A 288,358-nucleotide genomic window follows, 5' to 3' on the forward strand; every position below is an offset into this window, starting at 1 on the left:
CTGAGCTGTAGTCAATGAATAGCATTCTCACATAGGTGTGCCTTTTGTCCAGGTGAGAAAGGGCAGTGTGGAGTGCAATAGAGATTGCATCATCTGTGGATCTGTTTGGGCGGTATGCAAATTGGAGTGGGTCTAGGGTTTCTGGGATAATGGTGTTGATGTGAGCCATGACCAGCCTTTCAAAGCACTTCATGGCTACGGACATCATTTAGGCAGGTTGTGTTCTTGGGCACAGGTACTATGGTGGTCTTCTTGAAGCATGTTGCTATTACAGACTCAATCAGGGACATGTTGAAAATGTCAGTGAAGACACCTGCCAGTTGGTCAGCACATGCCCGGAGCACACGTCCTGGTAATCCATCTGGCCCCGCAGTCTTGTGAAAGTTGACCTGTTTAAAGGGCTTACTCACGTCGGCTACGGAGAGCGTGATCACACAGTCATCCGGAACAGCTGATGCTCTCATGCATGCCTCAGTGTTGCTTGCCTCGAAGCGAGCATAGAAGTGATTTAGCTCGTCTGGTAGGCTAGTGTCACTGGGCAGCTTGCGGCTGTGCTTCCCTTTGTAGTCTGTAATAGTTTGCAAGCCCTGCCACATCCGTCGAGCGTCAGAGCCAGTGTAGTATGATTCAGTCTTAGCCCTGTATTGACACTTTGCCTGTTTGATGGTTCGTCACTGGGCATAGCGGGATTTCTTGTAAGCTTCCGGGTTAGAGTCCTGCACCTTGAAAGCGGCAGCTCTACCCTTTACCTCAGTGCGAATGTTGCCTGTAATCCATGGCTTCTGGTTGGGGTATGTACGTACAGTCACTGTGGGGACGACGTCCTCAATGCACTTATTGACAAAGCCAGTGACTGATGTGGTGTATTCCTCAATGTCATCGGAAGAATCCCGATGATATTGTGATATTAAAACAGTCCTGTAGTTTAGCATCTGCTTAATCTGACCCCTTTTTTATAGACCGAGTCACTGGTGCTTCCTGCTTTCATTTTTGCTTGTAAGCAGGAATCAGGAGGATAGAGTTGTGTTCGGATTTACCAAATGGAGGGCGAGGGAGAGCTTTGTACGATATGTGTCTCACTGTTCAAATGTCAACGTTAAGCTTCCTATTACCTACCCAGCCATTTGTTCAAACTCACCTGTTTTGTATTCTAGTGAGTAGACTGGACCCTGCTTTTATGGACACACAATCAATCGTTTTTTCCAGTACAGTGCTATATTTGTACCTGATTAGTGTCCAGGCAACCCACTTTAAGCTGTTTGACCACAGAAAAGTCCAGCAACACTCCATATTATTCGGAGCCCCATGAGATGACAACATTCTACAGACCCTACTGAATACTACCCACCCCACTTTTACATCTGCACAAGTAATCTTTTTTTCCTGTACAGTATTTGTACCATATAGTGTCCAGGCACCCCATTTTAAGCTGTTTGACCATAGTAAAAGTCCAGCAACACTTCTTATGTCCCTACCTTTTTGTACAAACTCATTTGATTTGCAGTGACTAGACTGGGCCCTGGTTTTATGGACACATAGTCAATAATTGTTCCTGTACAGTGCAATTTGTTTGTGCAATACAACACAAGTACAATAAAACTTTTATTAAACACTACATTTCAATGTTTAAGAAATGTACTACGCAAAGCTGCAAAAAAATATTGATTCGTATCAACCACATAGCGTTTTACCGCGACTTTTATTTGGAAGGCAAAATCCAATAACCGGAAGTCTTAATGTGGATAGGATCCAGTTTACAGAGCTTCTGAACCCGTAGACTCAACATCGTGAGACTTCCGGGAACGATTGCCGGGGTTGGGGGGGGTTGAGAAGTCAATGTGAAAAATTCTTCCTTAATTTTCTCGAAATCTAAAGGCACAACCTAGATTAGAGCCAATGTTTTAAGTAGTTGAACATGTTATTACTCCAACCTCATGAAAGAGGCAAACTGACACAATTTAATTGTCGTCAAAAAACACTTTATATTCAAGGAGTGCTTTTGGGTTAACGGTGCACACTTACGCAGTTCGGCACAAGACAACCGATGGCGTATTTCTGCGCATGCGCTTAACTAGCCACCGTCACAATAACATCGCCTACAAGTGTGATCGGTGATTTCTATTGGAGAAGCAGTTTTAGCCTATCTTCATACACTTCTGTCTTTGCAGATGGTGCATCAAAGGGTTCAAATTCTTGTTTGCGAATACATGTTGGCGCCACCTTCTGGCAAGCAAAAGTACTGCACGGAGAGAGGAAAAATATTACACACCAAAATCTTTTAAAAACTCAGAGGAAGTTATCCGATTATGGAAATATAAAGGTATAAATGTCTGTGACATGGTAGGAACCACAGTATTTCCCTTGTGGCCCTTATTTGTGTGGAACATATACATTGTATGAAATCACCCCTTTAACAATTGTTCAGATGAGAGCTTTGTTCATGAAGGTGTGTAGAGACCGTGGCGTCATTGCCAATCTGTGTATGTTTTGAGAACCACGGTACCATGATACATGTTTAGGGTGTGGTTGGGACACATGCATACTCACTGGACTTTACCCACACACTCACACGTACTACACTGACACTCCAACACACATACACACAGGAATATTGACCCCCCCCCCCCACCACACACACACTCTTCACATACTGCTGCTGCTCTATTTATTATCTATCCGGACTGCTTAGTCACTTTTACCCCTACGTACAGTACCAGTCAAAAGTTTGGACACACCTACTCATTCCATGTTTTTTATGTATTTTTACTATTTTCTACATTGTAGATTAATAGCGATGACATCAAAACTATGAAATAACACATATAGGATCATGTAGTAACCAAAAAAGTGTTAAACAAAATAAAATATATTTTACATGTGAGATTCTTCAAAGTAGCCTTGACGACAGTGTCACGGTTTTCTTCTATCTCCTCCTCGGAAGAGGAGGTGTAGCAAGGATCGGACCAAAATGCAGCGTGGCTATTGCAATCCATGTTTATTTAATAATAAAGAAACAAACTTTACAAAAAAAACAATAAACGTAATGTGAAAACCGAAACAGCCTAAACTGGTGCAAACTAACAACTAGGACACTAAGGACAATCACCCACAATACAACCAAAGAATATGGCTGCCTAAATATGGTTCCCAATCAGAGACAACGATAAACACCTGCCTCTGATTGAGAACCACTTCAGACAGCCATAGACTTTCCTAGAACACCCCACTAAGCTACAATCCCACTAACATACACACCAAAACCCCAAGACAAAACACACCACAATAAAAAAACTCCATGCCACACCCTGGCCTGACCCAATACATGAAGAAAAACACAAAATAATTAGACCAGGGCGTGACAGAACCCCCCCCCTAAGGTGCGGACTCCCGAACGCACCTCAAATCAATAGGGAGGGTCCGGGTGGGCGTCTGTCCATGGTGGCGGCTCGGGCGCGGGACGTGGACCCCACTCAGTTAATGTCTTAGTCCCTCCTCCTCGCGTCCCTGGATAGTCCACCCTCGCCGCCGACCATGGCCTAGTAGTCCTCACCCAGAACCCCACTGGACTGAGGAGCAGATCGGGACTGAAGGACAGCTCGGGACTGAGGCAGCTCGGGACTGAGGGGAAGCTCGGGAGTGAGAGGAAGCTCGGGAGTGAAAGCTCGGGAGTGAGAGAAAGCTCGGGAGTGAGAGAAAGCTCGGGAGTGAGAGGAAGCTCGGGAGTGAGAGGAAGCTCGGGAGTGAGAGGAAGCTCGGGAGTGAGAGGAAGCTCCGGAGTGAGAGGAAGCTCAGGCAGGTAGATAGATCTACCAGATCCTGGCTGGCTGGTGGTCTCAGCAGATCCTGGCTGACTGGCGGATCCTGGCCGACTGGCGGATCCTGGCCGACTGGCGGATCCTGGCCGACTGGCGGATCCTGGCCGACTGGCGGATCCTGGCCGACTGGCGGATCCTGGCCGACTGGCAGATCTGGAAGAGTCTGGTTGACTGGCAGATCTGGAAGAATCTGGTTGACTGGCAGATCTGGAAGAGTCTGGTTGACTGGCAGATCTGGAAGAGTCTGGTTGACTGGCAGATCTGGAAGAGTCTGGTTGACTGGCAGATCTGGAAGAGTCTGGTTGACTGGCAGATCTGGAAGATCCTGGCTGACTGGCGGATCCTGGCTGACTGGTGCTACTGGCAGATCCTGGCCGACTGGCACTTCTGGCGGATCCTGGCTGACTGGCACATCTGGAAGATCATGGCTGACTGGTGGATCTAACTGATCCTGACAGACTGGCGACGCTGGGCAGACTGGCGGCGCTGGGCAGACTGGCGGCGCTGGGCAGACTGGCGGCGCTGGTTGCCCTGCCAGTGCGGCGAGGTGGAATAGCCCGCACTGGACTATGTAGGCGAACCGGAGACACTGAGCGCAAGGCTGGTGCCATGTACACCGGCCCAAGGAAACGCACTGGGGACCAGATGCGTAGAGCCGGCTTCATGGCATTTGGCTCGACGCTCAATCTAGCCCGGCCGATACGTGGAGCTGGAATATACCGCACCGGGCTATGCACCCGCACTGGGGACACCGTGCGCACCACTGCATAACACGGTGCCTGCCCGGTCTCTCTAGCCCCCCGGTAAGCACAGGGAGTTTGCGCAGGTCTCCTACCTGGCGTAGCCATACTCCCTGTAAGCCCCCCCCCAATATTTTTTTGGGGCTGATTCCCGGGCTTCCATCCACGTCGCCGTGCTGCCTCCTGCTTTTGCTGCCTCCAGCTCGGCTTTGGGGCGACAATAATCTCCAGGCTGATCCCAGGGTCCTTTACCGTCCAGTTCCTCCTCCCATGTCCATTTCTCCAGGTGGTGCAACCTCTCCCACTGTAGCTGCTGCTGCTCCTGCTGCTGCTGCCGCCGCCTCTGTTGCCTCTTCTCCTGTTGCACCTTTGGGCGGCTACACTCCCCTGGTTTAGCCCAGGGTCCTCTCCCGTCGAGGATCTCCTCCCATGTCCAGAAATCCTTCTCACGCATCTCCTCTTTGGGCTGCTCCTGCCTGTTGACACGCTGCTTGGTCCGTTTGTGGTGGGTGATTCTGTCACGGTTTTCTTCTATCTCCTCCTCGGAAGAGGAGGTGTAGCAAGGATCGGACCAAAATGCAGCGTGGCTATTGCAATCCATGTTTATTTAATAATAAAGAAACAAAAAAAACAATAAACGTAATGTGAAAACCGAAACAGCCTAAACTGGTGCAAACTAACAACTAGGACACTAAGGACAATCACCCACAATACAACCAAAGAATATGGCTGCCTAAATATGGTTCCCAATCAGAGACAACGATAAACACCTGCCTCTGATTGAGAACCACTTCAGACAGCCATAGACTTTCCTAGAACACCCCACTAAGCTACAATCCCACTAACATACACACCAAAACCCCAAGACAAAACACACCACAATAAAAAAACTCCATGCCACACCCTGGCCTGACCCAATACACGAAGAAAAACACAAAATACTTAGACCAGGGCGTGACAGACAGCCTTGCACACTCTTGGCATTCTCTCAACCATTAATGAGATTGTCACCTGGAATGCATTTCAATTAACAGGTGTGCCTTGTTAAAATGTAATTTGTGTAATTTAAGCAAAATAAGCTAAGAGAAACAACAGTCCATCATTACATTAAGTCAATGCAGAACATGTGAAGAACTTTGAAAGTTTCTTCAAGCGCAGTCGCAAACACCATCAAGTGCTATGATGAAACTGTCTCTCATGAGGACCGCCACAGGAAAGGAAGACCAGGGGTTACTTCTGCTGCAGAGGATAAGTTCATTAGAGTTACCAGCCTCCAACATTTCAGCCCAAATAAATGTCTCACAGAGTTCAAGTAAATGACACACGAGCAATGGACATTAGACCGGTGGAAATCTGTCCTTTGGTCTGATGAGTCCAAATTTGAGATTTTTGGTTCCAACCTGCGTGTCTTTGTGAGATGCAGAGTAAGGGGAACGGATGATCTCCGCATTTTGCCGTCCATTATCATGCTGAAACATAAGGTGATGGCAGCAGATTAATGACACCACAATGGTCCTCAGGATCTCGTCACGGTATCTCTGTGCATTAAAAATTGCCATCGATAAAATGCAATTGTGTTCACTGTCCGTAGCTTATGCCTGCCCATACCATAATCCCACCGCCACCATTGGGCACTCTGTTCACAACGTTGACATCAGCAAACCACTCACCCATACAACGCCTCATACGTGGTCTGCAGTTGTGAGGCTGGTTGGACGTACTGCCAAATTCTCTTAAACATCGTTGGAGGCGGCTTATTGTAGAGAAATGAACATTCAATTCTCTGGCAACAGTTCTTGTGGACATACATGCTAGTCAGCATGCCAATTGCACACACCCTCAAAACTTGAGACATCTGTAGCGTTGTGTTGTGTGACAAAACTGCACATTTTAGAGTGACCTGTTATTGTCTCCAGCAGAAGGTGCACCTGTGTAATGATCATGCAGTTTAATCAGCTTCTTGATATGCCACACCTGTCAGGTGGATGGATTATCTTGGCAAAGTAGAAATGCTCACTAACAGAGATGTAAACAAATTTGTGCACAAAATCTGAGAGAAATAATCATTTTTTTTCAGTATGGAAAGTTTCTGGGGTATTTTATTTCAGCTCATGAAACATGGGACCAACACTTTACACGTTGTGTTTATATTTTTGTTCAGTGTATATAGCCTCGTTATTGTTATTTTATTGTTTTACTATTTAATTGTTTATTTTGCCAATTTTTCTTACTTTTTAACTTGCATTGTTGGGAAAAGGCTAATAAGTTAGCATTTCACAGTAAAGTACACCTGATTTGGGAATGGCTCTGTTAAGATGAATGGGTTAGTGTAGGTATACGAGGGTGGGTTGTAAAAGCTATTAGTAACAGATAGAATCTGAGGGCAGACATCTTTCAAAGACAAGTCTATGAGATGCCCTGCATGAACAATGCCAGCCTCTTTCATCAGGAGGAAGAGGAAGAGATCAATGGCTCTGTGAGGGAGAAACTCAGAGGAAGGTGTGTGATTAGGAGGACTGGGGACTGACACATGCTGTGGGAGGATTCACCTTTGATGGTGAGAGACACTGTGAAATAATAGGAGGATATGGCTTCTAATGGAACAATGTGCAGGAAGAGACTGAAAGTCAGTGACCGTGATGTAAGGTTCCCTATGAACACTGATGTAGATTTCACCTGTACAAAATGGACGAGGGAGTACAAAGAGCAGAAATATTCTGTCCTCTGACTCTCCTCTGTAGCTATTACCTATTACCATATCATTTCTGTGACGTTAATATGAGTGGGATAGTCATTTCGCACTGTAGCGTCTGTTCTTTTGATGTGAACTTACATCAATTATATTCAAATTCATAGGTACACATGGAGTCAAAGCTTGACAGACTCAGATCTGACAATACCGACTTCCAAACACTGGAGGAGAGGAGAAAATACAATAAATCACTTAAACCACGTATGGATGCAGACATGAATCCGTCTTTTTTCCTGGTACGAGAGAAATCAATTTGATACACCAACTCAAATTCATTCAGGGAAAAAAACCTTGACTAATCATGGCCCTAAAAATGCTTTTCCCTCTAATCATTTCAAAACATGTCTCTCCTTTCTCCACTTAATTAGAGAACATGTTAAACTGACAGAGAATGTGGAGAATCTAGGTCAGAGCATTGCTATGCAGGAATAATAACCTACTGCTAAACAGTTTGCTTTAATGCTGTGTTATTGCCTGAGTATCTGAGTGGTTTACAACAGCCTTTTTACCACCATCATCTCCACCCCCGTCCCTCTCTGCTCTTCGCAGCATGGAACTCTTACAAAGGGAAATAGGTGTACATTTTCATAATAACATGTTTCTCAGTGAAAGCAAGTGACAGACAAAATGACACATACTCTGCAATTCCAAGTCTGAATTCTAAATATTTTACTCACGCTATAACTCAGAATGTATATTTCACATGTTAACATGTTTTATCCTTTCATCCATTTCTCAGCCAATTGTGGTCTAACTACATGGCCGATTAATTAGTTATCTACAATCCCGGAACTGGTGCAAGAGTCGACTCACTAGTACCTGCTGTTATGTCATAGCACTTCTCCACATGTCTGTGAGAGGCAAAATGTTGTGAATAGAAAATAAAGGAAGGAGAGGACCATGCCCCCAGATGTGCTCCACTTCTGATAGAATCACAGCTGGCAGAAACAAAACTCATTGGAAGACATATTACAACTGAATTATACATTCTCCAGATCTGGTGTGTCACTTTCTCTTTGACTCACACACACATAATTAATTGTTAACTATCTCCCAGAATTCCTGTTTGTAACAGAAATCCAAAAACAAGTTTCAGAGGAGTCCATGTTCTCGGAAGTCACGGTATTCTGTTTAATGTGGATGTAAAGGTTATTATTGCAGTGGTTGTTGACATTAAATGAGAGCAGAGACTATTCTTTATCCTTGATAAGAATTGCATTAATTTACAACTGGTCTTTTTACTAGAAGGGGCATTTTTCTATGCACTTACTGTTATGAAACAAAATAACATATTCTATTGATAAAAACTTGATCAATAACCACATCGTTAGTTTATGATGCCCCCTTGACATTTGAGAAAAGGACAACTAGACCTTGATTGATCAGATGCCAGTTAATGGTATCCAGTTCCGAGAGATTAGAGGCCTTGATGACCTCCGTAAAAACTTGCCCAGGAGAAGGGAAGGAAAACAGCCAACAGCCCTGACAGGCCCCTGACATGCTCCTGACATGCCCCTGACAGGCCCCTGACATGCTCCTGACATGCTCCTGACAGGCCCCTGACATGCTCCTGACAGGCCCCTGACATGCTCCTGACATGCTCCTGACATGCTCCTGACATGCCCCTGACAGGCCCCTGACAGGCCCCTGACATGCTCCTGACATGCCCCTGACAGGCTCCTGACATGCCCTTGACATGCCTCTGACAGGCCCCTGACATGCCTCTGACAGGCCCCTGGACCATACAAACATAAGACAAGACAATGAGAAAGTATAATAAAAGCAAACAGCCTTAGTATTACTGAGAGCAGCCCCATAAATCCTCTAGTGTATAAAGCCAAAGTGGCAGCTCCCCTGACAGAAGCAGAGCGGGTGCTTAGCAACATCTCCTCTGCATGATTTATCAAATCAACAGGGTTAATGTCCTAGAAGCTGGGAGGATACCACTCTTCCAAAGAGTGGCCACATATCAAAAGCCCCCCATGGGAGACACCACAGAGTTATACATGCTGGTAAATGTGTCGTAAAACTACAGCAAAAACAACTCAAGGGAATGCAATGTCACTGGGGTTACAGTGGTGTAAATCCCCTTACTTGCTCCATCTCTTGTACTCTGCTCTTTATACCAGCCAGTTTGAGAGTAAAGCAATAACAATAATACATTTGATGTGTATAGCGCTTTTCATTACAGAGTTATCTCAAAGTTATCTTTTCATTACAGAGTTATCTCAAAGTTATCTTTTCATTACAGAGTTATCTCAAAGTTATCTTTTCATTACAGAGTTATCTCAAAGTTATCTTTTCATTACAGAGTTATCTCAAAGTTATCTTTTCATTACAGAGTTATCTCAAAGCTATCTTTTCATTACAGAGTTATCTCAAAGTTATCTTTTCATTACAGAGTTATCTCAAAGTTATCTTTTCATTACAGTTATCTCAAAGTTATCTTTTCATTACAGAGTTATCTCAAAGTTATCTTTTCATTACAGAGTTATCTCAAAGTTATCTTTTCATTACAGAGTTATCTCAAAGTTATCTTTTCATTACAGAGTTATCTCAAAGTTATCTTTTCATTACAGAGTTATCTCAAAGTTATCTTTTCATTACAGAGTTATCTCAAAGTTATATTTTCATTACAGAGTTATCTCAAAGTTATCTTTTCATTACAGAGTTATCTCAAAGTTATCTTTTCATTACAGAGTTATCTCAAAGTTATCTTTTCATTACAGAGTTATCTCAAAGTTATCTTTTCATTACAGAGTTATCTCAAAGTTATCTTTTCATTACAGAGTTATCTCAAAGTTATCTTTTCATTACAGAGTTATCTCAAAGTTATCTTTTCATTACAGAGTTATCTCAAAGTTATCTTTTCATTACAGAGTTATCTCAAAGTTATCTTTTCATTACAGAGTTATCTCAAAGTTATCTTTTCATTACAGAGTTATCTCAAAGTTATCTTTTCATTACAGAGTTATCTCAAAGTTATCTTTTCATTACAGAGTTATCTCAAAGTTATCTTTTCATTACAGAGTTATCTCAAAGTTATCTTTTCATTACAGAGTTATCTCAAAGTTATCTTTTCATTACAGAGTTATCTCAAAGTTATCTTTTCATTACAGAGTTATCTCAAAGTTATCTTTTCATTACAGAGTTATCTCAAAGTTATCTTTTCATTACAGAGTTATCTCAAAGTTATCTTTTCATTACAGAGTTATCTCAAAGTTATCTTTTCATTACAGAGTTATCTCAAAGTTATCTTTTCATTACAGAGTTATCTCAAAGCTCTATAGTGCAGAACTTATCCTATAGTTCAAGCAACCACAGACACCACAAGGCTGAGTGTGGAGAGTTATGTTATGTAACCTCAACAATGTACAGCTGACGTACAAAACTAAAGACTACTGAGTGAATACATAATCAAGCTAGTGAATACACAATAGGCAAGTGAGTATATATTCAAAATATATGCATTATGTAAAACATTGCATGCTCATGTAATTCGCTTAGGCCTATACGATACCCGTCTTGCCACTTTGCATTCTCTAAAATGAACTGTCCACCATTCATCTCCCACCTCCCATCCTAATAGACTGTAATCAAGCTCCAAGTATCTCTAAACCCGTCTTCAGCTCAGAGAATATGCTCTCGACAGGTAACATGCAGAACTTGAACACTGATTAATGAATCATGTTATCCTGCTCAACTATGGCAACTTGGCAACCAACCAGGATTCCAAAATCCGGGGGCTGAGACCCGGTGGCCAGCGGCATCAGATGGGCATTGTATACAACAACGGTGGGTGTATAATCCCTTTTGTTTCCTATTGCTTTTCTGTTTACCCCAATCTGACTTAGCCCGCAGCCAGGGATCCTTCCTTGCACCTGCAGCAGGCTCCTTCATTAGACAACAGGATGATGGCCCTGCACTTGATTTGAGAGAGCTGCTGGCTCTGGGACAAGCACTCCAATTTCTTTCCCTGTCTGGTGTCCCCACTTATTTCAGCTCCTGGAGCGCCTGCCAAAGCCCTTAATGTGCACTAGGCTCCATGTTAAAGCTGCTTCTCTCTGGGGACAGCCTTGGACCTAGTTTAGCAGAGAAAACTGCCTGCCTGTGCCCAAAGTATATGGAGCAGCCACTGAGAAAGGCTCAGGAAAAATCTTAACCTGGTGTGGCACTAGCCTGGCTGACATGACCCACGTGACCACACAGCGAGGATGAGCTGTGACTCACTGGTTTGGAAAGGAGGCTGTTTGTTAATGAAGTATTTGCTCAGAAATTGAGTGGACGAATTGATTGATTCTCTACAATGTTTTTTGGTTGACCTCTAAGTGTTGTAATGGAAGGGGGTGGTCTCAGAGGCAGTGTGTGTCTGTGCCTGTTGTAATGGAAGGGGGTGGTCTCAGAGGCAGTGTGTGTCTGTGCCTGTTGTAATGGGAGGGGTGGTCTCAGAGGCAGTGTGTGTCTGTGCCTGTTGTAATGGAAGGGGGTGGTCTCAGAGGCAGTGTGTGTCTGTGCCTGTTGTAATGGGAGGGGTGGTCTCAGAGGCAGTGTGTGTCTGTGCCTGTTGTAATGGAAGGGGGTGGTCTCAGAGGCAGTGTGTGTCTGTGCCTGTTGTAATGGAAGGGGGTGGTCTCAGAGGCAGTGTGTGTCTGTGCCTGTTGTAATGGAAGGGGGTGGTTTCAGAGGCAGTGTGTGTCTGTGCCTGTTGTAATGGAAGGGGGTGGTCTCAGAGGCAGTGTGTGTCTGTGCCTGTTGTAATGGAAGGGGGTGGTTTCAGAGGCAGTGTGTGTCTGTGCCTGTTGTAATGGAAGGGGTGGTTTCAGAGGCAGTGTGTGTCTGTGCCTGTTGTAATGGGAGGGGTGGTTTCAGAGGCAGTGTGTGGCTGTGCCTGTTGTAATGGGAGGGGTGGTCTCAGAGGCAGTGTGTGTCTGTGCCTGTTGTAATGGAAGGGGGTGGTTTCAGAGGCAGTGTGTGTCTGTGCCTGTTGTAATGGAAGGGGGGTTTCAGAGGCAGTGTGTGTCTGTGCCTGTTGTAATGGAAGGGGGTGGTTTCAGAGGCAGTGTGTGGCTGTGCCTGTTGTAATGGAAGGGGGTGGTCTCAGAGGCAGTGTGTGGCTGTGCCTGTTGTAATGGAAGGGGGTGGTTTCAGAGGCAGTGTGTGTCTGTGCCTGTTGTAATGGGAGGGGTGGTTTCAGAGGCAGTGTGTGTCTGTGCCTGTTGTAATGGGAGGGGTGGTCTCAGAGGCAGTGTGTGTCTGTGCCTGTTGTAATGGAAGGGGGTGGTCTCAGAGGCAGTGTGTGTCTGTGCCTGTTGTAATGGAAGGGGGTGGTTTCAGAGGCAGTGTGTGTCTGTGCCTGTTGTAATGGAAGGGGGTGGTTTCAGAGGCAGTGTGTGTCTGTGCCTGTTGTAATGGAAGGGGGTGGTCTCAGAGGCAGTGTGTGTCTGTGCCTGTTGTAATGGAAGGGGGTGGTTTCAGAGACAATGTGTGGCTGTGCCTGTTGTAATGGGAGGGGTGGTCTCAGAGGCAGTGTGTGTCTGTGCCTGTTGTCATGGAAGGGGGTGGTCTCAGAGGCAGTGTGTGTCTGTGCCTGTTGTAATGGAAGGGGGTGGTTTCAGAGGCAGTGTGTGTCTGTGCCTGTTGTAATGGAAGGGGGTGGTTTCAGAGGCAGTGTGTGTCTGTGCCTGTTGTAATGGAAGGGGGTGGTTTCAGAGGCAGTGTGTGTCTGTGCCTGTTGTAATGGAAGGGGGTGGTTTCGGAGGCAGTGTGGGTCTGTGCCTGTTGTCATGGAAGGGGGTGGTTTCAGAGGCAGTGTGTGGCTGTGCCTGTGGGTGTTTGAGTGAGAAAGACGAAGAGGAGAACCAACCAGGAAAAGCACAGCCCCTTCATTATCAACGTATGGTGCTGACAGCATCAAAACAGCCTCTCCAGACTCTGAAGTCAGGAGGATTTTGAGTTTGGTATCAGCCACATTCCTGTGGCAGCAACCTCACTAGCAAATCCCTGCCATGATGGTCCAAGGTACAGTAGATACACAGTCCGTTGTGTACTGAAGTTAATTAAACATCATTTTTTTGATCGATTAAACAAGGGAACACTACACTATAACTGATTGATTAATCAAGGGAACACTACACTATAACTGATTGATTAAACAAGGGAACACTACACTATAACTGATTGATTAAACAAGGGAACACTACACTATAACTGATTGATTAAACAAGGGAACACTACACTACAACTGATTGATTAAACAAGGGAACACTACACTATAACTGATTGATTAAACAAGGGAACACTACACTACAACTGATTGATTAAACAAGGGAACACTACACTATAACTGACTGATTAAACAAGGGAACACTACACTATAACTGATTGATTAAACAAGGGAACACTACACTACAACTGATTGATTAAACAAGGGAACACTACACTATAACTGATTGATTAAACAAGGGAACACTACACTACAACTGATTGATTAAACAAGGGAACACTACACTATAACTGATTGATTAAACAAGGAACACTACACTACAACTGATTGATTAAACAAGGGAACACTACACTATAACTGATTGATTAAACAAGGGAACACTACACTATAACTGATTGATTGAACAAGGGAACACTACACTCTAACTGATTGATTAAACAAGGGAACACTACACTATAACTGATTGATTAAACAAGGGAACACTACACTACAACTGATTGATTAAACAAGGGAACACTACACTATAACTGATTGATTAAACAAGGGAACACTACACTACAACTGATTGATTAAACAAGGGAACACTACACTATAACTGATTGATTAAACAAGGGAACACTACACTATAACTGATTGATTGAACAAGGGAACACTACACTCTAACTGATTGATTAAACAAGGGAACACTACACTATAACTGATTGATTAAACAAGGGAACACTACACTACAACTGATTGATTAAACAAGGGAACACTACACTATAACTGATTGATTAAACAAGGGAACACTACACTACAACTGATTGATTAAACAAGGGAACACTACACTATAACTGATTGATTAAACAAGGGAACACTACACTACAACTGATTGATTAAACAAGGGAACACTACACTATAACTGATTGATTAAACAAGGGAACACTACACTACAACTGATTGATTAAACAAGGGAACACTACACTACAACTGATTGATTAAACAAGGGAGCACTACACTATAACTGATTGATTAAACAAGGGAACACTACACTACAACTGATTGATTAAACAAGGGAACACTACACTATAACTGATTGATTAAACAAGGGAACACTACACTATAACTGATTGATTAAACAAGGGAACACTACACTATAACTGATTGATTAAACAAGGGAACACTACACTACAACTGGTAGTATTACATTTCATTACAGTACATTATAGTACAACGGTTTGATTTGTCTAATCTTAGCAATTTCTTCTTAGCTAGCTACATAGCCGGCTTTGTATCATAGATAATTGCGTAATTATCGTATTTCGTCGTCCTAACGCAGTCTACACTGCTATCTGCCCTGCAGCTAGCCAGCTAGCTAACGTCCACCGTCTACCGATTAGCAGCACAACTATTACACTCAACTGAACGACTTGATTAGTGTAGTGTTAGCTAGCTACATAGTTGTCTTTGCTGTCTTCGTATCCAAGATAATTGTGTAGTTTAGAGTGTGTAGTTTTAGAGTGACTATCTTAATTTACCGAGGTTAGCTAGCCAGCTATTTGTCGTCCTTAACGTAGGAGACACTGCTAGCTAGCCAACAGCTAGCCAACGTCTACCGAACAGAACTTCCGCACTCAACAACCCGGTCGCATTTCGCTTCGCTCCACAGGTAGTATCACATTTTTCATTTAATTTCATTACAGTACAACGGCTTGATTTGCTTGATTTGTTTGTTTGTTACATAGCCGTCTTTGTATCAAAGATAATTGTGTAGTCTAGAGCGATTTCCTAGGTTAGCTAGCCAGCTATTGTCGTTCTTTTAACGCAACGTAACGTAATCAACACTGCTAGCTAGCCAGCTAGCCCCGAATAGCAGCACAGTAGAAACTATTACACTCAACGGAACGACTTGATTAGTGTAGTGTCAACAACGCAGCCACTGCCAGCTAGCCTACATAGTCAACAACGCAGCCTCTGCCAGCTAGCCTACTTCAGCAGTACTGTATCATTTTAATCATTTTAGTCAATAAGATTCTTGCTACGTAAGCTTAACTTTCTGAACACTCGAGACGTGTAGTCCACTTGTCATTCCAATCTCCTTTGCATTAGCGTAGCCTCTTGTGTAGCCTGTCAACTATGTGTCTGTCTATCCCTGTTCTCTCCTCTCTGCACAGACCATACAAACGCTCCACACCGCGTGGCCGCGGCCACCCTAATCTGGTGGTCCCAGCGCGCACGACCCTCGTGGAGTTCCAGGTCTCCGGTAGCCTCTGGAACTGCCGATCTGCGGCCAACAAGGCAGAGTTCATCTCAGCCTATGCCTCCCTCCAGTCCCTCGACTTCTTGGCACTGACGGAAACATGGATCACCACAGACAACACTGCTACTCCTACTGCTCTCTCTTCGTCTGCCCACGTGTTCTCGCACACCCGAGAGCTTCTGGTCAGCGGGGTGGTGGCACCGGGATCCTCATCTCTCCCAAGTGGTCATTCTCTCTTTCTCCCCTTACCCATCTGTCTATCGCCTCCTTTGAATTCCATGCTGTCACAGTTACCAGCCCTTTCAAGCTTAACATCCTTATCATTTATCGCCCTCCAGGTTCCCTCGGAGAGTTCATCAATGAGCTTGATGCCTTGATAAGCTCCTTTCCTGAGGACGGCTCACCTCTCACAGTTCTGGGCGACTTTAACCTCCCCACGTCTACCTTTGACTCATTCCTCTCTGCCTCCTTCTTTCCACTCCTCTCCTCTTTTGACCTCACCCTCTCACCTTCCCCCCCTACTCACAAGGCAGGAAATACGCTCGACCTCATCTTTACTAGATGCTATTCTTCCACTAACCTCATTGCAACTCCCCTCCAAGTCTCCGACCACTACCTTGTATCCTTTTCCCTCTCGCTCTCATCCAACACTTCCCACACTGCCCCTACTCGGATGGTATCGCGCCATCCCAACCTTCGCTCTCTCTCCTCCGCTACTCTCTCCTCTTCCATCCTATCATCTCTTCCCTCTGCTCAAACCTTCTCCAACCTATCTCCTGATTCTGCCTCCTCAACCCTCCTCTCCTCCCTTTCTGCATCCTTTGACTCTCTATGTCCCCTATCCTCCAGGCCGGCTCGGTCCTCCCCTCCCGCTCCGTGGCTCGACGACTCATTGCGAGCTCACAGAACAGGGCTCCGGGCAGCCGAGCGGAAATGGAGGAAAACTCGCCTCCCTGCGGACCTGGCATCCTTTCACTCCCTCCTCTCTACATTTTCCTCTTCTCTCTCTGCTGCTAAAGCCACTTTCTACCACTCTAAATTCCAAGCATCTGCCTCTAACCCTAGGAAGCTCTTTGCCACCTTCTCCTCCCTCCTGAATCCCCCCCTCCTCCCTCTCTGCAGATGACTTCGTCAACCATTTTGAAAAGAAGGTTGACGACATCCGATCCTCGTTTGCTAAGTCAAACGACACCGCTGGTTCTGCTCACACTGCCCTACCCTGTGCTCTGACCTCTTTCTCCCCTCTCTCTCCAGTTGGGCCGGCCGCCCAACAACCTGCCCGCTTGACCCTATCCCCTCCTCTCTTCTCCAGACCATTTCCGGAGACCTTCTCCCTTACCTCACCTCGCTCATCAACTCATCCCTGACCGCTGGCTACGTCCCTTCCGTCTTCAAGAGAGCGAGAGTTGCACCCCTTCTGAAAAAACCTACACTCGATCCCTCCGATGTCAACAACTACAGACCAGTATCCCTTCTTTCTTTTCTCTCCAAAACTCTTGAACGTGCCGTCCTTGGCCAGCTCTCCCGCTATCTCTCTCAGAATGACCTTCTTGATCCATATCAGTCAGGTTTCAAGACTAGTCATTCAACTGAGACTGCTCTTCTCTGTATCACGGAGGCGCTCCGCACTGCCAAAGCTAACTCTCTCTCCTCTGCTCTCATCCTTCTAGACCTATCGGCTGCCTTCGATACTGTGAACCATCAGATCCTCCTCTCCACCCTCTCCGAGTTGGGCATCTCCCGGCGCAGCCCACGCTTGGATTGCGTCCTACCTGACAGGTCGCTCCTACCAGGTGGCGTGGCGAGAATCCGTCTCCACACCACGTGCTCTCACCACTGGTGTCCCCCAGGGCTCTGTTCTAGGCCCTCTCCTATTCTCGCTATACACCAAGTCACTTGGCTCTGTCATAACCTCACATGGTCTCTCCTATCATTGCTATGCAGACGACACACAATTAATCTTCTCCTTTCCCCCTTCTGATGACCAGGTGGCGAATCGCATCTCTGCATGTCTGGCAGACATATCAGTGTGGATGACGGATCACCACCTCAAGCTGAACCTCGGCAAGACGGAGCTGCTCTTCCTCCCGGGGAAGGACTGCCCGTTCCATGATCTCGCCATCACGGTTGACAACTCCATTGTGTCCTCCTCCCAGAGCGCTAAGAACCTTGGCGTGATCCTGGACAACACCCTGTCGTTCTCAACTAACATCAAGGCGGTGGCCCGTTCCTGTAGGTTCATGCTCTACAACATCCGTAGAGTACGACCCTGCCTCACACAGGAAGCGGCGCAGGTCCTAATCCAGGCACTTGTCATCTCCCGTCTGGATTACTGCAACTCGCTGTTGGCTGGGCTCCCTACCTGTGCCATTAAACCCCTACAACTCATCCAGAACGCCGCAGCCCGTCTGGTGTTCAACCTTCCCAAGTTCTCTCACGTCACCCCGTTCCTCCGCTCTCTCCACTGGCTTCCAGTTGAAGCTCGCATCCGCTACAAGACCATGGTGCTTGCCTACGGAGCTGTGAGGGGAACGGCACCTCAGTACCTCCAGGCTCTGATCAGGCCCTACACCCAAACAAGGGCACTGCGTTCATCCACCTCTGGCCTGCTCGCCTCCCTACCACTGAGGAAGTACAGTTCCCGCTCAGCCCAGTCAAAACTGTTCGCTGCTCTGGCCCCCCAATGGTGGAACAAACTCCCTCACGACGCCAGGACAGCGGAGTCAATCACCACCTTCCGGAGACACCTGAAACCCCACCTCTTTAAGGAATACCTAGGATAGGATAAAGTAATCCCTCTCACCCCCCTAAAAGATTTAGATGCACTACTGTTCCACTGGATGTCATAAGGTGAATGCACCAATTTGTAAGTCGCTCTGGATAAGAGCGTCTGCTAAATGACTTAAATGTAATGTAAATGTGGAACACTACACTACAACTGCTAGTTTGAGGGGAAAGTGAATAGGAGAATTGGAGATCTAAATTTTCTTGTTTAATGATGATACCATCTATCTTTTCATATTTGTGGAAATCATTCTAAAACAGAAAATGGAAATCAATCAACAAAGAGGTAAGAATATGTAGGTTATAAGAACATGTTGAAGGATAGCTGTATTGGGTGAGGATGACTGAACTGCTCACTTTTGTGTCTGTGTCTGCAGGTTTACAGATGAGGAGGCATACAAAGGTATGTCATTTGTATTGGCATGTTTACATTTTTATATATAAAATTTTTTTATTTTACCTTTATTTAACTAGGCAAGTCAGTTAAGAACAAATGATTATTTACAATGACGGCCTACCCCGGCTAAACCTAGACGACTCGGGGCCAATTGTGCGCTGTCCCTATGGGACTACCAATCATGGCCAGTTGTGATACAGCCTGAATGTTATGCTGATCACATGTACCATCCTCCTCCCTTACCTCGTCAATGAATATCCCATAGGCCTCTACATTATGGACAATGTATATGTATGAAAACCATTATCAAAACAGTTTTTTTCATTCACGTTCATCACAAAACCAAGGTATGAATACTGTCGTGAGTGTGTTTTGTTAATCACCTGTATAATTACATTTTTTTTGATTGACAGACTCCCTCCCTACACCTCTGATGAATATAACAGGAAACTTGTTACGTCACCATGCACAGCAAAATCATTCTGGCTATAGATACGGAGAACATCAACACCTTAACATCAACACCCAGAGGATATATCCATCGGACTTGGGGCTCTGCTGGGAGTTTATCTCATTTAGATGTTTTACTTCTGCTTTGCCACTAAAATCATAATGAACACTGACAACTATAATATTGTGTTATTGTTGTTATTGTTATGCATATTATTATTAATAATAATAATAGGGGGGGGGTATGTTCTTCAAAAGGTTCTTCAAGGATCCATTGAAAGGGGATCTTTGAACAACCCTTAAAGGTTTCTTCAGAGAACTTAAACGGCTTCCCCCACCGTTTCAATTTGAAGAACCCCTGAAGGATACTCAATAAGCCTTGTCTTTTTGGTGTGTATATACGAGGACTAGAAACACTATGTTGCACCCAGTACATCAGATCATATACAGTGGCAAGAAAAAGTATGTGAGCCCTTTGGAATTACCTGGATTCCTGAATAAATTGATCATCATATTTGATCTGATCTTCATCTAAGTCACAACAATAGACAAACATAGTGTGCTTAAACTAATAACACACAAATTATTGTATTTTTCTTGTCTATATTGAATGCATCATTTAAACATTCACAGTGTAGGTTGGAAAAAGTATGTGAACCCCTAAAGACTTCTCCAAAAGCTAGTCGGAGTCAGGAGTCAGCTAACCTGGAGTCCAATCAATGAGACGAGATTGGAGATGTTGGTTAAAGCTGCCTTGCCCTATACAAAACACTCACAAAATTTGAGTTTGCTATTCACAAGAAGCTTTGCCTGATTGGAACCATGCCTCGAACAAAAGAGATCTCAGAAGACCTAAGATTAACAATTGTTGACTTGCATAAAGCCGGAAAGGGTTACAAAAGTATCTCTAAAAGCCTTGATGTTCATCACTCCACGGTAAGACAAATTGTCTACAAATGGAGAAAGTTCAGCACTGTTGCTACTCTCCCTAGGAGTGGCCGTCCTGCAAAGATGACTGCAAGAGTACAGCGTAGAATGCTCAATGAGGTTAAGAAGAATCCTAGAGTGTCAGCTAAAGACTTACAGAAACCGCTGGAACATGCTAACATCTCTGTTGACGAATCTACGATACGTAAAAAAACAAACAAGAATGATGTTCATAGGAGGACACCAAGGAAGAATCCACTGCTGTCCAAAAAAGACGTTGCTGCACGTCTGAAGTTTGCAAAAGTGCACCTGGATGTTCCACAATGCTACTGGCAAAGTATTCTGTGGACAGATTAAACTACAGTTGAGTTGTTTGGAAGGAACACACAACACTATCTGTGGAGAAAACAATGCACAGCACACCAACATCAAAACCTCATCTCAACTGTAAAGTATGGTGGAGGGAGCATCATGGTTTGGGGCTGCTTGGCTGCCTCAGGGCTTGGACTGCTTGCTATCATCGATGGAAAAATGAATTCCCAAGTTTATCAAGACATTTTGCAGGAGAATGTTGGGCTATCTGTCCACAGAATGGCTTCAACAGAAGAAAATACGCCTTCTAGAGTGGCCCAGTCAGAGTGCTGACCTCAACCTGATTGAGATGCTGTGGCATGACCTCAAGAGAGCAGTTCATACCAGACATCCCAAGAATATTGCTGAACTGAAACAGTTTTATAAATAGGAATGGTCCAAAATCTCTCCTGACCGTTGTTTGATCCGCAACTACAGAAAACGTTTGGTTGAGGTTATTGCTGCCAAAGGAGGGTCAACCAGTTATTAAATCCAAGGGTTCACTGACTTTCCCCACCCTGCACTGTGAATGTTTACACGGTGTGTTCAATAAAGACATGAAAACGTACAATTGTTTGTGTGTTATTAGTTTAAGCAGACTTAGCTTGTCTATTGTTGTAACCTTGATGACGATCAGGTCAAATTTTATGACCAATTTAAGCATAAATCCAGGCATTTCCCAAGGGTTCACATGCTTTTTCTTGTCACTGCATGTTTCATCATCATGGTCTAAGAACACATGCTATATACTTAGAACACATGCTGTATACTTAGAACACATGCTATATACTTAGAACACATGCTGTATACTTAGAACACATGCTATATACTTAGAACACATGCTGTATACTTAGAACACATGCTGTATACTTAGAACACATGCTATATACTTAGAACACATGCTATATACTTAGAACACATGCTGTATACTTAGAACACATGCTGTATACTTAGAACACACGCTGTATACTTAGAACACATGCTGTATACTTAGAACACATGCTGTATACTTAGAACACACGCTGTATACTTAGAACACATGCTGTATACTTAGAACACATGCTGTAATGTCCTCCATTGAATCTGGACTAGGCCGGATTTAGAAGAAATACACAAATAATCACTTTTAAACAACACTCTGTCTGTCCTCCTGAACCTACTTTGGCCTAAAGGCTGGACTTGGCATTGATATGGGAGCTTGTATGTAAAACTGCAGAAGTCTTCCAATATAATTGTCTCCCCAGAGCAGCAACACAGTTGTGGTGATAGAGATGTGGATGACTAAGCCACTAAGGCCAAGGCCCACTCAACAGCTCTAATAGCAAGTTGTCAACCGCCTGGCTTATCGCACAGACACAAACCCCGCAATAACTCTTATCAGGTTCAATGATAAGTGCTAAATAAAGGGACATGCTGCCATCTATCTGCTTCTCAGATCTATAATCAGTTTTTCCTCCGAGGCGCCAGTTCCCCCTGAATCTCATCCACACGGTTCTGGAGGGGCCCCAATCCCCTGCTGCAAGTGGCTGAAACCAGTGCAATGAAATGCAGAGGGATTCATCTGGGCAGGAAGCACAAGCAAGCATGCACGCACGCATACACACACACACCAAATAATCCTGATTTGAATTATTAAGTTATCATACATCATAGGCTCTGTCTAGAGAGATGTGAGTGAGTAGGGGGTTCTGTGTCTAGAGAGATGTGAGTGAGTAGGGGGTTCTGTGTCTAGAGAGATATGAGTGAGTAGGGGGTTCTGTGTTTAGAGAGATGTGAGTGAGTAGGGGGTTCTCTGTCTAGAGAAATGTGAGTGAGATGTCTAGAGAGATGGGAGAAAGTAGGGGTTCTGTGTCTGGAGAGATGTGAGTGAGTAGGGGGTTCTGTGTCTAGAGAGATGTGAGTGAGTAGGGGTTCTGTGTCTAGAGAGATGTGAGTGAGTAGGGGGTTCTGTGTCTAGAGAGATGTGAGTGAGTAGGGGGTTCTGTGTCTAGAGAGATGTGAGTGAGTAGGGGGTTCTGTGTTTAGAGAGATGTGAGTGAGTAGGGGGTTCTCTGTCTAGAGAAATGTGAGTGAGTAGGGGGTTCTGTGTCTAGAGAGATGTGAGAAAGTAGGGGTTCTGTGTCTGGAGAGATGTGAGTGAGTAGGGGTTCTCTGTCTAGAGAGATGTGAGTGAGTAGGGGGTTCTGTGTCTAGAGAGATGTGAGTGAGTAGGGGGTTCTGTGTCTAGAGAGATGTGAGTGAGTAGGGTTCTGTGTTTAGAGAGATGTGAGTGAGTAGGGGGTTCTCTGTCTAGAGAAATGTGAGTGAGTAGGGGGTTCTGTGTCTGGAGAGATGTGAGTGAGTAGGGGGTTCTCTGTCTAGAGAGATGTGAGTGAGTAGGGGGTTCTGTGTCTGGAGAGATGTGAGTGAGTAGGGGGTTCTCTGTCTCTGAGATGGGAGAAAGTAAGGGGTTCTGTGTCTGGAGAGATGTGAGTGAGTAGGGGGTTCTCTGTCTAGAGAGATGTGAGTGAGTAGGGGGTTCTGTGTCTAGAGAGATGTGAGTGAGTAAGGGGTTCTGTGTCTGGAGAGATGTGAGTGAGTAGGGGGTTCTCTGTTTCTGAGATGCTTTCATTAAGCCCCATCCATAGAGGGGCTGTAGTCTGAGAGGGGCTGTAGTCTTTACCAATGGTAAAGTAGATCTAGTAGATCTAGACACGCTCCTCCAGTCAGGTGCAGGTGTCTAATGATGATAGATTGTTACAATTAACTAGGTTTTCATCTCCCGCTCACTGAACAAAGCCTCTAAGTTTTGCAATGAGACAAGAGATGAAAGAGAGACAACAGATGGAAATGCAAGAGCGTGATGTTGATTTGTAATGTACCTCATTTGAAACTGCCATACCCCTACTACACCAACAGTATAACAACTTACAGGTGTTCATCATAGGCCTTTTAAATAGCAGCACATGGCGCTGGTGAAGGCTGCATGCATGTATTCATGATTACAGCCATGGCCTACTTCCAACTGAGTGCACAGAGGTCTCAGCAAGGCCCCCTCTCTGAGGAGCAGCAGGCCTGCAGAAATACCACAGGAGACATTGAGTAGAAAACAAACATTTACAGATTTAGTCTTTTTAAAAGAGGGCAATTGCATCTTCTCTTCTAATTACTGTATAGGCCTGTTGAAGTAACTGAGTATCATCCAGGGTCAAACCGCTAGAGCGGTTTTTAATCACTTGATGAAAGTTGCAGAGAGAGGAATCCATCAAATATTGAAATTGAAGGTAAGTTCTTTTAAATATGAAGGTACCACCCCTCTCAGATGTAATGTGGCATATTGGGCAGAACACCCATTTACAATGACTGCTGGGACTTCCAGTCACGTCCAAATCCAGAGTGAACTTGTATCTAACAAAGTAGTAGCAGTAATATCTTTTGTTTTGAAATGTAGGCTTAGTAGTTATCTTGAACATATTGTGAAGTTATTCCAAACATGGTCTATTTGGCTACTGTGTGCAATCTTGGCTTCTAAAATCAATAGGGCTTTTCAGCCTTATCCATGAGAAAGTATCGCTAGGCCAAATTATTTGTGAATCGTGGGCTCAATAATTGCCTTGTTCGCCCCTAACACTTCTATCCAAGATAACTATTCTACTCTTGTATGAGATGTAGAATAACACTTAACAGACATTAACACAGACTACACTACAAAAAGAAAAGGTTCCTGGAGTATCATTTAAGGGTTCTTCAAATTGAAACTGTGGGGAACCCCCTATACGTTCTTTCAAAGACCCCTTTTAATGGATCCTTGAAGAACATTTTGAAGAACCGTTTGGGGTTCATTTTTGAACTACCCTCCCATTATTATTATTAATAATAATAATACCCATAACAATAACAACAATAACACAATATTTTAGTTGGCAGTGTTTGTTTAGGGGCGGCATGTAGCCTAGTGATTAGAGCGTTGGGCCAGTAACTGAGAGGTTGCTGGATCGAATCCCCGAGCTGACAAGGTAAAAATCTGATGTTCTGTACTAGACTGTTAACCCACTGTTCCCTGGTAGGTCATCAATTTAAATAAGAATTTGTTCTTAACTGACTTGATTTTAGTGGCAAAGCAGAATAAACCAAATCTATGAGGTAAAATATGAGGTAAACTCCCAACAGTATATCTATCCTCTGACGTGTTGATGTTCTCCGTATCCATAGCCAGAAGGATTTTACAGTGCATGGTGATCAATCAGGTTTCCTGTTATCTTCATCAGAATCTGTGAACCCCAAAAATACTAATTAAACAGATGCACATTATACAAAACATGCACATGACAGTATTCATACCTTGGTTTTGTGATGAATGTGAATGAAAAAAATCTGTTTTGATAATGGTTTTCATACATATACATTGTCCATAATGTAGAGGCCTATGGAATATTCATTGACGAGGTAAGGGAGGAGGATGGTTAATGTGATCTGTATAACATACCAATACCAAATGACATACCTTTGTATGCCTCCTCATCTGTAAACCTGCAGACACAGACACAAAAGTGAGCAGTTCAGTCATATGCACCCAATACAGCCATCCTTCAACATATTCTTATAGCCTATATATTCTTATATAGCCTATATATTCCTCTTTGTTGATTGATATCTAAAACAAGATGCATTTAAATCATACAAGGGACAAACCGTACCTTGAATTGAGGAGATCTTTACATGTTTCAGTTGGGCAGTTAGTTTCCTGCAGGAACCCACCAACTAAGGAGGTTCCCCACCTCCTATTTGGTTCTTGGAATAACCTTTCGGGGGCAATTTTCAATGCAAAGAACCCTAAGGTTCTTCGAAGAACCCTTGTTGAACCCCTAATTTTTTTGATTGTTTAGTACGTTGAGTTTCAACAAACTTCAACAAAGAATGCCAAAACGTGCACGTGCAGCAAACCATAGTGGCGCGTCGCCGTTCAAGATGCCAGTGAGCGGGTGGAGCTGTCCGTGGTTCTGAAACATGGAGCGTTTTATTTCGGAGCGTCGAACATACAGCGAGTGGCGCTGTTGCATATTTATCAGAAAGTTGAAGTTAACAGTTAAGGCAGTAGCTGTAAGCAACACCAGACCTTTCAATTGCAGTGCAAATTGATACTGTTTGTTTAGTAGGCCTATTTATTTTTTGATTATCATGGCTTAATCTGGTTGACAACCCTACAGCCCATTCTATCCGAGTCTGAAATTGTTTACGTTTGAAATACTCACGAAAACCTCTCATGGACTGAGCTAATGGGGAAATGATCGCACTCGGATTGGGTGTTGGCTTTTGAAACGTAGTCTTGTTAGGCTCATTTTCAGTTGTCACACGACTAACCTATACTGTAATTTTATCAGAGGTCGAAATAAAAAATGTGAAAGGTGGATTTCAGTATATTCAATATATATTTCAGTATATTCCTTTAAGATTATGTCATTATTTAATACCCATTATGGTTTATCCCTGCACCGCTGAGGCAACATCAGCAGAGACGGGTTTTTTTACGGGCACCACCCTGCTTGGAGGGGACCGGGAGAATCGTTTCATCTCCTCCGACAGCTCCAGCTATCCAGCCTTCAGCGCGCGCACGCCCATGACAAAATGAGTGCCTCGGACCGCTAACAGCACAACCTCAGCACTGGGTTTGTCTCTGCAATTGGATAGATTTTAATCTGGACCAGGTGTTCTCAGTAATAGGCTACTACACTACATGGCTCCTTAGGGCGGAGTGGATTCAACCCATGTGAAGTTACTATTTTTCAGACAGTCTTTTTCATCAGCAAGACCAATTCCTCGTGTTCAAAGGAAGTTAGAGATACAACGCCGGTGATAACGATACATTTCCCTTTGGACTTTGGAAGTTGTTGGGCGGAGTTGTTTTATTTAACATATTGTAGATATATTTTGAAATTGATGTAGAGTATTATCTATTTTCATTTTGCTCTGGCAAACAGCAGCAAGACAGCTGATGTTCCGTTTGTCAGTGTTTCTATGTTATCTGGCCGCGGTGATTCTCATGAACCTCAGTCATTTCCCTCGGTAATGTTCTTCTCCCAGGGCCAATTATTGCAGAGCAACTGATGCAGGCTGGTAAGGTGCAAACCTTTTATGCGTCCGTATATTTCTTTGTACTCTCAGAACACAGATTTTTCAACTGCACAGCTCTGTCAATTGTACATTTTGACAGCGGTCTCTTGGACATCCTCCACTAGGCTATTATTCGACGACCACTAGGACTGGCTTTATAAGGCTTCTTTATCAAAATCTACGTTCAGTTTGTTGAATTATTATTTGTAGCTTTAAAAAAAAAATTAAACACCAAGATACCTTGTTTAATTTCAAGTAAACACTGAGAGCAACTTTTGGACTTCAATCCACCATCTAAAATTCGGTGGAGTTTTTAGTCATTCATGACGGAAACAATGGCATTGAGTGGAAACTGTAGGACTAACCCTACGTCAAAAGAACAAGGATCTGTTCAGAATAGTTTCCCAGATGTTGTAGAATTAAATGTCGGGGGACAGGTGTATTACACGCGTCATGCAACGTTAGTAAGCACCCCAAATTCCTTGCTGGGCAAAATATTCTCACCTAAGAAGGATGCCACTAATGATTTGGCGCGGGACCCTAAGGGACGCTATTTTATCGACAGAGATGGATTTCTATTTCGATATGTGTTGGACTACCTCAGAGACAAACAAGTTGTACTGCCCGACCATTTTCCAGAGAAGGGGAGGCTCAGGAAAGAGGCGGAGTACTTCCAGTTGCCAGACTTGGTCAAACTATTGACGCCGGAAGATTTAAAACACAGCCCAGACGAATACTTCCACAGTGATTTTGAAGATGGTTCTCAAGGCAGCGACCACAAGATGTGTCCGCCGTCGTCACTCGTTCCGGCAGACAGAAAAAGTGGATTTATTACGGTTGGGTACAGGGGCTCTTGTACAATAGGCAGAGAGAGTCAAACCGACTCCAAATTCAGAAGGGTCCCGCGGATTTTGATTTGTGGGAGGGTTGCGTTAGCCAAGGAAGTTTTTGGGGAGACCTTGAACGAGAGTCGAGATCCGGACAGGACACCGGATCGATATACTTCCAGGTTTTACCTGAAGTTCAAACACCTTGAGAGATCATTTGACATGCTGTCCGAGTGTGGTTTCCAGATGGTTGCCTGTAACTCTTCAGTCACAGCGTCATCCGTGAATCAACACACAGAAGACAAGATCTGGTCAAGTTACACTGAATACATCTTCTATCGTAAGTGGCTTTCGTTTTTACCAGGTGTCAGTTTAACTACACACCCCATGTCAAATAGTCCTCCAAGTCACCACTAGAAGGCACACTTGCTTCACACGTTTCCCCCAGGCATTCTGCTTTTGAAGTAGCTCTGAGAGTGGTCACACACGCACAAGAACATGATGCACAGAGATAGTAACTCAGTCCCCGGCTGTGAGTGCCAGTGATCAATGCTTTGCCAAACTGTGTATCTTATGTGGAAATTCTATGTTCCAATCCACCCTGTAAAAAGACAACTGAAAACAGCCTTCTACAAGTTGAGCAACATCATGTGTATTGTGATTGCTAGTATGTGTTGAGGACAGTCTGTCTGCCCACTCTGGAGTTAATCTAAATCGATTTCACTCCTTTTAATTGGTTTATATGAGCTCCCTCTTATCGTGCTCTGTTGAATTCCCCCATGGGCCTAAACCCATTTGTTCCCAGAATTCCTACCTGGAAGTGCTATTCATCTTCCATACTGAGTGTGCTGCAGCCTCTCTTCATTTCTCTCCAAGCCATCATTTGGAGGCAGGGTAGGATGATGGCTTTTATAATGGCTCTCATAATATTTTATGGTGCAACAAAATACCACATATAATCAGAGATGAAAGTACATAATGTGTTCCTTTGCTGCAAAGGCTCTGCCAAAAGGTAGAATGCAAAGCAAGCTTATACTGTGACTGCATTCCACTCTGAGCTCATAAAACATATTGAGACCATTTTTTAAAGCATATACTGTAGATACTGCTGTGTCAGTAAGTTAAAGGGAGATGTTATTAGACTTCCAATGTTGGGAGCATTCTAAGTTTCCTGATTAACAGTTGCAACAATCTCGAGATTCTCCAAGTTATTCCTTTAGAAAATGAGCAGATACTATTCCACAGTAGGTAAATCTGTGTCATGAGTCACACAGTTCTGATGAGTAGCATGCAATTTGTAAGTCGCTCTGGATAAGAGCGTCTGCTAAATGACTTAAATGTAAATGTAATTGTCACTGTCTGGTCTACACAAACGCAAGTTCCAGTGACACCCTGTCTATTTGTCAATGAGAGTATGCTCCGAAGACCTCTCCTTGTTTACAGTGAAATAACATTGCTTTCTGGATACGGTCAACCAATATTTAGCTGGTGAGTGCACACAGGAAGTTTGTAAAGGTTGAAGGCACCCAGTGGAATCAATGAAGTCAGTGACAGCCTCTTGTTAGTCTTCTCTCCCTCTCTGGCTCCCTGGCACGCTCCTGCTCCCCCGTCGCCCCTGGCAGAGTGCACCAGTTGCCTTTCATAGGCCTCACTGCTCCGTCTCGGCGGCTGCGTCGCCTGCTAATTTATTTACCAATTTGTCGCATGGTTAGAGTGATTGATAATCAATCATTTGCAAAGACATTATGAGGACTCACTGTTAGGGCCTGCATGTCGAAGACATAATAAATCATGCTACCATTTTTGGTGGCAAAATAATAATTTCTAAACTGTTTGCAAAATGATTAATTTCACCCGGGCCCCTCCTTTTGGTGTAAATGTGTACATTAAATGATTACGTTAGAGAAGATTCTGTCATTGTGAAGGCCTTTCATATGTTGATGGTAAGTCGTGTGACAGGGAACTCTATTAGCTTAGAAATGAATAATTCTCCTGTAATGTGTTGTGGCAGGTGGGTGGCAGGGTGCATGGCACCATTTGTGACCCGACACTTTCAAGACCTTAACACCTCATCAGAGTGGAATCATAAAAACACACATGCACCGGTTTCAGCTGGATCAAGGTGCTAAAAATAATGAACATTTTACAGTAAAATGTTGGTGTGACATTTTGGGATGGAGCCCTATGCCTGTTTCAACCAATTAGCTTATCTGGAGAAAAGGCATGACAGTGCAAAGACTGCTCTTGATAGGTGCAGCTGCTCCACAGTCCAGTCTTTCAGGGGGGCAGTCACCAAGCCCAAAGTCTGCATTATTCAGACTGAACCAGGGAGGCAGGGGAAGAGAGGAGAGAGGAAGGATATCTGCATAGGATGGAATGGATTGTCTGGCTGGCCCTTGACCTGCTCTCCAAACTGTGTAATGACTGCAATCACAGGCCCCAAGGCAATCCTGGGAACTCTGGAGATGCTGTGCATTTGACTAAGTAAGACCTGTTGAGGGAGAGATTGCACAGCGAAAACAACCTGCTCCCACGTCTCTATCAATCCATTTTATTTTCTGATGTTTTCTATGCATGGTTGTATGCACAGTGGATTGAAAAGGCGGATGCCTCTGCTGTTGTGATGGAGTAAGTGCTCTCTGGTGCAACAGATAATGGGAGAAAGAGTGACTGGAGGGACTTCACAAATACACTGATGCTGCCATACATAGCGTAACACTGGGCACTTGGCTTTGGCAGAGTATTGAAAATAACATAAGCATTTGTTAAAAAAAAGAAGCCCTAATCGCAATGACAATTTCGAATAAATACGTGTATGTCATTGCATTATTGGATATCTGTTGAGGTTAGAGTAGGTGCTCGATAAATCCTCTCTTGCAATTGATGCACCTAGACAATAAAATGGCAATCAGCATCTAAATGTAACTTAGAGGAAGGAGACCTTTGATTTATATACACAGCATATCCAAGTCTGTCTGTAGACTGTCCAGAAATGTCATCTTTATCCAAGGAAGTACATGTCACCAACTATAAGAAAAACAAAGGAAACTTTTGAATGTGGATATCCATGGTGATGAGACTATTCCTTATAATACTGACCCTTCATACCTATGAAACTTAAATGACCAATCTGCACTTTTGAATGTGGATATCCACATGGTGATGATACTGACCCTTCATACCCATGAAACTTAAATGACCAATCTGCACTTTTGAATGTGGATATCCACATGGTGATGATACTGACCCTTCATACCCATGAAACTTAAATGACCAATCTGCACTTTTGAATGTGGATATCCACACGGTGATGATACTGACCCTTCATACCCATCTAACTTTAAGTACCCATCTCAACTGCTTGGTACTGCACAGTTTTGGTACCCATTTCGCCAGAAAGTGGCCATGACATTTCCCATTTGGAGAGTAGAGTTATTCTTGTTGTAATTCTAGAAGAAGATGGGTGCAATGGGCCCACCGATGTTAAAATGAGCCTTTAGAAAGATTATGCTCTCCGCTTACTTTAACACGTTTATGTTACTCTGGTGAGCTGAATCATTTCTACCTATAATGGAACTGTAGAGATGTTCTTGAGAATGTAATACTTGTGTAGCCAATATCAATTTTATGAAAAGCTATCCAGCGCCTTAGGCTTGGGGCAGGATAATATTGTTTCAAAAATGTTTATTTCAATAGAATCCCAGTGAAGATACCACCAAGATATGACTAGCAGTTCTTCCTTGATGGCATAGCAATAGCAGGGATGGGCAACTCCATTCCTCAAGGGCCTGATCAGTGTCACACGTCTGCTCCAGCTCCAGCTAACACACCTGACTACAATAATCAACTAATTATGATCTTCAGTTTCGAATCCAATTAGTTGAATCATCTGTGTTTGCTAGGGATGGGGGGAAAGTGTGACATCACTCCGGCCCCCGAGGACTGGAGTTTCCCATCCATGATCTATAGCTTGATGACCTGTGGCATTGTTGATATGGATTTGAGAAGTGGTATTGCAATGGACCAATATTCTATTAAGAATACAATCCTTAATCCTGAAACCTGAGCTTCATATGCATCTGTGCGTATGTGGTCCTGGAATATATGCTTTTCCAATCTTCATGGATGACAGAGTTTGTTTTGTAGTCTCACTGTGTGTGTTTGTGATAGTACAAATGTAGGATACATTTACTGATAACCCACACTAACACACAGTTATATTAACAGTATTGCACTTTTCATGTAGCCTACTTTTGGCCAGCTAATAGCCTAACCTCTGATCATTTTACAAGGCGGCAGGTAGTCTAGTGGTTCAAATCAAATCAAATCAAATCCAATTTTATTTGTCACATACACATGGTTAGCAGATGTTAATGCGAGTGTAGCGAAATGCTTGTGCTTCTAGTTCCGACAATGCAGTAATAACCAACAAGTAATCTAGCTAACAATTCCAAAACTACTACAAGTGTAAGGGGATAAAGAATATGTACATAAAGATATATGAATGAGTGATGGTACAGAGCGGCATAGGCAAGATACAGTAGATGGTATAGAGTACAGTATATACATATGAGATGAGTATGTAAACAAAGTGGCATAGTTAAAGTGGCTAGTGATACATGTATCACATAAAGATGCAGTAGATGATATAGAGTACAGTATATACGCATACATATGAGATGAATAATGTAGGGTATGTAAACATTATATTAGGTAGCATTGTTTAAAGTGGCTAGTGATATATTTTACTTCATTTCCCATCAATTCCCATTATTAAAGTGGCTGGAGTTGAGTCAGTGTGTTGGCAGCAGCCACTCAATGTTAGTGGTGGCTGTTTAACTGACTTGCCTAGTTACATAAAGGTAAAATAAAAAAATTAACAGTCTGATGGCCTTGAGATAGAAGCTGTTTTTCAGTCTCTCGGTCCCAGCTTTGATGCACCTTTACTGACCTCGCCTTCTGGATGATAGCGGGGTGAACAGGCAGTGGCTCGGGTGGTTGTTGTCCTTGATGATCTTTATGGCCTTCCTGTGACATCGGGTGGTGTAGGTGTCCTGGAGGGCAGGTAGTTTGCCCCCGGTGATGCGTTGTGCAGACCTCACTACCCTCTGGAGAGCCTTACGGTTGTGGGCGGAGCAGTTGCCATACCAGGCGGTGATACTGCAGATACATCTGTAGAAGTTTGTGAGTGCTTTTGGTGACAAGCCGAATTTCTTCAGCCTCCTGAGGTTGAAGAGGCCCTGCTGGTTAGAGCGTTGGGTCAGTAACCAAAAGATTGCTAGTTTGAATCCCAGAGCAGACAAGGTGAAAAATCTGTTGATGTGCCCTTGAGCAAGGCACTTAACCCTAATACCTCCAGGGTTGCTGTTGAATGTCAAACCCTGGCTGTGACCCTGCTCTCTGGGGGTCTCGGGAAGAGTGGGATCTGCAAAAATCAGGTGTGAAATAGAACAAATATAAGCTCCCACCATATTGTTATGGACTAAATGTTCAAATCCTGTTGCTGCAGTATTATGTTGCTGTGACAGTATCGGTCAAAGTAAGATGAAATGTTCCAGCTTTGAAAGTCCCCTTACATGTTTGAAAGAGCTACATATCGAGCCTCAGGGAAATCTCCTATGTGCTTTGAATTTTTCATCCCTTGTGTTGCACTTGAGCAAACATATAGAATATTTAATTTGTTTGCATCAGGACCCAGGATGCAACTGGCTTTAGACCCCGCTTTTTGATTACTGTGAGAAGTCAGCCGGGGGCCATGGTAAAGATACCAAACATGCCTCGGAGGTATACCTCTAATTGTGAGATCAGTATGTTCAGCTCTGTTGATGGGGGCCCAAGGTGTTGGTAATGTATTCAGGAGGGTGTGCGTGCCTGTGGAGGGGAATGTGTGTGTGTGTGTGTGTGTGGAGGGGAATGTGTGTGTTTGTGTGTGGAAGAGGCAGACAGAGCAGACAATTATCAAAATCCATCACCCCTGATTCAAATGTTTGCCCATTAGAGATGTTATAGGCTGACATTTCTGTGCAGAGCTACCGTTTAATCACTACGCCTTCTTCCACGGTGTTGCCAAGATGTCTGCAATCAGCACACATCCTGTCCAGCAGAGCGCCGACCAGAGACATTGTAGCTGGACCCACAGCAATTAGCCTGCAACACAAAAATGGTCAACACTGGTTAAGCTCTTAAAACTGTGAAGCAGGGAGATAAGCGCAGATATGTATAAATGTGTAAATGTATATGCTGTAATGATCTGTCCTGATCTGTACCAGCGAGGGGCCCAGATCCTTCCTCCTGATTATATTGCACCAAGGCCAACTGAAGGACGGCTTTATTGTTTTGATTCATTGGCTTCAGAGAGTTTTTTTCAGCTCTCCCTCGTCTTCAAAACCTACTATTGAGTGGGTCAGCTTCTCCCCACATTCCTCCTCTGGTTTCCCTTCAACTCTTACAGAGGGTGAACTATTTCCTTCGACTTGCAGAGGCAGACATAATGCTAACGGCCACGCTAACAGCCACCACGCTAACAAACCCAACGCTAACAACAGCCAGAAAAGGTTTGTCTCATTCTCAGGCAGCTTAATGCACTGTGTAACTGCACTAAGAGCTGCAGAACACTCTGCAGTCCAGGGAGTTTAATGCCACTCGATTCTCGGATCAAGCCTTTGTTCTCTTTCTGTAGCATTTAGTGCATGTAAACGCTGTGCAGATAGATAGGTGGGCCAACTGTGCAAGTAGATAGCTGGGCCAACTGTGCAGATATATAGCTGGGCCGACCGTGCAGATATATAGCTGGGCCGACCGTGCAGGTAGATATCTGGGCCGACCGTGCTGATAGATAGCTGGGCCGACTGTGCAGGTAGATAGCTGGGCCGACCGTGCAGGTAGATGGCTGGGCCGACTGTGCAGATAGATAGCTGGGCCGACTGTGCAGGTAGATAGCTGGACCGACCGTGCAGGTAGATAGCTGGGCCGACCGTGCAGATAGATAGCTGGGCCGACTGTGCAGGTAGATAGCTGGCCTGATCGTGCAGGTAGATAGCTGGGCTGACTGTGCAGGTACAGTTGAGGTCGGAAGTTTACATACACGTAGGTTGGAGTCATTAAAACTTGTTTTTCAACCACTCCACAAATGTCTTGTTAACAAACTATAGTTTTGGCAAGTCGGTTAGGACATCTACTTTGTGCACGACACAAGTAATTTTTCCAACAATTGTTTACAGACAGATTATTTCACTTATAATTAATTCACTGTTTCACAATTACAGTGGATCAGAAGTTTACATACAGTAAGTTGACTGTGCCTTTAAACAGATTGGAAAATTCCAGAAAATGATGTCATGGCTTTAGAAGCTTCTGAAAAGATAATTGACATAATTTGAGACAATTGGAGGTGTACCTGTGGATGTATTTCAAGGCCTACCTTCAAACTCAGTGGCTCTTTGCTTGACATCATGGGAAAATCAAAATAAATCAACCAAGACCTCAGAAAGGAAATTGTAGACCTCCACAAGTCTGGTTCATCCTCGGAAGCAATTTCCAAATGCCTGAAGGTACCACGTAGATCTGTACAAACAATAGTACGCAGTATAAACACCATGGGACCACGCAGCCGTCATACCGCTCAGGAAGGAGACAGTTTCTGTCTCCTAGAGATGAACTTACTCTGGTGCGAAAAGTGCAAATCAATCCCAGAACAACAGCAAAGAACCTTGTACAAAAGTATCTATGTCCACAGTAAAATTATTCCTATATTGACAACCTGAAAGGCCGCTCAGCAAGGAAGAAGCTACTGCTCCAAAACCGCCATTAAAAAGCCAGACTACGGTTTGTAACTGCACATGGGGACAAAGATCTTACTTTTTGGAGAAATGTCCTCTGATCTGATGAAGCAAATATAGAACTGTTTGGGCATAATGACCATCGTTATGTTTGGAGGAAAAAGGGGGAGGCTTGCAAGCCGAAGAACACCATCCCAACCATGAAGCATGGGGGTGGCAGCATCATTTTGTGGGGGTGCTTTGCTGCATACTAATTGAGTGTATGTAAACTTCTGACCCACTGAGAATGTGATGAAAGAAATAAAAGCTGAAATAAATAATTCTCTCTACTATTATTCTGACATTTCACATTCTTAAAATAAGGTGGTGATCCTAACTGGCCTAAAACAGGGAATTGTGAAAAACTGACTTTAAATGTATTTGGCTAAGATGTATGTAAACTTCTGACTTGAACTGTAGATAGCTGGGCCGACTGTTCTCTCCAGTTCTGGTGTATGCTGCATTTCCAATGATTTCTTTACTTCAGCTGAAGCATGCAGAGCCGGGGGCTGATGGGCGGGTGCTTTTGTTTTAGTCTCATCTCTCATTGCTGTGCTTCATTACCTCATTATTTCCACCTTAGCAGTTACTGGTGCTGTTCTACTTCACAAAATTACCCAAAGACAAATGTCCACAATGTGTGGACAATAAAGTTTTTCTAATTCTAAATTCAAATTTTTGTTTGACTGTGTCATTGTGCCACTGCTGCCCCACAATGCAAGGTTACCAAGTCTATTTATGTAGAAAGGAGTGAGATGCAATATTGCCTTGGCTTTCTGTGTGAATGTAGTGCCTTTCCGTAAGGTTCACATTACTTGCTCATAGATACGGCATTAAGTGTAGTATACACTGTTTCGGGTTTTGAATTCTACTGTCAACAGTTGCAATGGTGAGGTAAAATCAGTCCTAGATGATTTACAACTAAATAAACGCTTGAGAACCTTGAATTTGACAGTTTGATACAATTGGAAGCTTCTAGATCTTTAGGTAAACCATACTGCATTTCACATACCCAGCTGAAGTACCTGGTTGTAGGCTGTAAGGTAAACCATACTGCAGGAGCGGGGCGGCAGGGTAGCCTAGTGGTTAGAGCATTGGACTAGTAACCGAAAGGTTGCAAGTTCAAATCCCCGAGCTGACAAGGTACAAAATATGTCGTTCTGCCCCTGAACAGGCAGTTAACCCACTGTTCCTAGGCCGTCATTGAAAATAAGAATTTGTTCTTAACTGACTTGCCTAGTAAAATAAAGGTAAAATAAAATAATAAAATAAAAATTCACATACCCAGCTGAAGTACCTGGTTGTAGACTGTAAGGTAAACCATACTGCATTTCACATACCCGGCTGAAGTACCTGGTTGTAGACTGTAAGGTAAACCATACTGCATTTCACATACCCAGCTGAAGTACCTGGTTGTAGACTGTAAGGTAAACCATACTGCATTTCACATACATGGGTGATGGAGCTAATTGACATGGCTAGACTACAGCTTATGCTGTGTCCCTCTACCAGTGGTTGATTTATAGAGGGTCCTGGAAAAGGAGGAAACTCAGTGGAGGTGCTCTCTGTCTGTCTCCTGCCTTATCTTACTTTATACATATTTATACAGTTGATGAGGGGGTTGATGAAGGGATGCTGTTTGTTCCTTTCTGCAGCTCCTGAGAAACTCTCCTGAGTGCAGAACTGATTTCCTCTCGACCCCTCTGTGACACAGAAAAATGGCCCAGATTGTCACCGTCAATCATGAGTTTAAATTGTCACCCTGTCTGCCTGTATTTGGTAGACAGTAAATGACTGCAGAAGAATGTCTCAGCTTGTCATCGCCTTCGCACAATAAGTTCCCATTAGACCCCAGCCAGCTGGGAGTTCCTGGGTCACCCACTCACTGGAGGATCCCTTGAGCTATATTGCAAGAATAGGGCTATTGACTTATTCCCAAGAGCTCATGAAGGATGAGGTTCTAGAATGGGTGGGTTTTATGATGTGAATTGGTGCATCTTCTATACCCTCCGTACTCAAATGTTCTTCTTCTTAATTTTTTTACTAGGTCTGGGTTTTGACCCCTGGTATCATATAAACACACATAAGACATGGAATAATGCATAGAATTTGTGGAAATTAGCTTTAAAACAGCAAAAAAATCTCTGCCCCATGCAACATGTGTAGAATTGTGGGAAATTAGCTTTAAAACAGCAGAAATATCTCTGTCCCATGCAAAATGTGGAGAATTGCGAGAAATTAGCTTTAAAAAATTCACACCCGATCGTAGACATTCAGAAATAGTAAACTTTGTAGCTTTGCAGCTATAGATACAAGTATAAAAGATAGTCTACTGTGGATATTCTGAGATTTTATGTATATTTAAAAGTACATTTGAATTGAATGCGCAATCACAATTGAATTATGTTACACAGCTGATGTGTAGTTCAGTGCAGTATATAAGTGTCATATAACATCTTACTGAAGTTTTACTGATCATTCCTTTATTTTTTAAGTTATTCCCTATGAATCTTCCCTCATACGAGCATTTATGTGGATCATAAATTACAAGGTCACAAGGTTTGGAAAAAGTAAGAAATCACATCTAACGTTATCAACTCATATTTCCTTTCAGTTCAGCAGCTTTTGTGGTATTTAGAGTACAATTGATCACCCGATGTGTGCCCTCTGACAGGTTGGGAAACCGCTTGGCAAATTGCCTGAGCCTCCCACACCCTTGGAGACCTTATAGAAGAAAACCAATTTGAGAGAAATTCAGTAAACAGTGAATAACACAGGGTGCAGATACATTCTCTCACTTAAATGTGCAATATGCAGAAATCTCTCCACCGTTTCCTGGTTGCTAAAATTCTAATAGTTCGCCTAATTTCAGTTTATGTGACATTTCTTTTATATTTATGTCTGTAATAAAGCCCTTTTGTGGGGAACAACTCATGTGAAACCTTCCAGCCATAATGGACTGACTGGCAGGATCGGTGCCAGCCTGCCAGGGAAATGCTCTTTTCAAAAAGGCACAGTCGGCTGGGCTCTGATGGCTGTCTGGAATGTAGCCACATCTAACCTACAGTAGAATGTGGCGAGATGGATAATACCTGAGCTGTGTTTTCACTTCAATGATGCAGTAATACAAATTGCCTGAAAGGGTCTGAAGGAAACTATCCAGGAGCCCTTCAGAAATATAACCTTGAGATGGAGAATGATGTTAAGTCTCCGTCAGCATGCCTTTAAAGGACAGATCGGTTTGTCTTGAAATATTGTAACTTGTAATATCTCTGCTGATGGCTGCACGAATTGTCTGATGTTTTGTTGAAATATTACGGTGGAGGTAAAATGACATTTTCTTGGTAAGCAACTGGGACAGCTTTGTGGGCAGCATATAGAGGAGATGCGAGTTTGATTATAATTGTGACGTGCTCAGCTTGCTATTATGACCCACCTTGAAGTCTACAACAGTGTGAAACTGGCTGTGCTGCCCCTGTTCTGTCCCAAAAGTCATCCTATTCTATATAGTGCACTACTTCTGAACAAGGCCCATAGGCCTCTGGCCAATCGTAGTAGACTATGTAGGGAATAGGTTGCCGTTTGGAACACATCCCTGTCAAGGAGCTATCTTAAGGAATCCTTCTCTTCTCTCAGGGATGAGGCATGACAAACACCCTTGCTCAGAACATGAAAGGAAATTGTGACTAGGCAGCAGTAATTTAACAAACTGCAATTAAGAGTTCTTGCATTAAATATGTCCAGGGCTTTTAATTCAGTCTGGCAATTTAATTAATTTCAGGAAACCACACACACCACTCATTTGAAACTTTTTGACAGATACTGACCCCTGAGAGAGAGGTTCTGGTATATGCGCTGGTATATTTTGGTAGAGCATGTTCCCCTTTGGACTACTCCTACTCACACATCACATGGTGATTTAGACATGATTTACATCTTAGTCATTTAGCAGACACTCTTATCCAGAATGACTTACAGTAGTGAGTGCATAAGTCTTCATATTTGTTCATACTGGTCCCCCATGGGAATTAAACCCACAACCCTGGTGTTGCAAGTGTCATGCGCTACCAACTGAGTCACGCAGGACATTTAATGTTCTTATTTTGTAGGGGCGTGTCGCTCAGGCTTATATACCTCACTGTGACAAAGCCATGACTGTCGTGTAGATTTGGAGTAAGGCGTTTTCCACGCACCAGAAAATAAAAATAGCCCATTATATGAAGACATGCAGCAAGGACAAGCCTATACAACTCTTTGATGTAATGGAATTTTTTTATATATTTTTTTATTTATTTCACCTTTATTTAATTAACCAGGTAGGCTAGTTGAGAGCAAATTCTCATTTGCAACTGCTACCTGGCCAAGATAAAGCAAAGCAGTGTGACACAGACAACAACACAGAGTTACACATGGAGTAAACAATAAACAAGCCAATAACATAGTAGAAAAAAAAGAATCTATATACATTGTGTGCAAAAGGCATGAGGAGGTAGGCAATAAATAGGCCATAGGAGTGAATAGTTACAATTTAGCAGATTAACACTGGAGTGATAAATGATCAGATGAACTGGTGTGCAAACGAGCAGAAAAGTAAATAAAATAAAAACAGTATGGGGATGAGGTAGGTAAATTGGGTGGGCTATATACCGATGGACTATGTACAGCTGCAGCGATCGGTTAGCTGCTCAGATAGCAGATGTTTAAAGTTGGTGAGGGAGATAAAAGTCTCCAGCTTCAGAGATTTTTCCAATTCGTTCCAGAATGATAAATAGTAAGTGTTAAATCATCCCTAGATGATGAAACAGAAGATATGTCACTGTCCTGCTGTCACCATCCAAGCACATCTTCTCACAGATCTTACTGTATATAGAATGGCTGTGGCATAGATAAACAAAACAAAGAGAATAAAATCATTGTCTGATACAGTCTTATAGACATAGTTCGTCGGCCTGAGATATGCTTTCCATGCATGTTTATACACATACAATATACAGTGTTTCATTAAACAAGTGAGTGAATTTGGTTTAGGCAAAATTAAAACAGAACAGCACATTTGTCTAAAGACAGAAAACATATTATTATGGTTAAACACTGAAAATATTTAGTGTGATGACTATGTGACTAATGCTCAATCACATCGGAGACAAAATAACGGAAAATATAATTGCTTAAAAAAACTGTAATCCTGGTGGAAGCAATCTTCCACTCAAACAGTAGAAATTAATTAGAAATTGTTTTCAACATCAAAAAGAATAAAGAAATATTGATACATTTCTTCTAAGCAAAATGTCACTGAGAACCCTAGAGGTTTGCTGAGTCCGTTGTGCTGCACAGACAATGGGTCTCTGCTTTACCTCCAAAGCTCCCATTAACATAAACTCTCCAAATGTCATCCGTGGGAGGTCCAGCAACAGTTATGATCAACATTGGGTGAATATCATTATGTGTGATTATTCCCTTCAAAATGGTTATATGCTATGGTTATATGCTGTGGCCTTTAGTGGCCACTTCCCAGACCTGACCAAGCATAATACCTCCATCTACTAATGTGTTAGAATGCAGTAAGCTCTAGACGTGTGGATATATCTGGCATTAGTGCAATGAAGATTTGTATTATCCTTCTGATCACAAACGTATCTGCTTACTGTTCGCTTACTTTGCAAGTGTACATTTGAAGACAAATGTTTGCAAGATCACAGTCTTGGCTAATGAGCACACAATTCCCTCTACTGCAATGAGAATGCCTGAGTCAACAATCGCCTCGTCTCAACAACTCTTTCCTACCAATGAGCAGTGGAACAGTGCTAGCTAAGGACAATATAATACTCTCTGGAGGCTCTTAGCTTTGCTGTGCTGTGATGAGAATGTTTATAAGTGGACATGTGAGGAAGGCTGATCCGGGAATGTGGCCTATGGCCGTTATAGGCGTTGGTGGGATTGAAGGTCCGTATCAATTGAATAAAGATGTCCTCTCCCATGCTTCTAGTGTAAACAGTTCTAGGAAACCTGGTTGTCCCAGAGGACTAGGTTTGGGTGGCAGGGGAAGTCAATTGTAGAGTATTCCTCTATGACATCTGTGTTATTTGAACTATGCCTTCCTTACCCAAGGAGCTGTAGCTAAGGAGGGAGGGGCAGGAGAACTCAGAGGGGAATATGCAGTAGCTTCATTGATTCTCTGTACAAGCTGTGTGAAGACCAGGGTCATGCCATAAGAAGCCAATTGGGTACATTTCAAAGCACAGTTTCAGGGTTAACAAACATTTAGGGTTAACAACCAACAACCATTTTTATTGTCAAATCGTAAGATCATTTCAACATTGCTTCCTTTCCTCCACCCACAGACACACCATTAGGGAAGTTTGCATTTGCTCTTCAAACGGTTTCCGTGCCTTCCTAGAGACGGCTGAAGTTTTCCAGCGAGTCTTCCAGACATCAAAGCCTAGTCAGGTTTGAGAGAGAGAGAGAGAGAGAGAGAGAGAGAGAGAGAGAGAGAGAGAGAGAGAGAGCAGGACGTTATTCTGTTTTCAGATTCACTCAGGCATGGAGGGAGGAAATGCACTGCACACTTCATAATGCAGCACTCGCACACGGTAACTGAATTAGCTCTGCAGCAAAGCTCCAACATCAGCAGCACCAATGGAGGGAGAAAGACAATGTGTCTGGTTCTGCCTTCTATGGGTCTCTGACTGCATGCGCTTTGAGAGGAACGGTGGCTCTGAGAGGAAAACGTCCCCAGCCGTCCCTTGAGACAAACACAAGTTAATCCTCTCTGAGAAAAATAACATTTCTAGTCTGATGTGCCATTGTTTTGCTTAATTTGTCTCTGTCAGATTCTCTCACTCTCGCATTCTCTTGCCGTACTGTCCAAGTTTGCCTCATTGCACCAATTGCACTGACAGCAAATCATGTTGAAAATAACTCAGATTGCACCACAGCCAGTATAATCCTGAAATTTAGACAGATAGGACACGATTGCATGGAAATAAACTGAGATGTTGTGCAGTAGTTAAATCCACTGCATCAGCCAGCAGCATGGTTTCAGGGGTTTGTGGCCTTATAGTGTAATAAGTTATTATGCACATATAAAACCAATGTTTATCCTTAGCCGTGTACCAAAACGTTTTGTTTGCTGACAGTATGTAGCTGACTATCACAACGGAACTGTGGGCTCAGTTTATGGTCATCTTCATGAGCCATTCCTACAGGCTATTCCCCTGCCACTGCCGAATTCCTCAATCAGTCAAAATATGTTTAATACAACCTTTACAATACGGTAAACTCATTTGGAAATATATGTTAATCTCCAAACATTATGATAAATAATGGAATAATCTCATCAGCATTTAATGCACTGGTTGCTATATTTCATAACCTTTCATATCTTCTTGATATGCCACACCTGTAAAGTGGATGGATTATTTTGGCAAAGGAGAAATGCCCACTAACAGGGATGTAAACACATTTATGCACAACATTTGAGAGAAATAAACGTTTTGTGCGTACAGTCTGGAACATTTCTTTAATTTCAGCTCATGAAACATGGGACCAACATTTTACATGTTTATATTTTTGTTCAGTGTAGCTCCAAATAGTTAATTGGGTGTGGAAATGTCAGTGGCAGTCTGCTTTGTGTTGTGTTGGGGGCCTTTTAGCTTCTAATTCCTGCACATTCAATATGAATGTGATTAGATCTTTCTAAATTCTTTCTCTGCAGTCTCTCCATGGACTGTTACAGTGTAGGCAGATAAACACTCTCCAACACACTGGCCTCTGATTAATTATGAACAGATGATGTCTATATAAACATCCCATAATCTGCAAACAATAGCATGACCATTTTCATGCCCCAACAGAGCCCTCCCAGTGCTCTCTCTCTCTCTCTCTCTCTCTCTCTCTCTCTGTGTATACACTAAATGACCAAAAGTATGTGGACACCTGCTCATCCAACATCTCACTCCAAAATTATGGGAATAAATATGGAGTTGGTCCTCCCTTTGACTATAACAGCCTCCACTCTTCTGGGAAAGCTTCCCACTAGATGTTGGAACATTGCTGTGGGGACTTGCTTCCATTCAGCGCCCAACCATTGCTCTCAACCATTAGTGAGGTTGGGCTCTGATGTTGCGCGATTAGTTCTGACTCGCAGTCGGCGTTCCAATTCATCCTAAATGTATTCAGTGGGGTTGAGGTCAGGGCTCTGTGCAGGCCAGTGAAGTTCTTCTACACTGATCTCGACAAACCATTTCTGTATGGACCTTGCTTTGTGCACAGGGACAATGTCATGCTGAAACAGAAAAGGGCCTTCCCCAAATTGTTGCCACAAAGCTGGAAGCACAGAATCGTCTAGAGTGTAAATGTATGCTGTATTGTCCCTTCACCTGCATTGGGGCAGGTAGTGTTCTCCTGGCATCCGCCAAACCCATATTTGTCCGTCGTACTGCCAGATGGTGAAATGTGAATCATCACTCCAGAGAACGCATTTCCACTGCTCCAGAGTCCAATGGCGGCAAGCTTTACACCACTCCAGCCAACGCTTGGCATTGCACATGGTGATATTAGGCTTGTGTGTGGCTGCTCGGCCATGGAGACCCATTTCATGATGCCTCCACCAAACAGTTGCTGTACTGATACTGCTTCCAGACGCAGTTTTGAACTCAATAGTGAGTGTTGCAACCAAGTACAAACAATTTTTACACACTACGCGCTTCAGCACTCGGTGGTCTCGTTCTGTGAGCTTGTGTGGCCTACCATTTTGCGGCTGAGCAGTTGTTGCTCTTAGACATTTCCACTTCACAATAACAGCAATTACAGTTGACCGTGGCAGCTCTAGCGGTGCAGATATTTGACAAAATGTGAAGTCACTGAGCTCTTCAGTAAAGGCCATTTTACTACAAATGTGTGTTTATGGAGTTTGCATGGTTTGCATGGCTGTGTACTCGATTTTATACACCTGGCAGCAATGGGTGTGGCTGAAATAGCCGAATCTACTAATTTGAAGGTATCACAAACGTGAGGAGAGACGGACCAAGACGTTGAGGTGTTGAGTTCCACATATTTATTATAAAGTGAAACTTAGCAAAACAAAACAATAAATCAAATAAACTAACAACGAGACGTGACTACGTGGTGCACATGCAAAAAACACAAAATAATATCCCACAAACACAGGTGGGAAAAATGCTACCTAAATATGATCCCCAATTAGAGACAACGATTACCTCTAATTGGGAATCATACAAATCACCAACATAGAAAAATAAACTACAACACCACATAGAAATAATAAACTCGAATACCCCCAGTCATGCCCTGACCTACTAGGGATCAAGGGATCTCTATGGTCAGGGCGTGACAGAAGGGGTGTCCACATACCTTTGTGTATATATATACACTACCGTTCAAATGTTTGGGGTCACTTAGAAATGTCCTTGTTTTTGAAAGAAAATCACATTTTTTGTCCATTAAAATAACATCAAATTGATCAGAAATACAGTGTAGACATGGTTAATGTTGTAAATGACTATTGTAGCTGGAAACGACAGATTTTTTATGGAATATCTACATCAGCGTACAGAGGACCTTTATCAGCAACCAAGGGCATGTTGTGTTAGCTAATCCAAGTTTATCATTAATTGATCATTAGAAAACCCTTTTGCATTTATGTTAGCACAGCTGAAAACTGTTGTCCTGCTTAAAGAAGCAATAAAACTGGCCTTCTTTAGACTAGCTGAGTATCTGGAGCATCAGCATTTGTGGGTTCGATTACAGGCTCGAAATTACCAGAAAGAAAGACTTTCTTCTGAAGCTTGTCAGTCTATTCTTGTTCTGAGAAATGAAGGCTATTCCATGTGAGAAATTGTCAAGAAACTGAAGATCTCGTACAACGCTGTGTACTACTCCCTTCCCAGAACAGGGCAAACTGGCTCTAACTAGAATAGAAAGAAGAGTGGGAGGCCCCGGTGCACAACTACATTAGAGTGTCTAGTTTGAGAAACAGATGCCTCACAAGTCCTCAACTGGCAGCTTCATTAAATTGTACCCGCAAAACACCAACATCAACATCAACACCAACATCTCAATGTCATCAGTGAAGAGGCGACTACAGGATGCTGGCCTTCTAGTTCCTCTATCCAGTTCCTCTAGCCTTTTAAAAATGATACACTTGGATTAGCTAACACAACATGCCATTGGAACACAGGAGTGATGGTTGTTGATAATGGACCTCTGCACGCCTATGTAGATATTCCATAAAAAAAATCTGCCATTTCCAGCTACAATGGTCGTTTACAACATTAACAATGTCTACACTGTATTTCTGATAAATTTTATGTTATTTTAATGGACAAAAAAATGTGCTTTTCTTTAAAAAACAAGGACATTTCTAAAGGACCCCAAACTTTTGAACAGTAGTGTATATACACTGAACAAAAAATATAAACACAACATGCAACAATTTACAGTTCATATAAGGAAATCAGCCAATTTAAATAAATATACTAGGCCACAATCTATGGATTTCACATGACTGGGCAGGGGCGCAGCCATGTGTTATTCAGCTTTATTACAGACATAAATACTCCTCAGTTTCATCAGCTGTCCTGGTGGCTGGTCTCAGATGATCCCGTAGTTGAAGATGCCGGACGTGGAGGTTCTGGGCTGGCATGGTTACACGTGGTCTTCAGTTGTTAGGCTGGTTGGATGTACTTCCAAATTCCATAAAATGACATTGGAGGCGGCTTGTGGTAGAGAAAACCTGTAACAACAGCTCCGCTGGACATTCCTGCAGTCAGCATGCCAATTGTATGCTCCATCAAAACTTGAGACATCTGTGGCATTGTGCTGTGTGACAAAACTGCACATTTTAGAGTGGCCTTTTATTGTCCCCATCACAAGGTGCACCTGTGCAATAATCATGCTGTTTAATCAGCTTCTTGATTTTCCACCCCTGTCAGGTGGATGTATTATTTTGGCAAAGGACAAACACTCACCAGCAAGGATGTAAACAAATTTGTGCACAACATTTGAGAGAAATAAGCTTTTAGTGCATATGGTGCATTATTTCAGCTCATGAATCATTGGACCAACACTTTACATGTTGTGTTTACATTTTGTTCAGTGAATATATGTATATATGTATATATACAGGGCCTTCGGAAAGTATTCAGACCCATTGACTTTTTCCACCTTTTGTTATGTTACAGCCTTTTTATAAAATCGATTAAATAAAAACAAAATCCTCAGGTATCTACACACAATACCCCATAATGACGAAGTGAAAACAGATTTTTAGAAATTGAAAAACCTTTGTTTTTACATAAGTATTCAGACCCTTTGCTATGAGACTCGAAATTGAGCTCAGGTGCATCCTGTTTCCATTGATCATCCTTGAGATGTTTTCACAATTTGATTGGAGTCCATCTGTGGTAAATTAAATTGATTAGACATGATTTGGAAATGTGCACACCTGTCTATATAAGGTCCCACAGTTCACAGTGCATGTCAGAGCAAAAACCAAGACATGAGGTCAAAATAATTGTCCGTAGAGCTCTGAGACAGGATTGTGTTGAGGCACAGATCTGGGGAAGGGTAGAAAAACATTTCTGCATCATTGAAGGTCCTCAATAACACAGTGGCCTCCATCATTCTTAAATGGAAGAAGAACCACCAGGACTCTTCCTAGAGCTGTCCGTCCAGTCAAACTGCAGGGAGAAGGGACTTTTTCAGGGAGGTGACCAAGAACCCGAAGGTCAGTATGACAGAGCTCCAGAGTTCCTCTGTGGAGATGGGAGAACCTTCCAGAAGGACAACCATCTCTGCAGCACTCCACCAATCAGACCTTTGTGGTAGAGTGGCCAGACTGAGGCCACTCTTCGGTAAAAGGCACATGATAGCCTGCTTGGAGTTTGCCAAAAGGCACCTAAAGGACTCAAACCATGAGAAACAAGATTCTCTGGCTCGATGAAACCAAGTTTGAACTCTTTGGCCTGAATGCCAAGTGTGAAGTCTGGAGGAAACCTGGCACCATCCCTATGTTGAAACATAGTGGTGGCAGCATCTTGCTTTGGGGATGTTTTTCAGCGGCAGGGACTTGGAGACCAGTCAGGATCGAGGCAAATATGAACAGAGCAAAGTACAGGGAGATTCTTGATGAAAACCTGCTCCAGAGCGCTCAGGTCCTCAGCCTGGGGCGAAGGTTCACCTTCCAACAGGACAATGACCCTAAGTGCACAGCCAAGACATGCAGGAGTAGCTTTGGGACAAGTGTCCAAACTTATAACTGGTACTGTATATAGCAGAGAAGAGAAAGCCACAACCTCTGAAATACAGTAAAATAGAGCCAAAACCTCTGAAATACAATAAGAGAGAGCCTAAACCTCTGAAATATAGTAAGAGAGAGCCAAAACCAAAAATACAGGAAGAGAGAGCCAAAACCTCTGAAATACAGTAAGAGAGAGCAGTAGCCGTCTGAGTCTAGCACTTAGCCATTACATTAGCTAAAAGCTGTTGGACCTACATTAGACCAGTCACTGGTGACTATTGCATCATGATCAGTGATCCATATAGGGCAGGCATATACTCAAAGCAGGCCTCAATGCCTGGTTAGTGGTGTCTCAAACAAGAACGATTAGCTCTTTCTAAAAGTTATAACGCTTAATTGAGTCAGCATTCTGTTGCATTGAATTATACAGCAAGCTGTTTGTAATATTGGATGACTGGCATTTGGAAATTATTGTATTGTGAGGAAGGACATACTCAAGATCAAATTCTGCAGGCTGCTTAGCATTGAAATATGCTCAATATCTTACTAATTGCATGGATTACTGCATTAAATCACTACTTGGCTAGATCCCTCTGCTAATTCTCATCAAGAAGCCTTGGTTTTTAATGTAGTGCTATACACCTCACGAAGAGAGACATGCCCGTAAAGTATACAGTCATAATAAGTCATAGCCAGGGTGCTCTAATATCCAGAAGCCCAGCCCTAGCCTGCAGCTTAGCAAATTGATGGATATGTTTTCCCCTGACCCTTGACCCCACTCGGCCAGCTCTGAGCCAGCACTCAGTCAGGCTTGAATGCCCCCCTACACTTCAGGTCAGATACTATGCTGATACAAACAAAGTGAACAATATGGAGTGTTCCGCTTCTGGTAGTAATAATAAGCAGGTTTTTCATAGGCTGCTAATCGTCTCTGGCAGCTGTAAAAGGACGGGTCACTTGATAGACTCGTGGGGCCTCTGAGGTTGTATGGGGACAGAGGAAGAAGCAAGAGGTGCTGCATGAAGCTATTACAGTAGGATAGGATATGCTGCTGGAAATGCTAAACCTGGACAGCTTGGTCCACAGGACTGACTGACTGGCACACCATGCAATGGCTGTTTGGCACGTTAAGGTTGAGTCTCACCCAAGGGCTCCAAGGCTGTGTGCCTCTGCATGACAAGCCCCAGCATCAGCCCCAGCCTCCTCCTAGTTCTATCTGAACAGTCACTCTGAATAACCCAACAAAACAGAAGAAAAAAGGGGAACTGCGGGCCGTCTCTGTCTCTCTCTCCCTACGTCCCTCCGGTCCTTCCGCATACAAAATGCTCTTGTCAAAATGTCAAACTCTTACTCATGCATGTTCCACTGTTTCAATGGGTCCCCGTGCTTCTGACTTGATCATTGGAACTTTTTTCATGCTGTTTATTACGAGGGACGACTTGGCATTGATGCTGTCTCCTGGTATTTCTCCTGGGAACGTGATGTGCCCATTTTGACAGCAGGTAGAGGTGGAATGTTTTACATGCTAATGCGTCTTAAAGGAGTCATTATCTCTGTGTTCAGGGGAGAATCAGCAGGGGTCACAGGTGGAGGAGCAAGATGCATGACGTCAGGTTAGTTAGAGCTTTAGAGAACAGTCAAAACTGTTCGCTGCTCTGGCCCCCCAATGGTGGAACAAACTCCCTCACGACGCCAGGACAGCGGAGTCAATCACCACCTTCCGGAGACACCTGAAACCCCACCTCTTTAAGGAATACCTAGGATAGGATAAAGTAATCCTTCTCACCCCCCCCCCCTTACAAGATTTAGATGCACTATTGTAAAGTGGCTGCTCCACTGGATGTCATAAGGTGAAGGCACCAATTTGTAAGTCGCTCTGGATAAGAGCGTCTGCTAAATGACTTAAATGTAAAATGTAAATGTTTGTTATGTATTCTGTCCCAATATCTTTTGCCCTCTTTTCACAGTTGCCAATGTTTCTTTAGGCAGTTTTACGTGGTTCTTTAGTGTGTATTATACACTGAGCCTTCAGATAGTTAAGGCCATTTTCTGTTAGTTGCTGAAAAGCAACTTGACTATTAGGAAACACCAGTTGTAATTAAATATATGCTAATTTGTAGGCCTGTGTTTACTCTAGTCCGGCATCTGTTTGAATTGGGCTGAGCATTAAGTGCTGTTGTGTCTGATTTTGGATGTAATTGCACCAACAGACAGGAGGAAATTAAGCAGGTTAAGTGCTTCTAAAAATAACCCTTTCCCAATGAACTCTTCGGAATCTCCATGACAAGGAACCCAACTGACTAATGTTCTAATTCAACAGAGCAGAGGGACTACATCATTTACAGGTATGTTATCCACCTCCCCTAGAGCTGTCCACCAGGACCTGTGAGCATCATCACCCGTTCAGGAGGCTGTGTGTGCAGCCTGCCTGCCCGCCCTCAGTCCTAGGCCATGGGATTCCATGGCTGTAGTAGGAACTCTCCTCTTAGCAGGGCTGTTGAGAGGTAAGCAAGAGGATGGCCCTGGGGGAAGGGATTACCGTGTCAGGTTTACTCAGTCTTAGAGCCAGTCGATAACTTCATCCCGAGTGCTCTCTCTCTCCCTCTCCTCGGAAAATATCACCATTACCGGCGGTAGACATTTCACACAAAGCTATTTTAGCATTGCAGTGCGGAGAGGGATTGTTCATTACATTTCCTAAATGTCGAGCACATTGATCGCAGTCCGTACTAGTCACTGATGAATGGCTCTAACTTTCCATAAGCCTTTTGCAACTAAAATGGTTTGGTGTGTGTTCATCAGTTTTATCGGATAATACTTAACAGCTTTAAGTCCACACATTCTTAAAATGCCAATACAGTTATGGGAGAACGAAACAATTGACAGTCAAATTACTCTAGTTAATAAACAAAATCATCATTTGGAAAATGTATTTTGTTTTATTAATGTATGCCCTCACGCTGCCGTTTTAGCTACTGTATTTCTCTATTTTTTTCAGTACTTTTTAATGACCTATTGCAACTAAAGGAGGATGGAGTCTGTAGGAATGCAAATAAGAGTATGATATGGGTTTGCATTCAACCAGTAAATAATGTACTGTATTAATACAGTACTTGTGTTCTTTTTGTCTGATCATTTGAATTTCAGACACTTGATTTGGACACATGAAATGGATGAGCTCTATGTCCAGTAAAACATGAACATGAACTGTGACCCTGGTGATGTCACGTTCGCTATAATGAGCGGACCAAGGCGCAGCTTGAGTAGAGTTACACATATTTATTAAGTGAAACCCAAAACAACAAATAAATAAACTAACGTGCCATTCGTAGCGCACATAGCACTAAACAAAAACAATATCCCACAACACAGGTGGGAAAAGGACCACACTAAGTATGATCCCCAATTAGAGGCAACGATCATCAGCTGCCTCCAATTGGGAACCATACTCACACCAACATAGAAATGAAAGACTTGAACACCCCCAAGTCACGCCCTGATCTAAAACACCAGAGAACCCCGAGAACTCTCTATGGTCAGGGCGTGACAGGTGATTAACAACCATTACCTCTGTGAGGAACGTAATTGCATGATTGATGTTGTTTTTTTATCACACACTCATGGCTCCAAGGAATTGAAAGGTAAATAAACAATGTTAGCGTGTCCATTTCTCCATTTCTCTCATACTACACTGAACAAAGATATAAACGCAACATGTGTCATGAGCTGAAATAAAAGATCCCAGAAATTTTCCAGACGCACAAAAAAGCTTATTTCTCTAAAACTGTCTGTATAAATTTGTTTATATCCCTGTTGGTGAGCATTTTTTTTGTCGTGTCTGGACTGTCTTATCAAATCAATTCTCTATGTGTAATTTAATTACGCGATTAAACTAATCATGTAACTTTAATTACCTAGGAAGTCGGGGCACCACAGGAATATGTTGTTTATAGAGTTTCAACTCCCTAATATAACTCTTCAGATATTTTCATATCTTGTCAAGTACACTGTTGTAATTAATGTATTATTATTACCTCATCAGTTCTCATTACTGAACGTCGCAAACCCTTAGATTTCAGCATGAACGTTAGCCTCCATAATGAATAAGCATATACAAATTGGCTTAATTATTTATTTACTAACTAACTAATCAAATCACAGAATTACATAAACAAACACCGTAGTTATTGGTTACTAACACAATGCATTGATAAGTCCCTTGTGGGCTAAACCTGTATGACGGCTTGGTAGACAATGGAAACGGGTGGGGACAGAAACAGCAGGAAAGACAAAATGGATTTACTACACACAGTTGATAATTATATGAATTGAAATGCTAATCCTTTGCACATGAACGGCTGCTCATTAAAAAATAATTGCAATGTATATATTTATGCCCGTATGTCGTTGTTGTCTTCTCTGTTAGAATCGCGGTCCATGATGACGACGTAATGCCTATACTCACGTGGGCATGGCCACTGATTTGGTTAACTTTATATGAAAACCCATATTTTCTAATTTAGAAGGTTAACATCACATTACATTTTACATTACATTACATCAAATCAAATCAAATTTATTTATATAGCCCTTCGTACATCAGCTGATATCTCAAAGTGCTGTACAGAAACCCAGCCTAAAACCCCAAACAGCAAGCAATGCAGGTGTAGAAGCACGGTGGCTAGGAAAAACTCCCTAGAAAGGCCAAAACCTAGGAAGAAACCTAGAGAGGAACCAGGCTATGTGGGGTGGCCAGTCCTCTTCTGGCTGTGCCGGGTGGAGATTATAACAGAACATGGCCAAGATGTTAAAATGTTCATAAATGACCAGCATGGTCGAATAATAATAAGGCAGAACAGTTGAAACTGGAGCAGCAGCACGGCCAGGTGGACTGGGGACAGCAAGGAGTCATGATGTCATTACATCATCCATAACCGTATGTCATGTTCTATAAAGGGTTCATAAATGTGACATAACCGCCAATGTCTAATGTGACTTAACTCACTATGTCAAATATGACATAAACATGTGCTTTATAAAGGGTGGCATAAGCACCGCATAATAAAGGCTTTATAAATCATACAAAATTGAGACTTCACAAAGCATTTATAACCTTGTCATGCATCTTGCAACGCCAGGATAATGGGTTCGATTCCCGGGACCACCCATTCCGGAACGGAACATACCGGACCTATTTTTCTCTCCATGTCCCTGGATTTCAACTGCTCTCTGGACATTCACTCCCGGATCTCACAGCTAGCTGGCTGCTATCCGTGTGTCTATCTGCTTTCGTCGATTCCGGAGCAAACATCAATTACTCCGGAGCTAGCCAGCTCCATCAATCACTCCTGAGCTCCGTCAATCACTCCTGGGCTGCAGTCACCTATCCGGACCCGTTTTACTGCCTACACGGAGCCCCTCCGGGCCTTCACAACTGGACTGCCGACGTTATCTACCCGAAGGAGATCCGGCTGGCTCCTCCGTCGCGACGTTACCTGAAAGCCCATCTGCGGCGTGCTAACCGTTAGCTGTCTTACCGGCTGCTCTCAGAATAGACAATCGGACAATTTATTTATTTTTATTATTATTATGTTTCTTCTTGGGCCTCTATAACTATATCTATTGTTTTTATTTTTTTGTTGTTGTGTGATTTGGACTAATCCCCTCTACAACACGGAACTCCACTAATCTACTGACGGAACGCAAGAGGTGGCTAACAACAGACCTCCATCCTATGCTAGCTTGCTACCGATGTCCTGGCTAGCTGTCTAAATCGCCGTGACCCCCAAACCAACCTCTCCACTCCCTGGACCCTTTTGATCACTCGACTAAGGATGCCTCTCCTTAATGTCAATATGTCTTGTCCATTGCTGTTCTGGTTAGTGTTTATTGGCTTATTTCACTGTAGAGCCTCTAGTCCTGCTCACTATACCTTATCCAACTTATTAGTTCCACCACCCACACATGCAATGACATCTCCTGGTTTCAATGATGTTTCTAGAGACAATATCTCTCTCTTCATCACTCAATACCTAGGTTTACCTCCACTGTATTCACATCCTACCATACCTTTGTCTGTACATTATACCTTGATGCTATTTTATCGCCCCCAGAAACCTCCTTTTACTCTCTGTTCCAGACGTTCTAGACGACCAATTCTTATTGCTTTTAGCCGTACCCTTATTCTTCTCCTCCTATGTTCCTCTGGCGATGTAGAGGTGAATCCAGGCCCTGCAGTGCCTAGCTCCACTCCTATTCCCCAGGCGCTCTCTTTTGATGACTTCTGTAACCGTAATAGCCTTGGTTTCATGCATGTTAACATTAGAAGCCTCCTCCCTAAGTTTGTTCTTTTCACTGCTTTAGCACACTCTGCCAACCCGGATGTTCTAGCTGTGTCTGAATCCTGGCTTAGGAAGACCACCAAAAATTCAGAAATTTTAATTCCAAACTACAACATTTTCAGACAAGATAGAACTGCCAAAGGGGGCGGTGTTGCAATCTACTGCAAAGATAGCCTGCAGAGTTCTGTCCTACTATCCAGGTCTGTACCCAAACAATTTGAACTTCTACTTTTAAAAATCCACCTCTCTAAAAACAAGTCTCTCACCGTTGCCGCCTGCTATAGACCACCCTCTGCCCCCAGCTGTGCTCTGGACACCATATGTGAACTGATTGCCCCCATCTATCTTCAGAGCTCGTGCTGCTAGGCGACCTAAACTGGAACATGCTTAACACCCCAGCCATCCTACAATCTAAACTTGATGCCCTCAATCTCACACAAATTATCAATGAACCTACCAGGTACCCCCCCAAAGCCTTAAACACGGGCACCCTCATAGATATCATCCTAACCAACTTCCCCTCTAAATACACCTCTGCTGTCTTCAACCAAGATCTCAGCGATCACTGCCTCATTGCCTGCATCCGTAATGGGTCAGCGGTCAAACGACCTCCACTCATCACTGTAAAACGCTCCCTGAAACACTTCAGCGAGCATGCCTTTCTAATCGACCTGGCCGGGGTGTCCTGGAAGGATATTGATCTCATCCCGTCAGTAGAGGATGCCTGGATATTTTTTTAAAATGCCTTCCTAACAATCTTAAATAAACATGCCCCATTCAAGAAAATTAGAACCAGGAACAGATATAGCCCTTGGTTCTCCCCAGACCTGACTGCCCTTAACCAACACAAAAACATCCTATGGCGTTCTGCATTAGCATCGAACAGCCCCCGTGATATGCAGCTGTTCAGGGAAGCTAGAAACCGTTATACACAGGCAGTTAGAAAAGCCAAGGCTAGCTTTTTCAAGCAGAAATTTGCTTCCTGCAACACTAACTCTAAAAAGTTCTGGGACACTGTAAAGTCCATGGAGAATAAGAACACCTCCTCCCAGCTGCCCACTGCACTGAAGATAGGAAACACTGTCACCACTGATAAATCCACCATAATTGAGAATTTCAATAAGCATTTTTCTACGGCTGGCCATGCTTTCCACCTGGCAACTCCTACCCCGGTCAACAGCACTGCACCCCCAACAGCAACTCGCCCAAGCCTTCCCCATTTCTCCTTCTCCCAAATCCATTCAGCTGAAGTTCTGAAAGAGCTGAAAAATCTGGACCCCTACAAATCAGCCGGGCTAGACAATCTGGACCCTTTCTTTCTAAAATTATCTGCCGAAATTGTTGCCACCCCTATTACTAGCCTGTTCAACCTCTCTTTCGTGTCATCTGAGATTCCCAAAGATTGGAAAGCAGCTGCGGTCATCCCCCTCTTCAAAGGGGGGACACTCTTGACCCAAACTGCTACAGACCTATATCTATCCTACCATGCCTTTCTAAGGTCTTCAAAAGCCAAGTCAACAAACAGATTACCGACCATTTCGAATCTCACCATACCTTCTCTGCTATGCAATCTGGTTTCAGAGCTGGTCATGGGTGCACCTCAGCCACGCTCAAGGTCCTAAACGATATCTTAACCGCCATCGATAAGAAACATTACTGTGCAGCCGTATTCATTGATCTGGCCAAGGCTTTCGACTCTGTCAACCACCACATCCTCATCGGCAGACTCGACAGCCTTGGTTTCTCAAATGATTGCCTCGCCTGGTTCACCAACTATTTCTCTGATAGAGTTCAGTGTGTCAAATCGGAGGGTCTGCTGTCCGGACCTCTGGCAGTCTCTATGGGGGTGCCACAGGGTTCAATTCTTGGACCGACTCTCTTCTCTGTATACATCAATGAGGTCGCTCTTGCTGCTGGTGAGTCTCTGATCCACCTCTACGCAGACGACACCATTCTGTATACTTCCGGCCCTTCTTTGGACACTGTGTTAACAACCCTCCAGGCAAGCTTCAATGCCATACAACTCTCCTTCCGTGGCCTCCAATTGCTCTTAAATACAAGTAAAACTAAATGCATGCTCTTCAACCGATCGCTACCTGCACCTACCCGCCTGTCCAACGTCACTACTCTGGACGGCTCTGACTTAGAATACGTGGACAACTACAAATACTTAGGTGTCTGGTTAGACTGTAAACTCTCCTTCCAGACCCATATCAAACATCTCCAATCCAAAGTTAAATCTAGAATTGGCTTCCTATTTCGTAACAAAGCATCCCTCACTCATGCTGCCAAACATACCCTTGTAAAATTGACCATCCTACCAATCCTCGACTTTGGCGATGTCATTTACAAAATAGCCTCCAATACCCTACTCAACAAATTGGATGCAGTCTATCACAGTGCTATCCGATTTTGTCACCAAAGCCCCATATACTACCCACCATTGCGACCTGTACGCTCTCGTTGGCTGGCCCTCGCTTCATACTCGTCGCCAAACCCACTGGCTCCATGTCATCTACAAGACCCTGCTAGGTAAAGTCCCCCCTTATCTCAGCTCGCTGGTCACCATAGCATCTCCCACCTGTAGCACACGCTCCAGCAGGTATATCTCTCTAGTCACCCCCAAAACCAATTCTTTCTTTGGCCGCCTCCCCTTCCAGTTCTCTGCTGCCAATGACTGGAACGAACTACAAAAATCTCTTAAATTGGAAACACTTATCTCCCTCACTAGCTTTAAGCACCAACTGTCAGAGCATCTTACAGATTACTGCACCTGTACATAGCCCACCTATAATTTAGCCCAAACAACTACCTCTTTCCCAACTGTATTTAATTTATTTATTTATTTTGCTCCTTTGCACCCCATTATTTTTATTTCTACTTTGCACATTCTTCCATTGCAAAACTACCATTCCAGTGTTTTACTTGCTATATTGTATTTACTTTGCCACCATGGCCTTTTTTGCCTTTACCTCCCTTCTCACCTAATTTGCTCACATTGTATATAGACTTGTTTTTTTTTTACTGTATTATTGACTGTATGTTTGTTTTACTCCATGTGTAACTCTGTGTCGTTGTATGTGTCGAACTGCTTTGCTTTATCTTGGCCAGGTCGCAATTGTAAATGAGAACTTGTTCTCAACTTGCTTACCTGGTTAAATAAAGGTGAAATAAAAAAATAAATAAAAAAATATGTAAAAATGTATGCACACATGACTGTAAGTCACTTTGGATAGAAGTGTCTGTTAAATTGTATATATTATATTACTATAAAACATTTCTAGGATGGCCCAATCTCTTTCCTTTTTGGGTGCATATTGGAGCTGACCTCAACTTCCCCCAAAATGCAATGCTGCAGGATGACACACTCTAAAGTACAGTCATAAACAGCAAAATACGTGAGTAGAGCCTTTTTCAAATTTATAAAAGAAAATGATAAGTTTTGTTTTTCCAGGCTTCGGTTTTACCCCCACTTTTTTAATAGAAAAAGAACAGAATTGGATTTTCTGTGTTCACAACAACGCTTAAACCTCATCAAGGGTAGACTTCTGATGTGTCTGACTTTCTAGTAAGTACAGCATCATACGATATAAGGCTTGTATGTATGTGTTATAAATGACCAAAGGGTCTAACTTTAAAGTAAATACAGTGTCGTGCGACATAAGGCATTTATATGCATGTGTTATGTGTTATGTACAAAGGTGTCTCACTTCAAACAAAGTATTACAGGACACGACATAGTGTCAATAAATAGGTTATTAATGTTCTGCTGATTTATGAAGGACAGCCACAGTCATAATTATGGCTATAACCCACCCATTTCCAAAATATATCTTCTTAAAATGTTATTTTTAACCTAACCCTAACTAACTAATAAAGGTCAAGTTTGATGCGTTGGTCCACGAAACCTTTCGTGCATCTGGGCAGATGTGTCTGGGAAGGAGATTAGGTGTAACGTGACGAACATGACTTTACTTTAGAGCGTGTGTCATCCTTCAGCACCGCATGTCACCATTTATAGAGCACATATTTATATCATATTCCACATAGTGGGTTATGTCACATTTGATATTGGTGATTTTGTCATACAGTTATGCCACATTTATCAACCCTTTATAAAGCATGACATACAGTTATAGATGCTTTGTAACACATTTGTATAGTTCTTTTGAAGGCATTATGCTGAATGTCATTTAAATCGGGACCTTTATTTCAATTGTCTGATTTCCTCATATGAACTGTAACTCAGTAAAATCTTTGAAATTGTTGCATGTTGCTTTTGTATTTTTGTTCAGTATAAAACAGCTGTGTGTATTCACCACTGCCTCCTTCCCAACCTGGGACTACCAGTAATCGTATCATTGCATTGCTTTTCAGGCAAATCCAATGTGTAAATGAGCCATATTTTACAGTGGCATGTTAAGGCCGTCCTGTATATAGTACTCACTATCAGGGGCTCTTAGACCGATGTGAAGAAAAAATGACCAACTAGCTGTAGGGCTTGTCTCTGTCGATGTGAAGAAAACGCTATTTGCATTCCTAATGAGTGCTTTGAAAGGCACTCTGCGGTAATTGCGGAGGCGGAGGGAAAGAACATAAACAAAAACAGGAATGGCCCACTCTTATTGGAGTTAATATGGGGCTGTCAAGATGGCCCCCGTCTCATCAGCTGACTCAGTGCTCAGAAAGATAGAGGGGCACGACTAACGAGAGCATGTGCTCTGGAAAAAATCTGTGAGAGAAGACGAGAAGCGCGAGGGTGGGGGTTCATCTATTTCCATCACAATGTATAATTTAAAATTCAAAGCTATTTTGGGGCATTTGTAGACGGAGAGGGAAAGTGAGTACATTTCAATACAAGAGTAATGATGGTAATGGAGGTAATTATACATTATGGCCGTGCCGTCGTTTGGCACCACCAATTGGCTGCTCTCTCCATATTTCTCTATTTTTTGTTTTTCTCAGCAACTGCCATCGGCTCTCTCTTCCCTTCTGTTTCTCCATCTGTATCCCGCTGTGCAGACAGGCGAGGAGTAGCTGTAACTTATTAGACAGGAGAGGAGTGGCTGTAACTTATTAGACAGGCGAGGAGTGGCTGTAACTTACTAGACAGGCGAGGAGTGGCTGTAACTTATTAGACAGGCGAGGAGTGGCTGTAACTTATTAGACAGGCGAGGAGTGGCTGTAACTTACAAGACAGGCGAGGAGTGGCTGCTGTAGGAGTGGCTGTAACTTATTAGACAGGCGAGGAGTGGCTGTAACTTATTAGACAGGCGAGGAGTGGCTGTAACTTATTAGACAGGCGAGGAGTGGCTGTAACTTATTAGACAGGCGAGGAGTGGCTGTAACTTATTAGACAGGCGAGGAGTGGCTGTAACTTATCAGACAGGCGAGGAGAAGCTGTAACTTATCAGACAGGCGAGGAGTGGCTGTAAATTACCAGCTACCTATTAATTTTCCTGCTGCTGGTGCTGCAGTGGCGGTGCTGGTGTTAGTATAGAGATGTAGTGTTAGTGTAGAGATGCAGCGTTAGTGTAGAGATGTAGTGTTAGTGTAGAGATGTAGTGTTAGTGTAGAGATGTAGCGTTAACGTAGAGATGTAGCGTTAGTGTAGAGATGTAGCGTTAGTGTAGAGATGTAGAGATGTAGCGTTAACGTAGAGATGCAGCGTTAGTGTAGAGATGTAGCGTTAGTGTAGAGATGTAGCGTTAGTGTAGAGATGTAGTGTTAACGTAGAGATGTAGCGTTAGTGTAGAGATGTAGCGTTAGTGTAGAGATGTAACGTTAGTGTAGAGATGTAGTGTTAACGTAGAGATGTAGCGTTAGTGTAGAGATGTAGTGTTAGTGTAGAGATGTAGCGTTAGTGTAGAGATGTAGCGTTAGTGTAGAGATGTAGCGTTAGTGTAGAGATGTAGTGTTAGTGTAGAGATGTAGCGTTAGTGTAGAGATGTAGCGTTAACGTAGAGATGTAGTGTTAGTGTAGAGATGTAGCGTTAGTGTAGAGATGTAGCGTTAGTGTAGAGATGTAGCGTTAGTGTAGAGATGTAGCGTTAGTGTAGAGATGTAGCGTTGTTAGTGTAGAGATGTAGTGTTAGTGTAGAGATGTAGCGTTAGTGTAGAGATGTAGTGTTAGTGTAGAGATGTAGCGTTAGTGTAGAGATGTAGCGTTAGTGTAGAGATGTAGCGTTAGTGTAGAGATGTAGCGTTAGTGTAGAGATGTAGTGTTAGAGATGTAGAGTGTAGAGATGTAGCGTTAGTGTAGAGATGTAGCGTTAGTGTAGAGATGTAGTGTTAACGTAGAGATGTAGCGTTAGTGTAGAGATGTAGAGATGTAGTGTTAGTGTAGAGATGTAGAGATGTAGTGTTAGTGTAGAGATGCAGCGTTAGTGTAGACATGTAGCGTTAGAGTAGAGATGTAGCGTTAGTGTAGAGATGTAGCGTTAGTGTAGAGATGTAGTGTTAACGTAGAGATGTAGCGTTAACGTAGAGATGTAGTGTTAGTGTAGAGATGCAGCGTTAGTGTAGAGATGTAGCGTTAGTGTAGAGATGTAGCATTAGTGTAGAGATGTAGCGTTAGTGTAGAGATGTAGTGTTAGTGTAGAGATGTAGCGTTAGTGTAGAGATGTAGCGTTAGTGTAGAGATGTAGTGTTAACGTAGAGATGTAGCGTTAGTGTAGAGATGTAGAGATGTAGTGTTAGTGTAGAGATGTAGAGATGTAGTGTTAGTGTAGAGATGCAGCGTTAGTGTAGACATGTAGCGTTAGTGTAGAGATGTAGCGTTAGTGTAGAGATGTAGTGTTAGTGTAGAGATGTAGCGTTAGTGTAGAGATGTAGTGTTAGTGTAGAGATGTAGCGTTAGTGTAGAGATGTAGCGTTAGTGTAGAGATGTAGCGTTAGTGTAGAGATGTAGTGCTAACGTAGAGATGTAGCGTTAGTGTAGAGATGTAGCGTTAGTGTAGATATGTAGTGTTAGTGTAGAGATGTAGCGTTAGTGTAGAGATGTAGCGTTAGTGTAGAGATGTAGCGTTAGTGTAGATATGTAGTGTTAGTGTAGAGATGTAGCGTTAGTGTAGAGATGTAGCGTTAGTGTAGAGATGTAGCGTTAGTGTAGAGATGTAGCGTTAACGTAGAGATGTAGCGTTAGTGTAGAGATGTAGCGTTAGTGTAGAGATGTAGCTTTAACGTAGAGATGTAGGGATGTAGCGTTAGTGTAGAGATGTAGCGTTAGTGTAGAGATGTAGTGTTAACGTAGAGATGTAGCGTTAGTGTAGAGATGTAGCGTTAGTGTAGAGATGTAGTGTTAGTGTAGAGATGTAGCGTTAACGTAGAGATGTAGCGTTAGTGTAGAGATGTAGCGTTAGTGTAGAGATGTAGCGTTAGTGTAAAGATGTAGCGTTAACGTAGAGATGTAGCGTTAGTGTAGAGATGTAGCGTTAGTGTAGAGATGTAGCTTTAACGTAGAGATGTAGAGATGTAGCGTTAGTGTAGAGATGTAGCGTTAGTGTAGTGTTAACGTAGAGATGTAGCGTTAGTGTAGAGATGTAGCGTTAGTGTAGAGATGTAGTGTTAGTGTAGAGATGTAGCGTTAACGTAGAGATGTAGCGTTAGTGTAGAGATGTAGCGTTAGTGTAGAGATGTAGCGTTAGTGTAAAGATGTAGCGTTAACGTAGAGATGTAGCGTTAGTGTAGAGATGTAGCATTAGTTTAGAGATGTAGAGATGTAGCGTTAGTGTAGAGATGTAGCGTTAGTGTAGAGATGTAGCGTTAGTGTAGAGATGTAGCGTTAACGTAGAGATGTAGCGTTAGTGTAGAGATGTAGCGTTAGTGTAGAGATGTAGCTTTAACGTAGAGATGTAGAGATGTAGCGTTAGTGTAGAGATGTAGCGTTAGTGTAGAGATGTAGTGTTAACGTAGAGATGTAGCGTTAGTGTAGAGATGTAGCGTTAGTGTAGAGATGTAGTGTTAGTGTAGAGATGTAGCGTTAACGTAGAGATGTAGCGTTAGTGTAGAGATGTAGCGTTAGTGTAGAGATGTAGCGTTAGTGTAAAGATGTAGCGTTAACGTAGAGATGTAGCGTTAGTGTAGAGATGTAGCATTAGTTTAGAGATGTAGAGATGTAGCGTTAGTGTAGAGATGTAGCGTTAGTGTAGAGATGTAGCGTTAGTGTAGAGATGTAGTGTTAGTGTAGAGATGTAGCGTTAACGTAGAGATGTAGCGTTAGTGTAGAGATGTAGTGTTAGTGTAGAGATGTAGTGTTAGTGTAAAGATGTAGCGTTAACGTAGAGATGTAGCGTTAGTGTAGAGATGTAGCGTTAGTGTAAAGATGTAGCGTTAACGTAGAGATGCAGCGTTAGTGTAGAGATGTAGTGTTAACGTAGAGATGTAGTGTTAGTGTAGAGATGTAGTGTTAGTGTAAAGATGTAGCGTTAACTTAGAGATGTAGCATTAGTGTAGAGATGTAGCGTTAGTGTAAAGATGTAGCGTTAACGTAGAGATGCAGCGTTAGTGTAGAGATGTAGTGTTAACGTAGAGATGTAGCATTAACGTAGAGATGTAGCGTTAGTGTAGAGATGTAGTGTTAACGTAGAGATGTAGCGTTAGTGTAAAGATGTAGCGTTAACGTAGAGATGTAGCGTTAGTGTAGAGATGTAGCGTTAGTGTAGAGATGTAGTGTTAACGTAGAGATGTAGCGTTAGTGTAGAGATGTAGTGTTAACGTAGAGATGTAGCGTTAGTGTAGAGATGTAGTGTTAACGTAGAGATGTAGCGTTAGTGTAGAGATGTAGTGTTAACGTAGAGATGTAGCGTTAGTGTAGAGATGTAGCGTTAGTGTAGAGATGTAGTGTTAACGTAGAGATGTAGCGTTAGTGTAGAGATGTAGCGTTAGTGTAGAGATGTAGCGTTAGTGTAGAGATGTAGTGTTAGTGTAGAGATGTAGCGTTAGTTAGTAGAGATGTAGCGTTAGTGTAGAGATGTAGCGTTAGACGTTAGAGATGTAGTGTTAGTGTAGAGATGTGGCGTTAACGTAGAGATGTAGCGTTAGTGTAGAGATGTAGCGTTAACGTAGAGATGTAGCGTTAGTGTAGAGATGTAGTGTTAACGTAGAGATGTAGAGATGTAGTTAACGAGAGAGATGTAGTGTAGAGATGTAGTGTTAGTGTAGAGATGTAGCGTTAACGTAGAGATGTAGCGTTAGTGTAGAGATGTAGTGTTAGTGTAGAGATGTAGTGTTAGTGTAAAGATGTAGCGTTAACGTAGAGATGTAGCGTTAGTGTAGAGATGTAGCGTTAGTGTAGAGATGTAGCGTTAACATAGAGATGTAGAGATGTAGCGTTAGTGTAGAGATGTAGCGTTAGTGTAGAGATGTAGCGTTAGTGTAGAGATGTAGTGTTAACGTAGAGATGTAGCGTTAGTGTAGAGATGTAGCTTTAGTGTAGAGATGTAGCGTTAACGTAGAGATGTAGCGTTAGTGTAGAGATGTAGCGTTAGTGTAGAGATCTAGCGTTAGTGTAGAGATGTAGCGTTAACGTAGAGATGTAGAGATGTAGCGTTAGTGTAGAGATGTAGCGTTAGTGTAGAGATGTAGCGTTAGTGTAGAGATGTAGTGTTAACGTAGAGATGTAGCGTTAGTGTAGAGATGTAGCTTTAGTGTAGAGATGTAGCGTTAACGTAGAGATGTAGCGTTAGTGTAGAGATGTAGCGTTAGTGTAGAGATCTAGCGTTAGTGTAGAGATGTAGCGTTAACGTAGAGATGTAGAGATGTAGCTTTAGTGTAGAGATGTAGCGTTAACGTAGAGATGTAGCGTTAGTGTAGAGATGTAGCGTTAGTGTAGAGATGTAGCGTTAACGTAGAGATGTAGCGTTAGTGTAGAGATGTAGTGTTAACGTAGAGATGTAGCGTTAGTGTAAAGATGTAGCGTTAACGTAGAGATGTAGCGTTAGTGTAGAGATGTAGCATTAGTTTAGAGATGTAGAGATGTAGCGTTAGTGTAGAGATGTAGCGTTAGTGTAGAGATGTAGCGTTAGTGTAGAGATGTAGTGTTAGTGTAGAGATGTAGCGTTAACGTAGAGATGTAGCGTTAGTGTAGAGATGTAGTGTTAGTGTAGAGATGTAGTGTTAGTGTAAAGATGTAGCGTTAACGTAGAGATGTAGCGTTAGTGTAGAGATGTAGCGTTAGTGTAAAGATGTAGCGTTAACGTAGAGATGCAGCGTTAGTGTAGAGATGTAGTGTTAGTGTAAAGATGTAGCGTTAACTTAGAGATGTAGCATTAGTGTAGAGATGTAGCGTTAGTGTAAAGATGTAGCGTTAACGTAGAGATGCAGCGTTAGTGTAGAGATGTAGTGTTAACGTAGAGATGTAGCATTAACGTAGAGATGTAGCGTTAGTGTAGAGATGTAGTGTTAACGTAGAGATGTAGCGTTAGTGTAAAGATGTAGCGTTAACGTAGAGATGTAGCGTTAGTGTAGAGATGTAGCGTTAGTGTAGAGATGTAGTGTTAACGTAGAGATGTAGCGTTAGTGTAGAGATGTAGTGTTAACGTAGAGATGTAGCGTTAGTGTAGAGATGTAGTGTTAACGTAGAGATGTAGCGTTAGTGTAGAGATGTAGTGTTAACGTAGAGATGTAGCGTTAGTGTAGAGATGTAGCGTTAGTGTAGAGATGTAGTGTTAACGTAGAGATGTAGCGTTAGTGTAGAGATGTAGCGTTAGTGTAGAGATGTAGCGTTAGTGTAGAGATGTAGTGTTAGTGTAGAGATGTAGCGTTAGTGTAGAGATGTAGCGTTAGTGTAGAGATGTAGCGTTAACGTAGAGATGTAGTGTTAGTGTAGAGATGTGGCGTTAACGTAGAGATGTAGCGTTAGTGTAGAGATGTAGCGTTAACGTAGAGATGTAGCGTTAGTGTAGAGATGTAGTGTTAACGTAGAGATGTAGCGTTAGTGTAGAGATGTAGCGTTAACGTAGAGATGTAGCGTTAGTGTAGAGATGTAGTGTTAGTGTAGAGATGTAGCGTTAACGTAGAGATGTAGCGTTAGTGTAGAGATGTAGTGTTAGTGTAGAGATGTAGTGTTAGTGTAAAGATGTAGCGTTAACGTAGAGATGTAGCGTTAGTGTAGAGATGTAGCGTTAGTGTAGAGATGTAGCGTTAACATAGAGATGTAGAGATGTAGCGTTAGTGTAGAGATGTAGCGTTAGTGTAGAGATGTAGCGTTAGTGTAGAGATGTAGTGTTAACGTAGAGATGTAGCGTTAGTGTAGAGATGTAGCTTTAGTGTAGAGATGTAGCGTTAACGTAGAGATGTAGCGTTAGTGTAGAGATGTAGCGTTAGTGTAGAGATCTAGCGTTAGTGTAGAGATGTAGCGTTAACGTAGAGATGTAGAGATGTAGCGTTAGTGTAGAGATGTAGCGTTAGTGTAGAGATGTAGCGTTAGTGTAGAGATGTAGTGTTAACGTAGAGATGTAGCGTTAGTGTAGAGATGTAGTGTTAGTGTAGAGATGTAGCGTTAATGTAGAGATGTAGCGTTAGTGTAGAGATGTAGCGTTAGTGTAGAGATCTAGCGTTAGTGTAGAGATGTAGCGTTAACGTAGAGATGTAGAGATGTAGCTTTAGTGTAGAGATGTAGCGTTAACGTAGAGATGTAGCGTTAGTGTAGAGATGTAGCGTTAGTGTAGAGATGTAGCGTTAACGTAGAGATGTAGCGTTAGTGTAGAGATGTAGTGTTAACGTAGAGATGTAGCGTTAGTGTAGAGATGTAGTGTTAACGTAGAGATGTAGCGTTAGTGTAGAGATGTAGCGTTAGTGTAGAGATGTAGCGTTAACGTAGAGATGTAGCGTTATTGTAGAGATGTAGAGATGTAGCGTTAGTGTAGAGATGCAGCATTAGTGTAGAGATGTAGCGTTAGTGTAGAGATGTAGCGTTAGTGTAGAGATGTAGCGTTAACGTAGAGATGTAGCGTTAGTGTAGAGATGTAGTGTTAACGTAGAGATGTAGCGTTAGTGTAGAGATGTAGTGTTAACGTAGAGATGTAGCGTTAGTGTAGAGATGTAGTGTTAACGTAGAGATGTAGCGTTAGTGTAGAGATGTAGCGTTAGTGTAGAGATGTAGCGTTAACGTAGAGATGTAGCGTTAGTGTAGAGATGTAGAGATGTAGCGTTAGTGTAGAGATGTAGCATTAGTGTAGAGATGTAGCGTTAGTGTAGAGATGTAGCGTTAGTGTAGAGATGTAGAGATGTAGCGTTAGTGTAGAGATGTAGAGGGAGAAATCCCCAGATGTGTGTGCGACACCCATCAGATAGGAGCATGCTGGGGTCAGCAACCATCTCCTATGATGCTCTACTATCCACCCTCAGCTCAATGTCCAGGTGTTAAAGTTCGCCACAAGGTTTTAGCTTCTAATAACTATAGTTGTCTTTTACTGTCATCTACTCAAATAATCTGTTTAAAGCAGTAAAAATTGAGCCATTTCCACACGTCAATATGTGAGTAAACTGTTCTAGGTTTAGCTCGAATATTGGATTTGCAGCTTTCGCATCAGCATTTAGGTTTGTCAGAGGCGCTAAAATGAAATCAATACTAGACTTAATTGTCAGTATGACCGAAAATTCCAGCAAGGCCATATTTCAACAGCTGTCACACCCTGTATGACATGATTTATAGAGTTTCTTCTGAATAAGTAATCGTCCTTGGCAGGGAGTCATGAATACGTGAGGAGAGGGAGGAGGATGAGGAGTGGTTGGGATGGGGTGAGGTAGAGGGGCTGGAGGGGGAGGTGGTTGGGAAGAGAGAGAGGGAGGAGGATGAGGAGCGGTTGGGATGGGGTGAGGTAGAGAGGCTGGAGGGGGAGGTGGTTGGGAAGAGAGAGAGGGAGGATGAGGAGCGGTTGGGATGGGGTGAGGTAGAGGGGCTGGAGGGGAGGTGGTTGGGAAGAGAGAGAGGGAGGAGGATAAGGAGTGGTTGGGATGGGGTGAGGTAGAGAGGCTGGAGGGGAGGTGGTTGGGAAGAGAGAGAGGGAGGAGGATGAGGAGCGGTTGGGATGGGGTGAGGTAGAGGGGCTGGAAGGGGAGGTGGTTGGGAAGAGAGAGAGGGAGGAGGATAAGGAGTGGTTGGGATGGGGTGAGGTAGAGGGGCTGGAGGGGAGGTGGTTGGGAAGAGAGAGAGGGAGGAGGATGAGGAGTGGTTGGGATGGGGTGAGGTAGAGGGGCTGGAGGGGAGGTGGTTGGGAAGAGAGAGAGGGAGGAGGATAAGGAGTGGTTGGGATGGGGTGAGGTAGAGGGGCTGGAGGGGAGGTGGTTGGGAAGAGAGAGAGGGAGGAGGATGAGGAGTGGTTGGGATGGGGTGAGGTAGAGGGGCTGGAGGGGGAGGTGGTTGGGAAGAGAGAGGGAGGGTGCGGTACAGGGGTCCTGTGCCTCATTAACTGCAGGAGGTCAGAGGAATGATGGAGACAGCCTCTCTAGTGACTGAATGGGGCTGCTCCAGCAACTGCCACCATAAATATGAGAACACACTTCACACAGACAGAACCACAGAGGATGTCCACGTCTCACTTCAGAGCTGTGGCAGTGGACACACTTCTCTTCTGTGGCTGCAACATTGGGCTTGTTAAAATAAAAAGGCTTAAGTCTAGAGGCATGTTGGTCAGTGGCCCAGTCTGACATGGGAAGGTGTTAACAGTGGATGGAGACAAGGAGTTACACGATAGGCAGCTGGGAAGTTCCTCTGAAGCACACAGCTTGGATAAGGATGTGCTCATCTCTTCTTTGATGTCAAAGCCAGGCTCTCATCCTTGCCAACCCAAAGCACATTAAAGAGATATAGCCTCCTTAGCTCTCCACACCTGCCTGGCAGTCAAATCTGACAGACTATCCAAGCCATAAATTCAGATTTAAAGAGCACCAGCAGAAAGCCGTATGAGAGACTGATTACAATGATCGTAGACACAATCAATTTGTCTGGGGAAAAGATTGTTATCATCATTCTGATTTGTTACATTAAAGAGAACTGGAAAATTGCTTATTTGATAAGCCAATTACATCAGTCAACTTGAAGCATTAATTTTATTCCTATTCATTAATCTTAAATTAATAGTTCCCTACTAATAAACAAATAAATATATATTGTGCAATTGAAAGGAAGGACTTTGAGGAAATGTTACATAATGTAATGAGTGAACATAGTACAGTGCTTTTAGCAGTGCTGTAGTTAGGGCACGCAAGTACAACATGCATAAAGTTCATCATAATAATAACAATACTACTGTACATGCATTTTCTAAAATGTGTTATCATTTTCAACAGGGGACTACTACTGTAAAACTACCTTGGTCTAACAAGCCATCTTGATAAGTGAATTCAAGTGAATTCAGGAACCGACAGCATTACTGACCTGTGACTCTCACGCAAGTTAACGTTTTTTTCGTCATGAATCTTGTTCTAGAGGCAGCTCTGCAGAATGGTCACTAACTGGCACAGCCACAAAGTCATAAAATCTGATTTGAAACCTAACCCTAACCTTGGAGGCAGGAGTGGGACTGCAGCATAGCTGGGGTATTCTTGAGGATGGAGGCAGGAGTGGGACTGCAGCATAGCTGGGGTATTCTTGAGGATGGAGGCAGGAGTGGGACTGCAGCATAGCTGGGGTATTCTTGAGGATGGAGGCAGGAGTGGGACTGCAGCATAGCTGGGATATTCTTGAGGATGGAGGCAGGAGTGGGACTGCAGCATAGCTGGGGTATTCTTGAGGATGGAGGCAGGAGTGGGACTGCAGCATAGCTGGGGTATTCTTGAGGATGGAGGCAGGAGTGGGACTGCAGCATAGCTGGGGTATTCTTGAGGATGGAGGCAGGAGTGGGACTGCAGCATAGCTGGGGTATTCTTGAGGATGGAGGCAGGAGTGGGACTGCAGCATAGCTGGGGTATTCTTGAGGATGGAGGCAGGAGTGGGACTGCAGCATAGCTGGGGTATTCTTGAGGATGGAGGATGCATAGCGGCATTGAGAAAAGTAGACAAATGGAAAGAATGCACTGAAGCATTTTAACATCTTCCCAAGCCACCCACACAATCCGACCCCAAACCAAAGTCTAACTAAATAAACAGCCAGGGAGGAATGTGCTTTCATCATGCCCTCCAGGAGACAAGAGTGCTCACATCCATTTCATCCCTCTCTCCTTCAGAGGCACAAAGGACTTTAGAGTGTTCCTGTGATCGTCTATTTTCCTTTTTTGTCATAGCCCACGTCCCTCTCCTCAGACAGCTGACTGCATGCAGTCTGAAGTCTGCAGCAGCATTCCTTTCCTATTTTCAAGCTAATTTTTATTCCATGTTCTATGGTTAGGGACGAAGATTCTCATTTACAGAACAAGGTCACACGCGGAATCAGGTCACCAGAATATTGAAAACAACGCAGCGAAACCTTCAACAGCAGTGAAAAGGGGAAAAAACGTCTTTGACTACCAAAAAAATGAATAGGTAAATGTGTAAAAAGGGTATGAAAGGTAAAATGACTCCCATTTTATTTCAAAGTACTATGACAGACAACTTCTAAAGCAGAGGAGGCTGGTGTGATGAGCTATAGGAGGATGGGCATTGTAATGGCTGGAATGAAATAAATGTAACGGTATCAAACACATCAAACACATGGAAACCACATGATCGACTCCATTCTATTTACTCCATTAGAGCCATTACAATGAGTCCCGTCCTCCTATAGCTCCTCCCACTAGCCTCCACTGTTATAAAGTTGACTAATTTGCTCTTTATGTGTGTACTGGCCTTTCAATGTGTCCTTCAGACTGAGCTGGGGGGTTTGATCCAGGGGACTGATGATATAAATCAGTATGTTTGTGTGTGTGTGTGTGTGTGTGTGTGTGTGTGTGTGTGTGTGTGTGTTTGTGTGTATGAGTGCATGCTGCACAGTGTGACTCATTCTTGTGTGTGTGTGTGAGAGCAGCCAGGTCACACCAGATCCACAGCAGTTTTAGACATTTGTCCAGGTCCTCAGGACATCAGGAGATGCCTTCAAGACTGTCCACTAGGGACAACATGAGCACCTATTACCATCTAGTAGGGAGAACCCTTTGCTACCGTCCACTAGGGGCAACATGAGCACCTATTACCATCTAGTAGGGAGAACCCTTTGATACCGTCCACTAGGGGCAACATGAGCACCTAAATCAAATCATTTCAAATTTTATTTGTCACATACACATGGTTAGCAGATGTTAATGCGAGTGTAGCGAAATGCTTGTGCTTCTGACAGTGCAGTAATATCTAACAATAATATCTAACAGTAATATCTAACAAGTAATCTAACAATTCCCCAACAACAACCTAATACACACAAATATGAAGGGGTGAATGAGAATATGTACATACAAGTATGGATGAGTGATGGCGAAGGTGCAATAGATGGTATAAAATGCAGTATATACATGTGAAGTAAGTCATGTAAGATATGGAAACATTATTAACGTGGCATTATTTAGAGTGCATTGTATAAAGTGACTAGTGATCGATTGTGTATCTGTAAAAGTTTGTCAGGTCGTTTTTGGTAATCAAGCCCACTACTGTTGTGTTGTCTGCAAACTTGATGATTGAGTTGGAGTCGTGCATGGCCACGCAGTTGTGATTGAACAGGGAGTACAGGAGGGAACTGAACCCTTGGGGGACTGAACCGCACCCTTGTGCGGCCCCAGTGTTGAGGGTCATCGAAGTGGAGATGTTGTTTCCCACCTTCACCATCTGGGGGCGGCCCATCAGAAAGTCCAGGACCCAATTGCACAGGGTGGGGTTGAGACCCAAGCCCTCCAGCTTGATGATGAGCTTGGAGGGTACTATGGTGTTGAATGCTGAGCTGTAGTCAATGAACAGCATTCTTAGGTATAGGTATTCCTTTTGTCCAGATGGGATAGGGCAGTGTGATGGCGATTGCGTAGTTTGTGGACCTGTTGGGGCAGTAAGCAAACTGAAGTGTGTCTAGGGTGGCTTGTAAGGTGGAGGTGATATGATCCTTGACTAGTCTATCAAAGCACTTCATGATGACAGAAGTGAGTGTTACGGGCGGTGGTCATTTAGTTCAGTTATCTTTGCCTTCTTGGGTACAGGAACAATGGTAGCCATCTTGAAAATGTGGGGACAACAGACTGGGATAGGGAGCGATTGAATATGTCTGTAAACACACCAGTCAGCTGGTCTGCACATGCTCTGAGGATGCGGCTAGGGATGCCGTCTGGGCCAGCAGCCTTGCGAGGGTTAACACATTGAAATGTTTTACCCCCAGAGAAGGGGGCGGGGGGGTGCTGTCCTTCTTAGTGGGCTGCGACGGTGGCACTGTATTATCCTCAAAGCAGGCAAAGAAAGTGTTTAGTTTGTCTGGAAGCGTGACGTCGGTGTCTGTGACATGGCTGGATTTCTTTTTGTAGTCTGTGATTTTCTGTAGACCCTGCCACATACGTCTTGTGTCTGAGCTGTTTAATTGCGACTCCACCATGTCCCTGTACTGACATTTTGCTTGTTTGATTGCCTTGCAGGGGGAATAGCTAGACTGTTTATATTCAGACATATTCCCAGACCTCTTTCCATGGTGAAATGCGGTGTATCGCGCTTTCAGTTTTGTGGGAATGCCGTCATCCATCTACGGTTTCTGGTTAGGGTAGATTTTAATTGTCACAGTGGGTACAACCAGAGGTGTGGACTTGAGTCAAATGACCTGGACTCGAGTCAGAAATATGATGACTTGCAACTCGACTTTGACTTTAACACCAATGACTCATGACTTAACTTGGAATTTAGCCTTTTGACTCGACCAGACTTGATACCCCCCCCACCAAGCCCAATATAAAAAATTATGCCATTAAAAAAGTGTGCAGCGCATCAACTCTTCATTTAACAGATTACAGTTTGAATCGGACAGCAGCCAATCAAATTGTGCCAGCTGGGAAAAAGTTGTGCGTGGCAATGCAGAGGAACGTCGGCGGGTGAATTCAGATGGAGCCCTTAGAAAGATGATACCCAAAAGACAACACTGTATCAACAAAAACGGATTGCAACTTACAAAACAAGCAGGAAGAAAATTACAGACGGAGGTGCAGCAATTTCCAACTTTGTTCGACATTTGAAGCTGCACAAAGAACTGTAAGTCATGGCTAATATAGCCGGCAGCTATGTAATTTATAACTTGGCTAGTGTTGCATGTAGGCTAACGTAATGTTAAATCAATGAGCCTCCACACAGTCAGTCAGTGTGGGAACGTGATCATTGCATCCAAGATTGAGATACAACTGGCTAGGCAGTTAGTAGCCTAAATCCTGCCTGATGTTACTGCTGTTCCTAAAACCATTGACATATGTTAGTCTACTGTAACCACACACACAGAGCGTGTGTGTGTGTGATTGTGTACAAGTCTACATCGCCCGATTGCGCCCCATAGCGGTCCCGATAGTCGATCACTATTTGGGGGAGGAGGGTCTTCTCCTGGCTACCCATGTATTCCCATGGAAATATAACCTTTATTTGGAAAGTAATAAACATATAGATATTTTTTAAAGCATTCGTGGTTTGCATAAATGTGATATACTAAGTATTACTCTTGTTAAAAATATGAAATGGTATTACATTTGGTGAAGAGCACATTATGACTAGTTTAGGACTCGATGTTCAAAGTTTAGGACTTGAGACTTGACTCGGACTTGCCTGTCTTGACTTGAGACTTGAGTGCTAAGACTTGAGACTTACTTGTGACTTGTAAAACAATGACTTGGTCCCACCACTGGGTACAACATCTCCAATGCACTTCTTTATAAATGCACTCACTGAGTCAGCGCATAGGTTGATGTTGTTCTCTGAGGCTGACTGGAACATATTCCAGTCCGCTTTACCATCTAGTAGGGAGATGGTAATGCGAAGGCATCTCTAGTAGGGAGATGGTAATGCGAAGGCATCTCTAGTAGGGAGATGCCTTCGATATTGTCCACTAGGGGCAATGTTAGCACCTTTTACCATCTAGTCGGGAGATGCCTTCGATATTGTCCACTAGGGGCAATGTTAGCACCTATTACCATCTAGTAGGGAGATGGTAATGCGAAGGCATCCCTAGTAGAGAGATGCCTTCGATATTGTCCATTAGGGGCAATGTTAGCACCTATTACCATCTAGTAGGGAGATGGTAATGCGAAGGCATCCCTAGTAGGGATATGCCTTCGATATTGTCCACTAGGGGCAATGTTAGCACCTATTGCCATCTAGTAGGGAGATGCCTTCGATACCATCCACTAGAGGCAACATGAGCAAATATTACCATCTAGTAGGCAAGCAGTTTGCTATAGAGTGTGCTTAAACCGCGAGCTACGGCTCAGAGATTCGCAGGTTCAATCCCGGTGCAAGGCACTCATTTAAATGTTTTCTGTTTTAATCCTATCCGAAACCTTATTACTTACCACAACCCGTCAGAATAAATGCCTACATTTAATCAGATTTTTTTTCCCTGTTTTAATGAATACTGAAATGAGACCATGAGATCTCGTTGGCGAGATCTTGTTGGTGAGAGAGAGAGAGATCTGATTTTAAAAATACCTTCACTTGGCACAAATACTTACATCATTAAAACACAAACTTCATTAAATTTGAACAAACTTGAAAGTTAAAACCAAGCCTCCCCCTCCCACCACACATAGAACCCCCCTGATACCCCACATCTCCACAAAATCCCCCAGACGGTTCACCAGCGCCCCATATACATAATCCACTTGTAGCCGAGACCGCACCAGCCCCAGCAACACAGCTCTGGGGTCCCTACGTCCCACACCCAGCATCTCATGTTTCCTCTTCTTCCATATTGAAACTTTGCCTGCCCCCCATGTAATCCACTACGCCTATTTGCTACATATAGGTCCACAGTCAATCCTAAACCTAGGCCTGTGCACCAGCCCCCAAGGGCAGAAAACATCCCTACCAACCTGGAATAAGAAAAAACCTCCTCCCCACAGAAAAGACACCTCCTCCCCACTGATGGATCAAGGTGTGACACATCTGTTTGTAGCAATAGCTCCGTGAATAATCCTCCACTGTAGATCAGCAATAAACTCCTCTATGGGAGGATTATACAGGTAGCGCCAACATCCTCTCAGAGAAGAGCCCGGTCCCAAAACCCCGGCCACCCTGATGCCCTCAGAGCAACCTTCACAGCCATCGCATACAGAGCTTTTTTGCTGGCTGTGCAAAAGGACTCCAGATCCGGAGTCTTAAACGATAACATCATTCCCTCACCCTCCTGGTATTCCCCTGCAGCGGCAGCAATGGTGAACGGAGGTAGGTCAGTGTCATTCGTAGTTAGACGGTCCAGTCTCTGCCTAGTCCCCAGCAGCTCTCTGAACGAGTCTGTCAGTGCAGCTCGGAACCCCTCCACCACCTACTGCAGCAGCCTGGTTGACTTTATGGAGGAAGCCTCCACCATGTCGCTGTCATATTTCCACCCAGACTCTTCTTGCAGGTCACCCAACTTAGGAAACCCCACTCTCATAAGCCTGGCCCGCAAGCTGACAGAGGTCTGGATGAGTGGATTGTGAAACAGTTGCTCCTCCATTATCCGTGCTCCTGGCCGTGAAACATCTCTGTGAACAGTTAGTCTTTCCCCACGCCCAAAGCACGGCACGGTACAACGGAGTAATGGCTGACATATCGACCTGCTCCAGATCCAACAGGAACAAGGTCCCTTGCTCTCCTCAGAACAGCCAAAGCAGTGTCTCTCCAAGACACCACCTGCTGTTACAGAAGTCTCTGTGCAGCTTGTAGATGGAATGTTGTAACTCTGGATCCAATGTCTACCAGCCCTTGACCCCCATCATGCAAAGGGAGGTGTAACACTGCTGCACGTGTCCAGTGTTGGCCAAACCAAAATAAATCCACCAGTAACCTCTGAAGTTGCTTGACAAGACACTGTGGGGGATCCAACATCATCAGCCTGTGCTAAAAAATTGTAGTGGCCAGGCGAACAGGACCCTTCCCCTGAAAGATATCAGTGGCAACAACCACTGCTATTTAGACAACTTAGCCACAACCTTCTCCACCAGCCCCTCCCAGTTTCCACCAACACCCCTAGGAACTTCATCCCTACTCTGGCCCACTGTAACCCCCCAGGAAGACTAGGAGATCCTGCTCTGGCCCACTCTAGCCCCCCAGGAAGACGAGGAGATCCTGCTCTGGCCCACTGTAGCCCCCCAGGAAGACGAGGGGATCCTGCTCTGGCCCACTGTAGCCCCCCAGGAAGACTAGGAGGTCCTGCTCTGCCCCACTGTAGCCCCTCAGGAAGACTAGGAGGTCCTGCTCTGCCCCACTGTAGCCCCTCAGGAAGACTAGGAGGTCCTGCTCTGCCCCACTGTAGCCCCTCAGGAAGACTAGGACATCTTGCTCTGCCCCATTGTAGCCCCCCAGGAAGACTAGGACATCCTGCTCTGGCCCATCTCCCTATAATCGGGCCTTCATGCATCCCAGTGATGTCCATCACATCTCTCAAAAGAAACAAGTTGCCCATTATTGTCCAACCCAGGTACACAGTATGCCTAGTCCCTGTGAACTATTGGTTCCAAACAACCTTTCAGCCGATTTGCCAAACACTTGGACAGTATTTTGTAACCCAAGCAGAGCACGATACCTTCCTCCTGTTCTTCAGTAGAGCTAAGTCCCCCTTCTACGGCAGTAGTGACAGCACTGCCTGCTGGTAGCTGACTGGTAGTTCAGAGTTCTCAAAGGACACCCGAAATACACCACAGAAACATTTGCGTAGGAATCCATAGTCATCCTCCTCATCTCCGCTGGATCCGACGTCAGAGACCGTGAAGGTCACATCAAGTGGAAGGTGCGCCAACTTCTTCTCCGGCTTTAGGAGCATCCATGTCCGTCAGGGTAGCATCCGTTCTCTAATGAGCGTACCCTTCACCTGATCCTGTAAAATAATAGCCCAGCTGTGTCCTCTTAGCCCTGAACTCCCTCTCTGACCCTAAGTCCTGCTGCCCAATAAGGCTATTCTCAATGTCTCTAATATCCTGCTCCAAATTCTGAATAGTAGAACTTATCCTAGCTGTTCCATGGGCAGAGTACTGCTGGCAAACCACCCTTACTTGTGTTTTCCTCACCTCCCACCATTGTCTTAGGTTCTCAAACTCAACCTTCTTTCCTTTCCAACTCTCCCAAAAGACACCAAACCAATCAGAAAAAGGGGAATCATGCAATAATTTAGCACTAAAGTGACAGTAAAACCTTGGATGAGGTACACCTGACAAGCTATACTCAATCGTTACCATGTGATGGTCTGAAAAGCCAGTAGAGCAGATCTGGGAGCCCAGAACCCTGTTATAGCTCCCCTTACTGACATAGATCCTGATAAACCACTGGGAGCCCAGAACCCTGTTATAGCTCCCCTTACTGACATAGATCCTGATAAACCACTGGGAGCCCAGAACCCTGTTATAGCTCCCCTTACTGACATAGATCCTGATAAACCACTAGGAGCCCAGAACCCTGTTATAGATCCCCTTACTGACATAGATCCTGATAAACCACTGGGAGCCCAGAACCCTGTTACAGCTCCCCTTACTGACTTAGATCCTGATAAACCACTGGGAGCCCAGAACCCTGTTATAGATCCCCTTACTGACATAGATCCTGATAAACCACTAGGAGCCCAGAACCCTGTTATAGATCCCCTTACTGACATAGATCCTGATAAACCACTAGGAGCCCAGAACCCTGTTATAGATCCCCTTACTGACATAGATCCTGATAAACCACTGGGAGCCCAGAACCCTGTTATAGCTCCCCTTACTGACATAGATCCTGATAAACCACTAGGAGCCCAGAACCCTGTTATAGCTCCCCTTACTGACATAGATCCTGATAAACCACTGGGAGCCCAGAACCCTGTTATAGCTCCCCTTACTGACATAGATCCTGATAAACCACTAGGAGCCCAGAACCCTGTTATAGCTCCCCTTACTGACATAGATCCTGATAAACCACTAGGAGCCCAGAACCTGGTTACAGCTCCCCTTAGATCCTGTCTAGTCTAGCTGCACTAATCTTTCCCTCCACCACCTTCACCCATGTGTAGCTCCTGTCTCCCTGATTCTGTCTCTCCACATATCTACTAGTCCATGCTGTTTCAACATGTTGGTTAAGACCACCCCCGACTGTGGATGAGCTTCCTCTCAGTTCCTATCTAGTATGTAATCTGTCGTACAGTTACAGCCCCCTCCCCCCATTACAATACAGCTATTCCTGTCATACTGCAGCAGGACCTGTCTAAGCTTTTCAAAAAGCTGCACCCGGTCAGCCCCCCTACTGGGAGCATAGAAATTAACAAACAAATGCAGAAAAAAACACCTGCCCCTCCTCAACCTCTGAGGTAGATATTACTTTAAGATCTAGGCCTGGTGAGAACAGAATCTGCTTCTCCTGCACTTACATTGGAAATATTCCCCCTCCCACTCCGTGCCCCACACTACCTCATTACCACCATCACTGTGTGTCTCTTGTAGGACCACCACATTTAAACGTTTACGCCTACTAAACTCATACACTACAGCCCTCCTATTCCTGTCTCTTACTAAACTTATACACTACAGCCCTCCTATTCCTGTCTCTTACTAAACTCATACACTACAGCCCTCCTATTCCTGTCTCTTACTAAACTCATAAACTACAGCTTCCTATTCCTGTCTCTTACTAAACTCATACACTACAGCCCTCCTATTCCTGTCTCTTACTAAACTTATACATTACAGCCCACCTATTCCTGTCTCTTACTAAACTCATATACTACAGCTTCCTATTCCTGTCTCTTACTAAACTCATACACTACAGCCCTCCTATTCCTGTCTCTTACTAAACTCATACACTACAGCCCTCCTATTCCTGTCTCTTACTAAACTTATACACTACAGCCCTCCTATTCCTGTCTCTTACTAAACTTATACACTACAGCCCTCCTATTCCTGTCTCTTACTAAACTCATACACTACAGCCCTCCTATTCCTGTCTCTTACTAAACTTATACACTACAGCCCTCCTATTCCTGTCTCTTACTAAACTCATACACTACAACCCTCCTATTCCTGTCTCTTACTAAACTCATACACTACAGCTTCCTATTCCTGTCTCTTACTAAACTTATACACTACAGCCCTCCTATTCCTGTCTCTTACTAAACTTATACATTACAGCCCACCTATTCCTGTCTCTTACTAAACTCATATACTACAGCTTCCTATTCCTGTCTCTTACTAAACTCATACACTACAGCCCTCCTATTCCTGTCTCTTACTAAACTCATACACTACAGCCATCCTATTCCTGTCTCTTACTAAACTTATACACTACAGCCCTCCTATTCCTGTCTCTTACTAAACTTATACACTACAGCCCTCCTATTCCTGTCTCTTACTAAACTCATACACTACAGCCCTCCTATTCCTGTCTCTTACTAAACTCATACACTACAGCCCTCCTATTCCTGTCTCTTACTAAACTTATACACTACAGCCCTCCTATTCCTGTCTCTTACTAAACTCATACACTACAGCGCTCCTATTCCTGTCTCTTACTAAACTCATACACTACAGCCCTTCTATTCCTGTCTCTTACTAAACTCATACACTACAGCCCTCCTATTCCTGTCTCTTACTAAACTTATACACTACAGCCCTCCTATTCCTGTCTCTTACTAAACTTATACACTACAGCTTCCTATTCCTATCTTTTACTAAACTTATACACTACAGCCCTCCTATTCCTGTCTCTGACTAAACTTATACACTGCAGCTTCCTATTCCTGTCTCTTACTAAACTCATACACTACAGCTTCCTATTCTTATCTTTTACTAAACTTATACACTACAGCTTCCTATTCCTGTCTCTGACTAAACTCATACACTAGAGCCCTCCTATTCCTGTCTCTTACTAAACTTATACACTGGAGCCCTCCTAATCCTGTCTCTTACTAAACTTATACACTAGAGCCCTCCTATTCCTGTCTCTTACTAAACTCATACACTAGAGCCCTCCTATTCCTGTCTCTTACTAAACTCATACACTACAGCTTCCTATTCCTGTCTCTTACTAAACTTATACACTACAGCCCTCCTATTCCTTTCTCTTACTAAACTTATACACTACAGCCCTCCTATTCCTGTCTTTTACTAAACTCATACACTACAGCTTCCTATTCCTGTCTCTTACTAAACTTATACACTGCAGCTTCCTATTCCTGTCTCTTACTAAACTCATACACTACAGCTTCCTATTCCTATATTTTACTAAATTTATACACTACAGCCCCCCTATTCCTGTCTCTTACTAAACTCATACACTACAGCTTCCTATTCCTGTCTCTTACTAAACTCATACACTACAACCTTCCTATTCCTGTCTCTTACTAAACTCATACACTACAGCCCTCCTATTCCTGTCTCTTACTAAACTCATACACTACAGCCCTCCTATTCCTGTCTCCTACTAAACGTATACACTACAGCCCTCCTATTCCTGTCTCTTACTAATCTCATACACTACAGCCCTCCTATTCCTATATTTGACTAAACTTATACACTACAGCCCCCCTATTCCTGTCTCTTACTAAACTCATACACTACAGCTTCCTATTCCTGTCTCTTACGAAATGTATACACTACAGCCCTCCTATTCCTGTCTCTTACTAAACTCATACACTACAGCCCTCCTATTCCTGTCTCTTACTAAACTTATACACTACAGCCCTCCTATTTCTGTCTCTTACTAAACTCATACTCTACAGCCCTCCTATTCCTGTCTCTTACTAAACTTATACACTACAGCCCTCCTATTCCTGTCTCTTACTAAACTTATACACTACAGCCCTCCTATTCCTGTCTCTTACTAAACTCATACACTACAGCCCTCCTATTCCTGTCTCTTACTAAACTTATACACTACAGCCCCCCTATTCCTGTCTCTTACTAAACTTATACACTGCAGCTTCCTATTCCTGTCTCTTACTAAACTCATACACTACAGCTTCCTATTCCTATCTTTTACTAAACTTATACACTACAGCCCTCCTATTCCTGTCTCTGACTAAACTTATACACTGCAGCTTCCTATTCCTGTCTCTTACTAAACTCATACACTACAGCTTCCTATTCTTATCTTTTACTAAACTTATACACTACAGCTTCCTATTCCTGTCTCTGACTAAACTCATACACTAGAGCCCTCCTATTCCTGTCTCTTACTAAACTTATACACTAGAGCCCTCCTATTCCTGTCTCTTACTAAACTCATACACTACAGCTTCCTATTCCTGTCTCTTACTAAACTTATACACTACAGCCCTCCTATTCCTGTCTCTTACTAAACTCATACACTAGAGCCCTCCTATTCCTGTCTCTTACTAAACTTATACACTACAGCCCCCCTATTCCTATATTTTACTAAACTTATACACTACAGCCCCCCTATTCCTATATTTTACTAAACTTATACACTACAGCCCTCCTATTCCTGTCTCTTACTAAACGTATACACTACAGCCCTCCTATTCCTGTCTCTTACTAAACTTATACACTAGAGCCCTCCTATTCCTGTCTCTTACTAAACTTATACACTACAGCGCTCCTATTCCTGTCTCTTACTAAACTCATACACTACAGCCCCCCTATTCCTGTCTCTTACTAAACTCATACATTACAGCCCCCCTATTCCTATATTTTACTAAATTTATACACTACAGCCCCCCTATTCCTGTCTCTTACTAAACTCATACACTACAGCTTCCTATTCCTGTCTCTTACTAAACTCATACACTACAACCTTCCTATTCCTGTCTCTTACTAAACTTATACATTACAGCCCCCCTATTCCTCTCTCTTACTAAACTCATATACTACAGCTTCCTATTCCTGTCTCTTACTAAACTCATACACTACAGCCCTCCTATTCCTGTCTCTTACTAAACTCATACACTACAGCCCTCCTATTCCTGTCTCCTACTAAACGTATACACTACAGCCCTCCTATTCCTGTCTCTTACTAATCTCATACACTACAGCCCTCCTATTCCTATATTTGACTAAACTTATACACTACAGCCCCCCTATTCCTGTCTCTTACTAAACTCATACACTACAGCTTCCTATTCCTGTCTCTTACGAAATGTATACACTACAGCCCTCCTATTCCTGTCTATTACTAAACTCATACACTACAGCCCTCCTATTCCTGTCTCTTACTAAACTTATACACTACAGCCCTCCTATTTCTGTCTCTTACTAAACTCATACTCTACAGCCCTCCTATTCCTGTCTCTTACTAAACTTATACACTACAGCCCTCCTATTCCTGTCTCTTACTAAACTTATACACTACAGCCCTCCTATTCCTGTCTCTTACTAAACTCATACACTACAGCCCTCCTATTCCTGTCTCTTACTAAACTTATACACTACAGCCCCCCTATTCCTGTCTCTTACTAAACTCATACACTACAGCTTCCTATTCCTGTCTCTTACTAAACTCATACACTACAGCCCTCCTATTCCTATATTTTACTAAACTTATACACTACAGCCCCCCTATTCCTGTCTCTTACTAAACTCATACACTACAGCTTCCTATTCCTGTCTCTTACTAAACTTATACACTACAGCCCTCCTATTCCTGTCTCTTACTAAACTTATACACTACAGCCCTCCTATTCCTGTCTTTTACTAAACTCATACACTACAGCTTCCTATTCCTGTCTCTTACTAAACTTATACACTGCAGCTTCCTATTCCTGTCTCTTACTAAACTCATACACTACAGCTTCCTATTCCTATCTTTTACTAAACTTATACACTACAGCCCTCCTATTCCTGTCTCTGACTAAACTTATACACTGCAGCTTCCTATTCCTGTCTCTTACTAAACTCATACACTACAGCTTCCTATTCTTATCTTTTACTAAACTTATACACTACAGCTTCCTATTCCTGTCTCTGACTAAACTCATACACTAGAGCCCTCCTATTCCTGTCTTTTACTAAACTCATACACTACAGCTTCCTATTCTTATCTTTTACTAAACTTATACACTACAGCTTCCTATTCCTGTCTCTGACTAAACTCATACACTAGAGCCCTCCTATTCCTGTCTCTTACTAAACTTATACACTAGAGCCCTCCTATTCCTGTCTCTTACTAAACTCATACACTACAGCTTCCTATTCTTATCTTTTACTAAACTTATACACTACAGCTTCCTATTCCTGTCTCTGACTAAACTCATACACTAGAGCCCTCCTATTCCTGTCTCTTACTAAACTCATACACTACAGCTTCCTATTCCTGTCTCTTACTAAACTTATACACTACAGCCCTCCTATTCCTGTCTCTTACTAAACTCATACACTAGAGCCCTCCTATTCCTAAACTTATACATTACAGCCCCTATTCCTATATTTTACTAAACTTATACATTACAGCCCCCTATTCCTATATTTTACTAAACTTATACACTACAGCCCTCCTATTCCTGTCTTTACTAAACGTATACACTACAGCCCTCCTATTCCTGTCTCTTACTAAACTTATACACTAGAGCCCTCCTATTCCTGTCTCTTACTAAACTTATACACTACAGCCCTCCTATTCCTGTCTCTTACTAAACTTATACACTACAGCCCCTATTCCTGTCTCTTACTAAACTCATACATTACAGCCCCCTATTCCTATATTTTACTAAATTTATACACTACAGCCCCTATTCCTGTCTCTTACTAAACTCATACACTACAGCTTCCTATTCCTGTCTCTTACTAAACTCATACACTACAACCTTCCTATTCCTGTCTCTTACTAAACTTATACATTACAGCCCCCCTATTCCTCTCTCTTACTAAACTCATATACTACAGCTTCCTATTCCTGTCTCTTACTAAACTCATACACTACAGCCCTCCTATTCCTGTCTCTTACTAAACTCATACACTACAGCCCTCCTATTCCTGTCTCCTACTAAACGTATACACTACAGCCCTCCTATTCCTGTCTCTTACTAATCTCATACACTACAGCCCTCCTATTCCTATATTTGACTAAACTTATACACTACAGCCCCTATTCCTGTCTCTTACTAAACTCATACACTACAGCTTCCTATTCCTGTCTCTTACGAAATGTATACACTACAGCCCTCCTATTCCTGTCTCTTACTAAACTCATACACTACAGCCCTCCTATTCCTGTCTCTTACTAAACTTATACACTACAGCCCTCCTATTTCTGTCTCTTACTAAACTCATACTCTACAGCCCTCCTATTCCTGTCTCTTACTAAACTTATACACTACAGCCCTCCTATTCCTGTCTCTTACTAAACTTATACACTACAGCCCTCCTATTCCTGTCTCTTACTAAACTCATACACTACAGCCCTCCTATTCCTGTCTCTTACTAAACTTATACACTACAGCCCCCCTATTCCTGTCTCTTACTAAACTCATACACTACAGCTTCCTATTCCTGTCTCTTACTAAACTCATACACTACAGCCCTCCTATTCCTATATTTTACTAAACTTATACACTACAGCCCCCCTATTCCTGTCTCTTACTAAACTCATACACTACAGCTTCCTATTCCTGTCTCTTACTAAACTTATACACTACAGCCCTCCTATTCCTGTCTCTTACTAAACTTATACACTACAGCCCTCCTATTCCTGTCTTTTACTAAACTCATACACTACAGCTTCCTATTCCTGTCTCTTACTAAACTTATACACTGCAGCTTCCTATTCCTGTCTCTTACTAAACTCATACACTACAGCTTCCTATTCCTATCTTTTACTAAACTTATACACTACAGCCCTCCTATTCCTGTCTCTGACTAAACTTATACACTGCAGCTTCCTATTCCTGTCTCTTACTAAACTCATACACTACAGCTTCCTATTCTTATCTTTTACTAAACTTATACACTACAGCTTCCTATTCCTGTCTCTGACTAAACTCATACACTAGAGCCCTCCTATTCCTGTCTTTTACTAAACTCATACACTACAGCTTCCTATTCTTATCTTTTACTAAACTTATACACTACAGCTTCCTATTCCTGTCTCTGACTAAACTCATACACTAGAGCCCTCCTATTCCTGTCTCTTACTAAACTCATACACTACAGCTTCCTATTCTTATCTTTTACTAAACTTATACACTACAGCTTCCTATTCCTGTCTCTGACTAAACTCATACACTAGAGCCCTCCTATTCCTGTCTCTTACTAAACTCATACATTACAGCCCCCCTATTCCTATATTTTACTAAACTTATACACTACAGCCCCCCTATTCCTATATTTTACTAAACTTATACACTACAGCCCTCCTATTCCTGTCTCTTACTAAACGTATACACTACAGCCCTCCTATTCCTGTCTCTTACTAAACTTATACACTAGAGCCCTCCTATTCCTGTCTCTTACTAAACTTATACACTACAGCGCTCCTATTCCTGTCTCTTACTAAACTCATACACTACAGCCCCCCTATTCCTGTCTCTTACTAAACTCATACATTACAGCCCCCCTATTCCTATATTTTACTAAATTTATACACTACAGCCCCCCTATTCCTGTCTCTGACTAAACTCATACACTAGAGCCCTCCTATTCCTGTCTCTTACTAAACTCATACTCTACAGCTTCCTATTCTTATCTTTTACTAAACTTATACACTACAGCTTCCTATTCCTGTCTCTGACTAAACTCATACACTAGAGCCCTCCTATTCCTGTCTCTTACTAAACTCATACACTACAGCTTCCTATTCTTATCTTTTACTAAACTTATACACTACAGCTTCCTATTCCTGTCTCTGACTAAACTCATACACTAGAGCCCTCCTATTCCTGTCTCTTACTAAACTCATACACTACAGCTTCCTATTCTTATCTTTTACTAAACTTATACACTACAGCTTCCTATTCCTGTCTCTGACTAAACTCATACACTACAGCTTCCTATTCTTATCTTTTACTAAACTTATACACTACAGCTTCCTATTCCTGTCTCTGACTAAACTCATACACTAGAGCCCTCCTATTCCTGTCTCTTACTAAACTCATACACTACAGCTTCCTATTCTTATCTTTTACTAAACTTATACACTACAGCCCCCCTATTCCTGTCTCTGACTAAACTCATACACTAGAGCCCTCCTATTCCTGTCTCTTACTAAACTCATACACTACAGCTTCCTATTCTTATCTTTTACTAAACTTATACACTACAGCTTCCTATTCCTGTCTCTGACTAAACTCATACACTAGAGCCCTCCTATTCCTGTCTCTTACTAAACTCATACACTACAGCTTCCTATTCTTATCTTTTACTAAACTTATACACTACAGCTTCCTATTCCTGTCTCTGACTAAACTCATACACTAGAGCCCTCCTATTCCTGTCTCTTACTAAACTCATACACTACAGCTTCCTATTCTTATCTTTTACTAAACTTATACACTACAGCTTCCTATTCCTGTCTCTGACTAAACTCATACACTAGAGCCCTCCTATTCCTGTCTCTTACTAAACTCATACATTACAGCTTCCTATTCTTATCTTTTACTAAACTTATACACTACAGCCCCCTATTCCTGTCTCTTACTAAACTCATACATTACAGCCCCTATTCCTATATTTTACTAAATTTATACACTACAGCCCCCTATTCCTGTCTCTACTAAACTCATACACTACAGCTTCCTATTCCTGTCTCTTACTAAACTCATACACTACAACCTTCCTATTCCTGTCTCTTACTAAACTTATACATTACAGCCCCCCTATTCCTCTCTCTTACTAAACTCATATACTACAGCTTCCTATTCCTGTCTCTTACTAAACTCATACACTACAGCCCTCCTATTCCTGTCTCTTACTAAACTCATACACTACAGCCCTCCTATTCCTGTCTCCTACTAAACGTATACACTACAGCCCTCCTATTCCTGTCTCTTACTAATCTCAAACACTACAGCCCTCCTATTCCTATATTTGACTAAACTTATACACTACAGCCCCCCTATTCCTGTCTCTTACTAAACTCATACACTACAGCTTCCTATTCCTGTCTCTTACGAAATGTATACACTACAGCCCTCCTATTCCTGTCTCTTACTAAACTCATACACTACAGCCCTCCTATTCCTGTCTCTTACTAAACTTATACACTACAGCCCTCCTATTTCTGTCTCTTACTAAACTCATACACTAGAGCCCTCCTATTCCTGTCTCTTACTAAACTCATACTCTACAGCTTCCTATTCTTATCTTTTACTAAACTTATACACTACAGCTTCCTATTCCTGTCTCTGACTAAACTCATACACTAGAGCCCTCCTATTCCTGTCTCTTACTAAACTCATACACTACAGCTTCCTATTCTTATCTTTTACTAAACTTATACACTACAGCTTCCTATTCCTGTCTCTGACTAAACTCATACACTAGAGCCCTCCTATTCCTGTCTCTTACTAAACTCATACACTACAGCTTCCTATTCTTATCTTTACTAAACTTATACACTACAGCTTCCTATTCCTGTCTCTGACTAAACTCATACACTAGAGCCCTCCTATTCCTGTCTCTTACTAAACTCATACACTACAGCTTCCTATTCTTATCTTTTACTAAACTTATACACTACAGCCCCCTATTCCTGTCTCTGACTAAACTCATACACTAGAGCCCTCCTATTCCTGTCTCTTACTAAACTCATACACTACAGCTTCCTATTCTTATCTTTTACTAAACTTATACACTACAGCTTCCTATTCCTGTCTCTGACTAAACTCATACACTAGAGCCCTCCTATTCCTGTCTCTTACTAAACTCATACACTACAGCTTCCTATTCTTATCTTTTACTAAACTTATACACTACAGCTTCCTATTCCTGTCTCTGACTAAACTCATACACTAGAGCCCTCCTATTCCTGTCTCTTACTAAACTCATACACTACAGCTTCCTATTCTTATCTTTTACTAAACTTATACACTACAGCTTCCTATTCCTGTCTCTGACTAAACTCATACACTAGAGCCCTCCTATTCCTGTCTCTTACTAAACTCATACATTACAGCTTCCTATTCTTATCTTTTACTAAACTTATACACTACAGCCCCCCTATTCCTGTCTCTTACTAAACTCATACATTACAGCCCCCCTATTCCTATATTTTACTAAATTTATACACTACAGCCCCCCTATTCCTGTCTCTTACTAAACTCATACACTACAGCTTCCTATTCCTGTCTCTTACTAAACTCATACACTACAACCTTCCTATTCCTGTCTCTTACTAAACTTATACATTACAGCCCCCTATTCCCTCTCTTACTAAACTCATATACTACAGCTTCCTATTCCTGTCTCTTACTAAACTCATACACTACAGCCCTCCTATTCCTGTCTCTTACTAAACTCATACACTACAGCCCTCCTATTCCTGTCTCCTACTAAACGTATACACTACAGCCCTCCTATTCCTGTCTCTTACTAATCTCAAACACTACAGCCCTCCTATTCCTATATTTGACTAAACTTATACACTACAGCCCCCCTATTCCTGTCTCTTACTAAACTCATACACTACAGCTTCCTATTCCTGTCTCTTACGAAATGTATACACTACAGCCCTCCTATTCCTGTCTCTTACTAAACTCATACACTACAGCCCTCCTATTCCTGTCTCTTACTAAACTTATACACTACAGCCCTCCTATTTCTGTCTCTTACTAAACTCATACACTACAGCCCTCCTATTCCTGTCTCTTACTAAACTTATACACTACAGCCCCCCTATTCCTGTCTCTTACTAAACTCATACACTACAGCTTCCTATTCCTGTCTCTTACTAAACTCATACACTACAGCCCTCCTATTCCTATATTTTACTAAACTTATACACTACAGCCCCCCTATTCCTGTCTCTTACTAAACTCATACACTACAGCTTCCTATTCCTGTCTCTTACTAAACTTATACACTACAGCCCTCCTATTCCTGTCTCTTACTAAACTTATACACTACAGCCCTCCTATTCCTGTATTTTACTAAACTCATACACTACAGCTTCCTATTCCTGTCTCTTACTAAACTTATACACTGCAGCTTCCTATTCCTGTCTCTTACTAAACTCATACACTACAGCTTCCTATTCCTATCTTTTACTAAACTTATACACTACAGCCCTCCTATTCCTGTCTCTGACTAAACTTATACACTGCAGCTTCCTATTCCTGTCTCTTACTAAACTCATACACTACAGCTTCCTATTCTTATCTTTTACTAAACTTATACACTACAGCTTCCTATTCCTGTCTCTGACTAAACTCATACACTAGAGCCCTCCTATTCCTGTCTCTTACTAAACTTATACACTGGAGCCCTCCTAATCCTGTCTCTTACTAAACTTATACACTAGAGCCCTCCTATTCCTGTCTCTTACTAAACTCATACACTAGAGCCCTCCTATTCCTGTCTCTTACTAAACTCATACACTACAGCTTCCTATTCCTGTCTCTTACTAAACTTATACACTACAGCCCTCCTATTCCTGTCTTTTACTAAACTCATACACTACAGCTTCCTATTCCTGTCTCTTACTAAACTTATACACTGCAGCTTCCTATTCCTGTCTCTTACTAAACTCATACACTACAGCTTCCTATTCCTATCTTTTACTAAACTTATACACTACAGCCCTCCTATTCCTGTCTCTGACTAAACTTATACACTGCAGCTTCCTATTCCTGTCTTTTACTAAACTCATACACTACAGCTTCCTATTCTTATCTTTTACTAAACTTATACACTACAGCTTCCTATTCCTGTCTCTGACTAAACTCATACACTAGAGCCCTCCTATTCCTGTCTCTTACTAAACTTATACACTAGAGCCCTCCTATTCCTGTCTCTTACTAAACTCATACACTACAGCTTCCTATTCCTGTCTCTTACTAAACTCATACACTACAGCCCTCCTATTCCTGTCTCTTACTAAACTTATACACTACAGCCCTCCTATTCCTGTCTCTTACTAAACTCATACACTACAGCGCTCCTATTCCTGTCTCTTACTAAACTCATACACTACAGCCCTTCTATTCCTGTCTCTTACTAAACTCATACACTACAGCCCTCCTATTCCTGTCTCTTACTAAACTTATACACTACAGCCCTCCTATTCCTGTCTCTTACTAAACTTATACACTACAGCTTCCTATTCCTATCTTTTACTAAACTTATACACTACAGCCCTCCTATTCCTGTCTCTGACTAAACTTATACACTGCAGCTTCCTATTCCTGTCTCTTACTAAACTCATACACTACAGCTTCCTATTCTTATCTTTTACTAAACTTATACACTACAGCTTCCTATTCCTGTCTCTGACTAAACTCATACACTAGAGCCCTCCTATTCCTGTCTCTTACTAAACTTATACACTGGAGCCCTCCTAATCCTGTCTCTTACTAAACTTATACACTAGAGCCCTCCTATTCCTGTCTCTTACTAAACTCATACACTAGAGCCCTCCTATTCCTGTCTCTTACTAAACTCATACACTACAGCTTCCTATTCCTGTCTCTTACTAAACTTATACACTACAGCCCTCCTATTCCTTTCTCTTACTAAACTTATACACTACAGCCCTCCTATTCCTGTCTTTACTAAACTCATACACTACAGCTTCCTATTCCTGTCTCTTACTAAACTTATACACTGCAGCTTCCTATTCCTGTCTCTTACTAAACTCATACACTACAGCTTCCTATTCCTATCTTTTACTAAACTTATACACTACAGCCCTCCTATTCCTGTCTCTGACTAAACTTATACACTGCAGCTTCCTATTCCTGTCTCTTACTAAACTCATACACTACAGCTTCCTATTCTTATCTTTTACTAAACTTATAGCTACAGCTTCCTATTCCTGTCTCTGACTAAACTCATACACTAGAGCCCTCCTATTCCTGTCTCTTACTAAACTTATACACTAGAGCCCTCCTATTCCTGTCTCTTACTAAACTCATACACTACAGCTTCCTATTCCTGTCTCTTACTAAACTTATACACTACAGCCCTCCTATTCCTGTCTCTTACTAAACTCATACACTAGAGCCCTCCTATTCCTGTCTCTTACTAAACTTATACATTACAGCCCCCCTATTCCTATATTTTACTAAACTTATACACTACAGACCCCCTATTCCTATATTTTACTAAACTTATACACTACAGCCCTCCTATTCCTGTCTCTTACTAAACGTATACACTACAGCCCTCCTATTCCTGTCTCTTACTAAACTTATACACTAGAGCCCTCCTATTCCTGTCTCTTACTAAACTTATACACTACAGCGCTCCTATTCCTGTCTCTTACTAAACTCATACACTACAGCCCCCCTATTCCTGTCTATTACTAAACTCATACATTACAGCCCCCCTATTCCTATATTTTACTAAATTTATACACTACAGCCCCCCTATTCCTGTCTCTTACTAAACTCATACACTACAGCTTCCTATTCCTGTCTCTTACTAAACTCATACACTACAACCTTCCTATTCCTGTCTCTTACTAAACTTATACATTACAGCCCCCCTATTCCTCTCTCTTACTAAACTCATATACTACAGCTTCCTATTCCTGTCTCTTACTAAACTCATACACTACAGCCCTCCTATTCCTGTCTCTTACTAAACTCATACACTACAGCCCTCCTATTCCTGTCTCCTACTAAACGTATACACTACAGCCCTCCTATTCCTGTCTCTTACTAATCTCATACACTACAGCCCTCCTATTCCTATATTTGACTAAACTTATACACTACAGCCCCCCTATTCCTGTCTCTTACTAAACTCATACACTACAGCTTCCTATTCCTGTCTCTTACGAAATGTATACACTACAGCCCTCCTATTCCTGTCTCTTACTAAACTCATACACTACAGCCCTCCTATTCCTGTCTCTTACTAAACTTATACACTACAGCCCTCCTATTTCTGTCTCTTACTAAACTCATACACTACAGCCCTCCTATTCCTGTCTCTTACTAAACTTATACACTACAGCCCTCCTATTCCTGTCTCTTACTAAACTTATACACTACAGCCCTCCTATTCCTGTCTCTTACTAAACTCATACACTACAGCCCTCCTATTCCTGTCTCTTACTAAACTTATACACTACAGCCCCCCTATTCCTGTCTCTTACTAAACTCATACACTACAGCTTCCTATTCCTGTCTCTTACTAAACTCATACACTACAGCCCTCCTATTCCTATTTTACTAAACTTATACACTACAGCCCCCTATTCCTGTCTCTTACTAAACTCATACACTACAGCTTCCTATTCCTGTCTCTTACTAAACTTATACACTACAGCCCTCCTATTCCTGTCTCTTACTAAACTTATACACTACAGCCCTCCTATTCCTGTCTTTTACTAAACTCATACACTACAGCTTCCTATTCCTGTCTCTTACTAAACTTATACACTGCAGCTTCCTATTCCTGTCTCTTACTAAACTCATACACTACAGCTTCCTATTCCTATCTTTTACTAAACTTATACACTACAGCCCTCCTATTCCTGTCTCTGACTAAACTTATACACTGCAGCTTCCTATTCCTGTCTCTTACTAAACTCATACACTACAGCTTCCTATTCTTATCTTTTACTAAACTTATACACTACAGCTTCCTATTCCTGTCTCTGACTAAACTCATACACTAGAGCCCTCCTATTCCTGTCTCTTACTAAACTTATACACTGGAGCCCTCCTAATCCTGTCTCTTACTAAACTTATACACTAGAGCCCTCCTATTCCTGTATCTTACTAAACTCATACACTAGAGCCCTCCTATTCCTGTCTCTTACTAAACTCATACACTACAGCTTCCTATTCCTGTCTCTTACTAAACTTATACACTACAGCCCTCCTATTCCTGTCTCTTACTAAACTTATACACTACAGCCCTCCTATTCCTGTCTTTTACTAAACTCATACACTACAGCTTCCTATTCCTGTCTCTTACTAAACTTATACACTGCAGCTTCCTATTCCTGTCTCTTACTAAACTCATACACTACAGCTTCCTATTCCTATCTTTTACTAAATTTATACACTACAGCTTCCTATTCCTGTCTCTGACTAAACTCATACACTAGAGCCCTCCTATTCCTGTCTCTTACTAAACTTATACACTAGAGCCCTCCTATTCCTGTCTCTTACTAAACTCATACACTACAGCTTCCTATTCCTGTCTCTTACTAAACTTATACACTACAGCCCTCCTATTCCTGTCTCTTACTAAACTTATACACTACAGCCCTCCTATTCCTGTCTTTTACTAAACTCATACACTACAGCTTCCTATTCCTGTCTCTTACTAAACTTATACACTGCAGCTTCCTATTCCTGTCTCTTACTAAACTCATAAACAGCTTCCTATTCCTATCTTTACTAAACTACACAGCCCTCCTATTCCTGTCTCTTACTAAACTTATACATTACAGCCCCCCTATTCCTATATTTTACTAAACTTATACACTACAGCCCCCCTATTCCTATATTTTACTAAACTTATACACTACAGCCCTCCTATTCCTGTCTCTTACTAAACGTATACACTACAGCCCTCCTATTCCTGTCTCTTACTAAACTTATACACTAGAGCCCTCCTATTCCTGTCTCTTACTAAACTTATACACTACAGCTCCTATTCCTGTCTCTTACTAAACTCATACACTACAGCCCCCCTATTCCTGTCTCTTACTAAACTCATACATTACAGCCCCCCTATTCCTATATTTTACTAAATTTATACACTACAGCCCCCCTATTCCTGTCTCTTACTAAACTCATACACTACAGCTTCCTATTCCTGTCTCTTACTAAACTCATACACTACAACCTTCCTATTCCTGTCTCTTACTAAACTTATACATTACAGCCCCCCTATTCCTCTCTCTTACTAAACTCATATACTACAGCTTCCTATTCCTGTCTCTTACTAAACTCATACACTACAGCCCTCCTATTCCTGTCTCTTACTAAACTCATACACTACAGCCCTCCTATTCCTGTCTCTTACTAATCTCATACACTACAGCCCTCCTATTCCTATATTTGACTAAACTTATACACTACAGCCCCCCTATTCCTGTCTCTTACTAAACTCATACACTACAGCTTCCTATTCCTGTCTCTTACGAAATGTATACACTACAGCCCTCCTATTCCTGTCTCTTACTAAACTCATACACTACAGCCCTCCTATTCCTGTCTCTTACTAAACTTATACACTACAGCCCTCCTATTTCTGTCTCTTACTAAACTCATACTCTACAGCCCTCCTATTCCTGTCTCTTACTAAACTTATACACTACAGCCCTCCTATTCCTGTCTCTTACTAAACTTATACACTACAGCCCTCCTATTCCTGTCTCTTACTAAACTCATACACTACAGCCCTCCTATTCCTGTCTCTTACTAAACTTATACACTACAGCCCCTATTCCTGTCTCTTACTAAACTCATACACTACAGCTTCCTATTCCTGTCTCTTACTAAACTCATACACTACAGCTCCTATTCCTATATTTTACTAAACTTATACACTACAGCCCCTATTCCTGTCTCTTACTAAACTCATACACTACAGCTTCCTATTCCTGTCTCTTACTAAACTTATACACTAGAGCCCTCCTATTCCTGTCTCTTACTAAACTTATACACTACAGCCCTCCTATTCCTGTCTTTTACTAAACTCATACACTACAGCTTCCTATTCCTGTCTCTTACTAAACTTATACACTGCAGCTTCCTATTCCTGTCTCTTACTAAACTCATACACTACAGCTTCCTATTCCTATCTTTTACTAAACTTATACACTACAGCCCTCCTATTCCTGTCTCTGACTAAACTTATACACTGCAGCTTCCTATTCCTGTCTCTTACTAAACTCATACACTACAGCTTCCTATTCCTATCTTTACTAAACTTATACACTACAGCTTCCTATTCCTGTCTCTGACTAAACTCATACACTAGAGCCCTCCTATTCCTGTCTCTTACTAAACTTATACACTAGAGCCCTCCTATTCCTGTCTCTTACTAAACTTATACACTAGAGCCCTCCTATTCCTGTCTCTTACTAAACTCATACACTAGAGCCCTCCTATTCCTGTCTCTTACTAAACTCATACACTACAGCTTCCTATTCCTGTCTCTTACTAAACTTATACACTACAGCCCTCCTATTCCTGTCTCTTACTAAACTCATACACTAGAGCCCTCCTATTCCTGTCTCTTACTAAACTTATACATTACAGCCCCCCTATTCCTATATTTTACTAAACTTATACACTACAGCCCCCCTATTCCTATATTTTACTAAACTTATACACTACAGCCCTCCTATTCCTGTCTCTTACTAAACGTATACACTACAGCCCTCCTATTCCTGTCTCTTACTAAACTTATACACTAGAGCCCTCCTATTCCTGTCTCTTACTAAACTTATACACTACAGCGCTCCTATTCCTGTCTCTTACTAAACTCATACATTACAGCCCCCCTATTCCTATATTTTACTAAATTTATACACTACAGCCCCCCTATTCCTGTCTCTTACTAAACTCATACATTACAGCCCCCCTATTCCTCTCTCTTACTAAACTCATATACTACAGCTTCCTATTCCTGTCTCTTACTAAACTCATACACTACAGCCCTCCTATTCCTGTCTCCTACTAAACGTATACACTACAGCCCTCCTATTCCTGTCTCTTACTAAACTCATACACTACAGCCCTCCTATTCCTATATTTGACTAAACTTATACACTACAACCTTCCTATTCCTGTCTCTTACTAAACTCATACACTACAGCTTCCTATTCCTGTCTCTTACGAAATGTATACACTACAGCCCTCCTATTCCTGTCTCTTACTAAACTCATACACTACAGCGCTCCTATTCCGGTCTCTTACTAAACTCATACACTACAGCGCTCCTATTCCTGTCTCTTACTAAACTCATACACTACAGCCCTCCTATTCCTGTCTCTTACTAAACTCATACACTACAGCCCTCCTATTCCTGTCTCTTACTAAACTTATACACTACAGCCCTCCTATTCCTGTCTCTTACTAAACTCATACACTACAGCGCTCCTATTCCTGTCTCTTACTAAACTCATACACTACAGCCCTTCTATTCCTGTCTCTTACTAAACTCATACACTACAGCCCTCCTATTCCTGTCTCTTACTAAACTTATACACTACAGCCCTCCTATTCCTGTCTCTTACTAAACTTATACACTACAGCTTCCTATTCCTATCTTTTACTAAACTTATACACTACAGCCCTCCTATTCCTGTCTCTGACTAAACTTATACACTGCAGCTTCCTATTCCTGTCTCTTACTAAACTCATACACTACAGCTTCCTATTCTTATCTTTTACTAAACTTATACACTAAGCTTCCTATTCCTGTCTCTGACTAAACTCATACACTAGAGCCCTCCTATTCCTGTCTCTTACTAAACTTATACACTGGAGCCCTCCTATTCCTGTCTCTTACTAAACTTATACACTAGAGCCCTCCTATTCCTGTCTCTTACTAAACTCATACACTAGAGCCCTCCTATTCCTGTCTCTTACTAAACTCATACACTACAGCTTCCTATTCCTGTCTCTTACTAAACTTATACACTACAGCCCTCCTATTCCTTTCTCTTACTAAACTTATACACTACAGCCCTCCTATTCCTGTCTTTTACTAAACTCATACACTACAGCTTCCTATTCCTGTCTCTTACTAAACTTATACACTGCAGCTTCCTATTCCTGTCTCTTACTAAACTCATACACTACAGCTTCCTATTCCTATCTTTTACTAAACTTATACACTACAGCCCTCCTATTCCTGTCTCTGACTAAACTTATACACTGCAGCTTCCTATTCCTGTCTCTTACTAAACTCATACACTACAGCTTCCTATTCTTATCTTTTACTAAACTTATACACTACAGCTTCCTATTCCTGTCTCTGACTAAACTCATACACTAGAGCCCTCCTATTCCTGTCTCTTACTAAACTTATACACTAGAGCCCTCCTATTCCTGTCTCTTACTAAACTCATACACTACAGCTTCCTATTCCTGTCTCTTACTAAACTTATACACTACAGCCCTCCTATTCCTGTCTCTTACTAAACTCATACACTAGAGCCCTCCTATTCCTGTCTCTTACTAAACTTATACATTACAGCCCCCCTATTCCTATATTTTACTAAACTTATACACTACAGCCCCCCTATTCCTATATTTTACTAAACTTATACACTACAGCCCTCCTATTCCTGTCTCTTACTAAACTTATACACTAGAGCCCTCCTATTCCTGTCTCTTACTAAACTTATACACTACAGCGCTCCTATTCCTGTCTCTTACTAAACTCATACACTACAGCCCCCCTATTCCTGTCTCTTACTAAACTCATACATTACAGCCCCCCTATTCCTATATTTTACTAAATTTATACACTACAGCCCCCCTATTCCTGTCTCTTACTAAACTCATACACTACAGCTTCCTATTCCTGTCTCTTACTAAACTCATACACTACAACCTTCCTATTCCTGTCTCTTACTAAACTTATACATTACAGCCCCCCTATTCCTCTCTCTTACTAAACTTATACTACAGCTTCCTATTCCTGTCTCTTACTAAACTCATACACTACAGCCCTCCTATTCCTGTCTCTTACTAAACTCATACACTACAGCCCTCCTATTCCTGTCTCCTACTAAACATATACACTACAGCCCTCCTATTCCTGTCTCTTACTAATCTCATACACTACAGCCCTCCTATTCCTATATTTGACTAAACTTATACACTACAGCCCCCCTATTCCTGTCTCTTACTAAACTCATACACTACAGCTTCCTATTCCTGTCTCTTACGAAATGTATACACTACAGCCCTCCTATTCCTGTCTCTTACTAAACTCATACACTACAGCCCTCCTATTCCTGTCTCTTACTAAACTTATACACTACAGCCCTCCTATTTCTGTCCCTTACTAAACTCATACTCTACAGCCCTCCTATTCCTGTCTCTTACTAAACTTATACACTACAGCCCTCCTATTCCTGTCTCTTACTAAACTCATACACTACAGCCCTCCTATTCCTGTCTCTTACTAAACTTATACACTACAGCCCCCTATTCCTGTCTCTACTAAACTCATACACTACAGCTTCCTATTCCTGTCTCTTACTAAACTCATACACTACAGCCCTCCTATTCCTATATTTTACTAAACTTATACACTACAGCCCCCCTATTCCTGTCTCTTACTAAACTCATACACTACAGCTTCCTATTCCTGTCTCTTACTAAACTTATACACTACAGCCCTCCTATTCCTGTCTCTTACTAAACTTATACACTACAGCCCTCCTATTCCTGTCTTTACTAAACTCATACACTACAGCTTCCTATTCCTGTCTCTTACTAAACTTATACACTGCAGCTTCCTATTCCTGTCTCTTACTAAACTCATACACTACAGCTTCCTATTCCTATCTTTTACTAAACTTATACACTACAGCCCTCCTATTCCTGTCTCTGACTAAACTTATACACTGCAGCTTCCTATTCCTGTCTCTTACTAAACTCATTCACTACAGCTTCCTATTCTTATCTTTTACTAAACTTATACACTACAGCTTCCTATTCCTGTCTCTGACTAAACTCATACACTAGAGCCCTCCTATTCCTGTCTCTTACTAAACTTATACACTAGAGCCCTCCTATTCCTGTCTCTTACTAAACTTATACACTAGAGCCCTCCTATTCCTGTCTCTTACTAAACTCATACACTAGAGCCCTCCTATTCCTGTCTATTACTAAACTCATACACTACAGCTTCCTATTCCTGTCTCTTACTAAACTTATACACTACAGCCCTCCTATTCCTGTCTCTTACTAAACTCATACACTAGAGCCCTCCTATTCCTGTCTCTTACTAAACTTATACATTACAGCCCCCCTATTCCTATATTTTACTAAACTTATACACTACAGCCCCCCTATTCCTATATTTTACTAAACTTATACACTACAGCCCTCCTATTCCTGTCTCTTACTAAACGTATACACTACAGCCCTCCTATTCCTGTCTCTTACTAAACTCATACACTACAGCCCCCCTATTCCTGTCTCTTACTAAACTCATACATTACAGCCCCCCTATTCCTATATTTTACTAAATTTATACACTACAGCCCCCCTATTCCTGTCTCTTACTAAACTCATACATTACAGCCCCCCTATTCCTCTCTCTTACTAAACTCATATACTACAGCTTCCTATTCCTGTCTCTTACTAAACTCATACACTACAGCCCTCCTATTCCTGTCTCCTACTAAACGTATACACTACAGCCCTCCTATTCCTGTCTCTTACTAATCTCATACACTACAGCCCTCCTATTCCTATATTTGACTAAACTTATACACTACAGCCCCCCTATTCCTGTCTCTTACTAAACTCATACACTACAGCTTCCTATTCCTGTCTCTTACGAAATGTATACACTACAGCCCTCCTATTCCTGTCTCTTACTAAACTCATACACTACAGCGCTCCTATTCCGGTCTCTTACTAAACTCATACACTACAGCGCTCCTATTCCTGTCTCTTACTAAACTCATACACTACAGCCCTCCTATTCCTGTCTCTTACTAAACTCATACACTACAGCCCTCCTATTCCTGTCTCTTACTAAACTTATACACTACAGCCCTCCTATTCCTGTCTCTTACTAAACTCATACACTACAGCGCTCCTATTCCTGTCTCTTACTAAACTCATACACTACAGCCCTTCTATTCCTGTCTCTTACTAAACTCATACACTACAGCCCTCCTATTCCTGTCTCTTACTAAACTTATACACTGCAGCTTCCTATTCCTGTCTCTTACTAAACTCATACACTACAGCTTCCTATTCTTATCTTTTACTAAACTTATACACTACAGCTTCCTATTCCTGTCTCTGACTAAACTCATACACTAGAGCCCTCCTATTCCTGTCTCTTACTAAACTTATACACTGGAGCCCTCCTATTCCTGTCTCTTACTAAACTTATACACTAGAGCCCTCCTATTCCTGTCTCTTACTAAACTCATACACTAGAGCCCTCCTATTCCTGTCTCTTACTAAACTCATACACTACAGCTTCCTATTCCTGTCTCTTACTAAACTTATACACTACAGCCCTCCTATTCCTTTCTCTTACTAAACTTATACACTACAGCCCTCCTATTCCTGTCTTTTACTAAACTCATACACTACAGCTTCCTATTCCTGTCTCTGACTAAACTTATACACTGCAGCTTCCTATTCCTGTCTCTTACTAAACTCATACACTACAGCTTCCTATTCTTATCTTTTACTAAACTTATACACTACAGCTTCCTATTCCTGTCTCTGACTAAACTCATACACTAGAGCCCTCCTATTCCTGTCTCTTACTAAACTTATACACTAGAGCCCTCCTATTCCTGTCTCTTACTAAACTCATACACTACAGCTTCCTATTCCTGTCTCTTACTAAACTTATACACTACAGCCCTCCTATTCCTGTCTCTTACTAAACTCATACACTAGAGCCCTCCTATTCCTGTCTCTTACTAAACTTATACATTACAGCCCCCCTATTCCTATATTTTACTAAATTTATACACTACAGCACCCCTATTCCTATATTTTACTAAACTTATACACTACAGCCCTCCTATTCCTGTCTCTTACTAAACGTATACACTACAGCCCTCCTATTCCTGTCTCTTACTAAACTTATACACTAGAGCCCTCCTATTCCTGTCTCTTACTAAACTTATACACTACAGCCTCCTATTCCTGTCTCTTACTAAACTCATACACTACAGCCCCCTATTCCTGTCTCTTACTAAACTCATACATTACAGCCCCCTATTCCTATATTTTACTAAATTTATACACTACAGCCCCCTATTCCTGTCTCTTACTAAACTCATACACTACAGCTTCCTATTCCTGTCTCTTACTAAACTCATACACTACAGCCTTCCTATTCCTGTCTCTTACTAAACTTATACATTACAGCCCCCTATTCTCTCTCTTACTAAACTCATATACTACAGCTTCCTATTCCTGTCTCTTACTAAACTCATACACTACAGCCCTCCTATTCCTGTCTCTTACTAAACTCATACACTACAGCCCTCCTATTCCTGTCTCCTACTAAACATATACACTACAGCCCTCCTATTCCTGTCTCTTACTAATCTCATACACTACAGCCCTCCTATTCCTATATTTGACTAAACTTATACACTACAGCCCCCCTATTCCTGTCTCTTACTAAACTCATACACTACAGCTTCCTATTCCTGTCTCTTACGAAATGTATACACTACAGCCCTCCTATTCCTGTCTCTTACTAAACTCATACTCTACAGCCCTCCTATTCCTGTCTCTTACTAAACTTATACACTACAGCCCTCCTATTCCTGTCTCTTACTAAACTCATACACTACAGCCCTCCTATTCCTGTCTCTTACTAAACTTATACACTACAGCCCCCCTATTCCTGTCTCTTACTAAACTCATACACTACAGCTTCCTATTCCTGTCTCTTACTAAACTCATACACTACAGCCCTCCTATTCCTATATTTTACTAAACTTATACACTACAGCCCCCCTATTCCTGTCTCTTACTAAACTCATACACTACAGCTTCCTATTCCTGTCTCTTACTAAACTTATACACTACAGCCCTCCTATTCCTGTCTCTTACTAAACTTATACACTACAGCCCTCCTATTCCTGTCTTTTACTAAACTCATACACTACAGCTTCCTATTCCTGTCTCTTACTAAACTTATACACTGCAGCTTCCTATTCCTGTCTCTTACTAAACTCATACACTACAGCTTCCTATTCCTATCTTTTACTAAACTTATACACTACAGCCCTCCTATTCCTGTCTCTGACTAAACTTATACACTGCAGCTTCCTATTCCTGTCTCTTACTAAGCTCATACACTACAGCTTCCTATTCTTATCTTTTACTAAACTTATACACTACAGCTTCCTATTCCTGTCTCTGACTAAACTCATACACTAGAGCCCTCCTATTCCTGTCTCTTACTAAACTTATACACTAGAGCCCTCCTATTCCTGTCTCTTACTAAACTTATACACTAGAGCCCTCCTATTCCTGTCTCTTACTAAACTCATACACTAGAGCCCTCCTATTCCTGTCTCTTACTAAACTCATACACTACAGCTTCCTATTCCTGTCTCTTACTAAACTTATACACTACAGCCCTCCTATTCCTGTCTCTTACTAAACTCATACACTAGAGCCCTCCTATTCCTGTACTAAACTTATACATTACAATTCCTATATTTTACTAAACTTATACATTACAGCCCCCCTATTCCTATATTTTACTAAACTTATACACTACAGCCCTCCTATTCCTGTCTCTTACTAAACGTATACACTACAGCCCTCCTATTCCTGTCTCTTACTAAACTTATACACTAGAGCCCTCCTATTCCTGTCTCTTACTAAACTTATACACTACAGCGCTCCTATTCCTGTCTCTTACTAAACTCATACACTACAGCCCCCCTATTCCTGTCTCTTACTAAACTCATACATTACAGCCCCCCTATTCCTATATTTTACTAAATTTATACACTACAGCCCCCCTATTCCTGTCTCTTACTAAACTCATACACTACAGCTTCCTATTCCTGTCTCTTACTAAACTCATACACTACAGCCTTCCTATTCCTGTCTCTTACTAAACTTATACATTACAGCCCCCCTATTCCTCTCTCTTACTAAACTCATATACTACAGCTTCCTATTCCTGTCTCTTACTAAACTCATACACTACAGCCCTCCTATTCCTGTCTCCTACTAAACGTATACACTACAGCCCTCCTATTCCTGTCTCTTACTAATCTCATACACTACAGCCCTCCTATTCCTATATTTGACTAAACTTATACACTACAGCCCCCCTATTCCTGTCTCTTACTAAACTCATACACTACAGCTTCCTATTCCTGTCTCTTACGAAATGTATACACTACAGCCCTCCTATTCCTGTCTCTTACTAAACTCATACACTACAGCCCTCCTATTCCTGTCTCTTACTAAACTTATACACTACAGCCCTCCTATTCCTGTCTCTTACTAAACTTATACACTACAGCCCTCCTATTCCTGTCTCTTACTAAACTCATACACTACAGCTTCCTATTCCTGTCTCTTACTAAACTTATACACTACAGCCCTCCTATTCCTGTCTCTTACTAAACTTATACACTACAGCCCTCCTATTCCTGTCTTTTACTAAACTCATACACTACAGCTTCCTATTCCTGTCTCTTACTAAACTTATACACTGCAGCTTCCTATTCCTGTCTCTTACTAAACTCATACACTACAGCTTCCTATTCCTATCTTTTACTAAACTTATACACTACAGCCCTCCTATTCCTGTCTCTGACTAAACTTATACACTGCAGCTTCCTATTCCTGTCTCTTACTAAACTCATACACTACAGCTTCCTATTCTTATCTTTTACTAAACTTATACACTACAGCTTCCTATTCCTGTCTCTGACTAAACTCATACACTAGAGCCCTCCTATTCCTGTCTCTTACTAAACTTATACACTAGAGCCCTCCTATTCCTGTCTCTTACTAAACTCATACACTAGAGCCCTCCTATTCCTGTCTCTTACTAAACTCATACACTACAGCTTCCTATTCCTGTCTCTTACTAAACTTATACACTACAGCCCTCCTATTCCTGTCTCTTACTAAACTCATACACTAGAGCCCTCCTATTCCTGTCTCTTACTAAACTTATACATTACAGCCCCCCTATTCCTATATTTTACTAAACTTATACACTACAGCCCTCCTATTCCTGTCTCTTACTAAACGTATACACTACAGCCCTCCTATTCCTGTCTCTTACTAAACTTATACACTAGAGCCCTCCTATTCCTGTCTCTTACTAAACGTATACACTACAGCGCTCCTATTCCTGTCTCTTACTAAACTCATACACTACAGCCCCCCTATTCCTGTCTCTTACTAAACTCATACATTACAGCCCCCCTATTCCTATATTTTACTAAATTTATACACTACAGCCCCCCTATTCCTGTCTCTTACTAAACTCATACACTACAGCTTCCTATTCCTGTCTCTTACTAAACTCATACACTACAGCCTTCCTATTCATGTCTCTTACTAAACTTATACATTACAGCCCCCCTATTCCTCTCTCTTACTAAACTCATATACTACAGCTTCCTATTCCTGTCTCTTACTAAACTCATACACTACAGCCCTCCTATTCCTGTCTCCTACTAAACGTATACACTACAGCCCTCCTATTCCTGTCTCTTACTAATCTCATACACTACAGCCCTCCTATTCCTATATTTGACTAAATTTATACACTACAGCCCCCCTATTCCTGTCTCTTACTAAACTCATACACTACAGCTTCCTATTCCTGTCTCTTACGAAATGTATACACTACAGCCCTCCTATTCCTGTCTCTTACTAAACTCATACACTACAGCCCTCCTATTCCTGTCTCTTACTAAACTTATACACTACAGCCCTCCTATTTCTGTCTCTTACTAAACTCATACTCTACAGCCCTCCTATTCCTGTCTCTTACTAAACTTATACACTACAGCCCTCCTATTCCTGTCTCTTACTAAACTTATACACTACAGCCCTCCTATTCCTGTCTCTTACTAAACTCATACACTACAGCCCTCCTATTCCTGTCTCTTACTAAACTTATACACTACAGCCCCCCTATTCCTGTCTCTTACTAAACTCATACACTACAGCGTCCTATTCCTGTCTCTTACTAAACTCATACACTACAGCCCTCCTATTCCTATATTTTACTAAACTTATACACTACAGCCCCCCTATTCCTGTCTCTTACTAAACTCATACACTACAGCTTCCTATTCCTGTCTCTTACTAAACTTATACACTACAGCCCTCCTATTCCTGTCTCTTGCTAAATTCATACACTAGAGCCCTCCTATTCCTGTATCTTACTAAACTTATACACTACAGCCCTCCTATTCCTGTCTCTTCCCCCCATTAATGTTTAAAGAGCCCACTCTTAAAGCCTCCAGAAAAATGACCTGGCCAAGATAAAGCAAAGCAGTGTGACACAAACAACAACACAGAGTTACACATGAAATAACCAAGCATACAGTTAATAACACAATAGAAAGTGTGTGCAAATGGCATGAGGAGGTAAGGCAATAAATAGGCCATAGTAGCGGAATTGTTTACAATTTAGCAAATTAACACTGGAGTGATAGATGGGCAGATGGTGATTTGCAAGTAGAAATACTGGTGTGCAAAAGAGCAGAAAAATAAATAAAAACAATATGGGGATGAGGTAGTTACAGGAATCTTCTATAATTTTGGTAATTAACAAGTAATCTATGGCAATCTATGGTAATTTTGGTAATTAACAAGTAATCTATGGCAGTCTATGGTAATTTAGGTAATTTATACTTTTATTTTTCAAAAATGAATACCTATTTATTATTCATATTATATGTCCATAAGGTCCATGAGTTTTTATAGGATAGACCATATGAAAAACAAGAGAAAGTAGCCTAATTAATTTGAAAAAAGCATCTAATCATCAATGCCATTATTTCCAATTAACTCTGCACCTTTTCCAACTATTTTCCTTTTTTCACAACTGTAACCAGTTGGGCGGCAAAACAATTCAAAACAAAGACATATTGTCATGGCAAAATAAACTAAAGTGTGTTTAAAAAAATAAATCAAGGATATTTCATGCAGAAACCCTCATATTAAACAACAATAGTATTCACTTAGTTGATGGTTTATATTTAAAATAATGTTTTACAGCTTTGTCATTCATTTTCTTTTAGTAGTTTACTGGGTAGTTTACTGGTAAACTTAGAAAGTTTCCAATAATATAACCTCCCTATGCAACGCTGGTTTGGGTTGATCCAAGTTTGATTTGACAAGTTCATGTACTGTAGGTAAGCCCTTTAGCCAGACACTCTAATGCCAAATAATTGGCTCTGTGCTTGACATGCTAATGAATTCTGCTGTGAGAAGTTTGGTGGGAAGTGGAGCAGTAGAATACCTTTGAGGGCATTGGAGGCCACCCCACAGACTAGACATTAATTGGTGGATTAGAATAAGAGCTTTTGAGGACTATGCACAGTTTAGTGGAGCTGAACACAGAGACCACCAAATGAGACATGCAGGGTGTCTGCTATCGAACTAAGTTCTTTATTACTTTCTTACTTTTAAAGTTAATGTGTTAGTATCTGTGTGCTTGGATTCATTCAACATTTAGCTGTTATTGAAATGGTTTGCACAGACTTACATATGTGATATATATCATGTATATCTTTACAGGTGAATAGGCAATCATAATATGTCAATCCATTAATATGTTCTTTTTTTCTCTCCATAAGGCCTGTTTGTCAACGTATAGTGACACAAGTGTAATGAAGAGCTTAGCAGTGGCGCTCTCGTTTCCTGATAGTGTCAGGCTCAATATGTTGTTTGTAAATAAGGTGGGCAAAAAAACAATATTTCCATTCCATGGGGCAACCTCTTGTCCCTCAATTTATTTTCATGTCATTTTTGACATTTAGTGGATCCTGTACTTTTGGGCTTTTAATGAAAAAAGTTTCAAATGTCACACAGCTAATTCACAACTTAACTTTAGCCTCACAGATCTACGTTGAGATTTACAGTAAAGAAATAGAACACATCCATCATCTTCATCCAAAGCTTTATTGGCTTGGTAGTTGGTTGTCCAAAACAACACTGGTGTGGAGTGATGATCTTGTCAAAGTGCACTGGGCCGATGGCATTTATCCATCATCAAAACAGTTGTTTACTCTAAGAACAGATTTATAGTGACTTTATAGCCAGGGTTGTTTTAATGACAGCCTATTCCTGTGTGTGGGCTGTTTATAATATATACTGTACAATCTAAGGTGTGCGTTCACAGTCCACTGCTCTTTCAACTGAGTAATACCATTCTCATAATGGCGATCATATGCAATTGTTCATCTATCAAAAAATATTGATTTAATTATAGGCATTCTCAGAGTGGATTGTCAGACATATTTCATGAACTTTTCAAACTTTCATCAGTGAACCACAATGATAAAGACTTACAGTATTAATTCTTGAACCGACTCACATTTAGGAAAGGATGCTTCTGTACTGCACATTGAAATAGAAAGAGGAATGTCTGTGGTCGTTAAATTATTTCCAGCGCCTTTTTCATTTTGCTAAATGGGCACCGCCTGGCTTTTCTTTCAACATTATTTTCCTTCCATTCACATCTTCCATCAAAGTCCATTAAAACCTGCAATAAAACATGTCATTGAATGTATCATTTGAGAAGATGCGGCAACATTGAATGTATCATTTGAGAAGATGCGGCAACATTGAATGTATCATTTGAGAAGATGCGGCAACATTGAATGTATCATTTGAGAAGATGCGGCAACATTGAATGTATCATTTGAGAAGATGCGGCAACATTGAATGTATCATTTGAGAAGATGCGGCAACATTGAATGTATCATTTGAGAAGATGCGGCAACATTGAATGTATCATTTGAGAAGATGCGGCAACATTGAATGTATCATTTGAGAAGATGCGGCAACATTGAATGTATCATTTGAGAAGATGCGGCAACATTGAATGTATCATTTGAGAAGATGCGGCAACATTGAATGTATCATTTGAGAAGATGCGGCAACATTGAATGTATCATTTGAGAAGATGCGGCAACATTGAATGTATCATTTGAGAAGATGCGGCAACATTGAATGTATCATTTGAGAAGATGCGGCAACATTGAATGTATCATTTGAGAAGATGCGGCAACATTGAATGTATCATTTGAGAAGATGCGGCAACATTGAATGTATCATTTGAGAAGATGCGGCAACATTGAATGTATCATTTGAGAAGATGCGGCAACATTGAATGTATCATTTGAGAAGATGCGGCAACATTGAATGTATCATTTGAGAAGATGCGGCAACATTGAATGTATCATTTGAGAAGATGCGGCAACATTGAATGTATCATTTGAGAAGATGCGGCAACATTGAATGCTGTTGGGTTGCTGTTGGATTGATCATTACTGTGTTGGTAGATGATGGAAGGAGTTGGAAATATCCAAGTCCATAACCAAGTCTAAGAAATTCAATGTATTAATGAAGACAAATGAAACAATGCTGTATTTGATTGGTCCCCTGAAAAGGATGACTGATGTCATCGTTTCCCAGTGGCGGAATGGAGAGCATGACATCTGCCTCTATTGATTCCCTCACCTATGATTCAGGTAATGGCAGTGAATATTAGGAGATTGAAGATTTGCCCATCCTGGTAGACTGGATGCACAGTGGACCTGCTGAGAGAGAGAGAGAGGAGAGACAGAGAGAGAGAGAGAGAGAGAGAGAGAGAGAGACAGAGACAGAGACAGAGACAGAGACAGAGACAGAGAGACAGAGACACAGAGAGACAGAGAGACAGAGATGGCCAAGGCCCAGAATGCTGAATAAGAGGCAACATCTGGCAGAAGAAGAGTAGGGCTCCACTCCAGTCCCTATAAAGACCTGCTGTTTCTAAACACCACTAAAAGGAAGCGGCGTCTGCTCCCAGCCATCCGTCTCTGGCTGCCGGTCACACCGTGCGTTTATGACAGAGCAGCATCTGCCTTTAACACCTAGGATAGGAGCAGAAGGGTTTTGATCTTAGCTGGCTGATTGTTGCAAATGGACAGTCATAAACCGAACCCGATGGCTAGTCATTCACCAGTAAATTCACTATGGAGGTATTCAACCAAAGATGAGTTACTCAAGGTTTTAAAAATAATGTTGTCACCAAATCAGGGAGAGGAACTTTCTGCCATATGTACAAGCTGTGCAATTTCAACACGAGACTCTGCCAAACACAATTAGGTTAATGACCGCTTTGTTTTGCACCTGGTACATCTGAGCTGCTACATACTCGTAATGTCCATGTTTTCTTTCATGCTACAGTGAATTGGGTTATTGACAGTCCTGCTCGTGGTTTCTATGGTTTTGAGGCCTGCCTGAAAGAGGCTGATAGTGTAGTGGAAATATTGAGTCAAATATTTCTCAGATACAGGAGCTTGTGAATTCAAATAGACTTTATGACAGAAAGTAACAAAGCCGAGCAACTCCATGGAGGAACAGCCCTTCTTGTTCAGAATATCAGTATTTCCACCAGACCTGTTCCCTCCTTCTTATGTAGATGATTAACTCCCCTTGGCCACACGCCACTATTATCTTTGTGACTTAATTCTGGCTTGTGTACGCCCACATCTGGCTTAGGTTAGATTATATTGGTGGTGCACCCACAGGTCCTCTATAAGGAATAATACATTTATTACATATACTGTAGTTCTATTTCTTTATGTCTAATGTTTAACTCTGTTTTGGACCACTCCTGCGCTTAGTCTTATACTGCTTCTTCTTCCTACTTCCAAAGGAAATAGTCTGGGATTACTAGGCGACTGGAGATTCTCCAACATGGGTACTGGAATATTACCAAAGAGATGGATTTTTCTCCCACAGTAGATGCAACATCTAAGCACATTGCTGGAGCCGTTAAACTCTCCACTGTGTCTGCTCAAGCTGTGAGGGGCTGACAGCTATATGCGTTGCCGTAACCATGACTACAGATCTATGTTGTTCTTTTGTGTCCGTCATGGTGGCCAACCTTTGAACCCTCAGAAACGCCACAACAATGTTAGTGGTTTTCATTAAAGTAACAATCAGCAGTTGAAACAATGACTAAGTGTCTTCCCCACCACTTTCTGTAAAAACCGTAGGGATAGGCATGGAGAAATGGACCCCTCTCAAATTCATTGACAGACCTATGGATGCAAGGACTGATCATCCATGATATATATCAAAATTATAGTTTGAATGTTTTTTTTAATGGTATATGGTGTTTACATTTGCTTTGTTTATAAACATTGGAGTAAAACAAGCTGATATGTTGGGTTTTGATGGGGTACGATAGTTGTACTAAGCTAATAATGCATTTATAAATTATATTCTTCAATACTCAATGGGTTTTTTATTTTTTATTTTTTTTACACATCATTAATTTATAAGTCCAAAAATGGATGTAGCAACTGCAGGTTGACATTTAAGAGTCATTTACCAATATATTTATGTTTCATAAGGCAGATTCATAAGCTTCACTGATGTTGTGAGAAACATGTTATTTCCATTATATGTAATATTTATTGGCTTTAATATGACTAATATGTGTAGGAGGAGGCTTCATGTAGAGTGCTATGTGGAGCTAAATGCAGTGTGTTGGATCCACGGCCCCGCTGCTAAAGCCCTGACAAACAGCAGATGTGTGAAACACACAAACTAATGATATTCTGTGAGAGCAAGTCTGGCGCGAGTCAGAAAGCCACAATGAGCCAAAGCTGTTGTACCTAGTGACCCACCACACACACAGCTCAGCGCTGTAAACCGAGCCGACGCACACATCACATTTAATGCCATTAAGTTCGTCAAGAACACAGAGCTGTGCTAAAAAGTGATAATTAAATGAGCTACTGTAGCTTACAGCCTCTGTATGAAATTGCATTGACGTCGCCAAGCTCATTGAGGCTCTCTCTCTCTCCGTCTTAAGTTGTGGTGAGCTAGCATATGCACAAACGTCTCTAAGTCACAGCCGATAAGCTGAAAAACACATGGCTTAATTGCGACTTGAATTAGCATAGTTAGGGCATATTTGGAGGCTCGCTCCAGCGTTTGTGTCCCATATCCACAATACCGTTTCGTTTCCCCAGCCCTAATGAGACCCCTGGGAATGGCTCCATTGATTTCCAGACTGTCTCTAGCTGCCTTTGAATCTCAAGGCCTGCGTTTGGCCCACGTGGTGAGAACAGACTGGCATCATCACCAGTATTATATTATCATATTATCATATTAATATTATCATATTTATTCACAGGCAGGCTTTATATACACTGACTGTACAAAACATTAGGAACCCCCTCAGCTTGTTGTTTTCCGCTATCACACCTGCATGTCATCAATCAGTTTAGTCTTAGTGAGCTGGCATGACCAGATGCAAAATCCGTATTTTCTAAACAATTCCTGGGAAGGAACGACAGCATTGCTATAAAAGAATTTGATCGAGCTTAAAAGCCAGGCAGTCATAGAAAAATGTGCCCCATTTTAAAAGTGTCAGGAAGTGTGCAAACAAAACTTCTAGCCTACTGCTCTGTACTGTATATACTCTCAGGATGCTCCACTGATACCTTTCAAATATCTGGCTGTTTGCAACTAGCTGGGAGCCTGGTCAGACTAATTACAGAAGACATTGTGTTGAAATCCAGGGCTACCTTAGTAAAGAAATAGAAAGAGACTACCTGTTCCCTAGCTAGTCATCCCTGATTTTGTTTACAGTGTACACACACACACACACACACACACACACACACACACACACACACACACACACAGCCATTCGTCAATGGCAATAAACAGTTGGCTTATGGAATAAGGTGCCACATCGTCAAGACTCCGGTAGGCCCCTCAGAGCTCAGAGCCAGTGTTGGGGACAGATCCATCAGTAGCCAGAGAGAGATTCCTTCCCTCCCTGGTGGGATATGAGTGATGCTGCTGCTGGACACACATTTCCCCTGTTCCCTCCTTCACATGCCCTTTAAGATAAGCATCTCCGAGCATAGATCTGAGCGGCAGGCAGAGACGCCGAGCCAGCGGGTTACATGATAAGGGGATTTACGTCTGATACAGCATATTGATCTGACACCCATCAATCTGCTCTCCCTTTAAAAATGACCTGAGCCTTTCTTACTTTGACATCCCCCAGTCACAAAAGAGGTTGGTTTCTGTGTGTGAAAAGCTGGCCATGAATTAGGCGGTCAATTGTTTGCTGAGGGAGAGTGGATGCAGTGCTAATTTAGCTCATTATTGGTGTCCTGGAGCTCTGGTTTCTCCATTTATCTACCGCCTGGACCACTCTCCCCCGAATGCAGCATCAACACTTTGTTCCTGCAGCGAGACAGATAAAGGAATCAGCATGGCCATACCAATATGTTTGCTCTCTGTAAGCAGCTCTTGCGGACAGTGGGAGAGGGGCACACATGCGGGAGGGAGGAAGGATAAGGGAGAGAGAGAAATTGAACATCAGAAAGAGCGAGAGAAAGGCGGAAGGGCTCTGTTGGTGCATGATAATAGTTATGATATTGTTTGCAGATTATGGGATGCAGTGGCGGATTTAGGTATAGGCGACATAGGCAGCCGCCCAGGGCGGCATCTTGCCGGGGCGGCACAGGGCTGCCCGCACATTTTTTTGGGGAATGGTGACATTTGTGTGATCGATTTTCTATCGCCCATTTGCCCATTTGCACATCACGTCAATGATATTATGTCACCGTGTGGGACAGTGGGTCAATTAACCTTGTCGGAGTGGGAGCCCTGATTCTAGTTTGTGAGCTAGGCAGGCTACTGCCTGGGAAGGTCTCCCACTCAGAAGTACGAGATGGGGAGGGGGGCGGGGGTAGGTTGACCTAAGGTCTCCACACTGGAAGCCCGAGGTGGGGGGAGCGGGGAATCTATCAAATATCGCACCTCTAACTTTGTACAGTACTAATGCAATTAGTAAATCAGTCACACTACGAAATGCTACCAAATAAACCACAATTCATCCATAATACTGTGAATATATAATTTCACAGACATGTTGCATTTTTTTCTGGTTTGTGTGAAATCTTTAAGAATAATATAAAACCAGTCTGCACACCACCAAGGTGAATCGGTTTAGTCTTGACTCTTGGTTGACAGTGTTGAGGGATGGGTAATGTATTGATGCTCGAGTGCCAAATCAACACAAAATGTGTTTATATTTGTCTTTGTTACTTCTATTTGTATATATATTTTTATATTTATATTGTTTTAACTGTTATGATTATTTATTTGTTTTGTTCCAAATGTCTGAATAAAAATGACAGTTAGTGCAGAATGGTGGGGGGTTCGCCGAGGGAGCCATACAAGCCACTGATGGGATGTTTATATAGACATCATCAGTTCATAATTAATCAGAGGCCAGTGTGTTGGAGAGTGTTTGTCTGCCTACACTGTAACAGCATTCAGTCTACGGCTGCAGTAGAATCAGTTTGTGGGACTAACAGTCATCACATTACATCCTATCAAAAAACTGGAAGATTTGTAATTGACATGCAAAACACCCATTGCATACTGTAGTTTGGGAATGTCCGTATTCATACTAGTAGTGGTTATTATAGAATTTGTAGTACAATGTGAAAACAAGATGTGACTAGTAAGATATCCTACCGGGTCTTTCTCATAATGAAATGTTTTGATTTTACACTGCCATCGATGCAGCTTTGTAATTTTAAAGACTAACGCAGACGGTCCTCTGTGGCCGAGACGAGAGCTATATTTAGCTCAAACCCAAAACTGAACAAGAACAAGATCCTTCTCTATCATAGTACGAGACAGCCCACTGGCCACTTACGGCAGTCCAATGTCTAGTTTTGATTGTTGTCAACTAACGTGAATTGAAAATGTTAAATCAATAAAACATTTCAGAGCGTCATTGGATTTAGGTTAAAAGTGGGGTGGAAAAAAACACAACATCCCCTTATGTTGATGACTTTTTGAAAATCCCATCAGTTTTCAACATTGATTCAACGTCATCACATATCATTTTTTGTTGAAATGACGTGGAAACAGCGTTGGGAGCAGTCGGAACTCTTCTGATACATTTCCATATTGAAGTGGTCTGATGTCTGCAGAGCTTTATAGTGGGACATTTCAGTTCTACATACTCTTAGATAGAGTTTGCATTGCCTTTGCAATGCTAAGGCAAAATACTGCTTATATGCTAAATGTGTGTCAAATGTAGTAAAGTAAAATGGAGTATACAAAAGAGATAATTATGGTATGCGTTAACAGTTAATGAGCTTCTTTATATTCTAGTCTACATGCCTTTTAAACCCTGCACGCAAATACTTGATTATGAATTATAGAGTGGAGCATGCCAGTACTTGACTATATAGTTAGTGATATAGTCTCTCTAAGGATGGAAGTTTATTTGGGAGAAGGTGAGAGAGGTCTGGTCAGAGGCCTTGTAAGAGAACGCTAAACACAGACAGACTATCAGGTCCTGCTCCCAGGAGGGTGACCTGTGGTCCCTACAACTCTGTGTTTAAAGACTTTGTGGTTCGGCACTATGATCTTTATCACTAATTGGTCCCATTCATTTATGTAGACTTGGTCACTGGAAACGAGGTTAGGAGTCTGAAAGCTAAACTTAAAAAGGCCATTTTTCAATGGCCTGGAAATAGATGTCCCTAATTAAAAGAAAAGCTTAATGAAGAGGAGAGCACAGCAGAGGCCCTGCATATGGGGCTGCTACACACACTGCTACACACACAGCAGAGGCCCTGCATATGGGGCTGCTACACACACTGCTACACACACAGCAGAGGCCCTGCATATGGGGCTGCTACACACACTGCTACACACACAGCAGAGGCCCTGCATATGGGGCTGCTACACACACTGCTACACACACAGCAGAGGCCCTGCATATGGGGCTGCTACACACACTGCTACACACACTGCTACACACACACACACAGCAGAGGCCCTGCATATGGGGCTGCTACACACACTGCTACACACACAGCAGAGGCCCTGCATATGGGGCTGCTACACACACTGCTACACACACACAGCAGAGGCCCTGCATATGGGGCTACACACACTACACACAGAGGCCCTGCTACACACACAGCAGAGGCCCTGCATATGGGGCTGCTACACACACTGCTACACACACAGCAGAGGCCCTGCATATGGGGCTGCTACACACACTGCTACACACACAGCAGAGGCCCTGCATATGGGGCTGCTACACACACTGCTACACACACAGCAGAGGCCCTGCATATGGGGCTGCTACACACACTGCTACACACACAGCAGAGGCCCTGCATATGGGGCTGCTACACACACTGCTACACACACAGCAGAGGCCCTGCATATGGGGCTGCTACACACACTGCTACACACACAGCAGAGGCCCTGCATATGGGGCTGCTACACACACTGCTACACACACAGCAGAGGCCCTGCATATGGGGCTGCTACACACACTGCTACACACACAGCAGAGGCCCTGCATATGGGGCTGCTACACACACTGCTACACACACTGCTACACACACTGCTACAGCACAGCAGAGGCCCTGCATATGGGGCTGCTACACACACTGCTACACACACAGCAGGGGCCCTACACACACAGCAGAGGCCCTGCATATGGGGCTGCTACACACACTGCTACAGCACAGCAGAGGCCCTGCATATGGGGCTGCTACACACACTGCTACACACACAGCAGAGGCCCTGCATATGGGGCTGCTACACACACTGCTACACACACTGCTACACACACTGCTACAGCACAGCAGAGGCCCTGCATATGGGGCTGCTACACACACTGCTACACACACAGCAGAGGCCCTGCATATGGGGCTGCTACACACACTGCTACACACACAGCAGAGGCCCTGCATATGGGGCTGCTACACACACTGCTACACACACAGCAGAGGCCCTGCATATGGGGCTGCTACACACACTGCTACACACACAGCAGAGGCCCTGCATATGGGGCTGCTACACACACTGCTACACACACAGCAGAGGCCCTGCATATGGGGCTGCTACACACACAGCAGAGGCCCTGCATATGGGGCTGCTACAGCACAGCAGAGGCCCTGCATATGGGGCTGCTACACACACTATGGGGCTACACACACAGCAGAGGCCCTGCATATGGGGCTGCTACAGCACACTGCTATATGGGGCTGCTACAGCACAGCAGAGGCCCTGCATATGGGGCTGCTACAGCACAGCAGAGGCCCTGCATATGGGGCTGCTACAGCACAGCAGAGGCCCTGCATATGGGGCTGCTACAGCACAGCAGAGGCCCTGCATATGGGGCTGCTACACACACTGCTACACACACAGCAGAGGCCCTGCATATGGGGCTGCTACACACACTGCTACACACACAGCAGAGGCCCTGCATATGGGGCTGCTACACACACTGCTACACACACAGCAGAGGCCCTGCATATGGGGCTGCTACACACACTGCTACACACACAGCAGAGGCCCTGCATATGGGGCTGCTACACACACTGCTATGGGGCACACACACACTGCTACACACAGCAGAGGCCCTGCATATGGGGCTGCTACACACACTGCACACACACACAGCAGAGGCCCTGCATATGGGGCTGCTACACACACTACACAGGCACAGCAGAGGCCCACAGCAGAGGCCCTGCATATGGGGCTGCTACACACACTGCTACACACAGCAGAGGCCCTGCATATGGGGCTGCTACACACACTGCTACAGCACAGCAGAGGCCCTGCATATGGGGCTGCTACACACACTGCTACACACACTGCTACACACACTGCTACAGCACAGCAGAGGCCCTGCATATGGGGCTGCTACACACACTGCTACACACACAGCAGAGGCCCTGCATATGGGGCTGCTACACACACTGCTACACACACAGCAGAGGCCCTGCATATGGGGCTGCTACACACACTGCTACACACACAGCAGAGGCCCTGCATATGGGGCTGCTACACACACTGCTACAGCACAGCAGAGGCCCTGCATATGGGGCTGCTACACACACTGCTACACACACAGCAGAGGCCCTGCATATGGGGCTGCTACACACACTGCTACACACACAGCAGAGGCCCTGCATATGGGGCTGCTACACACACTGCTACACACACACAGCAGAGGCCCTGCATATGGGGCTGCTACACACACTGCTACACACACAGCAGAGGCCCTGCATATGGGGCTGCTACACACACTGCTACACACACAGCAGAGGCCCTGCATATGGGGCTGCTACACACACTGCTACACACACTGCTACAGCACAGCAGAGGCCCTGCATATGGGGCTGCTACACACACTGCTACACACACAGCAGAGGCCCTGCATATGGGGCTGCTACACACACTGCTACACACACTGCTACACACACTGCTACAGCACAGCAGAGGCCCTGCATATGGGGCTGCTACAGCACAGCAGAGGCCCTGCATATGGGGCTGCTACACACACTGCTACACACACAGCAGAGGCCCTGCATATGGGGCTGCTACACACACTGCTACACACACAGCAGAGGCCCTGCATATGGGGCTGCTACACAGCAGAGGCCCTGCACTGCTACACACACAGCAGAGGCCCTGCATATGGGGCTGCTACACACACTGCTACACACACAGCAGAGGCCCTGCATATGGGGCTGCTACACACACTGCTACACACACAGCAGAGGCCCTGCATATGGGGCTGCTACACACACTGCTACACACACAGCAGAGGCCCTGCATATGGGGCTGCTACACACACTGCTACACACACAGCAGAGGCCCTGCATATGGGGCTGCTACACACACAGCAGAGGCCCTGCATATGGGGCTGCTACACACACAGCAGAGGCCCTGCATATGGGGCTGCTACACACACTGCTACACACACTGCTACACACACTGCTACAGCACAGCAGAGGCCCTGCATATGGGGCTGCTACACACACTGCTACACACACTGCTACGCACACTGCTACAGCACAGCAGAGGCCCTGCATATGGGGCTGCTACACACACAGCAGAGGCCCTGCATATGGGGCTGCTACACACACTGCTACAGCACAGCAGAGGCCCTGCATATGGGGCTGCTACACACACTGCTACAGCACAGCAGAGGCCCTGCATATGGGGCTGCTACACACACTGCTACACACACAGCAGAGGCCCTGCATACACACTGCTACACACACTGCTACAGCACAGCAGAGGCCCTGCATATGGGGCTGCTACACACACTGCTACAGCACATCAGAGGCCCTGCATATGGGGCTGCTACACACACTGCTACACACACAGCAGAGGCCCTGCATATGGGGCTGCTACACACACTGCTACACACACAGCAGAGGCCCTGCATATGGGGCTGCTACACACACTGCTACAGCACAGCAGAGGCCCTGCATATGGGGCTGCTACACACACTGCTACACACACAGCAGAGGCCCTGCATATGGGGCTGCTACACACACTGCTACAGCACAGCAGAGGCCCTGCATATGGGGCTGCTACACACACTGCTACACACAGGCCCTGCATATGGGGCTACACACACTGATACACACACTGCTACAGCACAGAGAGGCCCTGCATATGGGGCTGCTACACACACTGCTACACACAGAGGCCCTGCATATGGGGCTGCTACACACACTGCTACACACACAGCAGAGGCCCTGCATATGGGGCTGCTACACACACTGCTACACACACTGCTACACACACTGCTACAGCACAGCAGAGGCCCTGCATATGGGGCTGCTACACACACTGCTACACACACAGCAGAGGCCCTGCATATGGGGCTGCTACACACACTGCTACACACACTGCTACACACAGCAGAGGCCCTGCATATGGGGCTGCTACACACACTGCTACACACACAGCAGAGGCCCTGCATATGGGGCTGCTACACACACTGCTACACACACAGCAGAGGCCCTGCATATGGGGCTGCTACACACACTGCTACACACACAGCAGAGGCCCTGCATATGGGGCTGCTACACACACTGCTACAGCACAGCAGAGGCCCTGCATATGGGGCTGCTACACACACTGCTACACACACAGCAGAGGCCCTGCATATGGGGCTGCTACACACACTGCTACACACACAGCAGAGGCCCTGCATATGGGGCTGCTACACACACTGCTACACACACAGCAGAGGCCCTGCATATGGGGGCTACACACACTGCTACACACACAGCAGACATATGGGGCTGCTACACACAGCACAGCAGAGGCCCTGCATATGGGGCTGCTACACACACTGCACACACAGCAGAGGCCCTGCATATGGGGCTGCTACACACACTGCTACACACACAGCAGAGGCCCTGCATATGGGGCTGCTACACACACTGCTACACACACAGCAGAGGCCCTGCATATGGGGCTGCTACACACACTGCTACACACACAGCAGAGGCCCTGCATATGGGGCTGCTACACACACTGCTACACACACAGCAGAGGCCCTGCATATGGGGCTGCTACACACACAGCAGAGGCCCTGCATATGGGACTGCTACACACACTGCTACACACACAGCAGAGGCCCTGCTTATGGGACTGCTACACACACTGCTACACACACTGCTACACACACAGCAGAGGCCCTGCATATGGGGCTGCTACACACACTGCTACACACACAGCAGAGGCCCTGCATATGGGGCTGCTACACACACTGCTACACACACAGCAGAGGCCCTGCATATGGGGCTGCTACACACACTGCTACACACACAGCAGAGGCCCTGCATATGGGGCTGCTACACACACTGCTACACACACAGCAGAGGCCCTGCATATGGGGCTGCTACACACACTGCTACACACACAGCAGAGGCCCTGCATATGGGGCTGCTACACACACTGCTACACACACAGCAGAGGCCCTGCATATGGGGCTGCTACACACACTGCTACACACACAGCAGAGGCCCTGCATATGGGGCTGCTACACACACTGCTACACACACTGCTACAGCACAGCAGAGGCCCTGCATATGGGGCTGCTACACACACTGCTACACACACAGCAGAGGCCCTGCATATGGGGCTGCTACACACACTGCTACACACACTGCTACACACACTGCTACAGCACAGCAGAGGCCCTGCATATGGGGCTGCTACACACACTGCTACACACACAGCAGAGGCCCTGCATATGGGGCTGCTACACACACTGCTACAGCACAGCAGAGGCCCTGCATATGGGGCTGCTACACACACTGCTACACACACAGCAGAGGCCCTGCATATGGGGCTGCTACACACACTGCTACAGCACAGCAGAGGCCCTGCATATGGGGCTGCTACACACACTGCTACAGCACAGCAGAGGCCCTGCATATGGGGCTGCTACACACACTGCTACAGACACAGCAGAGGCCCTGCATATGGGGCTGCTACACACACTGCTACACACACTGCTACAGCACAGCAGAGGCCCTGCATATGGGGCTGCTACACACACTGCTAAACACACTGTTACAGCACAGCAGAGGCCCTGCATATGGGGCTGCTACACACACTGCTACACACACTGCTAAAGACACTGTTACAGCACAGCAGAGGCCCTGCATATGGGGCTGCTACACACACTGCTACACACACAGCAGAGGCCCTGCATATGGGGCTGCTACACACACTGCTACACACACTGCTAAAGACACTGCTACACACACTGCTACACACACTGCTACACACACTGCTAAAGACACTGCTACACACACTGCTACACACACTGCTACACACACTGCTAAAGACACTGCTACAGACACTGTTACACACACTGCTACAGACACTGCTACAGACACTGCTACAGACACTGCTAAAGACACTGTTACACACTGCTACACACACTGCACACACACTGCTACAGACACTGTTACACACACTGCTACACACACTGCTACAGACACTGCTACACACACTGCTACACACACTGTTACACGCACTGCTACACACACTGCTACACACACTGCTACAGCCACTGCTACAGACACTGCTACACACACTACTACACACACTGCTACAGACACTGCAGAGGCCCTGCATACAGGGGCTGCTACAGACACTGTTACACACACTGCTACACACACTGCTACAGACACTGCTACACACACTGCTACAGACACTGCTACAGACACTGCTACAGACACTGCTACACACACTGCTACAGACACTGTTACAGACACTGCTACAGACACTGTTACAGACACTGCTACACACACTACTACACACACTGCTACAGACACTGCTACACACACTACTACACACACTGCTACAGACACTGCTACACACACTGCTACAGACACTGCTACAGACACTGTTACAGACACTGCTACAGACACTGTTACAGACACTGTTACACACACTGCTACAGACACTGTTACACACACTGCTACAGACACTGCTACACACACTGCTACACACACTGCTACAGACACTGCTACACAGACTGCTACACACACTGCTACAGACACTGCTACACACACTGCTACACACACTGTTACAGACACTGTTACAGACACTACACACACTGCTACACACACTGCACACACACTGTTACAGACACTGCTACACACATGCTACACACACAGTTACAGACCCTGCTACACACACTGCTACACACACTGTTACAGACACTGCTACACACACTGCTATACACACTGTTACAGACACTGTTACACACACTGCTATACACACTGTTACAGACACTGTTACAGACACTGCTACACACACTGCTATACACACTGTTACAGACAGTTACACACACTGCTACAGACACTGCTACACACACTGCTACACACACTGTTACAGACACTGCTACACACACTGCTATACACACTGTTACAGACACTGTTACAGACACTGCTACACACACTGTTACAGACACTGTTACAGACACTGCTACACACACTGCTACAGACACTGCTACACACACTGCTACACACACTGTTACACACACTGCTACAGACACTGTTACACACACTGCCCACACACTGGGGACACTGCTACACACACTGCTATACACACTGTTACAGACACTGTTACAGACACTGCTACACACACTGTTACAGACACTGTTACAGACACTGCTACACACACTGTTACAGACACTGCTACACACTGCTACACACACTGTTACAGACACTGTTACAGACACTGCTACACACACTGTTACAGACACTGTTACAGACACTGCTACACACACTGCTACAGACACTGCTACACACACTGCTACACACACTGTTACACACACTGCTACAGACACTGTTACACACACTGCTACACACACTGCTACACACTGTTACACACACTGCTACACACACTGTTACACACACTGTTACACGCACTGCTACAGACACTGCTACACACACTGCTACACACACTGCTACATACACTGCTACACACACTGTTACAGACACTGCTACACACACTGCTACACACACTGCTCCACACACTGCTACACACACTGCTACACACACACACAGACACAGAGGCCCTGCACTGTTGGGCTGCTACACACACTGTTACACACACTGCACACACTACTACAGACACTGCTACATACACTGCTACACACACTACTACAGACACTGCTACACACACTGTTACACACACTGCTACACACACTACTTCACACACTGCTACAGACACTGCTACACACACTGCTACACACACTGCTACACACACAGCAGAGGCCCTGCATATGGGGCTGCTACACACACTGCTACACACACTGCTACACACACAGCAGAGGCCCTGCTACACACACTGCTACACACACAGCAGAGGCCCTGCATATGGGGCTGCTACACACACTGCTACACACACAGCAGAGGCCCTGCATATGGGGCTGCTACACACACTGCTACACACACAGCAGAGGCCCTGCATATGGGGCTGCTACACACACTGCTACACACACAGCAGAGGCCCTGCATATGGGGCTGCTACACACACTGCTACACACACAGCAGAGGCCCTGCATATGGGGCTGCTACACACACTGCTACACACACAGCAGAGGCCCTGCATATGGGGCTGCTACACACACTGCTACACACACTGCTACACACACTGCTACAGCACAGCAGAGGCCCTGCATATGGGGCTGCTACACACACCGCTACACACACAGCAGAGGCCCTGCATATGGGGCTGCTACACACACTGCTACACACACTGCTACAGCACAGCAGAGGCCCTGCATATGGGGCTGCTACACACACTGCTACAGCACATCAGAGGCCCTGCATATGGGGCTGCTACACACACTGCTACACACACTGCTACACACACTGCTACAGCACAGCAGAGGCCCTGCATATGGGGCTGCTACACACACTGCTACACACACAGCAGAGGCCCTGCATATGGGGCTGCTACACACACTGCTACAGCACAGCAGAGGCCCTGCATATGGGGCTGCTACACACACTGCTACACACACAGCAGAGGCCCTGCATATGGGGCTGCTACACACACTGCTACAGCACAGCAGAGGCCCTGCATATGGGGCTGCTACACACACTGCTACAGCACAGCAGAGGCCCTGCATATGGGGCTGCTACACACACTGCTACAGACACAGCAGAGGCCCTGCATATGGGGCTGCTACACACACTGCTACACACACTGCTACAGCACAGCAGAGGCCCTGCATATGGGGCTGCTACACACACTGCTAAACACACTGTTACAGCACAGCAGAGGCCCTGCATATGGGGCTGCTACACACACTGCTACACACACTGCTAAAGACACTGTTACAGCACAGCAGAGGCCCTGCATATGGGGCTGCTACACACACTGCTACACACACAGCAGAGGCCCTGCATATGGGGCTGCTACACACACTGCTACACACACTGCTAAAGACACTGCTACACACACTGCTACACACACTGCTACACACACTGCTAAAGACACTGCTACACACACTGCTACACACACTGCTACACACACTGCTAAAGACACTGCTACAGACACTGTTACACACACTGCTACAGACACTGCTACAGACACTGCTACAGACACTGCTAAAGACACTGTTACACGCACTGCTACACACACTGCTACACACACTGCTACAGACACTGTTACACACACTGCTACACACACTGCTACAGACACTGCTACACACACTGCTACACACACTGTTACACGCACTGCTACACACACTGCTACACACACTGCTACAGCCACTGCTACAGACACTGCTACACACACTACTACACACACTGCTACAGACACTGCTACACACACTGCTACAGACACTGCTACAGACACTGTTACACACACTGCTACACACACTGCTACAGACACTGCTACACACACTGCTACAGACACTGCTACAGACACTGTTACAGACACTGCTACACACACTACTACACACACTGCTACAGACACTGTTACAGACACTGCTACAGACACTGTTACAGACACTGCTACACACACTACTACACACACTGCTACAGACACTGCTACACACACTACTACACACACTGCTACAGACAGACACTGCTACAGACACACAGACACTGTTACAGACACTGCTACAGACACTGTTACAGACACTGTCTACACACACTGCTACAGACACTGTTACACACACTGCTACAGACACTGCTACACACACTGCTACACACACTGCTACAGACACTGCTACACAGACTGCTACACACACTGCTACAGACACTGCTACACACACTGCTACACACACTGTTACAGACACTGTTACAGACACTGCTACACACACTGCTACACACACTGCTACACACACTGTTACAGACACTGCTACACACAATGCTACACACACTGTTACAGACACTGCTACACACACTGCTACACACACTGTTACAGACACTGCTACACACACTGCTATACACACTGTTACAGACACTGTTACACACACTGCTATACACACTGTTACAGACACTGTTACAGACACTGCTACACACACTGCTATACACACTGTTACAGACACTGTTACACACACTGCTACAGACACTGCTACACACACTGCTACACACACTGTTACAGACACTGCTACACACACTGCTATACACACTGTTACAGACACTGTTACAGACACTGCTACACACACTGTTACAGACACTGTTACAGACACTGCTACACACACTGCTACAGACACTGCTACACACACTGCTACACACACTGTTACACACACTGCTACAGACACTGTTACACACACTGCTACACACACTGTTACAGACACTGCTACACACACTGCTATACACACTGTTACAGACACTGTTACAGACACTGCTACACACACTGTTACAGACACTGTTACAGACACTGCTACACACACTGTTACAGACACTGCTACACACACTGCTACACACACTGTTACAGACACTGTTACAGACACTGCTACACACACTGTTACAGACACTGTTACAGACACTGCTACACACACTGCTACAGACACTGCTACACACACTGCTACACACACTGTTACACACACTGCTACAGACACTGTTACACACACTGCTACACACACTGCTACACACACTGTTACACACACTGCTACACACACTGTTACACACACTGTTACACGCACTGCTACAGACACTGCTACACACACTGCTACACACACTGCTACAGACACTGCTACACACACTGTTACAGACACTGCTACACACACTGCTACACACACTGCTCCACACACTGCTACAGACACTGCTACACACACACTACTACAGACACTGCTACACACACTGTTGCAGACACTGCTACACACACTGTTACACACACTGCTACACACACTACTACAGACACTGCTACATACACTGCTACACACACTACTACAGACACTGCTACACACACTGTTACACACACTGCTACACACACTACTTCACACACTGCTACAGACACTGCTACACACACTGTTACACACACTGTTACACACACTGCTACACACATTGCTACAGACACTGCTACACACACTGCTAGAGACACTGCTACACACACTACTACAGACACTGCTACACACACTGCTACACACACTGTTACACACACTGTTACACACACTGCTACACACACTGCTACACACACTACTACACACACTGCTACACACACTGTTACACACACTACTACACACACTGCTACACACACTGCTACACACACTGCTGAACAAATGGGATGTGAAAAGTGTCTTGCTGAGACCTGTCACCAAGTAGTGTCACTTTTAGCACAGATATATAACACCCTGCTAAATTAAAGAAACAAGACATTTCCACAAGGGAGTAGAGGGACACAAATACACACACACACACACACACACACACACACACACACACACACACACACACACACACACACACACACACACACACACACACACACACACACAAAACAGCTATAAAAGACAGAGGGACTGATGTAAAACGATTGCAGTTTGAAGACCCCATGCAGTCAAAGGCATCATTCAAGATGTTCCATATAGTTGAATCTACACGGAGTGGACAAAACATTAGGAACACTTGCTCTTTCCATAACATAGACTGACCAGGTGAATCCAGGTGAAAGCTATGATCCCTTGTTGATATCACTTCTTAAATCCACTTCAATCAGTGTAGATGAAGGGGACGATACAGGTTAAAGAAGGATTTTTAAGTCTTGAGACAAGGGGTGAATGGGCAATACAAAATATCTAAGTGCCTTTTGAACGGGATATGATAGTGTAGTGGGCATAATATTTATAATGTATGATATCATAAAAACCTCACATGTGACTCGTAATAAGAATAAGCAATTAGCCCATTACAGTTATTTTTTACAATCGCTAGGACCCGTTTCTCAATACATACTGTAGGTCACTTTTTCAAAATTCTTCGCACAGTTCTCCTAACCAACTTTCAGCTTGGCACAGCAGTTCATTTCACATTCAAAATGCACTAAAACTACTAAAATACTTCATACATGTCTCAAATCAACTCATCCTTCCATAACACTAGCAAAGGTTGTCACCCAACAAGCACACTTTGTCACTCATAAAACAATGACCTAAAAAACACTAACAACAGGTAGCATTACACAATGTTTTGTTTTGTCAAATGTCTTTACAAAACAAGAATGACACCTCTCTACAGTTTAGAATTGACTGCAGTTTATGTTACAGGAATGAATCAGACATGATGCTATATGCTTAAATATGTTTTATGTCATGGCATTGAGTGGTTCCAAAATACAAGAATGTGTATATACACCATCTACCGATACAGATACAGTAGCAGTGCTAGTCAACCCTGTCTTCTGCATTTGGCCACAGGTTCTCATACACATCACATCTTATGTCATCTTGGACAATACACCTAGGAAAGAATATTTTGGCATGCCTGGTCCATCCCTGGCAATCTTCTGCAGATATGTCCAGGAATCCAGCATTCATTGTGTCCAGGAGGGACATTTGATCATGTGGATGGTGGTCATAAACCTTCCCCCTCCATGAGGAAAATAATTTCTCTATGGGGTTGAGGAATGGAGAGTAAGGTGGGATGAAAATAATTACTCTATGGGAATGAGGAATGGAGAGTAAGGTGGGAGGAACATAATTACTCTATGGGATTGAGGAATGGAGAGTAAGGTGGGAGGAACATAATTTCTCTATGGGGTTGAGGAATGGAGAGTAAGGTGGGATGAAAATAATTACTCTATGGGATTGAGGAATGGAGAGTAAGGTGGGAGGAACATAATTACTCTATGGGATTGAGGAATAGAGAGTAAGGTGGGAGGAACATAATTACTCTATGGGATTGAGGAATGGAGAGTAAGGAAGGAGGAACATAATTACTCTATGTGATTGAGGAATGGAGAGTAAGGTGGGAGGAACATAATTACTCTATGGGATTGAGGAATGGAGAGTAAGGTGGGAGGAACATAATTCCTCTATGTGATTGAGGAATGGAGAGTAAGGTGGGAGGAACATAATTACTCTATGGGATTGAGGAATGGAGAGTAAGGTGGGATGAAAATAATTTCTCTATGGGATTGAGGAATGGAGAGTAAGGTGGGAGGAACATAATTACTCTATGGGATTGAGGAATAGAGAGTAAGGTGGGAGGAACATAATTACTCTATGGGATTGAGGAATGGAGAGTAAGGTGGGAGGAAAAGTGACACCATCCTGGGATGGGCTATAAACCACTCTGTGACTGCACGGGACTGGTGAAATGCCACATTGTCCCATACAATTACAAACATCGGCCGATTTCGCCTCACTGCAACCCTGTCCTCACCTGGCACAGCCCTTCCATAGAGGTCCTCCAGGAATGTAATAAGACGCTTGGTGTTCTATGGCCCAATTAGCGGTTTGTGTAACAGCCATCCATCAGAGGATATTTCAGCAGACATTGTGATGTTGTCCCCTCTGGCCCGGACATCCACTGTGGCTCTTTTCCCAACCACATTCCTTCCGCGCCGCCGTGTTTTGGCCAAGTTGAAACCAGCCTCATCCACAAAGATGAATATGTGGGGTGTTTGCCTGGCTTCAATCTCCATGACTCTCTAAAATAAATCCACAAGACAACATAAGAGTTAGGCTATTACAGTAGTTTACATTATACCTTAAAACGTGCCATCGTGTGCCTCTGCCCTGTTTGGTTTTGTTCAAAACCAGTTCTGTATTTTATAGTTCTGTCATCTTACCTGGACATATTGGTTCCTGAGTTGCTTGACTCGTTCCTCTCAAAGGGGACAGTGTACAACTGCTTCATCCTGACTTGATGTTGTTTCAGGACTCTAGAAATAGCTGTTATGCTTACATTGTGAATATTTCCAAATGTAATGTTGTCTGCCAACACTCTGTCCCAAATCTCTGTGAGTTTTAGGCCAGTGTTTCTGATGACCATATCAAAGATTGCAGTTTCCTGCACAGCAATGAAAATCCTACCTCTCCCACCTGTGGGAGGTAACAGTTGGGTCCTAAGCAGAAATACCCAAAAAACTACACACAAGTGGGTTTGGAGGCTTTGCTCAATTGACTTCTGTAATGTGCAGTTCAGTCAGATGCAGAATGCACATCTTACCTGTTGTTTTGCCAGAAATGTCTCACAATAGATGCCACTGTTGAGTGTTGCAGATTTGTCTGCACTCTCAGACCAGCCTCTCTCAGACCAGCCTCTCTCAGACCAGCCTCTCTCAGACCAGCCTCTCTCAGACCAGCCTCTCTCAGACCAGCCTCTCTCAGACCAGCCTCTCTCAGACCAGCTTCTCTCAGACCAGCCTCTCTCAGACCAGCCTCTCTCAGACCAGCCTCTCTCAGACCAGCCACTCTCAGACCAGCCTCTCTCAGACCAGCCTCTCTCAGACCAGCCACTCTCAGACCAGCCTCTCTCAGACCAGCCTCTCTCAGACCAGCCACTCTCAGACCAGCCTCTCTCAGACCAGCCTCTCAGACCAGCCATCTCAGACCAGCCTCTCTCAGACCAGCCTCTCAGACCAGCCTCTCTCAGACCAGTTCTCAGACCAGCCTCTCAGACCAGCCACTCTCAGACCAGCCACTCTCAGACCAGCCTCTCTCAGACCAGCCTCTCTCAGACCAGCCACTCTCAGACCAGCCACTCTCAGACCAGCCTACTCTCAGACCAGCCTCTCTCAGACCAGCCTCTCAGACCAGCCTCTCTCAGACCAGCCTTCTCAGACCAGCCTCTCAGACCAGCCTCTCTCAGACCAGCCTCTCTCAGACCAGCCTCTCTCAGACCAGCCACTCTCAGACCAGCCTCTCTCAGACCAGCCTCTCTCAGACCAGCCACTCTCAGACCAGCCTCTCTCAGACCAGCCTCTCTCAGACCAGCATCTCTCGTTGATGGACCATGATTTATTACATGATCAGTTATAGTAGCCCTAGTCTCATCTGAGACTACAGCTCTTCATCTTCCTCTCAGTCTTCTTCCACCACACATACGTACTCCTCTTCCTCTCCCAGCCACTCTTCTTCCTCTGTCAGCCACTTCTCTATCTCTGGCTGGGTCCATGTTTACATTACAGTACAGAATTACTCCTAAAATGTCCTCTTCTGTATAGATGGTAATGAAATTGAAAGACTAACACCTGGGTAGGTGTTCAGCTACAATGGGAATCAGCTGTGGTTGGTCTAATGGTTTGGATAGTATTTCACTTTTTAGATTTGGAATATATTTAAATACGGTGTTACTGTAGAAATGTAGCAAATTGCTGTCTTATTAAATGTGTGTTATGTTAGATTTTGAACTTAAATTTAACAGTTTTGAAAAGAGAATGTAAACATGTGCAAATTGGCCTGCAGGTATGTGGAGTATTGGTGGTGGTTGTGTCTGAGTGAGAAAATAATTCATGAAATTTGAAAGAAGCATTTTGTGCCAAAGCAATGAAAAATGCTCCACAGTTTAGCCCACACAGACTGCTGTTGTGCTCACTGTGTGAAGAGTTTCTCAAGTATTGAGAAATGGGTCCTAGTGTTTGTAAAAAACTGTAAATGAATTATCTTTATCTGACTCCATAGGATAAATAGGAATATTAAGACTATAGTTGAGTTACAGTAATAGAACACTATAGTTACAGTAATAGAACACGATGGTTGAGTTACAGTAATAAAACACTATAGTAGAGTTACAGTAATAGAACACTATAGTAGAGTTACAGTAATAGAACACTATAGTTACAGTAATAGAACACTATAGTTGAGTTACAGTAATAGAACACTATAGTTACAGTAATAGAACACTATAGTTACAGTAATATAACACTATAGTTACAGTACTATAACATTATAGTTGAGTTACAGTAATATAACATTATAGTTACAGTAATAGAACACTATAGTTACAGTAATAGAACACTATAGTTACAGTAATATAACACTATAGTTGAGTTACAGTAATATAACATTATAGTTACAGTCATAGAACACTATAGTTACAGTAATATAACACTATAGTTGAGTTACAGTAATAGAACACTATAGTTACAGTAATAGAACACTATAGTTACAGTAATATGACACTATAGTTGAGTTACAGTAATATAACACTATAGTTGAGTTACAGTAATATAACACTATAGTTGAGTTACAGTAGTAGAACACCATAGTTGAGTTACAGTAACATAACACTATAATTACAGTAATAGAACACTATAATTGAGTTACAGTAATAGAACATTATAGTAGAGTTACAGTAATAGAACACTATAGTTACAGTAATAGAACATTATAGTAGAGTTACAGTAATATAACACTATAGTTGAGTTACAGTAATAGAACACTATAGTTACAGTAATAGAACACTATAGTTACAGTAATATGACACTATAGTTGAGTTACAGTAATATAACACTATAGTTGAGTTACAGTAATATAACACTATTGTTGAGTTACAGTAATATAACACTATTGTTGAGTTACAGTAATAGAACACTATAGTTGAGTTACAGTAGTAGAACACCATAGTTGAGTTACAGTAACATAACACTATAATTACAGTAATAGAACACTATAATTGAGTTACAGTAATAGAACATTATAGTAGAGTTACAATAATAGAACATTATAGTTACAGTAATAGAACATTATAGTAGAGTTACAGTAATATAACACTATAGTTGAATTACAGTAATAGAACACTATAGTTACAGTAATAGGACACTATAGTTACAGTAATAGAACATTATAGTTACAGTAATAGAACACTATAGTTACAGTAATAGAACCCTATAGTTGAGCTACAGTAATAGAACACTATAGTTACAGTAATAGAACATTATAGTTACAGTAATAGAACACTATTTAACATTTAACATTTAAGTCATTTAGCAGACGCTCTTATCCAGAGCGACTTACAAATTGGTGCTTTCACCTTATGACATCCAGTGGAACAGCCACTTTACAATAGTGCATCTAGGTCTTTTAAGGGGGGGGGGGGGTGAGAAGGATTACTTTATCCTATCCTAGGTATTCCTTAAAGAGGTGGGGTTTCAGGTGTCTCCGGAAGGTGGTGATTGACTCCGCTGTCCTGGCGTCGTGAGGGAGTTTGGTCCACCATTGGGGGGCCAGAGCAGCGAACAGTTTTGACTGGGCTGAGCGGGAACTGTACTTCCTCAGTGGTAGGGAGGCGAGCAGGCCAGAGGTGGATGAACGCAGTGCCCTTGTTTGGGTGTAGGGCCTGATCAGAGCCTGGAGGTACTGAGGTGCCGTTCCCCTCACAGCTCCGTAGGCAAGCACCATGGTCTTGTAGCGGATGCGAGATTCAACTGGAAGCCAGTGGAGAGAGCGGAGGAGCGGGGTGACGTGAGAGAACTTGGGAAGGTTGAACACCAGACGGGCTGCGGCGTTCTGGATGAGTTGTAGGGGTTTAATGGCACAGGCAGGGAGCCCAGCCAACAGCGAGTTGCAGTAATCCAGACGGGAGATGACAAGTGCCTGGATTAGGACCTGCGCCGCTTCCTGTGTGAGGCAGGGTGGTACTCTGCGGATGTTGTAGAGCATGAACCTACAGGAACGGGCCACCGCCTTGATGTTATTTGAGAACGACAGGGTGTTGTCCAGGATCACGCCAAGGTTCTTAGCGCTCTGGGACGAGGACACAATGAGTTGTCAACCGTGATGGCGAGATCATGGAACGGGCAGTCCTTCCCCGGGAGGAAGAGCAGCTCCGTCTTGCCGAGGTTCAGCTTGAGGTGATGATCCGTCATCCACACTGATATGTCTGCCAGACATGCAGAGATGCGATTCGCCACCTGGTCGTCAGAAGGGGGAAAGGAGAAGATTAATTGTGTGTCGTCTGCATAGCAATGATAGGAGAGACCATGTGAGGTTATGACAGAGCCAAGTGACTTGGTGTATAGCGAGAATAGGAGAGGGCCTAGAACAGAGCCCTGGGGGACACCAGTGGTGAGAGCACGTGGTGAGGAGACGGATTCTCGCCACGCCACCTGGTAGGAGCGACCTGTCAGGTAGGACGCGATCCAAGCGTGGGCCGCGCCGGAGATGCCCAACTCGGAGAGGGTGGAGGATCTGATGGTTCACAGTATCGAAGGCAGCCGATAGGTCTAGAAGGATGAGAGCAGAGGAGAGAGAGTTAGCTTTAGCAGTGCGGAGCGCCTCCGTGATACAGAGAAGAGCAGTCTCAGTTGAATGACTAGTCTTGATGACCTGGTGCTGATGCCTCCCACTAAGGAGGGTCTGCTGTACACAGATGACCTGGTGCTGCTGTCTCCCACTAAGGAGGGTCTGCTGTACGCAGATGACCTGGTGCTGATGCCTCCCACTAAGGAGGGTCTGCTGTACGCAGATGACCTGGTGCTGCTGTCTCCCACTAAGGAGGGTCTGCTGTACGCAGATGACCTGGTGCTGATGCCTCCCACTAAGGAGGGTCTTCTGTACGCAGATGACCTGGTGCTGATGCCTCCCACTAAGGAGGGTCTGCTGTACACAGATGACCTGGTGCTGATGCCTCCCACTAAGGAGGGTCTTCTGTACGCAGATGACCTGGTGCTGATGCCTCCCACTAAGGAGGGTCTGCTGTACATAGATGACATGGTGCTGCTGTCTCCCACTAAGGAGGGTCTGCTGTACACAGATGACATGGTGCTGCTGTCTCCCATTAAGGAGGGTCTGCTGTACACAGATGACCACAGATTCTGTCAGACCTTGGCTCTGACCGTTAACCACAGATTCTGTCAGAACTGGGCTCTGACCGTTAACCACAGATTCTGTCAGAACTGGGCTCTGACCGTTAACCACAGATTCTGTCAGAACTGGGCTCTGACCGTTAACCACAGATTCTGTCAGACCTGGGCTCTGACCGTTAACCACAGATTCTGTCAGACCTGGGCTCTGACCGTTAACCACAGATTCTGTCAGACCTGGGCTCTGACCGTTAACCACAGATTCTGTCAGACCTGGGCTCTGACCGTTAACCACAGATTCTGTCAGACCTGGGCTCTGACCGTTAACCACAGATTCTGTCAGACCTGGGCTCTGACCGTTAACCACAGATTCTGTCAGACCTGGGCTCTGACCGTTAACCACAGATTCTGTCAGACCTGGGCTCTGACCGTTAACCACAGATTCTGTAAGACCTGGGCTCTGACCATTAACCACAGATTCTGTCAGACCTGGGCTCTGACCATTAACCACAGATTCTGTCAGACCTGGGCTCTGACCATTAACCACAGATTCTGTCAGACCTGGGCTCTGACCGTTAACCACAGATTCTGTCAGACCTGTGCTCTGACCGTTAACCACAGATTCTGTCAGACCTGGGCTCTGACCGTTAACCACAGATTCTGTCAGACCTGGGCTCTGACCGTTAAATCTAAAAAACAAATACAATGACATTCCAAAAAAGGTCCGGAAATCAGGATGCCAAATATAAATTCTATTTGGACATAATTCTATTAGAACACACCAAAAACTACACGCATCTTGGAATTACTTAAAAATCATACAATGTGATTTTCTGGATTTTTGTTTTAGATTCAGTCTCTCACAGTTGAAAAAAAATGACAGACCTCTACATGCTTTGTAAGTAGGAAAACCTGCAAAATCGGCAGTGTATCAAATACTTGTTCTCCCCACTGTATGTATGTATGTATGTATATAAATAAAATAATTTTTTCTTTATATGTATACTTTGACAATGTAAGTAATTTAACTTGCCATGTCAATAAAGTCAATTGAATTTAATCACACAGCGAGCGAGCGAGAGAGAGACACACACAATGAGAGAGAGACGCACAGCAAGAGAGAGACACAGCAAGACCGAGACAACGAGACACACACACAGCGAGACCGAGAGACACAGCGAGACACACACAACGAAAGCGACACACAGCGAGAGCGAGACACAGACACAGCGAGAGCAAGAGAGACACACAGTGAGAGCGAGACACAGACACAGCATGAGCGAGACACAGACACAGTGAGAGCGAGAGAGAGAGAGAGAGAGACACAGCGAGAGAGAGACACAGCGAGAGAGAGAGACTCACAGCGAGAGACACAGCGAGAGAGAGACACAGCGAGAGACACAGCGAGAGAGAGAGACACAGTGAGAGCGAGAGAGAGAGAGACACAGCGAGAGAGAGAGACACAGCGAGAGAGAGAGAGAGAGACACAGCGAGAGAGAGAGAGACACAGCGAGAGAGAGAGAGACACAGCGAGAGAGAGAGACAGCGAGAGAGAGAGACACAGCGAGAGACACAGCGAGAGAGAGACACAGCGAGAGAGAGAGAGACACAGCGAGAGAGAGAGACACAGCGAGAGAGAGACAGCGAGAGAGAGAGAGAGAGAGAGAGAGAGAGACACAGACACAGCATGAGCGAGACACAGACACAGTGAGAGCGAGAGAGACACAGCGAGAGAGAGAGACACAGCGAGAGAGAGAGACACAGCGAGAGAGAGAGACACAGCGAGAGAGAGAGCGAGAGAGACACAGCGAGAGAGAGACACAGCGAGAGAGAGATCAACAAGTGATCACACGTTGGCAGCAACATAATTAACTGATCACATGTTGAGGGAAAATAATAACTGATCCTGAAGCAACTTTGCAGAAAAATGTGGCTCTCTGCATGCACAATTGTGTTGTAGTTTCTTTGTTGTAATGGCTTTTCAACTGGCACATCTTAACCAGAGATGGGAATATTTTAAAGGAGCTATGGACAAAGCAACACATTTGATATTTAGAGGTATCTCCCTTTCCTTGGAGAGAAAATCTTATATATATATATCTTATATAACACTATAGTTATAGTAATAGCACACTATAGTTACAGTAATAGAACACTATAGTTGAGCTACAGTAATATAACACTATAATTGAGTTACAGTAATATAACATTATAGTAGAGTTACTGTTGTTGCTGTTGTGCTCACTGTGTGAATAGTTTCTCAAGTATTGAGAAATGGGTCCTAGTGTTTGTAAAAAACTGTAAATGAATTATCTTTATCTGACTGATAAATAGGAATATTAAGACTATAGTTGAGTTACAGTAATATAACACTATAGTTACAGTAATAGAACACTATGGTTGAGTTACAGTAATAAAACACTATAGTAGAGTTACAGTAATAGAACACTATAGTAGAGTTACAGTAATAGAACACTATAGTTACAGTAATAGAACACTATAGTTACAGTAATATAACACTATAGTTACAGTAATATAACACTATAGTTGAGTTACAGTAATAGAACACTATAGTTACAGTAATAGAACACTATAGTTGAGTTACAGTAATAGAACACTATAGTTACAGTAATAGAACACTATAGTTACAGTAATATAACACTATAGTTACAGTAATATAACACTATAGTTACAGTACTATAACATTATAGTTGAGTTACAGTAATATAACATTATAGTTACAGTCATAGAACACTATAGTTACAGTAATAGAACACTATAGTTGAGTTACAGTAATAGAACACTATAGTTGAGTTACAGTAATAGAACACTATAGTTACAGTAATAGAACACTATAGTTGAGCTACAGTAATATAACATTATATTTACAGTAATATAACACTATAGTTACAGTAATAGCACACTATAGCTACAGTAATATAACACTATAGTTGAGTTACAGTAATATAACACTATTGTTGAGTTACAGTAATATAACACTATAGTTGAGTTACAGTAGTAGAACACTATAGTTGAGTTACAGTAACATAACACTATAATTACAGTAATAGAACACTATAATTGAGTTACAGTAATATAACATTATAGTAGAGTTACAGTAATAGAACACTATAGTTACAGTAATAGAACATTATAGTAGAGTTACAGTAATATAACACTATAGTTGAATTACAGTAATAGAACACTATAGTTACAGTAATAGAACACTATAGTTACAGTAATAGAACATTATAGTTACAGTAATAGAACACTATAGTTACAGTAATATAACACTATAGTTACAGTAATAGAACACTATAGTTGAGCTACAGTAATAGAACACTATAGTTACAGTAATAGAACATTATAGTTACAGTAATATAACATTATAGTAGAGTTACAGTAATAGGCAAATAAGAAATGTAGGAGAATATAATTTATGCAAGTGTATTTAATGACTTTGTAAAATGAATGGATTCACATACAAGGCATAAACTTAAGTTACAAAGCATTAACAGGCATTACAAAGCATTATTCTAAGCATGGTCAGAGAGAGAGAGAGAGATGTATGGATAAGCTACATCTCCCATCTTTTTGGCTCTATAACAAAGAACAAACAACAAAAACATTTACATTATCAACAACACATCTTAAAATGAGCTATTAAAGACTACCAGAACCCACTAGATTCTCCAATTTCATTAAATAAACTACAGGAGAAAATACAAACCCAAAAAGGCCTGTGGTGTTGATGGTATCCTCAGTGAAATGATAAAATATACAGACCACAAATTCCAATTGGCTATACTTAAACTCTTTAACATCATCCTTAGCTTTGGCATCTTTCCCAATATTTGGAACCAAGGATTGATCACCCCAATCCACAAAAGTGGAGACAAATTTCACCCCAATAACTTCCGTGGGATACGCTTCAACAGCAACCTTGGGAAAATCCTCTGCATTATCATTAACAGCAGACTCGTACATTTCTTCAGTGAATACAATGTACTGAGCAAATGTCAACTGAGCTTTTTACCATACATCAGACCACGTATTCACCCTGCACACCCTAATTGACAAACAAACAAACAAACCAAAACAAAGGCAAAGTCTTCTCATGCTTTGTGGATTTAAAAACAATCCTCTGACTCAATTTGGCGTGAGGGTCTTCTATATGAGGGTCTTCTATATGAGGGTCTTCTATACAAACTGATAAACAGCGGTGTACACAAACAACAATTGTGCAGTTAAAATTGAACAAAAGAAAACACACATTTGTTTTTACCACAGGACTGTGGGGTGGGGATGCAGCTGAGCCCCACCCTCTTCAACATATATATAAAATAATTGGCAAGGGCACTAGAACAGTCTGCAGCGCCTGGCCTCACCCTACTAGAATCTGAAGTCATATGTCTACTGTTTGTTGATGATCTGGTTCTTCTGTCCCCAACCAAGGAGGGCCTACAGCAGCACCTAGATCTTCTGCACAGATTCTGTAAGACCTGGGCCCTGACAGTAAATCTCAGTAAGACTAAAATAATGGTGTTCCAAAAAAGGTCAGAGTTGCCAGGACCACAAATACAAATTCCATCTAGACACCGTTGCCCTAGAGCACACAAAAAAAAGACGATGCCTACTTCAACCTAAACATCAGCACCACAAAGCTGTGAACGATCTGAGAGGCAAGGCAAGAAGGGCCTTCTTCACCATCAAAACGAACATAAAATTCAACATACCAATTAGCATCTGGCTAAAAATAGTTGAATCAGATATAGAACCCATTGCCCCTTATGGCTGTGAGGTCTGGGGTCCACTCACCAACCAAGGATTCACAAAATGGACAAACACCAAATTGTGACTCTGCATGCAGAAAAACACCAAATAATGCATGCAGAGCAGAATTAGGCCGATACTTGCTAATTATCAAAATCTAGAAAAGAGCTGTTAAGTTCAACAACTACCTAAAAGGAAGCGATTCCCAAACCTTCCGTAACAAAGCTGTCACCTAAAGAGAGATTATCCCAGAGAAGAGTCCTCTAAGCAAGCTGGTCCTGGGGCTCTGTTCACAAACACAAACAGACTCCACAGAGCCAGAACAGCAACACAATTAGACCAACCAAGAAAACAAAAAGATAATTACTTGACACATTGGAAATAATTTACCAAAAGCAGAGCAAACTGGAATGCTATTCGTCCCTAAACAGAGAGTACACAGTGGCAGAATACCTGACCAGGCTATGTGCACACTGCCCACAAAATGAGGTGGAAACTGAGCTGCACTTCCTAACCTCCTGCCAAATGTATGACTATATTAGAGACACATATTTCTCTCAGATTACACAGACCCTCAAAGAATTTTTAAAAATCAACTCAAATACCTCTTGGGTGAAATTCCACAGTGTGCCATCACAGCAGCAAGATTTGTGACCTGTTGCCTCAAGAAAAGGGCAACCAGTGATAAAGAAACACCATTGTAAATACAACCCATCTTTATGTGTATTTATTTTCCCATATGTACTTTAACTATTTGCACATTGTTGCAACACTGTATATAAACATAATATGACATTGGAAATGTAATTATTCTTTTGGAACTTTTGTGAGTGTAATGTTTACTGTAAATTATTTATTGTTTATTTAACTTTAGTTTATTATCTATTTCACTTGCTTTGGTAATGTATACATATGCTTCCCATGCCAATAAAGCCCTTTGAATTGAAACCATAGCCTGAAAGGCCATGCCCCAGAAGTGCATGAGGTGGAGAAGGAAAGAGAGTATCTCACCACAGCAGGACAGGAACACATAAGAGAAAGAACAATGAATCTTAAACCCTTTAATAAGCATCTGAGTTACTTGGATTCAAAACCTGAGTTGTTGACCAATAATATTACTGTACATGTAAAGTTAACCTCCAATCAGATATCAGACCTACAGGATGTAACCTATGCTTCTCAGAGGTGTAACAATGGGGTTTGGCAAGATCAACACAGAGAAGGCTGAATTCCCAAGACAACACAATGAAATTCTTGCATACAGTTGATAAGAAGAGTTACTTATGGGGCTGGGCTGCCCTACAGTAGTAGGTGCCAGGCTCACCGGTTTGAGTGTGTCAATAACTACAATGCTGCTGAGGTTTTCACACTCAACAGTTTCCCGTGTGTATCAAGAATGGTCCACCATCCAATGAACATCCAGCCAACTTGACACAACTGTAGGATACATTGGAGACAACATGGGCCAGCATCCCTGTGTCCATGAATTATAATCCACATAATAATTCACATTTCCTGTTGCTGCAGGATTATTTTCCTGCTGTAGCAAACTGGCTCAAATTAAGATCCTACATCTGTCCTGCCTTTACTCTGCAAATCTAGCCTCACCCACTATTTCTAACAAGGAATACATTGTCTTAGCCTATTAGAAATATGCATGTCAGTCGCTTTGCCGTGCCAAACTGAAACAAATTACAATGAGAGGGGTTATTTGCTTTTGTTCAACAGAGATGATTTCTCTTCCGTGAATACCCTGGCGCTTTATGACAGAAATCAATCAGGGGGCAATTGTCAGCACACCTCGACCGAGCCGCTGATTAACTGATATGGTTGGAGAGCGGCCTGAAGATGGATGAGTGGATGGAGAGACAGAGGGGAGAGAGATGGATGGGTGGACGGAGAGACAGAGGGGCCTGAAGATGGATGGGTGGACGGAGAGACAGAGGGGAGATAGATGGATGAGTGGATGGAGAGACAGAGGGGAGAGAGATGGATGGGTGGATGGAGAGACAGAGGGGCCTGAAGATGGATGGGTGGATGGAGAGATGGATGGGTGGACGGAGAAACAGAGAGGAGATAGATGGATCGGTACACGGAGAGACAGAGGGGAGATAGATGGATGGGTGGACGGAGAGACAGAGGGGCCTGAAGATGGATGGGTGGACGGAGAGACAGAGGGGAGAGAGATGGATGAGTGGATGGAGAGACAGAGGGGCCTGAAGATGGATGGGTGGACGGAGAGACAGAGGGGAGAGAGATGGATGAGTGGATGGAGAGACAGAGGGGAGATAGATGGATGGGTGGATGGAGAGACAGAGGGGCCTGAAGATGGATGGGTGGACGGAGAGACAGAGGGGAGAGAGATGGATGAGTGGATGGAGAGACAGAGGGGCCTGAAGATGGATGGGTGGACGGAGAGACAGAGGGGAGAGAGATGGATGAGTGGATGGAGAGACAGAGGGGAGATAGATGGATGGGTGGACGGAGAGACAGAGAGGAGATAGATGGATCGGTAAACGGAGAGACAGAGGGGAGGTAGATGGATGGGTGGACGGAGAGACAGAGGGGCCTGAAGATGGATGGGTGGACGGAGAGACAGAGGGGAGAGAGATGGATGAGTGGATGGAGAGACAGAGGGGCCTGAAGATGGATGGGTGGACGGAGAGACAGAGGGGAGAGAGATGGATGAGTGGATGGAGAGACAGAGGGGAGATAGATGGATGGGTGGATGGAGAGACAGAGGGCAGAGAGATGGATGGGTGGATGGAGAGACAGAGGGGAGAGAGATGGATCGGTACACGGAGAGACAGAGGGGAGATAGATGAATCGGTACATGGAGAGACAGAGGGGAGATAGATGGATGGGTGGACGGAGAGACAGAGGGGCCTGAAGATGGATGGGTGGACGGAGAGACAGAGGGGAGAGAGATGGATGGGTGGACGGAGAGATAGAGGGGCCTGAAGATGGATGGGTGGACGGAGAGACATAGGGGAGAGAGATGGATGAGTGGATGGAGAGACAGAGGGGCCTGAAGATGGATGGGTGGACGGAGAGACAGAGGGGAGAGAGATGGATGAGTGGATGGAGAGACAGAGGGGAGATAGATGGATGGGTGGACGGAGAGACAGAGAGGAGATAGATGGATCGGTAAACGGAGAGACAGAGGGGAGGTAGATGGATGGGTGGACGGAGAGACAGAGGGGCCTGAAGATGGATGGGTGGACGGAGAGACAGAGGGGAGAGAGATGGATGGGTGGATGGAGAGACAGAGGGGAGATAGATGGATGGGTGGACGGAGAGACAGAGGGGCCTGAAGATGGATGGGTGGACGGAGAGACAGAGGGGAGAGAGATGGATGGGTGGATGGAGAGACAGAGGGGAGATAGATGGATGGGTGGACGGAGAGACAGAGGGGCCTGAAGATGGATGGGTGGACGGAGAGACAGAGGGGAGATAGATGGATGGGTGGACGGAGAGACAGAGGGGCCTGAAGATGGATGGGTGGACGGAGAGACAGAGGGGAGAGAGATGGATGGGTGGATGGAGAGACAGAGGGGAGATAGATGGATGGGTGGATGGAGAGACAGAGGGCAGAGAGATGGATGGGTGGATGGAGAGACAGAGGGGAGAGAGATGGATCGGTACACGGAGAGACAGAGGGGAGATAGATGAATCGGTACATGGAGAGACAGAGGGGAGATAGATGGATGGGTGGACGGAGAGACAGAGGGGCCTGAAGATGGATGGGTGGACGGAGAGACAGAGGGGAGAGAGATGGATGGGTGGACGGAGAGACAGAGGGGCCTGAAGATGGATGGGTGGACGGAGAGACATAGGGGAGAGAGATGGATGGGTGGATGGAGAGACAGAGGGAGATAGATGGATGGGTGGACGGAGAGACAGAGGGGCCTGAAGATGGATGGGTGGACGGAGAGACAGAGGGGAGAGAGCTGGATGGGTGGATGGAGAGACAGAGGGGAGAAGATGGATGGGTGGACGGAGAGATAGAGGGGCCTGAAGATGGATGGGTGGACGGAGAGACAGAGGGGAGAGAGATGGATGGGTCGATTGAGAGACAGAGGGGAGATAGATGGATGGGTGGATGGAGAGACAGAGGGGAGAGAGATGGATGGGTGGATGGAGAGACAGAGGGGAGAGAGATGGATCGGTACACGGAGAGACAGAGGGGAGGTAGATGGATGGGTGGACGGAGAGACAGAGGGGCCTGAAGATGGATGGGTGGACGGAGAGACAGAGGGGAGAGAGATGGATGGGTGGATGGAGAGACAGAGGGGAGATAGATGGATGGGTGGACGGAGAGACAGAGGGGCCTGAAGATGGATGGGTGGACGGAGAGACAGAGGGAGAGAGATGGATGGGTGGATGGAGAGACAGAGGGGAGATAGATGGATGGGTGGACGGAGAGACAGAGGGGCCTGAAGATGGATGGGTGGACGGAGAGACAGAGGGGAGATAGATGGATGGGTGGACGGAGAGACAGAGGGGCCTGAAGATGGATGGGTGGACGGAGAGACAGAGGGGAGAGAGATGGATGGGTGGATGGAGAGACAGAGGGGAGATAGATGGATGGGTGGATGGAGAGACAGAGGGCAGAGAGATGGATGGGTGGATGGAGAGACAGAGGGGAGAGAGATGGATCGGTACACGGAGAGACAGAGGGGAGATAGATGAATCGGTACATGGAGAGACAGAGGGGAGATAGATGGATGGGTGGACGGAGAGACAGAGGGGCCTGAAGATGGATGGGTGGACGGAGAGACAGAGGGGAGAGAGATGGATGGGTGGATGGAGAGACAGAGGGGAGATAGATGGATGGGTGGACGGAGAGACAGAGGGGCCTGAAGATGGATGGGTGGACGGAGAGACAGAGGGGAGATAGATGGATGGGTGGACGGAGAGACAGAGGGGCCTGAAGATGGATGGGTGGACGGAGAGACAGAGGGGAGAGAGATGGATGGGTGGATGGAGAGACAGAGGGGAGATAGATGGATGGGTGGATGGAGAGACAGAGGGCAGAGAAATGGATGGGTGGATGGAGAGACAGAGGGGAGAGAGATGGATCGGTACATGGAGAGACAGAGGGGAGATAGATGAATCGGTACATGGAGAGACAGAGGGGAGATAGATGGATGGGTGGACGGAGAGACAGAGGGGCCTGAAGATGGATGGGTGGACGGAGAGACAGAGGGGAGAGAGATGGATGGGTGGACGGAGAGACAGAGGGGCCTGAAGATGGATGGGTGGACGGAGAGACATAGGGGAGAGAGATGGATGGGTGGATGGAGAGACAGAGGGGAGATAGATGGATGGGTGGATGGAGAGACAGAGGGCAGAGAGATGGATGGGTGGATGGAGAGACAGAGGGGAGAGAGATGGATGGGTGGACGGAGAGACATAGGGGAGAGAGATGGATGGGTGGATGGAGAGACAGAGGGGAGATAGATGGATGGGTGGATGGAGAGACAGAGGGGAGATAGATGGATGGGTGGACGGAGAGACAGAGGGGCCTGAAGATGGATGGGTGGATGGAGAGACAGAGGGGAGAGAGATGGATGGGTGGACGGAGAGACAGAGGGGCCTGAAGATGGATGGGTGGACGGAGAGACAGAGGGGAGATAGATGGATGGGTGGACGGAGAGACAGAGGGGCCTGAAGATGGATGGGTGGACGGAGAGACAGAGGGGAGAGAGATGGATGGGTGGATGGAGAGACAGAGGGGAGATAGATGGATGGGTGGATGGAGAGACAGAGGGCAGAGAGATGGATGGGTGGATGGAGAGACAGAGGGGAGAGAGATGGATCGGTACACGGAGAGACAGAGGGGAGATAGATGAATCGGTACATGGAGAGACAGAGGGGAGATAGATGGATGGGTGGACGGAGAGACAGAGGGGCCTGAAGATGGATGGGTGGACGGAGAGACAGAGGGGAGAGAGATGGATGGGTGGACGGAGAGACAGAGGGGCCTGAAGATGGATGGGTGGACGGAGAGACATAGGGGAGAGAGATGGATGGGTGGATGGAGAGACAGAGGGGAGATAGATGGATGGGTGGACGGAGAGACAGAGGGGCCTGAAGATGGATGGGTGGACGGAGAGACAGAGGGGAGAGAGCTGGATGGGTGGATGGAGAGACAGAGGGGAGAGAGATGGATGGGTGGACGGAGAGATAGAGGGGCCTGAAGATGGATGGGTGGACGGAGAGACAGAGGGGAGAGAGATGGATGGGTCGATTGAGAGACAGAGGGGAGATAGATGGATGGGTGGATGGAGAGACAGAGGGGAGAGAGATGGATGGGTGGATGGAGAGACAGAGGGGAGAGAGATGGATCGGTACACGGAGAGACAGAGGGGAGGTAGATGGATGGGTGGACGGAGAGACAGAGGGGCCTGAAGATGGATGGGTGGACGGAGAGACAGAGGGGAGAGAGATGGATGGGTGGATGGAGAGACAGAGGGGAGATAGATGGATGGGTGGACGGAGAGACAGAGGGGCCTGAAGATGGATGGGTGGACGGAGAGACAGAGGGGAGAGAGATGGATGGGTGGATGGAGAGACAGAGGGGAGATAGATGGATGGGTGGACGGAGAGACAGAGGGGCCTGAAGATGGATGGGTGGACGGAGAGACAGAGGGGAGATAGATGGATGGGTGGACGGAGAGACAGAGGGGCCTGAAGATGGATGGGTGGACGGAGAGACAGAGGGGAGAGAGATGGATGGGTGGATGGAGAGACAGAGGGGAGATAGATGGATGGGTGGATGGAGAGACAGAGGGCAGAGAGATGGATGGGTGGATGGAGAGACAGAGGGGAGAGAGATGGATCGGTACACGGAGAGACAGAGGGGAGATAGATGAATCGGTACATGGAGAGACAGAGGGGAGATAGATGGATGGGTGGACGGAGAGACAGAGGGGCCTGAAGATGGATGGGTGGACGGAGAGACAGAGGGAGAGAGATGGATGGGTGGATGGAGAGACAGAGGGGAGATAGATGGATGGGTGGACGGAGAGACAGAGGGGCCTGAAGATGGATGGGTGGACGGAGAGACAGAGGGGAGATAGATGGATGGGTGGACGGAGAGACAGAGGGGCCTGAAGATGGATGGGTGGACGGAGAGACAGAGGGGAGAGAGATGGATGGGTGGATGGAGAGACAGAGGGGAGATAGATGGATGGGTGGATGGAGAGACAGAGGGCAGAGAGATGGATGGGTGGATGGAGAGACAGAGGGGAGAGAGATGGATCGGTACACGGAGAGACAGAGGGGAGATAGATGAATCGGTACATGGAGAGACAGAGGGGAGATAGATGGATGGGTGGACGGAGAGACAGAGGGGCCTGAAGATGGATGGGTGGACGGAGAGACAGAGGGGAGAGAGATGGATGGGTGGACGGAGAGACAGAGGGGCCTGAAGATGGATGGGTGGACGGAGAGACATAGGGGGAGAGAGATGGATGGGTGGATGGAGAGACAGAGGGGAGATAGATGGATGGGTGGACGGAGAGACAGAGGGGCCTGAAGATGGATGGGTGGACGGAGAGACAGAGGGGAGAGAGCTGGATGGGTGGATGGAGAGACAGAGGGGAGAGAGATGGATGGGTGGACGGAGAGATAGAGGGGCCTGAAGATGGATGGGTGGACGGAGAGACAGAGGGGGAGAGAGATGGATGGGTCGATTGAGAGACAGAGGGGAGATAGATGGATGGGTGGATGGAGAGACAGAGGGGAGAGAGATGGATGGGTGCATGGAGAGACAGAGGGGAGAGAGATGGATCGGTACACGGAGAGACAGAGGGGAGAGAGATGGATGGGTGGATGGAGAGACAGAGGGGAGAGAGATGGATGGGTGGATGCAGAGACAGAGGGGAGATAGATGGATGGGTGGATGGAGAGACAGAGGGAGATAGATGGATGGGTGGATGCAGAGACAGAGGGGAGAGAGATGGATGGGTGGACGGAGAGACAGAGGGAGATAGATGGATGGGTGGACGGAGAGACAGAGGGGCCTGAAGATGGATGGGTGGACGGAGAGACAGAGGGGAGAGAGATGGATGGGTGGATGGAGAGACAGAGGGGAGATAGATGGATGGGTGGATGGAGAGACAGAGGGGAGAGAGATGGATCGGTACACGGAGAGACAGAGGGGAGATAGATGAATCGGTACATGGAGAGACAGAGGGGAGATAGATGGATGGGTGGACGGAGAGACAGAGGGGCCTGAAGATGGATGGGTGGACGGAGAGACAGAGGGGAGAGAGATGGATGGGTGGACGGAGAGACAGAGGGGCCTGAAGATGGATGGGTGGACGGAGAGACAGAGGGGAGAGAGATGGATGGGTGGATGGAGAGACAGAGGGGAGATAGATGGATGGGTGGACGGAGAGACAGAGGGGCCTGAAGATGGATGGGTGGACGGAGAGACAGAGGGGAGAGAGATGGATGGGTGGACGGAGAGACAGAGGGGCCTGAAGATGGATGGGTGGACGGAGAGACATAGGGGAGAGAGATGGATGGGTGGATGGAGAGACAGAGGGGAGATAGATGGATGGGTGGACGGAGAGACAGAGGGGCCTGAAGATGGATGGGTGGACGGAGAGACAGAGGGGAGAGAGCTGGATGGGTGGATGGAGAGACAGAGGGGAGAGAGATGGATGGGTGGACGGAGAGATAGAGGGGCCTGAAGATGGATGGGTGGACGGAGAGACAGAGGGGAGAGAGATGGATGGGTCGATTGAGAGACAGAGGGGAGATAGATGGATGGGTGGATGGAGAGACAGAGGGGAGAGAGATGGATGGGTGGATGGAGAGACAGAGGGGAGAGAGATGGATCGGTACACGGAGAGACAGAGGGGAGAGAGATGGATGGGTGGATGGAGAGACAGAGGGGAGAGAGATGGATGGGTGGATGCAGAGACAGAGGGGAGATAGATGGATGGGTGGATGGAGAGACAGAGGGGAGATAGATGGATGGGTGGATGCAGAGACAGAGGGGAGAGAGATGGATGGGTGGACGGAGAGACAGAGGGGAGATAGATGGATGGGTGGACGGAGAGACAGAGGGGCCTGAAGATGGATGGGTGGACGGAGAGACAGAGGGGAGAGAGATGGATGGGTGGATGGAGAGACAGAGGGGAGATAGATGGATGGGTGGATGGATGGAGAGACAGAGGGGAGAGAGATGGATCGGTACACGGAGAGACAGAGGGGAGATAGATGAATCGGTACATGGAGAGACAGAGGGGAGATAGATGGATGGGTGGACGGAGAGACAGAGGGGCCTGAAGATGGATGGGTGGACGGAGAGACAGAGGGGAGAGAGATGGATGGGTGGACGGAGAGACAGAGGGGCCTGAAGATGGATGGGTGGACGGAGAGACAGAGGGGAGAGAGATGGATGGGTGGATGGAGAGACAGAGGGGAGATAGATGGATGGGTGGACGGAGAAACAGAGAGGAGATAGATGGATCGGTACACGGAGAGACAGAGGGGAGATAGATGGATGGGTGGACGGAGAGACAGAGGGGCCTGAAGATGGATGGGTGGACGGAGAGACAGAGGGGAGAGAGATGGATGAGTGGATGGAGAGACAGAGGGGAGATAGATGGATGGGTGGACGGAGAGACAGAGAGGAGATAGATGGATCGGTACACGGAGAGACAGAGGGGAGGTAGATGGATGGGTGGACGGAGAGACAGAGGGCCTGAAGATGGATGGGTGGACGGAGAGACAGAGGGAGAGAGATGGATGGGTGGATGGAGAGACAGAGGGGAGATAGATGGATGGGTGGACGGAGAGACAGAGGGGCCTGAAGATGGATGGGTGGACGGAGACACAGAGGGGAGAGAGATGGATGGGTGGATGGAGAGACAGAGGGGAGATAGATGGATGGGTGGACGGAGAGACAGAGGGGCCTGAAGATGGATGGGTGGACGGAGAGACAGAGGGGAGAGAGATGGATGGGTGGATGGAGAGACAGAGGGGAGAGAGATGGATGGGTGGACGGAGAGACAGAGGGGAGATAGATGGATGGGTGGAAGGAGAGACAGAGGGGCCTGAAGATGGATGGGTGGACGGAGAGACAGAGGGGAGAGAGATGGATGGGTGGATGGAGAGACAGAGGGGAGATAGATGGATGGGTGGATGGATGGAGAGACAGAGGGGAGAGAGATGGATGGGTGGATGGAGAGACAGAGGGGAGAGAGATGGATCGGTACACGGAGAGACAGAGGGGAGATAGATGAATCGGTACATGGAGAGACAGAGGGGAGATAGATGAATCGGTACACGGAGAGACAGAGGGGAGAGAGATGGATGGGTGGATGGAGAGACAGAGGGGAGAGAGATGGATGGGTGGACGGAGAGACAGAGGGGCCTGAAGATGGATGGGTGGACGGAGAGACAGAGGGGAGAGAGATGGATGGGTGGATGGAGAGACAGAGGGGAGAGAGATGGATGGGTGGATGGAGAGACAGAGGGGAGAGAGATGGATGGGTGGATGGAGAGACAGAGGAGCCTGAAGATGGATGGGTGGACGGAGAGACAGAGGGGAGAGAGATGGATGGGTGGATGGAGAGACAGAGGGGAGAGAGATGGATGGGTGGATGGAGAGACAGAGGGGAGAGAGATGGATCGGTACACGGACAGACAGAGGGGAGATAGATGAATCGGTACATGGAGAGACAGAGGGGAGAGAGATGAATCGGTACACGGAGAGACAGAGGGGAGAGAGATGGATGGGTGGATGGAGAGACAGAGGGGAGATAGATGGATGGGTGGACGGAGAGACAGAGGGGCCTGAAGATGGATGGGTGGACGGAGAGACAGAGGGGAGAGAGATGGATGGGTGGATGGAGAGACAGAGGGGAGATAGATGGATGGGTGGATGGAGAGACAGAGGGCAGAGAGATGGATGGGTGGATGGAGAGACAGAGGGGAGAGAGATGGATCGGTACACGGAGAGACAGAGGGGAGATAGATGAATCGGTACATGGAGAGACAGAGGGGAGATAGATGGATGGGTGGACGGAGAGACAGAGGGGAGAGAGATGGATGGGTGGATGGAGAGACAGAGGGGAGATAGATGGATGGGTGGACGGAGAGACAGAGGGGCCTGAAGATGGATGGGTGGACGGAGAGACAGAGGGGAGAGAGCTGGATGGGTGGATGGAGAGACAGAGGGGAGAGAGATGGATGGGTGGACGGAGAGATAGAGGTGCCTGAAGATGGATGGGTGGACGGAGAGACAGAGGGGAGAGAGATGGATGGGTGGATGGAGAGACAGAGGGGAGACAGATGGATCGGTACACGGAGAGACAGAGGGGAGATAGATGAATCGGTACACGGAGAGACAGAGGGGAGAGAGATGGATGGGTGGATGGAGAGACAGAGGGGAGAGAGATGGATGGGTGGATGGAGAGACAGAGGGAGAGAAATGGATGGGTGGATGGAGAGACAGAGGGAGAGAGATGGATCGGTACACGGAGAGACAGAGGGGAGATAGATGAATCGGTACACGGAGAGACAGAGGGGAGAGATGGATGGGTGGATGGAGAGACAGAGGGGAGAGAGATGGATGGGTGGATGCAGAGACAGAGGGGAGATAGATGGATGGGTGGATAGAGAGACAGAGGGGAGAGAGATGGATGGGTGGATGCAGAGACAGAGGGGAGAGAGATGGATGGGTGGACGGAGAGACAGAGGGGAGATAGATGGATGGGTGGACGGAGAGACAGAGGGGCCTGAAGATGGATGGGTGGACGGAGAGACAGAGGGGAGAGAGATGGATGGGTGGATGGAGAGACAGAGGGGAGATATATGGATGGGTGGATGGATGGAGAGACAGAGGGGAGAGAGATGGATGGGTGGATGGAGAGACAGAGGGGAGAGAGATGGATCGGTACACAGAGAGACAGAGGGGAGATAGATGAATCGGTACATGGAGAGACAGAGGGGAGATAGATGAATCGGTACACGGAGAGACAGAGGGAGAGAGATGGATGGGTGGATGGAGAGACAGAGGGGAGATAGATGGATGGGTGGACGGAGAGACAGAGGGGCCTGAAGATGGATGGGTGGACGGAGAGACAGAGGGGAGAGATGGATGGGTGGATGGAGAGACAGAGGGGCCTGAAGATGGATGGGTGGACGGAGAGACAGAGGGGAGAGAGATGGATGGGTGGATGGAGAGACAGAGGGGAGAGAGATGGATGGGTGGATGGAGAGACAGAGGGGGAGAGAGATGGATCGGTACACGGACAGACAGAGGGGAGATAGATGAATCGGTACATGGAGAGACAGAGGGGAGAGAGATGAATCGGTACACGGAGAGACAGAGGGGAGAGAGATGGATGGGTGGACGGAGAGACAGAGGGGCCTGAAGATGGATGGGTGGACGGAGAGACAGAGGGGAGAGAGATGGATGGGTGGATGGAGAGACAGAGGGGAGATAGATGGATGGGTGGATGGAGAGACAGAGGGCAGAGAGATGGATGGGTGGATGGAGAGACAGAGGGAGAGAGATGGATCGGTACACGGAGAGACAGAGGGAGATAGATGAATCGGTACATGGAGAGACAGAGGGGAGATAGATGGATGGGTGGACGGAGAGACAGAGGGGCCTGAAGATGGATGGGTGGACGGAGAGACAGAGGGGAGAGAGATGGATGGGTGGACGGAGAGACAGAGGGGCCTGAAGATGGATGGGTGGACGGAGAGACAGAGGGGAGAGAGATGGATGGGTGGATGGAGAGACAGTGGGGAAATAGATGGATGGGTGGACGGAGAGACAGAGGGGCCTGAAGATGGATGGGTGGACGGAGAGACAGAGGGGAGAGAGCTGGATGGGTGGATGGAGAGACAGAGGGGAGAGAGATGGATGGGTGGACGGAGAGATAGAGGGGCCTGAAGATGGATGGGTGGACGGAGAGACAGAGGGGAGAGAGATGGATGGGTGGATGGAGAGACAGAGGGGAGAGAGATGGATCGGTACACGGAGAGACAGAGGGGAGATAGATGAATCGGTACACGGAGAGACAGAGGGGAGAGAGATGGATGGGTGGATGGAGAGATAGAGGGGAGAGAGATGGATGGGTGGATGGAGAGACAGAGGGGAGAGAGATGGATGGGTGGATGGAGAGACAGAGGGGAGATAGATGAATCGGTACACGGAGAGACAGAGGGGAGAGAGATGGATGGGTGGATGGAGAGACAGAGGGAGAGAGATGGATGGGTGGATGCAGAGACAGAGGGAGAGAGATGGATGGGTGGATGCAGAGACAGAGGGGAGATAGATGGATGGGTGGATAGAGAGACAGAGGGAGAGAGATGGATGGGTGGATGCAGAGACAGAGGGGAGAGAGATGGATGGGTGGACGGAGAGACAGAGGGGAGATAGATGGATGGGTGGACGGAGAGACAGAGGGGCCTGAAGATGGATGGGTGGACGGAGAGACAGAGGGAGAGAGATGGATGGGTGGATGGAGAGACAGAGGGGAGATATATGGATGGGTGGATGGATGGAGAGACAGAGGGGAGAGAGATGGATGGGTGGATGGAGAGACAGAGGGGAGAGAGATGGATCGGTACACAGAGAGACAGAGGGGAGATAGATGAATCGGTACAAGGAGAGACAGAGGGGAGATAGATGAATCGGTACACGGAGAGACAGAGGGGAGAGAGATGGATGGGTGGATGGAGAGACAGAGGGGAGATAGATGGATGGGTGGACGGAGAGACAGAGGGGCCTGAAGATGGATGGGTGGACGGAGAGACAGAGGGGAGAGAGATGGATGGGTGGATGGAGAGACAGAGGGGCCTGAAGATGGATGGGTGGACGGAGAGACAGAGGGGAGAGAGATGGATGGGTGGATGGAGAGACAGAGGGGAGAGAGATGGATGGGTGGATGGAGAGACAGAGGGAGAGAGATGGATGGTACACGGACAGACAGAGGGGAGATAGATGAATCGGTACATGGAGAGACAGAGGGGAGAGAGATGAATCGGTACACGGGGAGACAGAGGGGAGAGAGATGGATGGGTGGACGGAGAGACAGAGGGGCCTGAAGATGGATGGGTGGACGGAGAGACAGAGGGGAGAGAGATGGATGGGTGGATGGAGAGACAGAGGGGAGATAGATGGATGGGTGGATGGAGAGACAGAGGGCAGAGAGATGGATGGGTGGATGGAGAGACAGAGGGGAGAGAGATGGATCGGTACACGGAGAGACAGAGGGGAGATAGATGAATCGGTACATGGAGAGACAGAGGGGAGATAGATGGATGGGTGGACGGAGAGACAGAGGGGCCTGAAGATGGATGGGTGGACGGAGAGACAGAGGGGAGAGAGATGGATGGGTGGACGGAGAGACAGAGGGGCCTGAAGATGGATGGGTGGACGGAGAGACAGAGGGGAGAGAGATGGATGGGTGGATGGAGAGACAGTGGGGAGATAGATGGATGGGTGGACGGAGAGACAGAGGGGCCTGAAGATGGATGGGTGGACGGAGAGACAGAGGGGAGAGAGCTGGATGGGTGGATGGAGAGACAGAGGGGGAGAGATGGATGGGTGGACGGAGAGATAGAGGGGCCTGAAGATGGATGGGTGGACGGAGAGACAGAGGGGAGAGAGATGGATGGGTGGATGGAGAGACAGAGGGGAGAGAGATGGATCGGTACACGGAGAGACAGAGGGGAGATAGATGAATCGGTACACGGAGAGACAGAGGGGAGAGAGATGGATGGGTGGATGGAGAGACAGAGGGAGAGAGATGGATGGGTGGATGGAGAGACAGAGGGGAGAGAGATGGATGGGTGGATGGAGAGACAGAGGGGAGATAGATGAATCGGTACACGGAGAGACAGAGGGGAGAGAGATGGATGGGTGGATGGAGAGACAGAGGGGAGAGAGATGGATGGGTGGATGCAGAGACAGAGGGGAGATAGATGGATGGGTGGATAGAGAGACAGAGGGGAGATAGATGGATGGGTGGATGCAGAGACAGAGGGGAGAGAGATGGATGGGTGGACGGAGAGACAGAGGGGAGATAGATGGATGGGTGGACGGAGAGACAGAGGGGCCTGAAGATGGATGGGTGGACGGAGAGACAGAGGGGAGAGAGATGGATGGGTGGATGGAGAGACAGAGGGCAGAGAGATGGATGGGTGGATGGAGAGACAGAGGGGAGAGAGATGGATCGGTACACGGAGAGACAGAGGGGAGATAGATGAATCGGTACATGGAGAGACAGAGGGGAGATAGATGGATGGGTGGACGGAGAGACAGAGGGGCCTGAAGATGGATGGGTGGACGGAGAGACAGAGGGGAGAGAGATGGATGGGTGGACGGAGAGACAGAGGGGCCTGAAGATGGATGGGTGGACGGAGAGACAGAGGGGAGAGAGATGGATGGGTGGATGGATGGAGAGACAGAGGGGAGATAGATGGATGGGTGGACGGAGAGACAGAGGGGCCTGAAGATGGATGGGTGGACGGAGAGACAGAGGGGAGAGAGCTGGATGGGTGGATGGAGAGACAGAGGGGAGAGAGATGGATGGGTGGATGGAGAGACAGTGGGGAGATAGATGGATGGGTGGACGGAGAGACAGAGGGGCCTGAAGATGGATGGGTGGACGGAGAGACAGAGGGGAGAGAGCTGGATGGGTGGATGGAGAGACAGAGGGGAGAGAGATGGATGGGTGGACGGAGAGATAGAGGGGCCTGAAGATGGATGGGTGGACAGAGAGACAGAGGGGAGAGAGATGGATGGGTGGATGGAGAGACAGAGGGGAGAGAGATGGATCGGTACACGGAGAGACAGAGGGGAGATAGATGAATCGGTACACGGAGAGACAGAGGGGAGAGAGATGGATGGGTGGATGGAGAGACAGAGGGGAGAGAGATGGATGGGTGGATGGAGAGACAGAGGGGAGAGAGATGGATGGGTGGATGGAGAGACAGAGGGGAGAGAGATGGATCGGTACACGGAGAGACAGAGGGGAGATAGATGAATCGGTACACGGAGAGACAGAGGGGAGAGAGATGGATGGGTGGATGGAGAGACAGAGGGGAGAGAGATGGATGGGTGGATGCAGAGACAGAGGGGAGATAGATGGATGGGTGGATAGAGAGACAGAGGGGAGATAGATGGATGGGTGGATGCAGAGACAGAGGGGAGAGAGATGGATGGGTGGACGGAGAGACAGAGGGGAGATAGATGGATGGGTGGACGGAGAGACAGAGGGGCCTGAAGATGGATGGGTGGACGGAGAGACAGAGGGGAGAGAGATGGATGGGTGGATGGAGAGACAGAGGGGAGAGAGATGGATCGGTACACGGAGAGACAGAGGGGAGATAGATGAATCGGTACATGGAGAGACAGAGGGGAGATAGATGGATGGGTGGACGGAGAGACAGAGGGGCCTGAAGATGGATGGGTGGACGGAGAGACAGAGGGGAGAGAGATGGATGGGTGGACGGAGAGACAGAGGGGCCTGAAGATGGATGGGTGGACGGAGAGACAGAGGGGAGAGAGATGGATGGGTGGATGGATGGAGAGACAGAGGGGAGATAGATGGATGGGTGGACGGAGAGACAGAGGGGCCTGAAGATGGATGGGTGGACGGAGAGACAGAGGGGAGAGAGCTGGATGGGTGGATGGAGAGACAGAGGGGAGAGAGATGGATGGGTGGACGGAGAGATAGAGGGGCCTGAAGATGGATGGGTGGACGGAGAGACAGAGGGGAGAGAGATGGATGGGTGGATGGAGAGACAGAGGGGAGAGAGATGGATCGGTACACAGAGAGACAGAGGGGAGATAGATGAATCGGTACACGGAGAGACAGAGGGGAGAGAGATGGATGGGTGGATGGAGAGACAGAGGGGAGAGAGATGGATGGGTGGATGGAGAGACAGAGGGGAGAGAGATGGATGGGTGGATGGAGAGACAGAGGGGAGAGAGATGGATCGGTACACGGAGAGACAGAGGGGAGATAGATGAATCGGTACACGGAGAGACAGAGGGGAGAGAGATGGATGAGTGGATGGAGAGACAGAGGGGAGAGAGATGGATGGGTGGATGCAGAGACAGAGGGGAGAGAGATGGATGGGTGGATGGAGAGACAGAGGGGAGATAGATGGATGGGTGGATGCAGAGACAGAGGGGAGAGAGATGGATGGGTGGACGGAGAGACAGAGGGGAGATAGATGGATGGGTGGACGGAGAGACAGAGGGGCCTGAAGATGGATGGGTGGACGGAGAGACAGAGGGGAGAGAGATGGATGGGTGGATGGAGAGACAGAGGGGAGATAGATGGATGGGTGGATGGATGGAGAGACAGAGGGGAGAGAGATGGATGGGTGGATGGAGAGACAGAGGGGAGAGAGATGGATCGGTACACAGAGAGACAGAGGGGAGATAGATGAATCGGTACATGGAGAGACAGAGGGGAGATAGATGAATCGGTACACGGAGAGACAGAGGGGAGAGAGATGGATGGGTGGATGGAGAGACAGAGGGGAGATAGATGGATGGGTGGACGGAGAGACAGAGGGGCCTGAAGATGGATGGGTGGACGGAGAGACAGAGGGGAGAGAGATGGATGGGTGGATGGAGAGACAGAGGGGAGAGAGATGGATGGGTGGACGTAGAGACAGAGGGGAGAGAGATGGATGGGTGGATGGAGAGACAGAGGGGAGATAGATGGATGGGTGGATGGAGAGACAGAGGGGAGAGAGATGGATGGGTGGATGGAGAGACAGAGGGGCCTGAAGATGGATGGGTGGATGGAGAGACAGAGGGGAGATAGATGGATGGGTGGATGGAGAGACAGAGAGGAGATAGATGGATGGGTGGATGGAGAGACAGAGGGGAGAGAGATGGATCGGTACACGGAGAGACAGAGGGGAGATAGATGGATCGGTACACGGAGAGACAGAGGGGAGATAGATGGATGGGTGGACGGAGAGACAGAGGGGCCTGAAGATGGATGGGTGGATGGAGAGACAGAGGGGAGAGAGATGGATGGGTGGACGGAGAGACAGAGAGGAGATAGATGGATGGGTGGATGGAGAGACAGAGAGGAGATAGATGGATCGGTACACGGCGAGACAGAGGAGATAGATGGATGGGTGGACGGAGAGACAGAGGAGAGAGAGATGGATGGGTGGACGGAGAGACAGAGGGGAGTTAGATGGATGGGTGGACGGAGAGACAGAGGGGCCTGAAGATGGATGGGTGGATGGAGAGACAGAGGGGAGAAAAATGCGTGGCACGCAGAGCAGAGCAGAGTAGCGCGGGTAGGCATGCTGGAGGAGCAGGCAGATTGATAGGGACGCTTAGTGACATGCAGGGAGGAGAGCTGTGTGATGGAGGGGGAGGAGGAGGAGGGAGGTGGCTGTCTGAGGAGGTGAGGCAGCTCCCTTTGTTGGCTCTGATAACTGAGACGGCAGGGGTCCCCTCTGAGATCTGAGATCAATAGCTCAGGGCATAGGAAGTCTGTTAGAGAGGGAGGGAGCATGTGGGCTGGGGATGGACAATGACAGCCTCAGACCTCCCGTACCAGAGTCAGAGAGAACACAGGAGATCACATGAACCAGCTCCCACCACAGCCTCTATTCCCACAGCCCCACAGGCCCACATCCTCTATTCCCAAAGCCCCACAGCTCCACAGTCTCTACTCCCACAGCCCCACAGCCTCTATTCCCACAGCACCACAGTCTCTATTCCCACAGCCCCACAGCTCCACAGCTTCTATTCCCACAGCCTCTAGTCACAGAGAGTACAGGAGATTACATGAACCAGCTCCCACCACATCCTCTATTCCCACAGCCCCACATCTCCACACCCTCTATTCCCACAGTCCCACAGCTCCATGGCCTCTATTCCCACAGCTCCACACCCTCTATTCCCACAGCCCCACAGCTCCACACCCTCTATTCCCACAGTCCCACAGCTCCATGGCCTCTATTCCCACAGTTCCACACCCTCTATTCCCACAGTCCCACAGCTCCATGGCCTCTATTCCCACAGCTCCACACCCTCTATTCCCACAGATCCACACTCTCTATTCCCACAGCTCCACACCCTCTATTCCCACAGTCCCACAGCTCCATGACCTCTATTCCCACAGAACCACACCCTCTATTCCCACAGCTCCACACCCTCTATTCCCACAGTCCCACAGCTCCATGGCCTCTATTCCCACAGCCCACAGCCTCTATTCTCAAAGCCCCACAACCTCTATTCCCACAGCCCCACAGCTCCACACCCTCTATTCCCACAGCCCCACATCCTCTATTCCCACAGTCTCACAGCCCCACTGACTCTATTCCCACAGCCCCACTGCCTCTATTCTCACAACTCCACAGCCTCTATTCCCACAGCTCCACAGCTCCACAGCCTCTATCCCCCCAGCCCACAGCCTCTATTTCCAAACCCCCACAACCTCTATCCCCACAGCCTCTATTCTCACAGCCCCACAGCCTCTATTCCCACAGCCCCACAGCCTCTATTCCCACAGCCCCACAGCCTTGGACCATGCAGGGATCTGAACATAGCATGTTCTACCCCTGCCTGGGCAGGTGATGGTGTGGTGAATTTGCCAGGGGAAAGAGAGATGCCAGCCACAGGCGTGGCTTTACAACATGGGAGGTATGGATTGACACAGAGAGAGAGAGACTCTGGCCCACGTCTCATGTAACAACCCATCCCCCCATCCCCCACGGCATACAGTATATGTTGCTGACTAGCTTATACATTGAGTGTACAAAACATTAGGAACACTTTCCTAATATTAAGTTGCCCTCTGAACAGCCTCAGTTTATCAGGTCAAGGACTCTACAAGGTGTAGAAAATGTTCCACAGGGATGCTGGCCCATGTTGACTCCAATGCTTCCCACAGTTTTGTCAAGTTGGCTGGATGTCCTTTGGGTGGTGGACCATTCTTGATACACACAGGAAAGTATTGAACTTGAAAAACCCAGCAGCGTTGCAGTTCTTGACACCGTCAAACCGGTGTGCCTGGCACCTACTACAGTACCATACTGTACCAGTACCATACTGTACCAGTACCATACAAAGGCACTTCAATATTTTGTTTTGCCCGTTCTGAATGGCACACATACACAATTCATGTCTCAATTGTCTCATGGCTTAACAAAAACTTTTTTAACCTGTCTCCTCCCCTTCATCTGCACTGATCCAGTGGTTTATGATGTGAATAGAGCTGTCAGAGCCCGAGTCACTAATATGTTTTCTACTAACCTCCTGTGATGAGCGGAAACATCTTCAATGTAATCTCTTGACCGTTTCAGTGTAGAGAAGTAGAGTTCATTGTCGTGTCATGTCTGTAATATTTCTATCTCAGGTTGTCACTCACAACCATTGTTAAAGGTCCAATGCAGCCAATTTGATCTCAATATCAAATCATTTCTGTGTAACAATTAAGTACCTTACTGTGATTGTTTTCAAAATGGTCAACTAGAAACAAAAATGGCTTCTTAGCAAGTTACTGTGATTGTTTTCAAAATGGTCAACTAGAAACAAAAAGAGTAAAAAATGACTGCCTGATGATGTCAGGCCAAAATTCTATCCCATCAAACAGCTCTTACACTAAAAGGACATTATCATAATTTTAACAATTTCAATCACCGTAGACAAACAAACAGCTGATAATTCCAGATGTGAATGTGAGAGAAGATATATATATATATATATATATATATAGGACCATGCCATGTGTCTTAAACACTGTAAAAGGTGTCCACCAAGGTGTCTGTCAACACCAGGTCATTTACCTAACAGATTGTAAGAAAATAATAGCAGTACAGTTCCTAACTTCTGTCCCCACAACCAAGTCCAGGGTTGGGGAGTAACGGATACATGTAAGGGATTACAAAAAAATGGTAACTGTAATTCGTTAAATTACAAAAGAATGTATATATATTTTGAAAAACTAGATGATGACCCTGAGGATTACTTTTCAAATCAGAAAGGATGTTTACAAAAAAAAAATATTTGACACTTCTCTCTTTTCTCAATGACATTCAAATCAGCATTGAAAAAGGCGCAAGTTTAAGTTTGTTCCACCTGAGTGAGTCTGACCACAAGTCAGAGACCACTATGATGTCAGAGACCACTATGATGACACACAAAATGTATCTGATCAATCGTGAGAAAAGACCACAAATAGTTTTTTTGTAAGCTACAGTCCAAGCTATGTTTTCCAATGGTGCGACTGCTGTCTTCCAACTTGAATAAATGCTTGGAGGTGAGGATGACAGCAGTGGTGTAGTCTACGGTGATACGGATATCACTTATTATTGATATCTACATAGCGTATTGATGTTTGCGATTTGCGCCTTATGGATTGTGGTTGTTGTGGATGGCTGTTCACAATTCTTAATGTGTATTTGAACCCAATAATGGTTGAATTCAAGAAGTTTAAGCTGCCTATCAATCATTGTTTTTGAAACCAGTGGGTAGCCAGTGAAAAATGTGCTCTCGCAACAGCTGCATAGTGCTGATCCCAGCCTATGGAATAACATAGGCTTTTATTGCTCAATCTAATTGATGCTGATAAAAGAAAATCCATAGGCCTAATGGACACATGCTCAAACTCACACACTTTTGATAGACTTAAAGGGACAATCTGTAGTTGCTACATCCATTTTTGAACTTATAAATTATATATATCCAGAATGTAACTCATAAATGCCTCGTGTGTTACACTGTCACACTCCACGAGAACCCAAAATATAAACTTGTCTTTCTCCAATGTTTGTAAACATTGTACATGTAAACAAACACTGTATACCCTCATAACATGGTTAAAACTACACTTGTTATATGATGGATGGTTAGTCCTTGCATCCATAGCTCTGTCTATTCATCTGAGATACGTTTCTCCAAGTCCATCCCTCAGCTTTTTACCTAAACAGAGGAGGGGCAACCATGTTGTTATTGTTTCATCAATGGATTTGCCCTTCATACAGCTGCATATTATCAAGATATCAGTGTCATCAACAAAAAGGTCAACAATAGGCCTATAGCAAATGCAGCATGTGGCATTCATTTTTCACAAGTAAATAAGTAACAAGTAAACCAAATGCATGCTTTTCTACCGTTCGCTACCTGCACCCGCACGCCCGGCTAGCATCACCACCCTGGATGGTTCCGACCTAGAATATGTGGACATCTATAAGTACCTAGGTGTCTGGCTAGACTGTAAACTCTCCTTCCAGACTCATATCAAATCAAATCATCATATCAAATCTAGAGTCGGCTTTCTATTTCACAACAAAGCCTCCTTCACTCATGCCGCAAAACTTACCCTCGTAAAACTGACTATCCTACCGATCCTCGACTTCGCCGATGTCATCTACAAAATAGCTTCCAATACTCTACTCAGCAAACTGGATGCAGTTTATCACAGTGCCATCCATTTTGTTACTAAAGCACCTTATACCTCCCACCACCGGCTGGCCCTCGCTACATGTTCGTCGCCAGACCCACTGGCTCCAGGTCATCTACAAGTCTATGCTAGGTAAAGCTCCGCCTTATCTCAGTTCACTGGTCACGATGGCAACACCCACCCGTAGCACACGCTCCAGCAGGTGTATCTCACTGATCATCCCTAAAGCCAAAAGCTCATTTGGCCGACTTTCCTTCCAGTTCTCTGCTGCCTGCGACTGGAACGAATTGCAAAAATCTCTGGAGTTGGAGACTTTTATCTCCCTCACCAACTTTAAACATCTGTTATCTGAGCAGCTAACCGATCGCTGCAGCTGTACATAGTCCATCTGTAAATAGCCCACTCAATTTACCTACCTCATCCCCATACTGTTTTTATTTTATTTACTTTTCTGCTCTTTTGCACACCAGTATCTGTACCTGCACATGTTCATCTGATCATTTATTTGGGTAATCCAAAAGTTGTTACTGATTACAATTTTGGACAGAGAACAAGTAACTGTAACGGATTACACTTAGAAAGTAACCTACCCAACCAACATTTTTCAACACTGTTTTGGTGTAGCTGTTAATTTTATTTGGACATGAAAATTGACAGATTTAGCTGTTCTGTATAGTCAGGGCCCACCAATTTTGAGGCACCAGCTCATCGATCAAAAGTCCCTATGCATGCTGAGTGACACAATTAGTCTCATAGACATAGTAAATGTAAATCCAGGACACTAAATGATATGTTACATTTATACGTTTGTGTATGGTTACATAAGACAGAAAGTTACTTAAGACAAAAACTAAAGTAGGATGGTTCGGCTTGTTCCAATCTCATCACAGAAACCTTTAGCATTTGAATTCATTAGCAACTTTGTAACTACTTACTACTTCTTAGCTACTTTGCAGCTACTTAGCATGTTAGCTAACCCTTCCCCTAACCCTAACCTTAAACCCCTAACCCCTAGCCTAGCTAACGTTAGCCACAACAAATTGGAATTTGTAACATATCATTCATTCTGCAAATTTGTAAGATATTGTACGAATTTCAATTCGTAACATATTGTACAAATTACAATTTTTTACATACCATATGAATTGTAATTTGTAACACAATCTCAGCAAAAAAGAAACGTCCTTTCACTGTCAACTGTGTTTATTTTCAGCAAACTTAACATGTGTAAATATTTGTATGTACATAACAAGATTCAACAACTGAGACATAAACTGAACAAGTTCCACAGACATGTGACTAACAGAAATTGAATAATATGTCCCTGAACAAAGGGGGGTTCAAAATCAAAAGAAACAGTCAGTATCTGGTGTGGCCACCAGCTGCATTAAGTACTGCAGTGCATCTCCTCCTCATGGACTGTACCAGATTTGCCAGTTCTTGCTGTGAGATGTTACCCCACTCTTCCACCAAGGCACCTGCAAGTTCCCGGACATTTCTGGGGGGAATAGCCCTAGCCCTCACCCTCCATTCCAACAGGTCCCAGACGTGCTCAATGGGATTGAGATCCGGACTCTTCGCTGGCCATGGCAGAACACTGACATACCTGTCTTGCAGGAAATCACGCACAGAATGAGCAGTGTGGCTGGTGGCATTGTCATGCTTGGAGGGTCATGGCAGGATGAGCCTGCAGGAAGGCTACCACATGAGGGAGGAGGATGTCTTCCTTGTAACGCACAGCGGTGGGATTGCTTGCAATGACAACAAGCTCAGTCTGATGATGCTGTGACACACCGCCCCAGATCATAAAGGACCCTCCACCTCCAAATTGATCCCGCTCCAGAGTACAGGCCTCGGTGTAACGCTCATTCCTTTGACGATAAACGCAAATCAGACCATCACCCCTGGTGAGACAAAACCGCGACTCGTCAGTGAAGAGCATTTTTTGCCAGTCCTGTCTGGTCCAGCGATGGTGGGTTTGTGCCCATAGGCAACATTGTTGCCAGTGATGTCTGGTAAGGACCTGCTTTACAACAGGCCTACAAGCCATCAGTTCAGCCTCTCTCAGCCTGTTGCGGACAGTCTGAGCACTGATGTAGGGATTGTGCGTTCCTGGTGTATCTCGGGCAGTTGTTGTTGCCATCCTGTACCTGTCCAGCAGGTGTGATGTTCGGATGTACCGATCCTGTGCAGGTGTTGTTAGACGTGGTCTGCCACTGCGAGGACGGCTGTCCGTCCTGTCTACCTGTAGTGCTGTCATAGGTGTCTCACAGTACGGACATTGCAATTTATTGCCCTGGCCACATCTGCAGTCCTCATGCCTCCTTGCAGCATGCCTAAGGCACATTCACACAAATAAGCAGGGACCCTGGGCACCTTTATTTTGGTGTTTTTCAGAGTCAGTAGAAAGGCCTCTTTAGTGTTAGTGTCTTAACGACCATTCCACAGGTGCATGTTCATGAATTGTTCATGAATTGTTTATGAATTGTTTAAGACACTAAGCTGTTAGTGTCTTAACGACCATTCCACAGGTGCATGTTCATGAATTGACCATGGTGCTTGCCTACGGAGCTGTGAGGGGAACGGCACCTCAGTACCTCCAGGCTCTGATCAGGCCCTACACCCAAACAAGGGCACTGCGTTCATCCACCTCTGGCCTGCTCGCCTCCCTACCACTGAGGAAGTACAGTTCCCGCGCAGCCCAGTCAAAACTGTTCGCTGCTCTGGCCCCCCAATGGTGGAACAAACTCCCTCACAACGCCAGGACAGCGGAGTCAATCACCACCTTCCGGAGACACCTGAAACCCCACCTCTTTCAGGAATACCTAGGATAGGATAAAGTAATCATTCTCACACCCCCCCTTAAAAGATTTAGATGCACTATTGTAAAGTGGCTGTTCCACTGGATGTCTTAAGGTGAACGCACCAATTTGTAAGTCGCTCTGGATAAGAGCGTCTGCTAAATTACTTAAATGTAAATGTAAATGTAATTGTTTATGGTTCATTGAACAAGCATGGGAAACAGTGTTTAAACCCTTTACAATGAAGATCTGTGAAGTTATTTGGATTTTTACGAATTATCTTTGAAAGACAGGGTCCTAAAAAAGGAAAGTTTCTTTTTTTGCGGAGTATATCATACGAAATTGATGATGGACATCCACAAATGAATACATACCATACAAAACTTAGAATCCTAGAATCCTGGCACATAAAGACAAGAGATGTCTGTGTTCTTCCCTCTCTCGCACATAAAAACAAGATATGTCTGTTGCCTTCCCTTCCTGGCACATAAACACAAGAGATATCTGTTGCCTTCCCTCCCTGGCACATAAACACAATATATGTCTGTTGCCTTCCCTCCCTGGCACATAAACACAAAAGATGTCTGTTGCCTTCCCTCCCTGACACATAAACACAAGAGATGTCTGTTGCCTTCCCTCCCTGGCACATAAACACAAGAGATGTCTGTTGCCTTCCCTCCCTGGCACATAAACACAAGAGATGTCTGTTGCTTTCCCTCCCTGGCACATAAACACAATAGAAAGAACCCAACCCTCATGTCAGATGTCAGCCTAGTATTCACAGTCCTCCAGTGAGTAGGGGAAGATGTGTTGTGCTGTCAGTGGTAATTACAGGTTGCATGCCAAATGGCACCCTATTCCCTATGTAGTGAACTACTTTCGACCAGGGCCCTTAGGGCAGGCAGCCATGGAGTTTTTGTGTGGCTGCCGTAGTGGCTGTGACTGAGGGCGTTTCGCTCCATTTCTGTCACAAGATTTGATGGCATGCCCTATTCCACAGAGGTAGCACTCGACTGTGTGCAGCTATGCACTGGTTATACTTAGATGACAGTGAGTGTTGGAAAATGACATCAGAACTCCCTGAAATCTGACTGTAAATAATATCGTATTTATATGACCGTAATTACTATATAGATTTATAGCCTACTGTGAATGATTCATGGTGGGTCTTGTGGAAAGACTGGGGTATAAAATGAATACATGTAGGATGTAAAAATAGATTCTCGTCATGCTAGTAAGTAAACAAACTTAAACCACTGTTGATACTTAGATTAATAAAAGCTAAATTATATATTTGCCAGTAGATACTTTTTATTTATGTTAAATGCTGTGCTGTACATAAAATGAAGCTGTTGGATTAAACTTGATGAAAAGAAAATGTGTGCAAAGCAAACGTGTTTCAAGAGGCGATGTCTTCTTGCTAAATTGGAAATAAATTCATAGGCAATAGCTCCCTCTTTATTGAATTATTTAAGAGGCAATCATGAAACATAAATAAGGCTTGGTTTATATGCTACCTAAACTTTACAGCTGAGAACACTGCTCTACTATACAACCAGCAATTTTTTACATAACATCACTTCCTTTGAGTTACATTTTTTGGGGGAACAATTGAAGCACACACACAAAGTTGCATGCAAACAATAGCCAAGTGTCAAAGGAAGTTACCAATGCACGGTTGAGTCTGGGGCTGGTGAGTGTGCTGTCTGCTTCAAACACATCTGTGGAAGATTCAAGATAAACAGTCTATAGACTTTCCGGCCCACCTATTTTTATTGTCTGGATCTTTGATTCTTATGTAAAGCAACCATGTCATTCAGGAAGGGACATTGTTCTGTGACCTTTCTTTGTCTATTATTCCTCTTCCTCTGTGTCAGAGATTACTTCACTTCTTTGGTGTGTGTTTATTTGTTTAGAGTCCATTTCTTTGTTCAAGGACAAGTCATGTTTTAGGTGACTCAATTTAGATAAAATGTCATGCTCACAGGTTTGCCATATGTAGTGACAGCAGCATATTGCCAGCGCCAAATTGACCTTGTTATTGTGTTGTATTTTGTTGCTAGACCTTGTCTCACCGTCTCTTCCCTCTGTGTTCCAGGTGGCACCTCTCGGTGGTCCTCCCCACCCTGTGACTGCTGCTGCAAGAACCACAAAGGTGACGGAGGGGGCGAGAGCGGCACCTCCTTCAACGAGCTCTCCACCTCCAGCTCTGAGAGCCAGTCAGAGGCCAGCTCACCCCAGGGCACCGTCATCTGTGGGCCAGTCAACCGGCAGTCCCACTCCCATGTCCAGACCCTGGACCGGCCGCTGAAGAAGGGCCCAGTGCAGATGCTGCAGCAGTCAGAACAGCGCAGGAAGAGTGATCTCCTCCGCACGCTCACCACTAGCTCCCGAGACACCAGCACCTGTAAGAAGAGGCCAGCTAAGGAGAAGATGACCATTGAGGAGGAGCTGGAGAAATGCATCCAGGACTTTCGTAAGATCAAGATCCCTGAACGCTTCCCGGAGAGGAAGTACATGTGGCAGGCGGAGCTGCTGAGAAAGTACCGTCTCTGAGACGGAGCCAGGCTAGCTGCTGTAGGAGTCACAAAGACGGAGCCAGGCTAGCTGCAGTAGAAGTCACAAAGACAAGCATAAAACCATGACTGTTTAGCTAACTGTATGTATTGTATGTATGTAGGTATTGTATGTGTGTATGTATGTATGTAGGTATTGTATGTGTGTATGTATGTATGTAGGTATTGTATGTGTGTATGTATGTATGTATGTATGTAGGTATTGTATGTGTGTATGTATGTATGTAGGTATTGTATGTGTGTATGTATGTATGTATGTATGTATGTAGGTATTGTATGTGTGTATGTATGTAGGTATTGTATGTGTGTATGTGTGTATGTAGGTATTGTATGTGTGTATGTGTGTATGTATGTATGTAGGTATTGTATGTGTGTATGTGTGTATGTATGTATGTAGGTATTGTATGTGTGTTTTAATATATGTACACTGCCTTCAGAAAGTATTCTTACCCCTTGACTTATTCCACATTATGTTATGTTACAGCTTGAATTCAACATGGAATAAATTGATTTTCCCACCCATCTACTCACAATGCCCCATAATGAAAAAGTGAAAACATGTTTTGAAAATAAAATACAGAAATATCTCATTTAAATAAGTATACACACCTCTGAGTCAATACATGTTAGAATCCCCTTTGGCAGTGATTAAAGCTGTGGGTCTTTCTGGGTAAGTCTCTAAGAGCGTTGCACACCTTGATTGTGCAGTATTTGCACATTATTATTTAAAAAATTCTTCAAGATCTTTTAAGTTGGTTGTTGATCATTGCTAGACATGTCTTGCCATAGATTTTAAAGCAGACTTAAGTCAAAACTGTAACTCGGCTACTCAAGAACATTCACTGTCTTCTTGGTAAGCAACTCCAGTGTAGATTTGGCCTTGTGTTTTAGGTTATTGTCCTGCTGAAAGGGGAATTTGTCTCCCAGGGTCCTTTGGAAGCAGACTGAACCAGGTTTTCCTCTAGGATTTTGTCTGTGCTTAGCTCCATTCGGTTTATTTTTTATCCTGAAACTCTTACTCTTAAGAGTAGTTGTCAGTGATTGTTCTCAGTGTTGTGTTGGATTTGCACTAAACATAACACTTTGTATTCAAGACAAAACATTTAAAAAATGGTCACATTATTTGCAGTTTTACTTTAGTGCCTTATTGCAAATATGCATGTTTTGGAATATTTTTTATTCTGTAAAGGCTTCCTTCTTTTCAATTGGTCATTTAGTTATTTTTGTGGAGCAACTACAATGTTGTTGATCCATCTTCAGTTTTCTCACAGCCATTAAACTCTAACTATTTTAAAGTCACCATCGGCCTCATAGTGAAATCCCTGAGCAGTTTCCTTCCTCTCCGGCAACTGAGTTAGGAAGGACACCTGTATCTTTGTAGTGACTGGGTGTATTGATTCATCATCCAAAGTGTAATTAATAACGTCACCATGCTCAAAGGGATATTCAATGTCTCTCTTTTTTTACCAATAGGTGCCCTTCTTTACGAGGCATTGGAAACCCTCCCTGGTGTATGTGGTTGAATCTGTGTTTGAAATTCAATGCTCAACTAAGGGACCTTACAGATAATTCTGTGTGTGGGGTACAGAGATGAGATAGTCATTCCAAAATCATGTTAAACACTATTATTGCACACAGTCCATACAACTTATTATGTGATGTTTTAAGAAAATGTTTACTCCTGAGTTTATTTAGACTTGCCCTAACAAAGGCATTGAATACTTATTGACTCGAGACATTTCAGCTTTTCAATTAATATGTAATAATAATAATTCCACTTTGACATTATGGGGTATTGTGTCCATTTAATCCATTTTGAATTCAAGCTGTAACACAACAACATTTGGAAAAAGTCAAGGGGCGTGAATACTTTCTGAAGGCACTGTATGTATGTCTGTATGTATGTATGTATGTATGTATGTATGTATGTATGTATGTATGTATGTATGTATGTATGTATGTATGTATATGTCTGTCTGTATGTGTGTGTGTATGTATGTATGTATGTATGTCTGTCTGTCTGTCTGTCTGTCTGTCTGTCTGTCTGTCTGTCTGTCTGTCTGTCTGTCTGTCTGTCTGTCTGTCTGTCTGTCTGTCTGTCTGTCTGTATGTATGTATGTATGTATGTATGTATGTGTTCACCACTGCCTCGGAGCGTCTACTGTATAACTTATGCTTTAGGTTCTGGATGGCTGTTCTCAATGAAATAATGACATTGGACAAAAGACATATCTTTCTTCCTCAAACGCTTACTCTCCAAGGATATATCTGATGGCACAGTTTTATCAACAATCTTTTAAAAGCACTAAAGAGCACAATTGGTGTGCGTGAGATTGTGTTACACACATTGATGAGTTTTGACCCCATGATGTTATTGGTGCAGGAGCTGCATTCAGATGGCACGGAGGTGGAAGATAAATGTGCATCAGAATGATAAATTATTCATGCTGTCCCGACAATGCTCTTTCTAAAAATACCTGCTGCCAGAGTAGGTAGGATGAATAGCTGGTTCGATTTCAACACTTTCAGGAACGCAGGAGACTCCAGAGGAAGTATGGGATTTTTTCACCACTATTCTTTAAACTCCCCCAAGTATCAAACTGATGGCTAACCTCCCAAAATGGATACAGCCATAGTCAGTTGGCGAATTTGAAAAACACCGAAAGATATATCAAAACAGCTTTCAGATGGAAATGGACACACATTAAGATGTTCCTTAAGGGGTCGTGAAGGAGGAGTTTGTTTTAATGAGATACAAGTCAAAAACCAAGAAACAGGACTGAAAAGAGAGGCGTAGTCCTGTGAAGGTGCTTTCCCCAAAAGGGTTAACAACAGTTATCGTAGGTGTTAACACGTGCACGCACAGACACAGACCGACACACACACACACACACACACACACACACACACACACACACACACACACACACACACACACACACACACACACAAACGCACACGCACACACGCACAGACACAGACAGACACACACACACACACACACACACACACACACACACACACACACACACACACACACACAGGGGCTTATTTTAACAATGGATGTGTGACTTGAGTGCAGAAAAGAATAGGCAGGATAGCATTGCTCAACATCCCATGACAGGTTGATGGTTTCTGTTTTAATTGTTGGCATGCTGGTCAATAGATATTGATGATTAGGTGCTGGGGTACATTGATGAGGGCAATAGACATGGTTGGGGACATCCTTGCAGAAATTGATGAGGCTTGTAGGTCATTGATGAGGACATGCTGCTCTTGTTTTCACTGTATACCACATCTAAATATTATGTTGCAATTTAGTCACAACACACGTTTGTTTGTGAGCATTTCTTTTTTACAATGCGCAATAGAGAATTAAAAATGACAAAGCACAGACATTTTCTAATCATTTCCATAATAATGCCATTATTTTGTGTAATATTACATACAGTATAACTGATATAATATGGCCAAACTTTGCAAATCTTCTTTTGTTATCGTGAGATACAGATACAGACTGCATGGTCTATTTAACTGCTGCTGCAGTACAGTTCAGTTCTATAAAGCTAGTCGCTAAAACGTTCAATGCTAACTGAACAACAGAACTATGATGTGCAACATCAACAATCTGTACTAGATGATGGTGAGCTGTTGGGCACCTCGTCACTCTCCTCAGAACCGCTCTTCTGGATATACTTTCACTCTAGCGCTGGATTCAAAGGTCAAACGGGTGACGATGTTCTCGCTTCTTCAGCCTGAAAAATATCTATATTTAATTAAACAGCATGATCAATTGTTGAGCTTTCAATAATTTCAACTAGGCATTGCTACTGAATGTTGTACTTTTCATAGTGACTTCAAAGTTTTAGCTTATTGCTTTATTAAATGGCTTTGTCTGTTTTTAAAGCGTTACGACGTGAAAGGATTTGGATATTACAACAGGGATGTTATGAATATCATGAAACCCATTCAATATATCTGCTCATCAAACACTGAAAGATATAGGTCTTCGATACAATCAAATCTTCAATGCACAATGCACAATTTTAGGGGATAGGGAATTTTAGAGGATTTTCAAACACTTATTTCAAATACAATAAAATTGTCAACTACTTGTCTTTTCAAATAAATTATATCTGAATTCTTACTTAAAATGTATGGGAAAGTAATTCAAATACTTGAAAAAGTATTTCAACCCAGTTCTGATCAATAGTGCTAATTGATTCAGATCTCATGAAAGATATGGGTTGATTAAAATAACACCAAAATAGTTCAAAGACAAAAGCAGAAATCATCATTTTTCTTTATTTGATGCAATATTCTATTTATTTGTCTCGGTGGAAAACAGTCTCTATTTGTTAGGATCGTTTTAGTTGCCCCTGCACTGCCCATTGTATGGATTTTCCAGAATCACTATCATGGACATTATACATTATAATGAAATACTCAGCACAAATATACAATATAGTTGTTGACTTCCTATACAAAACATATTTGTTTTCTTGCAAAATAACATGGAACAATCCATCCATGCATTTTGACTACTATTCATTGGTATGGTTTAGATCTCTATCCAAACAGAGGATTGGAAGTGAATACAGTACACAATGTGGTTTTCCCCATTTAGATTCATTTTATATCAAGATATTCCATATGCCATTGAGCAGACACTTATATCCAAAGCAACTTACAGTCATGTGTGCATATATTTTACGTATGAGTGGTCCCGGGAATCAAACCCACCACTCTGGTGTTACAAGCGCCATATCTTATCAACTGAGCTACAAAGGACTAACTTCATTCCAAAGTATTTTATGTTGTCAGTTACATTTGTTTAAAAGGATAGCTTCAGAACCTTTCATATGTAAATATCATTATATATGTAAATATCATATTCTAAGTAACCCTAAAATGTACTATATTTTATATGTAAATAATGACATCCATCAACAAGCTGTAAAATTCTCAACCCTGTGAGACCTGAATGAAAGTCTGCATAATACAGCAGACTGATGTTAATGTTGTTATTTTCATTATACCTGTAGAATCATAGTGGGAGGTGTCTCACACTGGCCTGTGCATAGTCGAATTAAGCAATAAGGCCCGAGGGGGTGTGGTATATGGCCAATATACCACGGCTAAGGGCTGTTCTTATGAACGACGCAACGCGGAGTGCCTGGATACAGCCCTTAGCCATGGTATTTTGGACATATATCACAAACCCCTGAGGAGCCTTATTGCTATTTTAAACTGGTTACCAATGTAATTAGAGCAGTAAAAATACATATTTTGTCATATCAATTTCAGCCAATCAGAATTCAGGCCTCAAACCACCCAGTTTGTAATATACTGTAACTGATGATGCAGTGAGCGTAACACACTTTGTAGGCTCTCATGAGTAGCCCTGTTCCAGGAGAGTCTGCAAGGTGGTTGTGTGTTACTTCCACAACAGCAGGGCCTATAAAGAGGATTATTCAGCATGTTAAACATTCAACAAAGATGGTTATACGATGGCGATGCAAAAGTGAATGCTGCCCATTTTGCAGATATGTAAATATGGGATAATTTCCTTTGTGTGTTTGTCAATCTGAATACTGTACATGTTGGTTACAACCAGAGTCACTGAACTGACAGTGAGGACCTGAGTGCAGTTTTTGTTCAGTGTTTTAAAAAACATGTTACTTTGAGTTGATTGTATATTGTTTACCACCACCTTACATCACCTTACTTACTACTTCACTGGGCTGCAGGTAGCCTAGTGGTTAGAGGCAGGTAGCCTAGTGGTTAGAGTGTTGGACTAGTAACTGAAAGGTTGCAAGCTCAAATCCCCAAGCTGACAAGGTACAAATCTGTTGTTCTACCCCTGAACAAGGCAGTTAACCCACTGTTCCTAGGCCGTCATTGAAAATAATAATTTTTTCTTAACTGACTTGCCTAGTTAAATAAAGATAAACTAACACCCAGTTCAAAAAGATTAGTCTTACTAAGTACTCTAGTTTACAAGTTCTGGAAAAGAGCATAGTGGAATGACAAGACACAAGGTGGCCTTCAAATGGAGACTGGAGCTTTTTTGCACAATGTTGGCTGAATTATATTGTACATAACAAGAAAGTATTTGAAAAAGATAAACCTGTACATACTCACGTAATGCACACTATATGGTAACATAATCATAGATAAATCAGAGAGGATTGCATTTGAATATAGTTGATAATTAATTCATGATCAGAAATAGACCCTTCTCAGTCCCAAAACAAACAAAAAAATAGAATATTCAGACCGTGCCATTTTTAAAACGTCTATCCTACACAGTTTGAGGTATCAATTATGAAATTAATGCAAATGAGGATGGATCTGTTTACCGTCAAAAACATATATTACAAGAGAGAGGGATATTAAAGTATGCAATTTTCTATTTCAGTTGGAGCGATCTGTCTGAGACTGTTTTCTAGCTAGTTATACACAGTGGTAGAGCCCTTGTTCTAAGTGAATGCAAGTCCTGTAATTTTGGTTTTATTACACGCCCTTCTGAATCTGTGATCCATAAAGAAACCCACAATAGACTGAAGCAGCCACGATAGACCAGCACATAGAAACAGAGTGTTGTTTGGTGTTGTTTTGATTACAAAAAGGTCAGAAACATTGTGAGCATGTTGGTATAAGAATTACTGAAGATAATTTAGTCTGTTATTGTGAACATGTGAAAACTGAAATAATTACCAAAAAAATACTTGCAAAAAAAGATAAGCACAAAAGTGTGGATTGTGTCTGCTGATGTTTCTCCACAGGTGTATAACGTTATGAATTAAACAGTACCACTTCACCTGAAATGTCTTTAGATACAAGAATAGGAATTTTGAAAATGTACTTACATCCAATAAAAAAACATTATGTACAATGAATGACCTGTTGGTTGGATTTCTTCTCAAGTTGTGAAAAGATAGACTACAGTACAATGCATTTTACTCAAATATTTACAATGCAGAGCCGTTAAAACAAGAGTGGGTTTGCTGTTCAGTCAGTCAGTACACACCAACATGGTGTCAGTGGTTGGAACCAAATTACAATTTCAATCGGTTCGTTCTGAACAGAACCTTTTTTTTTGTTGGTATCGTTCCACTGTTCCGCCCAGCAAAATAAAGTTCTGAACCGGTTCGAAACCACAAAAAGTAACAGTTTATTGTTTCTCTCTGTTCCTTTTTAAACCTCAGAAGTCAACATTTGTTTTACATTTAGCTCGACATTCAATTACTTCACAAATAAGTGCAGATTGAGCAGCTTGCTATGGAGCGGGTAAGCTATAGTTGTTTACAGTTAAAGTCGGAAGTTTACATGCACCTTAGCCAAACACATTTAAACTCAGTTTTTCACAATTCCTGACATTTAATCCTAGTAAAAATTCCCTGTCTTAGGTCAGTTACGATCACCACTTTATTTTAAGAATGTGAAATGTCAGAATAATAGAATTAATTATTTCAGCTTTTATTTCTTTCATCACATTCCCAGTGGGTTAGAAGTTTACATCCACTCAATTAGTACTTGGTAGCATTGCCTTTAAATAGTTTAACTTGGGTAATGTTTCGGGTAGACTTCCACAAGCTTCCCACAATAAGTTGGGTGAATTTTTGCCAATTCCTCTTGACAGAGGTGGTGTAACGGAGTCAGGTTTGTAGGCCTCCTTGCTCGCACATGCTTTTCAGTTCTGCTCACAAATTTTCTATAGGATTGAGGTCAGGGCTTTCTGATGGCCACTCCAATACCATGACTTTGTTGTCCTTAAGCCATTTTGCCACAACTTTGGAAGTATGCTTGGAGTCATTGTCCATTTTGAAGACCCATTTGCAACCAAGCTTTAACTTCCTGACTGATGTCTTGAGATTTTGCCTCAATATATCCACATAATTTTCCTACCTCATGCAGCCATCTATTTTGTAAAGTGCACCAGTCCCTCTTGCAGCAAAGCACCCCCACAACATGATGCTGCCCCCCCCCCGTGTTTCACGGTTGGGATGGTATTCTTCAGCTTGCAAGCCTCCCCCTTTTTCCTCCAAACATAACGATGGTCATTATGGCCAAACAGTTCTATTTTTGTTTCACCAGACCAGAGGGCATTTCTCCAAAAAGTACAATCTTTGTCCCCATGTGCAGTTGCAAATGATAGTCAGGCTTTTTTAATGGTGGTTTTGGAGAAGTTGCTTCTTCCTTGCGGCCTTTCAGGTTATGTCGATATAGGAATCATTTTACTGTGGCTATAGATACTTTTGTACCTGTTTCCTCCAGCATCTTCAGAAGGTCCTTTGCTGTTGTTTTGGGACTGAGTACGTTCATCTCTGGGAGACAGAATGCGTCTCCTTCCTGAGCGGTATGGCGGCTGCGTGGTCCCATGGTGTTTAAACTTGCATACTATTGTTGGTACAGATGAACGCGGTTCCTTCAGGCATTTGGAAATTGCTCCCAAGGATGAACCAGACTTGTGGAAATCTACAATTTTTTGGCTGATTTCTTTAGATTTTCCCATGATGTCAAGCAAAGAGGCACTGCATTTGAAGGTAGGTCTTAAAATACATCCACAGGTACACCTCCAATTGACTCAAAAGATGTCAATTAGTCTATCAGAAGCTTCTAAAGCCATGACATAATTTTCTGGAATTTTTCAAGCTGTTTAAAGGCACAGTCAACATAGTGTATGTAAACTTCTGACCCACTGGAATTGTGATGAATTATAAGTGAAATAATCTGTCTGTAAACAATTGTTGGAAAAATGACTTGTGTCATGCACAAAGTAGATGTCCTAACCAATTTCCCAAAACTATAGTTTGTTAATTAACAAGAAATTTGTGGAGTGGTTGAAAAATGAGTTTTAATGACTCCAACCTAAGTGTATGTAAACTTCCGACTTCAACTGTATATGCATTGGACAGAGAAGTGTAGGGCGAAAGATTCGACAAACATTTTGCGGGTGTTATGAGAAAGCGAGAGAGGAGGAGGAGGCTTGAAGCACTGGGCATCTTGTTATGACATGCATTATCTAAATTAGGTCTACAGAATTATATTGAAAAAGTGAATACATTATTTTATAATTAAACATCTCTCTCCCTAACTTCTAAATGACGCTTGTAATGTCAGTAGGCTATAGTAGGCAATGCTTTGGAGGGGGAGAGGCAGGTATCTTACACAAGCAAACGCACTGGCAAAGATTTCCAACTGGCTGGCAGACACTGGAATACGATGAAAGAGAGGGCCTTTGCATACAGTAGGCGCTTTGTAATCATTTTTTTGTGGGACTTGAAAAAAATGCAGAGAAGCTAAAATAATGTAATTAACCAGTTCCCAGGCTTTTAAAATACGGTTCTGTTCCAGAACAGTATAGATCACTTTCGTTCCCATTTCTGATTCTGTTCCTCAATTTTTTTTGTTATTTTCCAGTTTTCGGTTCTGTTCCCTGAACTGGTTCCAACCCCTGGTTGGTGTTGAACGTTGGAGGAGAGGTTTATAAATGGGATTACTGTAGTTAATTGGGAGATAGGGAAGGTGTGTTTTTTTTTCAACCTTTATTTAACTAGGCAAGTCAGTTAACAATAAATTCTTATTAACAATGACGGCCTCCCGGGGAATAGTGGGTTAACTGCCTTGTTCAGGGGCAGAATGACAGATTTCTTTTTTACCTTGTCAGCTTGGGGATTCTTTCCAGCAATCTTTTGGTTACTGGCCCAACGATCTAACAACTAGGCCACCTGCCACCCCAAAGCGTATCAGGAAATGGGGGAGAGGGAGGGGAGTGTTCTTTGGAACACCATCAGTTCCAAAGAACATGTTATTTCGTTCCATGTTCCAAATATCGGTTTGTTCAAAATATGTACAGTACTTTGCCCCTTAGAGCTAACCCAGACGGTAAAAGTAAATGGGATTGATCTTACCCCCAGTCAATCACAAACATCCAACGTTACATTTATGTGCGCGAAGTGGATATGATTGTTAAAAGACCAAAGTTGCCAAATTTATGGGATGATGAGTGAGCTTTAAATATTTTTGTCTTGTGAAGAGAAGCTCTCCCTGAAACAGATTTACAAGGGGAAGACAGGGTTGGAAATAGCAGAACAATCTTCCTAACATCTTCCTGTGGATTGTGCTCTGTGTGCTCAGAGGGAGGGACCCGGAGACCTTGGGACTGGCAGCACCATCTCTCAGACAAGTATGTAACATGATCTATTTTTCAGCGGAACGGATGAAAGCAGTCGTTCCTGTACAGCAATCAGATGATCAGTGTGTATCAGGTTGTTATAAGGCGCAGAGGAAAAAGGAAACAATCCTTCCCACAAAACTATTGAATGGCTCTCACTGCCAACCATTCTCAACATACTACATACAGCCTTTAGTATCCACTAAGAAGATCAGGACAAACATTGTACTTACTCTTCGGGGAGTCAACTCAGCCCCACTGTCACTCTATTCTTAGGAAGCCACACAAAGTACATTTGATTTGTTATAAAGGTAACCTTTATTTAACAAGGCAAGTCAGTTAAGAACAAATTATTATTTACAATGATGGCCTACACCGGCCAATTGTGCACCCTCCTATGGGACTCCCATTCACGGCGGGTTGTGATGCAGCTTGGATTCGAACCCGTGATGCATCCAGCACTGATTTTCGCAACGTTCTTTGAATGTATGGGTGTTGGAGCCTCTGGGTTGTTTACTTCTGCTCTCCTTTCACATGTCCCATCCAGCCACCATTGTTGTCTTCCACTTCTTAGATAAAAGAGATAAAATGACAATAAAAAAGCTATATTTTGAAAAGCTTAGTAAACCAAAGCACAAAATCTACTGATTTGCATAAATTAACACACAGGCTCATATGTGCACAGTTGTAGTTGGAAGCGGATTTGTTTTCAGTTGTACTTTGTCTTTGCAGCTATGCATTTGGACGCGTATGTCAATGTTTCCCTTTGTACAGTAGCATTCACAAAACAGCTCAATCCCCAGTTAGACATGACGTCTAGATTGTCTGGGACTATAAGATAAATATACTAAAAAGGAAATTAGCAATTCGATATCGTACCATGCTCTCCCTTTATCCCCAACACAGATATTGAACATTTCACCTTCATAGACAGGATCTTATAATGGATTTTTACATTATATTGACGTCCTTCTACATCAGCCTGGGTCAGTAAGGAGCACACTCTATTTAACTTTAATTCAACAGGGAAGTCATATTGAGACTAGTCTCTTTTACAAATGGGAACTGCACAATACAAAACAAGCCCATACAACAGGCAAGTATAGATAAACATAAATATAGTGTTAGGCGGAGCAACAAAGGGGAACCCAAGATCAGACTCAGACCAAGAAACAGGGATGAATGATCCAAGGTATGTATTGTAACACAGGGAGATATGGAGTGCAGATTCGGAGAAGCTCGGATGAGTGGTGGGAAATTAGATGTGGAGGGATGGAGTGAACTGGGTTGGAACTGGGTAAACAGGTCCGGAGAGGAATCCAATGGAGTGGTGGTGTGGTGAATCCAGAACAGGGTAGCAGGGTGGTGAGATTTAGAAGAGGAGCCAGAGTCATAATGGCAAAACTGCAGTAAGAGGATAAATAGCTAGAATCATAAGCTGACTAAGCAGAGATTACAATGTGGCAGAGTGGAAGTGGCAAGACTGAGCATTTGTAGAGGTCTTGATTATGGAACAGGTTGCAGTTGGTGAGGATCCGTTCTGGCTCCAGCACACCTGTCTCCAACCACACAATCACAAACAAACAGAAAGGCAGGGCGAGAGAGAGAAAGTGTACTTGAGGAGTTGCTGCAGGTCAAGGAGACAACGAATGTCCACTAGGGGGTGTAGCAGGAGCAGATGTGACATATAGACAACATAGACATTAAGATACAAAACACAGTCAATTAAAACAAACACATTCTTCATTCTCAATATAGGTCTTCCACAGGATCCCACCAATCTGTCTAAACCACCCACATAGCAGAGGAAATCTTTCTGTCTAAACCCCCAAACAGAAGAGGAAATCTTTCTGTTTAAACCCCCAAACAGAAGAGGAAATCTTTGTGTCTAAACCACCCACATAGCAGAGGAAATCTTTCGGTTTAAACCTCCAAACTGAAGAGGAAATCTTTCTGTCTAAACCACCCACATAGCAGAGGAAATCTTTCTGTCTAAACCCCCAAACAGAAGAGGAAATCTTTATGTCTAAACCCCCAAACAGAGGAGGAAATCTTTCTGTCTAAACCACCCACATAGCAGAGGAAATCTTTCTGTCTAAACCCCCAAACAGAAGAGGAAATCTTTCTGTCTAAACCACCCACATAGCAGAGGAAATCTTTCTGTCTAAACCCCCAAACAGAAGAGGAAATCGTTCTGTCTAAACCACCCACATAGCAGAGGAAATCTTTCTGTCTAAACCCCCAAACAGAAGAGGAAATCTCTCTGTCTAAACCCCCCACATAGCAGAGGAAATCTTTCCAGGGTCATTTGGCAATGTAATAGCAATTGATTCATGCCTTGAGCATCGTATTAGTCCACGGAAGAAAAGCTGAATGGATTCCTGGGAGAAGGCCTATAAAGAATAACTAGTGACATTATTAGTGCATAATGTTTGAGTACTTACAGTGTTAATTAACCTCCCCGTGGGAATGGAACTTCACATACATCGGAACCCTCATGCAAAATCACCTCTTAAATCTAAATGGTGTGAACTCATTTTTGTGTCAACTCATTTTCTGTAAAAAAAGCGATCAGTACATAGAACTGACGCCATGCACGGCTGCTGTGTAAATGTATGATACAATTGCCTGTTGCTTTATGTTGTTATACCGAAGGTCGCCTCCCCTTCCGAAATTTGAAATATACTAACACTTGCGAAATCATGATTTGACGAAAAACCCAAACCACAGGAACTACTGCTGTTCATTATCCCACGCATCCCATTCTTTCCCGACAGATTCTATGGCACCAGTTATGTCTACGTTGATCTGTCCATGAGAGATGATCATTAACATGACGTCAGAGGAAGAGGATATGCAAAGGATTTATTTCATGTTCAAAATGTATGTGCCATACAAATGTCAGTTAGAGCAATAATGTTGGAAAAAATGACATTAACTTAGCTGGTACACGTACTTAATACAATCATTGAGGGATCAGAATAAAAAACAAACAAGATAATCTAAGTTGAATAGTGAATTAATGTTGTATTGGTCTTAATGTGTGGAACAGAGAAAAGAGTAAAGCCCATGCACAAACACGACCCTAAGGGCCATCTCTCCTAGAACATCATTAACGGTCCACAACATACCAGAGCCCGTGACGTACAGACCTGGTGTGTCGAAGAAGCAGAGAAGAAAATGATGAAAAAAGAGACGGTCTCTAAATCATCTACTCTGGGGCAGGGAAATGGGCATGGGAGGTATTTTGGTATTTGGAATTTTATTAGGATCCCCATTAGCTGTTGCTAAAGCAGCAGTTACTCTTCCTGGGGTTCAACACAAAACATGAAACATAATACAGAATGACATAATACGGAACATCATTAGACAAGAACAGGACAAAACGACATACATTTAAAAAAAAGGCACACGTAGCCTACATATCAATGCATACACACAAACTATCTAGGTCAAATAGGGGAGAGGCGTTGTGCCGTGAGGTGTTTTTTTATCTGTTTTTTTAAACCAGGTTTGCTGTTTATTTGAGCAATATGAGATGGAAGGAAGTTCCATGCAATAAGGGCTCTAAATAATATTGTACCTTTTCTTCAATTTGTTCTGGATTTGGGGGCTATGAAAGACAACCTGGTGGCATGTCTGATGGTATAAGTGTGGGATTTTCAACACATTCATGTTTCTTATAAAAAATAAGTGATGCAGTCAGTCTCTCCTCAACTCTTAGCCAAGAGAGACTGGCATGCATAGTATTTATATCAGCCCTTTGATTACAATTAAGAGCAAAACTAATTAAGAGCAAAATATCAATCCAAGATGGCGTAGCAGTCAGACGTCTTTGTCCTGTCGTGTCCCCTGTCGTGTCCTTTATATATATTTTTTACATATTTTTCGTCGCATATCCTTTAAAATATTTAGCTAAACCTCAACATCTAAATACTCTCACCCAATGTGGCGTGGATTTTTCTTTTTTTTCCTAAAGTATTTATATTTACTTCGGATCTGGAATCCCTCAACTGAAGCTAGCCAGCTAACTACCAGCTATCAGTCAGCAAACCATTACCAGCGGTCATCAGCTAACCTTCAGCTCGGAAAGCTCTCGTCAGTTCGAACAACGTGACTCTAACCAGAACGTAACGGAACTGTTATTTTTATACCCGGATTCCTACTGCAAACTGAATATTTTCATCTGGATCTTCATAACTAGAGCAAGCACAAATTAGCTTGAAGCTAGCCCGGCCAGGGCTCCTGTGCTACCACCGAAGTATACTCCTGGGCTACCACTGAAGCATACTCCTGGGCTACAATATCCGGACCCCTTCTACAGCCCATACGGGGCATGGAACCCAGCAGATCCCCTATGACTGGAATACCGACATAATCTGCCCGAGGACTCCCAACAGGCCCCTCAGGCGCGACGCCCGCTGAAGGCCCATTATGCTAACCAGCTAGACCTGCTAGCTACCTAAAGCTACTTGGAACCCTACTAATTCCACGACTGGTCTATCGATGTCACCACATGAAGAGGTAAAAACTGACTTACCCCCATCCCGACGTCCTCCAAAGGCTAACTTTCTAGCCCCTGCTATCTGCTTGCTTGCTAACCCGGTCGGCTAACTGCTAGCTTGCCTGTCCGGTCTGCTAACTGCTAGCCCTTGCTAACAGCTTGCTTGCTAACCCGGTCTGCTAACTGCTAGCCCCTGCTAACTGCTTGCTAACCCGGCCTTCTAACTGCTAGCTTGTATGTCCGGTCAGCTAACAGCTAGCCCTTGCTAACTGCTTGCTTGCTAACCCGGTCTGCTAACAAATAGCCCCTGCTAACTGCTTGCTAACCCGGCCTGCTAACTGCTAGCTTGCTTGCCCGGTCTGTAACTGCTAGCCCATGCTAACTGCTTGCTTGCTAACCTGGCCTGCTAACTGCTAGCTTGCCCCGGGCTACTAGCTGCTAGCTTGTTTAGCCCAGGCCTACTAACTGTTAGCTTGTTAGCATCGGCCTGCTATCTGTCTGAATCGCTGTGTCCCCAAACAGCCCATCCACTCACTTGGCTACGCATGCCTCTCTCTAATATCAATATGCCTTGTCCATTACTGTCCTGGTTAGTGATTACTGTCTTATTTCACTATAGAGCCTCTAGCCCTGCTCAATATGCCTTAACCAACCATGTTGTTCCACCTCCTACATATACGATGACATTACCTGGTTTAAACATCTCTAGAGACTATATCTCTCTCTTCATTACTCAATGCATAGGTTTACCTCCAATGTACTCACATCCTACCTTACCTATGTCTGTACAATATGCCTTGAATCTATGCTATTGTGCCCAGAAACCTGCTCCTTTTACTCTCTGTTCTGAACTTGCTAGACGGCCAGTTCGTATAGTCTTTAGCCATACCCTTCTCCTACTTCTCCTCTGTTCCTCTGGTGATGTGGAGGTCAATCCAGGTCCTGCAGTGCCTAGCTCTACTCCCACCCCACAGGTGCTCTCATTTCATTCTTTGGCCGCCTCTCCTTCCAGTTCTCTGCTGCCAATGACTGGAACGAACTACAAAAATCTCTGAAGCTGGAAACACTTATCTCCCTCACTAGCTTTAAGCAACAACTGTCAGAGCAGCTCACAGATTACTGCACCTGTACATAGCCCACCTATAATTCAGCCCAAACAACTACCTCTTTCCCTACTTATTTTATTTATTTTGCTCCTTTGCACCCCATTATTTTTATTTCTACTTTGCACATTTTTCCACTGCAAATCTACCATTCCAGTGTTTTACTTGCTATATTGTATTTACTTTGCCACCATGGCCTTTTTTTGCCTTTACCTCCCTTATCTCACCTCATTTGCTCACATCGTATATAGACTTGTTTATACTGTATTATTGACTGTATGTTTGTTTTACTCCATGTGTAAACTCTGTGTTGTTGTATGTGTCGAACTGCTTTGCTTTATCTTGGCCAGGTCGCAATTGTAAATGAGAACTTGTTATCAACTTGCCTACCTGGTTAAATAAAGGTGAAATAAATAAAATAAAAACATCTGTTGACTTCTGTAAACATAAAAGCCTTGGTTTCATGCATGTTAACATTAGAAGCCTACTCCCTAAGTTTGTTTTACTCACTGCTTTAGCACACTCTGCCAACCCAGATGTCTTAGCCGTGTCTGAATCCTGGCTTAGGAAAACCACCAAAAACCTTGACATTTCCATTCCTAACTATAACGTTTTCCGCCAAGATAGAACTGCCAAAGGGGGTGGTCTTGCAATCTACTGCAGAGATAGATAGTAATACAGAACTCTGCAGGCTATTCACCATATGTGAATTGATTGCCCCCCATCTATCTTCTGAGCTCGTGCTACTAGGTGACCTAAACTGGGACATGCTTAACACCCAAGCTTGATGCCCTCAATCTCACACAAATGATCAATGAACCTACCAGGTTCAACCCCAAATCAGTAAACACGGGCACCCTCATAGATGTCATCCTAACTAACTCGCCCTCCAAATACACCTCTGCTGTTTTCAATCAAAGATCTCAGCGATCACTGCCTCATTGCCTGCATCCGTAATGGGTCTGCGGTCAAATGACCACCCCTCATCAATGTCAAACTCTCTCTAAAACACTTCTGTGAGCAGGACTTTCTAATCGACCTGGCCGGGGTATCCTGGAATGACATTGACCTCATCCCGTCAGTAGATGCCTGGCTATTCTTTAAAAGTGTCTTCCTCACCATCTTAACTAAGCATGCCCCTCTCAAAAAAAATAGAACCAGGAATAGATATAGTCCCTGGTTCACTCCAGATCTGTCTGCCCTTGACCAGCACAAAAACATCCTATGGCGTTCTGCATTAGCATCGAATAGCCCCCGTGATATGTAACTTTTCAGGGAAGTTAGGAACAAATATACACAGGCAATTAGAAAATCTAAGGCAAGCTTTTTCAAACAGATATTTGCATCCTGTACTACTAACTCAAAAAAGTTCCGGGACACTGTAAAGTCCATGGAGAATATGAGCACCTCATCCCAGCTGCCCACTGCTCTGAGGCTAAGAAACACTGTCACCACCGATAAATCCACTATAATTGAGATTTTCAATAAGCATTTCTCTATGGCTGGCCATGATTTCCACTTGGCTACCTCTACCCCGGTCAACTGCCCGGCACCCTCCACAGCAACCCACCAAAGCCCCCATCATTTCTCCTACCCAAATCCAGATAGCTGATGTTCTGAAAGAGCTGCAAAATCTGGACCCCTACAAATCAGCCGGGCTAGACAATCTGGACCTTCTCTTTCTGCCGAAATTGTTGCAACCCCTATTACTAGCCTGTTCAACCTTTATTTCGTATCGTCTGAGATTCCCAAAGATTGGAAAGCTGCCGCGGTCATCCCCCTCTTCAAAGGGGGTGACACTCTAGACCCAAACTGCTACAGACCTATATCTATCCTACCCGGTCTTTTTAAGGTCTTCGAAAGCCAAGTTAGCAAACAGATTACTGACCATTTCGAATCCCACCATACCTTCTCCGCTATGCAATCTGGTTTCAAAGTTGGTCATGGGTGCACCTCAGCCACGCTCAAGGTCCTAAACGACATCATAACCGCCATCGATAGGAGACATTACTGTGCAGCCATATTCATCGACCTGGCCAAGGCTTTCGACAGCATTCTTATTGGCAGACTCGACAGCCTTGGTTTCTCAAATGATTGCCTCGCCTGGTTAACCAACTACTTCTCTGATAGAGTCCAGTGTGTCAAATCGGAGGGACTGTTGTCCGGTCCTCTGACAGTCTCTATGGGTGTGCCACAGGGTTCAATTCTCGGGCCGACTCTCTTTTCTGTATACATCAATGATGTTGCTCTTGCTGCTGGTGATTTTCTGATCCACCTCTATGCAGACGACACCATTCTGTATACTTCTGGCCCCTCTTTGGACACTGTGTTAACTAACCCCCAGACGAGCTTCAATGCCATACAACTCTCCTTCCGTGGCCTCCAACTGCTCTTAAACGCAAATAAAACTAAATGCATGCTATTCAATCGATCACTGCCCGCACCTGCCCGCCCGTCCAGCATCACAACTCTGGACGACTCTTACTTAGAATACGTGGATAACTACAAATACCTAGGTGCCTAGTTAGACTGTAAACTCTCCTTCCAGACTCACATTAAGCATCTCCAATCCAAAATTAAATCTAGAATCGGCTTCCTATGTTGCAACAAAGCATCCTTCCCTCATGCTGCCAAACATACCCTCGTAAAACTGACCATCCTACCGATCCTCGACTTCGGTGATGTCATCTATAAAATAACCTCCAACACTCTACTCAACAAACTGGATGCAGTCTATCACAGTGCCATCCGTTTTGTCACCAAAGCCCCATACACTACCCACCATTGCGATCTGTACACTCTCGTTGGTTTGCCCTCGCTTCATACTCGTCGCCAAATCCACTGGCTACAGGTTATCTACAAGTCTCTGCTAGGTAAAGCCCACCTTATCTCAGCTCACTGGTCACCATAGCAGCACCCACTCGTAGCACGTGCTCCAGCAGATATATCTCACTGGTCACCCCAAAAGCCAATTCCTTCTTTGGTCGTCTTTCCTTCCAGTTCTCTGCTGCCCATGACTGGAACGAATTGCAAAAATCTCTGAAGCTGGAGACACACATCTCCCTCACTAGCTTTAAGCACCAGCTGTCAGAGCAGCTTACAGATCACCGCACCTGTACATAGCCCATCTGTAAACAGCCCATCTATCTACCTACCTCATCCCCATACTGGTATTTATTTATTTTGCTCCTTTGCACCCCAGTATCTCTACCTGCACATTCATCTTCTGCCAATCTACCATTCCAGTGGTTAATTGCTATAATGTAATTACTTCGCCACCATGGCTTATTTATTTCCTTAACTTACCTCATTTGCACCCACTGAATATAGACTTTTTGTTTTCTTTAGTTCTACTGTATTTTGTTTATTCCATGTGTAACTCTGTGTTGTTGTATGTGTCGAATTGCTACGCTTTATCTTGGCCAGGTCGCAGTTGCAAATGAGAACTTGTTCTCAACTAGCCTACCTGGTTAAATAAAGGTTAAATAAAAAAATAAAAAAAATAAAAACATGCTGCTCTGTTCTGGGCCAGCTGCAGCTTAACTAGGTCTTTCCTTGCAGCACTGGACCACACGACTGGACAATAATTAAGATTAGTCAAAACTAGACCCTGCAGAACTTGCTTTTTGGAGTGTGGTATCAAAAAAGCAGAGCATCTCTTTATTATGGCTAGATCTCTTCCCATCTTTGCAACCAGTGAATCTATATGTTTTGACCATGACAGTTTACAATCTAAGGTAATGCCAAGTAATTTAGTCTCCTCAACTTGTTCAACAGCCACACCATTAATTACCAGATTCAGCTGTTCAGGACCAGTTTATTACTGGCGACCCATTCCAAAACAGACTGCAACTCTTTGTTTAGGGTTTCAGTGACTTCATTAGCTGTGGTTGCTGATACGTATATGGTTGAATTATCAGCATACATGGACACACATGCATTTGTTTAATGCCAATGGCAGGTCATTGGTAAAAACAGGAAAGAGAAGAGGGCCTATAGAGCTACCCTGCAGTACACCACACTTTACATGTTTGACATTAGAGATGCCTCTATTAAAGAAAACAATTTGAGTTCTATTAGATAGATAGCTCTGAATCCACGATATGGCAGAGGTTGAAAAGCCATAGTACTTCATTTTTTTCAACAATAGGTTATGGTAAATAATATCAAAGGCTGCACTGAAATCTAACAGTACAGCTCCCACAATCTTCTTATTATCAATTTCTTTCAACCAATCATCAGTCATTTGTGTCAGTGCAGTACATGTTGAGTGCCCTTCTCTATAAGCATGCTGAAAGTCTGTTGTTAATTTGATTAGAGAGAAATAGCATTGTATTTGCTCAAACACAATTTTTCCAACTGTTTGCTCAGAGCTGGCAGCAAACTGATCTGCTGTTTACTTTGCCAAATGACTTTGGCTTCCCTCCAGGCCTGAGGACAAATACTTTCCTCTAGGCTCAGATTAAAAATATGACAGATAGGAGTGGCTATAAAGTCAGCTACCATCCTCAGTAGCTTTCATCTAAGTTGTCAATGCCAGGAGGTTTGTCATTATTGATCGTTAACAATCATTTTTCCATTTCTCCCAAAGTAACTTTACAAAATTCAAACTTGCACTGCTTTTCTATCATTATTAGTTTTTTATGCATGAATATAATTGCTCACTGTTTGCCGTGGGCATTTCCTGCCTAAATTTGTCCACTTTGCCAATTAAATAATCATTAAAATAATTGCCAACATTCAATGAAAGATGGCGTTGAATTTGTCTTTCTGCCCATAATTTCATTTAAAATACTCCATAGTTTTTTTCCATCGTTCTTTATATTATTGATCTTGGCTTCATAATAAAGTTTATTTTTCTTTTTGTTGAGTTTAGTCACATAGTTTCTCAGTTTGCAGTAAGTAAACCAGTCAGATGTGCAGCCAGACTTATTAGCCACTGCTTTTGCCCCATCTCTTTCAACCATACAGTTTTTCAATTCCTTATCAAACCATGGAGCCGTAACAGTTCTAACAGTCAGTTTCTTAACAGGTGCATGTTTATCAATAATTGGAAGACGCAATTTCATAAATTAATTAAGTGCAGCATTTGGATGGTCATCATTAATCACATCAGACCAACAAATATTTTTTAACATCATCCACATAAGAGTCACAGCAATATATTTTTGTATGATCTCTTATACACTATTTTAGGCTCAGTTGTTGGAACTTTGGCTTTCTTGGATATAGCCACTATATTGTGATCACTGCTTTCAATGGGTACGGATACAGCTTTAGAACAAAGTTCTACAGTATTAGTAAAAGTGTGATTGATACACGTGGCTGGTCTTGTTCCTGTAGTGTTTGTAAACACCCTGGTAGGTTGATTACTAACCTGAACCAGATTACAGGCACTGGTTACAGTAAGAAGATTCCTCTTAAGTGGACAGCTATCAAGCATTTCACACATATTATTTAGATATGGACTGTTAGCACATGGTGGCCTATAGCAACACCCCAAAAGAAAAGACTTTAGATGTGCCAAGTGAACCTGCAACCACAACACTTCAATAACACTTGACATACGATCTTCTGTAATTATTACAGGGATATGGCTCTGAATATATACAGTAACTCCTCCCCTATGAGCATTTCTGTCTCTTCTATAGATGTTATATCCTTGTATTGCTACTGCTGTATCATCAAATGAATTATCTAAGTGAGTCTCAGAAATGGCTAATACATGAATGTTATCTGATGTTAGCAAGTTACTGATTTCATGAACCTTATTTCTAAGGCTACGTAAATTAATATGGGCTATTTTCAGCCCTTTCCTGGGTAGCTTATCAAAGATAATAATATAATATTGAAAAGAGCAGACAAAGCAAGATAAAAAAATATACATTCAGCAGTCCATTAATGTGTGTGCTGCGGGGTTGAGGCTACGAACCCATAGGCTTGGCTCTCTCATCCCTTCCAGGCTTCTGGGAGGGAGGGTGGACAATGAACCTGTCGTAGCGGATGTACGCAATTTCCCCACACGCTCTGGCAGCTTGCATGGCTGGGATCAGTTATTTTCTCTTCTGGAGCACAGCTTCAGGATAGTCCTCATTGAGGAAAATATATGTTCCTCTCAAGTTCTTGGCTCTTTCCAGGACAGCTACCTTGTCCTTGAACCTCAGGAACTTGACCACTATCGGCCTGGGCCTGTCAGCTGGGCCGGTGGTGGGTTTTCCAGTCGTATGGGCGCGCTCCACCTCAATCTTCCTGTGGTCCATCTTCAATTTCTCAGAGATCCCTTCCCTCACTTTGTCCTCAGACTCCATCCAGGTCTCATGTGGAGATTCTGCAATTCCGTCCACAACCATGTTATTTCGCCTTGATTGTCTCTCGACATAGTCTCATTTATCTGTCATTGTTATCATGGATTCACACACAGAACTGATGTCGTCTCTCACTGACTTACAGATTGCTGTTATCTTGCCGTTCTCCTGTTTCAACTTGTCGAGCTGACCCTGGGATAACTGCAAACTGTTCTTCAGGTCCTGGACCTCTCTGGTCAGGTTGTCCATTCTTTTATTAGTAGAATCCATGAGTATTTGGACAAAACACTTGAAACTATTTTCTTGTTGTTGCATCAACTGCTTATAGGTCTCATTTTATTAGTTGAAAAGATCCTTCACGTGTGAGAGAGAGACACCACTGTCCTCAACGGTACTCCCATCGGCTTTGGTCTTTGTCATGGTAGCTAGCAATGCATGTTAGGCTGTTACTTCTTGCAGTTCCAGACAGGGCAGGTCACAGGGAAGATTGAAAACAACAAACAGCAGGGATCTAGACAGCCACAAACCCGGGACAATCTGCGGTCCCAGCCACAATGGCTAACTGCGTCGTAGGCGGCGTTCAAGAACACCTCGCTAGCTTGATGTCCAGCTAGCTAGCAGCTAGGCTAGCTGCGATGCCAAATAGCTCCTCAGACACGTCCTTGGTCGGCAGGAACACTGGAAAGAGACAAGCAGTCCCAGCAACTGATGCAAAATGTATCGCGGGATTGCTTCATAAGAAGCTAGGTAGTTACCAAGAATTTTCCAATATACTTTTAAACAACAAACTTTACAAACAAACAAAACCGAGCTCTTCCTCAACCGGAAGTGACGATGACAATGCAGTGGCAGTACCAAAACAAATATGGAGATTACCAAAACAAATGATCTAATTATCTAATCTGCCTCTTTGCATCAAAATCAGGGAAAGGGGCAGGGATAGGGAAAGAGGCAGGGAAAGGGGCAGGGAAAGGAGCAGGGAAAGGAGCAGGGAAAGGAGCAGGGAAAGAGGCAGGGAAAGGGGCAGGGAAAGGAGCAGGGAAAGTGGCAGGGAAAGGAGCAGGGAAAGGAGCAGGGAAAGGAGCAGTGAAAGGAAAAGGGAAAGTAGCAGGAAAAGGAAAAGGGAAAGGAGCAGGGAAAGGAGCAGTGAAAGGAGCAGGGAAAGGGGCAGGGAAAGGAGCAGGGAAAGGAACAGGGAAAGGGGCAGGGAAAGAGGCAGGGAAAGGAGCAGGGAAAGGGGCAGGGAAAGAGGCAGGAAAATGAGCAGGGAAAGAGGCAGGGAAAGGAGCAGGGAAAGGAGCAGGGAAATTAGCAGGAAAAGGAATAGGGAAAGGAGCAGGGAAAGGAGCAGTGAAAGGAGCAGGGAAAGGGGCAGGGAAAGGAAAAGGGAAAGGAAAAGGGAAAGGAGCAGGGAAAGGAGCAGTGAAAGGAAAAGGGAAAGGAGCAGGGAAAGGAGCAGGGAAAGGGGCAGGGAAAGGGGCAGGGAAAGGGGCAGGGAAAGGAGCAGTGAAAGGAGCAGGGAAAGGGGCAGGGAAAGGAGCAGGGAAAGGAGCAGGGAAAGGGGCAGGGAAAGGAAAAGGGAAAGGAAAAGGGAAAGGAGCAGGGAAAGGAGCAGGGAAAGGAAAAGGGAAAAGAGCAGGGAAAGGAGCAGGAAAAGGAGCAGGGAAAGGAGCAGGGAAAGGAGCAGTGGAAGGGGCAGGGAAAGGAGCAGGGAAAGAGGCAGGGAAAGGAAAAGGGAAAGGAGCAGGGAAAGGAGCAGGGAAAGGGGCAGGGAAAGGAGCAGGGAAAGGAGCAGGGAGAGGAGCAGGGAAAGGGGCAGGGAAAGGAGCAGGGAAAGGAGCAGGGAAAGAGGCAGGGAATGTGGCAGGGACGGGGAAGGAGCAGGGAAAGGAGCAGGGAAAGGGGCAGGGAAAGGGGCAGGGAGAGGAGCAGGGAAAGGGGCAGGGAAAGAGGAAGGAAAATGAGCAGGGAAAGAGGCAGGGAAAGGAGCAGGGAAAGGGGCAGGGAAATTAGCAGGAAAAGGAATAGGGAAAGGAGCAGGGAAAGGAGCAGTGAAAGGAGCAGGGAAAGGGGCAGGGAAAGGAGCAGGGAAAGGAGCAGGGAAAGGAAAAGGGAAAGGAGCAGGGAAAGGGGCAGGGAAAGGAGCAGTGAAAGGAAAAGGGAAAGTAGCAGGGAAAGGAGCAGGGAAAGGAGCAGGGGAAAGGAAAAGCAGGGAAGGAGCAGGGAAGGAGCAGGGAAAGGAGCAGGGAAAGGGGGCAGGGAAAGGGGCAGGGAAAGGGGCAGGGATAGGGAAAGGGGCAGGGAAAGGAGCAGGGAAAGGGGCAGTGAGAGGAGCAGGGAAAGGGGCAGGGAAAGGGGCAGGGAAAGGAGCAGGGAAAGGAGCAGTGAAAGGAAAAGGGAAAGGAGCAGGGAAAGGAGCAGGGAAAGGGGCAGGGAAAGGGGCAGGGAAAGGAGCAGGGAAAGGAGCAGGGAAAGGGGCAGGGAAAGGGGCAGTGAAAGGAGCAGGGAAAGGGGCAGGGAAAGAGGCAGGGAAAGGGGCAGTGAAAGGAGCAGGGAAAGGGGCAGGGAAAGGAGCAGTGAAAGGAGCAGGGAAAGGGGCAGGGAAAGGAGCAGGGAAAGGGGCAGGGAAAGGAAAAGGGAAAGGAAAAGGGAAAGGAGCAGGGAAAGGAGCAGGGAAAGGAAAAGGGAAAAGAGCAGGGAAAGGAGCAGGAAAAGGAGCAGGAAAAGGAGCAGGGAAAGGAGCAGTGAAAGGAGCAGGGAAAGGGGCAGGGAAAGGAGCAGGGAAAGGAGCAGGGAAAGGGGCAGGGAAAGAGGCAGGGAAAGGAGCAGGGAAAGGGGCAGGGAAAGAGGCAGGAAAATGAGCAGGGAAAGAGGCAGGGAAAGGGGCAGGGATAGGGAAAGGGGCAGGGAAAGGAGCAGGGAAAGGAGCAGGGAAAGGGGCAGGGAAAGGAGCAGGGAAAGGAGCAGGGAAAGGGGCAGGGAAAGGAAAAGGGAAAGGAAAAGGGAAAGGGGCAGGGAAAGGAGCAGGGAAAGGAAAAGGGAAAAGAGCAGGGAAAGGAGCAGGAAAAGGAGCAGGGAAAGGAGCAGGGAAAGGAGCAGTGGAAGGGGCAGGGAAAGGAGCAGGGAAAGAGGCAGGGAAAGGAGCAGGGAAAGGAGCAGGGAAAGGGGCAGGGAAAGGAGCAGGGAAAGGAGCAGGGAGAGGAGCAGGGAAGGGGCAGGGAAAGGAGCAGGGAAAGAGGCAGGGAATGTGGCAGGGACGGGGGAAGGAGCAGGGAAAGGAGCAGGGAAAGGGGCAGGGAAAGGAGCAGGGAAAGGGGCAGGGAAAGGAGCAGGGAAAGGGGCAGGGAAAGAGGCAGGGAAAGGAGCAGGGAAAGGAGCAGGGAAAGGGGCAGGGAAAGAGGAAGGAAAATGAGCAGGGAAAGAGGCAGGGAAAGGAGCAGGGAAAGGGGCAGGGAAATTAGCAGGAAAAGGAATAGGGAAAGGAGCAGGGAAAGGAGCAGTGAAAGGAGCAGGGAAAGGGGCAGGGAAAGGAGCAAGGAAAGGAGCAGGGAAAGGAAAAGGGAAAGGAGCAGGGAAAGGGGCAGGGAAAGGAGCAGTGAAAGGAAAAGGGAAAGTAGCAGGGAAAGGAGCAGGGAAAGGAAAAGGGAAAGGAGCAGGGAAAGGGGCAGGAAAAGGAGCAGGAAAAGGAGCAGGAAAAGGAGCAGGGAAAGGAGCAGGGAAAGGAGCAGGGAAAGGAGCAGTGAAAGGAAAAGGGAAAGGAGCAGGGAAGGGGCAGGGAAAGGAGCAGGGAAAGGGGCAGGGAAAGGGGCAGGGAAAGGGGCAGGGATAGGGAAAGGGGCAGGGAAAGGAGCAGGGAAAGGGGCAGTGAAAAGAAGCAGGGAAAGGGGCAGGGAAAGGGGCAGGGAAAGGAGCAGGGAAAGGAGCAGTGAAAGGGAAAGGAGCAGGGAAAGGAGCAGGGAAAGGGGCAGGGAAAGGGGCAGGGAAAGGGGCAGGGAAAGGAGCAGGGAAAGAGGCAGGGAAAGGGGCAGGGAAAGGGGCAGGGAAAGAGGCAGGGAAAGGGGCAGGGAAAGGAGCAGGGAAAGGGGCAGGAAAGGAGCAGTGAAAGGAGCAGGGAAAGGGCAGGGAAAGGAGCAGGGAAAGGGGCAGGGATAGGGAAAGGGGCAGGGAAAGGAGCAGGGAAAGGGGCAGAAGGAGCAGGGAAAGGGGCAGGGAAAGGGGCAGGGAAAGGAGCAGGGAAAGGGCAGGGAAAGGGGCAGGGAAAGGAGCAGGGAAAGGGGCAGGGAAAGAGGCAGGGAAAGGAGCAGTGAAAGGAGCAGGGAAAGGGCAGGGAAAGGAGCAGTGAAAGGAGCAGGGAAAGGGGCAGGGAAAGGAGCAGGGAAAGGAGCAGGGAAAGGAAAAGGGAAAGGAAAAGGGAAAAGAGCATGGAAAGGAGCAGGAAAAGGAGCAGGAAAAGGAGCAGGGAAAGGAGCAGTGAAAGGAGCAGTGGAAGGGGCAGGGAAAGGAGCAGGGAAAGAGGCAGGGAAAGGAAAAGGGAAAGGAGCAGGGAAAGGAGCAGGGAAAGTGGCAGGGAAAGGAGCAGGGAAAGGAGCAGGGAGAGGAGCAGGGAAAGGGGCAGGGAAAGGAGCAGGGAAAGGAGCAGGGAAAGAGGCAGGGAATGTGGCAGGGACGGGGGAAGGAGCAGGGAAAGGAGCAGGGAAAGGGGCAGGGAAAGGAGCAGGGAAAGGGGCAGGGAAAGGAGCAGGGAAAGGGGCAGGGAAAGGAGCAGGGAAAGGAGCAGGGATAGGAGCAGGGAAAGGGGCAGGGAAAGGAGCAGGGAAAGAGGCAGGGAATGTGGCAGGGAGGGGGAAGGAGCAGGGAAAAGAGCAGGGAAAGGAGTAGGTAAAGGGGCAGGGAAAGGAGCAGGGAAAGGAGCAGGGAAAGAGGCAGGGAATGTGGCAGGGACGTGGGAAGGAGCAGGGAAAGGAGTAGGGAAAGGGGCAGGGAAAGGAGCAGGGAAAGGGGCAGGGAAAGGAGCAGGGAAAGGGACAGGGAAAGGAGCAGGGAAAGGAGCAGGGATAGGAGCAGGGAAAGGGGCAGGGAAAGGAGCAGGGAAAGAGGCAGGGAATGTGGCAGGGAGGGGGAAGGAGCAGGGAAAAGAGCAGGGAAAGGAGTAGGGAAAGGGGCAGGGAAAGGAGCAGGGAAAGGAGCAGGGAAAGGAGCAGGGAAAGGGGCAGGGAAAGAGGCAGGGAAAGGAGTAGGGAAAGGGGCAGGGAAAGGAGCAGGGAAAGGAGCAGGGAAATGAGCAGGGAAAGGGGCAGGGAAAGGAGCAGGGAAAGGAGCAGGGAGAGGAGCAGGGAAAGGGGCAGGGAAAGGAGCAGGGAAAGAAGCAGGGAAAGAGGCAGGGAATGTGGCAGGGACGGGGGAAGGAGCAGGGAAAGAAGCAGGGAAAGGAGCAGGGAAAGGGGCAGGGAGAGGAGCAGGGAAAGGGGCAGGGAAAGGAGCAGGGAAAGGAGCAGGGAAAGAGGCAGGGAATGTGGCAGGGACGGGGGAAGGAGCAGTGAAAGAAGCAGGGAAAGGAGCAGGGAAAGGAGCAGGGAAAGGAGCAGGAAAATAGGCAGGGAATGTGGCAGGGACGGGGGAAGGAGCAGGGAAAGAAGCAGGGAAAGGAGCAGGGAAAGGAGCAGGAAAAGAGGCAGGGAATGTGGCAGGGACGGGGGAAGGAGCAGGGAAAGAAGCAGGGAATGTGGTAGTGACGGGGGAAGGAGCAGTGAAAGGAGCAGGGAAAGGAGCAGGGAAAGAAGCAGGGAAAGGAGCAGGGAAAGAGGCAGGGAATGTGGCAGGGACGGGGGAAGGAGCAGTGAAAGAAGCAGGGAAAGGAGCAGGGAAAGTAGCAGGGAAAGGAGCAGGAAAAGAGGCAGGGAATGTGGCAGGGACGGGGGAAGGAGCAGGGAAAGAAGCAGGGAATGTGGTAGGGACGGGGGAAGGAGCAGTGAAAGGAGCAGGGAAAGGAGCAGGGAAAGGAGCAGGAGGAAGAACAGACTGAGTAATTTGTCTCCACACGGGTGGAACAATAAAGAGAGCTCGTGTTTCAGCCTAGCTCTGATTACAGAGAGAAGCGTGGACGCGCTTCCAGAACAGAGGAGTAAGCCAGGTGAGAGAGGTTAAAGTAGGACAGATTAAATTACCATCCACTCTCCAAGCTGCAGATTAGGGTCGCTGGCCGAGGGCACTCTCTTATTAGAGAAATAAATTATTTACTTTTTCACCCTCGTTATCTAACCAAATCACCCATGGTCTAGTTCCATAATTAGTACCAAGACAGACCTACCTGAATGGTTAAAAGATGCATGTCTAGGAATCTGTTATGGTCTGAAAATAGATGCTTGTAATCTCAAACTAATTTTATGGTCTAAGAGTTTTTATTTTCAATAAACAAATGTATTGATTATTTTCAACTATAATGGAATGGAATCACCTCTCAGAGTATGATTTCAAGTAGAGGGGGATACTATTTTCTTGTATGGGTATGGTAAACATTAGCTATGGTATAGCTTCTAATGGCAACCAACATATACTAGTTCCATTCTGAACACAGCCCCTTGTTAATTGTGCAATCCCAGATCTCCAGCCCAGGTAATTCAGGCAGTCTGACAGACATTTAACACATTTCGCCTGGAATAAAGCTATTTGGTGTGGCAGCGTAGAAATCAGTCCCGCAACACGAGGGAATCTCAAGTTGGTTGGTGGACATGCCTGTTAGACAGCAGGGGAGTGGGATAATTGCTTTTAAGTCACTGTATTAGTTTTCATGTCACAAGCTGTTGCACATAAATCACTGCCCTGTAACAAAAGACCTGGGGGGAGACATTGATTCCAACCCATTTAATGAGGTGTGGGAGTTATCTGTGTTTATTCATATAAAGGGGCTTCCACCTGGAATAGGACATTTAAGAGACAGTTTAGAATCAAAGCACGCCTGCTAGCATTCTCATATAGACACATAGTTGTGTCTGGTGATAAAAAATAAAGTGTTTCTATAAAATGCAAGGAGGGAAAAGATGGCGTCTTTTACTATTGTCCTATGTGATTTGTTTTAAAAAGACCAAACAATGGACCTGGAAACCTCACAACATCAAGACCCACACTGCGTCTGTCTGTCCTACTCTCTCTCTCTCTCTCTCTCTCTCTCTCTCTCTCTCTCTCTCTTTCTCTCTCTCTCTCTCTCAATTCAATTCAATTCAAGGGCTTTAATGGCATGGGAAACATGTGTTAACATTGCCAAAGCAAGTGAGGTAGACAACATACAAAGTGAATCTCTCTCTCTCTCTCTCTCTCCAGCTCTCTCTTTCTCTCTCTCTCTAGCTCTCTCCCGCTCTCTCCCTCTCCCTCTCTCTCGCTCTCTTTCTCTCTCTCTCTCTCTCTCTCTCTCTCTCTCTCTCTCCAGCTCTCTCTCTCTCTCTCTCTCTCCAGCTCTCTCAGTCTTGGAGGGGCGCTCTCTCTCAGGGGACCTCCAGTGGAGGGTTCTTCTCCTAGCTCTTTCTGTCAAATGAAAGAAACTGTAATTCTCTCTCATTAATGTCTCTGTTGGAATGTCTCAGGTTGGGGGTGGTTTTTGCTCTTCAGTAAGGAGAAAGAAAAATGTGTTTTGTTGAATTTTCTCTCTCTCTCAAGGTGGGGGGATCTTTCTCTCTCTCTCAATAAAATAAAACATATTTTTTTATATATAATATATATTTATATATAAATAAATGGTGGGACCAACAGCAATAATAATAGTAGTAGTGGACATGGGATTACCATTAACAGCAACTACAACAACAATATTAATGAGAACAACAATACATTAAAGCAATGGTAGTGGACCAGTGTCAACATGACTGAGAAGACAGTCTCGCTCTCATGACTGAGAAGACACATGACATGGTATGAAAGATAAAACAAAACAATATGGGAAATATTATCGACATTACTTTGCACTTTTCACTGGCTGTCCCTCGGGTTGTCTCTCTCTCTCTCTCTCTAGCTCTCTCTCTCTCTCTCTCTCTCTCTCTCTCTCTCTCTCTCTCTCTCTCCAGCTCTCTCTTTCTCTCTCTCTCTCTCTAGCTCTTTCCCGCTCTCTCTCGCTCTCTTTCTTTCTCTCGCTCTCTGTCTCTCTCTCGCTCTCTCTCTCTGTCTCTCTCTCGCTCTCTCTCTCTCTCTCTCTCTCTCCTCAAGCAAATATTTCAGCCATTGTTGGGGACTAATGCACCCTGCCACACAAAGAATAGCATGCTCTTAAGTGGAGTTCTATAAATAACTCAATTGAATCTCTTCAAGAATTAATTTGAAATCTGCATCCTGCAATAGAACTTTGGTTTTCAGACAGTATCATGCGCCACAAAAGATATTGCAGAAATGATCTTTCCAGGAGGAAAGCATGGCCAAAACCACCTTGGAGGTCAGCTCGATAGAGTAAAAAGAACATGATATGTAACAATGAAATATTTATGCTGAAATGAAATGATATCACTGGGTGCAATTCTACATCTTCCCAGAGTACCAGATGAGATAAATATAGAGGGAGAAAATTGTGGAGGCAATAGTTGAAAAATATAATATTTTGGGAGCGAAACTGAAGTGATAGACATTTTCAGAAATAACAACAAACGATTGCCTGCTACTGAATTATAATCGAATCACGAGAGGAGAATGTGCAGATCTCTAGATTCAATCATAGCCTCGCTCATGCATAATGGAGAGAATAATCTGATCTATTTTCCGTTGTACTGAAACACTTGTTTTCTTTTTCCTATATGTCCCATACGGTTACACATACAATATCAGACCGCCAATTGGCACATATTTTCAATTGAGACATTCAATCATCCCCAACCTGTCCTATTTACATGATGAGTTGTTCTTTTACCATTTTAAATGCATCATATATCAATACATCCATAAATAAGAATATATATTTTTTCTTCGTTGCATAGAACATGGGACACTCAGAAGATCAACAACATTGTGGATAGCTTTGGGCAGTGGGTGATAAATACGTTATTGCCTTTCACACAACAGTAAACAATCAAACTGCTCCTTTGGTGAGTAAAACTGTCAAGCTGCTACAGAGGCAGAATCAGAGCACACGAATCAATAAGACAATGCATGCTCTCCTGAGGGAACTGTTGCAGGAAGAACAATAGTTAGGTGAGCTGCAAATAGGCAGGAGAAATGGGGCCAGGTATATAATACGCTACTCTTTTCCTTTGCCATAATGTTTCCTGGCAATGTAATCTCGGTTAACCTAAAACAAAAGTCTTACATAATTGGGCAGCTGCTTGATTAAAGATGAACATATGCTCGACCAAGGAGTGGAAATGGAATGAGGAGCTCCACCCTCTCTCTTTGAGAGAGGCAAGTCTATGGGTCGAATGTCACCTCCCCTTCCAAAATTAGAAAGAAGCTAACACCTGCAAAATTTGGATTTGTCCAAATAACCAGTGATGAAAAACTCAAACACTGGAACTACTGCGGCTCTTTATCTAACGCATCCAATCCTTCCCTAAAATTCTATGGTACCAGTTATGTTTATGTATATCTGTCCACGAGAGATTACTGGCGATGAAATAATGACTTAATTAATGGATTTAGTACTCGTAACCTACAGATAACTGCCCAAATAAAGGAAACACCAACATAATGTGTATTTTAACGGGGTGTTGGGCCACAGCTTTAGTGTACCTTGGCATAAATTCTACAATTATCCAGCACTCTATTGGAGGGATGTGACACCATTCTTTCACGAGAAATTCCATAATTTGATATTTTGTTGATGGTGGTTTCAGCTGCTGCTGTCCAGAATCTCCCATAAGTGTTCAATTGGTTTGAGATCTGGTGACTGAGATGTCCATGGCATATGGTTTACATCATTTCATGCTCATCAAACCATTCAGTGACCACTCATGCCTTGTCGGAGGCATTGGCATCCGATGGGGGCATAGCCATGGTGGCCAAAATAATGACCTGCTCAGCATTTTTATAGATGACCCTAAGCATGACTCAGGAACCACACCTGTGTTGAAGCACCTGCTTTCAATAAACTTCGTATCCCGCATTTACTCAAATGTTTCCATTATTTTGGCAGTTACCTGTAGCTGTGTTGGTCCTTTAGGAGCAGAGAGGTTGTATTGCAGCTTGATGTGAAACCCACAGGTATGATCAAGATAATATTGTACTCATGACTCATTCAACTACACATCTATAGTTCTTTGTCTACCTCAACCAATAAGTATAAAAAATAATAAGTATGAGCTGAATAAATGTGCATATTTGTTCTATTTGTTTTTTTTATAGGCAATGTCATTTTTTGTAATAAAGGATGATGAGTGTTTCACATAGTGATCATTCTGGTACCTAACCAAAGCTATTATCAGTTAGCCTAATCTCTCTGTAGAGTCCTCCTTTTAAACGACCATTCTGTGCCAACTGGCAAGACAGATGCCTGTGGAGGTACGATAATGGAGTGCTTTTGTCCTCTCTGACGACTTCACCACAGAGACAAATCCCATTTCAACAGAGATGAAGAACGCAGTTTGCCAGTCATTTATTTGTGTTTCTATCCCATAGAGGGAGAGTTGTAGAAACACCCAACTGACCTGTGGGCCTTCTCTTACTGCCTGTGACTGTTCCTAAGACACAGGGCGACGGCCGGGCTGAAAATAGCTCCACTTTTGCAGCCGCCAAACAATGTTTAATATGAAAATGTCCTCCAGGGGAGGACGAGTGTAATTTCCTTTCATAGACATGTTCATATTTAGAGATTATTTCTGCAAAGTCCCAGAGTGGTTTTATGTTGCAATCCTCTTTGGTTCCACCTTAGGCAGCACATTGTAAATGTTTTCCTTTTTTTGCAGGATATCAGAGATATGAGTTCTTCTCCCAGTATATTGGGAAATCAAATCAAATTGTATTTGTCACATGCACTGAACACAATAGGTGTAGACCTTACCGTGAAATGCTTACTTATGAGCTCTTAACCATCATGCATTTCAAGAAATATAGTTAAGAAAATATTCATAAATAAACAAAGGTATAAAAGAAAAAAAGTAACACAACAAAATAACAATAACGAGGCAATATACAGGGGGTACCCTTACCAAGTCAATGTGTGGGGGTACAGGTTAGTCCAGGCAATATACCGGGGGTATCATTACATTTACATTACATTTAAGTCATTTAGCAGACGCTCTTATCCAGAGCGACTTACAAATTGGTGCATTCACCTTATGACATCCAGTGGAACAGTAGTGCATCTAAATCTTTTAAGGGGGGGGGTGAGAGGGATTACTTTATCCTATCCTAGGTATTCCTTAAAGAGGTGGGGTTTCAGGTGTCTCCGGAAGGTGGTGATTGACTCCGCTGTCCTGGCGTCGTATCCTTACCAAGTCAATGTGTGGGGGTACAGGTTAGTCGAGGCAATATACAGGGGGTACCCTTACCAAGTCAATGTGTGGGGGTACAGGTTAGTCCAGGCAATATACAGGGGGTACCCTTACCAAGTCAATGTGTGGGGGTACAGGTTAGTCCAGGCAATATACAGGGGGTACCCTTACCAAGTCAATGTGTGGGGGTACAGGTTAGTCCAGGCAATATACCGGGGGTACCCTTACCAAGTCAATGTGTGGGGGTACAGTTTAGTCCAGGTAATATACAGGGGGTACCCTTACCAAGTCAATGTGTGGGGGTACAGGTTAGTCGAGGCAATATACAGGGGGTACCCTTACCAAGTCAATGTGTGGGGGTACAGGTTAGTCCAGGCAATATACAGGGGGTACCCTTACCAAGTCAATGTGTGGGGGTACAGGTTAGTCCAGGCAATATACAGGGGGTACCCTTACCAAGTCAATGTGTGGGGGTACAGGTTAGTCCAGGCAATATACAGGGGGTACCCTTACCAAGTCAATGTGTGGGGGTACAGGTTAGTCCAGGTCATTTCAACGTGAAGGTAGGGGTAAAGTGACAATGCAAATAGTCCAGGTGGCCAATTGATTAATTATTCAGCAGTCTTATGGCTTGTGGGTAGAAGCTGTTAAGGATCCTTTTGGACCTAGAATTGGTGCTCCGGTACCTCTTGTCGTGCGGTAGCAGAGAGAAGAGTCTATGAGTTGGGTGACTGGAGTCTTTGACAATTTTTTGGGCTTTCCTCTGACACCGTTTGGTATAGAGGTCCTGGATGGTAGGAAGCTTGGCCCCAGTGAAGTACTGGACCTTACGCACTAATCTCTGTAGTGCCTTACGGTCGGATGACTAGCAGTTGCCATACCAGGTGGTGATGCAACCGGTCAGGATGCTCTCGATAGTGCAGCTGTAGAAAAATGTGTTGTTGTACCCTCTGTTGGGGATGTGGACACCAAGGAACTTGAAACACTCAACCCGCTCCACCACAGCCCCGTCGATGTGAATGGGGGAGTGTTCGGCCCCTGTGTTGAGGATCAGTGTGGCAGATGTGTTGTTGCATACCCTTACCACCTTGGGACGGCCCGTCAGGAAGTCCAGGATCCATTTGCAGATAGACGTGTTTAGTCCCAGGGTCCTAAGCTTAGTGATGAGCTTTGAGGGCACTATGGTGTTGAACGCTGAGCTGTAGTCAATGAGCCGGTGTATGAGCCGGCATCAGAGCCGGTGTAGTAGGATTCAATCTTAGTACTTTATTGATAATTTGCCTGTTTGATGGTTTGTCTGAGGGCATGGCGGGATTTCTTATAAACTTCCGGATTTGTGTCCCTCTCTTTAAAAGTTGCAGCTCTAGTCTTTAGCTCGGTGAAGATGTTGCCTGTAATCCATCGCTTCTGGTTGGGATATGTACTTACGGTCACTGTAGGGATGACGTTGTTGATGCACTTATTGATGAAGACGGTGACTGAGGTGGTTTACTCCTCAATGCCATTGAGCATATTCCAGTCTGTGCTTGCAAAATAGTCCTGTAGCGCAGCATCCACGTCATCTGACCACTTCTTTATTGAGCGAGTCACTGGTAAATCCTGCTTTAGTTTTTGTTTGTAGGTAGGGATCAGGAGGATAGAATTAGCGTCAGATTAGCCAAATGGTGTGCGAGGGAGAGCTTTGTATGGGTCTCTGTGTGTGGAGTAAAGCTGGTCTAGAGTTTTTTTCCCCTCTGGTTGCACTATTGATATACTGGTAGAAATTAGGTAAAACTGATTTAAGTTTGCCTGCATGAAATTCCCCGGCCACTAGGAGCGCCACTTCTGGATGAACATTTTCTTGTTTGCTTATGGCCTTATACAGTTTGTTGAGTGCAGTTTTAGTACCAGCATCGGTTAGTGGTGGTAAATAGATGGCTAAGAAAAATATAGAGGAAAACTCTCTTAGTAGATACAGTAGTGTGGTCTACAGTTTATCATGAGGTACTCTACCTCAGGCAAGCAATACCTCCAGACCTACTTAATATTAGACATTGCGCACCAGCAGTTATTGACAAATAGACACACACACCCAACCCACGTCTTACCAGACGTAGCTGTTTTGTCCTGCCGATGCACAGAAAAACCAGCCAAATGTACATGATCCATGTCGTCAGCCATGACTCAGTGAAACATAAGATATTTCAGGTTTTAATGTCCTGTTGGTAGGATAGTCTCGAACGGAGATCTTACAGTTTATTTTCTAGTGATTGCACGTTGGCCAATAGAATTAATTGTATTGTTGGATTACTCAGTCACCAACAAATTCTAACAAGGCACCCCGAACTCCACCATCTGTATTTCTGTCTTTTCTTCACACAAATGACGGAGATTTGGGCCTGGTCTTGGAGAAGCAGTATATCCTTCGCGTTAAATAAAACATCTTCGTCCAGTTCGAGGTGAGTAATCGCTGTTCTGATATCCAGAAGCTCTTATTGGTCATAAGAGATGGTAGCAGCAACATTATGTACAAGATAAGTTACAAAAAAAATTGGAAAAAAACACACCCAAAATAGCACAGTTGGTTAGGAGCCTGTAAACGGCAGAAAATCCCCTCCTATTGTACCATATCATTTTTTAATGAATCATCATATATTTTTTATATACAGATGCAGGATTTTAATTTGAGCTACGGCAGGAAAATAATACTGCAACAACAGGAACTGTAAAATTAGAATTAATGGACATTTCCGTAGAGGTTGATACATTTTTCGTAAGGGGAAATCAAGTCTGAAATTTCTAAGTGGAAATTACAAACTTTAGAAGCCTTTTTAAACCTCAAATACATGACAAGTTAAAATGTTTTACCTCTACGGGATCGTGTCCCTAAACTGGGATGGTTGTTGCTAACGTGCACTAATGTAACTAGAATGACGTTGTATACAACAGCCAACTTTCCGCGACATAGATATGTCTTATTTGGGCAGAAAGCTTAAATTCTTGTTCATCTAATTGAGGTGTCAAATTAACAGTAGCGATTACAGTGAAAAAAGACCATACTATTGTTTGAGGATAGTGCACAACAACAACAAAACTTTTATCACGGCAACTGGTTTGATACATTCACCTCTGAAGGTAAATTATGTACCTACATTCAGTCATCTTGCTCTGATTTGTCATCCTGAGGGTCCCAGAGATAAAATGTAGTATAGGGTGTACATTTTGACCCCACGGCTGTCTCTGGCTCCACAACCACCCCGCCCGGCCATATAGATGTGTGAAAGTTTGTGTATAAGCTAATGATCCATCATGTATGACATTTCTGGGAGTGTGAACTTACATTATTTATTACCATAGCATTTTTGTATGTCCTTTTGTACTTGAAAATGTATCAATTGACCAATTCAGCACATTTGGGTAAACCCATGGCATACTTGATACAAAATATTGTGCAATAATGTAATTCTTCACTGGATCAGTGTGAAACTTTGTACACACTGCTGCCATCTGGTTGCCAAAATCTAAATTACACCTAGACTCCTATCTGAAAGTATGGCCTTTCTCTTGCATTTCAAAGATGATTGAACAAACAAAAAAATTTAAAAAACATGTTTTTTTGTTTGTATTATCTTTCACCAGATCTAATGTGTTATATTCTCCTACATTTATTTCACATTTCCACAAACGGCAAAGTGTTTCCTTTCAAATGGTATCAATAACATGCATATTCTTGCTTCAGGTCCTGAGCTACAGGCAGGAAATTAAATCAAATGTTATTAGTCACATGCGCCGAATACAGCAGGTCACCTTACAGTGAAATGCTTACTTACGAGCCCCTAACCAACAATGCAGTTTAAAAAATATGGATAAGAATTTAAAAAAAGTAACAAGTAGTTAATGAGCAGCAATAAAATAGCAATAGGAAGACTATATACAGGGGGGTTTCGGTACAGAGTCAATGTGCAGGGCCACCAGTTAATTGAGGTAATATGTACGTGTAGGTAGAGTTATTAATGTGGCTATGCATAGATGATAACAACAAAAAGTAGCAGCGATGTAAAAAAAGGGGGGGGGGGGGCAATGCAAATAGTCTGGGTAGCCATTTGATTAGGTGTTCAGGAGTCTTATGGCTTGGGGGTAGAAGCTGTTTTAGAAGCCTCTTAGACCTAGACTTGGTGCTCCGGTACCACATGCCGTGCGGTAGCAGAGAGAAGAGTCTATGACTAGGACGCCTGGAGTCTTTGACAATGTTTAGGGCCTTCCTCTGACACCACCTGGTATAGAGATCCGGGATGACAGGAAGCTTGGTCCCAGTGATGTGCTGGGCCTTTCGCACTACCCTCTGTAGTGCCTTGCGGTCGGAAGCCGAGCAGTTGCCATACCAGTCAGGAGGCTCTCGGTGGTACAGCTGTAAAACCATTTGAGGATCTGAGGACCCATGTCAAATCTTTTCAGTCTCCTGAGGGGGAATAGGTTTTGTTGTACGCTCTTCACGACTGTCTTGGTGTGCTTGGACCATGTTAGTTTGTTGGTGATGTGGACACCAAGGAACTTGAAGCCCCGTCGATGTGGCAGCCAGCCAAACAAAGGAAGTATGTGCAGCCAAAGGTTTTCTGGTCATGATAGTCCAACTCAGAGCCATGTATTTAGTATGAAAATAAAATAATGATATGGCTCTGGTCCAACCTAAAACATAGTCCATAGACATAGTCCATGCTGAATTCTAGCAGAAGCTCCCCTGCCAAGCTTTGCTTGTGCTTTGCCCCCAAACCTGCTCATCTTGGTCTCTCCTCCTCTGGACTCCTGTAATCCATTCCTCTTGGACTCTACTCCAAGAGGTGTGCCGGGTTAGAGTCTCGCTCCTCGAAAGCGGCAGCTCTAGCCTTTAGCTCAGTGCAAATGTTTCCTGTAATCCATTGCTTCTGGTTGGAGTATGTACGTACGGTCACTGTGGGGATGACATCATCGAAGCACTTATTGTTGAAGCCAATGACTGATGTGAAGTACTCCTCAATGCCATTGGAGGAATCATGGAACATATTCCAGTCTGTACTAGCAAACTGTCCTGTATCTTAGCATCTGCTTCATCTGAGCACTTTTTTTTATTGATCTAGTCACTGGTGCTTCCTGCTTAAATTATTATTATTTTTTTTTAAACCTTTATTTAACTGGGCAAGTCAGTTAAGAACAAATTCTTATTTTCAATGACGACCTAGGAACAGTGGGTTAACTGCCTGTTCAGGGGAGAACGACAGATTTGTACCTTGTCAGCTCGGGGGTTTGAACTTGCAACCTTCCGTTACAAGTCCAACGCTCTAACCACTAGGCTACCCTGCCGCCCCAGGGAATCAGGAGGATAGAATTATGGTCAGATTTACCAAATGGAGGGCGAGGGAAAATTTTGTATGCGTCTCTGTGTGTATAGTAAAGCTGGCCCAGAGTTTTTTCCCCTCTGGTTGCACATTTAACATGCTGATAGAAATTTGGTAAAACAGATTTAAGTTTCCCTGCATTAAAGTCCCCGGCTACTAGGAGCGCTGCCTCTGGGTGAACGTTTTCTTGTTTGCTGATGGCGGAATACAGCTCATTCAATGCTGTCTCAGTGCCAGCCTCTGACTGTGGCCACAAAAAATACAGATGAAAACTCTTTAGGTAGGTAGTGTGGTCTAAAGTTTACCATGAGATACTCTACCGCAGGCAAGCAATAGCTCGAGACTTCCTTAGATATCGTGCACCATCTGTTATTTACAAAAATACATAGTCCCCTGCCCCTTGTCTTAACAGACTACGCTGTTCTAGCCTGCCGGTGCTGTGTTTAACCAGCCAGCTGTATGTTGATAGTGTTGTCGTTCAGCCACGTCCCCATGAAGCATAAGATATTACAGTTTTGAATGTCCCGTTGGTAGTTTAATCTTTTTTCTCCACTTCCGTGTCTGAATGACGTGCCCAAAGTAAACTGCCTGTAGCTCAGGCCCTTAAGATAGGATATGCATATAAGTGGTACCATTGGAAAGAAAACACTTTGAAGTTTGTAGAAATGTTAAAATAATGTAGGGGAGGGATCAAGTGACCCTTGAACGAGATGGCCGCATGAACTAAGAGCTCCGCACAAGTAGTTTCCAATTCCTAATCTTACCTCCACTCCAAGTTCAAACTCATTTAGCTTTAGTAAAGAAAAGTCACGTTTTGCCTGACACCAACAAGACCATAAACGCGGGTCGCCTGGACGAGGCAGAGGGGTGAATCCTATCCATGGAAAACTTATTGACAGATGCCATGGAAACAATAGCATATGCTAAAAAGAAAATAGAGCATCTGGAAGAGAAAACATAGGACCTGGAAAACAGGGGGCGAAGGAATAATTGTGTTCTATTCAGTCTGGGCGAAAAAAAAGAGGGAAACATGCCACTGATCCGCTACCTGCAAGACAAACTTCCCGAGTGGCTCCACCTGTCCACTGACAGGCCCATAGAACTCGAGAGAGCTCACTGAGCACTGAGGCCCCCGCCAGCAGCCAGACAAACACCGCGCCCAATCACCATACATTTCCTGAGATTCACCGACAAGGAACGAGTCCTACAGGCGGCGAAAAACAACACCATCACAGTGGGAAACGCCAAACTCACTTTACACCAGGACCTGTCAGCTGGAATACGCCGAAAGCGGCGAGAGTTTGACGAAGTGAAGAAATACTCAATTGACCGAGGCATCTTCAGGGGATTCAGATACCCAAACGAGCTCAGGATAATAGATCCAACGGGATCTGTCGAGTTGTTTAGGAACTCGGCTGGGGTGTTCAGAGATTATTATTTTATGTACACCATTTATTTTCCTTTTATGTGAACGCAGCTGTAACTACTATCCACTTTTACCCAGCGATGACTTGCACTAAAGTTCGATTACTGTTCGATGACGATGACTAGTACCTTAAATCTATTGACATGGAACTGCCATGGTCTAGGTCATGCAATAAAACGGAAAAAGATACTATGTGCTCTAAAAAAGGAAAAAGCAGACATCGCGCTATTACAAGAGACACACCTCTGTGATGCTGAACATGCCAAACTCCGCAGAGCTTGGGTGGGACAGGTGTATTTCTCATATTTCAAATCAAGCAGTAGAGGTACAGCCATACTTATCCATAAAAATGTTCCATTCATAATTGACAAAAACATATCTGATCCGGAGGGGAGATTTATTTTGATAACTGGGTCACTATATGGTCAACCAATTACTATCGTAAACATATACGCCCCTAACACAGATACTCCTGACTTCATGTCAAAAATGATAACCCTGTTCAATTAGCATTGTGTTTCCTTTGGCGTGGTGCCCGGAGATTTTAATTGTATCCTTAACCCAACCCTCTCAAGTCCCCACCACAAATCCTAGATCTGCAAAGATGTTGAACTCTCTTACTAAAGAGATGGGACTGATAGATATCTGGAGAGAGACTAATAGCTCATCTATGGACTATATATACTACTCTAATGTCCATAACACCTACTCCCGTATAGATTACATTTTATCCCAAAGAGTTTCATAAATTCAACCACATGTACAATCGGACCCATAGCACTTTCAGATCACGCCTTTGTCCACCTCCGCTTTGACCTCTGCAAAAACATCCCGAGGTCAAAGAGCTGGAAATACAACACCTCCATGCTATCAAACGAAGCGTTCCATACATTGGTAACTACATGGATAGACAACTACACACAAAGACAATAAAGATTCTCCTGTTTCTCCGGCCACAATGTGGGACGCTTCTAAAGCCACACTAAGAGGTCATCTAATCGCATATGCTTCCTCTAAGAAAAAAGCAATGGAAGCACACAGGCTAGATCTTGAGAGGGAGCTGGAATGCTGTGAAAAAATACATAAACAATCCCCAGACAGCACCTCCTGGAGTCATCTTAAAGCAGCCAAAGCCAAACTGAATTTGGACTACACTCGGGAGATAAAAAAAGAAGTTTTCTTTACTAAACAGAAAGACCATGAGTATAGCAATAGGCCCAGTAGATTGCTTGCTTACCAATTAAAAAAGGAGCAGTCAGAGCATACAATCATAGCTATCCGAACAGCAGAGGACGAGGTCACATATGACCCAAAAAAGATCAATTGAACTTTTCATGATTTTTACTGGAAACTATATACCTCTGAGAGAAAACACACGGAGGCAGAACTCCACTCTTTCCTAGAGGGAATCTCGCTACCTAAACTATCAGAGACCGACCAAGAAGATCTCAACTCCCCCTTCACTCCTGAGGAGATCCTGGAGGCAATTACCTCCATGCCACCTAATAAGTCCCCAGGCCCAGATGGATTCCCCAGAGAGTTCTACAAAGCTTTTTGGCCCCAGCTCAGCCCTATCTTCATGCCAATGCTGGAGGATTTTTGCAAAAACTGAGTTCTCCCAGACACAGCTCGCATTACACTGTTGCTAAAAAAGGACAAGGACCCCCTATCCTGCTCGTCCTTCCGGCCCATAAGCTTGTTAGATTTTGACTATAAAACAATTACCAAATTGCTCGCCAAAAGACTACACTCTTCTTCCCAAAATAATAAAAGCGGACCAAACTGGATTTATTAGAGACAGATACTCTTCTGATAACATTCGCCGTCTTTTTGATATTATTGATCAAGTAAACGCACAGAAGACCCCTGTCCTGCTGGCGTCATGCTGAGAAGGCGTTTGACAGGATGGAGAGGAGCTTTCTGTTTTCAGTCTTAGAAAAGTTCAATATGGGCCCAAATTTGATTAAATGGATCAAATCACTATACTCTCATCCAAATGCCATGGTGACTACTAATGGACTGAACTCTGACAGATTCCCTCTGGAACAGGGCACAAGACAGGGGTGCTCGCGGTCCCCCCTGCTCTACTTGTTGGGGGCGGAGCCTCTGGCAGAGCTGATAAGGAGCAATCCAAGTATTATGGGTGTTTCTGCAGGCGGCCTGCAGCACAAGATTTTGCTTTACGTGGATGATGTCTTGCTCTACATATCCAACCCTGAGAAATCCCTCCCTCTCATTTTAGACACAGTTGCTCAGTATGGCAAGTTTTCAGGTTATAAGATCAATTTGAACAAATCCACTGTCTGCCCTCTCAATATTACACTCACCAGCTCTATGAAGACAATATGTCCTTTCCAATGGAAAACACAGGGGTTTCAATACCTCGGGATCTTCATAACACCAGATCTGAATAGTATTTTCAAGGAAAATTATCTTCCACTCCTGGATCGAATCAAGAACGATCTCCAAACCTGGATCTCCCTCCCAATTAGCTTAGTAGGAAGAATTCATGTCATCCGTATGAACGTCCTCCCTAGACTGAACTACTTATTTCAGGTGCTCCCATGCTATCTCCCAGTTTCCTTTTTCAAAACAACTAACCAAACCATCACCAAATTTATATGGGGCAATAAAAAACCTAGGATCAAGTTTTCCACTCTATCGAAACCCGAATCTAAGGGTGGTCTTGCCCTTCCCTCCCTTCAATTGTACTACTGGTCTGCCCAAATCCGCAACATGCTAACATGGATCACAAACAGACAAGAGTCAACGTGGATTCAGATAGAAGCCCAATCCTGTGGTTCATTGCCCTTAAGCTCAATTATATTCATTAATAACTTTAGTGGAGTGGGCAACATAGCCAAAACCTTTGTGATTTACAGCACCCTACTAGCGTGGAGGGATTGTAAGAAATACCTGGGCATTTCCTCCCAAATATGTTCTCACTCGCCTATAGTAGGCAACCCAGACTTGCCAAAAGCCCTGAGGGATGCCAACTTTGTTCTTTGGCATACTCTAGGAATGAGGACCTTTTCAGACCTATTTCATCAGACAACCACTACACTGAAATCCTTTCAAGAGCTCTGCAGTGAATTCGAAGTGCCAAGATCCCATTTAAAAAAAAATATCTTCAAATTAGGCATGTAATTTCCTCATTTACCTCCAAGAGGAGGTTTAGAACTCAGTTGAATGAAGTTGAAACCCTTCTTGCCACAACACAATCCATTAAAGGCAAAATATCTTACATCTATAGACTCCTTTCTGAGAAAGGAGGCTCCTCCTTTACTCCTTTGAAAATAATTTGGGAAAAGGACCTTGGTCTGACTATCAGTGATGAGTTATGGGCGGAGGTTTGCAACAGGGTATACTGCACCTCTACTAATGTAAAAATGAAAGAATCTAATTACAAATTTTTGTACAAATTTTATTATACTCCTTTGAGACTCCATAGAATGAAAACAGATGTGTCTCCTAACTGTAAAAGATGTACCTCTGAAAGTGGAACCTATATGCATGTATTTTGGAACTGTAGAGAGATTGCCAGATTCTGGCAATCTATACATATAGCTGCACAGAAAATGCTAGAGGTACAGTTTGATATGACCCCGTGTATCTATCTTCTTAATGCCCAGCAGGACTTTGTTATTGATCCTGACAGAGAAAATTTGCTTATGACTATTACATACTTTGCTAAGAAATGTATTCTTCTATTGTGGGCCTCTAATACCCCTCCTACATTTAAAATGTGAATTGACCAGATTGTTGACTTTCTTCCTCTTGAAAAGCTCACTTATGACCTCCACAAGAGACCAGGCCAAGTTTGATAGACTCTGGTCTCCACTATTCAACTATATTTCAAACTGGACAGAGTGAACGGGGTGACTAGGGAAATGTGCAGATACATGTTGTGTAAGATGCTGTAAAACCTAAAAACGAATTATTGGCTCATCGTCTCAGCGAAGGCTAGAAATAATAAGAACCTTGATAGTGCTGCTGCAAGTGTTATATGTTTTTTTTTGTACGTATGTATGTATGTATGTATATATATATGGGTATGTATGTATATATATATATATATATATGCACCAAGGAAAAAATACATAAATAAATAAATAAAAAACGTGTATTATTTTTCTTAATCTTTTATTTTAATTGTATTTTTTTCAAATGCATTATTATTATTGTATTTTTTTACTTTTTTTAAGCCTGTCACATCTGTGAATGTGGAATGTGTTTTGTTGGTTGATTGAAAAACTTGAAAACTTAATAAAACTTTAAATTGAAAAAAAAAAATGTAGGGGAATATAACACAATAGATATGGTAGGAGAAAGTCCAAAGAAAAAAACAGAGAGAGACCATCCTCTTAGAATTGCAATAGAAAGGTCATATTGAGAATTAGCTCCCTGGATGCAATGAGTATGGCTTCCACAGGGTTTCAGCAGTCTATGTTTAAGGTTTCAGGCTTGTAAATTCAGAAACGAATAAGAAATATCAGTTTTAGCAGATGGACACAGTTTTGTAAATTCGTGTTTGCGCTCGCCATAAAGACATTACACACCTGCTAAAATCGGTTTCCTATTGAACATACTTCTTTCCGAAATAAATATTATAGTTTGATTACATTTTAGGATATCTGAAGAGTTAATAGAAACATATTTTGACTTGTTGAAACAAAGTTTAGGGTTAGATTTTCGGATTCCTTTCTCTGCAAGTTGAACAAGTGGATTACTCAAATCAATGGCGCCAATTAAACTGACTTTTTGGGATATAAATAAAGATTTTATCTAACAAAATGACATTACATGTTTTAGCTGGGATCCTTTGGATGACAATTCAGAGGAAGATTTTCAAAAAGTAAGTGAATACTTTATCGTTACATGTGAATGCATGAAACCTGTGCAGGTGGAAAAATATTTTGATGTGGGGCTCCATCCTCAAACAATCGCATGGCATGTTTTCGCTGTAATAGCTACTGTAAATCAGACAGTGCAATTAGATTAACAGGAATGTAAGCGTTCAGCCAATATAAAACACATATATGTATGTTTAAAATATCCATAATATTTATTATAATTTATTTGAATTGCTCAACCTCCAGTTTCACCGATAGGAGTCCCACGCTGGCGGGACTCCTATCCCTAAGAAGTTCTACTGTATTGGACCTTTTGGATTTTAACACGGACTTCGTTAGATAGTTTTTGATAAGGCAATATCCAACCCAGTTATTGTGTCTGTAACGGATTTCCTCCTCTTCGTCTGAAGAGGTGTAGCAAGGATCGGACCAATACGCAGCGTGGTAAGTGTCCATGTTTTAATAGAAAAGACTGAACATGACACAAATACAAAATACAAAGTGAAATGGAAACGAAACAGTCCCGTGTGGTACTGACACAGGAAACAATCACCCACCAAAATACCCAAAGAATATGTCTGCCTAAATATGGTTCCCAATCAGAGACAACGATAAATACCTGCTTCTAATTGAGAACTAATCTAGGCAACCATAGACCTACATAAACACCTAGATGGACACAACCCCATAAATCTACAAAAACCTCTAGACAGTACAAACACCCTAGATGAGACAAAAACACACATATCACCCATGTCACACCCTGACCTAACCAAAATAATAAAGAAAACAAAGAATACTAAGGTCAGGGCGTGACAGTGTCTAATGAGCGCTCCATTTAAAAGACTCACATTTCTCCATTTAAAATACTCCATTTCACATCTCTTCATTTAAAATACTAAATTTCACATGGTCAGATTATTTTAACTACACATGTAGCCTTTTGACAGATTATTACAGTGAACTGGTGTGTGCTGACAATATTGCTAAGTAAAATCTGTTTAACATACAGCCAGTCATACCGTAGTTGCATAGATAGGTTTCAAACATGGCCACAGCATTGCTTTACAGGCATACGCCAGGGTCAACACTATCTTTTGATCAAGACAAAAGCCTTTACACCTGAGAGCTGTATGAGAAAGCCAGCTGGGGCCTGGCTATGACACACCCCTGGGCATTCATCATAGCTGCTATTAGTTACATTTAGACTTGTTTCTTGGCATAGCAACATATCAGCGCTCATGCACACGCGGATGACATGCTTCCAAGTGACCGTCCTTGCTCGATAACATGAATCATTCTTATACAGCCAGCCACAGCTTTAAAGCTAGACTCATCACCGCAATGCAAACACATTCAGCACAAACTGCATGGAATATATTTAAGTATCTTTCAAATTCGTCAAAATCACACTTTTCTTTAGGTACTGCCAGGTAATCCACTACTAGATTATTGCATGTCTCTACATAGTTAGGTATCTTTTAATTTGAGGCTAATCCATATATTACATCAGACCCCTCACCTTTAAAAAGTGCTGGCCATCGATTCTGAATGTTGTAAGATCCTTTGATTGGAGAATTGACCTCTGGACCCACATACATGTGTAACAGATCCCACAGACACCACTCACAGATGTAATCTTTAAGCAGATCACACATATCACACATATTACAATTATTATGTAATTATTAGTTTAAGTAATAGTATGGGCAGCAGCCATTCGTTTAACATCATTACACACTAACTACACTAGTAGAATCACAAAAAGTGATAGAGGAAAACTGTTACATGATGGCATATCAAATGGGAACTAGAGAGAGAGCATGAGCGAGAGCGCGAGCGAGAGAGAGAGAGCGGGAGCACAAGAGAGTGAGCGAGCGAGAGAGAGAGCGGGAGCACGAGAGAGTGAGCGAGCGGGAGCACGAGAGAGTGAGTGTGCGATAGAGAGAGAGAAGAGAGAGAGAACGAGAGAGTGAACGAGAGAGTGAGAACGAGAGGGCGATGCATCAGTCACCTTGAGAATGTTGGTTGGAGTTGGTTGTCAGTGGAGTTGGTTGTCAGTGGAGTTGGTTGTCAGTGGAGTTGGTTGTCAGTGGAGATGGTTGTCAGTGGAGTTGGTTGTCAGTGGAGTTGGTTGTCAGTGGAGATGGTTGTCAGTGGAGTTGGTTGTCAGTGGAGATGGTTGTCAGTGGAGTTGGTTGTCAGTGGAGTTGGTTGTCAGTGGAGTTGGTTGTCAGTGGAGTTGGTTGTCAGTGGAGTTGTTTGTCAGTGGAGTTGTTTGTCAGTGGAGATGGTTGTCAGTGGAGTTGTTTGTCAGTGGAGATGGTTGTCAGTGGAGTTGGTTGTCAGTGGAGTTGGTTGTCAGTGGAGTTGTTTGTCAGTGGAGATGTTTGTCAGTGGAGATGTTTGTCACTGGAGAATGTGATCATGATAGAGCTGAATGATTCTGTGAGGCAAAGTGGCACTGTACTATAATATCACTCTCCACACACATTTTCTCCAGCTGCCATGGGCTTGCAACGGGATGCAAAAAAAATGACAATTTCTCTGAAAAGTACTATGGTGAATAAATCTGTGGAATTCCATGTCAAGCGAGGGAAAGTCATTTCAAAGTGCCTCTGGTGGACATTGGGATGCTTCGTGTTGTATCTACAGATGTAGAATATTAAAGTCAGTTCTCCAGCCTTGTTAAAGGCTGACATAATATGCATGTGATACAAAAAAATGTTTGTGGCTGGCAGGTAGGCTAGCGGTTAGCCTGTTGGGCCAGTAACCGAAAGGTTGCTAGTTCAACTCCACAAGGTGAAAAATCGTTTGATGTTTCCTTGAGCAAGGCGCTTAACCCTAATTACACCAGGGTTGAATGGCAAACCCTGGCTGTGACCCCTCTCTCTGAGGCTGTCCTTGGAAGAGTGGGATATGCAATAAAACCAGTGTATTAATACACACTTGTACATATGAAATAGTACAAATATAAACACCCACCAAACTATAATAATAACTTGATGACCATGTTGCAGGAAATGTAAAACTTGTTGTGTATTTGAGGTTAAAAAAGGCATTTGAAGTTTTGTAATTTCTCCTTAGAAATGTCAGACTTGAAAAATGTATCAACACCTACAAAAAGGAACATCATGTATAATCCACATAACAATTCACATTTCCAATTGCCGTAAGTGAAATAATATCTTTAATCTGTAAAACTACATGTTTGTTTTTTACCACACCATGAACCACAAACATGTAGAAAACAGAACTGTTAGACGTTAGGTAACGCTAACTGTGAATGGTTCCCCAGAGCTGACATGTTTGCTGTAGCTGTAAATCAGAGGCCCAACATGTTTTATATGTTTACCCCAAAAGACTGCAGAGTTGACGTAGAGTAAAATTGTGTAAACTAAGATTAAAAGGCAGTTATTGTTGTTGTCTGCAGACAGAGGAAACAGATGGAGTTTCTATAATGGAGTATGCGCTCCCACTATGTCGGCTTTGTGAGGAGCAAGCTGGAAATGACAAGGTCATTAAAAAGGGTTCCGCCACTATAACATGCTTTTAGACTCCTTCACTCCTGTAATTTAATACACTGGTGCATCTAGATGGACCTCATACATATTTATGCTGTTCTGGTTCGCTCTTGAGTTCATCAAAACCAATTCTCCAATCGGTTTGCCAAAAGGTCTGATTATATCTTTTTCTATCACCTTTGTTTTCTTTCATTATGAGAGTGCTTGAATAAATCCTATTCTTATTTGGCTAATTGCTGACATTTTTCAGGTTGTAACTAATTACATGGCACATTAGATAAACCATGTTCCCTCCCGCACCGTAACATTCACCATACCTCAGCAAGTTGCCCTGATCTCAGTGTTAAACCTTAAACCTAATCCCAACCCTAAACCCGCATCACCATATGCATTTACATAATTAGAGAGCTTCATCTGACCTGGGAAAATGAAGTGTCATCATGTTGTCAGAAAATGGCCATCTAAATGGCCAATTATATGTACATACCAGTATAGGAATGGTAGCATTTATAAAACTAGACACCTGCTAAATTTACGTTAATTACAGTATGTTGATTTGTTAAGTGCTAAATTTGAAATGCAATGAAAACCCATAAAAATATGGTTTAAAAGAACAAGTTAAAAAATAAAGTGTAGAATAGCTGTGGGCAGGCTAAAGAGCAGGTGCTAATGATGTTTCTGCAGACGGTAACTCCTTGAGGTGATTAGGGCTAATAGTGACTTCCCTCTAGAAGAACAACTCTGTTATGTTGTGTTTCATTAAGTCTGTCATGACCAGGGGCGGACTGGGATCCGAAATCGACCCTGGCATTTATAACACACCGGACCATTTTTTTTGCGCCAAAAAGAACTGTGACTAAGCTCACATATCTTGTCAGTGTCAGGAATGACAAATCTATTCAGAAGGACTGGCATTCTAACGTCAGGTACAATATTATAATAATTTAATGACAATTTCCTCTGGTTGTTACAGTACTAGACTTTCCAGGTGAGAGCTACGATCCCTTACTTATGTCTCTTGTTAAATCCACTTCAATCAGTGTAGATGAAGGGGGGGGACAATTGAGACATGGATTGTGTATGTGTGCAATTCAGTGGGTGAATGGGCAAGACAAAATATTTAATTAAGGCCTTTGAAAGGGGTATGGTCGTAGGTACCAGGTGAATCAGTTTGAGTGTGTCAAGACCTGCAATGTTGCTGGGTTTTTCACGCTCAACAGTTTCCCGTGTGAATTAAGAACGGCCCACCACCCAAAGAACATCAAGTCAACTTGACACAACTGTTAGAAGCATTATAGTCAACATGGGCCAGCATCCCTGTGGAACTCTTTCGACACCTTGTAGAGTCCATGCCCTGACGTATTGACGCTGTTATGAGGGCAAATTGGAGTGCAACTCAATATTAGGAAGGTGTTCCTAATGTTTTGTACACTCAGTGTATCGTCTTAAACTCTTGATTTTGTAAGTGCTAAATGTTTTGGAATACCTCTGTCATGATCGTTGTTGGAAGGATAGTCGGACCAAGATGCAGAGTGGGGTAGGTTAATCATTTTTTATTTATGATAACTGGGTTAACCAAGATGGCATAGCAGTTCAGACGTCTTTTGTCCTCGTCCTGTCGTGTCCTGTATATATATATATATTTACTATTTTTTTTCACATATATTTTATTTTTATTTTCCATCAACTCATCTTCAAAACACTCCCCTGCAACCCGCCTCACCAGTTTATATTTATAAAAAAGTATTATTTACCTCAAATCTGTAATCCTCCAAGAAGCTAGCCAGAAATTCCAAGAAGCTAGCCAGAAACTAGCCAGAAGCTAGCCAGGAGTGGCAAATCGTTAGTATTCAGCTAACCACGGTTTGTGGTCATCAGCTATCCTTTAGCTCGAAAATCTATCGCCAGTTTTGTACGGCGCGGCCAGCTCCGTCAATCACTCCTGAGTTCCATCAATCACTCCTGGGCTGCAGTCACCTATCCGGACCCATTTTACTGCCTACGTGGAGCCCCACCGGGCCTTCACAACTGGACTGCCGACGTTATCCACCAGAAGGAGATCCGGCTGGCTCCTCCGTCGCGACGTTACCTGAACGCCCATCTGCGGCCTGCTAACCGTTAGCTGTCTTACCGGCTGCTATCTGACTAGACAATCGGACAATTTATTTATTTTTATTATTATTATTATGTTTTCTTCTTGGGCCTCTATAACTATATCTATTGTTTTTATTTTTGTTGTTGTTGTGTGATTTGGATTAATCCCCTCTACCACACGGAACCCCACTAATCTACTGACGGAACGCAAGAGGTGGCTAACAACAGACCTCCATCCTATGCTAGCTTGCTACCGATGGCCTGGCTAGCTGTCTAAATCGCCGTGACCCCCAACCAACCTCTCCACTCACTGGACCCTTTTGATCACTCGACTAAGCATGCCTCTCCTTAATGTCAATATGTCTTGTCCATTGCTGTTCTGGTTAGTGTTTATTGGCTTATTTCACTGTAGAGCCTCTAGTCCTGCTCACTATACCTTATCCAACCTATTAGTTCCACCACCCACACATGCAATGACATCTCCTGGTTTCAATGATGTTTCTAGAGACAATATCTCTCTCTTCATCACTCAATACCTAGGTTTACCTCCACTGTATTCACATCCTACCATACCTTTGTACATTATACCTTGATGCTATTTTATCGCCCCCAGAAACCTCCTTTTACTCTCTGTTCCAGACGTTCTAGACGACCAATTCTTATTGCTTTTAGCCGCACCCTTATTCTACTCCTCCTATGTTCCTCTGGCGATGTAGAGGTGAATCCAGGCCCTGCAGTGCCTAGCTCCACTCCTATTACCCAGGCGCTCTCTTTTGACGACTTCTGTAACCGTAATAGCCTTGGTTTCATGCATGTTAACATTAGAAGCCTCCTCCCTAAGTTTGTTCTATTCACTGCTTTAGCACATTCTGCCAACCCGGATGTTCTAGCTGTGTCTGAATCCTGGCTTAGGAAGACCACCAAAAACTCAGAAATTTAAATTCCAACCTACAACATTTTCAGACGAGATAGAACTGCCAAAGGGGGTGGTGTTGCAATCTACTGCAAAGATAACCTGCAGAGTTCTGTCCTACTATCCAGGTCTGTACCCAAACAATTTGAACTTCTACTTTTAAAAATCCACCTCTCTAAAAACAAGTCTCTCACCGTTGCCGCCTGCTATAGACCACCCTCTGCCCCCAGCTGTGCTCTGGACACCATATGTGAACTGATTGTCCCCCATCTATCTTCAGAGCTCGTGCTGCTATGCGACCTAAACTGGAACATGCTTAACACCCCAGCCATCCTACAATCTAAGCTTGATGCCATCAATCTCAAACAAATGATCAATGAACCTACCAGGTACCACCCCAAAGCCTTAAACACGAGACCTATATCTATCCTACCATGCCTTTCTAAGGTCTTCGAAAGCCAAGTCAACAAACAGATTACCGACCATTTCGAATCTCACCATACCTTTTCTGCTATGCAATCTGGTTTCAGAGCTGGTCATGGGTGCACCTCAGCCACGCTCAAGGTCCTAAACGATATCTTAACCGCCATCGATAAGAAACATTACTGTGCAGCCGTATTCATTGATCTGGCCAAGGCTTTCGACTCTGTCAATCACCACATCCTCATCGGCAGACTCGACAGCCTTGGTTTCTCAAATGATTGCCTCGCCTGGTTCACCAACTACTTCTCTGATAGAGTTCAGTGTGTCAAATCGGAGGGTCTGCTGTCCGGACCTCTGGCAGTCTCTATGGGGGTGCCACAGGGTTCAATTCTTGGACCGACTCTCTTCTCTGTATACATCAATGAGGTCGCTCTTGCTGCTGGTGAGTCTCTGATCCACCTCTACGCAGACGACACCATTCTGTATACTTCCGGCCCTTCTTTGGACACTGTGTTAACAACCCTCCAGGCAAGCTTCAATGCCATACAACTCTCCTTCCGTGGCCTCCAATTGCTCTTAAATACAAGTAAAACTAAATGCATGCTCTTCAACCGATCGCTACCTGTACCTACCCGCCTGTCCAACATCACTACTCTGGACGGCTCTGACTTAGAATACGTGGACAACTACAAATACTTAGGTGTCTGGTTAGACTGTAAACTCTCCTTTCAGTCCCATATCAAACATCTCCAATCCAAAGTTAAGTCTAGAATTGGCTTCCTATTTCGCAACAAAGCATCCTTCACTTATGCTGCCAAACATACCCTTGTAAAACTGACCATCCTACCAATCCTCGACTTTGGCGATGTCATTTACAAAATAGCCTCCAATACCCTACTCAACAAATTGGATGCAGTCTATCACAGTGCAATCCGTTTTGTCACCAAAGCCCCATATACTACCCACCATTGCGACCTGTACGCTCTCGTTGGCTGGCCCTCGCTTCATACTCATCGCCATACCCACTGGCTCCATGTCATCTACAAGACCCTGCTAGGTAAAGTCCCCCCTTATCTCAGCTTGCTGGTCACCATAGCATCTCCCACCTGTAGCACACGCTCCAGCAGGTATATCTCTCTAGTCACCCCCAAAACCAATTCTTTCTTTGGCCGCCTCTCCTTCCAGTTCTCTGCTGCCAATGACTGGAACGAACTACAAAAATCTCTGAAACTGGAAACACTTATCTCCCTCACTAGCTTTAAGCACCAACTGTCAGAGCAGCTCACAGATTACTGCACCTGTACATAGCCCACCTATAATTTAGCCCAAACAACTACCTCTTTCCCAACTGTATTTAATTAATTAATTTATTTTGCTCCTTTGCACCCCATTATTTTTATTTCTACTTTGCACATTCTTCCATTGCAAAACTACCATTCCAGTGTTTTACTTGCTATATTGTATTTACTTTGCCACCATGGCCTTTTTTTGCCTTTACCTCCCTTCTCACCTCATTTGCTCACATATAGACTTGTTTATACTGTATTATTGACTGTATGTTTGTTTTACTCCATGTGTAACTCTGTGTCGTTGTATCTGTCGAACTGCTTTGCTTTATCTTGGCCAGGTCGCAATTGTAAATGAGAACTTGTTCTCAACTTGCCTACCTGGTTAAATAAAGGTGAAAAAAAACACACAAAAAAAACAAGAAAGAGCAACAAAACGAAAGGTACAGCTTTGTATGGCTAAAAAGCAACAATACAAAATCAAGATCCCACAAACAACAGGTGGGAAAAGGCTGCCTAAATATGATCCCCAATCAGAGACAACGATAGACAGCTGCCTCTGATTGGGAACCATACCAGGCCAACATAGAAAATAAAAAACTAGACTAACCACCCTAGTCACACCCTGACCTAACCAAAAGGTTCTCTAAGTTCAGGGCGTGACAACCTGCACATTTTCCTCATCACTCCCAAACCCCCTTGCTCAAACTCTAACCTAGTAGGACAAGTCTAAACAATCCTCCTTGGTAAATTAACCATTGTCCTGACACCTTAGCCTGCCTTTTATCTGTTGTGTGAACTAAAATAAGCTGGTCAGGAAGCAGATCAAAGCCATGCTATTTGAGTCAACTTTTAATGAGGGCTTCCATAGGCTAATTATTCCAATATTTTTTTTGCAGCGATACTTTTGGCCTGATGTGTATGGGATTGCTGGAGCACTGTCCAATCAACTGTGTTCATATCGTTGAGTAATCCTGGTCACATAGTTCAGGGTGCCTTTGCCCCTGGGTGACTGGCTCTCTGGTCTTTCAGGACTTCATTAGCTCTGTAGCTCTCCTCTCTTCACCTCCGCTCTCCTTCCCTCCCCGCTCTGCTTCTCTTCTTTTATTTTCCTTTCCTTTCCTTTCATTTCCTCTCTTCTCCTCTCATGTCCTGGCCTAACCTGTCCTCTCCTGTCTTTTTCTCTCCTGTCCTGTTCTCTCCTTTCCTGTTCTCTCCTCTCGTGTCCTGTCCTCTCCTCTCCTGTCCTCTCCTCTCCTGTTCTCTCCTCTCGTGTCCTGTCCTCTCGTGTCCTGTTCTCTCCTCTCCCGTTCTCTTCTCTTCTTTCATTTCCTATCATATTCTCTCCTCTCATGTCTTGTCCTCTCCTCTCATTTTCTCTTACTCTGATAGATGTGGAGCTTTTTGTTCTTCTTTTATTGTCCATGAAACTATCCGTAACGATTATATCATTTGGAGGGTGCATGGCTCCATAAAAAGTGTATGCATAAAAGTGACATTGTTAATGATTTTACAAGCAACACAACAGGAAACTATATGGTAGACTGCTCCTGCTATGAAAGCATGAAGATGATGTCTAAATGTATCTTGTAAAGGGTGTTTATTTTGCTGTCTCTGTGTGCCATGCAAGGCAGAGTTTTTCATTCATCTGTGCACTGATGAAAGTCATCTTGTCATTTTGTCAAATGAATCAAGCGATGATGCATCTGTATTAGTATGATCAGAGGTAGATCACTTCATTTATTAAAGATTTGTTTTAATTCAAATATATGTGGGCACATCTTCCCATTCTAAATAAACTAATATGGTATCTTAATGACTTTAAATCATTTTTACCATTATGATAACATTGTGTCACCAGTAGGAGTAGTAACACCAATGAGACAATTTTGGTAAATTAGAATTTCCTAAATCGAGGCCACTCAAATCTAAGGTAATCAATCCTTTAAAAATAATTTACTAAAGTGATATGATTAATGATTATGCTCACAATGTAATTTCCCTTGTTTTAAATTGACTAACACCAAGTGACACCAAATCATCAATGGAATCCTTAGACATCATAAAATGGTGTGATTAGTTAATAATTGTCTTTAATATAGATCCCTCCCCCAATAACAGTTTCCCCCTGGAGAGAATGCTCAAGGTCCTTTTACAGTGGCTTGCGAAAGTATTCACCGCTTTGTCATTTTTACTATTTTGTTGCCTTACAGCCTGGAATTAAACATTAAAAAAATGTGGTTCGTATAATTTAATTTAGACAACATGCCTACCACTCTGAAGATGCTAAATATTTTTTATTGCGAAACAAACAAAAAATAAGACAACCCCCCCCTCCAACATCAATACTTTGTAGAGGCACCTTTTGCAGCAATTATAGATGCAAGTCTCTTGGGGAATGACTCTATAAGCTTGGCACATCTAGCCACTGGGATTTTTGCCCATTCTTCAAGGCAAAACTGCTCCTGCTAGAGCAGTCTTTAAGTCATACCACAGATTCTCAATTCGATTGAGGTCTGGGCTTTGACTAAGCCATTCCATGACATTTAAATGTTTCCCCTTAAACCACTTGAGTGTTGCTTTAGCAGTATGCTTAGGGTCATTGTCCTGCTGGAAGGTGAACCTCCTTCCCAGTCTCAAATCTCTGGAAGACTGAAACAGGTCTCCCTCAAGAATTTCCCATTATTTAGCAGCATCCATCATTCCTTCAATTCTGACCAGTTTCCCAGTCCATGCCGATGGAAAAATAGGATAGGGTTCTCGGGGTGATGAGAGGTGTTGGGTTTGCGCTAGACATAGCATTTTCCTTGATGGCCAAAAAACTCAATTTTAGATTTATCTGACCAGACTACCTTCTTCCATGTTTGGGGAGTATCCCACATGCCCTTTGGCGAACATCAAAGTGTTTGCTTATTTTTTTCTTTAGGCAATGGCTTTTTTCTGGCAACTCTTCTGTAAAGTCCAGCTCTGTGGAGTGTACGGCTTACAGTGGTCCTATGGACGGATATTCAAATCTCCGCTGTGGAGCTTTGCAGCTCCTTCAGGGTTATCTTTGATCTCTTTGTTGCCTCTCTGATTAATGTCCTCCTTGCCTGGTCTATGAGTTTTGGTGGGTTTTTTGTGGTGCCATATTCTTTCCATTTTTTTACAATGGATTTAATGGTGCTCTGTGGGATGTTCAAAGTTTCAGATTTTTTTTATAACCCAACCCTGATCTGTACTTCTCCACAACTTTGTCCCTGACCTGTTTGGAGAGCTCCTTGGTCTTCATGGTGCCGCTTGCTTGGTGGTGCCCCTTTTTTAGTGGTGTTGCAGACTCTGGGGCCTTTCAGAACAGGTGTATATGTACTGAGATCATGCGACAGATCATGTGACACTTAGATTGTCACATAATCCCCATTGCACACAGGTGGACTTTATTTAACTAATTATGTGACTTCGGAAGGTACTTGGTTGCACCAGATCTTATTTAGGGGCTTCATATCAAAGGGGGTGAATACATATGCACGCACCACTTTTCCGTTTTTTTTTTTTTACAAGTTATTTTTTTCATTTCACTTCACCAATTTGGACTATTTTGTGTATGTCCATTACATGAAATCCAAATAAACATACATTTAAACTACAGGTTGTAATGCAACAAAATATAACAAAAACGCCAAGGGAGATGAATACTTTGCAAGGCACTGTGTATCTTTATAGTCAGTGATTTTTCACGGCAGTTGCACCAATGATAATACTGAGGGACACATGTTATACTAGTACAAAATAGGTATTTTGATAGCCTTCTTAGTTTTTATTGATCTATACAGTATATGAAATATTTTTGTTCACTGTTCAGCATTCAAAATAATAGATATACAGTGCCTTGCGAAAGTATTCGGCCCCCTTGAACTTTGCGACCTTTTGCCACATTTCAGGCTTCAAACATAAAGATATAAAACTGTATTTTTTTGTGAAGAATCAACAACAAGTGGGACACAATCATGAAGTGGAACGATATTTATTGGATATTTCAAACTTTTTTAACAAATCAAAAACCATTCCATTGTAGATTTTGCTTTATGTTTTGGATCATTGTCTTGTTGGAAGACAAATCTCCGTCCCAGTCTCAGGTCTTTTGCAGACTCCATCAGGTTTTCTTCCAGAATGGTCCTGTATTTGGCTCCATCCATCTTCCCATCAATTTTAACCATCTTCCCTGTCCCTGCTGAAGAAAAGCAGGCCCAAACCATGATGCTGCCACCACCATGTTTGACAGTGGGGATGGTGTGTTCAGGGTGATGAGCTGTGTTGCTTTTACGCCAAACATAACGTTTTGCATTGTTGCCAAAAAGTTCAATTTTGGTTTCATCTGACCAGAGCACCTTCTTCCATATGTTTGGTGTGTCTCCCAGGTGGCTTGTGGCAAACTTTAAACAACACTTTTTATGGATATCTTTAAGAAATGGCTTTCTTCTTGCCACTCTTCCATAAAGGCCAGATTTGTGCAATATACGACTGATTGTTGTCCTATGGACAGAGTCTCCCACCTCAGCTGTAGATCTCTGCAGTTCATCCAGAGTGACCATGGGCCTCTTGGCTGCATCTCTGATCAGTCTTCTCCTTGTATGAGCTGAAAGTTTAGAGGGACGGCCAGGTCTTGGTAGATTTGCAGTGGTCTGATACTCCTTCCATTTCAATATTATCGCTTGCACAGTGCTCCTTGGGATGTTTAAAGCTTGGGAAATCTTTTTGTATCCAAATCCGGCTTTAAACATCTTCACAACAGTATCTCGGACCTGCCTGGTGTGTTCCTTGTTCTTCATGATGCTCTCTGCTCTTTTAACGGACCACTGAGACTATCACAGTGCAGGTGCATTTATACGGAGACTTGATTACACACAGGTGGATTGTCTTTATCATCATTAGTCATTTAGGTCAACATTGGATCATTCAGAGATCCTCACTGAACTTCTGGAGAGAGTTTGCTGCACTGAAAGTAAAGGGGCTGAATAATTTTGCACGCCCAATTTTTCAGTTTTTGATTTGTTAAAAAAGTTTGAAATATCCAATAAATGTCGTTCCACTTCATGATTGTGTCCCACTTGTTGTTGATTCTTCACAAAAAAATACAGTTTTATATCTTTATGTTTGAAGCCTGAAATGTGGCAAAAGGTCGCAAAGTTCAAGGGGGCCGAATACTTTCGCAAGGCACTGTATATTATATATGCATATTGTGGAGCGTTGTACAATGTATAGTTTTTGTTTAAATCCATTAAAAAATATATCAAAACAGCCTTTTTTAAATAATTTAATTATGCTGAAGAGAGATACTTACTATAGTTATTTTTGTTAACCTATTGAGATGGGAAAATGTGTTTTTTATTAATAAGTTGAACTCGGGCCTAAAACTCTTCTAAAGAAAGCGCACAAGTGAAGGGGAAAAAAAGGTGATGGATATGTTTTGTGGTTGCATGGATAGTACTTTAAAAAAGTGGTAAAATACCTCTGCAGATAGATAGCCCTACTGGGGGATTTAAAAAGCTATAGTCAGTCGATTAATAATACTTTTAGCAAAAAATATGTCTTTAATTTACAATTTGTAGAAACTATGAGAATAGAAAGGTTCTGAACTTTTGTGAAACATCACAGAACAGTTGAACAATATACGGCAAATAGAAGTAAAAATGAATGGTGTTTTTATACCTTTATTTAACCAGGTAGGCTAGTTGAGAACAAGTTCTCATTTGCAACTGTGACCTGGCAAAGATAAAGCAAAGCAGTGTGACACAGAGTTACACATGGAGTAAACAATAAACAAGCCAATAACACAATAAACAAGTCAATGACACAGTAGAAAAAAGACAGTCTATATACAGTGTGTGCAAAAGGCATGAGGAGGTAGGCAATAAATAGGCCATAGGAGCGAATAATTACAATTTAGCAGATTAACACTGGAGTGATAAATGAGCAGATGATGATGTGCAAGTAGAGATACTGGTGTGCAAAAGAGCAGAAAAGTAAATAAAAGAAAAACAGTATGGGGATGAGGCAGGTAGATTGGGTGGGCTATTTAGAGATGGACTATGTACAGCTGCATCGTTCGGTTAGCTGCTTAGATAGTTGATGTTTAAAGTTGGTGAGGGAAATAAAAGTCTACAACTTCAGCGATTTTTTCAATTAGTTCCAGTCACTGGCAGCAGAGAACTGGAAGGAAAGGCGGCCAAATGAGGTTTGGAAAGGCTTTGGGGATGATCAGTGAGATATACCTGCTGGAACGTGTGCTACGGGTGGGTGTTGTTATCGTGACCAATGAACTGAGATAAGGTGGAGCTTGACCTAGCATAGACTTATAGATGACCTGGAGCCAGTGGGTCTGGCGACGAATATGTAGCGAGGGCCAGCCGACTAGAGCATACAGGTCGCAGTGGTGGGTATGTATAAGGTGATTTGGTAACAAAAGGGATTGCACTATGATAGACTGCATCCAGTTTGCTGAGTAGAGTATTGGAAGCTATTTTGTAGATGACATCGCCGAAGTCGAGGATGGGTAGGATAGTCAGTTTTACGAGGGTAAGTTTGGCGATTCTAGATTTGATTTTGGATTTGAAGTCTGGAAGGAGAGCTTACAGTCTAGCCAGACACCTAGGTATTTATAGTTGTCCACATATTCTAGGTCGGAACCATCCAGGGTGGTGATGCTAGTCGGGCAGGCGGGTGCGAGCAGCGAACGGTTGAAAAGCATGCATTTGGTTTTACTAGTGTTGGAGGCCATGGAAGGAGTGTTGTATGGCATTGAAGCTTGTTTGGAGGTTAGTTAGCACAGTGTCCAAGGAAGGGCCAGAAGTATACAGAATGGTGTCATCTGCGTAGAGGTGCATCATGGAATCGCCCCCAGCAAGAGCGACATCATTGATATATACAGAGAAAAGAGGCGGCCCGAGAATTGAACCCTGTGGCACCCCCATAGAGACTACCAGAGGTCCGGACAACATGCCCTCCGATTTGACACACTGAACTCTCTTTGCAAAGTAGTTGGTGAACCAGGTGTGGCAGTTATTAGAAAAACCAAGGCTATTGAGTCTGCCGATAAGAATACGGTGATTGACAGAGTACAGTGATTGACAGAGTCGAAAGCCTTGGCCAGGTCGCACAGTCCTGTCTTTTATTGATGGCAGTTAAGATATCATTTAGTACCTTCAGCGTGGCTAAGGTGCACCCGTTAGCGGCTCGGAAACCGGATTGCACAGCGGAGAAGGTACGGTGGGATTCGAAATGGTCAGTGATTTGTTTATTAACTTGGCTTTCGAAGACATTAGATAGGCAGGGCAGGATGGATATAGGTCTGTAACAGTTTGGGTCTAGGGTGTCACCCCCTTTGAAGAGGGGGATGACCGCGGCAGCTAAACAATCTTTAGGGATCTCGGACGATACGAAAGAGAGGTTGAACAGGCTGGTAATAGGGGTTGCAACAATGGCGGCGGATAGTTTTAGAAGGAGAGGGTCCAGATTGTCTAGCGCAGCTGATTTGTACGGGTCCAGGTTTTGCAGCTCTTTCAGAACATCTGCTGTCTGGATTTGGGTGAAGAAGAAGCTGCGGAGGCTTGGGCGAGTAGCTGCGGGGGTGGGGAGACTGTTGGCCGGGGTTGGAGTAGCCAGGAGGAAGGCATGGCCAGCCGTTGAGAAATGCTTATTGAAATGTTCGATTGTCATGGATTTATCAGTGGTGACCGTGTCACCTCATCCCATCAGTCGAGGATGCCTTCTATTTTTAAAAATAGAAGTTCAAACTGTTTGGGTATAGACCTGGAATGTATGACAGAACTTTGCAGGCTATCTCTGCAGTAGATTGCATCTCCCCCCTTTGGCAGTTCTATCTTGACGGAAAATGTTGTAGTTGGGTATGGGAATCTCAGAATTGTTGGTGGCCTTCCTAAGACAGGATTCAGACACCGCAAGGACATCAGGCTTGGCGGAGTGTGCAAAAGCAGTGAGTAAAATAAACTTAGGGAGGAGGCTTCTGATGTTGACATGCATGAATCTAAGGCTTTTTCGATCGCAGGGCCTGGGTTTACCTCCACATCACCCGAGGAACAGAGGAGGAGTAGGATGAGGGTAAGGCTAAAGGCTATCAAAACTGGTCGCCCTAGAGCGTTGGGGACAAAGAATAAAAGGACCAGATTTCTGGGTGTGGTAGAATAGATTCAGGGCATAATGTGCAGACATGGGTATGGTGGGGTGCGGGTACAGTGGAGGTAAGCCCAGGCACTGAGTGATGATAAGAGAGGTTGTATCTCTGGACATGCTGGTTATAATGGGTGAGGTCACAGCATGTGGGAGGTGGGACAAAGGAGGTATCAGAGGTATAATGAGTGGAACTATGGGGTACCATTGTAAACTAAAACAATGATAACTAACCTAAACAACAGTATACAAGGCATATTGACATATGAGAGAGACAAACAGCGAGGCATAAAGTAGTCACGGGTGTTGATTTGGAGAGCTAGCTAAGACAACAGCGGGTGAGACAACAACAGCTAATCAGCTAAAACAACAACAGGTAAAATGGCGATGAATGGGCAGAGAGGGTCGGTTAACTACACACAGGGCCTGAGTTCGCGGCTGGGGCCGACAGATAAACAAAAAAAACAGAATGGATTACTGTGATTAATGGACAGTCCAGCAGGCATCAGCTAAGTAGCCAAGTGATCATAGGGTCCAGGGGGCAGCAATAGATGGAACAGGGAAGCCGCGGAGTAGTCGCTAATACACTAGCACGCGGGCGACACAGCGTTTAAAGTTATTAGCCCTGGGCTAGTAGAAGCGTCTGCTCTGACGTCCGACGGAGGCCGATTGAAGGCACAGCGGATGGAGTATTCATCGGCAGACAAGTCTTGGTGGTATGGCGGGGCGCCGTGTCGACTAAGGATCCAAGCCAGATGTCGAAAGAGGTATTGTAGTTGTAGTAATCTAGTTTTCTATCCGGGAGATGCGCCTGGCTCACGGCTAACTGGTGCTAGCTTCGGGGCAGGGGCGTTTGCCACTATAGCCACTCGGTAGTAGCGGTGATCCGGTGCCAATGTCCAGACTTTACGGCAAGAATGCGGTGGAGTAGTGTGTTCTAGCCGTGTTTGGGTGGAGTCCGGGTGAACAACTGAGTAGGCCAGGAGGTGGGCCTCAGGGATAGCTTCGGTACTGGGTAACTCGGTGGGTGCTAGCTAGCTGTGAAGATCAGGAGTAATGGTCCAGGGATTACGGCAGGAATACGGCGTTGTAGTGGAGAACAGTCCGTTACTGGTAGGCTGGCGAATATTATCCAGGCAAAAAAATAATATATATATATATATATTTTTAAAAGGGCTAAAGTTTGGGGATAGATGGGAGGGGTTGAGTGGAGCTGAAGGATAGGATCAAAAACAACAAGATAACTAATATAAAATATATTGTGTCTGTAAAATGTATAAGGGTTAGGAACTTTTGAAACAGCGCAGTTAAAAATATATTGCAAAGTAGAAATCACGCTGGATGGGAGGGCTTTATGGTAGCTGAAGGATGGGATAAAAACAAACAAAAGATAACTGTTGTAAGGTGCATTGTGTCCGTAAAATGTATATTGTATGTATAAACTGGAATTAGAAACCTAAGTGTTGTTGTCCTTTAGTTTACTCCAATTAGGAGAGGGGTGGGTAGGGTTTTGGGAATAGAGGAAAATATATCTTCAAAGATATGTAAAAAAAAATGCTCACATTGATCATCCTTGATGATTGGAGTCCACCTGTGGTAAATTCAATTGATTGTACATGATTTTAAAAGGCACATACCTTTCTATATACGTTCCTACAGTTGACAATGCATGTCAGAGCAAAAACCAAGCCATGAGATCGAAGGAATTGTCCATAGAGCTCTGAGACAAGACTGAGTTGAGTCACAGATCTTCTGCAGCATTGAAGGTCCCCAAGAACACAGTGGCCTCCATCATTCTTAAATGGAAGAAGTTTGGAACCACCAAGACTTTTTGTACATCTCAATTGTCAGTAGAAACCACATTTGTTTATGGAAGTCAGCCATTTCAGCTATGTTTTAGATGATATGTAAACGAGGCTGAATGAACTGTGTCGCTGCCAGACAAGGCTCCGCTGATAGTCAGGTGTAGCGGTGGTAAGGATTCACTCCATTGTGCTGGAAAGAAAGTTCTGCTGTTGGGACAGCTTTCTTCAGGCCCTAACAGTTTGTGGGCACCGCTTGTCGCCGTTATAGTGCAATTAATGTATTGTTTAGTGTTGTGTTGTGTAGAGGCTTTGCTGGCAAACATCTAAATTATTTTGGGGGAGTTTGCCCCACCAATAATATAACTTTTTCTCTCGAAATAGTGCCAGTTTATTCTCGAAATATTGACACTTTATTCACAAAAATAAACGTTGACTTTATACTCTAAATAAATACAATTTCGCAATTTATTCACTAAATATTGCCACTTTATTAACAAAATAAAATGTAGACTTTATTTTAAGAAATATTTACAACTTATTTTAAAGTATGATTGTGTGAATGTTTTTCTTTATCCAAGTATGACAGAATCTGAAAATTAGCTGGAGAAAAAAAAGACTCACCATCACAATTTTTGAACTGCCAAAAAATTACCTCCAATGATCAATATATACAGTGCATTCAGAAAGTATTCAGACCCCTTGATATTTTTCTACATTTTGTTACATTACAGCCTGATTCTAAAATTGATTAAATTGTTATTTTTCCCTCATCAATCTACACACAATACCCCATAATGACAAAGCAAAAATTAAAAACTCAAATACAACATTTACATAAGTATTTAGACCCTATACTCAGTACTTTGTTGAAGCACCTTTGGCAGCGAATCCTGCCTTGAGTGTTCTTTGGTATAACGCAACAAGCTTGACACACCTGTATTTGGGGAGTTTCTCCCATTCTTCTCTGCAGATCCTCTCAAGAACTGTCAGGTTGGATTGGGAGCGTGGCTGCACAGCTATTTTCAGGTCTCTCCAGAGATGTTCGATTAAGTTAAAGTCCGGGCTATGACTGGGTCACTCAAGGACATTCAGAGACTTTTTCTGAAGCCACTCATGCGTTGTCTTGGCTGTGTCCTTAGGGTCATTGTCCTGTTGGAAGGTGAACCTTTGCCCCAGTCTGAAGTCCTGAGGGCTCTGGAGCAGGTTTTTATCAAGGATCTCTCTGTACTTTGCTCCGTTCATCTCAGTCTTGTTCCTGACTACTCTCCCAGTCCCTGCCGCTGAAAAATATCCCCTCATTATGATGCTGCCACCACCATGCTTCACCGTAGGGATGGTGCCAGGTTTCCTCCAGATGTGACGCTTAGCATTCAGGCCAAAGAGTTCAATCTTGGTTTCATCAGACCAGAGAATCTTGTTTCTCATGGTCTTTGAGACCTTTAGGTGCCTTTTGGCAAATACCAAGCGGGCTGCCATGTGCCTTTTACTGAGGAGTGGCTTCCATCTGGCCACTCTACCATCAAGGCCAGATTGGTGGATTGCTGTCCTTCTGGAAAGTTCTCCCATCTCCACATAGGACCTCTAGAGCTCTGTCAGAGTGACCATCGGGTTCTTGGTAACCAACCTCCCTGAGCAATGCCCGTCTCCCCCGATTGCCCAGTTTGGCCTTGCGGCCAGCTCTAGGAAGAGTGTTAGTGGTTCCAAATGTCTTCCTTTTAAGAATGATGGAGGTCACTGTGTTCTTGGGGACCTTCAATGCTGAAAAATGTTTTGGTACCCTACCCCAGATCTGTGCCTCGACACAATCCTGTCTCTGAGCTCTGCGGACAATTCCTTCAACCTCATAGCTTGGCTTTTTCTCTGACATGCACTGTCAACTGTGGGACCTTATAGACAGGTGTGTGCCTTTCCAAATCATGTCCAATCAATTGAACTTACCACAGGTGGACTCCAATCAAGTTGTAGAAACATCTCAAGGATGATCAATGTAAACATGATGCAGCTGAGCTCAATTTCGTGTCTCATAGCAAATAAGGTAAATAGGGAAGGGGTCTGAATACAGTGGCTACAGAAAGTATTCATACCCTTTGACTTATTCAACATTTTGTTGTGTTACAGCCTGAATTCAAAATGTATTGAATTGTTGTTTTTTGCTTACCCATCTACACATAATACCCCATATTGTGAAAAGTGAAAACATGTTTTTAGAAATGTTTGCAAATGTATTGAAAATGAAATACAGAAATATCAAATTTACATATATGTTCACACCCCTGAGTCAATACTTTGTAGAACCACCTTCGGCAGCAATTACAGTTGTGAGTCTTTCTAAGAGCTTTCCACACCTCGATTGTGGAAAATTTGCCCCTTATTTTTTTCAAAATTCTACAAACTCTGTCAAATTGTAGATCATTGTTAGACAACCATTTTCAGGTCTTGTAATATGACTACAAGTTGGAACCGGTGTTTTTCTGGATCAAACGCACCAAATAAATGGACATTTTAGATATATATAAACAGAATTAATCGAACAAAAGGACCATTTGTGATGTTTATGGGACATATCGGAGTGCCAACAGAAGAAGCTCGTCAAAGTTAAGGCATGATTTATATTTTTATTTCTGTGTTTTGTCGCGCCTGCAGGGTTGAAATATGCTTTTCTCTCTTTGTTTACGGAGGTGCTATCTTCAGATAATAGCATCGTTTGCTTTCGCCGAAAAGCCTTTTTGAAATTTGACATGTTGGTTGGATTCACAACACGTTTAGCTTTAATTTGGTACCTTGTGATTTCATGAAAGTTTGATTTTATAGTAATTTATTCAGTTTTGGCGCTCTGCATTTTCTCTGGCTTTGGGCCAAGTGGGACACTACCGTCTCACATATCCCAGTCTTTAAGGATATTGCCTTTGCTTATGTCCATTCCATTTATTTTCTCATCCTAATAAAACTCCCCAGTCCTTAACAATTACAAGCATACCCAAAACATGATGCAGCCACCACTATGTAAGAAAATATGGAGTGGTACTCACTAATGTGTTGTATTGGATATGACCCAATCATAACACTTTGTATTCAGGACAACAAGTTAATTGCTTTGCCACATGTTTTGTAGTATTACTTTAGTGCCATGTTTTAAAACAGGATGCATATTTTGGAATATTTTTATTCTGTACAGGCTTCCTTTTTAAATCAATCAAATCAAATCATATTTCTAATTAGTCACATTTGCCGAATACAACAGGTGTATAAGTATAAAGTATAGACCTTACAGCGAAATGCTCACTTACAAGCCCCTAGCCAACATACGAATAAGAGTAAGGAATAAAAGTAACAAGTAGTTAAAGAGCAGCAGTAAAATAACAATATTGAGACTATATGCAGGGGGTACCGGTACAGAGTCAATGTGGAGACTATATGCAGGGGGTACCGGTACAGAGTCAATATGCTTAGGTTAGTCGAGGTAATTGAGGTAATATGTACATGCAGGTAGAGTTATTAAAGTGACTATGCATAGATAATAACAGAGAGTAGCAGCGGCGTAAAAGGGGAGGGGGGTTAATTTAATGCAAATATTCTGGGTAGCCATTTGATTAGATGTTCAGGGGGCTTATGGCTTGGGGGTAGAAGCTGTTTAGAAGCCTCTTGGACCTCGAACTGGTGCTCTGTTACCGCTTGCCATGCAGTAGCAGAGAGAACAGTCTATGACTAGGGTGGCTGGAGTATTTGACAATTTATAGGGCCTTCCTCTGACACTGCCTTGTATAGAGGTCCTGGATGACAAGAACCTTGGCCCCAGTGATGTCCTGGGCCATTCGCACTACCCTCTGTAGTGCCTTGCGGTCAGAGGGCGAGTTGTTGCAATAGCAGGCAGTGATGCAACAGGGCAGGATGCTCTCAACGGTGCAGCTCTAGAACCTTTCGAGGATCTGAGGACCCATGCCAAATATCTCCTGAGGGGGAATAGTTTTTCTTCACGACTGTCTTGGTGTGCTTGGACCATGTTGGTTTGTTGGTGATGTGGACACCAAGGAATTTGACGTTCTCAACCTGCTCCACTACAGCCCTGTCAATGAGAATGGTGGCGTGCTCAGTCCGCCTTTCCCTGTAGTCCACAATCATCTCCTTTGTCTTGATCACGTTGAGGGAGAGGTTGTTGACCTGGCACCACACGGCCAGGTCTCTGTCCTCCTAACTATAGACTGTCTCGTTGAATCTATCCTACATGAGTTCAAGCATTGTGATCACACGTTTGGTGGTGGTACATAGTTGTTACTGTTAGGCTGTGTTTTCCAGGAAGTAAGAATGCATTCAGCAGGTACAATACTGTGTGTACTACATTCAGTTATGTAGTAGTCACGCTTATCACAAAAAACCGACGTCAGTCCAACATTATTACTCCAGTGTTCTAAACTGATCCAATGACCCTGTACCAATCATGAGAGAAATGAATTGCTGATTTTCTCTTTCCATCTTCCAGTGCAATTCAGCTTCTCTCTGTCATGCCTCTCTTTTTCCACCTCATCTGAAATATTCATTTTTCAGATCAATGCTCTATCGCCCTGTTCTGAGGAGTAAAAATGTATGAGTTTGACCTGATAGCTAATAAACAGCCACAAACACACCAGCTCGCAAATCAGCAGAGAGGGAAAGTGATTCAAATGATTCAGTCTTCCAAAGAAATAACACAATTTTACAGAGAGGATTTGTTCCTTGAGAACATTAGCATATTCATGTGACAGAAGTGCAGATAAATGGACAAAGCCTCTGTATTAGTCCAAACCATTTGTACTAGTTCTGCCGTGGAGGGCGCAGTCCCAGTGAGCTGAGGCTACATTTGTAGTCTCCATCTCTCCCATGGCCTCCTGCTGTGTCATCCCACACCTATGTGCGGTCAACCATGCCGTTTCCAGAGCAACTGGGCAACACTTCACAGCTACACTGTAGCTGAGCTAATTCATGCTACCTCCCGCCTCTTGGATTATGATAACTTGCGTAGGCTTTGTTCGGTCCCTCTTGACTGCAATAAAGATGGATGAAATACAGTAAAGCGGTTGAGGAATGCAGAGAATCTGAGAAGAAGATACTTTACCGTATTATCATGAAGTAAAGTGGAACTCCGCAAGTGAGCTCAAATTGAACTAGAAAGCACCACACTCATTAAGAACGCATCTCTTTAACAAAGTTGCAGTAGGGTGGGGCTCCATAAACAGCAGTAATATTAACAAATGAATGTTCTTTAATAATGTTTTATTGTAAACAAGTACAGATATGTGCGGGTGGAGAGACAAATCGTCGAAGCTTTTCAACCTTCCTGTGTTGCATTATGGTCATAAACTGTCTCTTGAATTAGTAAGAGATGTACAGTTATGGAACCTAGCTGTAAATGCAACGCTATAACATTTTGCCAACTGCTCCACTATACTATTAACACCTTGTTTACCCCTCTCCTTTAGAGATGACCAGCAGACCAGACCGCTGGAAAGTCTGCATTCTAAATGATTCACATTTTGTTCAGGCTTCATTTTACATGGGACTGTACCTCATGTTTTCATGAGTAAATGATCACACTGGTGATGTTGAATGAAAGTCTCTGAGTGTCACGATGTTATAAATAGATCGGGAGACAGGCGCAGGAATGTGTAATAAGAGTTTTTTTATTGACCCAAATTACAGCGTGCCATGTAAAGGCAAGGGGACAAAGACCAAACAAATATGTATAGAAAACACAGAGCTGAAACCCAAACAAAATAGCAAGGAGTACCTCAAATAAATACACTGGGACGAGACCCATAACATACAAGCACACAGTGATTCTACATGGGACGAGACCCATAACATACAAGCACACAATGATTCTACATGGGACGAGACCCATAACATACAAGCACACAATGATTCTACATGGGACGAGACCCATAACATACAAGCACACAATGATTCTACATGGGACGAGACCCGTAACATACAAGCACACAATGATTCTACATGGGACGAGACCCGTAATCATCTGCACAAATACAAGCGGCACAAAAGCCAAAACAACAGAGCACAGGTACTCACACGACCAACGGACATTGGAACAATAATCAACAGCCCAATGGAGAACAAAGGGCACATTTATACAATTACAATCAGGGAATCATCAGTTAGGTGAGTGGTAATCATCAATCAGGTGTGTGTAATGACACAGTTCCGGAAGGATCCGTGACACTGAGCTTTGCTTTAAGTGGAAATTGGGGTGTTTTTAGACCATGCGGAAGGCTTGCATCTATTCAGGGGTGTAGAGCCCTCTGTCCAGTGATGCCAGACAGAGGAGTGCAGTTTGGTAAACAACTTTGTAATTAGAGTAATTTATTACACACCTGACTCTGTCTGCACAGCCAACATTTTGTCAATCCAATTTCCAGTTTAGTACTGGCAGTTGTTTCTCTAATATGGGCTCAGAAGTGATGGAGGATTTGGATTTCAGATGTGGATAATTACAACAATGCTATTAACTTTGTTCCTTCAGGCAAGCAGTGGTGTAAACGTACAAAAAAAGACCCATGTGAGAGTCAACACACTTAGTCAGACTGCTTCAATAATAGGCTACCATTTTCATGTCTGGAGATGTGAAAAAAGTGTCCCAATTCTTAAAGGAAAACTCCACCCAAAAACTTTTGGTATTTGTTTCATTTGTACATTGTTGACATAGTCCCAAAGTGTTTAGCTTGTCCTTAAGCATACACTGTTCATATTTTTAGGGAAATGTTTAATTTAATTTTCACTTTATGCTTTCATAGTACCGCATGTTACTATGTGATCTGACCAGGAAAAATGCTGGGCTCTATTGATACCAGGTCAAGAAGGTAAAGTCTCATGGTCATAAAAGGCTGCAGGTATATAGACGGGTAGGTTGTTTAGCAACAAAACCAATGCGTGCGCAATTTCGATGCAAAACAACTGTCAACTCCAAAGGATTATACAACATGTGAACTATATTTTGTCTCCAAATGTTTATTGAAAACATAAATAGACTTTTACAATAAGCACTTGTTGTCTCTCATCTACATTGTCACATTTGTTGGTTAGGTTGTTAGTGAATTTTAGCCATATTAGCATACTGTAGGTTGTAATGTTGTTTTTAGGTCTCTCTTTATGTAGTGTTGTGTTGTCTCTCTTGTTGTGATGTGTGTTTGGTCCTATATTTATATTGTATTTATTAAAAAAATTTAATCTCAGGCCCCCATCCCCGCAGAAGGCTTTTTGCCTTTTGGTAGGCCGTCATTGTAAATAAGAATTTGTTCTTAACTGACTTGTCTAGTTAAATAAAATAAAACAATATAAGTCAAAACACCTCAAAACAAGATTTGGTATCAAGAACAAGATACAACTATCTGAAACACATCACCATCGATTTCCCACACGGCAGCTTCTTGTCATTGTTGCTCACGGCCTTCTGCCCCATTTAGTGATGTTGTTGTCAATGGCTGTGGTTGGAGGCATGTCCAACCCACAGGTGTCATCTTGAGTTGGGCTGCATGTCCATTGTTTGAGAAGAGTCTAGCATTGTTCTCCTCAAATATGGATTTCATTCCTCTTTTCTCCTTTATTTCACACTCTGTTGGTGGAAAATGAGCATTGAATAGTTCAGAGCCATCTGTTTCCATTGGACTTTTTGATTTCTGTTGGTTTATTGACTTTATACCTGAGATTGCGTTGGGATGACCTTTTGTGAGGATTATTTCTATTTTCTTGGATTTGGACTTCCTTTCAAAGATTCAAAAGCCTTTTCGCAATTGCATACTCCTCGCCTCCTCTCTCCTCGTCCTCATCTCAAAACCCATTGGAAGAGAAAGCCAGAGGTCCCTCATCTCTGACCTTCTCCTCCAATGGGTTTTGAGAAGGAGACGAGGAGAGAGGAAAGAGGGTGCAGGGATTATGCAATTGCGAAAAGGCCAAAAACTCATCCAGAGGTTTTGGTAGGATTAAGATTTTAAAAATAAATAAAAAACTAACACCCTTGCCTTTTGTGAACTAATACTCGCACTTGACTTTTTCCTACTAGCACTGCCTTTGCTGATAGCTACTTTATTGAGGAAATTTGTACAGTACTTGCTATGACTGAGATATGTGGTTGTCTCACCTAGCTATCTTAAGATGAATGCACTAACTGTAAGTCGCTTTGGATAAGAGCATCTGCTAAATGACAAAAATAAGTTATTTACAATGTGAATTTGGTCTTTGGACTCTTGGCTCTGATAGGACCAATAATCTGTTGATTATTGAGTCATTATTTTGTTTCTTATGTTTAACCCCTATTATTTTCCTGCACTATAGTGATTCACCCTCTCAGTGGGGAGTCTCACAGCTCCTATAACAAGTAGAACCATAGCCTTGGGTCCATCTGTTGTAGTTTTATTTTAGCGGTGGAAGTGTTGCTCACGGTTTTATTAAGCCACTGAAAGCAACTGGGTCATTCTCACTCTTTTGAGATCTAAACTGAATGTCACCTGCTGAGACAAAGTAGGATTGGTCCTATTCAACCCCAGAACATTGCACAGAGGGTCTGTAGTAGTGCAGGGCATGGGATAAAAGTGTCTAACAAATGGTTTAATTCTCCAGAGGTTGATCTGTAACACCCTCCACCGATATAAACCACTCGTGCGCTGCTTTCTCATTCTTCCCTTTTCTTTAATAGTTCTTCATCTCCTTCATGCTGTCTTGTTAAGCCACGGCTGGTGGCTTAAAAAGTTAAACTTGGCCCAGTTTTTGCTCAGTCGGTGGGAGACTGGAGACCTGGGGTGTATTCATTAGTGCAAACCATAGCAAACCGAACATGAGAGTTTCTTATCGGGCAAATCGACATAGGTATCTCTCCGTTTCCTTCAATTTGGTTCCTAGTGAACAGGAGGTGTGTGATGAGTATGGTGGGCCGGGATCCATGGCCAGGGGACGACTCCTGCAACCCATCAGCCCATCTATAATTACAGAAGGTAAATTACACATGGCCTTTTAATCTGGAGCATGCAACAGTTAAGCAGGGCTATTGGTCTCGCCTCACAAATAATCTATCAAGTCATTGAATATTGAGCCTGCCGGGGCCAGCCATGAGAGGTTACTATTTGCATATCAAAGGAAATGAGCTAATTGGGAAAACTGCATCAGCTGAATAGCCTGGGTGTGAAGCTGGAAAAGAAGTGAGTACTTCAGATTAATAATAATGAAAAACATCCCCTATAGGACTCTGGTATACTTTATCCTAATCTGCTTTTTAATTAAGAGATATAAACGGGGTATGGCTGTGATCCATCCTCATTGGAGGGATATTTGAGCCTTGACAATTTATATAGATGGCCTATGGGCAGCAGGCAGCCTATAGGTTAGGCTATTGAGCCAGTAACTGAAAGGTCGCTGGTTCGAATACCTAATCTGACATGTGCCCTTGATCAAGGCACTTAAAATTAATTTACTCCAGGGGTGCCGTACTGCTATGGCTGAACTACTATGACTGATTTCCGGCCCCACTATTCATTGGCTAAGTTTTAATGTCGAAACAGGGCCAATATTCACAAAGCATTTCAGAGTAGGAGTGCTGATCTGGGATCAGCTTTCTTTTTAAGATTATAATGATCTTGACAGGGTAAACCGGATCCTAGATCAGACCTACAACTCTGAAACACTTTGTGAATACAGACCCTGGTCTTATCCATAGATAGATTGGAGGGCACACTCCTCAGCAGGAATACCTTGCATGGTAAATGAGTTTATATCATATCAGCAGTAAATATCAACAGGGGGATGGCATGCCTTGCCTTGATTCTTCTGAGCATTCGTTTGAATTCCTTGGCTTTATGCTCACAATTATAGACAGCTATGAACTGGTCGATCAGGACATTGCAGCTGATTTGGTATGCCGTCGATGGCTTGTGAGCCCCAGGAAGCGTCCAATAGGATTCTTAGCGTTCTACTGTTTTGAATTATCATTATGCTGCTGTGGTAGGAGGCCACACACTGGACACATCTGCTGGTAATCATGTTGGCAGATTGTTAAAGTGAGATGTAAAACCTTCTGAAGTGTCGCTAGGGGACAGTGGCTGCGTGCCTGCCTTCATCAGCTCCATCTCCTGTCAGTTGTGATATGAAATAGCAATCCATTTAGATGTAGAGAGCCTACATTACCATGCTCAGAGACACCATGCCAGATATATTTACCAGGCAACAAGGGTTTATTTGGTAATCATATTTGATTAGGTTCATATTGAATATGATTATGTGCCTGTAGTGAGATTATGATGAGCTACATGCATAATACAAGCATCATTGTTTCATCTTAAAGAAAGTTTTGCGACTACTAAGTATTTTTTAAGCCACCTGCTTTGGGCTGGATGTGTCAATGTGTAGTTCATATTTGCATGATCTATAATGATCGCTAATGTTCATATATACATGATCTATAATGATCGATAATGTTCATATATACATTATCTATAATGATCGATAATGTTCATATATACATTATCTATAATGATCGATAATGTTCATATATACATTATCTATAAGCAGAAAGCTACTTTTTTTCTGGAATCTGTGCTGCGCCATTTCCCAAAATGTTTCCCCACATGGACCAGCCTCCTAGCAATTCCAGTTCTAGCCAATGACCTTCATCCCCTTTGCCGTTTGAGTGACAGCTAGCAAGACAGTGACAGCTAGCACACACAGCAGAAAGAGAGAGAAAACAAGGACATGGTGCACTCTCTGCACATATGTGACGCAAATTTTGGTGACCACCTTTGGCTCGTGAGCGCTTCTTTCAGATCTACTGGCTTAAAAGTATACAAAAGTACCGGATAATCTCTTTAAACTATGTAAAGCAACATAATAACTGTTACTTCACATTGCCCAAGATATGTTGTTGATGCACGTGTCTGAGCAGTTGATGTTGATGAATTCTGTCATTTCATCCAAGTATAATGGTTTCTGGGAAGACTAAAAATGAGCTAAAATTGGAGTCAGCCATGCGACACCACCTGATGCCGCCTATATTCTACCTCCAGAAGTGCAGTCTGACAGAGTCATGTGGTCTCTAATGTATTTCTCATTAGTCTGGATAATGAGGAGGCTTCACAGGCAACAGTGTTCGAGGGATATTCACATCCATGAAAAAAGCTAACAAACACTAACAATTAGCTTCATGTTGATACAGAGGATACTAGACACATCTGCTCTAAATTACCCCAGACTGGGCACAATACCACACTGTGTGTCTCACACTTCAAACAGGCTTTAGTAATTCAATGGGAATTTATCGTTTTTCTCTCACCGTGCATTTGTCGGTAGACCACATTGCTATTTTTTTTACAAAATGTACGATGGCAGCTTCAGAATGTCAGTATTCACCTGTAGTTTGTGACTGATGGCAGGGTTTGCTAGGAAGCCAACCAGGTAAAGGCACTCCATGACGTATGTGTGTTCAACCTTTACATGTACGTGTGGGAGATGGAAAAACTTCTTAGAAAATGTTGCATTCAGTTGAGATCTTCCTCTCCAAGCTCTTTATTCTCCCTCAACTTCTCTCTCCATACAGCCAGCCCCCTCTCCCCAAATCTCTCTCTCTCTGATCACTCTCTCTCTCTCTGATCACTCTCTCTCTCTCTCTCTCTCTCTCTCTCCCCTCTCTCTCTCCCCTCTCTCTCTCTCTCTCTCTCTGATCACTCTCTCTCACTCTCTCTCTCACTCTCTGATCACTCTCTCTGTTTGATCACTCTCTCTCTGATCACTCTCTCTCTCTCTCTGATCACTCTTTCTCTGATCACTCTCTCTCTCTCTCTGATCACTCTCTCTCTCTCTCTCTCTCTCCTCTCTCTCTCTCTCTCTCTCTCTCTCTCTGATCACTCTCTCTCACTCTCTCTCTCACTCTCTCTCTCTGATCACTCTCTGTCTGATCACTCTCTCCGATCACTCTCTCTCTCTCTCTGATCACTCTCTCTCACTTCCTGTGATCACTCTCTCTCACTCTTTCTCTCTGATCACTCTCTCTCTCTCTGATCACTCTCTCTGATCACTCTCTCTCTCTCTGATCACTCTCTCTCACTCTTTCTCTCTGATCACTCTCTCTCTCTGATCACTCTCTCTGATCACTCTCTCTCTCTCTCTCTCTCTCTCTCTCTCTCTCTCTCTCTCTCTCTCTCTCTCACTCTCTCTCTCACTCTCTGATCACTCTCTCTGTCTGATCACTCTCTCTCTCTCTGATCACTCTCTCTCTGATCACTCTCTCTCTGATCACCCTCTCTCTGATCTCTCTCTCTCTCTCTCTCTCTCTCTCTCTCTCTCTGATCACTCTTTCTCTGATCACCCTCTCTCTGATCACTCTCTCTCTCTGATCACTCTCTCTCACTCTCTCTCTCTGATCACTCTCTCTGTCTGATCACTCTCTCTGATCACTCTCTCTCACTTCCTGTGATCACTCTCTCTCACTCTTTCTCTCTGATCACTCTCTCTCTCGGATCACTCTCTCTCTCTGATCACTCTCTCTCTGATCACTCTCTCTGATCACTCTCTCTCTCCTATCACTCTCTCTCACTCTTTCTCTCTGATCACTCTCTCTCTCTGATCACTCTCTCTGATCACTCTCTCTCTGATCACTCTCTCACTCTCTCTGATCACTCTCTCTCTGATCACTCTTCTCTCTCTCTCTCTTTCTCTCTCTCTAACCACTCTCTCTCTGATCTCTCTCTGATCTCTCTCTCTCTCTCTGATCACTCTCTCTGATCACTCTCTCTCACTCTCTCTGATCACTCTCTCACTTTCTCTCACTTTCTCTCATCTCTCTCTCTAATCTCTCTCTCTCTCTCTGAGCATTCTCTGATATATCTCTCTCTGATATCTCTCTCTCTCTGATCTCTCTCTCTCTCTGATCACTCTCTCTCTGATCACTCTCTCTCTCTGATCACTCTCTCTGATCACTCTCTCTCTCCTATCACTCTCTCTCACTCTTTCTCTCTGATCACTCTCTCTCTCTGATCACTCTCTCTGATCACTCTCTCTCTGATCACTCTCTCTCACTCTCTCTGATCACTCTCTCTCTCTGATCACTCTCACTCTCTCTCTCTCTTTCTCTCTCTCTAACCACTCTCTCTCTGATCTCTCTCTGATCTCTCTCTCTCTCTCTGATCACTCTCTCTGATCACTCTCTCTCACTCTCTCTGATCACTCTCTCTCACTTTCTCTCACTTTCTCTCACTCTCTCTCTAATCTCTCTCTCTCTCTCTCTGAGCATTCTCTGATATATCTCTCTCTGATATCTCTCTCTCTCTGATCTCTCTCTCTCTCTGATCTCTCTCTCTCTCTCTCTTTCTCTGATTTGGTTTTGTACTTTGATTTGTGGTTTTGACATATTGCATCCTGGTTCTAGCTCATTTTAGAGGACTGCAATGTATGACACTACATTTCCTGCTGATTCTTCAATATTTTCCATGAACGTAATTTTTAAAAGTATTTGCATCAGAGCTTTTTCATGTTACCTCAATTTATCACAGCCTATGGGTAATAAATGTCATACAATTAAAAGCAAGCAGCCAAGCCATCATGACATATGATATACTTAAATTCTTAGTATGTAACCATGGTTGCAAAGTTGAGGAAACTAAATATTTTAGCGTCTAGCTTATTATGAATCATTTATCGACTACATCAGTTCAATCCCTTCACAAGTAATGGGACTTTCAATATCAGAGAGAGGCACTTTCAATCACAGCCACCCCTTAATTGGGTAAACAATACACCAACTATTAGAAGTTAGATCAACCCATTGGGATGCCAAGCTTATTCTTATTTGGCTCACCACTTGTGTCTGGGCACTATGCCACAGTTGCATTTAGGAGTCTGAATCTCTGTGAGGTAGAAGTGTGAATCTCTGTGAGGTAGGAGTGTGAATCTCTGTGAGGTAGGAGTGTGAATCTCTGTGAGGTAGGAGTCTGAATCTCTGTGAGATAGGAGTGTGAATCTCTGTGAGGTAGGAGTGTGAATCTCTGTGAGGTAGGAGTCTGAATCTCTGTGAGGTAGGAGTGTGAATCTTTGTGAGGTAGGAGTCTGAATCTCTGTGAGGTAGGAGTCTGAATCTCTGTGAGGTAGGAGTGTGAATCTCTGTGAGGTAGGAGTGTGAATCTCTGTGAGGTAGGAGTCTGAATCTCTGTGAGGTAGGAGTCTGAATCTCTGTGAGGTAGGAGTCTGAATCTCTGTGAGGTAGGAGTGTGAATATGTTCTGATGAAGGTCTGACGACCGAAAGCTCGGCCTAATAAATTGAAAAATGTGGATTGAGTGTGTGGAGACTCTTTCTAATTTTAGGACTGTGAATAAGAAAATGTATTCTATAATTGGCAACATTCTTGGCGAACTTCAACTGCCACATGCCAATTTATCGATGTTTTGCATGTTTCCTGAATCAAAGCAATTCGATGAACTTCCTGTTTAGTACACATACAAGATGACACAAATATTTAGCTAAAGTGAGGTTTCTAGGGCAAGAATTGGAAGCATAAGTATTACAAAATGGAAGACTTTTTGAGATGCCGCCATATCGTTATTGTAAGGAATGGTTTGATTAGTCTTTTCCCAAATGTTCATAGCTTTCCTGGTCTCGCAGCAAAAAGCTTTGCTGTCTGTCCTATGTGCTCTTCCAGCGGCTCTTAATAGGCTTCAGACTGCCGACACAGTTGGGAAAACCACCGCTTCCAACAGTAAACTTTAATGAATGACCCAAATAGAACGTACAGCATCATGAAACTGTGGTTTACCTCTGAGCAACTTGAGGGAGTTGGGGGCAACTCCTTTCAAGGCTAACTCCATAATAACATACAGACTTAATTGGCAACCTGGAAACTGTGGCTGAGCCATACACTTGCAGGATCTCCTGGAGATTTCTAAGGATGTCTACATTAGGGGTTATTGGAAGAAAAACATGTTGGATCATTAAGAAATGCATATGTTTGTGAACAAAAATGAAGACAGTGTATTTCACTCCTTCAGCTCCAAACTCAACGCAAGAATGTAATTTGTCCAAGTTCGGTAACACTTGCTTTTACACTTAAATTACTTACAGCTATTGGGCCTTGTCATGTGATGTAATTTCCGGGCGAGAGTACCTGCTGGCGTTGTGCTTGACTGACGCTTCTCCCTGGTACCTGTTTAGTAACTGTGTTTGTTCGTCTGTTTTTCGTTAAGCGGTTGTTTAGCCTACTTTTCGGCCTTTTGTTATTGTCCACTACTGGAGTTTTTGTGACTTTTACAACCTTGGCATATTATTGCTAGCTAGCTTGCTAGCTGCTAGCCTACCTCTGTTTCTGGACTGCACTGCTGTGATCACCTCCACCTGCCTGGATTCTTCCTCTAATCACTGTTCTCCTGGTTCCCTGACCCACCTATGGATTATTGCCTTGGAATTGATCTATTTTGGATTTTCCTCATCATACCTCTTTCTGGAATACCTATCGGATTACTCTCTTTGACTCTCCCTCTGCCCAGTGTAGGTCCCGTCTCCCACATGCTTTGTCGCCGGCTAGCTCTATGGCCTCTCCCCTGAAATGTTTCTCTCCCTGGCTCTCGCTCTGGTAGCCCCCTTCCGTCTACCTTCCGCCTACCACTATTCATAAACTCACGTCTCAATCTCACAATACTACCTTTGCTCTCCTCAACACTCGATCAATGAATAAAAGCCCTTGCTCCATGAACTTATATCTGAGAACAAGCTAGACTTCCTCCTCCTAACTCGCCCATCACAGCACAGCTCTACCAGACCACGCCCACCTCAACTCAGCCCAGCTCTACATAGCACCGGCCACTACCCTAGGGTGTGGAAAAAGACTCTCGAGGGTAGTGCACCACATGATGCAGTCCACACCATGTATCATTCCCATCATCAGCCCTCATATGCATGAGCATTTAGAGCTTTGCCAGCTATACTGCCCTCCACACCACCCTCCTCCATTCCCCCAACAAACTCCCTCCCTAGTTTGATTACCCTCCCTGCTCAAATCCCCAGGACAGGCTTGGGACAGTCCTGCCCCCCATGGCTGTCCCAACCCCACACCAAGGCCCCCTGTGCACACCCAGAATGTAGCATTGGCAGCCACTCCGATCCTCTGCAGAAGCTCTACTCCTTTGGCAGGAACTTCATCAGGGCAGACTGAGCTCTGCCAACACTGCTCTCTCAGTTCCCACTCCAGACCCTGCATCCAGCAACTGCATCCAGCAACTACATCCAGTAAGGTTTGTCAAATGCTCCGTCTGCTCTGCTCTCACGTGGCTAGCCAGGGACCTTGGCAAAGTCTCAGCTAAGTCAAGAAATAGCTGCAGATTTTTATTTATTTTACCTTTATTTAACTAGGCAAGTCAGTTAAGAACAAATTCTTATTTTCAATGACGGCCTAGGAACAGTGGGTTAACTGCTTTGTTCAGGGGCAGAATGGCAGATTTTTACCTTGTCAGCTCGGGGATTTGATCTTGCAACCTTTCGGTTACTAGTCCAACGCTCTAGCCACTAGGCTACCTGCCACCTGCTAGCTCTTATGGGAATGAGCTGAATACCCCCTCGGACTTTAAATCTCGTAAGGGGCTTGGGCTAAACATGCAAAGTACGATTGTTTTTAAATGGACACAATTGATATTTGGTTACAGGACTCGTGTCCTGACATTCTGGTTCTCTCGGAAACAATGTTAAATGCTTCTGTATCTGATAAAGACATTGACATAAAGGATACTGTCTACCCTGTCACTGGATTGAATGCTGACAGTCACACTTTTAAGATTCAGAACAGCTCCACTGGACGGGAGAAGACGGTACATCGCAACCTGATAATGCCAGTCAACTTTCTTCCTCTTCCCCATGCTGCTGTTGAGGAGGGGAGGACATGAATGACAGCCTAGTGGTCTCAGCTGCCATGGACACTGCAGTGGATGATGGTGCTGAGTACAGAACCAGAGTGTGGGTGTCAGAGTTGTCTTCTGAAGGAACAGGTGACACAAGCCTGGAGGGTGATGTGCGATCCTTGGATGCTCATGATATTCCACCTTTGGATTCCGTGGATGATATACTGCAGCTGGAAGGTCTGCCTCGATCAGAGAGTCTTCAAGAATCTGACCGAGACTGTAACAGTGTAGTGAGTGAGCTAATTGACCAGTCTGCTTACGATATCCATACTGACCTACCAAACGCGGACCATTCCTTACCTGATCAGTTACGTACTGACTGTGTTGACGGACACACTATTGCAACAGTACACAACACTGTTACCCCTTATGCAGTTGAAGGTAGTCGGGGTCAAGGGCAGGAAGGCTATTTAAACCAGTGTCAAGACTGATTGAGATTATGAATCAGCAGAAAGTTAGCTCTTGAAGGTTAAATATGTGAATAGAGGGTCAATGGTATTGACATCTTTTATTTGTTTTGCTTTTATATCATTGTGACCATGATTAGAGGTTGCAGGATGGTAATGTGACAGATATGATAAAGTCTCTTATGGTGGTTTATTTTATTACTTGGATGTTTTAAAGTCACTGAGTGTACTTAACATGTGACAGGCATGTTTACCTATGAGGGCTAAGGGGTTTGATGAACCGCTTTTCACTCTAATTCTCAAGGAGAATAGTCTAATGACTGGAATATTTAGTGACTGATTTAAAGCAGGGTCTGCATCCTTGATATACACAGCTTTACCATTTAGTTTTCTCTATTAGGTAGTATATATATTATTTTTTTTCTCTGGATTATTCTGTACATATGTTGAGTGTCTCTGTATCTGGTATGTTTGCACAGTGCCGTTTTGTATTTTGTTATTTTTCTTGGCAAGTGGAATTCAGTTGGGGGGAGTGTAACAGGGTTATATTGGTGATTCCCCTTGCCACTTTATTGTTAAGCCAATGGGTTTTTGGTTTGAGTTTGTCTTGCCTTCACCTACTCAACATGGCATCTTATTGGCTGGTTTGCGTAGCTTGCTTACGAGGGGGGATGTTCCAGTTAGAATCGTCCCAGTGAACAAGCACCAAACCAGCGGTAAGTTGTTGGTTGCCAAGCACTGTACATCAAAAGTGATTTTTATACTCTCAAGTGATGATTTAAATGTACAATTTATATCAAATTGTTTGTAAATGTTAATCGAACATCACACACAAGATGCAGCGGTTTTTGGAGAATATTTGTTGTGCATTTTGTTGTAAAGAATTCCCGCCAGTACTAGCTAGCAACTTACTGTGTTTGGTGGGGGGGTTCATATATTTTGTGTAGTACGTGAGTGCAGAGTTGGATGGTGAGACGTGCATTGCATGACGTGCAATTTTGTGCCGTTCCTAACAGGTACATTGTTAAAGATATTATATTGTATATTGTAATTGTATTATTTTGGTAACTAGCCCAGTGAACAAGCACCAAACCAGCGTGCGTGAGTGCAGAGTTGGATGGTGAGACGTGCATTGCATGACGTGCAATTTTGTGCCGTTCCTAACAGAATAAAGCTACATGACTGGTGCTACATATTGGAGTTCCGTGTCGATGACTGATTGTACACAACGCAAGAAGAGTACTGTTACATGCAGTGTTCAATAAAGATATTGGTGTACATGACCCACAAAGCAGAGGATCTTTCCCAAATTTTTACAAAACTGTGATCAGTGCCTGTTCAAGTGTGTCCTCAAGCTTTTCTATCTCTATGGCATAATTAAACATATTGCAAAGAGGCTCAATTAGTTTGGGTAAGAAGGATCTGTAGAATTCGATAGGGAATCCGTCTAACCCTGGTGATTTCCCCCCAGTGGTGTTGAAAATGCATTCCCTAATTCCCTCAGATGTAATCTTTTTTAAAGTTAAAGCTTGTAAATTGAGTTGGTTCAAAAACCCATGCATTGTGGCAGGGGTATCCCCTTCAGACTAGTACAATGTTTCATAAAACTCCCTAAAGACTAGATTATTTTCCTCAGGACCCTAAACAACTGTGTTATTGGGCAGCTTAATAGAGCTAATAACTCTACTAGCTCCCTCTCGCCTTATCTGCTAAGCAAGCAACTTTCCTGCTTGATCTCCATGTTCGTAGTAGTTTTATTTTGTTCTCCTAAGTGTGTTTTTATAGTTTGTGCGTCATCAGGGTGTTATATTCCAATCGTTTTTAGTCATATTTTTGTTGAGTTGAGTCGTCAAATGTTATACCATGTTCATTTTCCAGATCTCAAATTTCTTTCTCCAACGAATATACTTGAGCCATATACATCTTACGAGCACCTGAACTAAACTAAATTATTTGAACCCTCAGATATGCAAGGTGAGCTTCCCATAAAGTTAGGGGGAGGCATTGTTATTGGTGCTTACAAATATGTCGATATGAGTGTTCAGAAATGTTTAATTATTTAGTACGTATGTACCAAACCTCCACCTTCTTGAGGGTGGTTGTGTTTTACTGACTGGTAGTGAAGCCAGCAGGGCAGAGTGATCTGACATACATCTTGGTAAATAGTTACATCTTGGTAGTAAACTTCCCTTGCCTGCAGGTATAAGACATAAGTCAATTCTAGAGTAACTGTTATGGACAGGAGAGTAAAATTAGTATTCTTTACCCTTTTGGTTGTGAAAGCTCCATATGTCTACAAGTCCTAAATCTTTCATTTCTGATATTAACATTGTAGCTGTGTGAGGTTGATACTATTAGAGGAATATCTATCACTGTGTCATGACGTTGACCTCTTTGGGTACAGCAAGCCCCATCCCCCTCTCTCTGCCTCCTACAAACAGGCTGCTGTGGTCAGAGAGGTCGTACATTCCTAGGGAATATCTCCTCATGACCATCATAGAGAACAATGGAATTTCTTCTCACAGAACTTGAGGTCCAAACAACATTCATGTTCTGGAGAAGGAATAAAAGATTGGTGAAGAATCCAGCTACGAACTGGTCCGTTTGGTAATCTTGGTGAAGCTCATGGGAGACGGTGCGGCCATATTACCATAACGCTGTTTATATAATAGCCTCAGATATGAGGTTTACATCTAATAGTTGTATAAGATGAATGAGTGAGGATGATACTATTTGTAAAATTGTGTAATGTGATTTTGGACTGTTTAATGAAGGAAACTCCCATTCCCTTTTGAGTTTAACTAAATCATAGGAACGCCCATGAGCCCAGTTAGGGTCGGGCATCCTGGGACAGGCCCTTTTCTGCAACTCCCGAATAAAACCCCAACTTTGAGAAGTTCTCAACAGACCATGTTTTTCTCCATTACGAGAGGACAAAGGTTGCAGAACATTGCTAAATCTTTTAACCATACCACGTGGTTAAACTCTTAGATTATCGATACCGACAGAATAGAGGTAAAATAAATAACGTGAGGTAAAATAAATAATTCATTATTTCGAAGACTAATTGATCAGATATAAAATATCTGAGAAGTTATATTAGGAAATTATAACTTTGTAATCTGAATATTTTCCTTGGTGCCCCGACTTCCTAGTTAATTACAGTTACATGATTAATCAGTTTAATCGCGTAATACTAATTACAGAAAATCTTTGATAAAACTAAAAGTCTTCATTTAATGATAGTAAAGACATGACAACTGGAAGGGTCCAGTACCAAGTTAAAATCCCCTGTCATTATTATCTCTGATGAGGGGCACGTTAACTTCAAAAATATGTCTTGGTAAAATGTACAATCATTATGGTTAGGCCCATACACATTCACAATGGAAATGGGCTCAGTGTTAAGGAAGCCTTGAATGATCACATACCTACCGCTTGTGTCTTTAATCTGAGATTGTAGCTGAAAGGGGCAATGCTTATTAATGTGAATGGCCACACCTAATAGTACACTTGACCCACCCACTCTCTCTTCAGTTTATAACACTCAGAATCAGTCAGGTGTGTCTCCTGAAGAAGAGCTATATCAACCTTATGCTGCTTTAGATAATTCAGTCCTGCCTCTCGCTAAATGGTAGAACGCAGATTATTCAGTCGACATTCCTATCGGTTCTAGACTGTGGTGACATCATCTATATGAATGAAACTTCCACTTTATTAAAGCGAATAGATGCAGTTTATCACAGCGTACTGTGCTTTATTACAGGGGACAAGTTTAGTACTCATCACTGGATTCTCTAGCAGAAAGTTGGTTGGCCCTCTTTGATGTCACGTAGGTTGATACATTGCTATGTTTTCATTTATAAAACCCTTTTACAAAAAGTCCCACTGTACCTAACATCATGACTAAACTTTAGACACGAGTTACCACCCACGGTCTCAGGGATGGTTAACTCTGGAAATTCCTTTGGCCTCTATGGAGGTAAATCAGCTTTTAGTTCTTTCCCCTTATTTGTGAAAAATCTTCAAAATGTTCTTAAATTTGATGTGTTGGTTCCTCTAAGGCAATTCAGAAAGCTGATTGAGTGGTCTAAGGCACTGCATCGCAGTGCTAGCTGTGCCACCAGAGACTCTGGTTTCGAGTCCAGGCTCTGTCGCAGCCGGCCACGACCGGGAGGCCCATGGGGCGACGCACAATTGGCCTAGCGTCGTCCGGGTTAGGGAGGGTTAGGCCGGTAGGGATATCCTTGTCTCATCGTGCACTAGCGACTCCTGTGGAGGGCAGGGCGCAGTGCAAGCTAACAGGTCACCAGGGGCACGGTGTTTCCTCCAACACATTGGTGCGGCTGGCTTTCAGGTTGGATGCGTGCTGTGTTAAGAAGCAGTGTGGCTTGGTTGGGTTGTGTTTCGGAGGACGCATGGTTTTCGACCTTCGTCTCTCCTGAGCCCGTACGGGAGTTGTAGCGATGAGACAAGATAGTAACTACTAACAATTGGATACCAAGAAATTGGGGAGCTGATTGAGGATCTTTATACTGATGAATGTGGTTTTTTTTATGACCATGTTGTTCTTTCTGCTTGCATCTTGTATTGATATTGATGTGTGTATTTTCTGTAATTTCTGTAAGAAACCTTGGTCTCAGTATGACTCCCTGATAGAAAAAAGGTAAGAACCTAGTGATTTCTTTTCTCATTACCAAGCTTCTCCAGCTGGTTATGGCTACCTGTGTCACCACTGCTGGTGAAATCCTCTCTGTACGGTACAACTCTAAAATCTAAATGACTGTCTCTCCTTACTGTCTCCTCATTTGAATACATTGCTTACAAATCATCTTGCTCCATGACCATTATACTGTGTACCGTCCTCCTAAAGTCAATGAATCATTCCTCTCTGAACTATCTGAACTACTCAGCATTGCGGTCCCACTCTCCACCCGCGTACTTTTGCTTGGAGATATGAATATTCACGTGGACTCAAACTCAAAACTTGCCTCTGATTTCATTATACATACTTGACCTCATCTGCTCTGTTGGCCTCAAAATAACTCATATTTCCCCATCCCTGTTCCCACTGTCTGACCACAAGATCCTTAATTTCTCTCTTACCTCATACTCACCCCACAACACTGACAAACTCCTTATCTCCTGCCACAACATCAAAGCTGTTGACCACCTCCAACTCTCTGATGCCAGCTGCTCTACTCTGCCCTGCCCCTTGACCACACCCCCAACTCACCCGATGAACTATCTGCCCAATTCAATACTGCTCTGTCTGTCTCCCTCAACTCTCTGACCCCTCCCCCAAACTAAACCAGTCTCCTTCTCCTCGCCTCGGTTTACCCCTGAGCTCCGTGCCCTGAAGCAAGCTGGATGCCTCCTGGAGAGCCCGAGAGGACGCCTGGCCTCACTGTTCACGCTGAGGTCAAGAAACTCCACCTCTCCACCTACAGAGATGCCCTCCGTGCTGCCAGGTCCACCTACTTCTCCAACATCATCACTCCACTAAGAACTTCCGGACTTCTCCATTGCCAGAAAACTACTACAGCCCCGTGATGACACCTTCTCTACTCCCTCCACTGAACTCTGATCAATCTCCCTCAACCGCCTCTCCCCCTGTCAACCTACCAACCGTCACACCTGAAACCTGGCTCTCCCCCTGTCAACCTACCAACAGTCACACCTGAAACCCGGCTATCCCCCTGTCAACCTACCAACCGTCACACCTGAAACCTGGCTCTCCCCCTGTCAACCTACCAACAGTCACACCTGAAACCTGGCTCTCCCCCTGTCAACCTACCAACCGTCACACCTGAAACCTGGCTCTCCCCCTGTCAACCTACCAACCGTCACACCTGAAACCTGGCTCTCCCCCTGTCAACCGTCACACCTGAAACCTGGCTCTCCCCCTGTCAACCTACCAACCGTCACACCTGAAACCTGTGCTGGGTCCCTTGATCTTCATCATCTACATCCTCCCCCTTGGTCAGATCATCCGTCACTTCAACCTTAACTTCCACTGCTATGCCGATGACACCCGTATCTACCTCGCATCATATCTACCTAGCACCGAATCCCTCCTCAACCCACCTCTGACCCACATTGAATCCTGCCTCTGCAATAAAAACATGGATGCAACAAAACTTCCTTAAGCTCAATAGTGATAACATGGAACTCCTCATCATAGGCCCCAAATCGACCCTCAGCAACGGTGGCAACCTCACCCTCACCATTGATGACACCACTATCTCTCCCTCCCTCCAACCTTGGCATCATCCACCCCTCTCATTTGACCACCACACAAGAGAGACTGTCAAATCCTCATTCTTCCACCTCCGCAACATTGCCAAAGTCGGGTCCTCCCACTCCTGTCCTGCCGCTGAAACCCTCATACATGTATTTCTCTCCTCCCATCTTGACTACTGCAACTCACTACTCTCCGGCATCAGCTCAAGCTCCCTCCATAAGCTCCAAATATTTCAAAACTCTGCAGCCTGCCTCCTCACCCACACCAAGTCCTGGCAGGACATCACCCCTGTCCTCTGTGAACTACACTGGCTCCCTGTCTCCTAACACATTGATTACAAGATCCTCCTTCTGACCTACAAAGCTCTTCATTACCTTGCCCCCCCATACTTCTCAGACCTTCGACTCCCCCACCAACCCACATGCGCACTCCGTTATGCCACATTGGGCCACTGTGTCATCCCCAGGAGAAGCTCCAGAGCTTTGGCAGCAGGGCCTTCTCAAGGGCTCTGGAATTCACTCCCTCCAGCCAACTGTGACTCGAGGTCCATCACTATCTTTCAGTCCCTCTTAAAGCCAAACCTTTTTGACAATGTGTACACTTAAGTCCCTCCCCCCCTCCACACACATACAAGCAAATAAATACAGTACTAAGACACGCCTCTCTTCACCATAGTGAGCAGCACCTAACCCTTACCCTACCTCATACCCTAAACCAGGTTCATATCCAAATCCCAATGCTCCCATACCACCTACACTGATACATCACACTCTTTCCCTTCTTTGAACCCACTCCTCTCTTTGTATTGTTTAGTCTGATGTTTTGTTTTGACTCCTGTTATATTGCTTTTCTTTTACATTTCTATAATTGTAAAATGACTTTGGGTCCATGAAAAGCGTATATAAGTCCCATGTATTATTATTATAATTAAGTACACTAAGTATAAACAACATTGCATTAACATGTTGGTACATAGTAATTACCCTTTAATTGCATATTGATATAATTGATCAACTCAATTCAGTGTTACCCGCCTAAGTTCATCAGTTTACACTTTTTTATCTTTGAAAGATAAGAAAGACTAAACAATTAAATGGAATTGAACATGAAATAAATGAAATTATGGATCCTTTTAGTTGTTAAATCTTTCAAGTCTTCTGATCCTCAGATTAGTTTAGTATTGTGTTTTCATAACAACATTGCACTGAACCTTGACAGGCACGGAGTATTAATTTGTACAATTTGCAGAGTAAAAGATGAAAAATGTGAGAGATTCTGTTTCATCAACCTGAGAAGAATGCCTGTGTACCAAATAATATATTTTTTTCTGTGCACTCACTCACTCACTGTCTGTCTGTCTGTCTGTCTGTCTGTCTGTCTGTCTGTCTGTCTGTCTGTCTGTCTGTCTGTCTGTCTGTCTGTCTGTCTGTCTGTCTGTCTGTCTGTCTGTCTGTCTGTCTGTCTGTCTGTCTGTCTATTTGTCATCCCTGTCTGTCCTCCCTGTCCGTCCGTCCTGTCCGTCCGTCCGTCCGTCCGTCTGTCCGTCTGTCCGTCTGTCCGTCTGTCTGTGTGTCTTTTAAAAGGCATTGTAGATTGCTTAGCCTTACCTTACTGGCCTAGAAGAAAGCAATCAGATTGCCTGGCCTTGGTAGATTGGTCCAGAAGGGGGGAATGTGTTATACAATTCTGTAGGTCCCTGCTCTTGCCAATCTTTATTTTTCATCATTTTCTTCTTGTAAAGCACACATATGCAAAGAAATGAACTACATAATACACGTTGTTTATTATTACCTTCAAAATGCCAAGTAAGAGTACAAAATAAAGTGCATTTGGCTCATTTCAAATTTGTTCATAATTCATGTTCAGGTCCAGCGGGACCTGTATTATGTAGTTCATTACAGCAGGAGATAGAGAGATGGAGGACAGGATCTATTACACTGTTTACAGATATATTTTTCACTCAGAGCAAAGGCAGATTAGTTATAGAATTTTACCCTTGTGATACGTGTTGGTAAAATAGTGCATGAAGGGATGTGAAATAAAAAGGTGGAATGTGTTTTCCCTTGCCTTTTCTTGGGATTATCCTCAACTGTAGCATTGGGTATGTAAGATTATTGTAAGTTAAATGTAAAACTAAAAGCATAACTTGAAAATAGGCTGTATTTGTTTAAATACATGTATTTGATTACTCATGTAATCTGGGAGCCTGCATTGTTGAAGCTCATGACTTTTACTTGCTATTTTCAAAGCACCACTCTATAGTCAACAACTGCACTCCACAGTCTAGCTCCTTAATGAAATAAAAGCACCACTCTATAGTCAACAACTGCACTCCACAGTCTAGCTCCTTAATGAAATAAAAGCACCACTCTACAGTCAACAACTGCACTCCACAGTCTAGCTCCTTAATGAAATAAAAGCACCACTCTATAGTCAACAACTGCACTCCACAGTCTAGCTCCTTAATGAAATAAAAGCACCACTCTATAGTCAACAACTGCACTCCACAGTCTAGCTCCTTAATGAAATAAAAGCACCACTCTACAGTCAACAACTGCACTCCACAGTCTAGCTCCTTAATGAAATAAAAGCACCACTCTATAGTCAACAACTGCACTCCACAGTCTAGCTCCTTAATGAAATAAAAGCACCACTCTATAGTCAACAACTGCACTCCACAGTCTAGCTCCTTAATGAAATAAAAGCACCACTCTACAGTCAACAACTGCACTCCACAGTCTAGCTCCTTAATGAAATAAAAGCACCACTCTATAGTCAACAACTGCACTCCACAGTCTAGCTCCTTAATGAAATAAAAGCACCACTCTATAGTCAACAACTGCACTCCACAGTCTAGCTCCTTAATGAAATAAAAGCACCACTCTACAGTCAACAACTGCACTCCACAGTCTAGCTCCTTAATGAAATAAAAGCACCACTCTATAGTCAACAACTGCACTCCACAGTCTAGCTCCTTAATGAAATAAAAGCACCACTCTACAGTCAACAACTGCACTCCACAGTCTAGCTCCTTAATGAAATAAAAGCACCACTCTATAGTCAACAACTGCACTCCACAGTCTAGCTCCTTAATGAAATAAAAGATGTGTTTAAACAGTTGTTGAAGGTAGGGAGGGAAGGAGATGGAGAAGAGAGAGAGAGGCGATGGAGAAGAAAAGAGAGGTTGGCTGACTGATCGATTGGGGCTTCATTTAAAGAGCTCCAACAGTGCCTGAGAAAGTCCACAAACTATCTTCCCCAGTTAGGCTGATGTGACTTACAGACCTTATGGACACACACTGGGTTTATACAAAAAGGAGTGTAACGTGTGCTTTGAAAATCAAGAAGCTCAGCCTGCACTCCCAAATTTCAACAAGGACACTTTGTGTCTGGGAAATTAATGATGTGTTTGGTAGTATTACTGATAATACTGTGAGGTGAAGAACTACAGTGACAAAGGTTTACAGCACTGGATAGCAGGAGGTATTTAATATAACCCTCCTTTTCTCAGAGGGTATTATAAGTAAGGGATTCTACAATAAATTGAATTTAGAGGAAGGCTTGATAGCAATATGAATGAATTCTCATGAGAATTTTTTTGTTGCAAAAGCTTAAGTTACAATGAATAGACTACAGTTGATTTTCAGTTTTCCAAAGTCAAGTTTGATTTGATTTGATGCTGAAACCCCTGTATAGTTCATAGTTTGTGTTGCTTTAATCTCTGTTTTCAAATGCAAAAAAGAGCTCCTCCAACAGTTGGCTGTGTTTTGAAATATGATTACCCACATAGACTGTATTGATTTAGTGCTTCCAAATACTGAGACGCTTGAAAAACCAGACAACGGCGATTCTAACTCAAAGGCAAATACCCTTAGCATTCCATGCACAGATACAGAGCCACACACCTGTGGGTATGGGACGTTGATGGCAATGATCTGCCGTATCTTAACATGGTCAGCAATTTCATTTAGACTCTGTAGAGGGAGTAGATTGAAATTGGAATCCGTTTAAGCAGTTCTCACAGATCATTGTCTCTACAGGTGTCACAAGGCATTCATTTAATGCTGATGCTGGTGAGGAATGGTTATAGGAATAGAGGGCCCGGGATAGATAGAGAGGTGAGAGAGGAACAGGGAATTGAATGCATGGCCGGCTCTCCATCTGAATGGAAATCAGAATGGAATCTAGAATGGAATCTAGAATGGAATCTAGAATGGAATCTAGAATGCCAGTCTTCTTGTGCTTCAATGGATGCACCATTTTACGAGGCCATTAAAATGGTGCTGCAACAGGCAGGGTGCAGATAAATCTAGTTTGGGCCATAAAGTGAAACAGACATTTCCTGCAAGTGGTTTTTCTTGCAATGGTGACACCAAGTTGAATGTATTACTGTCATATCTGTGCTCAGGGACCATAACAGAGGGCCAATAGATATGGCTTAATAAGACACAGACATAGATTTCTTGCCACAGTGATAAAACATGCTCTCTTTATTTGGAAATTACAAAGTGGAGTCTAACCCTGTAATACCTGACATTTTAATGCAATTGACTTATTTTGGTTCTCAGTTTTATCTCCACATTTCGTCCATCATTTTGTTTTCAAACTGCTTTAGTGTCATTTTCACTCACCTGGCCAGTAGCCTCCAGTCTGGCAACTAGAAATAACAATATCTAATCAGTTTCTGTCTGATTAACATCCTCTTGCGTAATGAAGCATTGTAAATCCATGATGTAATTCTCCAAGTTCAAATTCTCTGAATGAGAAAACTTTATCATTGCAAGTGAGTTCTATTTTTAGAAAAACCTTTTAGTGTAATGGAAAAAATCTTAAAGGAACTCAAGTGACGTATCGCAAAGGTTTGGAAGATGCATGTCCCAAAAGTCATAGGGGGCTGTCTGAACTGAATCGCTCATAATTTCAACATACTATTCAGCAACCCAATTAGATGCAGACACCTCATGAATGTCAGTGTGTGACACAAATACAAAGCATCATGTATGTGTTCCCAATCAAATCTATCTCATTATGTAACTTTAAACCATGGCATTGTTGAATACTTGTTCCTAATTGGCTTGAAGGGCATTCTTGAGCGTGCTGTATTTCCCTATAACGCACAGTGTACTCCGAGTCGGTATTCATGTCATAAGAAGGAATTCCCCTCGACCACGCCCAAAAATTGGGGAAAACAAACATTCTTTCCCATTGATCCCCATTGTAAAAGAGCCAGCTTCATAGTCTATTTTTTTGTTCTAAAGAAATAACAAAACATGCTGAAAAGCTGATGTTCAATGTACACTACCGTTCAAAAGTTTGGGGTCACTTAGAAATGTCCTTATTTTTTAAAGAGAAGCATGTTTATTGTTATTGTTAAATAATATCAAATTGATCAGAAATTTGTACTATGAGCATGCGCTGACCAACTAGCAAGTGTCTTTAGCAAGTGACATTTTCAACTTCTCCCTGTCCGAGTCTGTAATACCAACATGTTTTAAGCATAGTGCCTGTGCCCAAGAACACTAAGGTAACCTGCCTAAATGTCTACCGACCTGTAGCATTCACGTCTGTATCCATGAAGTGCTTTGAAAGGCTGGTCATGGCTCACATCAACACCATCATCCCAGAAACCCTAGGCCCACTCCAATTTGCATACCGCCCCAACAGATCCACAGATGATGCAATCTCTACTGCACTCCACACTGCCCTTTCCCACCTGAACAAAAGGAACACCTATGTGAGAATACTATTCACTGACTACAGCTCAGCGTTCAACACCATAGTGCCCTCAAAGCTCATCAATAAGCTAAGGGCCCTGGAACTAAACACCTCCCTCTGCAACTGGACAGTTATGAAGCTGGCACGACAAAACCTATCTCCCCTCAGAAGACTGAAAAGATTTGGCATGGGTCCTCAGATCCTCAAAAGGTTCTACTGCTGCACCATCGAGAGCATCTTGACTGGTTTCATCACTGCCTGGTATGACAACTGCTCAGCCTCCGACTGCAAGGCACTACAGAGGGTAGTGCGTACGGCCCAGTACATCACTGGGGCCAAGCTTCCTGCCATCCAGGACCTCTATACCAGGTGATGTTAGAGGAAGGCCCTACAAATTGTCAAAGACTCCAGCCAACCTAGTCGTAGACTGTTCTCTCTGCTACCACACGGCAAGCGGTACCGGAGCGCCAAGTCTAGGTCCAAGAGGCTTCTAAGCTTCTACCCCCAAGCCATAAGACCAATGAACATCTAGTCAAATGGCTACCCAGACTATTCGCGTCCCCCCCACACCACTGCCACTCTCTGTTGTCATCTATGCATAGTCACTTTAATGAACTCTACCTCCATGTACATACTACCTTGACTAACCGGTGCGCCTGCACATTGACTCTGTACCGGCACCTCCCTGTATTTATTAGAATTTTTTACTGCTGCTCTTTAATTACTTTTTATTTTTGTCTTTTATACTTGAAATTGCACTGTCGTTTAGGGGCTCGTAAGTAAGCATTTCACTGTAAGGTCCACACCTGTTGTATTCGGCGCATGTGACTAATAACATTTGATTTTATTTGAAATACAGTGTAGACATTGTTAAAACCTTTTTGGGATAGGGGGCAACATTTTCACTTTTGGATGAATAGCGTGCCCAGAGTGAACTGCCTCCTACTCTGTCCCAGATGCTAATATATGCATATTATTATTACTATTTGATAGAAAACACTGAAGTTTCTAAAACTGTTTGAATGATGTCTGTGAGTATAACAGAACTCATATGGCAGGCAAAAACCTGAGAAAAATCCAACCAGGAAGTGGGAAATCTTAGGTTTGTCATTTTTCAAAGCTTGGACTACCGAATACACAGTGTCTATGGGGTCAAGGTGCACTTCCTACGGCTTCCACTAGATGTCAACTGACTTTAGAAACTTGTTTCAGGCTTCTGCTATAAAGGAGGGGGGAATGGGATCTGAATGAGTCATGGGTCTGACAGAGTGTCTCAGGCTCGTGACGCGCGCTCCTGACAGAGTTAGCTCTCGTTCCAGTGCTTTTCTTCAGACAATGAAATTCTCCGGTTGGAACCTTATTGATTTATGTTAAAAAACATCCTAAAGATTGATTCCATACATCGTTTGACTTGTTTCTACGACCTGTAACGGAACTTTTCGAGTTTTTGTCTGGACGAAGTGCTCGCGCCTCATGAAGATGGATTACTGGGCTGAACACGCTAACAACAAGTGGCTATTTGGACATAAATGATGGACTTTATGGAACTTTATGGAACAAATCAGTCATTTATTGTCGAACTGGGATTCCTGGGAGTGCCTTCTGATGAAGATCAAAGGTAAGTCAAAAGTTAGTGTTATTTCTGTTGACTCCTACATGGCGGATATTTCTTTGGCTGGATTGGGCTCTGAGCGCCGTTCTTATGCTTTTTCCGTGTTTTTTTGAAATATGACACAGCGGTTGCATTAAGGAGAAGTCTATCTTTAATTCTGTGAATAACACTTGTGGCTTTTATCAATGTTTATTATGAGTATTTCTGCAAAATCACCAGATGTTTTGGAATCAAAACATTACTGCACGTAATGCGCCAATGTAAACTGAGAGTTTTAGATATAAAGATGCACATTATCGAACAAAACATACATGTATTGTGTAACATGATGTCCTATGAGTGTCATCTGATGAAAATCATCAAAGGTTAGTGATTCATTTTATCTATATTTCTGCTTTTTGTGACTCCTATCTTTGGCTGGAAAATGGCTGTGTTTTTTGACTTGGCTATGACCTAACATAATCATATGTTGTGTTTTCGCTGTAAAGCCTTTTTGAAATCGGACACGATGGGTAGATTAACAAGAAGTTTATCTTTCATTTGCTGTCTTTTCAGTGGAATGTTGTCGAGGGGTTCTGCTAGCAGAACGCCTGCCCTAGAAAGGTTAATGTTGTAAATTACTATTGTAACGGTTTTCTAATGGTGAAGGGGAGTCGGACCAAACTGCAGCGTGTTTAATAAAACAACTTAACACGAATCAACACACAAACTCAACAAAACAATAAACAAAACGAAAACCGAAAACAGCCTATACATGTGTCTACAAACCTCTAACAAGGACATCAAGACACACAGGACAATCACCCACAATACAACCAAAGAATATGGCTGCCTAAATATGGTTCCCAATCAGAGACAATGATAACCACCTGCCTCTGATTGAGAACCACTCCAGACAGCCATAGACTTTCCTAGAACACCCTACTAAGCTACAATCCCACTAACATACACACCAAAACCCCCAGACAAAACACACCACAATACAAAAACTCCATGCCACACCCTGGCCTGACCCAATACATGAAGAAAAACACAAAATACTTAGACCAGGGCGTGACAGAACCCCCCCCCCCTAAGGTGCGGACTCCCGAACGCACCTCAAAACAAATAGGGAGGGTCCGGGTGGGCGTCTGTCCATGGTGGCGGTTCCGGCGCGGGACGTGGACCCCACTCAATAAATGTCTTAGTCCCCTCTCCTCGCGTCCCTGGATAGTCCACCCTCGCCGCCGACCATGGCCTAGTAGTCCTCACCCAGAACCCCACTGGACTGAGGAGCAGATCGGGACTGAAGGACAGTTCGGGACTGAGGCAGCTCGGGAGTGAGAGAAAGCTCGGGAGTGAGAGAAAGCTCGGGAGTGAGAGGAAGCTCGGGAGTGAGAGGAAGCTCGGGAGTGAGAGGAAGCTCGGGAGTGAGAGGAAGCTCAGGCAGGTAGATAGATAGATCTACCAGATCCTGGCTGGCTGGTGGTCTCAGCAGATCCTGGCTGACTGGCAGATCCTGGCTGACTGGCACTTCTGGCGGATCCTGGCACCTCTGGAAGATCCTGGCTGACTGGCAGATCCGGAAGATCCTGGCTGACTGGCAGATCCGGAAGATCCTGGCTGACTGGCAGATCCGGAAGAGTCCGGCTGACTGGCAGATCCGGAAGAGTCCGGCTGACTGGCAGATCCGGAAGAGTCCGGCTGACTGGCAGATCCGGAAGAGTCCGGCTGACTGGCAGATCTGGAAGAGTCTGGCAGATCTGGAAGAGTCTGGCAGATCTGGAAGAGTCTGGCAGATCTGGAAGAGTCTGGCTGACTGGCAGATCTGGAAGAGTCTGGCAGACTGGCAGATCTGGAAGAGTCTGGCAGACTGGCAGATCTGGAAGAGTCTGGCAGACTGGCAGATCTGGAAGAGTCTGGCAGACTGGCGGCGCTGGGCAGACTGGCGGCGCTGGGCAGACTGGGAGCACTGGCGACGCTGGGCAGACTGACGGCGCTGGGCAGACTGGCGGCGCTGGAAGAGTCTGGCTGACTGGCAGATCTGGAAGAGTCTGGCTGACTGGCAGATCTGGAAGAGTCTGGCTGACTGGCAGATCTGGAAGAGTCTGGTTGACTGGCAGATCTGGAAGAGTCTGGCTGACTGGCAGATCTGGAAGAGTCTGGCAGATCTGGAAGAGTCTGGCTGACTGGCAGATCTGGAAGAGTCTGGCAGTTCTGGAAGAGTCTGGCAGACTGGCGGCGCTGGGCAGACTGGCGGCGCTGGGCAGACTGGGAGCACTGGCGGCGCTGGGCAGACTGGGAGCACTGGCGGCGCTGGGCAGACTGGGAGCACTGGCGGCGCTGGGCAGACTGGCGACGCTGGGCAGACTGGCGACGCTGGGCAGACTGGGAGCACTGGCGGCGCTGGGCAGACTGGAGACTCCGGCAGCGCAGGAGAAGAGAAAGGCTCCGACAGCGCTAAAGAGGTGGGAGACTCCGGCAGCGCAGGAGAGGAGACAGGCTCTGGCTGCGCTAAACAGGCGGGAGGCTCCGGCAGCGCAGGAGAGGAGACAGGCTCTGGCTGCGCTGAACAGTCGAGGCGCACTGAAGGCCTGGTGCGTGGTGCTGGAACTGGTGGTACTGGATCGAGGACACGCACAGGAAGCCTGGTGCGGGGAGCTGCTACCGGAGGACTAGAGTGTGGAGGTGGCACAGGATGTGCTAGACCGTGAAGGCGTACTGGAGATCTTGAGAGCAGTGTTGGCACAGGACGTGTAAGGCTAGGGATGTGCACAGGAGGCCTGGTGCGTGAGGCTGGCACCAACTTCACCAGCCGACTAACACGCACCTCAGGACGAGTATGGAGCGCTAACCCAGGTGCCATCAAATCCCCGACACGTTCCGTCGGTCGAATTCCATACAAAAAGAACCAACACAGCAACTCCCTCATTTCTCTCTCCTCCAATTTCCCCATGAACTCCTTCACAGTCTCTGTTGCGCACACCTCCAACACCAGCTCTGGTTTTGGTCTCCTCCTTGGCTCCTCACGATAAACAGGGAGAGTTAGCTCAGGTCTGACTCCTGACTCACTCTCCCTGAGCCCCCCCCCAATAAATTTTTGGGGCCGATTCTCAGGCTTACGTCCGCGTCGCCGTGCTGCCTCCTCATATCTGCGCCTCTCAGCTTTCGCCGCCTCCAGTTCTTCCTTGGGGCGGCGATATTCTCCAGCCTGAGCCCAGGGTCCTTCTCCGTTTAGGATTTCCTCCCATGTCCAGAAATCCTTATAGCGCTTCTCCTCTTTGGGCTGCTCCTGCCTGTTGACACGCTGCTTGGTCCGTTGGTGGTGGGTGATTCTGTAACGGTTTTCTAATGGTGAAGGAGAGTCGGACCAAACTGCAGCGTGTAGATTTCGATCCATGTTTAATAAAACAACTTAACACGAATCAACACACAAACTCAACAAAACAATAAACGAAACAAAAACCGAAAACAGCCTATACATGTGTCTACAAACCTCTAACAAGGACATCAAGACACACAGGACAATCACCCACAATACAACCAAAGAATATGGCTGCCTAAATATGGTTCCCAATCAGAGACAACGATAACCACCTGCCTCTGATTGAGAACCACTCCAGACAGCCATAGACTTTCCTAGAACACCCTACTAAGCTACAATCCCACTAACATACACACCAAAACCCCCCCAGACAAAACACACCACAATACAAAAACTCCATGCCACACCCTGGCCTGACCCAATACATGAAGAAAAACACAAAATACTTAGACCAGGGCGTGACAACTATTGTAGCTAGAAACGGCAGATTTTTTAGGGAATATCTACATCGGCGTTTAGAGGCCCATTATCAGCAACCATCACTCATGTGTTCCAATGGCACGTTGTGTTAGCTAATCCAAGTTTAGCTAATTGATCATTAGAAAACCCTTTTGCAATTATGTTAGCACAGCTGAAAACTGTTGTTCTAATTAAAGAATCAATAAAACTGGCCTTCTTTAGACTAGTTGAGTATCTAGAGCATCTTCATTTGTGGGTTTGATTACAGGCTCAAAATGGCCAGAAACAAAGACCTTTCTTCTGAAACTTGTCAGTCCATTCTTGTTCTGAGAAATGAAGGCTATTCCATGAGAGAAATTGCCAAAAAACTGAAGATCCCGTACAACGCTGTGTACTACTCCCTTCACAGAACAGCACAAACTGACTCTAACCAGAATATAAAGAGGAGTGGGAGGCCCCGGTGCACATCTGAGCAAGAAGACAAGTACATTAGTGTCTAGTTTGAGAAACAGATGTCTCAAAAGTCCTCAACTGGCAGCTTCATTAAATACTACCTACAAAACACCAGTCTCAACGTCAACAGTGAAGAGGCGACTCCGGGATGCTGGCCTTCTAGGCAGGAAAGCTATCACTCCATTTTGCAACACCATGCCATACCGTGTGGACGGTGCTTAATTGGAGCCAATTTCCTCCTACAACAGAACAATGACCCAAAGCACAGCTCCAAACTATGCAAGAACTATTTAGGGAAGCTTCATTTTACCATTGAAATTTTACCATTGAAAAGTTTGGGGTCACTTAGAAATGTCCTTGTTTTCCATGAAAACATACATGAAATGAGTTGCAAAATGAATAGGAAACATAGTCAAGATGTTGACAAGGTTTTGAATCATGTTTTTTAATTGAAATAATAATTGTATCCTTCAAACTTTGCTTTCGTCAAATAATCCTCCATTTGCAGCAATTACAGCCTTGCAGACTTTTGGCTTTCTAGTTGTCAATTTGTTGAGGTAATCTGAAGAGATTTCACTCCAAAGTCAGGCAGCACCGCAATGTTCTATTTAATACTGACTGGTACCATATCAGCACGGTAGAATTACATGTCTATAGTTTATTCTTACATGTTCTGTGTTTGAGCTGCTTTTGAAAGCGAAAGTCGAATTGAAAAAATTATTAGCATTGTTGAATTCGATTTTCACAATAGCAAGCTAGGACTGATGGTTTGGTTAGTTAAACTAGCAAGTCTGTTTGTTTGGTTACCAAGGCAGCTACTGTAGCTATCTAGTAAACGTTCAAGCTACTTCAGTGGATGAACACATTTTTTTTTGTGACAAATGTGTTCAATTATAGCTATGGTATAAACGGGATAATGTTCAGGAAAATAAGGCAACTCAGTGGAAGGTTAGTTCCACTACACTAGTGAGACTTGGAACACCCCTTCCATGTCGTTCATTATTTTCCATAGAACGCATAGCCCCTCGTTGATTATCCCTTGCATGATCTCCTGTTGATGCTGTTTGGAATATAAAACTACTTCATTTACCGCATTTACTGAGATATCAGCATGCCACCTCACAATACCAATGTAGCTAGCTCCGAGAGTGTATGCCACCTCAAAATACCAATGTAGTTAGCTCCGAGAGTGTATGCCACCTCACAATACCAATGTAGCTAGCTCCAAGAGTGTACGCCACCTCACAATACCAATGTAGTTAGCTCCGAGAGTGTACGCCACCTCACAATACCAATGTAGCTAGCTCCAAGAGTGTACGCCACCTCACAATACCAATGTAGCTAGCTCCAAGAGTGTACGCCACCTCACAATACCAATGTAGCTAGCTCCGAGAGTGTACGCCACCTCACAATACCAGTGTAGCTAGCTCCGAGAGTGTATGCCATCTCACAATACCAATGTAGCTAGCTCCAAGAGTGTACGCCACCTCACAATACCAATGTAGCTAGCTCCAAGAGTGTATGCCACCTCACAATACCAATGTAGCTAGCGCCTTCCTGTGAAACCGGGACGATAGATGTCCTGGAGGGCAGGCAGTGTGGGGGCAGACCGCACCACCCTCTGGAGAGCCCTGTGGTTGGTGGATGGTGCAGTGCTCAGTTGGCTGAGGTCCTTGATTATCTTCTTGGCCTTCCGTGGGGCAGACCGCACCACCCTCAGGCGGTGAAACAGCCCGACAGGATACTCTCAATAGTGCATCTGTAAAAGATTGTGACGGTCTTAAGGGCCAAGCCACTTCTTATCAGCCTCCTGAGTTTGAAGAAGCGCTGTTGCATCTTCCTCAACATGATTTATTTCAGAATGTCAGTGATGTATATGCCGAAGCTTGCCGAAGCTTTTCACCTTCTCCACTGTGGCCCTGTCAATGTGGATGGGGACTTGCTCCCTCTGCTGTCTCCCGAAGTCCACAATCAGCTCCTTCATTTTGTTGACATTGAGGAAGAGGTTATTTTCCTAGCACTACTCCGCCAGGCCCCTCACCTCCTCCCTGTAGGCTGTCATGTCATTGTTGGTAATCAGGCCTACTACTGTTGTGTCGTCTGCAAACTTGATGATGGAGTTGGAGAATTGAGTGGCCACGCAGTCAAGGGTGAACAGGGAGTACAGGAGGGGGTTGAGCACACACCCTTGTGGGGCCCCTGTGTTGAGGAGCCGCGAAGTGGAGGTGTTGTTGCTTACCTTCACCACCTGGGGGCGGCCCGTCAAGAAGTCAAGGACCCAGTTTCACAGGGCAGGGTTCAGACCCAGGGCCCCAAGCTTAATTATGAGCTTGGATGGTACTATTGTGTTGAAGACGGAGCTGTAGTCAATACACAGCATTCTTACATGGGTATTCTTATTGTCCAGACGGGATAGGGCAGTGTGCAGTGCGATGGCGATTGCATCGTTTGTGGATCTATTGGGGTGGTATGTAAATCACAGTGTGTCTAGGGTGTCTGTTAAGGTGGAGATGATATGATCTTTAAGTAGCGTATCAAATCACTTCATGATGACATAAGTGGGTGCTATGGGGCGATGGTCATTTAGTTCAGTTACCTCCACTTTCTTGGGTAGAGGAACAGTGGTGGACATCTTGAAGCAAGTGGGGACAACAAACTGGGATAGGGAGAGATTGAATATGTCTGTTAACACTCCAGCTGGTATGTGCATGCTCTGAGGACGCGGCTAGGGATGCCGTCTGGGCCGGCCGCTTTGCGAGGGTTAACCTGCTTAAATGTCTTAAATCAGCCACAGAGAACGAGCGCTCACAGTCCACAGGAGCAGTGGTGGTCGGCGTCGACGACACCCTGTTTCCCTCGACGTGGATGGTTTTCCCTTTATAATCCGGGATTGTCTGGAGTCCCTGCCACATGCGTATCGTGTCTTGGCCGTTGAATTGCGACTCCACTTTGTCTCTGTACTGACATTTTGTCTGTTTGGCTGCCTTACGGAGGGCGTAGCTGACACACGTGTAATTTGATGAGAGTGGTGGTGATGGTGAGACACCCAGTGGACTGTCTCAGCGAGAGAGGACTCACTGTTAGTCTGACTAGAAGTTGCTTTACCCTTGCTAGAAATTAGTGCAGCTTGGAATCTGCCACAGATTGTCACATTGAGTCCTTAATGCAATCCTTTTACTCTGATAGAGCTGCCCTCAGAGGTACAGCAGGGCCAGACTAAAAATGAGTGAGCAAATTAGCAATGAATAAATCATTTGGCGGAAAGAGAGACGGGCCAAAGATCAGAGGAATCTGTGACGATTAGTTTCTAGAATTTAAGGTTAGTTTGAAAAGCACAAAATGTGCTCATTTGTTTCACCTGTTCAAGCTGTTCCTCTGGCCGTGTGCCTATGATCCTGTGTCACAGCTGTTCCTCTGGCCGTGTGGCTATGATCTCGTGTCACAGCTGTTCCTCTGGCCGTGTGGCTATGATCCCGTGTCACAGCTGTTCCTCTGGCCGTGTGGCTATGATCCCGTGTCACAGTGGTTCCTCTGGCCGTGTGGCTATGATCCCGTGTCACAGCGGTTCCTCTGGCCGTGTGGCTATGATCCCGTGTCACAGCTGTTCCTCTGGCCGTGTGGCTATGATCCCGTGTCACAGCGGTTCCTCTGGCCGTGTGGCTATGATCCCGTGTCACAGCTGTTCCTCTGGCCGTGTGGCTATGATCCCGTGTCACAGCTGTTCCTCTGGCCGTGTGGCTATGATCCCGTGTCACAGCGGTTCCTCTGGCCGTGTGGCTATGATCCCGTGTCACAGCGGTTCCTCTGGCCGTGTGGCTATGATCCCGTGTCACAGCGGTTCCTCTGGCCGTGTGGCTATGATCCCGTGTCACAGCGGTTCCTCTGGCCGTGTGGCTATGATCCCGTGTCACAGCGGTTCCTCTGGCCGTGTGGCTATGATCCCGTGTCACAGCGGTTCCTCTGGCCGTGTGGCTATGATCCCGTGTCACAGCTGTTCCTCTGGCCGTGTGGCTATGATCCCGTGTCACAGCTGTTCCTCTGGCCGTGTGGCTATGATCCCGTGTCACAGCTGTTCCTCTGGCCGTGTGGCTATGATCCCGTGTCACAGCGGTTCCTCTGGCCGTGTGGCTATGATCCCGTGTCACAGCGGTTCCTCTGGCCGTGTGGCTATGATCCCGTGTCACAGCGGTTCCTCTGGCCGTGTGGCTATGATCCCGTGTCACAGCGGTTCCTCTGGCCGTGTGGCTATGATCCCGTGTCACAGCTGTTCCTCTGGCCGTGTGGCTATGATCCCGTGTCACAGCTGTTCCTCTGGCCGTGTGGCTATGATCCCGTGTCACAGCGGTTCCTCTGGCCGTGTGGCTATGATCCCGTGTCACAGCTGTTCCTCTGGCCGTGTGGCTATGATCCCGTGTCTTTCTCTCGTTTTCCACTGCCAGCGATGATACAATTTAGCGCTGCTTCATGAAGGCAATTATTCTTCAGAACAAGTTAAATATTTGACTCTCTGACATTTACATTTTTGCTGCAGATTATTTCAAAAGGTCTTAATCACTAGATCATGCAAATTATCTCATTTGACACATACATAATAAACTTGATAAGCTTTGATGCATTTTGCTTCTGTGGGGTTAGAAGGGTTAGATGTGCTTTCATTGCTCTCATTGCCATACACACACACACGCACTCGCACGCACGCACAACTCTCCTCTACCAATGTAGACCCTTATAGCCAAACTACCCATCCATTTTCAATCGCCGCCCTTCTCGGTACAGGGAGCTGCAGCTGCTTCCCATTCCATTATAAATTGGAGAGGCGCCCGACAGGATGTTAATTGGCATCTCATCATCTTCCCGAGCCCTGATTATGCTCCAGCTTCTAAAGATGAGCACCTTCTGTGCTGCATGGCACCGGGGCAAACCAGTGGGATTCACAAAGAATGGATCATGGCATGTCCAAAAGCCATGCCTATGAAAAAGAGACGGATACGGACTGGAGTTAGCTATGCAAAAATTATATTTCCACAGTGTTTACTTTAGATACATTTGCAATTTCACACTTCAGAGAAGGATAAATGAGCTATGCATTAATCATGTTCTTTTGGAACATACAGTCATTTTTCTTCCTAAGGCTTATCTCACAGCATAAACAAAATTCCCTTTGCCCCCTCTATCGAGGTTCAGAATGTATGTGTTTTGTGGAAATCTGGCTTCATGGTGGATCTTGATGAAGCATCCTGTGAAGGTTGAATAACATTAGGTCTTCGGTGCAGAGCTAAAAGCAACACAAAATTAGCAGAAAACTGACCAATTATCCTGATATTCAGGCAATTGTTGTAGTTCCTATATTTTCGTCCGATCTTGATTTGCAAGTTCTCCAAAGTTCTCAACATGAGAGTCTGTAGACTAGATCTGACAGCTTTATTAAAGTGCTCTGAGCCTAAAATGAAATCAGAACTGTATTACAATTGGTTACGGTTTGGGTCAAGGTGGGTGTGTTTCAGAAGTATATAGCATTCTGTAAGAGATGTGAATTACTGGCATGATTGCAAAGCACTATAAAGACCCTGGCTGGGATATTATTGTACTGTAGACAAGGATTGTTTAATCTAGCTTAGGTGACGATGCAGAGACAGTCTGACTTGGATCCGGTAATATTTTTGTCAATAAAGAATGTTCTTGAAGATCCGTCTAATGGAATTGGAACTGAGAGAGAGACTGCCAGGCAGTATTGCACTGATTAAAAATTAAATCTAATTCTTACATTACTCCACGTAGGCTGTTATGAGGTATGAGTAATGAAGAGTGCTGAAGTCTGCACAATACTTTATGAATGGGCTAGAGTTATGAACATCTATAATGGATCATAATGAAGGTGCTGTCAAACTTTTTGTCATATCCAACCTTGGTTACTGAAAGTGTGTTTGACTCAGACTTTACTGCTAAATCCAGATCAAATCAACGTTTATTTGTTGCATACACATATTAGCAGTTAAAGCAGGTGCAGCAAAAATGCTTGTTTTCAGCAGTGTCTAACAATACAATACTAATACACAAATAATCCCAAGGTGCGGCTATGTTGGGCAAAGTTGAGAGGATGGATGACCTTGTTTCACCCAGATCAGTGATTTTGGAAGGGACAACAGATGCACGGGTATTTCACATATGTACAGTACGTAGCTGTGACGTCTGGTGGTGGGTGGCAGTTAGCCTAGCGGTTAGAGCATTGGGCCAGTAATTGAGCCAGGCACTTAACCCTAATTTCTCCAGGGTCACCGTTGATAATGGCAGACCCTGGCTGTGACCCCGCTCTCCGAGCATGTCTCAGAGAGAGTCGGGATATGCAAAAAACACATTTCCAATTCATACATTAATATACACATGTACATGTGTGAAACAGGACTAATATACATACCCATCAAAGTTTTATTAGGTCACCAGGCCCTCCCACTGGTGAAACAACAACACAGTGCCTAATGGGAAAGGTTCTATTCAGAATAATGAAGACATCCGTTGACTCAATTCCTCTAGTAGACTGAGTGGTATTCTTCTGTGAAAGAAAACGTCAGTCAGTGCCCTCTGACACAGTAAACATTTTACTATGATAAAGTCCCTGTAACTCTGAGTTACCTTTTAGGTGTGTCCCTATTCCCCTCACACTCTAGTACAGGACAGGAGGTCACTTGGGAACTAGATGGAGAATTAGGTCATGGTAGTCCAGAGCCCTGTTCTGTTTCACTTGGCCCAAAGGCCCTTGGATGTAATGAAAGTAAAGATTGGCCTTATCACAAACACTAACTTTAAGTGATGTGTGACAAATGACTTTAAAATTGACTTTGCCTCCGGTGTGGCACAGGGGAGTGCTAGAGGCGTCACTACAGACCCTGGTTTGTTCCCAGGCTGTGATCAGGAGTCCCATAGGGCGGCGCACAATTGGTCCACCGTCGTCTGGTTTAGGGGAGGGTTTGGCCAGGGGTGTAGGCCGTCATTTTAAATAAGAATTTGTCCTTAACTGACTTGCCTCGTTAAAAAAAGGTTAAATAAAAACAAATATTTGAGTAATATAATTAAGTAGAACTCTTGTTAAAGTCCCAGAGTACATACCGTAGTTGTGTCAAATACCTTCCAAAGTAGTAATCCCGTTAAATGCTTTGTTGTTCATTGGGCAATATTTGGATCCTTACAGACTTGTATTTTTTCCCCACTCAATCTTAAGTGTAAGCTATTGATGTGGTTGCCAAAACATTCTTTGTGAGTTGAAAAGTGAGATTTTCTTTGTGACCGTTTGTAAAAGGCTAAACTAGCGTTCTGCAGTTTGAACACGTCCCCTGGCGTAGCCACCTCTGGCCTCAGCACACAAACTAGGAGACATATTTATGCCAGCAGTTTTTGTTGCTCTTTGATGGAAAATGTACCCTTTGTTCTGAGAGGCGGGAAACCAAACCTGGACTCTTTAGTATTCTTCAGGGCTGTGTCTTTCTCCCAAGTGAGGAACGTATTCTCCTTCGAGCTTGCTGCATCATTTTCACCCCATATATTTATTTGTTTTAAGAAATAAAGAGAAATAATATGAAAAGGATAAACAGTGAGGCGGAATGCAAATGCATTTTTTCCAAAGCAGTCACGCTAGTTCCTCGGGCACAACTGCATAGCACAGCAGAGCAGTTGCTCTTGCTTAAAGCACCTCCGTCAGGTAGCGCAGGAGCCTGTGGTTAAGCTGCAGTAGTTACATTGTTCCTCTAACCAACTGAAACAGTATCAAACACAGTGGACAGATTGTTCTTCAGGTAACATCCACCTGGAATCTGTCTGAACATTATAGGGTTTGTTTTTGCAACAGATGTCATCATTTTTATTACATTGTGGGCAGATATCAAGTCTTTGATCTCTGTCAGAGAATGACAACTATCTACAGTAGATTCAGCCTTGCGGCGATTTCTGTCGGAGCGGAAGCTTAGCGGTTAGCTGGAACATAAATGTAATAAATGACACACTGCAAATTGAACACAACTAAGCCCAAAATGAGATTGTATTTGAAAATAATAACAATTTCATACCTTGATTACATTGAGACGCAATAACATACTGTATATTCCCTGCTATGAACTCAGCCCGACCAATAACATACTGTATATCAGTTTTTTTTTTTTGTGTGGAATATTTTTTGCTTATTTCCTGGTGATTTTATTACAGTCTTTTTTTTACCCCACAAAAAAACACTTCCAGGGTGGATTTGGTCCGCTGGCCACCTGTTGCCAAACCCCGGAATACTGTATATTCCCAGCTATGAACTCAGGCCGACCAATGACATACTGTATATTCCCAGCTATGAACTCAGCCCGACCAATGACATACTGTATATTCCCTGCTATGAACTCAGCCCGACCAATGACATACTGTATATTCCCAGCTATGAACTCAGCCCGACCAATGACATACTGTATATTCCCTGCTATGAACTCAGCCCGACCAATGACATACTGTATATTCCCAGCTATGAACTCAGCCCGACCAATGACATACTGTATATTCCCAGCTATGAACTCAGCCCGACCAATGACATACTGTATATTCCCAGCTATGAACTCAGCCCGACCAATGACATACTGTATATTCCCTGCTATGAACTCAGCCCGACCAATGACATACTGTATATTCCCAGCTATGAACTCAGCCCGACCAATGACATACTGTATATTCCCAGCTATGAACTCAGCCCGACCAATGACATACTGTATATTCCCAGCTATGAACTCAGCCCGACCAATGACATACTGTATATTCCCTGCTATGAACTCAGCCCGACCAATGACATACTGTATATTCCCAGCTATGAACTCAGCCCGACCAATGACATACTGTATATTCCCAGCTATGAACACAGCCCGACCAATGACATACTGTATATTCCCAGCTATGAACTCAGCCCGACCAATGACATACTGTATATTCCCAGCTATGAACTCAGCCCGACCAATGACATACTGTATATTCCCTGCTATGAACTCAGCCCGACCAATGACATACTGTATATTCCCAGCTATGAACCCAGCCCGACCAATGACATACTGTATATTCCCAGCTATGTACCCAGCCCGACCAATGACATACTGTATATTCCCTGCTATGAACCCAGTCCTCACGTAGAAGTCATCAAAGGCATTTCACTGTTGATAGACATAATAACAAAATAGATGTTCTTTCTCTAGTTGATTTAATTGGAAGGGAAATGTATCTAATTTACTGGCATTAAAATGTGCCAGCATTACAAAACTTTCACTGGCACCGTATCTCAATATCGCTTTCATCTCTACACCCATGGGATAAAACTGCTGGCTTAGCAGATCCAATATAGCCTACATCAGGATCTTAATGTACATGTGGATATGTCAATATACAAGATTCATCTATAGCTTTACAACCTGTTTTGTTCCCCATTCTCCTTTAACCAGTGAGATGTGCACGGTCTAAGATGACCCCATCGATGTACACCACCCCATGATTACAGCAGGCCTGTAATATCTACACAAGTTGAACGATTGATGAATTACCATATACATGGTGCCCACTTTGTTTTATGTGTGTCAGCAAAATCCTGTGGTGCCTCATTTGTAGAGGAGTTCTGAGCGATTAGCGAACTCCCCTGGTGAGGTCTGTGGGGAACGGCTCCCTTTGAAGGCCAAGCACCACATTCCAGCTCTGTGCCATTCTCCCGACACCACACGGTGCCCTGACCTATAGAGAGAAGGAAATCCAATCTAGTGACACAATGGCCTGAAAAATATCACTCATTGGCCCTAGTTCATTGAAAGCTGACTCTGGACAACGAGGTACGGGTAGCGGTGGCGCCGCTGCGATGGCCTCATCTGAGGAAAAGCAGCTGTCAGGAGAACTGTGTGCCCACAAGCATATAATAGAGCCTCTCTCTTTTCAACTATTTTTCACAGGTGCTTAATGGACGTACCAATGACTATTATTACTGGTCTAAGAACTCTAAGTGAGTTTCCATTTTAAAATCCATTTTAAAATCAAAAGTTTATTGGTCGCATATACAGTTTTGCAGATGTTATCGCAAGTGCAGTGAAATTATTGTTTCCAGCTCCAACAATGCAGGAATATCTAGTAATACAATAACAATGCAAACAATATCTAAAAGTAAAAAACAAGGAATTAAGACATAACAGAACGAGCAATGTCAGAGTATAAATATATATACAAACATGCTCAAATTTGTTGGCACCCTTCCACAAAAAATGATGAATGCACATTTTTCTCTGAAATAACTTGAAACTGACAAAAGTAATTGGCTTCCGCCATTGTTTATTCCATATTTAATAGAAATCAGACTTTGCTTCTGATTTTTTATTCTACATAATATTGTAAATAATAAAACCATTTTTAAAATTTAAAATTTCTAATTTTCTTAATTTTTTAAAATGTTTAACCAGGTAGGCAAGTTGAGAACAAGATCTCATTTACAATTGAAATAGAAATAATGGGGTGCAAAGGAGTAAAATAAATAAATAAATACAGTAGGGGAAGCGGTAGTTGTTTGGGCTAAATTTTAGATGGGCTATGTACAGGTGCAGTAATCTGTGAGCTGCTCTGACAGCTGGTGCTTAAAGCTAGTTAGGGAGATAAGTGTTTCTAGTTTCTGAGATTTTTGTAGTTCGTTCCAGTCATTGGCAGCAGAGAACTGGAAGGAGAGGGGTCAAAGGAGGAATTGGTTTTGGGGGTGACCAGAGAGAGATACCTGCTGGAGCGCATGCTATAGGTGGGTGCTGCTATGGTACCAGCGAGCTGAGATAAGGGGGGACTTTCCCTGGCAGGGTCTTGTAGATGACCTGGAGCCAGTGGGTTTGGTGACGAGTATGAAGCGAGGGCCAGCCAACGAGAGCGTACAGGTCGCAGTGGTGGGTAGTATATGGGGCTTTGGTGACAAAACGGATGGCACTGTGATAGACTGCATCCAATTTATTGATTAGGGTATTGGAGGCTATTTTGTAGATGACATTGCCGAAGTCGAGCAGCAAGAGCGACATCATTGATGTTTACAGAGAAGAGAGTCGCCTCAAGAATTGAACCCTGTGGCACCCCCATAGAGACTGCCAAAGGCCCGGACAACAGGCCTTCCGATTTGACACACTGAACTCTATCAGAGAAGTGGTTGGTGAACCAGGCGAGGCAATCATTTGAGAAACCAAGGCTATCGAGTCTGCCGATGAGGATGTGGTGATTGACAGAGTCGAAAGCCTTGGCCAGGTCGATGAATACGGCTGCACAGTAATGTCTCTTATCGATGGGGGTTATGATATCGTTTAGGACCTTGAGTGTGGCTGAGGTGCACCCATGACCAGCTCTGAAACCAGATTGCATAGCGGAGAAGGTTCTGTGGGATTCAAAATGGTCGGTAATCTGTTTGTTAACTTGACTTTCGAAGACCTTAAAAAAACAGGGTAGGATATATATAGGTCTGCAGCAGTTTGGGTCTAGAGTGTCACCCCCTTTGAAGAGGGGGATGACCGGGGCAGCTTTCCAATCTTTGGGAATCTCAGATGACACGAAAGAGAGGTTGAACAGGCTAGTAATAGGGGTTGCAACAATTTCGGCAGATAGTTTTAGAAAGAAAGGCTCCAGATTATCTAGCCCGGCTGATTTGTAGGGGTCCAGATTTTGCAGCTCTTTCAGAACATCAGCTGACTGGATTTGGGAGAAGGAGATGTGGTAAAGGCTTGGTCGAGTTGCTGTGGGGGGTACAGTGCTGTTGACCGGGATAGGGGTAGCCAGGTGGAAAGCATGGCCAGCCGTAGAAAAATTGTTATTGAAATTCTCAATTATAGTGGATTTATCGGTGGTGACAGAGTTTCCTATCCTCAGTGCAGTGGGCAGCTGGGAGGAGGTGTTCTTATTCTCCATGGACTTTACAGTGTCCCAGAACATTTTTGAGTTTGTGTTGCAGGAAGCACATTTCTGCTTGAAAAAGCTAGCCTTGGCTTTTCTAACTGCCTGTGTATATTGGTTTTTAACTTCCCTGAAAAGTTGCATATCACGGGGGCTTTTCGTTGCTAATGCAGAACGCCATAGGATGTTTTTGTGTTGGTTAAGGGCAGTCAGGTCTGGAGAGAACCAAGGGCTATATCGGTTCCTGGTTCAAATGTTCTTGAATGGGGCATGCTTATTTAAGATGGTGAGGAAGGCATTTAAAAAAATGACCAGGCATCCTCTACTGACGGGATGAGGTCAATATCCTTCCAGGATACCCAGCCCAGATCGATTAGAAAGGCCTGCTCGCTGAAGTGTTTCAGGGAGCATTTGACAGTGATGAGTGGAGGTCGTTTGACAGCTGACCCATTACGGATGCAGGCAATGAGGCAGTGATCGCTGAGATCTTGGTTGAAAACAGCAGAGGTGTATTTAGAGGGCAAGTTGGTTAGGATGATATCTAGAGGGTGCCAGTGTTTACGGCTTTGGGGTGGTACCTGGTAGGTTCATTGATCATTTTTTTGAGATTGATGGCATCAAGCTTAGATTGTAGGATGGCTGGGGTGTTAAGCATGTCCCAGTTTAGGTCAACTAACAGCACGAGCTCTGAAGATAGATGGGGGGCAATCAGTTCACATATGGTGTCCAGGGCACAGCTGGGGGCAGAGGGTGGTCTATGGCAGGTGGAAACAGTGAGAGACTTGTTTTTAGAGAGGTGGATTTTTAAAAGTATAAGTTCAAATTGTTTGGGTACAGACCTGGATAGTAGGACAGAAGTCTGCAGGCTATCTCTGCAGTATATTCCCTTTGGTCGTTCTATCTTGTCTGAAATTGTTATAGTTAGAGATTTCCGAGTTTTTCGTGGTCTTCCTAAGCCAGGATTCAGACACGGCTAGGACATCCGGGTTGGCAGAGTGTGCTAAAGCAATGAATAAAACAAACTTAGGGAGGAGGCTTCTAATGTTAACATGCATGAAACCAAGGCTATTACTGTTACAGAAGTCATCAAAAGAGAGTGCCTGGGGAATAGGAGTGGAGCTAGGCACTGCAGGGCCTGGATTCACCTCTACATCACCAGAGGAATAGAGGAGGAGTAGGATAAGGGTAAGGCTAAAAGCTATGAGAATTGGTTGTCTAGGACGTCTGGAACAGAGAGTAAAAGGAGCAGGTTTCTGGGGGCGATAAAATAGCTTCAAGGTATAATGTACAGACACAGGTATGGTAGGATGTGTATACAGTGGTGGTAAACCTAGGCATTGGGTGATGATGGGAGAGATATTGTCTCTAGAAACATCATTGAAACCAGGTGATGTCATCGCATGTGTGGGTGGTGGAACTGAAAGGTTGGATAAGGTATAATGAGCAGGGCTAGAGGCTCTACAGTGAAATAAACCAATAAACACAAACCAGAACAGCAATGGACAAGGCATATTGGATTTAAGGAGAGTAGAGGTTGACCGATTATGACTTTTCAACGCGGATACCGATACCGATTATTGGAGGACCAAAAAAGACGATACCGATTAATCGGCCGATTTATTTATTTCATTTGTAATAATGACAATTACAACAATACTTATTTTAACTTAATATAATACATCAATAAAAATCTATTTAGCCTCAAATAAATAATGAAACATGTTCAATTTGGTTTAAATAATGCAAAAACAAAGTGTTGGAGAAGTAAAAGTGCAATATGTGCCATGTAAAAAAGCTAACGTTTGAGTTCCTTGCTCAGAACATGAAAACATATGAAAGTTGGTGGTTCCTTTTAACATGAGACTTATTCCAATATTCCAAGGTAAGAGGTTTTAGGTTGTAGGTTGTAGTTAATATAGTATTTATAGGACTATTTCTCTCTCTACCATTTGTATTTCATATACCTTTGACTATTGGATGTTCTTATAGGCACTATAGTATTGCCAGTGTAACAGTATAGCTTCTGTCCCTCTCCTCGCTCCTACCTGGGCTCGAACCAGGAACACATCGACAACAGCCACACTTGAAGCAGCGTTACTCATCGCTGCTTCAAGGGGAATAAGGGGAATTACTACTCCAAGTCTCAGAGCGAGTGGTGTTTGAAACACTATTAGCTCGCATCCCGCTAACTAGCCAGCCATTTCACATCGGTTACACCAGCCTTTAAGCTGATAGGCTTGAAGTCATAAACAGCGCTCTGCTTGCGAAGAGCTGCTGGCAAAATGCACGAAAGTGCTGTTTGAATGAATGATTACGAGCCTGCTGTTGCCTACCATCGCTCAGTCAGACTGCTCTATCAAATCATAGACTTAATTATAACATAATAACACACAGTAATACGAGCCTTTGGTCATTAATATGGTCGAATCCGGAAACTATCATTTCGAAAACAAAACGTTTATTTTTTCAGTGAAATATGGAACCGTTCTGTATTTTATCTAACGGGTGGTATCCCTAAGTCTAAATATTCTTGTTCCATTACACAACCTTCAATGTTATGTCATAATTATGTAAAATTCTGGCAAATTAGTTCGCAATGAGCCAGGCTGCCCAAACTGTTGCATATACCCTGACACAATTTCACCTGGTTAATATTGCCTGCTAACCTGGATTTCTTTTAGCTAAATATGCAGGTTTAAAAATATATACTTCTGTGTATTGATTTTAAGAAAGGAATTTGTGTTGATGGTTAGGTACAGTCGTCCAACGATTGTGCTTTTTTCGCAAATGCGCTTTTGTTAAATCATTCCCCAGCGTTGCATCAATTATATGCAATGCAGGACACGCTAGATAAACTAGTAATATCATCAACCATGTGTAGTTATAACTAGTGATTATGTTTGATTTTTTTTATAAGATAAGTTTAATGCTAGCTAGCAACTTACCTTGGCTTCTACTGCATTCGTGTAACAGGCAGGCTCCTTGTGGAGTGCAATGAGAGGAAGGTGGTTAGAGCGTTGGACTAGTTAACTATAAGGTTGCAAGAATGGATCCCCCGAGCTGACAAGGTGAAAATCTGCCATTCTGCCCATGAACAAGGCAGTTAACCCACCGTTCCTAGGTCGTCATTGACAATAAGAATGTGTTCTTAACTGACTTGCCTAGTTGAATAAAGGTCTACAAAAAAAATAAATTATCGGCAAAATCGGCACCCAAAAATACAGATTATTATGAAAACTTGAAATCGGACCTAATTAATCGGCCATTCCGATTAATTGGTCGACCTCTAAAGGAGAGGCATGCTTAGCCGAGAGATCATAAGGGTCCGGGGAGTAGTGAGGTTGGTTGGGGTCACAGCGATTCAGACAGCTAGCCGGGAAAATGGCATGGACAAAAATGATGGGACCCTTAACCTAATATTTTGTTGCACAACGTTTAGAGGCAATCACTGCAATCAAACATTTTCTGTAGCTCTCAATGAGACTTCTACATCTGTTAACAGGTAGTTTGGCCCACTCTTCCTGAGCAATCTGCTCCAGCTGTCTCAGGTTTGATGTGTGCCTTCTCCAGACTGCAAGTTTCAGCTCTTTCCATAGATGTTTGATAGGATTCATATCAGGACTCACAGAAGGCCACTTCAGAATAGTCCAATGTTTTGTTCTTATCCATTCTTGGGTGCTTTTAGCTGTGTGTTTTGGGTCATTATCCTGTTGCAGGACCTATGACCTGCGACTGAGACAGAGCTTTCTGACACTGGGCAGTACGTTTCGCTCCATTCTGCCTTGATAGTCTTGAGATTGCATTGTGCCCTGCACAGATTCAAGGCACACTGTGCCAGGTGCAGAAAAGCAGGCCCAAAACAAAACCGAGCCTCCTCCATGTTTCACTGTAGGTTATGGTGTCCTTTTCTTTGAAAGCTTCATTTTTTCCATCTGTGAACATAGAACCGATGTGACTTGCCAAAAAGCTTCAGTTTTGACTCATCTGTCCAAAGGACATTCTCCCAGAAGGATTGTGGCTTGTCAATATGCATTTAAGGAAATTCCAGTCTGGATTTTTTATGTTTTTCTTTCAAAAGTAGAGTTCTCCTGGGTCTTCTTCCATGGAGCCCACTTTCGCTCAGAAACTGACGTACCTTCACCTTGGAGTTCAGCTTGTATCTCTTTGGCCTTGGTTCTTTTTCTATCATTCGCACTATCCTTCTGTTCACTCTGGGGTTGATTTTCCTCTTGCGGCCCCGCCCAGGGAGGTTGGCTGCAGTTCCATGATCCTTAAACTTCTTAATAATATTTGCATCTGTTGTCACAGGAACATTGAGCTGCTTGGAGATGGTCTTGTAGCCTTTACCTTTACCACGCTTGTCTGTTATTTTCTTTCTGATCTCCTCAGACAAATCTCTCCTTTCTCTGGTCCATGTGCAGTGTGGCACACACAATGATACCAAACAGCACAGTGACTACTTTTCTCCATTTAAATAGGCTGACTGACTTCATTACAAGATTGAAGATGTGTGATACTAATTAAAGAAACAAATTAGTTTGAAATATCACTATATTCCAATTATTTATTATCTTTTCTAACAAATGTGTCCAGGCCATTTTAGAATATCTTTGTAGAAGAAGCAATAATTCAAATCCTTTCACAGCTTCTTTAATCTATGACATACCAAAGGCATGCAAGTATACATTATAAAATAGCTTTTAATTGCATCACTCTTCAGGAGGAATTAAGCATTATTTCAATGAACTTCAAGGGTACCAACAAATTTGAGCACATCTGTATATGTACAGTATGTATGCGAATTGTGTCTATACAGTATGGACAGCATCTGAATAGGCAAAGTGTGTACAGCAGTAGTTATAGGATAAGCCATGACTAGAAGTATAGTATACATATAGTGTATAGTATACAGTATACACATATAGACTGGCTTAAACATTACGTAAACATTATTAAAGTAACCAATGCTCAATGACTATGTACATAGGGCAGCAGTCTCTAAGGTGCAGGATAGAGTAACTGGGTGGTAGCAGGCAAGTGACAGTGACTAAAGTTCAGAGCAGGGTACTGGGTGGTAGCAGGCAAGTGACAGTGACTAAAGTTCAGGGCAGGGTACTGGGTGGGGGCCTGCTAGTGATGGCTGTTTAACAGTCTGATGGCCTAGAGATAAAAGCTGTTTTTCAGTCTCTCGGTCCCAGCTTTGATGCACGTGTACTTTCCCTGCCTTCTAGCCGGTAGCAGGGTGAACAGGCCGTGGCTCAGGTGGCTGAGGTCCTTGATGAACTTCTTGGCCTTCCTGTGACAGTATGTGCTGTAGATGTCCTGGAGGACAGGCAGTGTGCCCCTGATGATGCATTGGGCTGAACGCACCCTCCTCTGGAGAGCCCTGCGGTTTTCGGCGGTGAAGTTGCCGTACCAGGCAGTGATACAGTCCGAAAGAATACTCCCAATGGTACATCTCTAGAAGCTTGCGAGGATCTTATGGACCAAGCAACATTTCTTCAGCCCACTGTGTGTGTGTGTGAAGGGGCTATTTCAAGTCCTTGTGATGTGCACGCCAAGGAACTTGAAAGCGTTTGACCATTAACACTGCAGCCCTGTCAATGTGGATGAGGGCATGCTCTCTCTGTTGACTCCTGTAGTCCAAGCTTCTTCATTTTGTTGATGTTGAGGGAGAGGTCATTTTCCTGTCTCGTCGTTGTTGGTAATCAGGCTTAACACTGTTGTGTCGTCAGCAAACGTAATGGTTGAGTTACAGACCTGTGTGGCCAGTCAGTCATGGGTGAACAAGAGTACAGGAGGGGGCTGAGCACGCACCCTTGTGAGACCCACGCGTTGAGGATCAACCTGAGGTCGGACGGTCAGGATGTCTAGGACCCAATTGTACTGAGAGGGGTTTAATCCCATGGACTTGAGGTCAGTGATGAGCTTGAAGGGTACTATGGAATTGAAGGCTGCGCTGTAGTCGATGAACAGCTTTCTTACTTTGGTATTCCTCTTTTCCAGGTGGGATATGGCATTGTGCATTGTAATGGTGATTGCGTCATCAATGGATCTGTGGGGCTGTATGGAAATTGTAGTGGGTCTACTCCAGGGTGTCTGGGATGATGGTGCTGATGTGAGCCATGACCAGCCTTTCAAAGTATTTCATGGCTACTGATGTGAGTCATTTAGACAGGTTACCTTGGCATTCTTGGGCATAGGGACTATGGTGGTCTGCCTGAAACATGCGAGTATTACAGACTGGGTCAGGGAGAGGTTGAAAATGTCAGTGAAGACACTTGCCAACTGGTCAGCAGATGCTATGAGTAAGCATCCTTTCCCTAGGGCCTTGTAAATGTGAGTTATCTTACACAATGTTGGAACTGTCCATGGTGCTGATCATGGTGCAATAACACCAAATAGAGTCTTTAAGAAATATCATACTGTAGTAGAGAAAAGAAACATGGCAGGAAAAAAACCCCTGAACATGCGCATTAGGAACACCTACAAAACATTAGGAACACCTGCTCTTTCCATGACATAGACTGACCAGGTGAATCCAGGTGAAAGTTATGATCACTTATTGATGTCACTTGTTAAATCCACTTCAATCCGTGTAGATGAAGGGGAGGAAAAAGGTTAAAGAAACATTTCAAAGACAATTGAGACATGGATTGTGTATGTGTGCCATTCAGAGGGGGAATGCACAAGACGATATTTATGTACCTTTGAACGAGGTATGGTAATGGTAAGTGCCAGGTAATGGTGCCAGGTGCACCAATTTGGTGTCAAAAACTGCAACCCTGCTGGATTTTTCACGGTCAACAGTTTCCCGTGTGTATGAAGAATGTTCCACCACCCAAAGAACATCCAGTGGTGGGAAGCATTGGAGTCAGCATGAGCCAGCATCCTTGTGGAATGCTTTTGACAGAGTCCATGCCATGATGAATTGAGGCTGTTATGAGGGTAAATGCAATATTAGGAAGGTGTTCTTAATGTTTTGTACACTCATTGAATATTCCAGGTGCAGTATATGGGATGTGTACCTTCAAGATCTATACTGAACAAAAATAAAAATATAAATGCAACATGCAATAATTGAATAGATTTTACAGAGTTACAGTTAATATAAGAAAATCAGTCAATTGAAACAAATGAATTAGGCCCTAATCTATACATTTCGCATGACCGGGCAGGGGCGCAGCTGTGAGTGGGCCTGGGAGGGCAGAGGCCCACCCACTGGGGAGCCAGGTCCAGCCAATCAGAATTTATTTTTGTCACACAAAAGGGCTTTATTACAGACATAAATACTTCTCAGTTTCATCAGCTGTCCTGGTGGCTTGTCTCCGACAATCCCGCAGGTGAAGAAGCCAGATGTGGAGGTCCTGGACTGGTGTGGTTACACATGGTACAGTTGTAAAGCCAGTTGGACGTACTGCCAAATTCTCTTAAATGACATTGGAGGACGCTTATGGTAGATAAATTACATTAAATTCTATGGCCACAGCTTTGGTGGACATTCCTGCAGTCAGCATGCCAATTGTACGCTCCCTCAAAAATTGAGCCATCTGTGGCATTGTGTTGTGTGACAAAACTGCACATTTTAGAGTGACCTTTTATTGTCCCCAGCACAATGCGCACCTGTGTAATGATCATGCTGTTTAATCAGCTTCTTGATTTGCCACACCTGTCAGGTGGATGGATTATCTTGGCAAAGGAGAAATGCTCACTAACAGGGATGTAAACAAATGTGTGCACAAAATTTGAAATAAATAAGCTTTTGTGCTTTTGGAAAATTTCTAGGACCTTCTATTTCAGCTAATGAAACATGGGAGCAACAGTTTAGTATAGTTAGGCAAACTGATGTGAACCGTAATATACTCTCAATGAGACATATTACATATTGATGACGGCCCTGACATGAGGAGATATCAGGTTGTCACGACTTCCGCCGAAGTTGGCTCCCCTGCCTGTTCGGGCTGCACTCGGCGGGCGTCGTCACCGGCCTACTAGCCGCCACCGATCCCTTTTTCGTTGTCTGTTTGTTTTGTCTTATTAGTTTCACCTGTGTCCTGTTGTATGTGCTTAATGGGCTTCCTTATTTAAAGTACGTGTACCCGCCCTTGTTTGTGCGGGATTGTATTTATGTTACGTGTGTGTGTTAGGTAGAGGTGTCCGTGTTTCAGGACCTGGCACCCTGTGTTTTGGGTGGTCCACATTATTGTCCGCGCCCTGTGTTTTGGGCTTGTTATTTTTTGTGCCACATTAAATTGCACCTTTTCCCAGTGGAACTCTCTGCGCCTGATTCCTTCCTCACCCACCTAGTCCCGCGTGACACAGGTAGGGTTAAATGGCAGGAATCCGGTTACTGAGATTTGCCAGGATTTTTTCATTGCAAAACCACTCCTTTTTTCCAGGATAAATAACTGCGAGAAACCGGTAAATTGTAATTTAAAAAATGATATGAACAGCAAGGTGTGAAATGGAACTGTTCAATGATATGTGATGTCTAAATCTGCCTTCTCTACGGCCCCTGCATGATGAATCATCAACGCTCAGGATGGGCACAGACCCATCTCAGATTGGAGCGCAGTTCACAATACAAGACCTATCACCTCATTTTTTTTACTTTACCTTTATTTAACTAGGCAAGTCAGTTAAGAACAAATTCTTATCTACAATGACGGCCTACCCCGGACGATGCCGGGCTAATTGTGCACCGCCCTCGCGGCCAGATGTGATGCAGCCTGGATTCGAACCAGGGACTGCAGTGATGCCGCTTGCACTGAGATGCAGTGCCTTAGATGGCTCCACACCACTCGGGAGGCCTACCTTCTTGTGACAGGTAGGCCTACATTTGCTGCTGCATAGCCTATGCAACAGTAATATAAATATTGAATGTGTGTCTAATTTACCCATCTCCATCTGGCTTTCAGGGCTCACCATGTTTTTTCATTGTAAAGATTTTTTTAAATGTAATTGCAGTGCACGTGCAAGCACTCTCTCGTAGTCTTTTTCTCTCTCCATCAACCTCATACAAATAGCATCCAAAATTGATAATTCTGTTCTAAATTGATATATAACTCTATACAGTATATAGATGTCCTAGTCTATGCAGTATTAGCCTTATATTTAGCTAATTAATGATGAGTTATGCATAATAAGCTTCTAACTTATAGTCACTGTCTCTTGTGCAATACGCACACACCTGTGCTCCACTGGCCTCTCCTTAAAAAAAATCCTTAGCTCTTGGAGTCCCGTGCAGGAAAAGCTAGACTAGATTAGCTTGCTGGACATTTCTTTTTTTTTGTGTGCATTTCTTATACCAATATAATATTAGAAGAAGAATGCAAGCTCTTTTTTTCTGAATGTGAAATACAGCAGCCAATAGAGCTCACGGATAGTTTAGAAGAAGAGCAACATAAATAACAGAAGTTATTTATGCAGACCCAACCGTTCAATCTTTGTGAAAACAAGTGAAAGACTTCTGCATCTAATGAGCGGCCTTTCAGGTTATGTCTATTTACTATTACTTATTGATTTTTACCTTACTTTTTCTTTCTTTCTTTCTTTCTTTTGTCTTAGAATATTTTTTTTCACTCGTTACGTGATGAGCAATGCAGAGAACACCGGAAGAAGAATTATAATTTTATTACCGTAGTGAATTCTTTTAAAGTTTGTTTGTGTCAATTAATCCCGTAAGGGATGGGTTTCCAATTGGCGATTTGACACGAAAATACAATTTTACTCATTCATTCATTCTAATGTTGTAGGCCGCATGTTTTGCACCAGAATCTTATGTTCTCTCCGTACTTTATCATGGTTTGAACTATGTGCATAATTCCAGTCCATCTAATACAGTATAACACAATACAGTACGGTAATACAGTTCACATCCAAAATATTAGCCTACTGGAGCTAGTTTAATGTATTTACCCAAGAGAGCATATAATAAGCTACATCTTTGGGCTTTTCTGTTTTTCTGTCATGTGTAATGTGCAGTAGCCTCTATCATATATGTATTGGACAACGGCAAAATCATTTGGGCTTTTTTGGGCTTGGGCTCATTAAATGTCATTAATGTGTGGCTCATCAGGCTCCAATAGCATCAGGTTTTACTTTTCATGCTGATCAAAGCTCCAGACATTTCTATGTTTTATAATGCTTTTGAATGACACTTCCTGTTTTGGCGGGAAATACAGGGTTACCCCGGGATGGAAGATTTGTAAAATACCCAGAAAATATTCAACCATAATATCAGGTGACTTGTTGTCATGTAGGCCTACACATCGAACACTTTCCTATTATGTGGAGGCAACTGAGGGGAGGATGGCTCATAATAATGGCAGGAACAGAGTAAATGGAATGGAATCAAACATTTGTTTTTTATGTGTTTGATGCCATTCCATTCACTCCATTCCTGCCATTATTATGAGCCGTCCTCCCCTCAGCAACCTCCATTGTTTCCCATGTAGCCTAGACGTTCATGAATAAAAAAGTACTTTACCTAACCAACAGTCTTTTTGTCTCAAAATTGCATTCATGGGAACTTGGTGTTCTGCCAATAAAGTAGTTCCTCACCAGCAGTGAAGAGGTTAAACGCTAGTGGCTATCATACCTGTGTTATGTATCGCCGTGGGAAAATCTATAAATATGACCACCTCTCAGGCAGCGAAGCACAAACCATTAACCGGGGAGCAGGCCAGCCCTCTGATCTCTCCACCATACTCATCATAAAGAGACCTGTCAAAATGTTGGCGCTACCCTCGCCCTCTCTCTGCAATCCTGTGTTGTCATTTTGCGCAACTGATGCTGCCTAACTAGAAAAAGTTGGATGTTTGAAAATCCACTTCTTCAAAGCAGAAGCCAAGTCTGACAGGCACGGGTTTCTGTACAGTCCCTTTTTGCAATTCAAGATGGAGTGAATTTACAGTAATTTACAGTTGCTTCAGACATTTATGATCAACATTTATCCTCCAGATTTGACCATTTCAGGGGGAAAGCGTGACTAATTTGAATCCTTGAGATGTTCAGAGTACCTTTCTCAACTGCTTGGATAATGTACAGTGTATGTGTGTAGCCATTTGCATTCCACAATACTAGGTGGATTATACTCTGGATAACACAGAGGTTATGTCACCCAAAAAGTGGTTATGAGGAAATCATTAAGATAAATATATTCAGTTGTATACTGATAGATCTTTTCTTATTCTCAGCTTCCTCAAACAGTAGGCCTACAAGCTCAAGGGCTGCGTAGCCTATTACGGTATCACATGTCATGTAACAACATCATGTTACCACATCATGTCCCTTGTAACAACAAACTTAACACCATGTTGGTCTAATGTAACAACAAATAGTTAAGAGTGTGCTGTGGTTCGTATTGCTATCAGTTTTGAATTACTGACTGTTATTTTCAATTGCTCTGATTCGCTGGGATCCTCAGAAGACCACTGTGGACAAAATGAAAGGAGGACCACCAAGACAGAGGTCAATCTAATGAGCGCTATATCTGCTGGATGAAAATGGCCGCAAGCCAAAAGGTCAAAGTTGTGTGTACAGCAAACAACAAACAAGGCCTCAGAGGACTATCATAAGAAACATAAGGGCCAATTTTTATCTCTCCAAGAAACTAGTCTGAGCGGAGTCTCTTTGGCCACATTCCAGCACAAACACAGCCATGTTTACATTTTCAGTACATTCTGAAGTCTTTTTAATGACAAGCCATCTTTACATGGGTCATTTGAAACTTTGCTTCACACGTGCATAAGCTATCTGATTATCACCAGTGATAAGGGGAGGCTGTAAACTTGTGAATATTTACCCACTTCACACTTTTATATGTGTGAATAAGGAAGGTGTTGCATACACAGGGTTTAGCCAATTGAGAACAGAAGGAAACCCTCACAAATAGAGCATAAAGGGTTATAAACAGACTATATTTGGAGAGAAAAAACTCCCTATAATGACTGGAAATTATTCATGAACGTTCAAATGAACTGGAATAACTTGGAATGTGAAATGAGCAGCACAGTTCACAAATGCACACAGCACATGAACCCAAACGATCTACCATCTGATGAGAGATTTCCAGCTGCCAGTATTCCTGTTCTATAATGAAAGGCTGAGGTTTGAACCTCGCAGGATTATTGAAGCTAGCGCTCCATGCCGCAGGATGGATCCATGTAAGAAGCAGCAACTCAAAGCTTTGATGCAGTACTATCCCCCACCCCACACAGGAGATGAGAGAGAACGAACGAGACCAGCTCTTTGGAAAAAGGGAGGAAAGAAAGCATTTTTGTGACTATGGTTAGGTGTGTGTTCAGCTGAGATAAAGCCAAAAGAAAGCATATATACAGTTGTTGCTGTGGCTAACTTCTCTCAGGGATATTTGCTGAATCACTCATCATGTATCTTGATTTTATACTAGTAAAAACAGAAAGCTATACATTTGGGGTTATACGCATAGAAATAGAATGAATAGAACAGGCTTGGAACCTTTAACCCTGGCAATTTGAGTGGACACCCATTCTATTAATTATGTTTCTATGAGTATACGTAGATTCCTTCATTGACTAATAAGAAGAGCCAATGAAAATAAGGCATGTGTCCATTTTATTCATTCTCACAAAGACAACTCTGGAAGCAATTACCTCAGCATTAGGAAGATAAAACACTAATTCATTTCTTTCTACCTCCAGAGCTGCCCAAAAGCCTCTCCATAATTTATTGAAAGTCTTCCCCTCTCTCCAAATGAAAGCATCAATTAGCCTTATATATAGGCCTAACATGGGAGATAAAAGT

The 288,358-nt window shown here is 43.9% G+C and overlaps 2 protein-coding genes across 3 annotated transcripts in view; one reads left to right on the plus strand and one right to left on the minus strand.

Annotated features, from left to right (window-relative positions):
- The first annotated feature begins 27,091 nt into the window (after nucleotides 1–27,091).
- On the plus strand, nucleotides 27,092–165,849 carry kctd16b (potassium channel tetramerization domain containing 16b). The gene is made up of 2 exons (XM_029671796.2): nucleotides 27,092–27,935; nucleotides 164,762–165,849. Exons 1-2 carry the CDS (start codon nucleotides 27,092–27,094, stop codon nucleotides 165,217–165,219), a joined length of 1,302 nt encoding a protein of 433 aa, XP_029527656.1. The 3' UTR covers nucleotides 165,220–165,849.
- Nucleotides 165,850–288,150: 122,301 nt separating this feature from the next.
- Nucleotides 288,151–288,358, minus strand: part of LOC115136229 (glutaredoxin domain-containing cysteine-rich protein 2) — a 15,254-nt gene continuing 15,046 nt past the window's right edge. For both annotated transcript variants that reach the window (XM_029671804.1, XM_029671803.1), the window contains exon 3: nucleotides 288,151–288,358. This exon is cut by the window's right edge. The gene's annotated coding sequence lies outside the window, so the exon portion shown is untranslated.

The sequence above is a fragment of the Oncorhynchus nerka genome, linkage group LG10, assembly GCF_034236695.1.
Source record: "Oncorhynchus nerka isolate Pitt River linkage group LG10, Oner_Uvic_2.0, whole genome shotgun sequence".
Lineage (NCBI taxonomy): Eukaryota > Metazoa > Chordata > Actinopteri > Salmoniformes > Salmonidae > Oncorhynchus > Oncorhynchus nerka.

Bases quoted from the DNA above. Each gene is read 5' to 3' on its own strand.
- kctd16b (XM_029671796.2), top strand. From the start codon at position 27,092: ATGACGGAAACAATGGCATTGAGTGGAAACTGTAGGACTAACCCTACG. The intron at 27,936-164,761 runs GTAAGTGGCTTT...TCTGTGTTCCAG, and splicing joins CACTGAATACATCTTCTATC to GTGGCACCTCTCGGTGGTCC.